The sequence below is a fragment of the Gopherus evgoodei genome, chromosome 11, assembly GCF_007399415.2.
Source record: "Gopherus evgoodei ecotype Sinaloan lineage chromosome 11, rGopEvg1_v1.p, whole genome shotgun sequence".
NCBI lineage: Eukaryota > Metazoa > Chordata > Testudines > Testudinidae > Gopherus > Gopherus evgoodei.
Window position 1 is genome coordinate 80,095,467 of NC_044332.1, and position 236,546 is coordinate 80,332,012.

The 236,546-nt window shown below is 63.5% G+C and overlaps 5 protein-coding genes and 1 long non-coding RNA gene across 19 annotated transcripts in view; 4 read left to right on the top strand and 2 right to left on the bottom strand.

Annotated features, from left to right (window-relative positions):
* Positions 1–9,700, top strand: part of DES (desmin) — a 20,466-nt gene extending 10,766 nt beyond the window's left edge. Inside the window, exons 2-9 of the mRNA XM_030580643.1 lie at positions 2,078–2,138; positions 2,715–2,810; positions 3,884–4,045; positions 5,814–5,939; positions 7,172–7,392; positions 7,774–7,817; positions 8,276–8,358; positions 8,833–9,700. Of these exons, the coding sequence (XP_030436503.1) occupies positions 2,078–2,138; positions 2,715–2,810; positions 3,884–4,045; positions 5,814–5,939; positions 7,172–7,392; positions 7,774–7,817; positions 8,276–8,358; positions 8,833–8,874 (835 nt within the window). The 3' untranslated portion in view covers positions 8,875–9,700. The remainder of the gene's footprint in view (positions 1–2,077; positions 2,139–2,714; positions 2,811–3,883; positions 4,046–5,813; positions 5,940–7,171; positions 7,393–7,773; positions 7,818–8,275; positions 8,359–8,832) is intronic.
* A 13,674-nt stretch (positions 9,701–23,374) lies between these two features.
* Positions 23,375–49,134, bottom strand: LOC115659607. The gene is made up of 3 exons (XR_004002608.1): positions 49,016–49,134; positions 33,782–33,786; positions 23,375–23,387 (listed from the first exon to the last, which is right to left on the bottom strand). It is a non-coding gene; the product is annotated as an uncharacterized LOC115659607 (long non-coding RNA).
* On the top strand, positions 26,479–138,258 carry SPEG (striated muscle enriched protein kinase). 5 transcript variants are annotated; one of them, XM_030579991.1, is made up of 41 exons: positions 26,479–27,394; positions 64,433–64,522; positions 65,834–66,203; positions 68,398–69,890; positions 72,970–73,113; positions 74,605–74,787; positions 80,390–80,601; positions 80,877–80,965; positions 82,219–82,394; positions 85,620–85,880; positions 89,119–89,277; positions 90,550–90,739; positions 96,302–96,531; positions 98,276–98,395; positions 99,040–99,144; positions 100,175–100,381; positions 104,397–104,520; positions 104,873–105,045; positions 105,720–105,832; positions 106,304–106,472; positions 109,125–109,215; positions 110,727–110,927; positions 111,316–111,376; positions 112,074–112,151; positions 112,539–112,705; positions 114,170–114,196; positions 114,793–114,945; positions 116,753–116,795; positions 118,066–118,134; positions 118,758–120,927; positions 121,337–121,489; positions 122,357–122,473; positions 126,224–126,391; positions 126,974–127,096; positions 128,820–128,984; positions 129,352–130,099; positions 132,450–132,689; positions 134,021–134,244; positions 134,349–134,424; positions 135,103–135,252; positions 135,728–138,258. In XM_030579991.1, the coding sequence occupies exons 1-41, from the start codon at positions 26,965–26,967 to the stop codon at positions 135,948–135,950; spliced, it is 10,485 nt and encodes a 3,494-aa protein (XP_030435851.1). In that variant the 5' UTR covers positions 26,479–26,964; the 3' UTR covers positions 135,951–138,258. The 5 variants fall into 5 exon arrangements, with proteins under 5 accessions (XP_030435851.1, XP_030435852.1, XP_030435853.1 ...); XM_030579992.1 differs by having other exon boundaries at positions 68,401–69,890; XM_030579993.1 differs by having other exon boundaries at positions 65,834–66,017.
* A 32,198-nt stretch (positions 138,259–170,456) lies between these two features.
* SPEGNB (SPEG neighbor) lies at positions 170,457–177,026 on the top strand. The gene is made up of 4 exons (XM_030579558.1): positions 170,457–170,578; positions 170,949–171,256; positions 175,722–175,863; positions 176,888–177,026. Exons 1-4 carry the CDS (start codon positions 170,457–170,459, stop codon positions 177,024–177,026), a joined length of 711 nt encoding a protein of 236 aa, XP_030435418.1.
* Positions 177,027–186,227: 9,201 nt separating this feature from the next.
* Positions 186,228–197,805, top strand: GMPPA (GDP-mannose pyrophosphorylase A). 6 transcript variants are annotated; one of them, XM_030580202.1, is made up of 15 exons: positions 186,228–186,304; positions 187,258–187,308; positions 187,554–187,651; positions 187,836–187,939; positions 192,987–193,179; positions 193,253–193,312; positions 193,517–193,647; positions 193,762–193,776; positions 194,515–194,676; positions 194,910–195,007; positions 195,182–195,228; positions 195,309–195,401; positions 196,137–196,305; positions 196,431–196,605; positions 197,533–197,805. In XM_030580202.1, the coding sequence occupies exons 2-14, from the start codon at positions 187,269–187,271 to the stop codon at positions 196,529–196,531; spliced, it is 1,311 nt and encodes a 436-aa protein (XP_030436062.1). In that variant the 5' UTR covers positions 186,228–186,304; positions 187,258–187,268; the 3' UTR covers positions 196,532–196,605; positions 197,533–197,805. The 6 variants fall into 6 exon arrangements, with proteins under 6 accessions (XP_030436062.1, XP_030436065.1, XP_030436066.1 ...); XM_030580205.1 differs by having other exon boundaries at positions 197,546–197,805; XM_030580206.1 differs by having other exon boundaries at positions 194,542–194,676.
* Positions 197,806–201,956: 4,151 nt separating this feature from the next.
* On the bottom strand, positions 201,957–212,934 carry LOC115659691 (rac GTPase-activating protein 1-like). Of its 5 annotated transcripts, none has more exons than XM_030580198.1 (15): positions 212,842–212,934; positions 211,641–211,843; positions 211,296–211,429; positions 209,475–209,553; positions 209,089–209,142; positions 207,432–207,506; positions 206,916–207,054; positions 206,576–206,718; positions 206,036–206,191; positions 205,874–205,969; positions 205,594–205,795; positions 204,839–204,944; positions 203,849–203,981; positions 203,492–203,606; positions 201,957–202,337 (listed from the first exon to the last, which is right to left on the bottom strand). In XM_030580198.1, the coding sequence occupies exons 1-15, from the start codon at positions 212,924–212,926 to the stop codon at positions 201,970–201,972; spliced, it is 2,088 nt and encodes a 695-aa protein (XP_030436058.1). In that variant the 5' UTR covers positions 212,927–212,934; the 3' UTR covers positions 201,957–201,969. The 5 variants fall into 5 exon arrangements, with proteins under 5 accessions (XP_030436058.1, XP_030436061.1, XP_030436056.1 ...); XM_030580200.1 differs by adding an exon at positions 202,873–202,987 and having other exon boundaries at positions 202,201–202,337; positions 205,874–206,191; XM_030580201.1 differs by lacking the exon at positions 206,036–206,191.
* Positions 212,935–236,546: the final 23,612 nt, after the last annotated feature.

Genomic DNA, 236,546 nt, shown 5'->3' on the forward strand with positions numbered 1-236,546 from the left:
GCTGATCCCACAGCCCCCACCAGGGACAGCTGATGCTTAGGTGGTGGCTGGCTCAGGCAGGGGAGCACCGAGGGCAAGATCTGTGGATCAGGGTGGGCACTGGGCCCCCAGCGGCACAGCTCGTGCTCCAGGCACGTTCTGAGCCAGGCCGCTCCAGACCGGTGCCCGCTTCCACAGAGCAACTGGGCTGGCTGGCTGGGGTGCCGGACGGGCACAGGCTGAGTGCACGGGACAGGGGAGGGAGCCAGCCCTGGCACCATGCCACACCCAGCCCTGGCACTAAGGGGGTGAGTCTGGAAAGGGGCAGCAAAGGGAGACCTTGTGGGACTGGCAGACTAGGCGGCTTCCTGTCCGCTGTGTCACTGGGGGGGCTGACCCCACAGACAGGGCCCTCAGGTCAGGACCGCACCCGGAGGGCACCACAGCAATGTCTAGGCCTGGCAGAGCAACACGGGGCTGGTGGGGGAACCCCTCCCACGTGGCTGGAAGATCCGTTTCCAACCCAGTGACGGGTCTGTGCCACCCCTGCCTGCTCAGCCTTGATGTGCCAAGAGCCCCGGTCTTGTCCGCTGCTGGGTGTCCCTGAGGGCTGGCACCATGGGGCTGCAGGGACAGGGGACTGTGATCCCAGCCCTCCAGAGAGCAGGGCCTGGGGGGGCCATGCAGGCAGCCTCCTCCCCGGCCCCTGAGGTCCCGCTGCAGCTCCTCCCAAAGGAAGCGGGGCAGAGACCCAAAGCCCCGGTGACCAGCTCCCCTGCCCTAGAGCTCCCAGCGCTGCCAGGCAAGGGCCGGCCATGAGCCGCACTGGGGGGGCTGGCCCGGGGGGGGAGAGGCGCTTGTCTCTGGGCTCTGCCAGGGCTGAACGTCACCGAACCGAACGAAGCCGGAACAGCTGGCGTCAGCGCCCCCCCAGCGGCTCTGCTGTGGCCACCATGAATCAGCAACCTGCACCCGGAGCCCGAGCCGCAGCCTCTCCGGGCAGGACCCCCGGCTGCACTGATGGGCAAGAAGTCCCTGCGCCACCTGCACCCTCCACCCCCATCACCCCATCCGGGGTCCCTGAGCCCCATGTACCCCCCAATTCACTGCCCAGGGACCCCCACCACCTGCACCCTCCACCCCCATCACCCCATCCGGGGTCCCTGAGCCCCCTGTACCCCCCAATTCACTGCCCAGGGACCCCCACCACCTGCACCCTCCACCCCCATCACCCCATCCGGGTTCCCTGAGCCCCATGTACCCCCCAATTCACTGCCCAGGGACCCCCACCACCTGCACCCTCCACCCCCATCTCCCCATCCGGGGTCCCTGAGCCCCGTGTACCCCCCAATTCACTGCCCAGGGACCCCCACCACCTGCACCCTCCACCCCCATCACCCCATCCGGGGTCCCTGAGCCCCATGTACCCCCCAATTCACTGCCCAGGGACCCCCACCACCTGCACCCTCCACCCCCATCTCCCCATCCGGGGTCCCTGAGCCCTGTGTACCCCCCAATTCACTGCCCAGGGACCCCCACCACCTGCACCCTCCACCCCCTATCTGGGGTCCCTGAGCCCCATGTGCCCCCCTCACTGTTTGGGGTCCCTGAGCCCCATGTCCCCCCTCACTGTCTGGGGTTCCTGTACCTCAGGTTTCCCCCCTTCCCCCATAACGGAGCCCTGTGGCCCCCAAATCTCCTCCTGGTATTGCAGCCCCAACTCTGCATCCTACCCCTGCAGATCCCCCAGCCCCCCATGCCCCCGCCCCGGCCCCTCGGCCGGCTCCCCTATAAGGAAGGGGCAGGCGTGCTGTGCGGGGTGACCTCAGCCTTTGTGCTGGGCTCTGCTTTTGACTATAATAGGAAACGGGTTCCAGGCCGCTGGCCCCCAGCCAGCCCGCCGGGAATGCGGAACAAGGCCCCCCCCCCCCCCTCCAGCGCCTGGGGGCTGTGCCGGCCCAGAAGCCCCCTCCCCTGGCAGCCTGCCTGTCCCTGCTTCGTCCCTCTGGCCTTGGGCTGTCCCTCCACCTGCCCCATGGACGGCCCTGCCTGGCTCACCCTGCCTGCCCCCCGCCTGACGCCCCCTCTCTGCCCCCAGGCTGCAGGAGGAGATCCACCTGAAGGAGGAAGCTGAGAATAACCTGGCTGCCTTCCGAGCAGTAAGTGCCCAGTCTGCAGCCTGTCCTGCCGGGCCTGGCTGGGACCCCCCCCCCCGGGGTGGGGAGCGCAGAGCAGAGAACCAGGCTCCCTGCCCCCTCCCCAGCAGAGAGCCCCAGGCTACAGATCCTCCCTCCCGCAGTGTCTTCAACGCCCCCCCCCCCCGCAGCTGGCTGTCTTCAACGCCCCCTCCCGCAGCTGGCTGTCTTCAACGCCCCCCCCCCCCTGCAGCTGGCTGGGCTGGCCTGGCACCCCAGGGCTGAGCTGCCCCCACCCACAACCCCAGCGCCAGCAGGAGGGGCCCCGTGGGCACAGAGCAGCGGGCTGCAGGGTTAGCATGTGGCAGAGCTGTGCCCACACCCCACACACCCAGAGGGTGACCACTGCCAGCCAGGCGCCCCGATGGCTCCATGCTAAGTCCCCCTGCCCCTGGGCACGGTGCCGCCGGCCCTGTCCAGTGCCACTGGTGTCACTCAGCACCTCTGCGGCCCCCCACCCGGGCAGGGCACTGCTGCCGATGCTCTGGGCGCGGGCCCTGCAGCTCCCGTCTCTGAGCCCGGCTCCCTCTCGGCCGGCAGGACGTGGACGCGGCCACGCTGGCGCGCATCGACCTGGAGAGACGCATCGAGGCCCTGCAGGAGGAGATCGCCTTCCTCAAGAAGGTGCACGAGGAGGTGGGTCCACGGAGAGCCCCGCCCCGCCCCGCCCCGCCCTTCCATACTGGCCTGGGGCCCTGCCCCCCCTGCCCCCCGATTACTGCCCTGGGGCCCTGCCCATCCCCCCAGTTACCACCCTGGGGCCCCGCCCCGCCCTTCCATACTGGCCTGGGGCCCTGCCCCCCCTGCCCCCCGATTACTGCCCTGGGGCCCTGCCCATCCCCCCAGTTACCACCCCGGGGCCCTGCCCCGCCCTTCCATACTGGCCTGGGGCCCTGCCCCCCCTGCCTCCCGATTACTGCCCTGGGGCCCTGCCCATCCCCCCAGTTACCACCCCAGGGCCCTGTCCCGCCCTTCCATACTGGCCTGGGGCCCTGCCCATCCTCCCCATTACTGGCCTGGGGCCCTGCCCCCCCTGTCCCCCGATTACTGCCCTGGAGCCCTGCCCATCCCCTCAGTTACCACCCCGGGGCCCTGCCCATCCTCCCCATTACTGGCCTGGGGCCCTGCCCCCCCTGCCCTCCGATTACAGCCCTGGGGCCCTGCCCATCACCCCCATTACTGGCCTGGGGCCCTGCCCCCCCTGCCCCCGATTACTGCCCTGGAGCCCTGCCCATCCCCCCAGTTACCACCCTGGGGCCCTGCCCATCCTCCCCATTACTGGCTTGGGGCCCTGCCCCCCCTGCCCCCGATTACTGCTCCGGGGCCCTGCCCATCCCCTCAGTTACCACCCCGGGGCCCTGCCCATCCGCCCAGTTACCACCCTGGGGTCCTGCACCCCCTGGGGCCCCAGCCCCCCAATTACTGCCCTGTGGCACTGCCCCGACCCCCTGGTTTCTATCTTGGGGCCCTACCCAGTGGGGATGGTCCTCGAGTCAGGGCTGGCTAAGGCCTGTGTTCACTGCTGACCCAGTGCTGGGGTGTGAGGGGCAGTGGGGCTGGAGCTGGGCTTGGGCTGGGGGTCAGTGCTGGGCTGGGGGTGACTGGGGAGTCAGTGCTGGGCTGGGGGCTCTCTGGGGGTCAGTGCTGGGCTGGGGGTTACTGGGGGGCTGTCTGGGGGTCACTGCTCTGACGCTGCCCCCTGGCTCCAGGAAATCCGAGACCTTCAGGCCCAGCTGCAGGAGCAGCACGTCCAGGTGGAGATGGACGTGTCCAAGCCAGACCTGACGGCCGCCCTGCGCGACATCCGCGCCCAGTACGAGAGCATCGCCGCCCAGAACATCTCGGAGGCCGAGGAGTGGTACAAGTCCAAGGTCAGGCCGGGCGGCGCTGGGGGCTCTGCTGGCGCCATGGGGGTGGGCGGGGTTGGCGCTGGGCTGGGGAGTGGCTGGGGGTCAGTGCTGGGCTGGGGTGTCTGGGGGGCTGTGCAGGGGGGAAGGTATCTGGGAGGCTGCGCTGGGCTGGGGGTGACTGGGGGTCAGGGCTGGGCTGGGGGGTTTCTGAGGTGCTGAGCTGGGGGTGACGGTGGGTCAGGGCTGGGCTGGGGGTATCTGGGAGGCTGCACTGGGCTGGGGGGTGACTGGGGGTCAGTGCTGGGCTGGAGTGTCTGGGGGGCTGTGCTGGGGAGAAGGTGTCTGGGGGTCAGGGCTGTGCTGGAGGTGTCTGGGGGCTTGTGCTGGGGGGAAGGTGTCTGGGGGTCAGGGCTGTGCTGGGAGGTGTCTGGGGGGCTGTGCTTGGGGGAAGGTATCTGGGAGGCTGCACTGGGCTGGGGGTGACGGGGTCAGGGCTGGGCTGGAGTGTCTGGGGGACTGTGCTGGGGGGAAGGTGTCTGGGGGTCAGGGCTGTGCTGGGAGGTGTCTGGGGGGCTGTGCTGGGGGGAAGGTGTCTGGGGGGCTGTGGTGGGGGGAAGGTATCTGGGAGGCTGCACTGGGCTGGGGGTGACTGGGGGTCAGTGCTGGGCTGGAGTGTCTGGGGGGCTGTGCTGGGGAGAAGGTGTCTGGGGGTCAGGGCTGTGCTGGAGGTGTCTGGGGGCTTGTGCTGGGGGGAAGGTGTCTGGGGGTCAGGGCTGTGCTGGGAGGTGTCTGGGGGGCTGTGCTTGGGGGAAGGTATCTGGGAGGCTGCACTGGGCTGGGGGTGACGGGGTCAGGGCTGGGCTGGAGTGTCTGGGGGACTGTGCTGGGGGGAAGGTGTCTGGGGGTCAGGGCTGTGCTGGGAGGTGTCTGGGGGGCTGTGCTGGGGGGAAGGTGTCTGGGGGGCTGTGCTGGGGGGAAGGTATCTGGGAGGCTGCACTGGGCTGGGGGTGACTGGGGGTCAGGGCTGGGCTGGAGTGTCTGGGGGGCTGTGCTGGGGGGAAGGTGTCTGGGGGTCAGGGCTGTGCTGGGAGGTGTCTGGGGGGCTGTGCTGGGGGGAAGGTGTCTGGGGGTCAGGGCTGTGCTGGGGGGAAGGTGTCTGGGGGGCTGTGCTTGGGGGAAGGTATCTGGGAGGCTGCACTGGGCTGGGGGTGACGGGGTCAGGGCTGGGCTGGAGTGTCTGGGGGACTGTGCTGGGGGGAAGGTGTCTGGGGGTCAGGGCTGTGCTGGGAGGTGTCTGGGGGGCTGTGCTGGGGGGAAGGTGTCTGGGGGGCTGTGCTTGGGGGAAGGTATCTGGGAGGCTGCACTGGGCTGGGGGTGACGGGGTCAGGGCTGGGCTGGAGTGTCTGGGGGACTGTGCTGGGGGGAAGGTGTCTGGGGGTCAGGGCTGTGCTGGGAGGTGTCTGGGGGGCTGTGCTGGGGGGAACGTGTCTGGGGGGCTGTGCTAGGTTGGGGGGTCTGGGGGGGGCTGCGCTGGCCATGGAGACGGGGCTGGGCTGGGCTGGGGACCGCTGTGCACACACTGCCCCATGCCCCCGGAGCCGGCCCCTGGCTCCCAGTCCGGGGCATGGCGGCTGGGGTCCGGTCACAGCGTGGGGCTCTGGGCTGAGTTGCTGCCCGCCAGGGCCTGTGGGGAGCTCAGAGCAGCGCCAGCCCAGCACCCACGGCCGCGTGAGCCCCAGCTGTGCCCCGGCTGCCGGCTCAGCAGCCCTCTCCGGGCCCCTCCCCGCAGGTGTCCGACCTGACCCAGGCCGCCAACAAGAACAACGACGCCCTGCGCCAGGCCAAGCAGGAGATGATGGAGTATCGGCACCAGATCCAGTCCTACACCTGCGAGATCGACGCCCTCAAGGGCACGGTGAGCAGCGGGCAGGGCCGGGGCCGGGCGGGCAGCGGCTGGCCAGAGCCGGCCGTGAACCCTCTGTCTGGGCAAATGGCCCCCACAGACAGGAGGGGCAGGGGACAGGCCTCTCGCAGCTCTGCCCTGTCTCTGCTGGGCCCTGGGGCGCTCTCCTGTTTTGGGGTGTGAGCCCCCCCCGAATCCACTCGCCTTCCCTGAAACTCCTCCCCCAGCTTTTGTTCAGCTTCCCGGGCAGAGGTGTCACCTGGCCTCTGCCCCATTCCTGGGTTCTCACGTTACCTGCTCAGGTCTCCTCCCTCCGGCCAGTCCCTCATCCCCCAATGCAGACCGTCCTCCCAGGCCAACACCCCCACTCAGCATTCACAGCCAGTTCATCACAACCCCCCATACACAGCCCCATCCCTATGGGGCTACCCTCCTGTAGCCTGTCTCCTTGGTCCTGGCTCTGCCCTGTCATGGACCCCCAGGATCAGGGCCACGGCCCCAGCTTGGGGACAGGCTCTGGGAGGCCCCATCAGCCGACCAGGTTCCCAAGGGGTCTCGCTCTTCCTCCGGGGGAAGCTTCATTGCCTCCTGGGGCTGGACCCCTGGGCCTGCAGCCCCCCTGCCCCTCCCCCCCTCCGTGAGCCCCGGGCAGCGAGTCCCACGGAGACAGACCCCGATGGAGACTTGTACCATCTTAGGGGGCAGCACACCCCCCCGCCACCAGCGTCTGCAGGGACACGCAGCCAGCGCGGCTGACAGGCGGGTGATTAGTCACCTGGACCAGCCCGGGGAGCCCAGGGGAGTGAAGGTTACAGCCAAGTCCCTCCTGGTCAGCCCAGCCACACTGCAGGGACCCCTCGGTTTGACTCCATCTCCCCGTCCGTGGGATCTCCTCTGTCAGCCCCTGGGTGCGCCTGACTGCTCCCTTCGCAGAGGTGGGGCCAGCCATGGCCATTGGCTGCCTGGTGTCTTGGGCCTGGTGACTGGCTTTGCCGTTGTCCCCATGGAGTCTCCACTGATATGGGGTCGGCCTCAGCCTGTCCCCCTCCAGTGACCCACTTAGCCCCAGACGGCTGGGCACCATGCACAGCTGTGTCTTACCCTGCCCCGAGTGCAAGCGGTCCCTTCCCCCGCCCAGGTGACACTGCTGCGCAGAGGGGACACTGAGGCACACACAGGCTTCATACAACGATGATGTGAAATTCCCATGGGGGTGCCGGCTCTAACACGGGCTGTCCCTGCAGAACGACTCCCTGATGCGGCAGATGCGGGAGCTGGAGGAGCGCTTTGCCGGGGAGGCGAGCGGCTACCAGGACACCATCGCACGGCTGGAGGAGGAGATCCGGCACCTGAAGGATGAGATGGCGCGGCACCTGCGCGAGTACCAGGACCTGCTCAACGTCAAGATGGCGCTGGACGTGGAGATCGCCACCTACCGCAAGCTGCTGGAGGGGGAGGAAAGCCGGTGAGCAGGCGTCTGCCCAGCCCGGCCCCTGCCCCTGCAGTCCCGGGTGTCGGCTACTGGGGGAGCAGCACCTCCCTGGCCCGGGGGGGAGCTCCTGGCAGGTGATCCTGGTCAGCCCACCCCGGGGAGCCCCAGGGCGGGGTCCCTTCAGGCAGCCCACCCCAGCCAGCCCCAGGCCAGGGCCCCCCTGGCCAGCCCACCTTAGCCAGCCCCAGGCCAGGGCCCCCAGCCAGCCTCAGGGCAGGGCCCCCAGCCAGTCTACCCCAGGGAGTCCCAGGACAGGGGGCCCCCAGCTAGCCCACCCCGGTGTCTGTGGGGCTCAGGGCACCTCTCTCAGTGTGGATGTAGCACTAACCCCTTTTCCTTCTCTGTGTGCTGCAGGATCAGTCTCCCCATCCAGACCTTCTCGGCACTCAACTTCCGGGGTGAGTGCAGGGCCAGGCCCAGGCAGGGCAGCATGGGGGGCACCCTGAGCCCCCTGCGGTGGGGCTGCAGGAGGGCCCCATGGCTGCTGTCTGTGCTGCCCGCCAGCCCTGGCCTGGCCCAGCCCGCCGGCCTGCTGCTTTACCCAGGCCAGCCAGTGCCTGAGCCCCCGCCTGCCCCCAGCCCCTCGCCTTGTGCCCCTGTCCCCTCACCCGCCATGGCCAGCCCCTTGCCCCATCCCTCCATGGTCCAGCCGTGCCCCCCACCCCCAGCCCCTTTCCCCAACTCCCCCATGGCCCAGCCCGTGCCCCCCACCCCCAGCCCCTCACCCCTTCCCCCCATGGCCCAGCCCGTGCTCCCCAGCCCCAGCCCCTCACCCTGTCCCCCCAAGGCCCAGCCCCCCTGACTCCTGGCCACTCACCCCCCCCCCGCCCCAGGCTGACTCTCCTCCCACCTGCAGAGACCAGCCCAGAGCAGCGAGGCTCAGAGGTTCACACCAAGAAGACCGTGATGATCAAGACCATAGAGACGCGTGATGGGGAGGTGAGCAGGGGCGGGCGGCTGGGTAGGGAAGAGGCCCATGCACATGGGCGGGAGCTCACCTGGCTCTAGCCATGGCTGGGGGGGGCGAGAAGCCCCAGCTTCCCAGGGGTCCCCTGGGCTGGGGTGGGGGGCTTGGATCTGTCCTGGCCCAAGCCGGCTAGCTCCTGGCTCCAGTGGGGGGTTTCAGGTCCCCGTCCTGCCCCTGTGGCACTGTACTGCAGGCTGTGCCTAACGTAGACTCCTCGGCTGGGATCCAGGCTCCTGCCACCCATGTGCCCGGGCCCAGCGTGGGTGGGCAGTGCGGCTGGCTGGCGCAGGCGGTGCCCCGGTCTCTGTGCAGGGCGGAGACCCAGGGTGACCCAGCCAGAAGGGAGGGTAGTGTTTGCCCCTTGCGCCAGCCCCCAGGCCAGCCCGGTGCCAGTCCCTGGGGCTCCCTGCGGGGCTCCCGTCTCACCAGGGCTCTTTCCCGAGCAGGTGGTGAGCGAGGCTACGGAGCAGAAGCACGAGGTGCTGTAGATGGTGCCGGCCGAGCGGCTGCGGAGAGACGATCGGCACCGTCCGTTCCCGCCGACGCCCCCATCCCGCCCCGCTCCTGCCCCAGCCCCTCCTCCATCGTTCCCAGGGCATAATTTCCCACGCCTGCCTCCCTCCACACCCCCCGTCTCTCTCCTGCTTCTGAAGTGCTGTGTTGGGAGCTTGCCCGGGGGGCCCCGGAGTCAGAAGTGGGGCTGGGTGTGGGGAGCAGGGGGACACAGGGCCGTGGCTCGGGGGGTGTGGGGAAGGGGAGGCCATTGCAGGCTCCCAGCAGCAGATTCTGCATCCCAGCCCCTTGTCCCCTGTACTCACACGCACCTTCCCTGCACCCCCCAGGGCCTGGCAGGGGCCTGCCTCCGCCCAGGCCTGGGGCCCCGGAGCTGGCATTTCTCCTGGGCAGACCCGGCCCTGCCCAGCCTGGGAGGGGAGACGGAGACTGGCCAGCACCCCGTGTCCCCCAGCCTGAACCAAAGCCATGGAGCTCTCCGTAGCGCCCATCGCCTGGGGAACTGGGGCTGCTGCCGGCTCCATGGGATGGCGAGGGTGGGGGAACCAGGCCCCCAGGAGTGTGCCAGGGTCAGGCTGGGGGAGTCTACAGGAGGCTCCCCACGGGCAGGGAGCAGGGCGCGGTGGGACCCTCGGGAGCCTAGAGAGGATCTGGGTAAGTGAAGGAAGCAGGCGAGGGAGAGAGAGGCAGAGAGAGATAGACAAAGGCCAAGGGGCTGGGGGCACCACACCCCCACCTGGCCCCCGCCCCACAGTGTGTACGCGACTCCCCCAGGCTGCTGAAATAAACAACGGAGCACGACCCCGCCTCTGAGTGCTGCTTGCGGGGCCGGGCTTGCCCACCTGCCGGCCTCTCGGGGGCCTCCGGGCGCACCCCGGCCAGCCCTCCCCTGGGGCAATCCTGCCACTCACCCCTCTCCAGCCAGGGCCAGCTGGGGGGCTCCCAAGGGGATTGGGGGCCCCGGAGCAGCCAGCATGTGGCTCCTTGCATCTGGGCTGAGCAGCTCCCCGCACGCCCCGGGGGGCTGGCTTGTCCCGGCTCTGGTTAGGAGGCAGCTCAGCGGGGCCGGCCGGGTCCCCCAACCCCCCGCCCATTTCTAGGGTCCCTTGGGGGTTTGCCTGCTTCGCTGTGGGGAAGGCCCCTGGGTGGAGCCAGCCCTCGGTTTCTTCCCTCTTTGGAAGCTGGGTAGGGAGGGGTCATTGTCCTGCCTTCCCTGGCTCCCTCATGCCCCTCCCCAGCACGTCTCGCTCTGTCCCGGCTGGGCAGACTGGGGTGTTCTCTTTACACGCTCCAGGGAGAGTGGCCGGGGTTATTTTCAAGCATTTTTCTAGTTTTCGAATTACGTTTTCGCAGTTGTGGGGGGTCGGGGCAGTCGGGCAAGGGAGGGGGTTGGACAGTAACTACTTAATGGCTGTCGCTCTCCACATTCACCCATTTCAAGCTTTAAGATACCCTGAGGGCCTGGCCATAAAGTCGGCTTGAGTGCAGCCTCAGCAGCAGCTCTGTGGCCCCGCAGCACGCGGGTGTTTTCACCAGAGTCGCACACTCTGAGGGGAATTGACGAGGAAGATTCAGTCTCTCCAAGCCCACAGATAAGCCGTAGGTCCCCAGAGCTGGGGTCCCTGCCAACAGACTGGGGGGGATTTAAAGACCCCACACTACAGCAGCCAAGAAGGGGGTGTGTCCCGGACCCCCAGGAGCGTGGCTGCGGCCCCAGCTTGGGGACAGGCTCTGGGTGGCCCCATCAGTGGGCCAGGCCCCCGAGGGGTCTCACTGCTCCTCCAGGTGAAGCCATGTGGCTTCACCGCCTCCTGGTGCTGGATGGCCCTGCTCCATCCAGCGAGTCCCAAGGTGACAGACCCCGAGGGAGACTTGGCCGCTCTTCACGGACTAATGCGCCTCGTCCTGCATCTACTGGGGCACTCGCACAACATGGGCAGAGTAGGCGGGTCAGCCGTTACCGGTCCCAGCCCTGGGGGGCCGTGGGGAGCCCCCTGGAGTGATGCTAAAGCAGGGTCCATCCTCGCTGGTCGCCCAGGGCCCAGCCCAGCTGCAATGACCTGTCTCTGTCTGACCTCCCTGGCCAGAGGTCAGCTGAGATTGCCCCCCTCGCCCCTCGCCCAGCCTTTGTCCTTCAGCTGGGGGACGCTGCTCAGTCACACAAGCAATTCCCTTAGACACTCCAGTCTCCCAGTATCACCACCAGTGCCACTTGTCCTGGGGACGAACGGTATGAAAACCAACACCCCAGTAAAAGAAAACGGTTCTCTCAATCCCAAAGGACCAAGCCCCAGAGCCAGGTCAATAGACAAGTCAGATCTTTCCCACAAATTACGCTGTTGCCAATCCTTTAGAATCTAAAATCTAAAGTTTATTCATAAAAGGAAAAGGATAGAGATGAGAGCTAGAATTGGTTAAATGGAATCAATTCCATACAGTGATGGCAAAGTTCTTAGTTCAGGCTTGTAGCAGTGATGGAGTAAACTGCAGGTTCAAATCAAGTCTCTGGAGAACATCCCCCACTGGGATGGGTCATTCAGTCCTTGTGTAGAGCTTCAGCTTGTAGCAAAGTCCCTCCAGAGGCAAGAAGCAGGATTGAAGACAAGATGCAGATGAGGCATCAGCCTTTTATAGTCTCTTGCCATGCAGCCTTTGCTTCCTTTGTTCCAAACACAGGCTGCCCAGCACATGGCATGAAAACCCCCTTACAGTCCTGTCCATAGGCCTGTCCCTGCCTTGCTGAGTTACAAGGTGTATCTGCTTCTCTCAGTGGGTCAGTTGTCGCTGATGGTCCTTAATGGGCCATCAAGCAGGCCAGGCAGAGCTAACACCAACTTGTCTGGGGCGTCACCCAGAAGCCCAGCACAAGTGTGAAATACAGACAGTCTACAGCCAATACTTATAACTTTAAATACAAAAATGCTCCACGCACCCAGAGAGCACAATGAGAACCAGCAAACCAGAACCTCGTCCCAGGCACCTCACTCCACAACCTCTGTACAATGTTTGGTGCCACTACAGGGCCTTGGTTGCACCAATGATCTATATGGTCCCAGTTCAGCTAATGACGCCACTTCCCGGGGGTTGGCTGTGAGGTGAGTGTTGGGGGGTGACGGGGTGGCCCAGGCCCAGGAGCTCCTGCTGGAGGCCTCAGGGTCCTGCCACATCCGTCCCGGGAAAGGAGCAGTGGAGCAAAGTCCTCCAGTGGCCTAGAGAGCCTGTGCAGGAAGCCACCAATCAGGGGCGGGATCCAGGGGCCTGGCCAATCGGAGTGTTGCAGGCCGGTACAAAAGGCGCTGCAGGGAGACCCAGCCCAGAGGCAGCCCCCCACCGAGGCTGGAGGGTGCAGGGGGGCTCTTGGCTGGCCCAAGGGAGCTGCGGCTCTGGGCTGGCAGGGACTGGGGCAGCAAGGCCAAAGGACCCTGCGCTAAGGGTGGGGCAGTGCCAAGACGGGGGCTGCGAGGCTGGGGCAAGGGGAACGGAAAGCAGGTTTTATTTAAGGGACCCAGGGGCACGTATCTGCTATTCTTAGGGTCCCTGGGCTGGGGCCAGAGAAGGGGGTGGGCCTGGATCCTCCCCAGGCCACTCAGTAAAGTGTCCTACGACTGGACAGCAATTGACCCCCTCCCAGAAGGGACCTGAACTACCTATGGCCCAGCTGAAGAGTTGGGGCCAGAATAGACCAGGAGGGTGAAACCGGTGCCTCCAGAGAGAAAGCCCTGGGCGTACGGCCCGATACCGGGGCAGGGACTGTTTAAAGACCACAGACACACCTGACCAGAAGGGGGTGCTTGTGAGAGGTGGGTGCCAGGCCATTACGCTGATTGGATTTGTCATTGTCTCCTCAAATGCTCCATTGCTATGGGGACCTAGCCCCCAAAAGCTCGGTGACACCCACACCTACGTCTCCTGGACTGCCCGGAGAGCAAGCAGCCCTCTTCTGCCCACTGGGTAACAACACAGCACATAGGGGAAACCGAGGCACAAACAGAACTCACAAATATTCCCACTTAATGAGAGGGTAAGCGAGGGCTTAGATCCTTCTACAGCTGCAACTCAGTGGCCAGTTCACCAGAAGACTGCAGAGGGGCAGGGACAGGACGAAGTCCTACAGGAGCAGAGGAGGAGGAGGAGGCTGGGTGGGCCCTCAGGCTCGAGGGCGCAAGGGACAGCGCACGGCTGGGGCAGGGGCCCGCAGACAGGCTGAGGGAAGAGCTGCCCATTGTGGGGCATAACACGAAGTGCTGGGTTCTCCACCGGCTCCGGCAGGACGGCAGCGTGAGCCGTGGGGCTGCGGGGCACAGGCCGGAGGCTGGGGTGGTTTAGATTCCTAGGAAGGTGGGTCTGACTGACCTGGCTGGGGAGCTGAGTCACAAGCGAGGGACAGGCCCATGGGTGCCTGAACCAGCCGTGTCCCCAGCCTGGCGCGTGGTGGGAGTCCCTGGTGCTGGGGTCCCTGCGGGGCAGCGAGCGCCTGCAGGGCCGGGCGGAAGGTAGCACAGGAGTGCAGCTGGCAGGGAGACTCCTGCCCCGCCGCTCCTGGCCCCACAGGGCTGAGCCAGGGGTGCTGCTAACCGGGGAGCCCAGCCTGGTGTTGGCCAGCCGCTGGCAATGGCAGCCCAGGGCCCCACACTGGTGTCCACCCTCTGCATCTGAGCTTCCCCCACACAGGGCCTCACACTGGTGTCCACTCTGGCATGCGGGTGGGGGAAGGACCCCTCCAGGAGCTGGCTGGAGGGACCGGGCCTCCAAATGGGGGGCCAGCCTGTCATAAACAGATAGCTAAGGGTTAATGTTCTTTTACCTGGAAAGGAGTAATCTGAAACACCTGACCAGAGGACCAATCAGGAAACAAGACTTTTTCAAATCTGGATGGAGGGAAATTTGTGTGTGAGTTCTTTGTCTTCTGCCTGTACTCTCTTGGCTATGAGAGGATTTTTTGCTGCCTCCTGCTTTTCTAATCTTCTGTTTCCCAGTTGTAAGAACAAAAGATAAAATAGTGATTTATAGGGTTTTTATTTTGTATTTATATGTGTGTACTTGCTGGAATGTGTTAAATTGTATTCTTTTTGAATAAGGCTGTTTATTCATATTTCTTTTAAGCAATTGACCCTGTATGTGTCACCTTAATACAGAGAGACCATTTTTATGTATTTTTCTTTCTTTTTACATAAAGCTTTCTTTTTAAGACCTGTTGGAGTTTTTCTTTAGTGGGGAACTCCAGGGAATTGAGTCTGTAGCTCACCAGGGAATTGGTGGGAGGAAGAAGTCAGGGGGAAATCTGTGTGTGTTAGATTTACTAGTCTGACTTTGCATACCCTCTGGGTGAAGAGGGAAGTACTTGTGTTTCCAGGACTGGAAGCAGGGAGGGTGGAATCCCTCTGTTTAGATTCATGGAGCTTGCTTCTGTGTATCTCTCCAGGAACCCAGGGAGGGAACACCTGGAAGAGAGAAGGGAAGGGAAATGGTTTATTCCCCTTTGTTGTGAGACTCAAGGAATTTGGGTCTTGGGGTCCCCAGGGAAGGTTTTTGGGGGGACCAGAGTGCCCCAAAACACTCTAATTTTTTGGGTGGTGGCAGCTTTACCAGGTCCAAGCTGGTAACTAAGCTTGGAGGTTTTCATGCTAACCCCCATATTCTGGATGCTAAGGTCCAAATCTGGGAATAGGTTATGACACACCCCAATACCCAGGGGTCGAGGAGCCTGGGCCCAAACACCACCCAGCATGGTACCTGGCCTGGCTGCAAAAGGGAGGAGAAGCTGCAACTGCGGCAGCATCCGTCTCTCCCCAGGTGCAGCCCTGGGCTGGGCTCGCTGGAGACCCTGGGAGACGTTGGCAGGAGGTGTGAACTCCAGTGTCCCAGCCACATCCCAGCTGAGGCTGTTCCCTCTGTCCCCCTCCTCACCAGCAGCATGGAACAATTATTCTGAATTGCCTCGTGGTGTCTGTTAACTCTGAACCCTAGTGATGACGACCCACCCCCAGTGCTGGAATCTGTGCCACACTGAAACTGTGGGCACGGTGAATACATGGGATCAGGAAATGGGAGCCTGGATCCAGGCCAAACCTCCATGCAGCTGCTAAAGACTCGCCCAGAGGCTGAAGGAGCCGGGAATGTAGGTGGCCTTGAGGCTGTGGCATGTCCCAGAGAAGCAGGGGGCCCTGGGGAGTCTGGCATGGGACTGTTTAAGAGCTGGGCTGTAGCTCAGATGCCAGGGAGTTGTGACTCTGGAGTTTATGTTCAAAGCAGTTGATCTGACAGCGACTTGGCCACGGGCTCTGCGCTGCCGGGCTGCCTGGCCTTGCCTGGCCCTGCTAATGCTGCGTGTTAGCTTGTGTGGGGGGGAGGGCACCGGGCGAAGGGCTGGGGGTCCACAGAGATGTTACTGCCAGGGCCCTCAGGGAGGCCCCTGCTCCAGCATAGAGACCCCGGAGGGAAGAGGGTCAGAGCCCACGAGGGCCAGCGCCAGGGGGAGAGGGAGAGCTGTGGGGTGACAGCAGAGAGCAGACACTCGTCTCGGCCCAACGTAGACTCACCCCGCAGTGACGCGGCCAATGTGTTCGCACTGAGCAGATGCAGGCCGCTATTTATAGCAGGGTTACTAATGGGGCGAGTGCTTGGGGGCCGGGAGGGGGACCTGGCAGCAGGCGGCTGTGGCAGTGCTGCCCATTTCCAGCAGGTGGCAGTGCGGCGCGCTGAAACTCCCGACCTGCAGCCCCCTGCTAGCCCAGCCCTGGGCTCCCCTACCCAGCTCTGCCGGTGCCCCTCACTCCCGACCCGCAGCCCCCTGCTACCCCAGCCCTGGGCTCCCCTACCCAGCTCTGCCGGTGCCCCTCACTCCCGACCCGCAGCCCCTCCTAGTCCAGCCCTGGGCTCCCCGTCCCCCAGCTCTGCCGGTGCCCCTCACTCCCGACCCACAGCCCCCTGCTAGCCCAGCCCTGGGCTCCCTGTCCCCCAGCTCTGCCGGTGCCCCTCACTCCCGACTCGCAGCCCCCTGCTAGCCCAGCCCTGGGCTCCCCTACCCAGCTCTGCCGGTGCCCCTCACTCCCGACCCGCAGCCCCCTGCTAGCCCAGCCCTGGGCTCCCCTACCCAGCTCTGCCGGTGCCCCTCACTCCCGACCCGCAGCCCCCTGCTAGCCCAGCCCTGGGCTCCCCTACCCACCTCTGCCGGTGCCCCTCACTCCCGACCCGCAGCCCCCTGCTAGCCCAGCCCTGGGCTCCCCATCCCCCAGCTCTGCCGGTGCCCCTCACTCCTGACCCACAGCCCCCTGCTAGCCCAGCCCTGGGTTCCCCATGTGATGGAGTGGGAATTTTCTGTAATATTTTGTATGAATATTGTGTGTGCCTCAGTTTCCCCTCTATGCTGCAGTGTTCACTAGGTGACCGGAACAGGTGGTTAATGTTCTGCGGAGTCCCAGGGAGACAGGTGTTTTGAATGCTCAGCTGTGTGGGGCCTGGGCCCCATGTCTGGGGAGAGTCTGAGAAGGCAATTTGTCTGAACTGCCCCAGCTGGCCCAGGCTGCGACTTGCTGTTCTCTGGGCTAACTGAGCACTTTCCGCACTGTGCCAGACACCCAATAACCCCCTGCTGTCACCTCGCTGGCTGAGAGTCACTGCAGAGGCTGGGGGGTGGGCATTGCTCCCTTTGCGGGGACAAGTCTCAGATGTCCATCTCAGAGACCTGATGGGGGTTCCTGGCTCCAAGGGTTGGTCCCAGGAGGTGGGGAAGCCCAAGGGCTGACCCCAGGAGTGACCCATGGGACACTGAAGGGCTCTTCCCACGGACTGTTCCAGAGCATGGACCTGTGAATCCGTGACACATCCCTGAGCTCTGCCAGTTCCCCTCAATCTCAATCTGCAACCCCCTGCTGCCCCTCGAGCCAGGTGCCCCTGGGGGTGTGGCTCCTGCTCTGAACAGTGCTGGGTTCTAGTCCCACCATGCTGAGTCCCCAGTTACCCAGGCGACAGAGCCCAGAGATGGGGGGTGGCCCCAGTCGGACAGCGGGGCCTGCTCCTAGGGGGTGCAAAGAGGCTGCTGTGAGGGACGCTAGGGCTGGCCCGTCCCCTAGAAGGGCAGCAAGCAGGGCCTGCAGGGGCTGGGGTTTGCAGATGCCTGGTCTGGCTAGTGCAGGGGGCAGGACGTGTTGTCCTCCTGAGGGCCTGAGCAAAGGGCAGCAGAACTGTGCTTAGCCCCCCTGACTCCGGGGTCGCCCTCACCGGCTAACTAGGGGTAGGGGGCTGAAGGCCGACGAGATGAGGGCTGGGGCAGGCGGGTGTGTGGAGATGAGGCTGGCTGAGGAATCCCAGCTGCTGTTTGACCGGCTCCTCTCTGGCTGCTCAGACTGTTCCCGGTGGGTGATTTGCAGGGCTGGCATCCCGCCGACAGGGCTAGCGTCTGCGGGGCAGTGAAAGGCAGAGAGGAAACCGCTGGCCGTGAGGGTCTTGGGCCCTGCTGAACGCTGGGTTACATGGGGAGGCAGCAGCGGCAGAGACCATGGCAGCTGTGAGCCAGCTGCAGAGGCAGTGCCCCCCCTGCCTCTGGGGTAGGAGGTGAACCCCTGAGAATGCAGCTCTGGGTCTTCGCTGACTGACAGCAGCTGTGAGTGGTGGGAGAGGGGAGGGCTTTAAGGGGACAGTCGTTCATCCCACATGGTGGGAAACTGAGGCAGAGGATGCAGCCCAAGGCGTGGGGGGAGCGGGGTCAGGTTTGCACATGGCTGCCTGCTGTTGAGTGTGGTTGTGGTGTTTTCTCAAACCGATGCTGGGTTCCTTGGTAGTTACACACACACTCGGTGTGGGAGGTGGAGGGCAGTGTTACCTGTGAGGGGGTCAGTTATTCCCAGATTACGGGCTGGGGCTCCAACCCGTTCCAGGTTGTGTTTACTTTGTAAAGTAAAACTATTTCCCCATCAGGACCGGCTTTAGGCCTATTCCACCAATTCCGCTGAATCGCGCCCCGCGCCTAAGAGGGCCCCGTGCCCAGTGAGGATCCCTTCCCTGGCTAGAGGGCGGCGCTTTGGGTCTTCGGCCGCACTTCGGCGGTGAGTCCTTCGCTTGCTCTGAGTCTTCGGCAGCGGGTCCTTCAGTGCCACCGAAGACCTGGAGCGCGTGAAGGACCCATCGCCGAAGAGCTGCCGAAGACTCGGAGCACCGCCCGGTGAGTACAAGCCTCGTGGTTTTTTTTACGTGTTTTTTTTGTTTTAAGTCATCCCTGCTGGGGCCTCATTGAAACTGTTCGAACTGGGCCCCGGACTTCCTAAAGCCTGTCTTGTTCCCCATGTTTATCCCCTCCCACCCCATTCCTCACGCCGTCTTGTCGACTGCTGCAAATGGGCCATTTTTATTACCAGGACAAAATGTTTTTTCCTCTCCGGCTGGTAACACTGCTCTACAGCCAAAATGCTTCTGAAATAAATGTGGTCCAACTTTACTAATTCTGGGTCACTGAGAACGAAAATGATGCTTAAAATTGTTGATTGGCTCTAGTTTTCAAGATATGCTATTGGGTCAGTATATACGACCCTTAACTTGGGAATGGTGGAGGATAAGTGAGTAATAAAGGGAAGGGATCTCAATTTAAACCAGAAATGACTAAAATACATCTTTGACTGGATCTATGAATAAATCTCTGACTGGGTTTGGACAGTACTTGCTTTTTAGGCAAAACAATGAATGCTGCAATCTGAAGCTCGTATTGCGTCATACATGATATGAATTGCATCATGTTATTCCTAGAAGTCATGGATGATGCAATCATAACGAAGCTTACATCACTCTGCTGAACAAATTGCCCTATATCAGCTCTAGAAATCATACAGTGTCGCTCTCTTATTTGTCAGTGTTTGATTTTGCAAAGGGACACATTTCTGTTTAGCCAAAGTGAGCAGAGATGCCTCGTACTTGTGTGAACAGTGCGGATAACTTCTGCTATGTTTGTGGTGAAGTGACTTTTGCATCACAAAAGTGCAGTATAACCACTCTGGTTAAGAAAGCCTATCACCTTTATTTTGGCTGCAAAATTGGAGATCAGAACAAGAGGTGGGCCCCACACATATGCTGCAACACTTGTGCAACAAATCTTGGCCAGTGGTTGAACAGGAAAAGGAAATCTATGCCTTTTGCAGTGCCAATGATTTGGAGAGAGCCAACAGATCATACCAGCAATTGTTACTTCTGCATGGTGCCTCCAGTTGGGAAAGGTGTGTCAAAGAAGAAAAAGTGGACTGTGCATTATCCAAACATTCCATCAGCTATACGCCCAGTACCCCATGGAGATGGACTGCCGGTTCCTGATGCACCAGAATCATTCTCACTGGAGTCAGATGAGGAAGAGGAAGAGGATGAAACTTCTGGTCCTGAACCATCAATGTCACAGGACCCACATTTTCTCCCATCCTCTTCCTCTGAACCACACCTCATAACACAAGGTGAACTGAATGACCTTGTCAGGGATTTGGAACTACCCAAGAGTAAGGCAGAGCTGTTGGGCTCCAGACTACAGCAGTGGAATCTCCTGGCAGGCTATCAGGGCAAATGGAGCCCATCAATGCTTGCAGACTATTGCTGGACAGTGACAAGAGATGCTCCATTTAATGAATACAAGAGACAAGCCAAGAAGTGCCGAGTAGACACTGAATAGGACTAAACTATGTACATAATAGTTTTTTGCCTTTTGTTTCATAATAAATGTTATTTATATAACCCTTTTCCTGATTTTTAAAGTGTTCCATAAACAGGACAGGTGAAATCTTATCATGTAAAGCAACCATAAACACATGAAAAGACCTAGGTTTACAATTTATGATTAAAACTCTACTATCTACACAATAGACATAGACATAAAATGTAAAAACTGAAATATCTTAGAAACAGTAGCCAATCAGTTGTTTTAATTGTCATATTTGAATTCAGCACATCAAAACACATAATAAATATCACATTTTATCTCTGAAGCAGACGACTTCTCAAAAATTGTAGACCAGTGTAATAGCTCCCTTAACTGATCTCTCTCCTTAGCCTGTGTAGGGTAACACCCACTGTTTCCTGTTCTCTGGGTATATATGTATCTTCCTACTTAATAGACGCCAATCCACAGCCGAGCTTTCTGGCTTCGCCTGTAAAGTTCTGAGTCCTGCATGGACGTGTCACTTGCTCAGGTGACTCCAAACTCCATCTTGTAGCTGGCAATCTACATGGGGGGAGAGGGGGGGTTCCACTCAGAAGAGAGAAACCGTATAACGTCCTGGGAGACCCTCCATTTCGTCTTCAGCGGGCTCAGGAGAGCCTCTGCACCCCCAGAGGTTACCTGAGAGACACTGGAACAAAGGACATGCTAAGGCTTGGAGGGGGCATCTCCAGGAGGTGGAGGGGCCTGACCCAGGAGAGAGTGGACCCCTGAGAGGGGCTGTCGCACTGAAAGGGGGCAACCCTCCCCGGAATGCATGGGGCCATGAGTGGGCCCGACCACTGAGTCCATGACAGGTGGCAGGCAGGACACCCTGTGCGGATCTGGGACCCCATGTGTAGGGCCGGTAGCAGAGCCCCGGGCGTGGTGCTGGGACCCTGCATGTGAGCCTGGGAGCAGAGCCCTGGGCTTGGGGCCAGCAGCTCAGACCTTGCTGGGGGGGCAGAAGCATAGCCTCAGGCATGGGGCAGGGACCCCACATGCAGAGCTGGGAGCAGAGCCCTGCATAAAACTCGGGGGTGCTGCAGCAGCCCCGCACCCTTAGTTCCTGTGCCTATGGGGGCTGAAGCTCAAGCGATAATCGTCCGAATGAAGGCGTGTGTCCAGTGTTGCTGTACTACACGAGTGCACCACATGAGGGCTGAACACTAACGCCACCCTGTGACGTTCGGAGTGTGATCTAATATCCCGCTGAAACATGACAGGGCCAGAAAGAGTTAATTACCCCCCAGACTGACCTGCCCCAGGGCCGAGCTTTAGAGCCTGGTTAGGAAGATCTGTCAATGAACAGAGCTGGGAAATGCAGCCGCACTGGTAGAGGTAGAAGGGGAGGTGTTTGCTCAGGGCTTGGGATAGCAGCAAACAAGGCTTGTCTATCGCTATAGCCAGGGCTGGCTCCAGGCACCAGCTAAAGAAGCAGATGCTTGGGGCAGCCAATACCAAGGGGCAGCATTCTGGCCACTATTGGGACGGCAGGTCCTGGTCTTTGGCAGCAATTTGGTGGCAGGTCCCTCAGTCCCTCTCAGAGTGAAGGACCAGCTGCCGAATTGCCGCTGAAGAGTGGAGCAGCGCAATTGCACGGCTGCAGAATCAGTTGGGGCGGCAGAAAACCTGGAGCCGGCCCTGGCTAGAGCTCTGATTCAAAGATCGAAAAGGGAATATTAGTATTTAGGAAGATGCTTGAGTGAAATAGTATTATTGTCTCTGTGTCTCTCTGAAGATTGTGCTGACCTGTATCTGAACTGTTTAAGGGATAAATTACCCTGGGCTAATTGCCAGGATGTTTGGGAGAAGGAGAGTTCAGCCGATTGTTTTCTCAGGCCACAAGGCTGCTGGAAATGTATAAGAACCCTGGGACACGATCCTGCTTCATCTCAGACCTGCTTTGGGTTTCAAGAGGGGGAAACCTTAAGCCACAAGGACTGAGATCCCCAGTCACTGACTGGAGCCACCCTGAATAAGGACATTGGACTGTTACCTCTGGACTATTTCTGAAAGGACTTTTGGCAACTACAAGCTCATCTCTGCTGTGTCTGAACCTCAAGAATTGAATTCAAGTCTGTCTGTAGATTGATCTTTCAACCAACTCTCTCTCTCTTTTCTTTTCTAATAAATTTTAGTTTAGTTAATAAGAACTGGCTGTAACGTGTATTTGGGATAAGATCTAAGTTATCATTGGGCCTGGGTATGTGGCTGATCCTTGGGGGTTGGACGAACCTTTTCTGTTATATGATGAGATAAGATTTTGAGGAATCATCATCATCTTTGCCATGTGTGTCTGGCTGGAGGCCTGAGGCTGAGCACTGGAAGGGAACTGCGGGGTTTGGATTCTGAGTAGCCAGTGAGGTGCTAGAGGAGCTGTTTGGGGCTGTTGGTAAATTGAAATATTGGAAGATCCACCAGCTTCTGGGGTTTGTCTGCCCCGGTCTGTTTGCAGCTCACCCTGACTGAGTGACCTCAGCTGGCTCCCATGGGCAGCACCATAACACACACGCAGCTTCACAACGATATGAAACACCAGGATTAATGCTTGGTGAGGCACTGGGGATCCTCGCTGGTACGCGGCTGCCCAGGCAGGGGCCAGTGTAACGACACTTTGAGCGCTGTCTGGCTCTGAGGGCAAATAAACATGGTGGAATCAACCAAAGGGGGATCCCCATTGACACAGAAAAGGTCCAGGGGATGGGCAGCCCCCAGCTGAGGTCACCTGCCTCTTGAAACAAGGTCATTGAACTTTGGATGATACAAGCAAGGAGAGAAGCCGTCTCTGGCCTCCATCACAAGACAGACACAAGGGAACCGAACTCTTGTGAGCTGAGAAATCTGGGTCCTGCAGCCAAGGGCTGTGTGTGTTGAGGAAGAGACTGAGGGAAAAGTCAGGGTTGGCAGGAGAGAAACCATCAGGAATGAAGCCTGTATCTTGCTACATGACGTTTTAGACTTTTAGAAGCGTTTGCTTCACTTTGTTTTGTTTTACTTGTAAGTCTTTCTAGTGTCCCTCCTTACACTTGAACATACTCCTGTGTCTACTTTGTTAATACATTTATTTTGTTTTCCCGTGAGCCGGCGCAGTGCCGGGCGTGAGGGGCCGGGCGTGAGGGGCCGGGTGTTTTCAGGCCAGGGCAGTCACTGGGCCGGGTTGTGCGTTTGTGTCTCTAAAGGAACAAGGGACCCCGGGGGGTTCTCTGGACCTTGCCGAGCTCCCAGGTGGAGAAAGCTGGGGACCGGGCGTGTGTTGGGGTCACCCAGGCTGGGCCTGGCCCACGGCTGGAGCGACACACATTCACTGGGGCCGGGTGTGCCCTGCGTGCTGCCAGGCTGGCTGTGAGCGGCCTTGGCAGGGAGCTACAACAGCAAAGTGTCGTGAGGCAGCCGGGGGGGGTCACAAGGCAGGCGGTGACACCTCCCCCTCATCTGGATGGCACCGCGATTGGACTGTGACTGGGCCACCAAACTGAGGTCTTGCCCCAACTGTTCAGGTGGCCCGTCACTGGGCACGTCTCAGGATCCCCAAATGCAAACGAGCCCCCGTGGTCCCAGACTGACCAGGAATTGATTGACGGACCCAGTGGTGAGTTGCATGGGGATTTTCGGAGAAAAGCTCCAGTTATCGGCAATCCGCCCCACCATCTCCTGGCATCATGGGACCCGGCTCGCTGCAGCTTTGAGGGACTCGCCTGGATTAGAGGTCGGGAAGAGGAAGTTCAACTGGCTGGATTTAAACCCCTGGTAAGAGAAATTCAGAGAATTTGAAGCCGTTGTGGGTGATGCCAAGCAGTGACGGAGGCTTTCCCGTGTATTCTGGAAATGTTTATACTGGGCTTGTGGTTTGGAGCATCAGCTGCAGCTTGGGAGAATTCCTCTTCTGCTTTGAAAATAACGGTATCACACTGCCAATGAGCATGAGCCAGGAAAGCAAGAGAAACCGGATTCTCCTCTCATCTGTAAGCGGTTTGACTTCAGAACTGAGCCGGACTGGCTTTGTGCAAGAATTCAGAGGCTATTCTCCACGGAGCTGTAACCTTCAGCTCAACCAGCAGTCTCTGTCACACAGCACATTCAGGCTAAGCCTGATACTTCCATATTTCTGAATCTTTGAATGTGACGGAGCAGGGAGGGGCAGACAGATCTGGGACTGTCCCGTGGGAGCTTTACTGGGGCTGTCTGATCTGGGACTGTCCCGTGGGAGCTTTACTGGGGCTGTCTGCATGGCGGAAGGGAGAGCAGGGGGTGACTTTAGGGGAGGGATGAGACCTGAGCCTGTAACCTGAGCCAGGAGGGAGGTGGGGCCAGGTGACACCTTTGCCCGGGAAACTGGACAAAGGCTGGGGAAGGAGCGGGGGGGGGGGGGGAGGGTGGCTGGGTGAGACGGCTGGAGGGGGGGTTCAGTTTGAAACTGGCTGGGGAAACAGAGGGAGCCCCAGGGCTGGGGTCTAAGCTCCCTGCCCCCCAAGATGGACCTGACAAAGGGGGTCCTGTTGTCTGTACCTACAAGCAGGGCCGGCTTTACACCAATTCCCCTGATTTCCCAGAATCGGTCCTTGTGCCAAAGAAGGCCCGGCGCCCATGCCTAAGGGGGCCCTGCTCCGGGGGTCTTCAGTGGCATTTCGGCGGTGGGGGGTCCTTCGGTGCCACGGAAGATCCGGAGCGGACCCTCCACTGCCGAAGTGCCGCCGAAGCCCCGGACCACCGCTGAGTATTCCAGTCGGGCCCCCGGGTCATAAAGCCGGCCCTGCCTGCAATCCCTGCTTGGGACTGTGCTCCTGTCGGCTAATAAACCTTCTGTGTCACTGCCTGGCTGAGAGTCCCGGGGAATCGCAGGAAGTGGGGGGGCAGGGCCCTGACTCCCCCACACGCCGTGACATTGAATAATCTATAATTCTTGAATATTCATTACACTGATCACAGGAACACACCTCTTATCTCATAAAAATAAAAGAAAGAAAAGGCTTCTCACAGAAACTGCACTGGTAGCTGCTGAAGGCAAACACACTGTCCTCGCTGTGGGGTTCTCTCTCGCGCGCGCACAAAAAAATGTGCACTTCGTTCCAGGCGCAATTTGTGTAGCTTCAACTTCCAGCCCTGGGATCATGTTCGACCTTCCGCTGTGGGATTGAAGAGCCCAGTGTCCCGTATTCCCTATATATGGGTCCTTCCAGACAGCGACCTTGTCACCCCTTAACCGTCTCTGTTAAACTAAATCCACTGGGTTCTTGTGTCTAGCTAGAGGCAGGTTTTCTAACCTTTTGTAGTTTTCTAATCCTTTAATCCATCTTCTCTGTCTGAACCCGCTTCAGTTTATCAACCTCCTTCCTGACCTGTGGGCCCCAGGGTCCCAGCAGCCAAGGACAGGGGTAAAAGAACCTCTCGGCTCCTACCTGAGATTACCGTTTCTGCAGCCCAGGATCACACTGGGAGCTCATATTCAGCTGATTCTCCACTATGACCTCAAAATCTTTTTCAGTCCCTGCTTCCCGGGCGAGAGTCCCCAGCCCTGTACGCCCAGCCGGCAGCTCTGCCCCTAGACGCAGAGCTCGGCACGTGCCTGCCTTCCCAAGCCATCCAGGTTGCTCTGTCCCTATTCTTTACCTGCCCCCCGAGTTCTGTGTCTGCTGCAAACTTCCTCAGTGATGACTTTGGGTTTTCTTCCAGGGTGCTGCTAAAAATGTTAAATAGCGCAGGGCCCAGACCCATCCCGGTGGGACCCCCTGAGAAGTAAACATGTCGAGTGATGATATTCCATCTAGAATTACATTTGGAGACCTATGCGTTAGCCAGTGTTCAATCCATTTACCGTGGGCCATGTTCATTTTATACTGTTCTAGCTTTTTAATCAAAATGTCACGTCGTACCAAGCCGAATGCCTTACGGAACTCAAAGTCCATTACGTCTGTGCAGTTACCTTTATCAGGCAGACTCGTAAGCTCATTGAAGAGTGAAATCGGGTTTGTCTGACAAGACCTATTTCCATAAAAGCTGCCCGGGGAGGGTGTTTGCAGCAGGTGCTGGGGCTCTCCCCACAGTCTTACATGGACAGGGCTTTGCAGCTCGCAGGGTGGTTGAAAGCTAATTGGAAGAGTGGAGCTCAAGCAGGGCTGTGGAGCGCGGGTGCTAATTTCCAGCTTTAATTCCCAGCCCTTGGATTGTTCCTGACTGAGCCTGCACCTGTGTGTGTCTTAACCGTTCACTTTCCAACGTGAAATGCTCGCACGCGCTGGCCGAGACATCGAGGGGAATGAAAAAACCAAGCCCAACTAAGAAGATAATTTGATGGTGTTTTTGAAAACTCTGGACTTTGGGGCTAATCTCAGGCTTCCTGGGGGTCTGACTGAGGATTTGTGATCCCTTGTGGTTGGCAAGGCTGTGGGGTTGCCACCCTGGCCAGGGAAACTGGCTGATTTGGGGGGAAATGGGAAAAGCTGCCACGAGCGCTGGGTTTCCCAGTCAGGGCCCCCGCCCCCAGCGCACAGGTAGCCCCGCCTGTGCAGTAGGTGTTGGGGGTGTGAGGGTCGGCATAGCAAGGCGTGTGGAGCCTGGCCTGGCACTCGTGTTCCCCAGCCGGACCCTCGCACTGCAGGGAGCGTGCGGTGTCTGTTCCCCTCACATGTCTCCCGTGGCTGCAGCTGCCTCTCGGAGCCGGCCAGGGGGCTGGGCCGCAGTGGCTCCCCTTCGGCCTTGCGGCTAATATGGAAAGGCCCGGGGCCCCGGCTATCTTTGCAAGTGGAGCTGAGCTGTGCGGGTCCGCACACTCGGCTCTGAGTGGGGGAGGCAGGCCAAGGAATGTGACACATCAGAAGGCAGCTGCTCTTCAGGAGAGGGGGCAGACAGAGCTCGGTTCTGCTGGGCTCCACAGAACTTAGGGGGACCCCAAGGTCTGAGGCCAGAGGGAGCCTGCAGCAGGGGTCGGGGGCTGCAGGGAGCCGCGCCCCAGGCAGGCAGAGGAGCAGGTGCTGGGGCACGGAACGGAGTGGGGCTCGATCTCGGCACGGTGCAGCTCCCGGCTTGGCATGCGGCGTGGGCCCCCTCTGCACGTCTGGCTCCACTGTGCAGGCAGCAACCTGAGACCCAGCCTAAAAATAACCCTGCACTCACCCCCGGAGCTGCGACCTTCGGGGCTTCGTCCGGCTGGGCAGGCACCGAACCGAACGCCACCTGCAGCGGGCAGCGGCCTTTCCTCCTCTCGCCCCCCGGCATGTGCCCAGCGGCCGGGGGCAGCTCCAAGCACTAGGCTGTGCGGCAAGAGGGAGAAACGGATCGTGGGGGCTGCCCGGGGGTCCAGCTGCCGCTGCCTTGAGTCTAGGGCCCTGGGTACAGGCTCGGCAGGGTGCAGGGCTGCAACGGGAACCCCAGTGAGGGCTGAATTCAGCGGCCACGAGCCATGCACCGAGCCCAGGCACAGAGCAAGCTGAGCACAGCTGGGGAGGAGGCCGGGGGGCTGGCGCGCACACTGGAGAGGCCTGGAGTGGCCCCTCCAAGTCCCGGCATCCCCCCGAAGCGCGCCAAGGTCACGACGGTGCCCGAAGCGGGGGCAGCTCGCCCAGCAGCCCCAGTCTTTGTGCGGAAGCTGAAGAACGCGGCCATTGGCACCGGCTGCGACATTCGGCTGCGAGTGGCTGTGGTTGGGAGCCCCCCGCCCCGCCTGCGGTGGTACAAAAACAAGGCACAAATCCCCCCACGGGGAGAGGAGTACGGCACCCTGTGGATCCGCGACAGCAAGCTGGAGGACGCTGGCGTCTACACCTGCGTGGCCCAGAATGAGCAGGGTGAGGCCATGACGAGTGCCGTGCTGGCCATCATCGATATGGAAGGTAAGGTGGGGGGAGCAGGGTCTGAGGCCAGAGGGTGAGCGTGTGTGTACACAGGGGACCCTGCCCGATGCAGCTGCCTCTGGGGTGGAACACAACACCTCTTACCAGCCGCACGGCCACACTAGGTATCCAAGTGGAACTGCCGGAGCCGAGCTTTGCCATGTGAATTTGCATCACAGCCACAGGTCCATACGTTGCAGGCGATGCCCCGGGAGAGCTCTGAGCAGCTAGCATGTGGGGATGGAGCAGGTGCCCTGGGGCAGGGCTGAGGCCTGTTGTCATACCGGTGAATGTGGCCCTGTGGGGCTGGAGATGAGGCGCTGGCGTGGGGAAGCCATGTGGCCCGGCTGTGGTTAGAGACTGGGAGAGCTGGGTTGGGGAAGGGGACCTGGGAGGCCGGTGCAGGGAGCTGGAAAGCCAAGCGCTGGGGCAGGAGAGAGAGAGCGTGGTGCAGTGGTTACTGGGGAAGCCAGTGGCATGGCGGTGCCAGCCAGACACCGCAGCCCCAATGCATCTTCCAGCTGGCACTGCGAGGGGGGTGGGGCCAGCTGAGCCCCACACGGAGCTGCCCCAGTTAGAGCAGCAATGCCCAACGGGGGGCCCTTCTGGAAAACGAGCCCCCCACCCACCGCTGCTGGCTACTGAGTCCCAGCCAGGTTGCTGCACCTCATGGTGTCCCCCCCGACCAGAGCCGGGTGCCATGGGGGGGGTTAACCCCCGCAGTGGGGCTGAGACAAGTACCAGACAGCAGAGCCCATTGGCCAGAATCAGCATGGGCCATGCCCATTGGTCAGTTACGGTGGGGGAGGGGGTGTCACTGCAATGGGCAGTGCCCATTGGTCTGTTACGGTGGAGGAGGGGTACACTGCAGTGGGTGGCACTCATTGGTCAGTTACAGTGGGGGAGGGGCACCCTGCAGTGGATGGTGTCCAGTGGTCAGTTACAGTGGGGGAGGGGCACACTGCAGAGGGTGGTGCCCATTGGTCAGTCACTGTGAGGGAGGGGGTGTCACTGCAGTGGGCAGTGCCCATTGGTCAGTTACAGTGGGGGAGGGGCACCCTGCAGTGGATGGTGTCCAGTGGTCAGTTACAGTGGGGGAGGGGCAGTGCCCATTGGTCAGTTACAGTGGGGGAGGGGCACCCTGCAGTGGATGGTGTCCAGTGGTCAGTTACAGTGGGGGAGGGGCACACTGCAGTGGGTGGTGTCCAGTGGTCAGTTACGGTGGGGGAGGGGCACACTGCAGAAGTTGGTGCCCAGTGGCCAGCTGCTCGCAGTGCCCAATGTTCCCAGGGGGCACATGTCACCGGCCGCCCCCTGGGTGTCAGGGAAGCAGGTGACTGGGGGGCTGCTTGGCACTGTGTGCTGTGATCCCGGGGCAACCAGGCCCTGGCGGCCTGGGGCTTGCAGGGGTGCGGCTGGCTGAGAAGGGCCCTGGCCTGCCTGGCTCGGGGATTCCGGCGGGCCCCTGGTATATCTCCGAGTAAGGGCCAGTCCAGCACAGGTGGGCCTGGCACTGGCCGGCGCAGCCCCCTTCCCAGCGCGGGACCTGGCTGCCACCCGCCTGTCTGGCCCAGCGCCTGGGCTTTGATCTGCAGCCGGGGTGAGGAGCAGGACTGGGGCCGTGCTGCCACGCTGAGCAGCTGGGAGCCTGGTGAGCAAATGGGGCATGGCAGGGTTAGGGGTTGTGCCCCCCCTGGTGACTCCTTCTGCAATGGGGGCTGCTGTGGAGGCAGGTGGGCGTAGCTTCTGCCTTGCTGACCCCACTGCAGGCGCGATGTCAACGTGAAGGGGCAGGATTGGGGAGGATCCAGGCCCCCCAGCCCCAGCGCTGCCTCATGCCCCCATGTCCCTGTCCCAGGCTCCCAGCCCCTCCCCACAGGTCCCTGACTGCATGTGGGGAATACCCCGTGCCCGCTGCCTGGGGCCCCCAGGGGATTCGGCTCCCAGGGTGGCACAGGCCCTGGCAATGCTGCCCCTCCCTGGTGGCTCCCTGTGGGGCTTAGCGAGGCTGCGCTGGGCCTGGCCTGCTGGCAGGAGCTCAGAGCCCCAGCCCGAGGGGGGCCAGCCTAGGGTGTCCCTGCCGGCAGTGCCTGACCTCAGGAGATGAGCAACGGGGCAGGGTCCTAGCTCAGCCACCCTATGGTGAGGGTCAGCCTGCGGGAGGGACGTAGCACCCTGGCAGAGAGCCATCGCAGGCCGGCTGCGCCCAACGACGGGCAAAGGAAAGAGGTGAGGGGTGCCCACCTGGGGCAGGGCTGGGGGGCGGGCGCTGCACTGGAGAGAGGGGACGAGGAAAGCGCTTCCCATTGTTATGCTGTGGGGCTGCTGGGAGCATGCCTGGCGCTGCGAGGATGGGGGGCACTACGTGCTACAGGGTTATTCTTAGGGCCCTACCAAGTTCACAGCCATGAAAAAGGCGTCACAGATCATGAAATCTTGTCTCCGCCTGTGAGATCTGGTCCTTTGTGTGCGTCTACCCTGTACTGCACCGATTTCAGGGGGGAGACCAGCGTGTCTCAGATTGGGGGCCTGACCCAGAAGGGAGGTCACAAGGTTATTGTAGGGGGTTGCAGAATTGCCACCTTTACCTCTGCGCTGACGTCAGGGCTGAGCAGCCGGAGATCAGCGGCTGTTGGCCGGGCACCCAGCACGAAGGCGGCACCCTGCCAGCAGCAGCGCAGAAGTGAGGGTGGCAATACCCCATCCTGTGCCAGCCTCACTGCTGCGCTGCTGACGGGGCTGGGATCCCGGCCTGCAGCCGCCCCTCTCCGGCTGCCCCACTCTGAAAGCAGCACCACCACCAGTAGCAGCACAGACGCAAGGGTAGAAGTTTTGCAAACCCCCCTACAATAACCTTGTTCCCCCCCCCCCAACACCTTTTTGGGTCAGGACCCCAGTTACACGGTGACATTTCAGATTTAAATGGCTGAAATCATGAAATTTACAATTGTTTAAATCTTGTGGCAGAGTAATTGACCAACATGGGCGGTGAATTTAGTAGAGACCCAGTTGTTCTGAATCTAGTGGGGGAGGGGATGGCTGTACTGCCTTGGGGAGGCTGAGGGGGGGGCGTGTTATACTGTGGGGACTGTGGGGTGGACTGCAGGGGACCATGCCTTGCACTGTGTCGTGGGAGGTGGGGGGCTGTGGGGGGCCTGTGTTGTGGGGTAACTATGCCTGCAGTACGGAGGGACTGTGTGTGGCCCTGTGGCGTGGAGGGCCCGTGCCTGCAGTGTGGGGGAAGCGGGGGGGGGGGCTGTGCCTGCAGTGTGGGGGAAGAAGTGGGGGCCTGGGGGGCCTGTGGCATGGGGGGACCATGCCTGCAGTGTGGGGGAAGCTGGAGGAACCATGGGTGGCTTTGTGTCGGGGGGGGACCATGCCTGCAGTGTGGGGGAAATGGGAGGGGGCTGTGGGTGGCCCTGTGTCGTAGGGGAACTGTGCCTGCAGTGTGGGGGAAGTGTATGGGGGGCTGTGGGGGGCCCTGTGTCATGTGGGGACCATGCATACAGTGTGGGGGAAGTTTGTGGGGGGCTGTGGAGGGCCCTGTGGCGTGGGGGGACCGGGCCTGCAGTGTGGGGGTAGTGTGGGGGAGGCTGTGTCGTGTGGGGACCATGCATGCAGTGTGGGGGAAGTTTGTGGGGGGCCGTGGAGGGCCCTGTGGCGTGGGGGGACCGGGCCTGCAGTGTGGGGGTAGTGTGGGGGAGGCTGTGGGGGGCCCTGTGTCATGTGGGGACCATGCGTGCAGTGTGGGGGAAGTTTGTTGGGGGCTGTGGAGGGCCCTGTGTCATGTGGGGACCATGCGTGCAGTGTGGGGGAAGTTTGTGGGGGGCTGTGGAGGGCCCTGTGGCGTGGGGGGACCGGGCCTGCAGTGTGGGGGTAGTGTGGGGGAGGCTGTGTCGTGTGGGGACCATGCATGCAGTGTGGGGGAAGTTTGTGGGGGGCTGTGGAGGGCCCTGTGGCTTGGGGGGACCATGCGTGCAGTGTGGGGGAAGTTTGTTGGGGGCCGTGGAGGGCCCTGTGTCATGTGGGGACCATGCATGCAGTGTGGGGGAAGTTTGTTGGGGGCCGTGGAGGGCCCTGTGTCGTGTGGGGACCATGCGTGCAGTGTGGGGGAAGTTTGTGGGGGGCTGTGGAGGGCCCTGTGGCGTGGGGGGACCATGCGTGCAGTGTGGGGGAAGCTTGTTGGGGGCCGTGGAGGGCCCTGTGTCGTGTGGGGACCATGCGTGCAGTGTGGGGGAAGTTTGTTGGGGGCCGTGGAGGGCCCTGTGTCGTGTGGGGACCATGCGTGCAGTGTGGGGGAAGTTTGTGGGGGGCTGTGGAGGGCCCTGTGGCGTGGGGGGACCATGCGTGCAGTGTGGGGGAAGTTTGTTGGGGGCCGTGGAGGGCCCTGTGTCGTGTGGGGACCATGCGTGCAGTGTGGGGGAAGTTTGTTGGGGGCCGTGGAGGGCCCTGTGTCGTGTGGGGACCATGCGTGCAGTGTGGGGGAAGTTTGTGGGGGGCTGTGGAGGGCCCTGTGGCGTGGGGGGACCGGGCCTGCAGTGTGGGGGTAGTGTGGGGGAGGCTGTGTCGTGTGGGGACCATGTGTGCAGTGTGGGGGAAGTTTGTGGGGGGCCGTGGAGGGCCCTGTGGTGTGGGGGGACCGGGCCTGCAGTGTGGGGGTAGGGTGGGGGAGGCTGTGTCGTGTGGGGACCATGCATGCAGTGTGGGGGAAGTTTGTGGGGGGCTGTGGAGGGCCCTGTGGCATGGGGGGACCGGGCCTGCAGTGTGGGGGTAGTGTGGGGGAGGCTGTGTCGTGTGGGGACCATGTGTGCAGTGTGGGGGAAGTTTGTGGGGGGCCGTGGAGGGCCCTGTGGCGTGGGGGGACCGGGCCTGCAGTGTGGGGGTAGTGTGGGGGAGGCTGTGGGGGGCCCTGTGTTGTGTGGGGACCATGCGTGCAGTGTGGGGGAAGTTTGTTGGGGGCTGTGGAGGGCCCTGTGGCGTGGGGGGACCGGGCCTGCAGTGTGGGGGTAGTGTGGGGGAGGCTGTGGGGGGCCCTGTGTCGTGTGGGGACCATGCGTGCAGTGTGGGGGAAGTTTGTGGGGGGCCGTGGAGGGCCCTGTGTCGTGTGGGGACCATGCGTGCAGTGTGGGGGAAGTTTGTGGGGGGCCGTGGAGGGCCCTGTGGCGTGGGGGGATGGGTCCTGCAGTGTGGGGGAAGTGTGTGTGGGGCCCTGTGTCGTGGGGGGACCGTGCGTGGCCACGAGGGGGCTTGTTACTGTGAGCTCTGTCTGTGCACGGCATGTGGAAGACGCCTGGTCTGTCATGGGTGGGGGCACCTTGCATGGAGGCAGACGGCTCTCCCTGTGGTGCTGTGTGCGCCTGGCTCCCCCCTCGCCCGTGCGGCTCCGGGTGACGCTGGCCTGGTGCCCCTGACACCGGTTCCTGCTGGCCTGGTGCAGTTGCCTTCACTCAGGATTGTGAGCCGGCGACCCGGTGAGCTGGCCCTTCGGAGCTGCGTCTCTGAGGAGCGGAGCAGCCGGGATGCCCTCCCTGACACCAGCTTTGAAAGTCGTCCTGCCTGGCTGCTCTCCCTGAGAACCGGGCCTGCTGGGTGCCCGGCAGCACAGAGTGAAAAGCTGTCACCCCCTGGGGTGCCAATCCTGGCCGGACAGTCCTGGAGCTTTCAGCACGTGCCGTAATTGTTAATTCAAGATTGAGCTTTAACTCCTGAGACTCCCGGGTTGGCAATGTTACAGCAGGTGGCTGCTTCAGAAGGGGGCCCTGGGGCTGCGTGGAGCATGGAGGGGGCTGCGCAGGACCAGGGCCTAGCAAGAGGCAGCAGGCGGGGCGGGGGCTAGTGGAATCCATGGAGCTGGGCACTGACTCCTGAGAGGCGCAGGGGCTGGTGAGACATGGTGCTGCTCAGTGCAATGGGCATGAGAAGGTGGCAGCACCGTGCCCTGCCCGTGCTGGGAGGGCAGGAGGCTGCGGAGAAGGGAGCTGCAGTAGCCAGAGCGAGTGGAGGCGGGGGGTGGAGGGAGGAAGGGCTCAGGGGCCAGGGCGATGCCAGTGCTGTTTACTGGAATTGCTGGTGGGGCTGGTGCTGGGTTGGGAGTTCCTCTTGCCACCCCACCCCCCGCTTTCAGCTGCAGGCCCCCAGCTGACGAAGGTGGAGATTCACCGCGTGAGGGGCAGCCGAAGGGAGATGTAGGGAATGCCCTGCTGGGGCAAACCCCTGGAAACATGCCCCTGCCGGTGTGTGTCTGACTGGGCTGGGTCTGGCCTGGGACAGCAGGGAGCCTGATTCTGCCGGCCCTGCGCCATGGGCATTGCTCACATCTGGGCACCGCGAGCGTCCCGCTCTCCCAGCTGGGAGTTCCGCCCTCGTGGACCCCGGTGCCGTCGACACGCTCCCTGGCTGGGCTGGATGAGACAGAAGTGGCAGGCAGGAAGCTGGGACCCCCGGCTCTCCCCCTGGACTGACTTGGGGGGCTGCCTGAACAGGGTGAAGGGGAGGGTGGGTGTCAATGTGCCCAGCTCCAGGGCAGAGCTCGTGGCTCTCGCTGTGGGATGCGTGGGCCAGGCTGGCAGGTCCTGCTCAGTGAGCGGCAGCCGCCGGGTGCCTAGACCCAGGACAGGGCGAGTTGTAATACGGACAAAACTACACAGGATCTTTTCAGGGGGCAAGACAAAGATGCCACATTTATTATGATTAACAACACACACACACACACACACACACACACACACACACACACACACACACACACACACACACCATCAGATGTTCTGCAGCTGCTGCATAGTTACCAGTCCTGGACATAGCTTGAGTTCGTGGCTTGATTTTGCAGCTTGGGTTCGTAGCTTGTGGCGGTAACTGGCCAGGAAAGCTGGTCACAAGGACCAGCTGGGTCTCTACTGGGCCTGCACCGATGCCCTTCCATGTTCACAGCAGAATGTTACCCTCCAAAGTCTCCCATCTCACCCATCCTTTCTGTAGGCTTTAGTCTGAATCCAGAGTCTATAGGTCTTGCTGTGTCAGGCTGCCTCTGGCTTTGGTGATTGATCGCCCGTCAATTGCAGGCCTGACTGTCAGCCTGGGACCTGGCTTTGATCTTCCTTCTGTTGTACCTGTTCTGTTTAGGGTGGACTCTGCTTACTTTGTTAGGGCTCTTGTCTGCATCTTCAGCCGGGGGGGGGTTGAACTTTATTTCATCAGGACAGGCTGGGGCTGGAGGTCGATTCCATCATCCATACACACCTCAGTCACACATCTAACCTAAACTAATAAGATTACAGCCGGGTTTGCAAAAATGAAGCTTGGAGGAAGCTTTTAAAAAATGGAGTGAGTGTTTTAAAATGGGGTTTGAATTACAACAGGGCAAACAGTGAACAGAAGTTACAATATAGACAAGTGTAGTGAATGGTGAACAGAAGTTACATTAATAAAGTGAACAATTAAAAACAATTTAATTTATCAGTTCTACAGAGTTACAGTGTCTGCCTCTCCCCGTCCCCTTCCTGGGCTGCAGGGTAAATCCTTGGGGGCAGGGGGCACGTGGATACACGTCTCCCCCCAGCCTCCAGAACCTGGCCCCAGACCCTGGGCTCCCCCTGGCCTTGGCCTTTTCCTCGCTGGGCCTGCTCTGGCCCCAGTGACGCCTGCCTCAGGGGGCTGGCAGGCCCTTGGCCAGCACCCACCTCCGGCTCTAGAGTGGGCCAGCTGCAAGACCAGACATTGCCTGAGTGCCAGGGCTCCAGTGCCACCTTCTGCACATAGGCCCCATTGTGTCCCCCCCATTACTGCCCTGGGCCCCCACCCCAGTTACTGCCCAGGACCTTGTCCCCCCATCCCTCCCGGTTACTGCCCAGGGCCCTGTCTTCCTGTCCCCCCCTCGCCAGTTACTGCCCAGGGCCCTGTCTTCCTGTCCCCCCGTCACGGAGTCCCCAGGTGATGCTCTGGAACTGCTCCCCACAAAGCCAGTCAGGACTTTGGGGAGCCTCCTCTCCTTCAGAGCAGACTGTCTGCAGGGCAAGAAGCACACACGGCTTCACCTCCTGGGTCTCTCCTTGGAGCATTCAGCATCCTCTGCCCCTCCGTGCGCTTCCCACAGCGAGTCCACCCCAGCGGGGTCCTGGGGAAGCCACAGGGTCCTGCACCCCCACTGCGCAGGGAGGCCAGAGCCCCATTGGGAGATCAGAGCCCATCTGGGCTCCCCTCCATTTCCCCAGCCAGCTCCAAACTGAAACTCTCCAGCCGTCTCACCCACATCATCACCTGGGCTGCAGCCTGCGTGGGGCAGAGGTTGCTGTTCTCTGGGCACAGACAACCTCAGTGCCAAGGAAAGGGCCTTGCCTTGCAGCCTGTCCCCTCCTCCCTTTGGGGTCACTCCCTCAGCTCCTTGCACGCCCGCTCCATGGTCCCCCCACTTGCTGCTGAGCCAGCGAGACCCAGCTAGCGCCTGTCTCCCCAGCCCCGTTTGTGGTTTCTCTTGCTTCTTTCTGAATCTGAATTTGTCAGCGTCTCCAGTGCGGCAGGGTCCAGAGCTGAGGGCAAGACCCCGGCTGGCTGGGGAGAGCCTCAGGGTACCTCCAATTCCGGCTCAGCCGCAAATCTAACCACACCTCAACGCCAGGCACCCTTTTGTGCCAGCTCCTCTCCCTGACTCCCCCACCCCGCCGGCCCCCGGCCCCGCTGACTTGTCCTGCCCAGGGCCGGCTTTAGGAAGTGTGGGGCCCAATTCGAACATTTTCGGCGGGGCCCTGGCAGGGATGACTTAAAAAGAAAAAAGTATAAAAAAAAAGCCTTTTATTTCTTCCATGTATTATTTACTTTCCATAACTATATAAATAATACAATTATATATTATGTACATTGCATCATATATGCTGTTGATTGCTTATTAATGACCGCCATTTCACATGTGTGGGTCCCTGCCACTCCCTGCGGGTGTGCACGTGTGTGGGTCCCAGCTGCTCCCTGCCCCCCTCATTGAAGCAGGTGTGCAGGTTACTGCCCTGGGAACTGCAGGGCAGCAGTGGACATGGGGCTGGCTGGAGGCAGGGCAGGGGCTGACTGGAGGTAGGGTCTGGCTGCAGGCAGGGCAAGGGGTGCAGGGCTGGCTGGAGACAGGGGTGTGTGGGGTGGGCTGGCTTCAGGCAGGGCCACAGGGGGGTGCAGCAGGGGTTGGCAGGGCTGGAGATAGGAGTATAGGACTGACTGGCTTCACGCAGGGGGGTGCAGCAGGGGTTGGCTGGAGACAGGGCAGGGGCATTGGCAGGGGCTGGCTCTGGGCAGGGGGTGCAGAGCTGGCTGCAGGCAGGGGGAGTGGAGCTGGTGTGGGCAGGGCAGGGGGTGCAGCAGAGGCAGCTGGAGCCCCGGCCCTTTAAAAAGCCCTCAAACCCCCCGCTATCCCAGGGCTCTGGGGGCTATTTAAAGGGCCCGGGGCTCCCCTGCTTCTACCCCGCCCCAGACCTTTTAAATAGCCGTGGGAGCCCTGGGGAATGCATGGGGGTGACGGGGCTCCGGTGGCTATTTAAAGGACCGAGGTGGCAGAGGCAGCTGGAGCCCTGGCCCTTTAAATAGTCCCCAGAGCCCCCTGCTACCCCAGGGATCTGGGGGCTATTTAAAGGGCCCGGAGCTCCAGCCAGGAGAGCGGGGCCGCGGGGCTCATTGTGCTCTGCCCAGAGCTCCAGCCAGGAGAGCGGGGCCGCAGGGCTTGTCGCGCTCTGGTCAGAGCTCCAGCTGGGGCCGCAGGGCTTGTCGCGCTCCGGCCAGAGCTCCAGCAATTTATCCAGTTCTCTTGTAAACGCTGTTTAGTCCCAGCCTTCACAACCTCCTCAGGCAAGGAGTTCCACAAGTTGACTGTGCGCTGCGTGAAGAAGAACTTCCTTTTATCTGTTTTAAACCTGCTTCCTCTTAATTTCATTTGGTGACCCCTAGTTCTTGTGTTATGAAAAGGAGTAAATAACACTTCCATATCTACTTTCTCCACACCAGTTACACTTTTATAGACCTCTAGCATATCCCCCTTAGTCATCTCATTTCCAGGCTGAACAGTCCCAGTCTTATCAATCTCTCCTCATACGGCAGCCGTTCCACACCCCTAATCGTTTTGTTTGCCCTTTTATGACCCTTTTCCAATTCCAATCTCTCTTTTTTTTGAGATGGGGCGACCACATCTGTATGCAGTATTCCAGGTGTGGACGTACCATGGATTTATATAGAGGCAACATGATATTTTCTGTCTTATTATCTCTCCCTTCCTTAATAGTTCCCGACACTCTGTTCGCTTTCTTGACACCACTGCACATTGAGCGGATGTTTTCAGAGAACTATCCACACTGACTCCAAGATCTTTCTGGAGTGGTAACAGCTCATTTAGACCCATCATGTATATGTAGAGTTGGGATTGTTTTCCAATGTGCATCACTTTGCATTTATCAACACTGCATTTCATCTGCCGTTTTATCAAGTCTCAGGGGGAGCCGTGTTAGTCTGTAGCCACAAAAACAATGAGGAGTCCGGTGGCACCTCTGTTAGTCTTTACGGTGCCACCAGACTCCTTGTTGTTTATCTGCCATTTTGTTGCCCAGTCACCCAGTTTTGCGAGATCCTTTTGTAGCTCTTCACAGTCTGCCTGGGACTTAACTACCTTGAGCAGTTTTGTATCATCTGCAAATGTTGCGAGCTCCCTGTTTACCGTTTCCAGATCGTTTATGACTATGTGGAATAGGACTGGGCCCAGTACAGACCCTGGGGGACACCACTATTTCCCTCTCTCCAGTCTGAAAACTGACCAGTTATTCCTGCCCTTGTTTCCTGTCATTTACCAGTTATTGATCCAGGAGGGAACCTTCTCTCTTACCTGCTCAGGCAGGGAATTACCCACTGGAGACGCCCTCCTGGCCCTCCCCCCGATCTCTCAGTGCCGCCAGCCCTGAACCCCTTGGTACATCTGCCTGGTATCCCCAGGCACCCTGCAGAGAGGGGCTGTTCTGCCCCGCCCCGAAATGAGGACGTGGCCTTAACCTGTCTGGCTTCTCTGCCGCTTGGCTGCCCCGGGGGCTCCTCCTAGGGCAGAGTGGGGGGCTTGTTGGGGGCCTGCGTGATGGGCCGGCTGAGCTTGGTGCTACGGCTGGGGGCTACAGAAGAGCTAAAGAGCAGCAGGGTGTGAGGAGGGGGGGGGCGCTTGCCCCTTGCTGCGGGGCTGTGCTCGGCCTGGCCTACAACGCTCTGTCCTAGCGCAGTGGCTCCGTGGCGGGCCCTGGCTCGGAGAATGGGGGCTCCCCGGCGGCCCTGGCTCGGAGGATGGGGGCTCCCCGGCAGCCCTGGCTCGGAGGATGGGGGCTCCCCGGCGGCCCCGGCAGCCCTGGCTTGGAGGATGGGGGCTCCCCGGCGGCCCCGGCAGCCCTGGCTCAGAGGATGGGGGCTCCCCGGCGGCCCCAGCAGCCCTGGCTCGGAGGATGGGGGCTCCCCGGCGGCCCCGGCAGCCCTGGCTCGGAGGATAGGGGCTCCCCGGCAGCCCTGGCTCGGAGGATGGGGGCTCCCCGGCGGCCCTGGCAGCCCTGGCTCGGAGGATGGGGGCTCCCCGGCGGCTCCGGCAGCCCTGGCTTGGAGGATGGGGGCTCCCCGGCGGCCCCGGCAGCCCTGGCTCAGGCAGGGGCAGCGCTGGGCCTGCAGGACTAGTGCTGGCTGCACGGGGTGCTTCGCGTGCTGGGGCCGGCCAGCCCGGCCTGCTTGCGATGTGCGCTCCCTGCAGCTGTCCAGTCAGTCACCGCTGCCCCTGCCCTGCTCCCTGCTGCGCTGCTTGGGATTTATTTTTGCCGTGGAATGTGCCAGCCCCTCGGATTCTAACGGGGCAACAGGCTCTTGTGTTACATGCTGGGAGAGACCGAGACCGCGGCCCGCAGGCGGGTAAATATAGCACTCGGGCTGCAGGCCGGGCACCTTCGCCTCCCCCCACGGGCCCGAGCGCTCAGGGCTGGGGCCGGGCGGAGAAGTGACGGGTTTCCCCGCCCTTCCCACACCGGCCCGTCCGGCTCGCTGGCTCCCCCAAGGCCTAGGCAGAGCCGTGCAGGCTGCTGGGCTCTCTGGCAGCAGCACTCACGTCTGCGGTGCTGCTCCAGCCCAGACGTGGGCCACGGGCTTGGCCTGGCTATGCAGGGGAGGAGACATGACTCTCTTGGGCCCATGCTGCCCCCGAGGATGACCCCAAAGCTCAGTTGGCAACGGCTCGCGATTCCCCGTCTCTGACACGTCCGGTCCAGTCGCCTGCGCCAAGCCCTGGCTGTGCTGAGCACCAGTGGGAAGCAGGAGGGACCACAGGACCCAGGGACCAAGTGATTACGGGGGACAACAAATGAGAAAAACAGGGCCTGAGGTGGAGGTCAGAGGCTAAAAACAAGGGTACCAGGTGGGAACACCAAGCAGAGGACCCCGGACAGCACCCACTGCTCCTCGAACGTGTGGAGGGAGCCAACGGATGCTGCCCAGCGGAACGCGGCCTGGATACGTGAGACAAGGGAGGAACGGAAATGGGCCCCACAGTAGCAGAGCCCCCCTTGTCCTGCACCCTCCTCCTAGGAGTAGATGGAGCGTTTGGCCAGGGCCAGGAGGAGGTTGACCAGGAGGTCTCATGACTTCATGGGGCACGGATGGGGTGTGCATGAAGGAACAGGTGCAGGGAAAAGAGGAGCCGGAATAGGGGCTGCAACCTGGGGCATTCGAGACAGGCGTGCGCCAGGTTCTCCCTCACGCTGCAGAAGGGGCAGGCCTCGGGCACAGGTGTCAACTGCGCCAGGTACACACCCGTGCTCACGGCTCCATGAAGGATGTCCCTGGTGGGCTGTGGGACCAAGGGGGAATAAAGGCTGGCCCACCGGGGCTCCTCACCCTCTTCAGGTGGGCGGGAGGCCCTGGCAGGTCCAAGCACCCCCACAGCATGGACGCTGCAGCACGGTTCACGGGCTTCACTGCAGGGCCGAGCCTCCCGGGCAGGACAGAAACCTCGGTGCCCCAGGCAACCAGTCCCCCGAGCCAGAGCCTGGGAGCTGGCTATATAGGGCAGTGTGTTCCCAGGCTGCTGACTCTGGGTGGGGCTGCTCGCTGCCATGAATGGGACTGGGGGTTACGGGCAGGTCCTGAGCTCAGAGCTCATGGGGCTGGAGCTGGCAGGTTGCTATATGGAACGGGAGCCCTAGATGTCTGGCCCTGGCTCCTACCAACAACACCCAGGACCCCCTGGCTAAGGGCCAGTCACTGCCCCATTGCGCAGAGGCGCCCGGCGAGTCTGGCAGCGCAGGGAACAGAACCCAGGAGTCCTGCTCGCTCTGTCTCACATGGGGCAGCGACGGGCTCCGGGGCCTGATCCCTGCGGGCGCTGCCTAGTGCCCTGCCTGCCGGCTGCTGTCGTGTGGCACGTGACCGGTCCGGGGTTGGATGGCTGTGGGTGTGAGTTGGTGGGAGGACGTTGCCAGTGCGGGGCATTTGTGTACTGCCTCCGGGGTCCTGAGGGGGACGCTCTCGGTGGAGCTGGGCGGGTGGCATGTGGCAGGCAGTCAGGGTGTTGTGAGAGGATGGAATTTGATCGCTATTGTCTGGCTGTCATGGTGCCATCCGCAGTGTGCCAGGCGTGGGCAGACACAGAACGGCACCGGGGGGCGAGGGTGGCAGGATGTTGTGTCCAGGGCAGGCGATTATCAGACTAGGGCATGGAGCTGTGCTGATCCCGGGGCTGAGGGGCAGTGATGGAGGTGTCTCCTTGTGTGTGTGGGGGGGGGTCTCTGTGTGAGTGGGGCACAGGGTGGTGCGCTGTTCGGAGGATTGTCTCGGTGGAGCTGGGGGGCCGTGACTGTTCTGGGGGTCCTGTGGGCTGTGGCTGTGATTCACGGTGTGAGTTACGGTCGCTTCTGGGAGCCCCAGTCGTGGGGCAGGCCCCATGGTGCCAGGGGCTGGACAGATGCAGAGCCAGAGCCAGAGCCAGAGCCAGAGCCAGAGCCAGGCCCTGCCCCATAGAAACCTCCCCGTGGGAGCCGAGACGGGGCCAGGCGGCCAGGGGAGCACTAGGGAGCAGCGAGACTGGACAGATCAGCGGGATGGGCAGGGATCCCCGGCCCAGTCCCCCCTCCGCTCCCAGGACAGGTGCAGTGAGCAGGGGTAAGGGAACGGGGCCCCCACAGCCCTGAGCTCACCGGGCACCCAGCCCAGCCCCCTGCTCTGAGCTGGGAGCTCCTGCCACTGGCTTCGAGGGGTGGGGAGAGCCCTGCCCCCCGCCTCTCCCTGCCTCCCTACTCCTGCCTCCCCGCCCCCATCTGTCCCCTCCCTGCACCTCCCCCCATCTGTCCCATCGTACATCTCCTCCCCCCGCCTGTCCCCTCCCCCCACCTGCCAGCTCCCCTCCCCCCACCTCTCCCCTCCCTGCCTCCCTGCCCCCGCCTGTCCCCTCCCTGCACCTCCCCCCATCTGTCCCATCGTACATCTCCTCCCCCCGCCTGTCCCCTCCCCCCACCTGCCAGCTCCCCTCCCCCCACCTCTCCCCTCCCTGTCTCACCTCCCCCCGCCTGTCCCCTCCCCCACCTGCCAGCTCCCCTCCCCCCACCTCTCCCCTCCCTGTCTCACCTCCCCCCGCCTGTCCCCTCCCCCCAGCTGCCAGCTCCCCTCCCCACACCTGTCCCTTCCCTGCCTCACCTCCCCCCACCTGTCCCCTCCCTGTCTCCCCTCCCCCCGCCTGTCCCCTCCCCCAGCTGCCAGCTCCCCTCCCCACACCTGTCCCCTCCCTGTCTCCCCTCCCCACACCTGTCCCCTCCCTGCACCTCCCCCATCTGTCCAATCGTACATCTCCTCCCCTCGCCTGTCCCCTCCCCCCACCTGCCAGCTCCTCTCCCCCCACCTGTCCCTTCCCTGCCTCACCTCCCCCCACCTGTCCCCTCCCCCCACCTGCCAGCTCCTCTCCCCCCACCTCTCCCCTCCCTGTCTCACCTCCCCCCGCCTGTCCCCTACCCCCACCTGCCAGCTCCCCTGCCCCCACCTCTCCCTTCCCTGCCTCACCTCCCCACACCTGTCCCTTCCCTGCCTCCCCTCCCCTCACCTGTCCCCTCCCCCCACCTGCCAGCTCCCCTCCCCCCACCTCTCCCCTCCCTGTCTCACCTCCCCCCGCCTGTCCCCTCCCCCCACCTGCCAGCTCCCCTCCCCCCACCTCTCCCCTCCCTGTCTCACCTCCCCCCGCCTGTCCCCTCCCCCCACCTGCCAGCTCCCCTCCCCACACCTGTCCCTTCCCTGCCTCACCTCCCCCCACCTGTCCCCTCCCCCAGCTGCCAGCTCCCCTCCCCACACCTGTCCCTTCCCTGCCTCACCTCCCCCCACCTGTCCCCTCCCCCAGCTGCCAGCTCCCCTCCCCCCACCTCTCCCCTCCCTGTCTCCCCTCCCCCCGCCTGTCCCCTCCCCCAGCTGCCAGCTCCCCTCCCCACACCTGTCCCCTCCCTGTCTCCCCTCCCCACACTGTCCCTTCCCTGCCTCACCTCCCCCCACCTGTCCCCTCCCTGTCTCCCCTCCCCCCGCCTGTCCCCTCCCCCCAGCTGCCAGCTCCCCTCCCCACACCTGTCCCCTCCCTGTCTCACCTCCCCCCGCCTGTCCCCTCCCCCCAGCTGCCAGCTGCCCTCCCCACACCTGTCCCTTCCCTGCCTCACCTCCCCCCACCTGTCCCCTCCCCCCAGCTGCCAGCTCCCCTCCCCACACCTGTCCCCTCCCTGTCTCCCCTCCCCCCGCCTGCCCCCTCCCCCCACCTGCCAGCTCCCCTCCCCCCACCGGTCCCTTCCCTGCCTCACCTCCCCCCACCTGTCCCTTCCCTGCCTCACCTCCCCCCACCTGTCCCTTCCCTGCCTCACCTCCCCCCACCTGTCCCTTCCCTGCCTCACCTCCCCCCACCTGTCCCTTCCCTGCCTCACCTCCCCCCACCTGTCCCTTCCCTGCCTCACCTCCCCCCACCTGTCCCTTCCCTGCCTCACCTCCCCCCGCCTGTCCCCTCCCCCCACCTGCCAGCTCCTCTCCCCCCACCTCTCCCCTCCCTGCCTCACCTCCCCCCACCTGTCCCTTCCCTGCCTCACCTCCCCCCACCTGTCCCCTCCCTGTCTCCCCTCCCCCCGCCTGTCCCCTCCCCCAGCTGCCAGCTCCCCTCCCCACACCTGTCCCCTCCCTGTCTCCCCTCCCCACACTGTCCCTTCCCTGCCTCACCTCCCCCCACCTGTCCCCTCCCTGTCTCCCCTCCCCCCGCCTGCCCCCTCCCCCCAGCTGCCAGCTCCCCTCCCCCCACCTGTCCCTTCCCTGCCTCACCTCCCCCCCGCCGCCCTACTCTTGCCTCCTCGTCTCCCCTCCCCCCTTCTGCCTGCTCTCCGCCCCCCCGCCTCTCCGCCCCCTCCCCCTGCCCCCCGTCTGTCGGTTGGGGGGGCGGAGGCAGCCCCCCCTCCCCTCGCGGCTGCCTGCGCAGGCTCGGCGGTGGCTCGGTGCGCGGTGGGAGCCGAGCCGAGCCGAGCCGGGCCGGGCCGGGCCGGGCCATGAAGCGGCGCTGGGGGAAGAAGCGGGTCCAGGTGAGGCCGCGGCCGGGCCGCTGTCCAGGGTGCTGCGCGGGGCCGGGCCGGGCTCAGCGCGGAGATCGGCTCCCGGGGCCTCCCGCGGCGCCTCGGCTCGGTCCGTCCCGCGGGCCGGTGGGGCCAGGTCCCCGGGCGGGCAGCGGGTCCGGGGGTCCCGCCCCATGACCCAGCACTTGCCCCCCCCCGGGGCTGCCCAGACCCCACCAGCCCTTCCCCCACTCGGGGAGGGCCAGTCCCTCTCGCACGGCAGGGGAAACTGAGGCACGCCGCAGGACGGGTCTGGCCCAAGGTTACCTGAGTGGCAGAGCCGGGAGCAGCGTCCCGAATGCCTGGGTCCCTGCCCTGCCCTTCGCCCTTGACACCCCCCCACCCCGCGCACAGGTAGCCGGCACCCCGAGCTGGCGCACTGCCTGCTTTGGCCGTGTGTGGCCTGGCCCCGGGCTGGTGGGCAGAGCTCAGGGCGCTTTGCCACCCTGCCTGGGCAGGGAGTGGAGCCGCGGGAGGGCAGGGCCACGGGCCCTGTTGGCAGAGCTGGCCGGGGTCGGGGGAGGGCCCCGCCAGGCCTGGGTCCGGAGACTCAACCAGTCTTAACTTGCACTTGTGGGGCCTTTGTCCCTGCCGGGAGGGCCCGTCGGGTGCCCTGCTTCTGGGCCTGGCCCCGGCCCTGCCCACCTCCAGAGCCCTTGCCTGGCCCCCCTCCCCTAGAAGGCCAGAGGAGGCTTTCCGCGGGTTTCCCGTTTCCTGTGGGGGCTGCTGGCCGTGCCTGGCCTGAGCACTGGGCCCTGCGTGGGCTACTGGCACGTGCTGCTCCTGCCTGTGGCCACCCTAGCTACTGCCAAAGCGGGGCCCTGGCATCTTCCAGGGCTTTTTGTGATGGGGGGCCTGGGGGCAGATATGCTGTGGGGCTGGGCCAGGGCTGGGCTTGCTCCGTGTTTCCCCGTCCCCAAGTGGGAGGGGGCAGGCCAGCCCCAGGTGCAGCCAGGAAAGCGCCTGTTAATGACACTTGATTGCGTTTTCATTTTCAAATGGAGCCAGAATGATCCGTTGACGGTGCAGTTAATCTGCTCATACATCTTCCCCGGGCCTGGAGCTTGGGCTCCCAGCCAGAGCCAGCGCAGGCAGTGACCAGGGAGGGGAAGCCCAGAGTCACAGATTCCTACATGCCAAGGCCAGCAGGGACAGTCGGGAGCATCTGGTCTGACCCTGCAGAGCACGGGCCAGAGACCTGCCCCCCACCCCCCTTTCCTAGAGCGGAGCTGGTAGAGAAACATCCCGTCTTGAGGTTAAAATGGTCAGTGATGGAGAATCCAGCATGACCTGGGTAAACGGTTCCAGTGATTCTGCCAGAGTGAGGAGCCCAGTAAACGTTTGGTCCCCATGCGGATTGTTCTAGGTGTGATCAAGTCACCCCAACCCTTCTCTGGTTAAGCTAACTCATGATAGACCCAAAGAGTTCACTGTCCTGGCTCTTCTCTGCCTCCTCCCCAGTTTATCAACTGCCTCCTTGAACTGTGGGCACCAGATCTGGGCACCGGATTCCAGCAGCGTCGCACCAGTGCCAAGCTGTCACGGAGTCCCCGGGCGATGCTCTGGACCTGCTCCCCACCAAGCCAGGCAGGACTTTGGGGAGCCTCCTCTCCCTTGGAGCAGACTTGTTCAGGGCAAGAAGCTCACACGGCTTCACCTCCTGGATCTCTCCTTGGAGCATTCAGCATCCTCTGCCCCTCCGTGCGCTTCCCAGAGTGAGTCCACCCCAGCGGGGTCCTGGGGAAGCCACCGGGTCCTGCACCCCCACTTTGCAGTCAGACGTGACTCTCAGCCAGCCAGTAACACAGAGGTTTATTCGATGACAGGAACATAGTCTAAAACAGAGCTTGTAGATACAGCGAACCGGACCCCTCGGCTGGGTCCATTCTGGGGGGCAGTGAGCCAGACCCCCAGGTCTGCCCTCCACCCTTGACCCCAGCCAGCTCCAGACTCACAACCCTCCAGCCCCTCCTCTCTGCTCAGCCCCTTTCCCGGGCCAGGAGGTCACCTGATCCCTTTGTCTCCAACACCTTCAGCTGGCACCTTTGCAGAGGGGGGGCCCAGGCCATCAGTTGCTAGGAGACAGAGTGTTAGGCATTTAGGTGCACTGGCCCTTTGCTCTGCCAGATACTTAAGAACTGCCATGGGGACACTGAGGCACCAACACAGTATTCAGAGAAAACATTAAGAACTTTCCCAGTTCCTCACACAAGCACAGAGGCCAGATAACTTCCCTGCTCCAGCTCGGGATTCCCCTGCTCAGGCAGGCCTGGATCACATTAGCCCTTCTGGCCGCAGCACCACACTGGGCGCCCCCGATCAGCTGATTATCCAGCATGACCTCCACCCACATCCTTGTCAGAGTCGCGGCTTCCCAGGGCAGTCCCGCAGGCCGTGCGTCCGCCCGACGTGCTTTGTTCCTGAGCTGGACCTTGACGTTAGCTGTATTAAAACGCACATTGTTTGCTGCACCCAGTTTAGCAGTGATCCGGGTCATGCTGTATCAGTGACCTGTCCTCTTCGTTATTTACCCCGCCCCTAATTTCTGTGTCTGCTGCAAACTTTGTCCAGTGATGAGCTTTTGTTTTCTTCCACATCACTGATAAAAATGTTAACTGGCGTAGGGCCAAAACCTGATCCTGTGGGACCCTGGCATGGAGTCACCGGGCGATTCTCTGGAACTCGGGCTGTCAGTTCATCACAGTTACCTCACACCACCAACTCAAAACCATTAACTGTGATTAAAACAAGTCATCGCAATGACTCGCACTGTTAAACAGTAGAATTCCAGTTAAAGGTACGCAGTGTTTTGGATGTTTTTCTACATTTTCAAATAAATTGATTTATTTTACAACACCGAATACACAGTGCACAGGGCTCACTTTATGGTATTATTTTTATTACAGATATTTTCCCTGTAAAAATGATAAACGAAAGAAATAGTCAAGTATCAGAGGGGGAGCCGTGTTAGTCTGGCGCTGGAGCTGTAAAAGCCGCAGAGAGTCCTGTGGCACCTTATAGACTAACAGACGTTTTGGAGCATGAGCTTTCGTGGGTGAATAGTATTTTTCAGTTAAGTACTGTCGTACGATCTCTTTATCATGAGAGTTGAACTTACAAATGTATAATTATGTACAAAAAATCACTGCATTAAAAAGAAAACAGTGTAAAACTTCAGAGCCTACAAGTCCACTCAGTCCTACTTCTTGGTCAGCCAATCGCTCAGACAAACAAGTTTGTTTACACTGACGGGAGATAATGCTGCCGGCTTCTCTTTTACATCACCTGAAAGTGAGAACAGGCATTCGCATGGCACTTTCGTAGCCGGTGTTGCAAGGTATTTACATGGCAGATACACTAAACATTCATATGCCCATTCATGCTTTGGCCACTATTCCAGAGGACATGCTTCCATGCTGATGATGTTCGTTAAAAAAATAATGCATTAATTAAATTTGTGACTGAACTCCTTGGGGGAGAATTGTATGTCTCCTGCTCTGTTTTCCCTGCATTCTGCCGTATATTTCATGTAATAGCAGGCTTGGATGATGACCCAGCACATCTTCATTTTAAGAACACTCACAGCAGATTTGACAAAACTCAAAGAAGTCACCAATGTGAGATTTCTAAGGATAGATACAGCACTCGACACAAGGTTTAGGAATCTGAAGTGCCTTCCAAAATCTGAGCAGGACGGGGTGTGGAGCTTTCAGAAGTCTTAAAAGAGCAACACTCCAATGCAGAAGCTACAGAACCCAAACCACCAAAAAAGAAAATCAACCTTCTGCTGGTGGCATCTGACTCTGATAATGAAAATGAATGTGCATCGGTCCGCACTGCTTTGGATTGTTATCGAGCAGAACCTGTCATCAGTATGGAAGCAGGTCCTCTGGTTGAAGCATGAAGGGACATATGACTGTTTAGCCCATCTGGCACGTAAATATCTTGTGTTGCCAGCTACACAGTGCCATGTGAACACCTGTTCGCACTTTCTGGTGACATTGTAAATAAGAGGAGAGCAGCATTATCTCCTGCAAACCAAACTTGTTTCTCTTAGCAATTGACTGAACAAGAAGTAGGACTGAGTGGACTTGCTTGTTTTATTTTCGAACGCAATTATTTTTGTACATAATTCTACATTTGTAAGTTCAACTTTCATGATAGAGATTGCACTACAGTACTTGTATTAGGTGAAGTGAAAAATACGATTTATTTTGTGTTTTACAGTGTAAATATTTGTAATCAAAAATAACTATAAAGTGAGCCCTGTATACTGTGTGTTCTGGGCTGTCATTGAAATCAATAGATTTGAAAATGTAGAAAACATCCAACAATATTTAAATAACTGTGTTCTGTTATTGTTTAACAGTGCAATTCATTGTGAAATTAATCATGATTAATTTTTTTAATCACTTGACCGTCCTATCTTGAACTGCTCCGTATGAAGCCAGGCAGGACTCTGGGGAGCCTCCTCTCTGTGAGCAGACTGTCTGCAGGGCAAGAAGCTTCCGCAGCTTCCATCTTCCTGGGTCTGGCCTTGGAGCATTCAGCATCCTCTGGCCCTCCGTGCGCTTCCCACAGCGAGCCCGCCCTGGGGAAGCCAGAGGGTCCTGGACCCCCACTTTGCAGTCAGACGTGACTCTCAGCCAGCAGAAAATGGAAGGTTTATTAGTCGACAGGATCACAGTGTAGGACAGAAATCCGTGACTTTCAGCCAAGTCCATCTTGGCTGAACTTCTGAACTTCCCCCCTTCCAGTCCCCCACAGCAGACTGCCAGCTTCCTGTGCTCTGACTCAGACACCCCCATTGCTCCCCCTCCTTCTCTTTGTCTCTCTTCCAGGCAAAGAGTCACCTGGTCCTCACCTGGTCGCATCCCCCTCCTGGGTCTCCGGTTACGAAGGGCACCGGTCATAGGATATGTGCAGGCAGCTGGAGCAGCTTCCCCTGCCCCAGAGGTCTCAGCCAAAGTCACACACCCCTATTCCCACCACCGAGATATTGGTGCAGCACACAGGGAAACTGAGGCACACACTGTATTCATGCAGAACCGTAAGACTCACATAGGCTCACATACAGCATAACAAGGGAAAAGCCCCACTTCATGACAGACCCCCTGGAAACACAGCCACTCAATGATGAGTTCCCATTTACAGGTACATTTTGAGACCTATTAGTTAGCCAGTTTTTAATCCATTTCCCGTGTGCTGGATTAATTTTATAGTGTTATCGTTTTGGAATCAAAATGTCATGTGGTACCAAGGCCGATGTCATAGCGAAGTCTATGTTCTCAACACCATTGGCTTTATCATTTCTGATACATTTGGAGTCTCACCAAAAAAAGCTATTAAGTTAGTTTGACAGGATCTATTTTCTATGAACCCAGGTTGCTTTGCATTAATTACCTGCCCCTCCTTTCATTCTTTATTGTCGAACCTTGAATCAGCTGCTCCATTCTCTTGCCTGCGATTGATGGCAGGCTGACAGGCCTAGGATTACCCGGGCCGTCCTGTTTACCCCGTTTAAAAATTGGCACAAGATCAGCTTTCTTCCACACTAAGCAGCCGCTGCCTAACTAGTGCATCATGGCATGCCAGTGGGCGTGGGCGTGTGTGGTGGACATGTGCGTGCATGGACGGGTGTGGGCGTAGGTGGGCATGTGTGTGCGTGCATGGGGGTGTGGGCGTGGGTGTGCGTGCATGTGCGTGCATGGATGGGTGTGTGCGCGTGTGTGCATGGGCGTGTGTGCATGAGTGGGTGTGCGTGCGTGGGCGTGGGTATGTGTGGGCGTGTGCATGGGTGGGTGTGACTCACGCTCTCCTCAGCCACCTTCTCCCAGTTTGAAGCTTTCTGTAAAAACTCCCAGTGTGCTGGAGGGCAGCGGCTGGTGCTGGGAGACCTCGGGGCAGCGGCTGAGTCAGGGGCCTTTAATGGCTGGATGCTGACGCCTGGATGTTGAGACGTGGCCTCTGGATGGGTGAGGGCTCTGGCTGGGGGTGCAGGCTCTGGGGTGGAGCTGTGTGGGTGACGCTGTCTGTGTCTGGCTCTGCTGCCTGGCTGTCTCTGCCTGGTTGGCGCAGGGGCTGGAGTGGCAGACAGCAGGGGAGTGGATACCTGCCTGCCCGGCTCTAGGCTGCGTGGAGCCAGACCTGCCAGGGAGACAGGAAAGAGGTGGCGGAAGCTGGAGCTCTGCTAGATGCGTGCCAGGGGCTCCATATGTCCCCGTTGTCCCGTTCCTCCCCTGGATGCCCAGAACGCTCCTGCCAGGCCTGGAGTGGGGCAGGGGCGGAGGACGAAAGTTACCGTGTTGCTGACTGTGAAATGCCGTGGCCTGGAGCACAGGGCATTATCTCCCCTCCTCTGCCTCCTTAGCTGGAGCCTGGCGCTCCCCCTCGGCCTCGCCTGTGCTGCCAGCACATTGAGGGAACCCGAGGCAGCTCAGGACCTCGCAGGCGTCACAGTGGGGCCTCAGGGTCAGGCCCCAGGGCTCTGTTCCCCGAGTGCCTTTGCTTCCTGCATAACATGCCCTTACGCACACACAGGCACTCCACATGCTCCTGGAACCTGCAACACGCACACCAGTTACCGCGCGTACCTGGGCACCACGTGTATGCACACCCCTTTGCTGCATGCACCAGTAACGCCCCCCCACACAGACCTGGGCACCTGTAACACCCCCACGCACACAGCTGGGCACCTGTAACACACACACTCATTACCATGCGTACCTGGGCACCACGTGTATGCACACCCCTTCGCTGCATGCACCGGTAACACCCCCCCCTCCCCGCACAGACCTGGGCACCTGTAACACCCCCCACGCACACAGCTGGGCACCTGTAACACACACACCCGTTACCGCGCGTACCTGGGCACCGCGTGTATGCACACCCCTTCGCTGCATGCACTGGTAACATGCCCCCCCCGCACACACCTGGGCACCTGTAACACCTCCCACGCACACAGCTGGGCACCTGCACCATGCCCATCACTGCCCGCATGCGGTAGGGTGACCATATGTCCCCTCAGGCCGGGACAGCCCCTTTTTAAGCCCTGGCCCAAATGTCCTGACTTTTTTGGCAAAATTAACCATTTGTCCCATTTACTCTTCCCAGCTCATGAGTTGGGAAGAGCAAATGGAACAAATGCCCCATTTTGCCAAAAAAGTAGGGTGTGCCCCGGTGACATTATCGTGAAATGGGACCGTATAGATCATTGTGGCACCCAAGGTCCTGTAGTGGCACCAACTCTTGTACAGAGGTTGTCGAGTGAGGTGTCTGGGACGAGGTTCTGGTTTGCTGGTTCTGATTGTGCTCTCTGGGTGCGTGGATCATTTTTGTATGTAAAGTTATAAGTATTGGCTGTAGACTGTCTGTATTTCACTCTTGTGCTGGGCTTCTGGGTGACGCCCCAGACAAGTTGGGGTTAGCTCTGCCTGGCCTGCTTGATGGCTCATTAAGGACCATCAGCTACACAACTGACCCATTGAGAGAAGCAGATACACCTTGTAACTCAGCAAGGCAGGGACAGGCCTATGGACAGGACTGTAAGGGGTTTCCATGCCATGTGCTGAGTAGCCTGTGTTTGGAACAAAGGAAGCACAGGCTGCATGGCAAGAGACTATAAAAGGAAGCTGCATCTCCTCCATTTTGTCTTCAGTCCTGCTTCTTGCCTCTTACAGTAACGATGCTGGTTCTGGTGGGACCCAACTGAGAGTATCAATTCAGAACAAGTCACCCAGAGCAAGGCAGTCACAGCCCCAGGCTGGGGTCCTTTGCACCAAACCAGCCAGAGAGGACTTCGGTCTCACCCCACTGGCCAACCACAAGTCACGCAAGCAATTCTCTTAGACACTCCAGTCTCCCAGTATCCCCACCAGTGCCACCCGTCCTGGGGATGAATGGTTATGAAAACCAACACCCCAGTAAAAGAAAAGGTTCTTTCGATCCCAAAGGACCAAGCCCCAGACCCAGGTCAATATACACATCAGATCTTACCCACAAATCACGCTGTTGCCAATCCTTTAGAATCTAAAATCTGAAGGTTTATTCATAAAAGGAAAAAGCTATAGATGAGAGCTAGAATTGGTTAAATGGAATCAATTCCATACAGTAATGGCCAAGTTCTTGGTTCAGGCTTGTAACGGTGATGGAATAAACTGCAGGTTCAAATCAAGTCTCTGGAACATCCCCCACTGGGATGGGTCATTCAGTCCTTTGTTCGGAGCTTCAGTTTGTAGCAAAGTTCCTCCAGAGGCAAGAAGCAGGATTGAAGACAAAATGGAGGAGATGCAGCTTCCTTTTATAGTCTCTTGCCATGCAGCCTTTGCTTCCTTTGTTCCAAACACAGGCTACTCAGCACATGGCATGGAAACCCCTTACAGTCCTGTCCATAGGCCTGTCCCTCCCTTGCTGAATTACAAGGTGTGACAAACTGGGAATGTTCTTAATGTTTTCTCTGAATACTGTGTTGGTGCCTCAGTGTCCCCATGGCAGTTCTTAAGTATCTAGGTGGTGGAATAAGGGTGTGTGATTGCTGCAGAGGAAGGGGCCAGTGCACCTAAATGCCTGACACTCTGTCTCCTAGCAACTGATGGCCTGGGCCCCCCCTGCAAAGGTGCCAGCTGAAGGTGTTGGAGACAAAGGGATCAGGTGACCTCCTGGCCGGGGGAAAGGAGCTGAGCAGAGAGGAGGGGCTGGGGGGGTTGTTAGTCTGGAGCTGGCTGGGGACGAGGACTGAAGTGCAGATGTGGGGGGGTCTGGCTCACTGCCCCCCGGAATGGACCCGGCCAAGGGGTCCGGTTCACTGTATCTACAAGCTCTGTTTAAGACCCTGTTCCTGTCATTGAATAAACCTCTGTGTTACTGGCTGGCTGAGAGTCACGTCTGACTGCAAAGTGGGGGTGCAGGACCCGGTGGCTTCCCCAGGACCCCGCTGGGGTGGACTCGCTGTGGGAAGCGCATGGAGGGGCAGAGGATGCTGAATGCTCCAAGGAGAGACCCAGGAGGTGAAGCCGTGGGAGCTTCTTGCCCTGCAGACAGTCTGCTCCAAGGGGGAGGGGGCTCCCCAAAGTCCTGCCTGGCTTGGTGGGGAGCAGCTCCAGAGCATCGCCCGGGGACTCCGTGACACAAGGTGTATCTGCTTCTCTCAGTGGGTCAGTTATGTAGCTGATGGTCCTTAATGGGCCATCAAGCAGGCCAGGCAGAGCTAACCCCAACTTGTCTGGGATGTCACCCAGAAGCACAGCACAAGTGTGAAATACAGACAGTCTACAGCCAATACTTACAACTTTACATACAAAAATGCTCCATGCACCCAGAGAGCACAGTCAGAACCAGCAAACCAGAACCTCATCCCACACACCTCACTTGACAACCTTTGTACAAGATTTGGTGCCACTACAGGGCCTTGGTTGCCACAATGATGTATACGGTCCCAGTTCGTGTCAGTAACACCACACCTGCTCACAGGAATTCCTTTGCTGGCTACGTGTGTTCACCAACTGCAGCTCCTCTGTGCTATGAACATCTACACAGGCGCTCTCCTGCCTGCTTGCTTGTGAATCTACCACTACCAGCAACTTAGAGACTGGACTCTGTTTTATAGAGATACCAAACAGATTCCAAGTACCTAAGGGTGAGTGTTTGCCTGCTCTCCCCTGCATCCCTGTGAGTTCAGTCACAAGGCTGTTCTGCTCTGTACCTGAGTTACAGATCCTCACTCACACAATCGGCATGGACACAGTCCTGTCCCAACACCACTGTCTTCCCCACAAGCTGGCCAAGCACAGCCACTTGGTCATAGGGCTGCTCAACGTTCTTAACAGCTCTTATTCCACACGAGACCTTCTCAAAGCTACCCCACTGACTGGACCAAGCCATCGGCTCACAAGGCTGCCTAGGCTCCTCCAAAATCTCCTTGTTCTCCTCTCCCTTGTCCCAGCACCCAGGGCTGGTTACAGACAAATACTGGGATAGTGAGGCAGCTTCCTTACCAGGTAAACCATGTTCTCCACACTACACTGAGCTGCCTCCAGCAAACCCCTGCTACCTTGTCCAGGTTCCCTTTTACAAGCTGTCCCAGCCACCAATCCATCACCCATCAGAAATCTACCCTTCCCCCCTCAGTTAGGGCCATGCACCTGACCATCCACTTGAATCTGCTCCTGAGAAACATTGTCCTGACCCATGAGATCTTTCTGCTCTTGGTCTAACTCCAGATTCACTGCTGAGACAGGAGACAGACATTCAGAAACTCTACTCACAGACACTCTGCTTTCTTGCACAGACAAACAGCTACTTCCCACCAGGCTAGAGCCCCCTCCCCTGACCATAGCATAATGGGTCAAATGCCGACAACGGCTCTGAGTTCTCCAACAGCCCAACATTGCTATAAACTGGACTTCGCAGAGGAGACAGTTGCTGTTGTTCTTCTGTTGCTCTTTTGACATGGAGCTGGAGTCTGGCAGTTTCTCGTTGTCTCTAGCGAACCCTCCTCAGCAGCCAGCAGCTCCAGACCCCCCCTCCAAGCCCCCTCCTTTCTCTCAGCAGCGTCTCTTGCCAATTCAGCCGTTCCTTCTGTAGCTTCCCTCTGTCTTCCAGCAGCTTCCTTCCCCAGCAGGGCAGTGATGAGCCTCCAGAATATTAACAACCGGTTCTCTCCTCCCCCTCATCCCACGAGGGGGTCATGCCCCCCCAGGGACCCCTGCCCCATCCACCCCTCTTCCCTGTCCCCTGACTGCCCCCTGCCGCCCCATCCAACCCCTCCTCTCATTCCTGATGGCCCCCTGGGACCCCTGCCCCATCCAACCACCCTTTCTCTCCGTCCCCGACTACCCCTTGAATCCCTACCCCTGACTGCCCCCCACCGCCCCATCCAACCCCTGCTCTTTTCTGACTGCCCCCTCATGACCCTTGCCCCCATTCAATCCCCCTGTTCCCTGCCCTCTGACTGCCCTGACACTAATCCACCCCCCCAACTCCCCTTCCCTCTATCCAACACCCCCTCCCTGCTCCCTGCCCTCTTACCGCGCTGCCTGGAGGTGGGGGCTGGTCTGGGCGCCCAGGGGCAGGAGCCGGGGCTCCCGGCTGGGCCCGGGCACCCGGGGGCTGGTGCCTCATGGGACAACTGGTTCTAAAAGGGCTTCTAAATTTAACAACTGGTTCCCGTGAACTGGTGGGACACACCCGTCCCTGCCCCCACAGGGCACTTGTAACACCCCCCCACCCCACGCACACACGCACTGGTAACACACCCGTCCCTGCCCGCACGGGGCACCTGTAACACCCCCCGCCCCATGCACACACAGGGCATCAGTAACACCCCTGTCCCTGCCCGCACGGGGCACTTGTAACACCCCCCCACCCCACGCACACACGCACTGGTAACACACCCATCCCTGCCCGCACGGGGCACCTGTAACACCCCCCGCCCCATGCACACACAGGGCATCAGTAACACCCCTGTCCCTGCCCGCACGGGGCACTTGTAACACCCCCCACCCCACGCACACATGGGGCACTGGTAACACACCTGTCCCTGCACACACGGGGTACCGGTAACAGACACAGGCCTTTGTCACATACAGGAATAGCACCACTAGTCCAAGCAGCCACCTGCAGCCCCGGGTCTGGTTCCTAGTCCCTGGCCCGTCCTTGCAGCCGGACTAGCTGTTACCCAGCGCTTCCCCCGCCCCGCTCTTTCCAGCTGGTGCTGTGTCGCAGGAAGCCGGGGAGAGCAGCGTTGGTTAGGAAAGCGAATGCTGCCACCTCGGAAACTGCTGGCCATCCTGCCCCTGCTCTGGGGCTATTTGCCCAGCCGGATGGGCCAGCAATGCCCCAGTCTGCACTCAACTGAGGCCGCTTCTCTGTCCGCGGCCCCCAGTCAATGCCAGCGCACCAGGGCCTGTCCTGGCCGCAGCGGGTGAACCCTGGCGGGCAGCCTGGAGGACATGGAGCCCCTGGCACCTCTGTAATTGTCTGCAGGTCAAAGGCCTGGGTGATGGGCCCACTGATGACTTCCAGCATCTCACCCCCAGCTCAGCCTGGAGAGTCGGAGACCTGGGCTGAATCTCAGAACAAGCTGGGGATGCGAGCTGGGCCGGGGAGCTGGATCTGGCTGGGACTCGGCCTCAGAGGAAGGCTGGGGACCCCCTCACCGGGACCGTCACTGCACTAGAGACCAGCCCTGCCCTGGCCCCACCCGCTTTTCCAGCTCGAACTTCCCGGGCCCACGTGCAGGCGCCGTCCCTGCGCGGGGCACAAGTGCCCTGCATGGCTGTGCCCGTGTCCCTCTGTGCTCCAGAGGCACTGGGGCTGCTGTTACGGGTGCCAAGGGGCGATGCTGGGCCAGGCGCTGGAGGCATGAGCTGCTCCCAGGAGCTTTGCAGAGGGAACTGCCCAGGACCCCCCGTCTCAGTGGGGGGCCCCGTTTCCTCTGCTGGGCTGGGCGCTGGCTCTCGCCGGGGCGACTGGCTGGAGGGGTAACGCTGTTCTCTTTTCCTTTGCAGAAACCCGGCCACTCGCGGCGCTTCGGGGGCTTCACGCATGGTGCGTTGTTCCTGGGACCCCTCCCCCGGGACCCCCGGCCCCCTCCCCCGCTCAGCTGCCACCCGGGGCTCTGCACTCCTGTGTGGAGCCAGGGAACAGGCTGGTGCTGATGGCCCTGCCCCCCTCGGACCTCACGTCCCTTCCCTGGCCTGGCCTGCAGGTCCCCAGTGAGGGGGGCCTGGCAAACCCCAGCGCTGCCCCCGAGTTCTCCAGGGCTGCTGCTGAGCCACGTGGCGCTCGCCTGCCCCACCAGCCAGGGCAAGGGGGTGAGCCTGGAATTGCTCCTGCTGGAGCTTCGATCGGGGGGGGGGGTGCAGGGCATGTGGGAGACAGGCGGGGGGAGCGGCTCCCTGGTGGTGGGGAGCGAAGCTAGTGTGGGGCAGGGTGGGGCTGTGATGGGGGCAGGGCGGGATGGGGGTGGGGCAGGGTGAGGCTGTGATGGGGGCATGTGTGCAACGTGTCAGGGAGGTCTGGGAGTGTTCACACCCTCATGGGAGGAGCCGGGGTGGGGATGGGCATGCCGTGTGTCGGGGGGGTCTGTGAGTGTGCACACCCTCATGAGAGGAGCCAGGGGTCTCTGAGTGTGCACACCCACGTGAGAGGAGCCGGGGGTCTGTGAGTGTGCACACCCACGTGAGAGGAGCCGGGGGTCTGTGAGTGTGCACACCCACGTGAGAGAAGCTGGGGTGGGGCTGGGTGTGCTGTGTGTCGGGGGGGTCTGTGAGTGCGCACACCCTTGTGATAGGAGCCGTGGGTCTGTGAGTGTGCACACCCTCATGAAAGGAGCCGGGGGTCTGTGAGTGTGCACACCCACGTGAGAGGAACCGGGGGTCTGTGAGTGTGCACACCCACGTGAGAGGAGCCGGGGGTCTGTGAGTGTGCACACCCACGTGAGAGAAGCTGGGGTGGGGCTGGGCGTGCTGTGTGTCGGGGGGGTCTGTGAGTGCGCACACCCTTGTGATAGGAGCCGTGGGTCTGTGAGTGCGCACACCCTCGTGAGAGGAGCCGAGGGTCTGTGAGTGTGCACACCCTCGTCGGAGGAGCTGGGGTGGGGATGGGCGTGCCGTGTGTCGGGGGGGTCTGTGAGTGTGCACACCCTTGTGAGAGGATCTAGGGGTCTGTGAGTGTGCACACCCTCGTGAGAGGAGCCGAGGGTCTGTGAGTGTGCACACCCTTGTGAGAGGATCCAGGGGTCTGTGAGTGTGCACACCCTCGTGAGAGGAGCCAGGGGTCTGTGAGTGCGCACACCCTCGTGAGAGGAGCCGGGGGTCTGTGAGTGTGCACACCCTCGTCAGAGGAGCTGGGGTGGGGATGGGCGTGCCGTGTGTCGGGGGGGTCTGTGAGTGTGCACACCCTCGTGAGAGGAGCCGGGGGTCTGTGAGTGTGCACACCCTCGTGAGAGGAGCCGGGGGTCTGTGAGTGCGCACACCCTCGTCAGAGGAGCTGGGGTGGGGATGGGCGTGCCGTGTGTTGAGGGAGGTCTGTGAGTGTGCACACCCTCGTGAGAGGAGCCGGGGGTCTGTGAGCGTGCACACCCTCGTCAGAGGAGCTGGGGTGGGGATGGGCGTGCCGTGTGTCGAGGGGGGTCTGTGAGTGTGCACACCCTCGTGAGAGGAGCCGGGGGTCTGTGAGTGTGCACACCCTCGTCAGAGGAGCTGGGGTGGGGATGGGCGTGCCGTGTGTCGGAGGGGTCTGTGAGTGCGCACACCCTCGTGAGAGGAGCCAGGGGTCTGTGAGTGTGCACACCCTCATGAGAGGAGCTGGGGGTCTGTGAGTGTGCACACCCTCGTCAGAGGAGCTGGGGTGGGGATGGGCGTACCACGTGTCGGGGGGGTCTGTGAGTGTGCACACCCTCGTGAGAGGAGCCAGGGGTCTGTGAGTGTGCACACCCTCGTGAGAGGAGCCGGGGGTCTGTGAGTGTGCACACCCTCGTCAGAGGAGCTGGGGTGGGGATGGGCGTGCCGTGTGTCGGAGGGGTCTGTGAGTGCGCACACCCTCGTGAGAGGAGCCAGGGGTCTGTGAGTGTGCACACCCTCGTGAGAGGAGCCGGGGGTCTGTGAGTGTGCACACCCTCGTCAGAGGAGCTGGGGTGGGGATGGGCGTGCCGTGTGTCGGGGGGGTCTGTGAGTGTGCACGCCCGCGTGAGAGGAGCTGGGGTGGGGATGGGCGTGCCGTGTGTCCGGGGGGTCTGTGAGTGTGCACACCCTCGTGAGAGGAGCCGGGGGTCTGTGAGTGCGCACACCCTCGTGAGAGGAGCCGGGGGTCTGTGAGTGTGCACACCCTCGTGAGAGGAGCCGGGGGTCTGTGAGTGTGCACACCCTCGTGAGAGGAGCCAGGGGTCTGTGAGTGTGCACACCCTCGTGAGAGGAGCCGGGGGTCTGTGAGTGTGCACACCCTCGTCAGAGGAGCTGGGGTGGGGATGGACGTGCCGTGTTTCGGGGGGGTCTGTGAGTGTGCACGCCCGCGTGAGAGGTGCTGGGGCGGGGCTGTCTGGCTGTCTGCCTGTGTACACTCCTGTGCGAGGGGTCTGTGATCGCACCTGTGGCTGGGCTGGCTGGGAAGGGGGGCTCCGAATGGCAGGCACCTGGAGGGGTGCTGTGGCTGAGAGCCCCCCCGGCCCAGAAACGACCCCCTGGCTGGGTTTGGCCTCGCTGTGTCGGGTTCTCTGAGGAGTTGGGGCAGACCCCCTGGGGAGCGATGTCCTGGGGGAAGCCGTCCTCCCCCAGGCTCCACCGCCGTGCCCAGGGAGCAGAGCTGGGGCGCTTGGACAGATGGGCAAACCAGGAGTCTGGGTCCCAGAGTGGGTCTGGAGGAGCACGGGGGGGGGGGTTTATGGGGTACCAGGGACTCTACTCTGTGCTGTGTGTCTGTGTGCGGGGGGGGGTGTATGGGGAGCTGGGGGGCTGTATTCTGAGCTGTGTATCTGCATGCGGGGGTGGGCGGTGAATAGGGTGCCAGGGGCTCTACTCTGTGCTGTGTGTCTGTGTGCGGGGGGGGGTGTATGGGGAGCTGGGGGGCTGTACTCTGAGCTGTGTATCTGCATGCGGGGGTGGGGGGTGTATAGGGTGCCAGGGGCTCTACTCTGTGCTGTGTGTGTAGAGGGCTGTATGGGGAGCTGGGGGGCTGTACTCTGTGCTGTGTGTGTATATGGGGGTGCTGTCATGGGGCGGGAAGGAGACCTGTGTAGGGAACCATGCGGGGGAGGGGAGGCCTGTAGGGGAGGGCTGGTGGGCTGGGGGGAGAGCTGTGAGTGTGCACATGCTTGTGAGAGGAGCCGGGGCGGGGCTGGGTGTGCCGTGTGTCATAGAGACCTAGGGCTAGAAGGGACATCGCGAGATCTCTAGTCCAGTCCCCTGCACTCAGGGCAGGACCACGTAGTATCTAGCCCAGCCCTGACAGGTGTGTGTCCAACCTGCTCTTAACAATCCCCAGAGACGGAGATTCCACAGCCTCCCTGGGCCATTTATTCCAGAGCTTAACCACCCTGACAGGACGTGTTTCCTAATGTCCAACCTAAACCGCCCTTGCTGCAGTTTAAGCCCATTGCTTCTTGTCCTGTCCTCAGAGGTTAAGAAGAACAATTCTTCTCCCTCCTCCTTGTAACAACCTTTTATGGACTTGAAAACTGTTCTCTGGTCCCCTCTCAGGCTTCTCTTCTCCGGACTAAACAAACCCAGTTATTTCAATCTCCCCTCATAGCTCAGGTTTTCTAGACCTTTCATCATTTTTGTTGCTCTTCTCTGGACTTTCTCCAATTTGTCCACATCTTTCCTGAAATGTGCTGCCCAGAACTGGACACGATACTCTAGTTGAGGCCTAAACATGGCAGAGTAGAGCAGAAGAATTACTTCTTCTATCTTGCTTACAACACTCCTGCTGATACAGCCCAGAATGATGTTTGCTTTTTTGGCAACAGCCTTACACTGTTGACTCAGATTTAGCTTGTGATCCACTGTGACCCCCGGATCCCTTTCCACAGTCATTGCCTTCCTAGGCCATCATGGCCCATTTTGTGAGTGTGCAGCTGATTGTTCCTTCCTGAGTGGAGTACTTTGCTTTTGTCCTTATTGAATTTCATCCTATTTACATCAGACCATTTCTCCAGTTTGTTCAGATCATTTTGAATTTTAATCCTGACCCCCAAAGCAGTTGCAAACCCGCTCAGCTTGGTAGAGTTCGCAAACTTTATCAGTGTGCTCTCTATGCCATTATCTAAAGCACTGATGAAGATCTTGAACAGAACCAGACCCAGAACTGATCCCTGTGAGACTCCACTGGTTATGCCCTCCCAGCCTGACTGTGAACCACTGATAACGACTCTCTGGGAACGGTTTTCCAACCAGTTTTGCACCCACCTTATCGTAGCTCCATCTAGGTTGCATTTCCCTAGTTTGCAGAGACAGTATTGAAAGCCTTACTAGAGTCGAAGAATACCACATCTACCACTTCCCCCCCCCCCATCCCCAAGGCTTGTTCCCGTCACAGAAAGCTCTCAGGTTGGTCTGACTGTTACTTATCACCTCATTATCCTCTTGGTGTTTGCAAATTGATTGTTTAATGATTTGCTCCACTATCTTTCTGGGTACAGAAGTTAAGCTGACTGTTGAGGTGGGGGATGGGGTGGTCTGTGAGCATGCACATGTTCGTGAGAGGCACCAGGGTGAGGCTGGGTGTGCCATGTCAGGGGGTCTGTGAGTGTGCACACGCTTGTGAGAGGAGCCAGGGTGAGGCTGGGTGTGCTGTGTCGGGGATGTCTGTGAGTGTGCACACGCTCGTGAGAGGAGCCAGGATGAGACTGGGTGTGCCGTGTTGGGGGGGTCTCTGAGTGTGCACACGCTCGTGAGAGGAGCCAGGGTGAGGCTGGGTGTGCCGTGTCGGGGGTGTGTGTCTGTGAGTGTGCACACGCTCGTGAGAGGAGCTGGGATGAGACTGGGTGTGCTGTTTCGGGGCGGGTCTGTGAGTGTGCACACGCTCGTGAGAGGAAACGGGGTGAGGCCGGGTGTGCCGTGGTGTATGTGTCTGTGAGTGTGCACACGCTCATGAGAGGAGCCGGAGTCAGGCTGGGTGTGCTATGTCGGGAGGATCTGTGAGTGTGCACATCGCTCGTGAGAGGAGCCGGGGTGAGGCTGGGTGTGCCGTGTCAGGGAGTGTGTCTGAATGTGCACACGCTCGTGAGAGGAGCCGGAGTGAGGCTGGGTGTGCTGTGTCGGGAGGATCTGTGAGTGTGCACACGCTTGTGAGAGGAGCCGGAGTGAGGCTGGGTGTTCCATGTCAGGGGGATGTCTGTGAGTGTGCACACGCTCGTGAGAGGAGCCGGAGTGAGGCTGGGTGTGCCGTGTCAGGGAGTGTGTCTGAATGTGCACACGCTCGTGAGAGGAGCCGGAGTCAGGCTGGGTGTGCTGTGTCGGGAGGATCTGTGAGTGTGCACACGCTTGTGAGAGGAGCCGGAGTGAGGCTGGGTGTTCCATGTCAGGGGGATGTCTGTGAGTGTGCCATCGCTCGTGAGAGGAGCCGGGGTGAGGCTGGGTGTGCCGTGTCAGGGAGTGTGTCTGAATGTGCACACGCTCGTGAGAGGAGCCGGAGTCAGGCTGGGTGTGCTGTGTCGGGAGGATCTGTGAGTGTGCACACGCTTGTGAGAGGAGCCGGAGTGAGGCTGGGTGTTCCATGTCAGGGGGATGTCTGTGAGTGTGCCATCGCTCGTGAGAGGAGCCGGGGTGAGGCTGGGTGTGCCGTGTCAGGGAGTGTGTCTGAATGTGCACACACTTGTGAGAGGAGCTTGGGTGAGGCTGGGTGCGCCGTGTCAGGGGGTGTGTCTGAGTGTGCACACTCTCGTGAGAAGAGCCGAGGCGAGGCTGGCTGTGCCGTGTTTCAGGGGGTGCAGGGGCTGTGACCGGCCCCCCCAGCCCTCGTGTCCCGTGGGACCCACCCCCTCGGCTGAGTGCCCCACTGCCCCGCCAGGCTGCCCGCAGCTCGGCAGGCCGGGCCGATAACCGGCGCTGATTCTCTCTCTCTTGCTGCCCCGATGGAAGCGAAGTTTTCCGCTCCTGCAGAAAGCAAAGCTACGGTAGGAAACCGCTCAGCCTCCCCCCCGGACCGCCTCCCTCCATGCTGCTCCCCCCCCATTGCACACTGGCTCTGCTCGCCCCCTGTGCTTGGCTCTCCCCCTGCTTCTCCCCCCCCATTGCACGCTGGCTCTGCTCTCCCCCGTGCTTGGCTCTCCCCCTGCTCCCCCCCATTGCACGCTGGCTCTGCTCTCTCCCTGTGCTTGGCTCTCCCCATGCTGCGCCCCCCCCATTGCACGCTGGCTCTGCTCTCCCCCTGTGTTTGGCTCTCCCCCTGCTGCTCCCCCCACATTGCACGCTGGCTCTGCTCTCCCCCTGTGCTTGGCTCTCCCCATGCTGCTCCCCCCCCATTGCACGCTGGCTCTGCTCTCCCCCTGTGTTTGGCTCTCCCCCTGCTGCTCCCCCCCCATTGCACGCTGGCTCTGCTCTCCCCCTGTGCTTGGCTCTCCCCCTGCTGCTCCCCCCCATTGCACGCTGGCTCTGCTCGCCCCCTGTGCTTGGCTCTCCCCCTGCTGCTCCCCCCCATTGCACACTGGCTCTGCTCTCCCCCTGTGCTTGGCTCTCCCCATGCTGCTCCCCCCCCCCATTGCACGCTGGCTCTGCTCTCCCCGTGCTTGGCTCTCCCCATGCTGCTCCCCCCCATTGCACGCTGGCTCTGCTCTCCCCCTGTGTTTGGCTCTCCCCCTGCTGCTTCTCCCCCATTGCACACTGGCCCTGCTCTCTCGCTGTGCTTGGCTCTCCCCCTGCTGCTCCCCCCCCCATTGCACGCTGGCTCTGCTCTCTCGCTGTGCTTGGCTCTCCCCCTGCTGCTCCCCCCCTCATTGCACGCTGGCCCTGCTCTCTCGCTGTGCTTGGCTCTCCCCCTGCTGCTCCCCCCCCATTGCACGCTGGCTCTGCTCTCTCGCTGTGTTTGGCTCTCCCCATGCTGCTTCTCCCCCATTGCACGCTGGCTCTGCTCTCTCCCTGTGCTTGGCTCTCCCCATGCTGCCCCCCCCCATTGCACGCTGGCTCTGCTCTCTCCCTGTGTTTGGCTCTCCCCCTGCTGCTCCCCCCCCATTGCACGCTGGCTCTGCCCCCCCCCCATTGCACACTGGCCCTGCTCTCTCCCTGTGCTTGGCTCTCCCCCTGCTGCTCGCCCCCTCATTGCACGCTGGCTCTGCTCCCCCCCCATTGCACACTGGCCCTGCTCTCTCCCTGTGCTTGGCTCTCCTCATGCTGGTCCCCCCCCCATTGCATGCTGGCTCTGCTCTCTCGCTGTGCTTGGCTCTCCCCATGCTGCTTCTCCCCCATTGCACGCTGGCTCTGCTCTCTCCCTGTGCTTGGCTCTCCCCCTGCTGCTCCCCCCCCATTGCACGCTGGCTCTGCTCTCCCCCTGTGCTTGGCTCTCCCCCTGCTCCCCCCCATTGCACACTGGCTCTGCTCTCCCCCTGTGCTTGGCTCTCCCCTTGCTGCTCCCCCCCTTATTGCACGCTGGCCCTGCTCTCTCGCTGTGCTTGGCTCTCCTCATGCTGCCCCCCCCCCCATTGCACGCTGGCTCTGCTCTCTCGCTGTGCTTGGCTCTCCCCCTTCTGCTCCCCCCCCATTGCACGCTGGCTCTGCTCTCTCCCTGTGCTTGGCTCTCCCCCTGCTGCTGCTCTCTGCTCCCCCCAGCTCAGGCCCCCCACTGGGGCCGACGGGCTCTGTCCGCTTCTGCCCACCTGTCCCAGGTGGGGCCTTGGCACTCGCCTTCTCCTGCCTCCCAGCAGCAACCTGGGTTAGGTGGGTTCCTGGCCTGGGAGGCCCGAGTGGCACTGCCCGCCCAGGCTGTGCCCTCACCGCCCCCTTCTGTCCGACTCCAGACTCGGAGACAGGCGAGGACGACGCCAGCGACCCCCAGGGGACGCAGCCCAGTGAGCTCCAGGACGAGACGCCTTTCAGCTCCCCCACAGGTCAGCAGGAGCCGGCAAGGGCGCTCAAGGCAGCTCTGCAGGGGCTGGGAGTGGGGTGGGGTGGGGGCCATGGCCAATCCTAGCTCCAGCGGGGTGGGGGGGTAACAATGCTGGTTCTGGCGAGACCCAACTGAGAGAGCCAATAAAGGACAAATCGCTCAGAGCCGGGAAGTGACAGCCCCAGGCTGGGGTCCTTTGCACCAAACCAGCCAGAGAGGATTTCGGTTTCACCCCACTGGCTAACCACAAGTCACACAAGCAATTTCCTTAGACACTCCAGTCTCCCAGTATCACCACCAGTGCCACCCGTCCTGGGATGAATGGTTATGAAAACCAACACCCCAGTAAAAGAAAACGGTTCTCTCGATCCCAAAGGACCAAGCCCCAGACCCAGGTCAATATACACATCAGATCTTACCCACAAATCTCGCTGTTGCCAATCCTTTAGAATCTAAAATCTGAAGTTTATTCATAAAAGGAAGAAGGTAGAGAGGAGAGCTAGAATTGGTTAAATGGAATCAATTCCATACAGTGATGGCCAAGTTCTTGGTTCAGGCTTGTAGCAGTGATGGAGTAAACTGCAGGTTCAAATCATGTCTCTGAAACATCCTCCGCTGGGATGGGTCATTCAGTCCTTTGTGCAGAGCTTCAGTTTGTAGCAAAGTCCCTCCAGAGGTAGGAAGCAGGATTGAAGACAAGATGCAGATGAGGCATCAGCCTTTTATAGTCTCTTGCCATGCAGCCCTTGCTTCCTTTGTTCCAAACACAGGCTGCCCAGCACATGGCATGAAAACCCCCTTACAGTCCTGTCCATAGGCCTGTCCCTGCCTTGCTGAGTCACAAGGTGTATCTGCTTCTCTCCATGGGTCAGTTGTGTCGCTGATGTTCCTTAATGGGCCATCAAGCAGGCCAGGCAGAGCTAACCCCAACTTGTCTGGGATGTCACCCAGAAGCCCAGCACAAGTGTGAAATACAGACAGTCTACAGCCAATACTTACAACTTTAAATACAAAAATGATCCACGCATCCAGAGAGCACAGTCAGAACCAGCAAACCAGAATCTCGTCCCAGACACCTCACTCCACAACCTTTGTACAATGTTTGGTGCCACTACAGGGCCTTGGTTGCACCAATGATCTATATGGTCCCAGTTCATATTAATAACGTCACAGGGAGTGTCCTGGCCAGTCCTGGCTCCAGTTGGGTTGGGGGTATAGGGGACCTGGCCAGTGCCAGCTGGGAGCGGGCAGGGGCTCTGGCCGGACCCCTCCAGGCACTGCCTGCCAGTTCACCCCTCTCTGCTCTGCGCAGGGGAGTCAGACACGCTGGTGGACACCTCCATGACCACGTCGGCGCTGGGCCTGTCGCACGCAGAGGAGCGCTCCAGCTGGTCGGGCAGCCAGCAGACCGTGGTGGAGAAGGAGACGGAGCCCGGCCTCCCAGTGAGGGGGCCCTACCTGCGCCCCGGTGGCTGGCAGCCGCAGGGGACCCCAAGGCAAGCACATACGCAGGCCCCCCGCAGCGCCGAGGTCAGGCACCTGGGGGTGGAGCCGCTGCTACGGGCGTCGCGTGCTATTCTGGTGGGCACAAGCTGGGGGTCGGAGGATAGCCTCTCGGTGGCCAGCGACCCCTACGGCAGCGCCTTCAGTCTGTACAGAGGACGGGCGCTCTCGATCCACGTGTAAGTAGCTGGGGGAGGCTGCGGAGGGGGCATCGTGCTGGGGCCATCTCCTCCCGACCCCCGCAGCCATCTTAGCCCTCAGCCTTGGGTCTTTCTTTGCCTCCTTTATCCCGGTGGGAGGAACGGGGCCTCTGAGCACGAGGGGTTGGGGGGAGGGTTGGGGGCCGGGGCTGTGCAGCTGGCAGTGGGAGCTAGTGGGGAGCTGGTCTGGGGTGGAGCCGAGGTTAAAGAGCCGCGGGCAGGCAGAGGGGTTGGGCGGGGCAGGGTCCGGCAGGCAGTGTCACGCTCCCTGCCCCCTTCCCACTCCCTGGGTCCACCCCCCAGCTCTGCTGACTCCAGCACAGCGACAAAGCCCCCGCCCCATTACGAGCTGCTCTCCAGTCCCCCCAGGATCGCTCCTGCCGGCCCCACGGCTGCCCTGCTCCTTGGCTGGCTCTCACCGTCCCAGAGCAGCCTCCTTGGACTCCCGGCTGGGATCCACGGGCAGGGCCCTCCTGGGGGCAGGGCGCCTTTCAGGAAGGGCCCTGGGGACGCTCATTCCACCCCCACTGCGGCCACTGCCAGGCTGCTGGGACTGGCCTGGCCCAGGAGTGGGGGAATGGGGAGGGCACCATCTGCCCAGCTGGCTGCTGTGCTCAGGGGCCCCATCCCGCCCGCTCCTGCCACCTCCATCTCGCTGTCTTGTGTTCGAGGCTCCCCCAGGTTATCAGCTTCATCGCTCCGCTTCCCACCCCCGCGGACCCAGGCCTCCTCGCCCCCTGCCCGCGGGCACAGTCGGGGCATCCCCACATGTCCAAAGGGCTCAGGGAGGGGGGCAGCCCGCTGAGCCTGTGTGTATGTCTGTGTGTGCCCGTGTGTGTGCAGCTGTGTGCGTGCATGTGTGTGAGCGTGCCCATGTGTCCATGTGTGAGTGTCTGTGCATGTGTGTGTCTGGGTGTGCCCATGTGTGTGTCTGTGTGTGTGCGTGTATGTGTGTGTGTGTGGGAGTGCCCATGAGTGTGTGTCTGGGTGTGCTGTGAGTGTGCATGTATGTGTGCATGTGAGCGTGCCCATGAGTGTGTGTCCGTGTGTGTGTGTGTCCGGGTGTGATGATGTCTGTGAGTGTATCTGTGTGTGTGTGTCTGGGTGTGCCCACGTGTGTGTGTGCCTGTGTGTGTCTGGGTATGCCCACAGGTGCATGTGTCTGGGTGTGTGTGCATGCCCGTGTGTGCGTGTGAGCGTGCCCATGGGTGTGTGCATGTGTCTGGGTGTGTGCACATGCCCGTGTGTGCGTGTGAGCGTGCCCATGGGCGTGTGCATGTGTCTGGGTGTGTGCACATGCCCGTGTGCATGTGAGCGTGCCCATGGGCGTGTGCATGCATGTGCCCACGTGTGCGTGTGGCTGAGTGTGACACAGGGCTGGGGAGATATGCCTGAGTCCTGCGGCAGCGGGGGGTGTATTCCCCTCCCACCGTTGCTGGTCCTGCCCAGGGCCCGGCCGTTGAGCCAAGTAACCCGTTTGCCGTAGTTCACCCGAGACTGCTCCCCTCTCGTGGGCTCAGCAGCCTCCCAGCAGGGCTCCAGCTCTAGCAATCCCCAGCTGCCTTGGCCATGCCAGGCCCCGGGGGGCGGCCGCCCAGCTAGCCCCAGGAGGCCCTGGCCTCACTGCCATTCACATCTGTACCAGCCCGGCCGTGATGCTTCCAGCTGGTTGGGCTCCCCCCGAGCCCAGGGCTGTGCCCGCTCCGGAGCCAGGGAGAGGGCAGGCCCAGGTGCCCCCGGACCATGCCGTGCATGGTAAGACCACAGCACCCCTGGCTTGCTAGGCACAGCCTGGTTGGTATCACAGTGGGACAGCTCGTCCCCTGGTGCCAGCCTCCGTCCCAGTGGGGCCAGGACTGTGGCCCAGAGAAGGGAGACTCCCCATTAGCTCCTCCAGCCCCTCTCGCAGGGCAGGGCAGGGCAGGGCTGGCTGTCCCAGGTGGGTTTTGGTTCCCTCGGGGGTGAGGGGGCATTCCCAGCCGGATCTCCCCCACCCCCGTCTTCCTGAAGTTTATCCAGCCTCGCTCCAGCTCTTGTGCCAGGCCAATAGCCCCCTCTCCGGGGTCGCCTGCATTCACACCTCGTCCCAGCCCCGGACAGACCAGCTCTGCTGCCCTCGGGGGGCAGGGCTGCATGCCAGGCGGGCTCTGACCCCCTCCCCTTCTGCCTGCAGCAGCATCCCCCAGGGAGGGTACAGGAGAGACGACCCCAACAGCAGCACCTCGGAGCTCTCGCCGAAGCCTGGGGCAGACCCCCAAAGGCCTCTGGGCCAGGCGCTGGCCTCCAAGCCTCCTGTTCTCTGCCTGCCATCTCCCAGGGTGGGCCAGTACCCGGCCCAGCTGCCCGGAGCCACGTCTCAGCCTGCCAGCCAAGGTCCTGGCGTCCCCTCCCCCACGCCCCTGACGCCCCGCCGGACGGCCCTGATGCCGGTGGAGTACCAGGACACGGTCCCCGAGGAGTACGAGGAGAAGGTCCGGAAGCCCAAGTCTCTGGGGTACTCGCAGGCCAGCACGCTGGAGTCCCGGCCCCAGACCCCGCTGAGCGAGACCTCCAGCCGCGTGTCGGTGCTGCGGCCCTCGCCCAAGCTGGCGCGCTCCGGCTCCAAGATCTTCGAGAAGCTGAAGTACTTCGAGGAGCGCCGGAGGAGCCTGGAGCAGAGCAACAGCCCCCTCCCGGTCCACGCCTGGCTGCCCCTGCGCAAGACGCGCTCCTTCGACCAGCCCGACCTGGGCCAGCGCCCGCTCACGCCGGGCGGCTCCCGGGAGGAGCTGGGGGACGGGGTGCGGTCGGAGATGGGCGGCCCGACGTGCCGGCGCCAGGCCTTCCGCCACAAGGCCGCCTCGTTCGACGAGCGGGGCCGCTTCGCCAGCCGGCTCGGCGACATCGAGCACAGGTTCTGCGAGGAGCTGAGCCGCATCAAGAGGACGGTCTCCAAACAGCAGCTGATGAGGTCGCAGGAGCTGGCAAAGGCCGGCCTCCCGCGGGCCCCCTCACCCCGGGGCCCCAGCCAGCGCTCTGCCCCCCGGGCACTGGAGGCACAAGCCACCCCGGCCCCGAAAGGCCAGCAGCCCAAGGCCCCGCCACCTGTGGAGAACGCGCATGGTGTCCAGCAGCTGGCCCTGGCCAGCGTGGGGCTGGGAGGGCCTGGAGACGGGGCGGAGCGGGCGGCCACGCGGAAGCCACTGCTTCGGAGCTGCGCCCTGGCCAGCCAGCCCCGGGAGGAGGCCAGAGGCAGGAGTGTGGAGCCGGAAGGTGCTGAGGACAAGAGGAAGGTGGAGCAGTGCCCCTTATCGCTGGGGCGGGGGGACCTGCCGGAGGCCGGGACCCCCGAGGGAGCCGCATGCCGGGATGGGGGCCCAACGGTCGGGGCGAGAGCTGGCCGCGACGACAGGGCCCCCGGGGCTGGGAGCGAAGGCCAGCACGGGCCGCACAGGAAGCGGGTCGTGGGCCAGGAGGTGCGGTTCTTACCCTGGGCCAAGCCCGGGCCGGAGCTCGGAGCCGGCCTGGAGGGGGCCAGGGCAGGGCCGCGCGGCACAGGCAGGGATGCCGAGCAAAGGCAGCTGAAGGTCACAGAGAAGAAGGAAGGTGCCCGGCTGGCTCAGGAAGGGAGAAGCGCCCGGAGCAAGGGGAAAAGCTGCCGGCCCCGGCCCGTCTCGCCAGAGCTAGGTAGGGGCAGCCGCTGTCCTCCCTGCTCGCGGGTGGGGGCCCCCAGTACCCGCACACTGGTCCCAGCTAGCCCCCCTCGGTCCCGTATGGCCAGGAGCCCCCCAGAGAGCCGAGCACTTTGGGGTCAGAGCTGGGGGCAGGAGACCTGTCTTCAGTTCCCACCTCCCCCAGCGACCCCTTGGCAAGTCCCTCAGGCAGGGGGCTGACTGCTTGGGCTGCCCCGTGGGCCCTGCCAGGGCCAGGGCGGGCACGGGGTCGGTGCGTTCCCTGTTTTCCAGCCGGAGAGGCTAACAACAGTATCAGATATGCCAGCCTGAGCCCTCTCCCCAGGCCTGTGCCGAGAGTGCCCTGCCGTGCCCCCCCCAGCAGAGCAGGGCGGGCACCAATGCACCCTGCTGCCCGCGGCCGGGGAGTGTTACCATGGGGTGGGGGGCACGTATGCTCAGGCTGGGGCTGGGCAGCACCCGGGACGAGGGGCCCAGGCCCCGAGTGGCTCCGCTCCTGAGCTCGGCCAGGGCAGTGTGCTCGGGGCTGGGCACACGGCGGGCTGCCTGCCCCGCCCCGATGGCAGGGACTCCAGGGGCTTTGGGAACGTTGTGTACTGTTGTGCTCTGAGCGGGTGGGGCAGAGGAGGGCTGGGGGCTCGGCTCACTGGCTGGGTGTGGGCAGGGCCGGCTTTAGGCCTGTTCCACCAAGTCCCCCGAGTCGGGCCCCGGGCCAGTGAGAATCCCTTCCCTGGCTAGAGGCGCCTTTTGAATTTCTACTCACCTGGCGGCGCTGCGGGTCGTTGGCAGCACTTCAGCGGTGGGTCCTTCAGTGCCACCGAAGACCTGGAGCGAGTGAAGGACCCGCCGCCGAAGAGCCGCGGAGACTCGGAGCACCGCCCGGTGACTACAAGCCTCGTGGTTTTTTACGTGTTTTTTTTTTAAGTCATCCCTGCCGGGGCCCCATTGAAACTGTTCAAATGGCACACGGCTCCCCCCCGCCTCCCCCAGGGCTGGCATCACAGCACAGGGCCCTCCCCGGCCAGTGCATGAGCTGAGCCCACTGGGCTTTGCACGAACCTGAAAACCTTCCTGTCTGGGCACAGTGTTGTGCCCCTGGACGCCTGGCTAGAGAGGGCACAGTTTGCTCCAGCACCTCCCTGCTGCAGGCAGTGTGGGGCAGATCCCTTGGGACCCCCCCCCCCTGCCCTGCACGGGTCCAGGAGTGGCCTGGTCACGCTGCCGGGCTGAGAAGTCAACGCAGCTCCCAGCGGGTACGGCAGGGGCCAGTCCCAGAGGCCGACTCGCCCATGAGTGCCCAGACGTCTGCTCCGTCACCTCCCCAGCTCCCTTTTCTCTTCCGAGCTGCCCCCTGCCAGTGCTGGGCGCTGCCAGCAGCTCGGGAACGCTGCCCTTCGCGCCCGCTCATTGGGCCCGTGTGCCAGGCGGGGAATGTAACTGCACCGAGGCCCTGGCGCAAGGCGTGGCTCTGGGTTGTGCCCTGCTCCGGGCCATGGCCTAGCCCCAGGCCCTGCCTGCAGGCTGGGGGGCTGGAGGTGACGGGTGAGCCTGGAGGGGCAGCACAGGGCTGCATTGCTCTGCAGCAAAGGGAGACGGCCAGCGAGCCCTGGGGATTCCCGGGGGTTAGCTTGGGGGAGCTTGTTGGACGCGCATGGGCCCAGACCCGGGGGAACGACCCCTCTACCCACCCCCCAGGCACACCCAGTCACCCCAGCTGGGATTCACTGTGCTGCAGTGAGCTGCCCCGTCACCAGGGGGCGCTCTCCCTGCTGCCTCCCTCTATGGCCCTTTCCTGCTGCAGGGACCCTGCTGCGGCTGCTCTTCGTGCCCTGCTCTGTGGCTCCCTTAGGCCATTCTCCCTTGCATGGGGCGCCCCCTAGTGGCTGGCTCAGGAACTGCCTGCCCATAAAACTGGCTGCTGCCAGCGGGGGCTTAGTGGGGGCACCCAGAGGGGGGCATCTCCCTGGCAGCAGGAAGCCTTGTGGGTCTGGCTGGGGGCACCGGGTGCCATCCCCTCCTTTCCTGCAGGCGGGGCCTGCTAGCTAGCTAGTCCGTGTGCTCAATGCACTCTGTGTCCCCCCCAGAGCAGGGGTCCCCTAGTCCCAGCTTGTGTGCCCAAGGTACCCCCATGTGTCCCCCTGGAGCAGGGGTCCCCCATCCCATGAGCCTGATGTGTCCCCCTGGAATAGGGGGTCCCCTAGCCCCAGCCCGTGTACCCCAATGTGTCTCTCCAGAGCAGGGGTCCCCTAGCCCCAGCTCATGTGCCCAAGGTACCCCCATGTGTCCCCATGGAGCAGGGGTCCCCCATCCCATGAGCCTGATGTGTCCCCCTGGAATAGGGGGTCCCCTAGTCCCAGCCCGTGTACCCCAATGTGTCTCTCCAGAGCAGGGGTCCCCTAGCCCCAGCTCGTGTGCCCAAGGTACCCCCATGTGTCCCCCTGGAGCAGGGGTCCCCCATCCCATGTGCCTGTGTCCCCCTGGAGTAGGGGTCCCCTAGCCCCAGCCCGTGTATCCCAGTGTGTCTCTCCAGAGCAGGGGTTCCCAAGCCCCAGCCCATGTGCCCAATGCACCCCCATGTGTCCCCCAGCCCCAGCCTGTGTGCTCGCTGTGCCCCCCTGGAGCAGGGTTCCCCAAGCCCCAGTCAGGGTGCCTGGCTCCTTGGCTGGAGCGGCTCCTGCCCAGCTCTGCAGGTCCCTGGTTCAGTCCCTGGCCTTGGCCAAGGTGTCACACGGGGACCTTTGCCACTTGCTGCTCAGGGATGCCCCCCATGGCAGGGGACGGGTGGGAGCCCAGAGGTGCAGTGGGAGAGCTGGGCATAGCAGGAGATGCCTCTCCCCTGCATAGCTCAGAGCAAAGGTGGCTGCACCCCAGGGCAGAGCCCAGCTCCAGCATCGCTCCCCCCACTCATGGAAGGGGCCCAACTCCCACCCTGGTGCATGAGTGACTGCTTGGGAGAGGTGGGCTAGGGGCTACCCATGGCTGCTGCTGCCCCCTCTGCTCAGCCGTCAGGGGCTCTACGCAGCCTCTGTCCCTGTCCCCACTCAGTGCCACGGGGCTGATCTCTCCCCGCCCAGAGTCATCCGATGAATCGTACGTCTCCGCTGGCGAGGATCCCCTGGAGGCCCCGCTCTTCGAGATCCCCATCCAGGACGCGGTGGTGACGGTGGGCGCAGAGGTGCTGCTGAAGTGCATTGTCACGGGCAACCCCATGCCCGAAGGTGAGCGCAGGAGGCTGCCGGAGCCCTGGGCAGGGCCAGGAGGGGCTGGTGGCGTGCTGGCCAGTGGGGCCTAGTGAATCGGGAGCTTGCCCAGTCCTGACACTGACTCCGTGGGTAGCCTGGGGTACGTCCCTTCCTCCCAGGGGCGGGGCGGAGGGGGCACTAGCACACGTTCTAGACCACAGGAATCCTGACCTGGACGGGGGGCTGGGCCGGTCTTGACTGTGGGCTGCCTGGGCCACCCCAGCTGGCCAGGTGTTCACCGTAGAGCCCAGGGCCAGGTGCTTCAGGAGTGAAGCTCTGGCTGGGCTGTGCAGCACGTGGGGTTTGCCAGGCGGGCTGGGGCTCAGAGCTGCCCTGCCTGCGCTCCCCTGGGCACCACCTGGCAGCGTGGGGATGTTTGCGTGATGGCCAACTGCGCTGTGGAGCCGCCCCTCATGCCCGGACACCGCGTCCGGGTCTGAGGATGGCACAAGGTGCCAACTGGAGAATGGCAGTGACTCCAGCTGTGCTGGGTGGGCGGGGGGAGCAGGGGACGGAGAGGCTCCGCACGCAGCACTCGATGGGTAGCCCGGACCTGAGATCTGGGGCAGGGGAACGAAGCCCCGGCTGGCAAAGGGCCTTGCCCAGCGTCACACCGGGGCAGTGGCAGGAGGTCGGAGTCTCTGTCCCAGCCACTGTCTGTATCTGGGCTGGGAGCTGCTGGGGGCTGCCCGGGGATCTAGCCGGGCTCGGCCACTGCTGGGGGAGAGGGGAATCTGTGTGGGCAGCAGGGGCACAAGGGGGAAGGGGAGGGAGCAGAGCCCCCGTTCTCAGGGCAGCGCTTCCTGGCCATGTGCAGAGAGACGGGGTGCCCGGCGCAGGCCACCTGCAGCAGCGCATCTCCAGACCAGCCACTAGGGGGCAGGAACCGCTGCGGGTCTGATCCTGGCTACACCTGGGGGGCAACGTGCCCCCAGAAATAACGGGGAGCAGAGCTGTCCCCCCAGGGCCCCAGTGTAGCGATGGGGGCCCCTGACGATGAGGGGCACATGGTGCCCTGCCCCCCGGCAGTGAGAGGGGGCCCTGAGGACAACGTGCGCACCGTGCCCTGCCCCCCGGCAGTGATGGGGGGGCCCTAATGATGAGGGGCGCGTGGTGCCCTCCCCCCCAGAAGTGGGGGGGGGCCCGACGACGAGGGGCACATGGTGCCCTGCCCCCTGGCAGTGATGGGGGGCCCTAACGACAGGCGCGTGGTGCCCTCCCCCCCGGCAGTGTGGGGTGCCCTGCCCCCTGGCAATGATGGGGGGCCTGGCAACGTGTGCACGGTGCCCTCCCCCCTGGCAGTAATGGGGGGGCCCTAACGACGGGCGCGTGGTGCCCTCCCCCCCGGCAGTAGGGGGGCCCTGACGACGAGGGGAGTGGGGTGCCCTGCCCCCCGGCAGTGAGGGGGGGCCCCGACGATGGGCGCACGGTGCCCTGCCCCCAGTGACCTGCTCTCTCCCACCCCAGTGTCCTGGAGGAAGGATGGCATCCTGCTGAGGGGCAGCGCCTGGCGCCCCATCAAAGTGGAGGGCGAGCGCCACACCCTGCTGGTGCAGAGCGCCCGGGGGGCCGATGCCGGCCTGTACTCGGTCACGGCGGCCAACGAGGTGGGGGAGTCGTGCTGCAGCGCCAGGCTGACTGTGCAGCCGGGTGAGTGCTGGGGGCACGGGGCCCGCGGGGGGCGGGCAGGCCTGACCTGGGGGGCGGCTCAGCCCGAGTAGGGTGACCAGACAGCAAGTGTCAACAAGCAGGACTGGGGTGGGGGTAATAGGAGCCTATATAAGAAAAAGCCCCCCAGATCGGGACATCTGGGCTCCCTCAGCCCGAGGAGGAGCAGGCCGGAGCCGGGCTGAGTGGGGGGAGGCTGAGCGCCGGGCAGGCTCCCAGCTCTGCTCCTGCTGTCGCTGGCAGGACCCAGGCTCCCTTACCCTACAAGGCAGTGTCTGAGCCGGGCGTGACGTGCGGCCAGCCGGGAGCCCAGAGGGGCCTGCTGCCTGCCTGGGCCCTCGCCCCCCCGGATCCCCAGCGGGGCCCGTCAGCACCCTGGCACTGCCCCCCTAGTCCCCAGCCCTGCTCCTCGCCACCCCCGATCCCCAGCGGGGCCCGTCAGCACCCTGGCACTGCCCCCGCAGCCCCCAGCCCTGCTCCTCGCCCCCCCGGAACCCCAGCGGGGCCCATCAGCACCCTGGCACTGCCCCGCAGCCCCCAGCCCTGCTCCTCGGCCCCCCCCGATCCCCAGCGGGGCCCGTCAGCACCCTGGCACTGCCCCCACAGCCCCCAGCCCTGCTCCTCGGCCCCCCCCGATCCCCAGCGGGGCCCATCAGCACCCTGGCACTGCCCCGCAGCCCCCAGCCCTGCTCCTCGCCCCCCCGGATCCCCAGCGGGGCCCATCAGCACCCTGGCACTGCCCCGCAGCCCCCAGCCCTGCTCCTCGGCCCCCCCCGATCCCCAGCGGGGCCCGTCAGCACCCTGGCACTGCCCCCGCACCCCCAGCCCTGCTCCTCATCCCCCTGGATCACCAGCGGGGCCCGTCAGCACCCTGGCACTGCCCCCGCAGCCCCCAGCCCTGCTCCTTTCCCCCACAGATCCCCAGCGGGGCCCGTCAGCACCCTGGCACTGCCCCCGCAGCCCCCAGCCCTGCTCCTCGGCCCCCTCCGATCCCCAGCGGGGCCCATCAGCACCTTGGCACTGCCTCCGCAGCCCCCAGCCCTGCTCCTCACCCCCCCCGGATCCCCAGCAGGGTCCGTCAGCACCCTGGCACTGCCCCCGCAGCCCCCAGCCCTGCTCCTTGCCCCCCCAGATCCCCAGCGGGGCCCGTCAGCACCCTGGCACTGCCCCCGCAGCCCCCAGCCCTGCTCCTCGCCCCCCCGGATCCCCAGCGGGGCCCATCAGCACCCTGGCACTGCCCCCGCAGCCCCCAGCCCTGCTCCTTGCCCCCCCAGATCCCCAGCGGGGCCCGTCAGCACCCTGGCACTGCCCCCGCAGCGCCCAGCCCTGCTCCTCGCCCCCCCGGATCTCCAGCGGGGCTCGTCAGCACCCTGGCACTGCCCCCGCAGCCCCCAGCCCTGCTCCTCGCCCCCCCGGATCCCAGCGGGGCCCGTCAGCACCCTGGCACTGCCCCCGCAGCCCCCAGCCCTGCTCCTCGTCCCCCCTGATCCCCAGCGGGGCCCCTCAGCACTCTGGCACTACCCCCGCAGCCCCCAGCCCTGCTCCTCGCCCCCCCCGATCCCCAGCGGGGCTCGTCAGCACCCTGGCACTGCCCCCGCAGCCCCCAGCCCTGCTCCTCGCCCCCCCCGATCCCCAGCGGGGCTCGTCAGCACCCTGGCACTGCCCCCGCAGCCCCCAGCCCTGCTCCTCGCCCCCCCGGATCCCCAGCGGGGCCCGTCAGCACCCAGGCACTGCCCCCATAGCCCCCAGCCCTGCTCCTCGCCCCCCCCGATCCCCAGCAGGGCCCATCAGCACCCTGGCACTGCCCCCATAGCCCCCAGCCCTGCTCCTCGGCCCCCCCGATCCCCAGCGGGGCCCATCAGCACCTTGGCACTGCCCCCGCAGCCCCCAGCCCTGCTCCTCGCCTCCCCCAATCCCCAGCGGGGCCCGTCAGCACCCTGGCACTGCCCCCGCAGCCCCCAGCCCTGCTCCTCGGCCCCCCCCCGATCCCCAGCGGGGCCCATCAGCACCTTGGCACTGCCCCCGCAGCCCCCAGCCTTGCTCCTCGGCCCCCCCCGATCCCCAGCGGGGCCCATCAGCACCTTGGCACTGCCCCCGCAGCGCCCAGCCCCGCTCCTTTCCCCCACAGATCCCCAGCGGAGCCCGTCAGCACCCTGGCACTGCCCCCCAGCCTCCAGCCCTGCTCCAGGCCCCCCCAGATCCCCAGCGGGGCCCGTCAGCACCCTGGCACTGCCCCCGCACCCCCAGCCCTGCTCCTCGTCCCCCTGGATCACCAGCGGGGCCCGTCAGCACCCTGGCACTGCCCCCGCAGCCCCCAGCCCTGCTCCTTTCCCCCAGAGATCCCCAGCGGGGCCCGTCAGCACCCTGGCACTGCCCCCGCAGCCCCCAGCCCTGCTTCTCGCCCCCCCCAGATCCCCAGCGGGGCCCCTCAGCACCCTGGCACTGCCCCCGCAGCCCCCAGCCCTGCTTCTCGCCCCCCCCAGATCCCCAGCGGGGCCCCTCAGCACCCTGGCACTGCCTCTGCAGCCCCCAGCCCCGCTCCTCGCCCCCCCGGATCCCCAGTGGGGCCCGTCAGCACCCTGGCACTGCCCCCGCAGCCCCCAGCCCTGCTCCTCGCCACCCCCGGATCCCCAGTGGGGCCCGTCAGCACCCTGGCACTGCCCCCGCAGCGCCCAGCCCCGCTCCTCGCCCCCCCGGATCCCCAGCGGGGCCCGTCAGCACCCTGGCACTGCCCCCGCACCCCCAGCCCTGCTCCTCGTCCCCCCGGATCCCCAGTGGGGTCCGTCAGCACCCTGGCACTGCCCCCCAGCCCCCAGCCCTGCTCCTCGTCCCCCCGGATCCCCAGCGGGGCCCCTCAGCACCATGGCACTGCCCCCCAGCCCCCAGCCCTGCTCCTCGCCCCCCCAGATCCCCAGCGGGGCCCGTCAGCACCCTGGCACTGCCCCCCAGCCCCCAGCCCTGCTCCTCGCCCCCCCAGATCCCCAGCGGGGCCCCTCAGCACCCTGGCACTGCCCCCCAGCCCCCAGCCCTGCTCCTCGTCCCCCTGGATCCCCAGTGGGGCCCGTCAGCACCCTGGCACTGCCCCCGCAGCCCTGCTCCTCAGCACCCCGCCGCCTTCGCGGGCCCCAGCACAAGGCCCCAGGGAGGCTTTCCTTAGGGGGGCCCTGCCCTGGCCGGCAGCCAGGCCGAGGGCTCCAGCGGGCACCGCCTGGCGAAACCCCAGGGCCTGGGCTCCCCCCTCAGAGCTGCCAAGCGCCCCCTTCCCAGGGGCTATCCCGGCTGTCCAGGGGCTACCTAGCACCCCAGGGTGCTGAGCCTGGCTGCTCCCCGCCCGCGCCCAGCCCACTCCGGGTCCCCAGGGTGCAGGTTCACCCAGCCCGTGCCAGGGCCGCCCCCTTCAGCCGGGCTGGCCGTGCCCGGGAGGGCACCCGGCGGTACCGCCTGCTGGTGCTGGGACGCGGGGCGGGGAGGTAGCTCCTGACGGTACCGAAATGGGCCCCCCACCGGTTGGGGGGCGGGGCCAGCAGGGAGCGGGGCCGGCCTGGCTGCGCCCATCCCCGTGGCGTCGGATCCGGCCCCGCCCCCGCCCCGGCGTGTCGCGGTCTCCGCTCCCCGGCCGGCTCGCTGCGGGGATGGAGCCGGCCGGGTCCTGCCGCCAGCCGCTGCGGGAGCCGCCCGCCGCCCGGGGTGAGTCGCGGCCCGGCCCGGCCCGGCCCGGCCCGCGGGCGCTGGGACCCCGCAGAGACGGGCCGGGCCGGGCCGGGGAGGGGCGTGTCCCCCCCCCGGCCCCTCTCCCCGCACCGGGTGTGCACAGCTCTCTTCCTCCCCCCCCCCCCAGGGACCCCTCTGCCCGCACCGGGGTGTGCTCGGCTCCCTGCCCCCAACCCCCCCCAGGGACCCCTCTGCCCGCACCGGGTGTGCACAGCTCCCTGCCCCCCCTCCCCCAGGGACCCCTCTGCCCGCACCGGGTGTGCCCAGCTCCCTGCCCCCCCCAGGGACCCCTCTGCCCGCACCGGGTGTGCCCAGCTCCCTGCCCCCCCCAGGGACCCCTCTGCCCGCACCGGGTGTGCCCAGCTCCCTGCCCCCCCTCCCCCAGGGACCCCTCTGCCCGCACCGGGGTGTGCTCGGCTCCCTGCCCCCAACCCCCCCCAGGGACCCCTCTGCCCGCACCGGGTGTGCCCAGCTCCCTGCCCCCCCCCCCCCGGGACCCCTCTGCCCACACCGGGTGTGCACAGCTCCCTGCCCCCCCTCCCCCAGGGACCCCTCTGCCCACACTGGGTGTGCCTGGCTCCCTGCCCTCACAGGATCCCTCTGCTCGCACCAGTGTTGGCCCCCGAGGAGCTGTGATTTTGGGGCTCTGGCCAGTCCCCGAGGGGTGTTTCTGTGCTGTGTTTCTAGCCCTGCACCCAGAGGATGGCTTCCAGGCCACAGAGCCCCTGGCCCCCAGGCTGGGCACCGCCTGCCTCTCTCTTGGGGCAGGGGAACGGACCTGGGCCACTGTTCCTGCAGCTGGTGCCCCCTCCAGCCTGGGCTCCCTGCTCCCCCTTGCCCTGTGCAGCAATTAGTCCCTTGTGTACTAGCCTGGGGGGGCGGGGGGTTGAGCACATGGGGGACCCTCTGCTGTGGGGGCAGGGCAGCCTGCTGCCCTTGATCTGTCATCCCCACCCGGCTCCCCAGAGCCACGGGCACATGGCCTGTCCCATAGGGTAGATGCCTGAACCTGTCACCCTGGTATCTGAGCAGGGCTCCCTTGCCTGCGAGTGGCTGGGACGGGGCTAGTAGCCAGGTCTTCAGCCCTGAGCCCTGTGCCGGCGATGCTCAGCCCCTGCCCCTCAGCATCCCACTGCCCCTGCCTCTGTGCAGCTGCTTCCGGCAAGCCGGGGGGCAGGGGTGGGAGTGCCCGGGGGCTCACCAGCCAGGCCCAGCCTCTTCCCGCCCCCAGCAGCTTTCGGAGACGAACCCCAGGGCCCTGCCCCGGGGTCACCGGCCTGCGCGCTCCCAGAGCTCTGTCCTTGCCCGCGGGGCCTGTTCCCCTCTGCGGCAGGACCCCAACGCTGGCGTGAGCGCGGCTGCCAATGTCACCTTCAGCCCTGGAGAGCCGGGCGGGTGGGCGGACGACGGGCAGTGGCTTCTTCGTGAGCCAGCCTGGTCCCCTATCTCAGCCGCTTCTTGTCTGCCTGGTCTGGCCTGGCCGCCTTCCCACGCTGGGCCGGGCAGCCACACCCCTGCACTCACCCCTGGGCTCTGAAAGGGTTTGGCAGGGGGGCTCCCACGGGGCTGCTGCAGGGTCCCATCCATCCCCTCCTCTCAGGCTGGGGTGTCAGGATGAGACCCCCCCGCAGTGCTTGAGAGAAGGCAGGCTGGGGGTGAGGGATGGGGGAGCTGAGCTGTGCTTTGAGGAGCCCGCCCGGCTGCTCTGCCCTGGGCGTGCTGCCCCCCTGGGCGTGCTGCCACCCTGGGTGCCCCGCTGCCCTTCCTGTCCCACGGGACCTTGCCTGCTGCTGCCATCCCAGCCAGGGGCTTGCCGGGGCCAAGTGACCTGGTACCCTTAACCGGCTTTGCTGCCTGCTCTCTCCTGAGCCAGTGGCCCCTGCGGAGAGCCAGGGGTCCCTGCCGCCCCCCCTGGCCCTGGCCAGCCCCAGCACGTCGGACGAGGAGTACCTGAGCCCCCTGGAGGAATTCCCAGCGTCCGGGACCCCCCAGCACCGGCTGGCCGGGAAGCTGCAGCACACAGTCGACCTCGGCACCGCCCGCAGCCCGGTGGAGACCAACTTCAAGGCTGCCCCCACCTTTGAGGTGAGGGGGCGGGTCCCGGGGTGGGAGCCCCCTTGTCTGCCTGCAGGTCCTGGTGCCCCGGGGTCACTGGGTTGGGGTTTGCCTGCCCCTGAGCCCTGCTGTAGCCTGGACGCAGCCTGGGCCGCGCTGCCTCCCGGGCTCTGGGACAGCGGCACCCACCTCGGGCGCCCCCTCCTATTGGCTTGTCTTGCGGTGCTGGGGTGACCCTCGCTCCCTGCTCTGGTGCCCGTGGGCAGCCCTGTCTGATGCCCGCCCCCATGTGCTTCCCATCCTAGCTGGCTCTGTGTGACCTGTCAGTGCTGGAGGGGCAGGACGTCAGCATGAGTATCCGGGTCCGGGGCGAACCCAAACCCATCATCCACTGGTGAGTCCTCGGGTGGGGAGGGGGTCCCGGGCCCTGGTGCCGTTAGTGTTACTGTAGGAACTCTCCTTCAACAGGACGGGAACAGTCTGAATGGGGCACGGGGCAGCGACTGGCTGTTCCGGGAGGCAGGGAATGGGGCACGGGGCAGCGACTGGCTGTTCCAGAGGGGTGAGGAATGGGGTACGGGGCAGGGACTGGCTGTTCCAGGGGGGCAGGGAATGGGGCACGGGGCAGGGACTGGCTGTTCCAGAGGGGTGAGGAATGGGGTACGGGGCAGGGACTGGCTGTTCCGGGAGGCAGGGAATGGGGCACGGGGCAGCGACTGGCTGTTCCAGAGGGGTGAGGAATGGGGTACGGGGCAGGGACTGGCTAGCCCAGGGGGGCAGGGAATGGGGCACGGGGCAGGGACTGGCTAGCCCAGGGGGGCGGGGAATGGGGCATGGGGCAGGGACTGACTAGCCCAGGGGGGTGGGGAATGGGGCACGGGGCAGGGACTGGCTGTTCCAGGGGGGTGAGGAATGGGGTATGGGGCAGGGACTGGCTGTTCCAGGGGGGCAGGGAATGGGGCACGGGGCAGGGACTGGCTAGCCCAGGGGGGCGGGGAATGGGGCACGGGGCAGGGACTGGCTAGCCCAGGGGGGCGGGGAATGGGGCACAGGGCAGGGACTGGCTGTTCCAGGGGGCCAGGAAATGGGGCATGGGGCAGCGACTGGCTGTTCCATGAGGGTGAGGAATGGGGCATGTGGCAGGGACTGGCTGGCCCAGGGGGGGCAGGGATTGGGGTACGGGGCAGGGACTGGCTAGCCCAGGGGGGCGGGGAATGGGGCACGGGGCAGGGACTGGCTGTTCCAGGGGGCCAGGGAATGGGGCACGGGGCAGCGACTGGCTGTTACATGGGGGTGAGGAATGGGGCATGTGGCAGGGACTGGCTGGCCCAGGGGGGGCAGGGATTGGGGCACGGGGCAGCGACTGGCTGGCTCAGGGGGGTGGGGAATGGAGGAGGGGCCTGTCCCCTCTAGGGGGTGCCGGCTCCCTCCGGCCCTAGGGCAGGGACCGGCTGGCTCGGGGGAGGAGGTGGGGAATGGGGCGGGGGCCTGGCTCCTCCAAGGGGTGCTGGCTCCCGTCCGGCCCAGGGCAGGAGCATGGTCTGGGTGGGGCAGGAGGCAGGGGAGAACCATGGGTTTGGTCAGTGCCAGGTGGGCTGTGCCCCCAGGTGAGGGCCAGCTCTGACTGTCCCCCCCCCGCCCCCCCAGGCTGAGGAACCGGCAGCCGGTGAAGGTGGGCCGGCGGCTCTCCGTGGCGGAGGGGGAGGGCGGCTCCTGCACCCTGCGCATCCTGGCGGCAGAGCGCGCAGACGCCGGCTTCTACGCCTGCAAAGCCATCAACGAATACGGCACCAAGCAGTGCGAGGCCAAGCTGCAGGTCCGAGGTAACGCCCAGGCCTGGCCGCGCCCCTCACGCTGGGCTGCGGGGGGCCGGGGGGCCCCGAGAGGAGCTGCTCCCAGGACAGGGTGAGGCGCGTCTGCCTGGCCCTGCGTCTGCAGGGACCGGTGCCTGGGCCAGCGGCCGGGCCACGCACCATCCCCAGCCCGGCACCCGGCACTGGCAAGGGGGGAGGATGGCACGGGAGGCTGGAGAGGTGGATCCCAGTGGAGACGGACAAACTGCTGTGTAGAATTGAGAGAAAAGTCAGATCTGTCCTGCCCCCTATTCCCACCATTCTGTCCCAGCCCTGGGCTCCCCCCAGCTCTGCCAGTGCCCCTCACTCCCGACCTGCAGCCCCTGCTAGCCCAGCCGTGGGGCCCCTCTACACACAGCTCTGCTGGTGCCCCGTCTGGGACTGCTCCCTACGAACCCAGTCAGGACTCTGGTGAAGTCTCCTCTCTGAACAGACTGTCTTCGGGCAGGAAGCTTCCACCTTCCTGGGTCTGACCTTGGAGCATTCAGCATCCTCTGCCCCTCCGTGCACTTCCCACAGCGAGTCCACCCCAGCGGGGTCCTGGGGGGGCCACAGGGTCCTGCATCCCCACTTCGCAGTCAGACGTGACTCTCAGCCAGCCAGTAACACAGAGGTTTATTCGATGACAGGAACAGGGTCTAAAACAGAGCTTGTAGATACAGAGAACCGGACCCCTTGGCCGGGTCCATTCTGGGGGGCAGTGAGCCCAGATCCCAGTTCTGGGTCTCCCTCCATTTCCCCAGCCAGCTCCAAACTGACACTCTCCAGCCCCTCCTCTGCCTTTGTCCCTCTCACAGCCAGGAGGCCCCTGATCTCTTTGTCTCCAGCACCTTCAGCTGGCACCTTGCCGGGGAGGGGCCCAGGCCATCAGTTGCCAGCAGACAGGGTGTCGCCATTCTCTGTGCAGACACCATCACACCTGCCCCCTAGGGCTCTGCAAGAATCACCCTTATCCCACCAACTAGATACCTGAGAAAGGCATAGGGAAAACTGAGGCACCCACAGTATTCGGAGAAAACATTAAAAACATTCCCACTTTGTCACACCTCTCGATCCCAACCCGCAGCCCTTGCAACCCCAGCCCGGGGCTCCCCATCCACGGCCCTTCCAGTGCCTCTCAATCCCGACTTCACAGCCCCCTCCTATCCCAGCTCTGGGCTCCCCCGGCTCTGTCAGTGCCCCTCACTCCGAACCCCACAGCCCCTGCTAGCCCAGCCCTGCCGGGGCCCCTCACTCACGACCCGCAGCCCCTTCTATCTCAGCCCTGGGCTCCCCTGCACAGTTCTGCTGGTGCCCCTCAGTCCCTACCTGCTCTGTAGTGCCAGGCCGCATGGTGTCCTTGGGATTGGTCCCTGCTGCTGGTGTTTTGTGGCGTCCTGCCTGGGAGGAGAGCTCTGCCCATGGGCACATGGGTGGCTCCATCTCAGCCAGGTTCTGCCCCCCGTCCCCGTGTGCCTTGCCGTGCGCAGGACGCCCATGGCTCGCTGGGCCATGCTGGGGGCTCCTGGACCTGCTGCTCTGGTGTTTCCTTTGCTGCCCCTGCAGTGCCCTGCGGGATGCTGTGGCACCGATCCCTGGGAGACCTGACACCTCCCGGCCATGCCAGCTGCTGCCCCCTTAAAGACGGCAAAGGGGCAGCAGGAGCCCAAAAGCAGGGCTTGGGCCCAGGCCTGCCACCTGGCATGGGGGCTGTTGGGGCCTTCTCAGGCTGCCGGCTGAGGGGGGACAGTTCTGCTGCCTGGGCACTGGCCTGGCCCATCCCGTTCCCACCCGGCACGGGGGTCACACGGCAGCTCCAGTGAGACGGAGCCTGTTTGGCGCCTGCTGGGGTGGAGCTGAGTTACTAGCTGAGGGCCAAGCCGGGCTGGGCTGGGCTGCAGACCCCTGGGGAAGCTCCTGGGCCCCAGGGCAGACTAGGACCCTGCTGCCCCAGGCCAGGCCCCAGCAGACGCCCAGCCCCTCTGCAGGCAGGGATGTCGTGTGCCCGTGTCGTGTGCCCGTGTCCCGTGCCCGTCTCGGCTGCACTAACCCTGCTGCTTGCTGACTGCGGTTTTTGTCTGTACACAGGGGGAGTGCGATAAGGGGCCGCGGCCTCGGGGCTCTCTCTTAGGCGCCGGACCTCGCCTTGCGTTCTTGCCGTCTGCTCCGAAGGGACGGAGTGACCAAGGGGCAGGGCCTGGTGCCCGGGCCTGGCCCCCGACCCACCGCCACCTCCTGGACTCTGGGCTGCAAGGCTAACGCTTGGACTGGCTGGGCGGTGGGGGAGGCCTGGGGGGGGGGGGGCAGGCTGGCATAGCACATTGACGGCCCCAGGGGGCGCTGCAGGCCCAGCTGGGCCACGCCCGCGGCTGCGTGATGCTGTCTGTCTCGCTCTGTCTGTGTGTCCGTGTCTCTGTGTCCTGCTGCTCCTCGTCAGCACCGCCAAGGAGCAGGGAGCCTCTCTGCTGAGACCGTGCCAGCCGGGACTGGGCAGCCTGGGAACGAACACGCCTGGGGGAGTGGGGGCAGGAGACGCACTGCCCCCCACCCCTCCCCGGAGAGCAGCCTCTGCCCAGCCAGCATCGGGCGCCGGCTGTGAAGTAGCACAAACGGCTCCCCCCAGAGCACTGTGCTGGCAGGCCCCCTCCGGCACCCCGGGGATCCCCCGGCCTGGGGGCTCCCGGCGGGGGGAGTGGCCCCAGGGAGCTGGGGCTGGGGGCTCCTGGCGGGGGGAGCGGCCCCAGGGGGCTGGGATCTTTTTGTAGCTCTAATAAAGTGTGTTTGGTAAAGCGCCGTGTGGTTTGTTCGTGGCACAGACCCCCAAGCCCTGTCCGATCCTCCTGCTCCTGTCACCCTGTTATCCGCTGCCTCCTCGCTGTCCTAGGGTGCCATGCATCCTGCACCCCTTCCACGGGGCCTGCCCCCCACTCCCAGCGTGTCCCTGGGGGGCCCTGACCCCATTCCTGACAGGTCCCAAGGGCCCTGCCCCCCACCTTGCCCAGGCCCCCTGCCCCTCTCCCATTCATTCCCTGCACGCCCCAGGGAGCCCTGCCCATCCCCCCATTCCCAGCGCACTCTGCCCCTCTCCCATTCCTTTGTGTCCCGGGGGCCCTGGGCACCCTTCCCCCCCCCGCTCCCTGCATGTCTTAGCCCTGCACGCCCCCCCGCCCCCCGTCGTCGCCATTCAGTGGCTCAGGTGCGTTTCTCTCTCCCCAGCACACCCCGCGAGCCAGGCCCTGGCTGTGCTGGCACCGCTGCAGGACGTGACGGTCGGGGCCGGGGAGCTGGCGCTCTTCGAGTGCCTGGTGACGGGCCCGCCGGACCTGGACGTGGACTGGCTCTCGCGGGGGCGGCTGCTGCAGCCAGCCCTGCTGAAGTGCAAGATGCACTTTGACGGGCACAAGTGCAAACTGCTGCTCACCTCCGTGCACGAGGACGACAGCGGCGTCTACACCTGCAAGCTGAGCACAGCCAGGGGTAAGGGGCTCTGCACCCAGCCTGCCGGGGTAACCCCTGCCCGCGGGGCGCCACACCTTGGGATCCCTGAGGGACCAGACCGTCCGTGGGGACCCTCTGGGCTCCCCTCAGCCAGGCCCGGGCTGGGATTGCTGGGAGCCCCTCATTTGACGCTGGAGCCTGGCCTGAGGGGTGGGGCTGGATGGCCCAGTGGGGCTCTGGTTTGGTGCCCTCGCCCCCAAGTTACAGGCTGATGCTGTGGGGAGGGACCCACCTGGGCTGGGTCTGCCCTTCCTCCTAGGGGGGCGGGAGCTGAGCATGGCCCAGGCCTGGGGCTGCTTGGGCCGGCGCTGAGCGAGGCTCCGGTGTTGGCCTGGCTCCCATTGCTCTGCTGCCCCCTTTAGTGATGGGGTCGGGACATGGGTATGCTGGGGGGCTGAGCCACCCTACTGTAACCCAGCGGAATGGGCGGCAGCTCCCCCCAGGGCCGGGCGAGGGGCAGTGGAGTCCTGGGGCCTGTCTTGCTGCTGGCCAGGGCCCTGCATCCTCAGCATCCGTCCCCCCGCCTGTCTTTCCCTGGGCCCCGTCTCTCCCCCTGGACAAGGGGGGCCGGGCCCGGTTCCTTGGGCATCTGCCACGGAAAAGAGGCCACCGGCTGGCCGGTGTCTCTCTGGCGGGTTGGGAACCGCACTCTGCACGTCCCGCGGCTGCGTTGCAGCACTGGGCAGGGAGGAGCCCCCGGGCAGGATCCGAAAGGGGGAGGTGAGAGTCACTTAGACAAGGGAGGGGTCTTCAGGTCGGCCAGGCCTGACAAAGTGCGCCCGGGCTGCTGAAGGAGCGGACGAGATCGCTGAGCCGCTGGCGCTGGGCGGAGCTCCTGGAGGGCGAGGAGACGCCTGCAAACGGGAAAAGGGCAAAGCGAGTGCCCAGTTGTCAACAGGGAACGAAGGACAACCTGGGGCATTGCAGACCAGTCAGCTTAACAACCTGGGGAATTGCAGACCAGTCAGCTTAACAACCTGGGGCATTACAGACCAGTCAGCTTAACAACCTGGGGCATTGCAGACCAGTCAGCTTAACAACCTGGGGAATTGCAGACCAGTCAGCTTAACAACCTGGGGCATTACAGACCAGTCAGCTTAACAACCTGGGGAATTGCAGACCAGTCAGCTTAACAACCTGGGGCATTGCAGACCAGTCAGCTTAACAACCCGGGGCATTACAGACCAGTCAGCTTAACAACCCGGGGCATTGCAGACCAGTCAGCTTAACAACCCGGGGCATTACAGACCAGTCAGCTTAACAACCCGGGGCATTGCAGACCAGTCAGCTTAACAACCCGGGGCATTACAGACCAGTCAGCTTAACAACCCGGGGCATTACAGACCAGTCAGCTTAACAACCCGGGGCATTACAGACCAGTCAGCTTAACAACCTGGGGCATTACAGACCAGTCAGCTTAACAACCCGGGGAATTGCAGACCAGTCAGCTTAACAACCCGGGGCATTGCAGACCAGTCAGCTTAACAACCCGGGGCATTACAGACCAGTCAGCTTAACAACCCGGGGCATTACAGACCAGTCAGCTTAACAACCCGGGGCATTACAGACCAGTCAGCTTAACAACCCGGGGCATTACAGACCAGTCAGCTTAACAACCCGGGGCATTACAGACCAGTCAGCTTAACAACCCGGGGCATTGCAGACCAGTCAGCTTAACAACCCGGGGCATTGCAGACCAGTCAGCTTAACAACCTGGGGAATTACAGACCAGTCAGCTTAACAACCTGGGGCATTACAGACCAGTCAGCTTAACAACCCGGGGCATTACAGACCAGTCAGCTTAACAACCCGGGGCATTACAGACCAGTCAGCTTAACAACCTGGGGCATTACAGACCAGTCAGCTTAACAACCTGGGGAATTGCAGACCAGTCAGCTTAACAACCTGGGGCATTACAGACCAGTCAGCTTAACAACCTGGGGAATTGCAGACCAGTCAGCTTAACAACCCGGGGCATTACAGACCAGTCAGCTTAACAACCTGGGGCATTGCAGACCAGTCAGTTAAAACACTGGGGCATTGCAGACCAGTCACCTTAACAATCCGGGGCATTGCAGACCAGTCACCTTAACAATCCGGGGCATTGCAGACCAGTCACCTTAACAATCCGGGGCATTGCAGACCAGTCAGCTTAACAACCCTGGGAATTGCAGACTAGTCAGCTTAACACACTGGGGAATTACAGACCAGTCAGCTTAACAACCTGGGGAATTACAGACCAGTCAGCTTAACAACCTGGGGCATTGCAGACCAGTCAGTTAAAACACTGGGGCATTGCAGACCAGTCACCTTAACAACCCGGGGCATTACAGACCAGTCAGCTTAACAACCCTGGGAATTGCAGACTAGTCAGCTTAACACACTGGGGAATTACAGACCAGTCAGCTTAACAACCTGGGGAATTGCAGACCAGTCAGCTTAACAACCTGGGGCATTACAGACCAGTCAGCTTAACAACCTGGGGAATTGCAGACCAGTCAGCTTAACAACCTGGGGCATTGCAGACCAGTCAGCTTAACAACCCGGGGCATTACAGACCAGTCAGCTTAACAACCTGGGGCATTGCAGACCAGTCAGCTTAACAACCCGGGGCATTACAGACCAGTCAGCTTAACAACCTGGGGCATTGCAGACCAGTCAGCTTAACAACCTGGGGAATTGCAGACCAGTCAGCTTAACAACCTGGGGCATTGCAGACCAGTCAGCTTAACAACCTGGGGAATTGCAGACCAGTCAGCTTAACACACTGGGGAATTGCAGACCAGTCACCTTAACTTCCAACCCGGAAAGATAACGGAGCAAATCGTTAAGCAAACAATTTGCAACCCACCCCCTCAGCCACTAACCTCCCAGCAACCAACCCCCCCACCTCAGCCACTAACCCCCAGCCACAGCCCCCCCACCTCAGCCACTAACCCCCAGCCACAGCCCCCCCACCTCAGCCACTAACACCCCAGCAACCAACCCCCCCACCTCAGCCACTAACCCCCCAGCCACTGCCCCCATGGAGTGTAGAACACACCCTGAGCCCATCCAGCGGCTCCTAGTGTCAGGCCCTGGGGACCAGGGGAGCCCTGAGCCCCTCCTGACCTGATGCTGCAGGATCCCCCCGGCTGAAACCACCCGCAGCCCCCCCCCCCCGTCTCCATGGGCCTGGCACAAAGCCCCTCACCCCCTGCCCTGTCCTGCCTTGCAGAGGAGCTGACCTGCAGTGCCCGGCTCACCGTGCGCCCGTCGATCCAGCCGCTCTTCACCCGCAAGCTGGAGGACCTGGCCGTGGTGAAGGGACGGATGGCGCGTTTCGACTGCAAGATCAGCGGCACCCCCATGCCCACCGTCACGTGGACCCACTTTGGTAGCGACCCTCCCCTGCCCCCCCCAGCTGTGCCTCGGGCCCTGCCAGGAGATCCCACCCCCGACCCTGCTGCGGCTGTGCCCGGGCCCTGCCAGGAGACCCCCCCTCCCCCCCGTGGCTGTGCCCCAGGCCCTGCCAGGAAACCCTCCCTCCTCCCCCATGACAGTGCCCGGGCCCTGCCAGGAGACCCCCCCTCCTCCCCCATGACAGTGCCCGGGCCCTGCCAGGAGACCCCCCCTCCCCCCCGTGGCTGTGCCCCGGGCCCTGCCAGGAGACCCTCCCCTCCTCCCCGCGGCTGTGCCCGGGTCCTGCCAGGAGACCCCCACAGCTGTGCCCAGGCCCTGCCAGGAGACCCTCCCCTCCCCCCCACGGCTGTGCCCGGGTCCTGCCAGGAAACCCTCCCTCCTCCCCCACGACAGTGCCCGTGCCCTTCCAGGAGACCTCCATGGCTGTGCCCAGGCCCTGCTAGGAGACCCTCCCTCCTCCCCCATGACAGTGCCCGGGCCATGCCAGGAGACCCCCCCCCCGCGGCTGTGCCCCGGGCCCTGCCAGGAGACCCCCCCCCCACGGCTGTGCCTGGGCCCTGCCAGGATACCCCCCCTCCCCACCCACGGCTAGGCCATGGGCCCTGCCAGGAGACCTCCCCCCCGCGGCTGTGCCCGAGCCCTGCCAGGAGACCCTCCCTCCTCCCCCATGACAGTGCCCGGGCCCTGCCAGGAGACCCCCACAGCTGTGCCCAGGCCCTGCCAGGAGACCCTCCCCTCCCCCCCGCGGCTGTGCCCGGGCCCTGCCAGGAGACCCTCTCTCCTCCCCCATGACAGTGCCCGGGCCCTGCCAGGAGACCCCCCCCCCGCGGCTGTGCCCCGGGCCCTGCCAGGATACCCCCCCTCCCCACCCACGGCTAGGCCATGGGCCCTGCCAGGAGACCCCCCCCCGCGGCTGTGCCCCGGGCCCTGCCAGGAGACCCCCCCCCACGGCTGTGCCTGGGCCCTGCCAGGATACCCCCCCTCCCCACCCACGGCTAGGCCATGGGCCCTGCCAGGAGACCCCCCCCCCGCGGCTGTGCTCCAGGCCCTGCCAGGAGACCCCCCTCCCCACGACCCCTCCGCTTGGAACGCGGCCAGGGCTGTGATCTGCCTGTGGCGTCCCTGCCGCGCTGTGCAGCCCTGGGCTGTCCCTAGCTGCAGCTGGCTGCTGGGCCTCTGCTCCAGGCTGCGGGTCCCGTCCCCCCCCGCCCCTTGGTGACATGGATTTCTCTGCCCCCCGCTGCAGGCCAGCCCGTGGAGGAAGGCGAGAACGTGCGGCTGCAGCAGGAGCGGGGGCTGCACTCACTGCTCATCGTGCATGTGGACAGCGAGGACGAGGGGCAGTACGGGGTCTGTGCCACCAACGAGCAAGGCCAGGCGGAGTGCACCGCCGAGCTGTACGTGGAGGAGCCGCGCCCGGCCGCCACCTCCCACAGGTAAGAGCCGGCTGGGGCGTGGCTGGGGACCCCTCTGCAGTGGGGCCTGGCCCCTCCGCCGGGCTGCCCGAGGGGACCCTTCGGGTGACAGATCCAAGGGGAATGGGCAGGGGGATCTGCCTAGGGGCCATGTGTCAGTGCCAGCCGATGATCTGCTCCGCTGCTCGGGTCTGGCCTGGGGGCCCACCCAGCTGTCCATAGAAGTGGTGGGCTCGGGGGTGGGGGGGCGCTTTCCTAGCCCCCCAGGGGACTGGGACGTGCTGTTCAGGCTCGGGATGCTGGCAGCCGTGAGCTCCTATCCCGGCTCTGGCCTGGCTCCGGAGCTCGCTGCTACCCCCAGCCGTGGCCAGCGCTCGGCCGGGCCTGGCCCAGGTATTTAGGCAGCGTAACCCAGTTTAGCGTCCGTTCCATCGCCCCCGTCACATTGCCAGCGTCCACACCACTGCGCTGCTGGGAGCGTCCGGGCTGCGTCCGGAACCGCACCGGTTTCTGATCACACGACCCAGACACACAAGAGTTGGGCCATCGGGCCGTCCCGTAGGTGCAGGGACTGGCTCTGGTCGGTTAGGAAGCCGTGAGCCGTCGTCTTCGTCCTTCGGGAGCTGCTCGGGGGTTGGTCGGTGACTCAGAGGAGCCAGGAGTGACTCTTGCTGTTGTCGGGTTTCGGAGCTGGCTGTGCAGCTCTCTCAGCCTCTCCACTGGCTGTTAGAAAGGGGGTCGGAATGACTTCAGTCCTGCGGCAGTGCATTGTGGGCCCTTGTCCGTCGCTGCTTGTGGTGGAATACCAAAGTGAGCAAAGTGCCCCTCAGTTTCCCGATAACGCTGCAGCATGTTCTGACTTTCCAGGACGTTATCTCTGTGTACCTGGAAAGTGATCCACAATGGCCAGGTAGTGATGTGCTCGCGCCGCCGCTCCGCTTCTCCCCCTAGTCCCAGCACTTGTGCTGCACGTGGCTGGGAGGGGGAACGTGGCAGGGCCAGGGTGGGGATTTGGGGAAGGGTTTGGAATGGGGGTGGGGCAGGGATGGGGAAAGGGTGGAGTTGGGGGTGTGGGTGGGACTGGGGGGCGCTGGGGAAAGTTGGCGCCTATGGCTGGGGGAGGGCCTTCAGGCAACTGCAAGTCCCTTCGGGGGTGACCGACGTCAGCCCTTGGGTCACTTCCAAAGTCACTAGCCCCGTCATGAGTCACCCCAAGTTCCTGTGCGCTGTGGGGAGGGGGCAGCGGCTTCCCTGCCATTTGGGTGCTCAGTAGGCCCCTCCCTGGCCTGCGGGGACCTGCCCCCAGTGCACTGGGGTGGGGGGCAGGGTCCTAGTGGGGGCAGGTGTTGGCTGGTGGCTATGGGGTTGCTGGAGCAGCTTCTGGACCCGGAGTGGGCACCCCAGGAGCAGTGTGGGCTGGGAGTCAGTGCTCCCGGGTGCTTCCCCAGTGTCACGGAGTCCCCGGGCCATATTCTGGAACTGAAGCTCCCACGGCTGTGTGACAGTGTACCCCGTAAGGCTTTATGGGGGTGCTCAGAAATGTAGGTGTGATATAACTGGGATAGGGTGTTGCTACGTGTGCCATGTAACACATCTGTGTAAAGGTTATGGTCTACTGGTTATGTCCATCCTAGTTGTATGCAGGCACCATTTGTGTGTTCAGAGTTATGAACACTGGCTGCATAATGGCTTGATTTCTAAGTAGCCTTAGAACATTTGGTCACTTCCTGGGAAAGGAATGTGCAAGGTCAGTGCTCAGTCAGGAAGCACTTAACAGACAAAAGAGCTTGGAAGGCTCCAATCCACATAGGACGGCTACCTGAGGAGGTTCAAGGTAGCATGTGGGTATTGACTGCTGCCTGCAGGTCCTGAGTCATGCATGGGCAGGTGACTTGCCCATGTGATTCCAAATCTCCATTTTGTGACTGGATTCTACACAGGGGGTGGAGGGGGTCTCCACCCACAAGAGAGTCTATTTAACCCCCTGGGAGGCCCCTCCATTTTGTCTTCAGCTGGCTAAAGAAGGATCCTTTCCACCCCCCCAGGATACTTGAGGAGTAACTACAGGGGTGTGAGTGATTGCTGGACCCAGGCTAAAAGGAGATTAGTCTGTAAAAGGGAGAGTCTGGAACTGGTGAGGATCTTATCTGGATTCAGTTTGATTAAACATAGATTTGCGCCTTTTATTTGATTTTGCTTGGTGACTGACTTTGTTCTGTCTGTTACTACTTGGAACCACTTAAATCCTACTACCTGTATTCAATAAAATCTCTTTTTACTTATGAATTAACCCAGAGTATGTATTAATACCTGGGGGGAGGGGCAAACAGCTGTTCATCTCTCTCTATCAGTGTTACAGAGGGTGAACAATTCATGAGTTTACCCTGTATAAGCTTTATACAGAGTCAAATGGATTTATTTGGGTTTAGACCCCATTGGGAGTTGGGCATCAAGCGTTAAAGACATGAACACTTCTGTGAGCTGCTTTCAGGTAAACCTGCAGCTCTGGGGCAAGTCATTCAGACCCTGAGTCGGTGTTGGAGCAGACGGGCGTGTCTGGCTCAGCAAGACAGGGTGCTGGGGACCCAAGCTGGCAGGGAAGGCAAGGGCAGAAGTGGTCTCGGCACATCGCGTGGCAGCTCCCAAGGGGGGTTCTGTGATCCAACCTGTCACAGTGGCGTAGTCGGCAGGATCTGTGCACAGCTGATTGCTCTGAGACCCTGGTAGTGATTTCAAGTGAGTTTTAGGTGTGGTGGCTGGAGGACAGACAAAGTGGTTACTGGTTTGTTGTTTTCTGTTTGCTTATTTCGGGTGAGGGAAATAGGGACAGAAAAGGAAGCAAAATAAGTGCAAGAAGGAAGATCAGAAGAAACTAAAACTGCACAGGGTGCAAATTGCCCAGCAAGGCTGAACACGGGGCGCTGTGAAAGTCCCTGTTAACTAAGAATCCCCTGAGCTGAGCGCACCCCAGTTTCAGTGACCTGCAGAGGTGTGTGGCCCAGCACAAGAAAGCAGGAAAATGAGTACCAGTGACGCCGCTAATAAACTAGAGCTGGCCAGACTGGAAGCAACAGAGAAAGAAAATGAACATAAAAGACTGATGGAGAGGGAGGAGGCTGCCCACGAGAGGGCTATGGAGGCCCAGAGGGAGGCTCAGAAACCTGAACTGGCTGTTATGGAGCTGAGGAAACAAAACTCTCCTCCTGCTGGCTCTGCTTCCCCAAAAATCCACAAATGGGAGCAACTGTGTCCACAGTACGACGAGTCAAGCAGTATTGCTGAGTATTTCATCACCGTTGAGAGACCGTGCACCCGCCGTGCCATCCCTGAAGGTCAGAAGATGGCCACATTGACTGGCAGAGCTCTGGACACATTCAATAAGATGCCTATTGATGTTGCTTCAAACTATGGTAAATTTAAGGAACTGGTTTTGAAACAGTTTCAGGTTATACCTGAAACCTGCAGGGTTAAATTCAGGAGTCTTAAGAGGGGATCTGGATTGAGTAATGTGGCTTATGCTAATGCAATGAGAGATTTGGTAGATAAATGGGTGCAGGGGAAAGGCGTTACAAGCTTTGAAGGAATGTGTGATCTGGTTACTCAGGAACACTTCCCGAATGTGTGCAGTGATGATGTAAAACAGTATGTGTGGGACAAAACGGTAAATGCAGTGGGTGAATTAGCTGCGTTTGCAGACTCTTATGAACAAGCACAAGTTGCAGTCAAACCCAAACCTCTGGCAGGGGGGTGCAGGGTTGAGGGAAAGCAGAATCCCCATTTTACCCCTGGGTCTGGGAAAAAAGAGGCTGGGTGGTCACCTCCCCACGCCCCTCGTACTCGTAAATTCCCTGGGCAAGCAGAGGAGCCCAGGAGGTGCTGGCATTGTGAGCCCACTGGGCAGCTGAGGAGTGAGTGTCCCTTGCTGAGTGGAAACAGGGAACAAGTCACACATGACGCTGCGGCGTCTCAGAGCCAGGCTGTGGCCTCTCTCCACACGGGTTGTAAAGGTTGCTTCCGCACAACCAAGCAATGAGCATATCCAGGCTGTTAAAATCAATGGTGACGTTCTTCTGGGATTGAGGACATGGGTGCTGAGATTTCTGATCCAGGAGAAGGATTTGTTGCCAGGTAAAATGGCAGGATTAGAGCTGGTCGGGGGTCACAACGTCCTTGCACCTTTAGCTAAAGGACACATTTTGCTGGCCAGTGAGAGGTCTGTCATAGCTGGTAGCTGTGAGCTCACAGCTGGAGCAGGGTCACCTTCCCTTTTGGGCACCCCAGGAGCAGTGTGGACTGGGAGTCAGCACTCCCGGGTGCCTACCCGGTGTCACAGAGTCCCTGGGCGATGCTCTGGAACTGAAGCTCCCATGGCTTCACCTCCTGGGTCTCTCCTTGGAGCATTCAGCATCCTCTGCCCCTCCGTGCGCTTCCCACAGCGAGTCCGCCCCAGCAGGGTCCTGGTGGGGCCACAGGGTCCTGCACCCCCACTTTGCAGTCAGACGTGACTTTCAGCCAGCCAGTAAAACAGAGGTTTATTCGATGACAGGAACAGGGTCTAACACAGAGCTTGTAGGTACAGAGAACGGGACCCCTCAGCCGGGTCCATTCTGGGGAGCAGCGAGCCAGACAACCCCGTCTGCACTCACTCCTCGTCCCCAGCCAGCTCCAACCTGACTCACTCTCCAGCCCCTCCTCTCTGGGCTTTTTTTCCCTTGGCCAGGAGGCCCCTGATCTCTTTGTCTCTAACACTTTCAGCTGGCACCTTGCAGGGGGAGGGGCCCAGGCCATTAATTGCCAGAAGACAGAATGTCTGTCTGTGCAGACACCATCCCACCTGCCCTCTAGAGCTCTGCGAATGGCTTGCCAATTACAGAACCAGTTTCTCCTCTCTTGGTTTTCACACCTCAACTGCTAGAACAGGGCCTCATCCTCCCTGATTGAACTGACCTCGTTATCTCTAGCTTGCTTGCTAGCACACATATATATACCTGCCCCTGGATATTTCCATTACATGCATCTGAGGAAGTGGGTGTTCACCCACGAAGGCTCATGCTCCAAAACGTCTGTTAGTCTATAAGGTGCCACAGGATTCTTTGCTGCTTTTACTCCCTTCTCCAGGCCTGTCCCGGCAGGGCAGCGTGAGAAACCAGGCCTCATGCAGCTGCCCTGGTCCCTTCCAGCGGGTGACCCTTGGGGACGGAGCGGAGCTGCCCCCATCACGACCCGGGGGAGTCTGTGCACAGCCCTCCTGGGAACAGCCACCATGTCCCAGCAGCTCCCAGCTCAGCGACCCTGGGGGCCCTCCTGGGCAGGGTGCTCTGAGCCCTGCTCCATGGGAAGATCTGTGGGTTTCTGTTGGCGTGTGGGTGTCAGCCCCCACACTGGTCCCCGTAGAGCTAGCCACGCTGCCCCCAAGCTCTGAAGGCAGCTCTGGTGAGGTGGGGGTGGGGCACAGGCCAGCTCGGGGGGGGGGGGAAGGTGAGCCCAGCAGAGGGGGCGGGGCTGTACTTGCCCCACTTGCTCCCAGGTGCCCCTGCGGGGCCTGGGCCAGCTGGTGCAGTGGGCGTGTCTTGGCTGTTGCAGCTCCAAGCTGGAGAAGATGCCGTCCATCCCGGAGGAGCCGGAGCTGCCGGAGAATGAGGTGGAGCGCTTCACCATGCCCGACTTCCTCCACCCGCTGCACGACCTGGACGTGGTGGAGTCCAAGGAGGCAGTGCTGGAGTGCCAGGTGGCCGGCCTGCCCTACCCCACCATCACCTGGTTCCACAACGGCACCAAGATCCGCAGCTCTGAGGACCGCAAGATGACCCAGTGTAGGGCTCTGGCCGGGCCGGGCCTGCTCTACCCTGGGGGGAACCGGGGGGGGGGGGGGCGTCACACCGTGCCTGGCCTGAGCCACGGCCGAGGCCCGGCCCCCCTAACCCGCAGCAACCGCTTCTCCAGTCATAGCCCTCGCTGCTGCCTCAGCCTGCCCCTCAGGGTCCCCCTCGGCCAGCTGCTCCAAGGGGCCCCGCCAGCAGAACTGGGGTCAAAGTAAATGGAATCACAGCGCCCCCTGCTGGGAGAGGCCGGGCCGGAGTCACTGGGAGCTCCCCCCAGCCAGTGCTTCCGCCCCGCTCCCCACAGCGCCCCCTGCTGGGAGAGGCCAGGCTGGAGTCAGTGGGAGCTCCCCCCAGCCAGTGACTCCGCCCCGCTCCCCACAGCGCCCCCTGCTGGGAGAGGCCAGGCTGGAGTCACTGGGAGCTCCCCTCAGCCAGTGCTTCTGCCCCGCTCCCCACAGCGCCCCCTGCTGCGAGAGGCCGGGCTGGAGTCAGCGGGAGCTCCCCCCAGCCAGTGCTTCCGCCCCGCTCCCCACAGCGCCCCCTGCTGCGAGAGGCCGGGCTGGAGTCAGCGGGAGCTCCCCCCAGCCAGTGTTTCCGCCCCGCTCTCCACAGCGCCCCCTGCTGGGAGAGGCCGGGCTGGAGTCAGTGGGAGCTCCCCCCAGCCAGTGACTCCGCCCCGCTCCCCACAGCGCCCCCTGCTGGGAGAGGCCAGGCTGGAGTCAGTGGGAGCTCCCCCCAGCCAGTGTTTCCGCCCCGCTCTCCACAGCGCCCCCTGCTGGGAGAGGCCGGGCTGGAGTCAGCGGGAGCTCCCCCCAGCCAGTGACTCCGCCCCGCTCCCCACAGCGCCCCCTGCTGGGAGAGGCCAGGCTGGAGTCACTGGGAGCTCCCCTCAGCCAGTGCTTCTGCCCCGCTCCCCACAGCGCCCCCTGCTGCGAGAGGCCGGGCTGGAGTCAGCGGGAGCTCCCCCCAGCCAGTGCTTCCGCCCCGCTCCCCACAGCGCCCCCTGCTGCGAGAGGCCGGGCTGGAGTCAGCGGGAGCTCCCCCCAGCCAGTGTTTCCGCCCCGCTCTCCACAGCGCCCCCTGCTGGGAGAGGCCGGGCTGGAGTCAGTGGGAGCTCCCCCCAGCCAGTGACTCCGCCCCGCTCCCCACAGCGCCCCCTGCTGGGAGAGGCCAGGCTGGAGTCAGTGGGAGCTCCCCCCAGCCAGTGTTTCCGCCCCGCTCTCCACAGCGCCCCCTGCTGGGAGAGGCCGGGCTGGAGTCAGCGGGAGCTCCCCCCAGCCAGTGACTCCGCCCCGCTCCCCACAGCGCCCCCTGCTGGGAGAGGCCAGGCTGGAGTCAGTGGGAGCTCCCCCCAGCCAGTGTTTCCGCCCCGCTCTCCACAGCGCCCCCTGCTGGGAGAGGCCGGGCTGGAGTCAGCGGGAGCTCCCCCCAGCCAGTGTTTCCGCCCCGCTCTCCACAGCGCCCCCTGCTGGGAGAGGCCGGGCTGGAGTCAGCGGGAGCTCCCCCCAGCCAGTGTTTCTGCCCCGCTCTCCACAGCGCCCCCTGCTGGGAGTAGCGTAGCCGGGAGCTCCCCCACACCCAGCGACCCCTGTGCTCCCATCAGCTCCTGCGCACGGTGCCCTGGTTCCCAGCATGCCCCGCTGGTGCTCTGCTCTGATTGGCTGCTCGGGAGCGTAGCACGTCAGCATCATCTGTCCTGCTGTGGTTTTCACGCCCCCGCCCCGTCTCCCCGCAGACAAGGACACCCACCGCCTGCTGTTCCCGGCCGTCAGCCACGCCCACGCCGGCGTCTATAAAAGCGTCATTGCCAACCGCGTGGGGAAGGCCACGTGCTACGCTCACCTCTACGTGACAGGTGAGGGCCCCGCGCCGGCCTGTGGGGAGCCGCCCCACGCCCCAGGCTGGGCTCACGGGGCCTCCCCGCCGGGGCCTAGGGGAGAAGGTGGGAGCTCGGCCGCACAGCGCTGGGCCCGCCCCGGGGTGCGGGTGGCAGCGCTCGTCTGGCTGCGGAGTGCCGTGCCGAAGGCCGGCTGTCCCCAGGAGGTTGCTGCACAGCCACAGTCCTGACTGACTGCCTGGCCACGGGGCTCTGTCCCGTCGTCGCACGCCCCCATGCTCCTCTGGCTGGCGCGTGCCGTGTCCGTGGTTTATGGGTGACTGCACTGGAGGAAGCCGGGTCTGTGTCTCCGGGGCACTGCCAGGCGCTTGCCCCTACACGGAGCCCCCGAAGCCCTGGGGGAGTCACTGGAGCTGCTGTGGCCGGTGGCTGCCAGGCAGAGCAGCCTCTCCACGGGCAGGACAGGCGTGGGGAGCAGAGCACTGCGAGTGAGTGGGGAGGGGTGGCTGTCCCGTCCTGTATGTCTCCGCACATGGCATGCGGCCCCGTCTCTCAGCTGCTCCCCACACATGCCCGCCATGCGTGTGGGTCCAGGACCTGCCTGCCTAGAGGTTGTGGGGCCTGCTGAGCCCCCCAGTGCCATGCCTGCCTGTTTCTTTCAGACGTGGTGCCGACTCCCCCCGACGGGCCGCCCATTGTGCTGGCCGTGACCGGCAGAGCCGTCACGCTGACCTGGAACAAACCCAAGTGGCTCGACTCAGCCATAGGTGAGCTGGGCTGGGGGATGGTGAACAGGCGGGAGACCCCCGCTGCTGGCACCGAGACCCCACGACAGCCCTGGCTCCCACCAGCACGTCTCATTGGGCTTGGTGCACGGCGGGGGGGCACTGTGAGGGGAAGGGAGCTGGGGTGTCCGGGTGGGGGTGATGGGGGCACTGCCTGCTGAGAGGCTGCTCTGCCTGGCAGCCACCAGGCTGCAGCAGCTGCAGTGACTCCCCCAGGGTTTCTGGGGCTCCCTGTGGGGTCAAGGCGCCGGCAGGGCGGACTCCCAGCGCCCCAAAGACGCAGTGGCTGAGAGTCATTAACGCCAGTGGCCCCTGGGCAGCCCCTGCCAACATGCTCCAGCCACGGTGAGTCCCTGCAGCTGTCACAGGTTGAGCCGAGCCCTGGCAGCGACTCTTCCTGGCCACCGGAAGTTCCCCCCAGCCCAGCCTGCGGGAGGTGATTATCTCCAGGGGCTGGGGGGGAACAGCTGCAGAGTCCGGGCCGTGGGGGCGGGCAGCCGGGCCAGGCTGAGGCTGTAGGGGGCAGCAGAGCTGGGGGCAGGCTGGGCAGGGTCGGGGGGGTTGATCTGGAAGAGATGGAGGAAGGTGGGGCAGGGCCAGGGCTGCGGTGGGTAGGGAGAGGGGGACTAGGCCCGGCCGGGGGTGGAGTGGGAGGGGGAGAAGGGCTGGACAGGACTATGGGGCACCGGCAAGGGGGCAGTGGCGGGGCTGGGCCAAGGCAGTGGGAGAGGGAGAAGGGCTAGGCAAGGCTGTGGGGCACTGGGAAGGGGGGCAGTGGTAGGGGATGGGGGGCACTGGGAGGGGGAGAAGGGCTGGGCCAGCCTGGGGAGGGCTGCCCCTCAGTGCCTGGGAGGACCAGTGGCCAAGTGGAGCTTAGAGCTGAGCTGCATGGGAAGCCCCCCAGGCGTGGTGGCCTGGCTGGGCTGGGGCCCATAGCTGTGGGGCGGGGTGGAGATGGTGCCGGGTGGGAGCCCTGAGAACATAGCATGGTTGTGGCCTCTCCTCTGCGCAGACCCCGCCTCGGTGACCTACACCATCCAGCAGCAGGTGCTGGGCACCAGCCAATGGACCATTGTGGCCACCGGCCTGCGAGACACGCGCTGCACATTGCACAGCCTGGCCAAGGGGCCACGACACCTCTTCCGAGTGCTCACAGTCACCCCCAGGAGCAGCAGCAAGCCCTCGCCTCCCAGCGAGCCAGTGCAGCTCCTGGATCGGGGTAAGAGGGGTGGGGGACTCCAGGCCACCACCTGGGAGCTGCTGGGCCCCCTTAACGCGCCAGCCTGGGCTGTCTCCCACAAGGCCTTGCTAGTGACAGCAGCATACCCCTCCAGGTGCTGTTATCACTCAGCACAGCCGCATGTGGAGCTCCACACCCAGCTAGATTGCGTGAATGCTCCCAGAGTCGGTCACATAGGGAAAGGCACCCGCCCATCCCCCCAGCTCCCCAGCCTTGCACCCCAGAGCTGCACTGTCCTGCCCCGGGCAGACGCCTGGCCAGTGTAAGTTCATTAGCCAGTTGCCTCTCCCTCCCTGTGCAGAGGACACGCACCAGCCTTGGTAACCTGAGCTGAGATTTCCCAAGCACTGGTTTAGGTGAAGTATAAACTAGGTTTATTAACTACAGGAAGGTCGATTGTAAGTGTTTAGCTGTGGGAGGCATAAAAAGTCCGTGCTAGTTACCAAAGAAAATAAAATTCAAGCACCCAGTCTAAATCTTAAGCCGTATTACACTAGGCAGCCTTTCGATCAAGCAGTTTTCTCACCCCAGTGGATGTTACAGGTCTTCATACGCTGGCTTCTCTCTCCAGCCTGGGGCCAGTCTCCTCAGCTGAAGTCTCCGTCTCCTCCATGTTCTTGTGGCTTTTAGCATAGGTGGGGGAGGAGAAAGGCAAAATCACAGAATCTCAGGGTTGGAAAGGACCTCAGGAGGAGTCTAGTCCAACCCCCTGCTCAAAGCAGGACCAATCCCCAACTAAATCATCCCAGCCAGGGCTTTGTCAAGCCTGACCTTAAACATCTCTAAGGAAGGAGATTCCACCACCTCCCTAGGGAACCCATTCCAGTGCTTCACTACCCTCCTAGTGAAAAAGATTTTCCTAATATCCAACCTAAAGCTCCCCCACTGCAACTTGAGACCATTACTCCTTGTTCTGTCATCTGCCACCACTGAGAACAGCCGAGCTCCATCCTCTTTGGAACCCCCTTTCAGGTAGTTGAAAGCAGCTATCAAATCCCCCCTCATTCTTCTCTTCTGCAGACTAAGCAATCCCAGTTCCCTCAGCCTCTCCTCTAAGTCATGTGCTCCAGCCCCCTAATCATTTTTGTTGCCCTCCGCTGGACTCTTTCCAATTTTTCCACATCTTTCTTGTAATGTGGTGCCCAAAACTGGACACAACACTCCAGATGAGGCCTCACCAATGCCAACTAGAGGGGAATGATCATGTCCCTCGATCTGCTGGCAATGCTCCTACTCATACAGCCCAAAATGCCGCTAGCCTTCTTGGCAACAAGGTCACACTGCTGACTCATATCCAGCTTCTCGTCCACTGTAACCCCCAGGTCCTTTTCTGCAGAACTGCTGCTTAGCCAGGCAGTCATATCCGCCAACTCCTTTAGCACCCTTGGATGCATTAGATCCAGCCCCATGGACTTGTGCTCGTCCAGCTTTTCTAAATAGTCCTTAACCTGTTCTTTCACCACAGAGGGCTGCTCACCTCCTCCCCACACTGTGCTGCCCAGTGCAGCAGTCTGGAGCTGACCTTGTCTGTGAAGACCACGGCAAAAAAATCCCTGAGTACTTCAGCTTTCTCCACGTCCTCTGTCACTAGGTTGCTTCCCCCATTCAGTGAGGGGCCCACACTTTCCCGGACCACCTTCTTGTTGCTAACATACCTGAAGAAACCCTTCCTGTTACCCTTCACATCCCTTGTTAGCTGCCACTCCAAGTGTGCCTTGGCCTTCCTGATGACACCCCTGCATGCCGAGCAATGTCTTTATACTCCTCCCTAGTCATCTGGCCAAGTTTCCAGTTCTTGTAAGCTTCCTTTTTGAGTTTAAGCTCAGCGAAGATTTCTCTGTTAAGCCAAGCTGGTCACCTGCCATATTTGCTAGTCTTTCTGCACATTGGGATGGTTTGTTCCAGCAACCTCCATAAGGATTCTTTAAAATACAGCCAGCTCTCCTGGACTCCTTTCCCCCTCAGATTAGCCTCCCAGGGGATCCTGCCCATCCATTCCCTGAGAGAGTCAAAATCTGCTTTTCTGAAGTCCAGGGTCCGTAGTCTGCTGCTCTCCTTTCTTCCTTGTGTCAGGATCCTGAACTCAACCATCTCATGGTCACTGCCTCCCAGGTTCCCATCCACTTCTGCTTCCCCTACTAACTCTTCTCTGTTTGTGAGCAGCAGCTCAAGAGGAGCACGGCCCCTAGTTGGTTCCTCCAGCACTTGCACCAGGAAGTTGTCCCCAACATGCTCCAAAAACTTCCTGGATTGCCACTGTCCCTTATTTTATACCCTCGGTGCCGGGAGCCCAGACATGTCCTGAGGGGCTTTGCTGAGGCGCAGAGTTGAGCAGAACCCCAGTGTGGTGCTTGTGCAGTTGTCATTGAATCGTATATCCCTGATTCCAGCTCCCCTGCTGAGACTCTCAAACTGATCACATATTTCAGTGACAACCATCCAGCAAAATCCCAGAACTTCCTACCCCCGAACGCTAGACACAGGGGATCCAGGTGTCCCGTTTTCGACCGGAACGCCTGGTCCTGGCAGCTCCGGTCAGCAGTGCTGACTGGGCTGTGAAAAGCCCAACTGGTGGCGCAGGCAGACTCCCAACCTGGCTCCATGCCACTCCCAGGAAACTGCCAGCATCTCCCTCTGGCTCTGAGGCGGAGGGATGGCTACTGGGGCTGTGTGCGCTGCCCCCAACGCCAGCACCAGCTCAGCTGCTCCCATTGGCCAGGAACCGCAGCCAGTGGGAGCTGAGGGGGTAGTGCCTGCAGCTGCAGGCAGCACAGAGAGCCACCCCGAACCCCCTCCCAATGCCGTGCCCCAGCCCGGAGCCGCATCCTGCACCCCAAACCTCTCGTCTCCAGCCCCACCCCAAAGCCTGCAGCCAGAGCCCTCACCACCCTACCCCCAGAGTCTGTACCCCCTCCGATGCCCCAACCTTTGCCTGAGCCCGAAGCCCTCTCCTGTCAGTCTTCACCCTCTTCTGCCCCAGCCTGGAGCCCCAGCCTGCGCCCCAAACCCTGGCCCCATCACAGAGCCCACACCCACAGCCAGAGTCCTCACCCCATTGCCAATCCCCTGCCTCAGCCTGGAGCCCCATCCTGCGCCCCAAACCTTGGCCCCATCACAGAGCCCACAGCCAAAGTCCTTACCTCCTTCCCAATCCCCTGCCTCAGGCCGAAGCCCTCTCCTGCACCCCAAACCTCTAATCTGTGGCCTCTCCCCAAAGCCTGTAGCCAGAGACCTCACAAGCCCACCCTCCAACGCCCTGCCCCATCCCGGATCCCCCTCCTGCCCCCTGAACCCCTCCTTTCTGGCCCCACCCTCAGCCCAGAGCTTGTACCCACTCCCACACCTCAACCCCCTGCCCCATCCTGGAGCCCTCTCCTGCACCCCAAATCCCTCATTTCTGGCCCCACCCCAGAGCTCATACCTGCAGCCGGAGCCCTCACCGCCCCCTGGACCCGAATGCCCTGGCCCAGCCTGGTGAAAACGAGCGAGTGAGTCAGGGTGGGGGAGAGCCTGGGGGGGGATAGGGCGGGGGATGGAGTAGGGGGGTGGCCTCGGAAAAGGGACAGGACAAGGGCATTGGGTTTTCTGCAGATAGAAAGTTGGCCGCCCCAGGCGTGTGTATTCGGAGAGAACCGTGGGTTGCAGGAGCTCCTGACCTTTCCTATGATACCTTACCTGGCCAGCCGTGTAAAACCGATCACCATTACACGACAGTGGGGAATGACGGTTCTGGGTGCTGCTTTGAGGTACAGGGGGCCCATGGCCCAATGGCTGGTCCCTTCTCCAGCGGGCAGGGCTGCCGGGGAACCAGGTGGGGGGACACGTCCCCAGTGGTGAGGAACCCCCATAGCTAGGGGTGTGGTGGGGAGTGGGTCCTGCTGGGTCGTTTTCTTTCTGGGCCTTGTCCCTTGGCAGAGGGGCAGGGAAGGGGGCTCAGGCCAGGCCCCCCGGGCCGGGCTGCAGTTGCCGTAGTGACAAGGGGCTGTGTTGGCAGGTCCATACCTGGAGGAGGCTCCTGTCATCCTGGACAAGCCAGACGTGGTGTACGCAGTGGAGGACCAGCCAGCCTCTGTCACTGTGACCCTGAACCACGTGGAGGCCGCGGTCACCTGGAAAAGGTGGGATGCAGCTTCGCTAGCCCCAGGGCTCGTGCGCCTGGACAGCCATGGCATGACTGGGACGTCTGTCAGCCAGCACCCGGAGGGGGCTTCCTGGGGGCTCCCTGTGGCCCTGCCCTCGGGGGGGAGCATCTCTAATTCCCCCTGCCCCCCCGAACAATTGCTGAATTGTATATGCAGCTGTGGGGGGGCTCCCAGCAACTCCAGCTCGGTCTCTCTCTGGGGGGGTGGCGGGGGCTCTGGCTGAGGGGGGCTCCTGGTGACTCCAGCTTGGTCTCCCAGCAGGGGGCACTGTGGGGGTGGGGGGTGGCCATGCGGCACTCCCGGTGACGGGGTGTCCTTCCCCCGGCAGGGGCGGGTTGGTGCTGGAGGAGCGGGCTGGCGAGTGTGAGCTGAGCATGGCTGACGACGAGCAGCACTGCCTGCGGCTCTGCCAGGTGCACCGCGGGGACGCTGGGCAGCTCACCTGCGAGGTGAGCAACAGGCACGGCGCGGACAGCTGCTCCATCAGCCTGCAGCTGGCAGGTACGTGAGGGGTCCTTATCCTGCGTCCCAGCCGGGGGCAAAGCCTGGGCCAAGCCAGTCACACACAGCAGCTGAGGGGCGGAGCCTGGGCACCTGCAGGCCATGCCCCTCCCTGCCTGGGGCGGAGCCTGGGCACCTTCAGGCCACGCCCCTCCCTGCCTGGGGGCGGAGCCTGGGCACCTGCAGGCCACGCCCCTCTTTGCCTGGGGGGCGGAGCCTGGGCACCTGCAGGCCATGCCCCTCCCTGCCTGGGCACCTGCAGGCCATGCCCCTCCCTGCCTGGGGCGGAGCCTGGGCCAAGCCAGTCACACACAGCAGCTGAGGGGCGGAGCCTGGGCACCTGCAGGCCATGCCCCTCCCTGCCTGGGGGGTGGAGCCTGGGCACCTGCAGGCCACGCCCCTCCCTGCCTGGGGCGGAGCCTGGGCACCTGCAGGCCACGCCCCTCCCTGCCTGGGGGTGGAGCCTGGGCACCTGTGGCCACGCCCCTCCCTGCCTGGGGGCAGATCCTGGGCACCTGCAGGCCACGCCCTCCCTGCCTGGGGGTGGAGCCTGGGCACCTGTGGCCATGCCCCTCCCTGCCTGGGGGCGGAGCCTGGGCACCTGCAGGCCAGGGCGCAGAGGCAGCCACCTGCTCCTTCCTGCACTGAGGAGTGGAACGTCTCTCGGTCCCCAGAGGCGCCGCACTTCGAGTCCATCATGGAGGACCTGGAGGTCGGGGAGGGCGAGACACCACGCTTTGCCGTGGTGGTGGAGGGCAAGCCGCTGCCCGACATCATGTGGTACAAGGTGAGCCCCAAGGGGAGCCAGGGATGCCAGTCAATGGATGGGACCTACCAGTGCCCCTGCTCCCAACCTGCAGCCCCCTGCCAGTCCAGCCCTGCCCCCCTGCTCTGCTCCTGCCCCTGCTCCCAAACCACAGCCCCTGCTCTCCCAGCCCTGAGCTCCCCAGCTCCGCTGCTGCCCCTCACTCCCGACCCGCAGCCCCCTGCTACCCCGGCCCCACCCCAGCTCTGCTGGCGCCCCTCACTCCCGACCCGCAGTCCCTTGCTGTGCCAGCCTTGGCCCCCCAAGGGAACAGGGATCCTGGTCACCTAGGGCTCTCCAGGAGGAAGGTGGGTTCTGGGTGCTCTGGGAGGGTGCCAGGACCCCTGGCTGCCACGCTGGGTGATTGTGTCCCTGGCATTGGGCCAATGGTTATTCGGGCCCCAGGAGTGGGTGGCTGAGCTAGGGGGTGCCTGACGCCCACACTCCCCCCAGGACGAGGCGCTGCTGGCCGAGAGCAGCCGCCTGACCTTTGTCTACGACGACAGCGAGTGCTCCCTGGTACTGCTGGGCGCCACGGCCCATGACAGCGGCGTCTACACCTGCACCGCCCGCAACCTGGCCGGGGAGGTGTCCTGCAAGGCCGAGCTGGTGGTGCGCGCAGGTAGGGCCCTGCCAGGCCCCCAGCCCCTCAAGCCTTGGGGCCCGGGGCCAGGCCTGGGGAGAGGCCTTGGGGACGCGCTCATTGCAATGCCAGCTAGCCTGAGCCGGGGGCTGCATCCCTCCGTCCAGATGCCCATCACCTTGGCATCTAGGTGCCACTGTGGAACATTTGGTTGTCTCCAGTGGGGGGGAGGGGAGCAACGAGGGCTTTGCCGTGGCCGTTCCTCTCCCCACCCCCCCGTCCTCTTCTCCTCCGGCACCCACCGCCCCCATGCCGTGGCTGTTCCCACAGTCACAGACTCACAGGACTTGTGCCCTTTCTCAGCGATGTACGATCCCTGGGGGGAGCCCCCTGCAGTGCGACAGCCCTTCTCGGGGTCCACTCCCTCCTGGGGTCCGGCCCCTCCACCTCCTGTAGCTGCACCTCTCTGAGCCTCAGCACGTCTGTCTGTGCCGTGGGCCCCTCAGGGAGTCCCCTCGCTCTGGGCCCCGGGGGCTTCTTACCCGTAGGGAATAATGCCCCCCCATGATAGAGTAGGGGCTATCTGCATGGGGGATGGGAGAGCCGGGGATGTCTTTAGGGGAGGGACAGGATCTTTAAGCCTGTAACCTGGGCCAGGTAGGGGAAGGGGGTTAGCACCTTGGCCCGGGAAGCTGGACAAAGGAATCGGCCGGCTGGAGGAGGGGCAGTTCAGTTTCGGTTTGGGGCTGGGTGGGGGAATTCAGGGAAGCCTATGATGGATCCAAGCACCCTGAACCCCGAGAAGGACTCGATTGAGGGGTCCTGGTTGGGCCTCCAGGCTCTGCTGTAACCTGCAATCCTGTTGTCCAATAAACCTTCTGTTTTACTGGCTGGCTGAGAGTCACTGTGGGTCCCAGGAAGAGGGTGCAGGGCAGGACTCCCCCACACTACGTGACACCCCCCCATTCACACCCTGTTCTCCAGCCCGGAGCGACTCTCAGCCAGCGTAACACAGGAGGGTTTATTGAGCGTTGAACTCAGCACAGGAAACTCTCTGGCCTCAGGCCTGGCCTCCCTCAGCCCAGCACATCCCAGTCCCCCTGCAGCCAGGGGGGCTCTGCCTGCTCCCCCTCTCCAGCCCCAAGCCCCCCTGCTTCCCAGCTGGGCCTCCGATACCCCCGGCCCCAAGCCCCCTCTGCCCATTGTCTTGTCTCCAGGGAAACAGGGTCGTAAACGGGGGGCCTGGGTCTCCTCTCCTCTCACCCCCCTCTGGCTGGAACCAGCTGGTCAGGGCACTGGGGTCCTCTCCCCACAGCCCATTGCCCCACTGGCCAGACCCAGCTGTGACTCCTGTGCTGGGTCTCCGGGTCCCCAGGTCACCAGTCGCTGGGGTCTCCATCCTCCAGGCCATCGGCCGGGGTCCCGAGTCCCTCTCCGGTCCTGTGTCCCAACAGACTCCCTCTCCCCTCCCCTCGTTAAACCAGTCACACCCGGGGACACTGAGTCCCACCCCCCTGCATGCAACCCTGGAAAACACAGAAACACCCCTGCTTTGTCACCCTGACTGGCACCCCGCCCCACCCTTCGGTGCCATGGCCGTTCCCACCCCCACTGACAGCCTCCCATCCCTTGGTGCCATGGACATGGACATGGAGCTGCCCTGGGCTCCCAGTGGTGCCCTGCTACCTTGCCCTGTGCTGTGCCCCCCAGTATCGGCTGGGCCCTCGCCTTGTGCTGTGCCCCCCGGTGTGGGCTAGGCCCTCCCCCTGTGTTGTGCCCCCCGGTATCAGCTGGGCCCTTGCCCTGTGTTGTGCCCCCCAGTATCAGCTGGGCCCTCCCCGTGTTGTGTCCCCCGGTATCAGCTGGGCCCTCGCCTTGTGCTGTGCCCCCCAATATCGGCTGGGCCCTCGCCCTGTGTTGTGCCCCCCGGTACCGGCTGGGCCCTCGCCCTGTGTTGTGCCCCCGGTATCGGCTGGGCCCTCGCCCTGTGTTGTGCCCCCTGGTACCGGCTGGGCCCTCGCCCTGTGTTGTGCCCCCTGGTACCGGCTGGGCCCTCGCCCTGTGTTGTGCCCCCCGGTATCGGCTGGGCCCTCGCCCTGTGTTGTGCCCCCGGTACCGGCTGGGCCCTCGCCCTGTGTTGTGCCCCCTGGTACCGGCTGGGCCCTCGCCCTGTGTTGTGCCCCCCGGTATCGGCTGGGCCCTCGCCCTGTGTTGTGCCCCCGGTACCGGCTGGGCCCTCGCCCTGTGTTGTGCCCCCCGGTACCGGCTGGGCCCTCGCCCTGTGTTGTGCCCCCCGGTACCGGCTGGGCCCTCGCCCTGTGTTGTGCCCCCCGGTACCGGCTGGGCCCTCGCCCTGTGTTGTGCCCCCCGGTACCGGCTGGGCCCTCGCCCTGTGTTGTGCCCCCCGGTACCGGCTGGGCCCTCGCCCCGTGTTGTGCCCCCTGGTACCGGCTGGGCCCTCGCCATGTGTTGTGCCCCCGGTACCGGCTGGGCCCTCGCCCCGTGCTGTGCCCCCCGGTACCGGCTGGGCCCTCGCCCCGTGTTGTGCCCCCCGGTACCGGCTGGGCCCTCGCCCTGTGTTGTGCCCCCGGTATCGGCTGGGCCCTCGCCCCGTGTTGTGCCCCCGGTATCGGCTGGGCCCTCGCCCTGTGTTGGCTGAGCCCTCGTGCCGTAGCTCTCCTTGCCTTCCAGCCCAGCCGGAGGCAGTGGCCGCAGTGGCGGAGGAGAGGCACGCGGCCCGGCGGCTGACGGACGACTACGAGGTGCACGAGGAGATCGGGAGGTGAGGCGGGAGGGAGGTGGGGGCCTCTGGCAAGGGGCTGTCCCCAGGCGGTTCCACAGCAGGGCCCTGCCTGTGTTGGCCTGGTTCCCCGGGCTCGGCCCTGAGTCTCTGCTCCCAGAAGCTAGGGCTGGGTCTCCCACCGGGACAGGATGGGGCAGGGCCAGGGTGTCTCAGCCCCCAGAGCAGGGCCAGCCCAGGCAGGGCAGCTCCATGTCCATGGCCTGGCACCAGCTTCTGTCCTGAGCCTGGCAGTGCTCGGTGCCGGGGTTGGGGGGCCCAAACAGCCCCTAAAGGGATGGCCCTTGGAAAGCCCGGGGGGGTCAGCAGCTCGTCCCACCCACAGCGGGTGGGGCAGATTGAGCAGGGGTGGGGCTCCCCTCCCTGCATCACGGGGAATCAGGCCCCATTTTGGGGGAGGGAGGTGTCAGAGGCTGCCTGTCTCAGCACCTCCCAGGCTGGCGTGGGAGTTTGGAGCCGGCCCCGAGCGTGGACTGGGCAGGGGATGGGGGTGTCCCTGCAGCTGGGGAGCTCCCCCCCCCCCGCAGCCCTGGGTGCCTGGTGACCCACGGAGCGTCGACAGTGCAGGGTAAGACACGGGAAGCGTGGTGCGAGCCAGCCAGTCAGAGCCAGGGGCTGGGCTCGCCGGTGCCATCAGAGATTTCGCGTTCTTGAGAACTACAGCAGCCAGCAAAGCAAACAGCTCGTTAGGGAAGGGAGGGAGAAGACAGAAAATACCATAATGCTGCTATTAAATCCACAGTCCGCCCGCCCCCAAATACTGCAGGCAGAGCTGGTCAACCCGGCTCTACGAGAGGCAGTAGAGCTGGAATCGGTGCAGAGATGGTTCCGAGTCTGGCCAGCTCCCATGGGAGGAGAGATGAAATGGCCTGGGCCTATTCAGCCTGGAAAGGAGCCAGCGAGGGGGATACGACAGGGCTGTATATTCATGGCGGGTGGGAGAGTGAATCGGGATGTGTTTCTTCACACAGCGCCCAGGCAGCCTGGGGAACTGCTCGCCACAGGACGTTGTGAGGGCCAGACTGTAAAAGTCTTTGCTAAGTTCACGAAGGTTGGGTCCAGCAATGGCTTTTAGGCAGGACGTTCGGGGTACAGCCCCAGGCTCTGAGTCCCTAAAGCTCCCGGTGCCAGGACCCAGGAACGGGCAACAGGCTGGATCACACAACAGTCACCCTGTTCTGTGCCTTCCCCCCTGCCCCGGGCCAGCCACTGTCAGAGGCAGGGTGCTGGGCCGGACAGACCGTTGAGCTGACCCAGGGTACCCGTTCTTAGCTTCTTTACCCACTGCTGAGAGCGGAGACCTGAGCCCCCTGCCAGTGCTCAGCCCCCGCCACGTGCTGCCCCTAGATTCCCCCCAGTCCCTCCCTAGACAGGTTCCTCAGGGTGTCCCAGCCTCCTGCCAGCCCCTCCATTGGTGCCCACACCATGTCCTAGGCTCCTGCCAGCCCCCCACCGAGGCTGGCCCACCTCCTGCAGCTCCCTGTGTATTGCAGGGGGGCCTTTTCTTACGTGCGGAGGGTGACGGAGAAGAGCAGCGGGCTGGACTATGCAGCCAAGTTCATCCCCTGCCGGGCCAAGGCCAAGCAGTCGGCGTGCAGGGAGCTGCAGATCCTGTCCCAGCTGGACCACGAGCGCCTCGTCTACTTCCACGACTCCTTCGAGAAGAAGAATGCCGTGATCATCGTCATGGAGCTGTATCCGCCGGGTGTGGGATGGGAACAGCCCCATGGCCTGCCTGGGTCCCTGCCGGCACCTGCAGGGCACTGCTCAATGGAAGCTCACAGCACTGCAGACCCACGTGGTGCAGTCTGAGATGGCAGTGACGGGGTGCAGCCGTGTGGGGGCAGGGAGATCACAGCCCCAGGGTCCCAGCAGGGAGCAGCCATGGGGGGCTTGCGGCACTGGAGTTCAGGCAGGATGCAGCTGGGTGGGGGTGGGGGCGGGGGGAGCTCGCAGTGCTGGGGGGATAGGGCTCGCGGTGCTGGGTCCTGGCAGGGCACAGCCGTGGGGGGGGAGTGCGTGGTGTCAGGTCCTGGCAGGGTGCGGCCGGGCGGCTGTGGACGTTCTCCTTGACGGGCCCAGCTGCACAGAGGACGAGCTGCTGGACAGGATGGCGAGGAAGCCCTCGGTGTGCGAGTGGGAGGTGAGTGCCGGGCCGGGAGCTGTCTGCAGAACCCCTCACCCTCCGCCTGGTTCCACCTGCTGGTCACCTCGGGAACTGCAGGGGTGGGGGCCTCGGACCGACCCCTGGGGCCCAGGCTCGAGCCCGGGTGTCATAGCGTGTGGGGGAGTCAGGGCCCCGCACCCCCACTTCCAGCGATTCCCCGGGACTCTCAGCCAGGCAGTGACACAGAAGGTTCATTAGCCGACAGGAGCACAGTCCCAAGCAGGGCTCCTAGGTACAACCAGGACCTCTCAGCCAGGTTCCTGGGGGGGGGGGGGGGGGGGCAAGGAGCTTAGACCCCAGACTTGGGGTTCCTGCCTCTTCCCAGCCAGGCCAGAACTGAACCCCCTGCTCAGCTGACTCACTCTACTCCCCCCTCCTCCTCTCCCTTTGTCCAGGTCAAGGTGTCACCTGGCCCCACCCCCTCCTGGCTCAGGTTACAGGCTCAGGTCCCGTCCCTCCCCTAAAGTCACCCCCTGCTCTGCTCTCCCCTCCCCCATGCAGACAGCCCCAGTAAAGCTAGAGACATTCCCAGGTCAATCCACCCCGCTCCCTGCTGCGTCACACCGGGGCAATGACCTGGGTCCCATCCTCTGCCCGTGGGGGGCTGCTCATGGGGCCTGCCTGGACACTGCTCCCCCTCGGCGGTGCTGCGCACCGGCCTTCTCTCTTGCAGGTTCGCTCCTACATGCGGCAGCTGCTTGAGGGGCTTAGCTACCTGCATCGCTGCAGCATCCTGCACCTGGACGTGAAGGTGAGTGCGGGACAGAGCTCCGCCCCCCCAAGCGCGGTGCAGAGCTTCCCCCCTCCCAGTGTGCGCGGTGCCCAAGTGGGGCTGGCTCCAGGCTACCTGCTCAGTGCCGTGCTCGGCCAGTACTTCTCTTTGCTTGGGCTCCCCCACGGCACCTGGACTGGGGGCTCCATCCTCTGCCCCCACCCAGTTCTTGCATGTCATGGCTTTGCTGCCATGGAATCCCAGGACCCCGTGCCCCCCATGGTACCACCCCCAGCTGGGCCCTTGCACTGCCCTGTGCCCCCCAGTATCAGCTGGGCCCTTGCCCTGCCCTGTGCTCCCTGGTATTGGCTGGGCCCTCGCCCGGGCTGTTTCCCTCTGACCCTTGTCCCCTACGCTCTCCCGCAGCCGGAGAACCTGCTGATGGCCGGCAGCGACCAGGTGCGGCTCTGCGACTTCGGCAACGCGCAGCGGCTGGCGCCGGAGGGGGCCCAGTACTGCAAGTACGGCACCCCTGAGTTCGTGGGCCCAGAGATCGTCAGCCAGAGCCCCGTATCCATCGTCACCGACGTCTGGTAATGGCCTCCGGCCAGCAGCCTCTTGGGGCAGAGGCTGACACCCCTCCCACGCCCGCCCAGGGACTCTGGCTGGCCTGATGGAACCCTGCTTGGGAGGTGGGTGGGTGCAGGATGCCCACAGGAGGGGCTGGAGTGAGGTTGGTGCCCCCACACCCCCAGGAAACACAGAGGAGCTTCTCTTCGGGAACTCTGGGGGGCTGGGGCATGGTGGGGGGCAGGCCCTGGAGTGAGTCCAGAACCCCTTGTTATACAGACAAAACTACACAGGATCTTTTCAGGGGGCAAGACAAAGATGCCACATCACATGTTCTGCAGCTGCTGCATAGTTACCAGTCCTGAAATAGCTTAAGTTCATGGCTTGATTTTGCGGCTTGGGTTCGTAGCTTGTGGCGGTAACTGGCCAGGAAAGCTGGGCACAGGGACCAGCTGGGTCTCTACTGGGCCTGCACCGATGCCCTTCCATGTTCACAGCAGAATGTTACCCTCCAAAGTCTCCCATCTCACCCATCCTTTCTGTAGGCTTTAGTCTGAATCCAGAGTCTATAGGTCTTGCTATGTCAGGCTGCCTCTGGGTTTGGTGACTGATCGCCTGTCAATTGCAGGCCTGACTGTCAGCCTGGGACCTGGCTTTGATCTTCCTTCTGTTGTACCTGTTCTGTTTAGGGTGGACTCTGCTTACTTTGTTAGGGCTCTTGTCTGCATCTTCAGCCGGGTGGGGTTGAACTTTATCTCATCAGGACAGGCTGGGGCTGGAGGTCGATTCCATCATCCATACACACCTCAGTCACACAGCTAAACTAAACTAATAAGATTACAGCCGGGTTTGCAAAAAGGAAGCTTGGAGGAAGCTTTTACAGAATGGAGTGAGTGTTTTAAAATGGGGTTTGAATTACAACAGGGCAAACAGTGAACAGAAGTTACAATGTGGACAAGTGTAGTGAATGGTGAACAGAAGTTACAATATGGACAAGTGTAGTGAATGGTGAACAGAAGTTACAATGTGGACAAGTGTAGCGAATGGTGAACAGAAGTTACAATATGGACAAGTGCAGTGAATGGTGAACAGAAGTTACAATATGGACAAGTGCAGTGAATGGTGAACAGAAGTTACAATACTGAAGCTGTGCAGCTCCCGGTGATTTAGGCAGGAATTGGACTGAGAGTGAAATTTACAAAGGCAGCTGGCTGAACAGCTCTGGCTCTTAATAAGCATCTTCATTGTCAATTAGCCAGTTCTTGGGGCAACCGGTTTTATGAATGAATGTTCTTTCATTCATAAAACTTTACTTATGAAGTTACATTAATAAAGTGAACAATTAAAAACCATTTCATTTATCAGTTCTACACCCTCCCCAGCTTCACTTGTGCCAGGTGCACCCCCTCCCATGGGCTGGGGGGCTGGGGGCCTCGAGCTCCTGGGCTGGCACCTACTGGCCTGTAACCATCGCTTTCTCTCTGCAGGCCCGTGGGAGTCATTGCCTACCTATGGTAAGGGCCCCTGCCCCCCGGCTGTCCCTGCCAATCGCCCCACGCCGCTCCCATGGAAACAGGCCACAGCGAAGGAGGCAGCCCCTGGCTGGGCCAGGTGTCTCTGGGGGGCCCCCCCATATCAGCTATCCCTGTGGTGCAGGGAACTGCTGCAGGGTCAGCCGGCCCCATTCCCCATCCAGCCCCTAATCCCTCCCTTCCTTTGCAGCCCGTCCCACTTCCCCCAGCCTCTCTCCCTTCCCCTCTCCCACTCCCCAGGGCTCAGCCAGCCCCCAGCCCCTCCCTGGGCACAAGCTGGATCTGGGCAAGAGCCAGGCCTGGTGCAGGCGCCCGGCCTCTTCGTGGTGGTGTCTTGCCTTCCCGTGTGTGCCACTGCCTGCCCTCCCCCCCGCAGGGTGCCCCGGGGCCCAACTCCCCTTCCCCTCCCCTCCCTTCCCCCCTGCGGGGCACCCCGGGGCCCAACCTCTCCTCCCCCATGGATTCCCGACTCCCCCTCCCCGCCCCCCCCCGCGGGGCAGGGCCTAACTCCTCCCCCGCCCCCCCCGCGCGGGGCGCCCCGGGCTGGCTGGTGTCACCCTGGCTCTCCTTGCCGGCAGCCTGACGGGGATCTCCCCGTTTGTGGGCGAGAACGACAAGACCACGCTGCTGAACATCCGCAACTACAACGTGGCCTTCGAGGAGAGCATGTTCCTCGGGCTGACGCGGGAGGCCAAGGGCTTTCTCATCAAAGTGCTGGTGAACGACCGGCTGTGAGTACCCCGGGCCCCCCGGCTCCCTGAGCCATCCCCCCTGCCCTGGGCTGTGGTTCCCCCCCCGGGCTGTCCCCTCACACACACCTAGGCCATGGCCCCACCCCTCCCTGGGCCATCCCCTCCCCCCCACCTGGGCCATGGCCCCCCCCGGGCCATCCACACCCCCCCCCCGCCTGGGCCATGCCCCCCCCCCGGGCTGTCCCCTCACACACACCTAGGCCATGGCCCCACCCCTCCCTGGGCCATCCACTCCCCCCCGCCTGGGCCATGGCCCCCCCCCCGGGCCATCCATCCATCCCCCCCGCCTGGGCCATGGCCCCCCCCTCCCTGGGCCATCCACCCCCCCCCCGCCTGGGCCATGGGCCCCCCCCTCCCTGGGCTGTCCCCTCACACACACCTAGGCCAAGGCCCCACCCCTCCCTGGGCCATCCCCTTCCCCTCCGCCTGGGCCATGGCCCCCCCTCCCTGGGCCATTTCCCTCCCCCCCAGGCTGCAGGCCCCCCCTCCCTGGGCCATTCCCCCCCCCCCGCCTGGGCCATGGCCCCCCCTTCCTGGGCCATTCTGCCCCCCCCCCGGCTGCAGGCCCCCACCTCCCTGGGCTGTCCCGTCACACACACCTAGGCCATGGCCCCACCCCTCCCTGGGCCATCCACCCCCCCTGCCTTGGCCATGGCCCCCCCTCCCTGGGCCATTCCCCTCCCCCCCCCAGGCTGCAGGCCCCCACCTCCCTGGGCCTTCATGGTCAGTTGCTGGGATACAGGGTGTCCAGCTGTTCTCTGTGCCCAGGCAGCCAGTCGCGATCACACCTGCCCTCTGGGGGTCCCTGCAACGATCACACGCTCACCCCATGGCCATATTTCCCCAAGGGAAAACAAGACATCGTGTGAGGCTAGCGCTAGCCCGAATCCTCCCTGTCCCCGCATAGGGCTGGTCCAAGCTGCTTATCTGAGCCCTGCCCCCCACCCCGCGTGGGCTGCCCGTGCCCCCTTGCTTGACAAAAGGGGGCGTTTCTCCCGGCGTTGGCAAGGGCAAATGGGACAGATGCCCACGTTGATCAAAAACATCGGGACGGCCAGGACAGAGCTTGAAACGGGACCATCCTGGCCCAAATGGGCTGTCTGGTCACCCTGCCCCACCTAGATATTTGAGTATCCCATATGGGAAACTGAGGCACACACAGCATTCACACAAAGCATTACGACCATTCCCACTTCATCACACCAGCCCAGCGTGGAAGCTGGGGCCTGAGATCCCTGGGCTGTGGCTTGGAGCAGTGACAGAGCCTGGGGCTCAGCCCACGTCCCTGCCCAGGCCTTGGTGCCCCAGTGGGGGGCCCCATGGGTTCCCTCTGGGCCCTGCCACATCCCCCGAGGGCTGGTCCCACCCGTCCCCCAGGCTGCTTAGGTCTCCCTCCTGCCACTGCTGGGCTGGAAGGGATGGGGAACATCTGGAAGGAATGCCCAGGGACCAGGAGGCCGCCGTGTCTGGGGAGGGAGCACCCCACGCCAGGGTCCCACGTGCCCGGTGCTAGAGCTGGGCAGGGAGCACCATAGGTCAAGTCCCCCGGTGCTCAGGGACCAGAACCACCGCAGGCTTGCCCTCTCAGCCAGAGGGAGATGGCCCCCATTGCCAGGCAGCATGCCAGGCAGTGCCACGGTGCTCTGGACAGATCCCCCAATTGTGCCAGGGGCCTGATGCCAACCCCATTGCCAGGCCTGGCCCTGCTCCCCCTGGCAGCCACCTCAGCGCTGAGCTGTGGGGAGGACTCGCCCCGGGTCTGACCAAGGCCCTGACCTGTTTGCAGGAGACCCAACGCAGAGCAGACGCTGGAGCACCCCTGGTTTAAGGTGAGTGGTTGGCTGGGTCCAACCCAGGCAGGGATCTTGCATCTGGGGGGTGGTGGCGGGCAGGGAGGGGGGCTGACCAGTGGGGGGGCATCAGTGGGCAGGGAGGGGGGCGGACCAGTGGGGTGGCATCAGTGGGCAGGGAGTGAGGCAGATCAGTGGGGGGGCATCAGCGGGCAGGGAGCGGGGCAGACCAGTGGGGGGGCATTGGCAGGCAGGGAGGGGGGTGGACCAGTGGGGGGAGATCAGCAAGCAGGGAAGGGGGCAGACCAGTGAGGAGGCATTGGTGGGCAGGGAGGGGGGTGGCCTGGCAGGGGGTTGTTGGCGGGACAGGCTATCACGAGTCCCCAGGCGATGCTCTGTAACTGCTCCCCACCAAGCCAGGCAGGACTTTGTGGAGCCTCCTCTCCCTTGGAGCAGACTTGTTCAGGGCAAGAAGCTCACACGTCTTCACCTCCTGGGTCTCTCCTTGGAGCATTCAGCATCCTCTGCCCCTCCGTGCGCTTCCCACAGCGAGCCCACCCCAGCGGGGTCCTGGGGAAGCCACAGGGTCCTGCACCCCCACTTTGCAGTCAGACGTGACTCTCAGCCAGCCAGTAACACAGAGGTTTATTCGATGACAGGAACAGGGTCTAAAACAGAGCTTGTAGATACAGCGAACCGGACCCCTCGGCTGGGTCCATTCTGGGGGGCAGTGAGCCAGACCCCCACGTCTGCCCTCAGCCAGCTCCAGACTAACAACCCCTCCCAGCCCCTCCTCTCTGCTCAGCCCCTTTCCCGGGCCAGGAGGTCACCTGATCCCTTTGTCTCCAACACCTTCAGCTGGCACTTTTGCAGAGGAGGGGCCCAGGCCATCAGTTGCTAGGAGACAGAGTGCCAGGCATTTAGGTGCACTGGCCCTTTGCTCTGCCAGATACTTAAGAATTGCCATGGGGACACTGAGGCACCAACACAGTATTCAGAGAAACATTAAGCACATTCCCAGTTCGTCACACAGGCCCATCGGGGGGCACGTTGGTGGGCAGGGAGGGGGGTGGACCAGTGCGGGGCATCGGTGAGCAGGGAGGGGGACGGCCTGGCAGGGGGTTGGTGGCGGGACAGGCCCATCGGGGGCGCGTTGGCAGGCAGGGAGGCAGCAGCCCCGTGGGCTGGGGGTCGGAGGGCAGGAAGGGAGGCAAACGGGCAGGGGGTGTTGGCAGGCAGGGAGAGGGCTGGCCCATTGGGGGGGGTGGGCCTCAGGCAGCCCCCAGATGCTCCTCTCTGTTCTCCGCAGACCTTGGCCAAGGGGAAATCGATCAGCACCGACCACCTGAAGCTCTTCATCTGCCGCAGAAAGTGGCAGGTAAAGGGGGGCAGCCGGGGCCCAGAGAGGGCTGGGAGCAGATGCTGCCATGGGGCGGAGGTGGAACAAGTGGGGGTGACGCCCCCAGTGCAGAGGCCTGTGCTCCTGTGGGGGTGCATGGAGCCTGGTTGGGCCCCTGCGTGGGGAGCAGAGAGGGGGTGGGGGGTTCCCGTGCCAGACCCAGCGAGATCAGTGGGGAGCAGTTTGTCCTGGTGCTTTCCCACGGCCCCCAGAGTCTGTGGCAGGGCCGGGAACTGAACCTCGGGCCAGCCCCACCCCAAACCACTGGCCCACACATCCCTCTGTCCACCCCATGGGGGCCAAGCCCCCTGTGCTCCCATCCCAGGGACTGTGGGGCGGGGCTGCTTGAGGCAAAGCCCCTGCCACCCCCTCTGGCAGCTCAGGGGCTTCCGGTCCCCCTGCACAGCTCCCTGCAACCCCCTGCCCAGTTCTTCCCTTCCCTCCCACGGCTCTCCCCAAGGGGCTCCCCTCTTCCCCTCATGGCTCCCTCCAACCCCCTGCCCGATTCTCCCCTTTCCCCCCACGGCTCCCCCCGACCCAACCGCCCCCCGGCCCTGCAGGCCCCAGTGCAGCTTCTCACCCATCTGCCCCCCTGCCTGCAGCGCTCTCAGATCAGCTACAAAGGCAACCTGGTGCTGAGAGCCATCCCGGAGCTGCTGGAGGACACGTCCAGCCACCTCTCCATCGCCCTGCCCCGGCACCTCAAGGACTCGCCTGCCCTCTCCTCCTCCTCGGACTCGGAGGAGCTGGACGAGCTGCCCCCGCTCCCCATGCCCCACCAGGTGGAGTTCTCCGGCTCCCACATCTCCCTCAACGAGATCCCCACGGACGACGAAGCCCTGGGCCAAGCCGAGGGGGCGCTGGAGGAGGCCCCCATGGAGTGGCAGGCAGGGGTGGCAGGCCCGGGGAAGGGGCCCGCGGTGGCGGAGGGGCCTGGCTCCACAGATGAGAACTCCGCCAAGGCCCAACCGCGTCCCGGGTGCCCCCGGAAGGCCCTGAAGAAGGGCTCCAGCCTGGAGTCCCCGGAGTGGGGGCACCCGCCTGGCCGGAGGGGCAAGCTGCGGCGGGGCAGCTCTGCGGACAGCGCCCTCCTGCTGGGCCTGCCGGCAGCGGACAGAGTGGGGCCAGCGGGCGAGGAGCCCCCCAAGGCGCTGAAGAAGGTGGGGTCCATGGAGCTGCCGGGCCGGAGCCCCAGCCCAGGGGGTGCGCATCGCAGGCAGGCCGAGGAGGAGCAAGGCCAGCGCCTGGAACTCGTGCACCAGCGCCTGCTGCGGGACGGCCCCGTGGAGCCTAGGGTCAGTGGCCTGCGGGGGCCGCTCCTGGAGACCCTGGAGAAGAAGGTGCTGCAGCCCCCCTGGCCTGCAAAGCAGCCGCCCCCAAGGGCCAGGCTGGTGCGGGCAGCCTCCAGCGAGGCGGCCCCGCAGCACCCGCCCCCAGAGCCGCGCCCGCTGCAGAAAAGCAGCTCCTTCAGCCAGGGCGACCTGGAGCCAGTCATGGTGCACCGCCGCTCGGGCGCCCCGCTCGAGATCCCCAGCACTCACCTGGAAGGCCAGCGGCTCCAGGAGTCCCCCTCGCTCTCCGCCCTGACGGAGTCCCGGCCCCACACCCCGCGGGAAAGCTCCTCCAAGCCGCCCGGCCCTGGCCTGCCCGAGGCCTCCCCTGAGCAGAGGCCTGTGCCAGGGGACACTGCCGGGCCCAGAGCCAGCTTGGCAGCTGTGCGCAAGAAGCCTCCAGCCGAGAGGCCTCAAGAAAAGCCTCTGCCACGGCCTGCAGCTGCCAGAGCTGCCCAGGTCCCCCTGCAGGCAGCTCCCAAGTCCAGAGCATCCCTGCCAGAGCCCCCTGCCCCGGCCTCCAGGGCCCCCAAACCCTCCTCCTATGCACAGGTGATACAGTCCATCCAGCTCCCCGCAGCGCCCGGGGAGCCTGCCCGGGCTGAGCCCCCCGCTGCCTGCCCGGAGCCGTGCCCCGCGCCCCCCCCAGCCCACGCTGCCAAGGCGGAGACGGCACCGCCGCGTTCCAGCAGTGCCCTGCCCATCAAGGACATCGACTCGGAGGAAGTCTTTGAGGCCAAGTTTAAGCGGGGCCGGGAGTCGTCGCTCAGCCGCGGCCTGAAGCTCCTCAGCAGGCCCCACTCGCAGGAGCGGCGCCTGGCCAGCCCGCTGGCGCGGGAGGAGGGGATGTACCGGCCCGGCCCGGCTGGGGCGCCACTGGAGCTCGCCAAGGGCCCGGCCCAGAGGACCCAGTCGGTGCAGGACCTGCGTGAGCCGGAGGCGGCCAGCTTCATCCGCAGGATGTCCCAGCGCCTCTGGCACACGCCACCCATGGAGCGGAAGCAGCCCCAGGAGGAGGAGTCGGGCCGCGAGCCCCCGAGCCGGGGCCGCCGTCTCTCCTGGACCCTGGGTCTGGGCAGCTCCAAGGACAAGCGGGACTCGGCGAGCCTGAAATCGGAGCCAGGCCGGAGCCAGGCCGGGTCGGAGCCCCCCAGCAGGGAGCCCGGCGAGTCGCCCGTCGTGGCCATGAGGCGGAAGATCAGCTCCACCATGGAGCGCCTCTCCCAGCGCCTGCGCAGCCCCTCGGCCGACAGGGGGGAGGCGGAGGGGCCCGGGAAGCGGAGCCCGCTGCTGGCCCTGCTGCGGAGGTCCAACTCGGAGGGGGAGAACCTGCGCAAGATGGGGATCCCGCAGAACCAGCTGGCGGCACAGTCAGCCCTGGCGCCCTCCGCCGAGTCCTTCCAGTCGGAGAGCAGCACTCGCTCGGAGGCGGATGCCAGAGGTGAGTGGGGACGGGCTGCAGAAGGGGCCCGGAGCCCACTGGGCCCCTAGGTCTGTGCCTGCTGGCAGCCATTTCTGCCCCATTGCCAGGGCTGGGGCCTGCGCTGGCCCTGGGGCAAACCAAAAACTGCCCTGCGTGGCTCCCAGCCCAGACACCTGCCCACCCCTGCCTGGCAGAGCTGAGCACCCGGGGAGCAAGCTGGGGGGTCCCTGTGTGAGCACCCCCCACTCTCCAGCCTGCAGCCAGAGCCCCTCTCTGGGCCAGCTGGGAGCACGAGCGGGGGTCGTGTACGCTGCTCCCTGCGGGCACCTGGCAGGGCTTGTCCCGACACATGGCCCCCACCCAGTGGCACCACGGGCAGCTCCTGGGTGAGGTGTAGTCAGCATGGCCTCGGCCCTTCTCCCTGCAGCTCCCAGTGAGGGACAGAGACGCTCCCGGTGGGACCGCTGGGGCCTGTCCCGCGCCAAGAGGGACAAGGTGGCCTCGCAGCCCAACATCCCGGCCAGCCTGCTGCAGGAGGACGGCACCATCGTGGGCAGGCAGTACGTGCGCAACGAATCGGGTAGGTCCGGCTGTGCCTGCGTCCTGTGCCAGGCAGGGAGTCTCCGGCAGAGAGGGCTGTGGGGCTGGCTCAGGGATCATGTGGGGAGCAACTTGGGTATCCCAGGGGTTGTGGGGTGGTGGAGGGTCTGGGGAGAGGCCATTTGGGGGGGGCTGGCAGCTGCCTGGGACAGGTGGCTGGGGAGCAGGTGTAGGGAGGAGAAGGGGGCAGAGCCCCACAGCCCCCCCCGGCCGGGAGGAGCACTGCGCAGGAAGCCCTGCAGCCCAGCGGAGCCGGGAAACCAAGGCTGCAAAGACGCCACCCGCACTCCGGAGCCGGGCCCGGCGCTGCTGCGGGGCCCGAAGGACAGTCTGCCCGAGGCAGCACTGGGTTGCGGGCAGTGCCCCACGTGTTCAGTCACTGGGCACGGGGTGCTGGGCTCATGGTGCCCCGCTCTGAGCAGCCTCCCCACCTTGCCCCGGGCAGGGACCAGCCCTGGGGCAGCTCCCCACAGCAGGACAGGCCCTGCGGCACCCGGCCCTGGGCTCTGTCTCCCGCGCTGGGTGGTCTGAGTCCCGCTGCCATCACATGAAAGTGCAGGGGCAGGGAGGGGGGCCAGGCCGGGGACTAGGGAGTACTTAACGAGGAGCAGCCGATCTGTGTTCTGGGGATCCCACACTTATCCCCTCCCCCTGGCCAGTAGTCGGAGCAGGGCTCTGCCCCTCCAGGGCCCCTCAGGGCCACTCCTGGGCCAGCAATGGGGGTGGGAGAGACGTTGAGCCAGGGGCCCAGCTGGCAGCCCCACATGCTCCTTCTGGGGGGCCGTGCTCACTGGGAATCCCCATTCCACCCTCACTCACACCTGCCGTGTCCCCTCTGCTCCCCCAGACTTCCCCCCCGTTTTCCACATCAAGCTGAAGGACCAGGTGCTGCTGGAGGGCGACCCGGCAACCCTGTTGTGCCTACCAGCTGCCAGCCCGTCCCCCAAAATCCTCTGGATGAAGGGTAGGTCTGGGATCTGCTGCCTGGGGGCCAGGGCATGGAGCATGGATCTGTGCCCGCAGAACCGGTGCCCGGAGGCCCAGGCTCTGGGGACTCTGTGCGTATAGGACTGGTACCTGGGGCTCCGTGCCCACAGGACTGGTGCCTGGGGGCCCAGGCCTGGGGACTCTGCATGTAGGAGTGGGTGCGGAGCATGCTGTGGAGCTGAGGTGCTGTGACCCCCAGGGCTGGGTGCCCCTGGTATCACTCACAGTGGGGGCGCGAGAGCATGAGCCCCGAGCTCAGGGCGGCTGCTCCAAGCAGGATGTGCCCCAGGGTGCGTGGGGCAGCGAAAGGGAGAGCAGCTCCTCCCAGACCGGCTGGGTACCGCTGAAGTTGCTCCCCAGCCAGTCACACCCCCGCCGCTAACCGGGAAATCACAGCCACTGTAGGCCAGTTCTCAGGCGCCCGGTCAGCACCGACATCCGGCACAGTGAGATGTTACCTGCAAACTCTGCTCACAGAGCAAATGTCTCTGTGACCCCCAAGGGCCACCACGGCGCCAGGCCGGGTCCTTCAGCCTCGGGACTGAAAGGTTTATTATAAAGAAAAGAGACCGAGGAAGCAGAGCTGTGAACTGGTAAAGCAACCACAGAGCCTCAGGCTACACATCAGCTTCTAGCAGGGGGGCGAGTTTGCTGGCTTATAGGTCCCTCTGGACTCAGCCACAGCTTGGATGGGTCAGTCTGTCCTTGGGGCAGAGCTTTGGAGCAAGAAGCAGGATTGAAAACCAAATGGAGATGCTGCAGCTGTGTTTTATATTCCTTTTGCCATGTGCCTGGTACTCCCTGTGTCCCAAACAAGCTTTCCAGCATGGAGAAGCCTGGGAGTTCTCTGTCCACCGGCCTGGCCTGCCCTGCCTGCTGCCGCCTCAGGTGCGGCCCCGGCTCCTTTCAGCGGGTCCGTGTACAGCCGATGGGCCGTCGAGCAGGCTGGGCTGGGCTGATGCCGATGTGTGTGTGCGTGGAGGGGTCACAGATCCACCCTACGTAGCTATAACTCACCATACAGTGACACACACAAACAAGCTCTCGGCCTTGGCAATCAGGAGGATTGTCGTAGGTCCCTCGTGACCCGCTCTGCTTACGTTCTGTGCAATTGTATAATATTGGTGTCAACACTATTGCAAAGTGTCCCATGGTTCCCCACACGCTGCCCCGATGGCGACGTCTCAGTGTACATTGCACCCGTGAAAACTCCACAGGCGCCGCCCGGCCTCCTGGCGGTCACGGCCCATCCCTCTCTCAAGGGGAGCACCAGAGCCCCAAGAACCCAGCAGTGCTCAGGTTCCTGCAGCCCCACGGGGCCGTCACTAACCCCAGCTCCCGTGCGCTTCAGGCCTCGGGGCCCGGCCGGGTTGAGGACACGAGCCAGCTGAGCCCAGACACACCCCTGAGTTTCAGATGCCAACAGGGGCCGTGATCAGCTAGCTGTGAAACCCCTGCTCCCACCCAGTCCAAACAGCATAGTGTCCTGGACCTTCAGGATTGGGGCCACGGCCCCAGCATGGAGACGGGTTCTGGGGGAGCCCATCAGCCGGCCAGGCCCCCGAGGGGTCTCGTTCTCCCTCCAGGGGAAGCCACGTGGCTTCACTGCCTCCTAGGGCTGGACCTCTGGGCCTGCAGACCCCCTGCTCCCCCCATGAGCCCGGGGCACGCGAGTCCCCTGGAGAAAAACCCCGATGGAGACTTGTACCATCTTGAGGAGCAGCATCCCCTCCACCAGCGTCTGCAGGAACACGCAGCCAGCGTGGGCCGACGGGCGGGTGATTAGTCACCTGGACCAGCCTGGGGACCCCAGAGAACAGAAAGTTACAGCTGAGACCATCCTGGTCAGCCCAGAGCCTCGTCCCTCTGACCTCCCTTTGTCCCAAGGCAGATGCACCCAGAGCCCTCAGCAGCCAGCACTTAACTTCCTCCTCCTCCCTCCCCGCTCCCAGCCCTTTGTTCCCGAGCCCAGTGGGGGATGCGGCTCAGCTCCCTGCCCAGGGGTGGCGGGTGCAGATCTCTCTGGGGCGCTGGTTGCTGGGCATCCGTGTCTGGGCAGTCGGATTTGCCACTGTCTTCTCAGAGCTCCACTGATATGGGAGCTAAGGCCCAGACAGCTGGGAGCCCGTTGCCCCTGTGTTAGCCTGCCCAGAGAGTGTCACGGAGTCCCCGGGCGATGCTCTGGAACTGCTCCCCACCAAGCCAGGCAGGACTTTGGGGAGCCTCCTTTCCCTTGGAGCAGACTGTCTGCAGGGCAAGAAGCTCACACGGCTTCACCTCCTGGGTCTCTCCTTGGAGCATTCAGCATCCTCTGCCCCTCCGGGCGCTTCCCACAGCGAGTCCACCCAGGCTGGGTCCTGGGGAAGCCACAGGGTCCTGCACCCCCACTTCGCAGTCAGACGTGACTCTCAGCCAGCCAGTAACACAGAGGTTTATTCGATGACAGGAACAGGGTCTAAAACAGAGCTTGTAGGTACAGCCAACCGGACCCCTCGGCCGGGTCCATTCTGGGGGGCAGTGAGCCAGACCCCCCACGTCTGCACTTCACTCCTTGTCCCCAGCCAGCTCCAGATTAACAACCCCCTCCAGCCCCTCCTCTCGGCTCAGTTCCTTTCCCGGGCCAGGAGGTCACCTGATCCCTTTGTCTCCAACACCTTCAGCTGGCACCTTTGCAGGGGAGGGGCCCAGGCCATCAGTTGCTAGGAGACAGAGTGCCAGGCATTTAGGGGCACTGGCCCTTTGCTCTGCAGCAATCACACACCCTTATTCCACCACCTCGATATTAAGAGCTGCCTAGGGGACACTGAGGCACCAAGACAGTATTCAGAGAAAACATTAAGAACATTCCTAGTTCATCACAGAGAGTGACAGGCCTGTCTATCCCCGAGGTAACTGCAGCACAAAGGGGAAACTGAGGCACACGTAGGCATCATGAAAATTTTGCAAAAGAATTCCCACGTTTTCACACCTAGTCCCTTTGGTCTGGGGTTCTCCCCCTGCTGCCGGGTGCTCCCAGAGGATGCGGGGAGTCGCTCTTGGGGAGGAGAATGGCAGAAGATGAGTTTTTTTAGGCTTTAGTTGATGATTTCTCCATCCAGATGTGGGGTGTTCCCAGCTCTGAGAGCCAAGCCTAGCCCGGCTCCGGTCACTGGCTCCTCTTTCAGGGAGAGCATAAAAATTGCTGTGGGAGAGCAGCTCTTCCATCAGTGTCCAGCCCCGGCCAGGCACCCGCTCAGCTCGCCCGGCCCGACGGGGAAGTGAGACAGAGGCAGGCGTTCGCCAGAGTCCAGACAGTAACTCCCGGTTCTGGTCCCTGTCCTATTGCTGCAAACCCGCAGGCGAGCTGCGCAGATCCCAGCCCCGTCTGGCTGAGACCTCGGGACCTTGCCATGGGCTGGTGCCTGGCCTGCCCGTGTCACACCCATGTGTGCCCATTTCTCAGCCCCTCTCCCTGGTGAGCCTGTGCTGCTGGCCCCTGGATTCATCTACTGTCAAGACAGTCGCTCTGTTCAGGGACCAAAATCTCCCTTGGACCTAAACCCTCAGGAGGCAGATGGAAGGGGCCTCGGGCCGGTGCCTGCCGGGTGCTCTGATGCCCAGGTGGACATTGTTTGGGTACCAGAGCTGCCATGGGGCGGGGATGCAGCTGCGCAGCTCTGAACGCCGAGCAGTGTGGGGGGCTGCGGTCTTGCTGCCAGCCAGCCCTGCTCATCCTCCCTCCCCACAGACAAGCAGGCGCTGGTGTCCGACGCCGTGGTCAACATTGTCTCGTGTAAGGATGGCCGCCAGCTGCTCTCCATCCCCAAGACGTGCAAGAAGGATGCAGGCCTGTACGAGTGCACCGCTGCCAATGCCCTGGGCACCGCCACCAGCTCATGCACTCTGGCCGTGGCACGTAAGGGCCCTGGGCATGGGAGGGTGCTGGCTGCAGCAGGTCCTGTGAGGTGGCCAGGATCGGAGCTGCCCCGTTCCTGTCCAGGGAGCACTCTGGTGGGGGGCTGCCAGGCCCTGTCTGCCAGGCCCCCCTGTGGCTACTGCCCCAGGGCACTCGGGCAGGAGCCAAGGGATGGAGGGTTTGTCTGAGGCCTCCACCAGGGCTGGCAGGGTGGGGGACTGTGCAAATTACCGGGGCCTGGTGGTCCGGAAGGGGGCCCAGGGCCTGGCTTCATCACCCCTGTTTAGCCAGTCTGCTCTTGCTGGGGGGGCCCGAACCTGCTTTCGGCAGCGCTGGCCCCTGCGCTGCGGGTGAGGCACATGCCAGAAGTGCAGAGCCCGGGGGCTGGTCACTCGACTGGCAAGTAGGCCCCAGCCCTCTGGTGCCACCAGCGCCACTAACCGGATCAGCTCTGCTCGTAACCGTGGTCTGGCTAGGCCGGCCCAGCCCCCTCCCTGACCCCTCTCCATTCCCTGCCTCCCCCCTTGGCCCATTTCTCGCCCTCACCAGCCCCATTACAGTGCGCTCTGTCTCCCCTGCCAGGCCTGCCGGGGAAGCCGGGCACTCCGGAGGTACCTCAGAAGTACAAGAACACGGTGCTGGTGCTGTGGAAGCCTGCGGACAGCCGGGCCCCTTGCACCTACATCCTGGAGTGCAAACTGAACGGTACGAGGTCTTCCGTGCCCAGCCGGCACTGCCTGGGCCCATGGGCAGGGCTGGCCGGGCCTGGATTCCCAGGGGGCAGCTCTGGGACCGCTCTGGTCAGTCCCCTCAGCCCTGTGCTCCCCCCTCCACTGCTCTCCCATGACTGGTGCTGGATCCCCAGGGTACAACCTGGGACTCTGGGACCAGCAGCAAACCCCTCCAGGTGCTGTGATCACTCAGCCCAGCTGCTTGCGGAGCCCCGCACCCAGCTCCATTGAATGTTCCCAGAGCCGGTCAAAGTACAAAGCAGGTTTATTCACTGCAGGAAGGTTGGTTGTAAGTGATTGGAAGTGGGAGGCATAAAAGGTCAGAGGCAGGTTTAGTTGGGAATTGGTTGAGTTAGTTGGGGTTGGTCCTGCTTTGAGCAGGGGGTGGGACTAGATCCCTCCTGAGGTCCCTTCCAACCCTGAGATTCTGTGATTCCACGATTCAGGTACCAGAGACAATAACCAATACGGGCCCAGTCTGAATCTTAAAGCTTATTCCTAGGCCCTGCCAGTGTCGTGGCTGTGAAGAGTATCACGGGCCAGGAAATTAGCCCTTCCCTTTGAAATCTCCTCTCCCCAATGCCGCCGGGAGCGTCCCAGCCACGGGGCTCCTAGCTGCGAGTCCCACCTAGCCTGGGGAGGGACAGGAGTTGTGCTTCCCCTGCTCAGGGGAGGGGGGATCAGACTCACCTCTGGGGACCTTTCGGGTTGGGACCCCCATGAAACCTCAGGTGTAACTGACTGAAAACGTGAAATTAACCAATTTCCCTACTCTCTGGCTGTGAAATTGATCAAAATGGATGGTGAGTTTGGTAGGGCCCAACTTACACTAGGCAGCATTTGGATCAAGCAGTTTTCTCACCCCACTGGATGTCACAGGTCTTCATACGCTGGCTTCTCTCTCCAGCCTGGGGCCAGTCTCCTCAGCTGGAGTCTCTGTCTCCTCCATGTTCTTGTGGCTTCCCGTGTAGGTGGGGGAGGAGAAGGCCAGGGCATGATGCCCCCGTCCCCTATTTGATACTCTCAGCCCATGTGCCCAGACGTGCCTGGGGGGCTTTGCTGAGTCGCAGAGCTGAGCAGTCCCATTGTGTGGCGCTCGCACAATTGTCACTGAATTGTAACCGCTTGATTCCCGCGCCCCTGCTGATCAATGATCCCTGGACACTCCTGGGAGCAGAGACTCACGTTTACGGCAAAGTTCAGGAGCAGCCATTCAGCAAAGTCTTCTCCCTTCATACACACTAATGATACGTGACCAAGGGGTTCAGCAGATCATGACCTTTCGTATCACAGCGTACGTGGCCTGCTTTCTGTGAGGTCTCGCACCCCTGTCTGAATGATAAATATGGGGGTCACAGGGTGTTATGTGGAGTGCGTCACAGGATCTCTGCAGTCCCCAGGCCTCGGGACCTGCACAGCTCAGGGGTCTGTGGGCAGAGGCATGGGCACCAGATGCTGGCCCCACACTGGAGAGCCCCCAATAGCCCTTCTGAGGGCCAAGGAGCCCTGAGCAGCACCTCTGGGTGCCTGCCCTTCAGCGTTCATACCCCTGCTGCAGGGGTGGGATTGAGGACCCTGCTAGGGCCCCGTGCTGCCCACACCCAGGGCACCATCTCCCTGCAGATCCCAGCGCTGTGTCGATCTCCCACCGCAGCCAGTGCCCAGCCGGGCGCTGATGGCTGCACGTCCCTCCCCAGGGGAACGCGAGTGGAGGACCATCAGCTCGGGCATCCCCGACTGCTACTTCAACGTGACGGAGCTGCCCGCCAGGAGCACGGCCAGGTTCCGGGTCGCCTGCATCAATATGGCTGGCCAGGGGCCCTACAGCAACCCCTCGGAGATGGTGGCCATCGAGCCCGATGGTGAGTGAGCTCCTGGGGGGCCCTGGCCCAGCCCCATCCCTGGCCGCTCTGGGGTCGTGGTGGGTGCAGCAGCGCCAGGCCAGGGACATGGGGATCGTGGGGAACTGGGTGGTAGTGGGGCCTGTTTGTGTGTCGTGGACCAAACTAAAGCGGGGGGTCCCCCTAGCAGGCGGGGGGGGGGCATGTGCTGGCCTCAGTGGGGAGGGGTGAGGGGCTCCCAGCTGCCCTGCTCCATGGCTGCAGGGGTTGGGGGGGATCCTGGTTACTGCCTCAGTCGCTCCCTTGGCTCCATCTGCCCCCCATCTCCCCGGGGCGGGGTGGGGCAGGGCACTCACTGGCCGTCTGCTTTCTTTTGTTTGCTGTCTAGATCCCAGCGCTGCCCGGAAGGATGTGGCTGCCCCCGAGAGAGCAGCTTCCAGACGCTCCACCCAACCCCCTCCTGCCCAGCCCGTGCCCCAAACCGTGGGGGCCCCTCCCCCCACCCCGCCCCGCAAGCACAAAGGGGTCGTGCACATGCCCGGTCGGGCAGCCCAGACGCCTGTTCCCAGGGACGTCTCTGCTGCCATTCAGCCGCCTACCCGTGCCGAGACAGAGCCTGCCCCCCAAGAGCAGCTCTGCCCTCCTGCCGCCCCCCCAGCAATTGCTGGGTCTGGCTCCCCAGAGCTGGTGTTAACGCCATCCAGGGCTGCCCCTCCGCGCCCCCTCGCTACCCACACAACCAGCCAGGCGGTGCAGGGATCACCCACCCCAGGCCCCCCCTCACCCCGGGGCTCACCCACCCGTCCAGCCCAACCCCCTTCCCGACTCTCCCCCATTGCTCCAGCATTGGCCACGCCCGTGTCCCCCTCCCCCAAAGCGGCGCCCATGTACGTGGTCACCTCCTTTGTCTCCATGCCAGCGACACCCCCCACGGAAGCCCTGTCCCCTCTCCCCAAAGAGGCGGTGCCATCAGCCACACAGTTCCTGAGCCAGAGTGCCACCCCGAGCAGGGAGCCCAGCGGCCCCGCCAGCAGGCTTAGCCCCACGGGGCCGGGGGCTCCAGAGGCAAAGGAGGGCACAGCGCTGCGCCAGGGGGTCCCCCAGAAGCCTTACACCTTCCTGGAGGAGAAAGCGAGGTTAGTGCTGGGCACCAGGGTTCGGCCAGAGCAGCTCCTGGGATCCCCTGCAGTGTGCCATGCTCCGCACTGCCGGGGGGGGGTATCAGAGAGCGAGATCCAGTGGGGTCCACCTGACCCTATGTCCCGGCATCACGGACCCCCAGGATCGGGGCCACGGCCCCTGCATGGGGACAGGTTCTGGGAGGCCCCTTCAGTGGGCCAGGCCCCAAAGGGTCTCACTCTCCCTCCAGGGGAAGTCACGCGGCTTCATTGCCTCCTGGGGCTGGACCCCTGGGCCTGCAGCCCCCCTGCCTCCTCCCCCGTGAGCCCCGGGCAGCGAGTCCCCCTGAGACAGACCCCGATGGAGACTTGTACCATCTTGGGGGGCAGCACCCCCTCCACCAGCGTCTGCAGGGACACGCAGCCAGCGCGGCCGACAGGCGGGTGATTAGTCACCTGGACCAGCCCGGGGAGCCCACAGAAGTGGAGGTTAAAGCATCGGCCAGAGCCCAGGCACAGGCAGGGAGCCCCATGGCCCCAGCTCTGCCCCAGGCTGCCCCACACAGGGCTGCAAGGCCAGCGGCTGGCCCAGGGCTGAAGAGTTGCGGTGCAGCCCGTGGGTCTTGGTGGGAGGTCGGGCTCTGGGGCCCCGACCCTGACGGGTCACAGTCCTGCAGCCTGAGCCTGAGCGAGCTGACCCAGGCCAGCCGCAGCCAAACCGGGGGGCTTTTATCCCTGTGTCTGACGACCTCGGGTGGGCTCCAGCTGGGAGCCCCCGCTCCTGCCAGCAGCTGGCTCTAATCCCCCGTCCGCTGTTCACTGGCTGGGGGGTTGTGCCCAGCCTCCCTGAGGATAGGGGGGGAAATCCCCGCCCCCCCCTCCCGGGACTGGCTTTTCTGGGATTCCCCACTGATATGGGACTGGGCCGAGCCAGTCCTTGGTAACAACCTTCCCGACTCAGACAGCCCGGCGACATTCACACCAACGTCTCTGAGCCTCCCCCAGAGCAAACCGCCCCCCCCCCCCGGAACCATGCAGCTTGTTGGGAAAACCGAGGCACAGGGGCATACAAATATCTCCAGCGATTCCCCCTGGGCCACTCCCAGGTAACCCTGGAGCACCTGCCCCACAGCCTGGGGCTCTCCCCTTTGTGGGGTGCAGGCTGTGGCTTGGCAGCCTAGAAGTGGCCCCTGGAATCAGGGCTCAGCAGCTGATGACCGACATGGCGCCCAGCGCAGGTTCTCCGGCAGCATCAGTACCGGTGTCTCAGGGCTCCCTGGGCTTGGCTCTGGGCAGGGGTGGGAGGGCGCAGGGTGGGGCAGGGAGACGTCCTCAGCATGGCTGGCTGCCCACCTGCTGCCGGGTGTCACCAAGGCAGCTCTCTGCTGGGTTTGGGGTTCGATCCCCCCAGTCCGAGCCTGGTTCTTCCTGTAGCTTTTGGATCAGGTCTGGTCCCGGCACCAGCCGGCATCTCCCCAGCTCAGTGCTGGCCCCCTTGGCACTCGCCCTGGGGCAGCCCACCCCACTGTCCGTAGGCTCCAGGCCAGCACCGAGCCTTGGCCAGTTTCCTCCCCGGCAGGGAGGCCAGGGCCGAGTTTGCCCTGTGAGACTGGCAGGAGCTGCCCCCCTCCCGCGTGAATCTGGAGTCGCTCTCAGCCTGCGCGGTAGGTGGGGGGGGGGGGGCTGCCAGCTCTCTGGCACTCAGCCCAGGGAGCGGAAAAGTGCTGCCAGGGCTGGCTGGGTCTGACCAAAAAAAAAAAATTGGAGCTATGCCCATCTCCTAGAACTGGAAGGGACCCTGAAAGTTCATTGTGTCCAGCCCCCTGCTCTCACTAGCAGGACCAAGTACTGATTTTGCCCCAGATCCCTAAGTGGCCCCCTCAAGGACTGAACTCACAACCCTGGGTTTAGCAGGCCAATGCTCAAACCACTGAGCTATCCTCCCCCCAGCACTTATGCTGCCCCTGGGCCAGATGTGCCCCTGTGCCCAGCAGACCCAACCTGCCCCCCACGGGCCTGGCCTCCACCTCAGCTCCTTGTTCTCCCGCTGCTCTGCACAGCCGGGTCTCCGGCACAGGGGTGGGTGTTGCTGGACACCAGATATCCAGGCAGGTCTCTGCAGAGATTAAACAACTTCCCCTCCCACAGTCAAACATGCAGCACATGGGTAAACTGAGGCACACACAACATTGAGAAAATCCCCACATGGGGGGAGGGAGCCAGGCTTGGGGGGAGCTGAGGAGCCTGGCGAATCTGCCTTCGTTCTGCGGCCACACAGCAGTGCCTAGAGGCACCCGGGGGGCTGTCTCTGCTCGGACCCCTTGCAGCCCCGCTGCGCAGCCGGTGCCAATGGTGTCCTGTCCCTTAGGGGCCGGTTCGGGGTGATCCGGGAGTGCCAGGAGAACGCCACGGGAAAGCACTTCATGGCCAAGATCATTCCCTACGAGGCGGAGAAGAAGCAGAGCGTCCTGCAGGAGTACGAGATCCTCAGGGGGCTGCACCACGAACGCGTCATGGGCCTGCACGAGGCCTACATCACCCCCCGCTACCTGGTGCTGATCGCTGAGCACTGCGCCGGCAAGGAGATCCTCTACCACTTCGTGGACAGGTGGGGGCAGGGCTGGGCCTTGCGCTGTGGAGGGGGGCAGAAAGGGAAGGGGGCAGGGCTGGGCACTGGTAGCTGGGGGGGGGCATGGGGGTTGGGGGATGGGCCCAGCAGGGGAGGGGGGGCGGTCTCTGGCAGTGGTGGGAGGGGGGATGGGCCCTAGCAGGAAGGGGTTGGGGGGATGGGCCCAATGGGGAAGGGGGGATGGGTCCTGCCAGTGGGAAACGGGCGGGCGCTGACCCCCTGTAATGATGTGGTTCTGGCAGGACCCAACTGAGAGTGCCAATTCAGGACCAATCGCTTAAACAGGGCAGTTACAGCCCCAGGCTGGGGTTTTTCCACCTCTGAGGCAAACCAAACCAGCCAGACCAAGCGGACTTTGGTATCACCCCACTGGCTAACCAGAAGTCACACAAGCAATTTCCTTAGACACTCCAGTCTCCCAGTATCACCACCAGTGCCACTCGTCCTGGGGATGAATGGTTATGAAAACCAACATCCCAATGAAAGAAAAAAGGTTCTTCTGATCCCAAAGGACCAAGCCCCAGACCAGGTCAATAGACAAGTTAGATCTTACCCACAAATCACTGTGTTGCCAATCCTCTAGAATCTAAAGGTTTATTTATAAAGGGGAAAAGATACAGTTGGGAGCTAGAATTGGTTAAATGGAATCAATTCCATACAGTGATGGCAAAGTTCTTAGTTCAGGCTTGTAGCAGTGATGGAGTAAACTGCAGGTTCAAATCAAGTCTCTGGAGAACATCCCCCGCTGGGATGGGTCATTCAGTCCTTTGTTCAGAGCTTCAGCTTGTAGCAAAGTCCCTCCAGAGGTAGGAAGCAGGATTGAAGACAAGATGGAGATGAGGCATCCACCTTATATAGGCACTTCCAGGTGTAAGAACACTTCTTTGTTCTTACTGTGGAAAATTACAGCAAAATGGAGTTTGCAGTCACATGGGCCAGTTTCTGCACACCCTGCTGAGTCACAAGGCGTATTTGCCTCCTCTCAATGGGTCAATTGTGTAGCTGATGGTCCTTAATGGACCATCAAGCAGGCCAGGCGGAGCTAACCCCAACTTGTCTGGGGTGTCTTCCAGAAGCCCAGAACAAATTTGAAATACAGACAGTCTAGAGCCAATACTCATAACTTCAACTACAAAATGATACAGACATACAGACAGCATAACTATAACCAGCAACCCAGAACCTGGTCTTAGACACCTTATATGACCCCCTTTTCCATAAGGATTTGGTACCACTACAGGACCTTGGTTGCAGCCATGGTCTATATGGTCCCAGATTATATCAGTAACGTCACACCACCCTCCCCGCAGGTTCCGCTACTCGGAGGACGACGTGGCCGGCTACGTGCTGCAGCTGCTGCAGGGGCTGGAGTACCTGCACGGGCGCCGCATCGTGCACCTGGACATCAAGCCTGACAACGTGCTTGTCACCCCCAGCAACGCGGTGAAGATCATCGACTTCGGCAGTGCCCAGAGCTACAACCCTCTGGTGCTGCGCAGACTGGGGCGCCGCGTGGGCACGCTGGAGTTCATGTGTGAGTGCTCGTGCCTGGCACGCCCTGCTCTGCGCAGGGAGTGAGTGACTCCCCGATCACCCGGCAGGCCGGAGCCTGACCCACTCCCCTTCTCTCCCCTGCAGCTCCAGAGGTGGTGAAGGGAGACCCAGTGGGTTCTGCAGCCGACATCTGGGGGGTCGGCGTGCTCACCTACATCATGTGAGTCCCCTGCAGGGCGCGGGGGAGCCAGGGCTGGGGCCTTAGTGTGGCTGTACACCATGGAGCTGGGGTGCGGGGCATACAGGGTTAATGCCCTGGAATGAGGTGCAGGGCAGGGCACAGCCTGGTCTCTGTCTGACGCAGGGGCTGCGGGTCAGGAGTGAGGGGCACCGGCTGGGGGGGCAGGGTTGGGCTAGCAGGGGCTGCGGGTCGGGAGTGAGGGGCACTGGCGGGGGAGCAGGGCTGGGCTGGGCTAGCAGGGGCTGCGGGTCGAGAGAGGGGCACTGGTGGGGTGGGGCAGGGCTGGGCTGGGCTAGCAGGGGGCTGGGAGTCGGGAGTGAGGGGCACCTGCAGAGCGGCGGGGTGATATCCCTGGGGGTTCCAGCCCTGAACCAGTGAGCACTGGTTGCCCCTTCACACCCTGCATTTAAAGTCTGAGGCACTGCGGGACTGGGGCTGTTTCTGGCCTGGCCCTGGGTTCAAGAGACACCAGCATTAATCCCCGCGGTGGGGCCGAAGCAGAGCCCTGGGCTGGCAGCAGGGCCGGTGCTGGGCTGTGTCTGTGGCAGCCAGCTGGGCGCGCACCCCCGTGGTGCAGGGACCGGAGGAGGGCTGGGGCTGCGCTGGCCCTTGGCCGAGTCCGGGGGGCTCCTCACCCCCTGTGGTGCCGGTCCCCAGGCTCAGCGGCCGGTCGCCGTTCTTCGAGCTGGATCCCATCGAGACTGAGAACAGGATCCTGGCCGGGCGCTTCGACGCCTTCAAGCTGTACCCCAACGCCTCGCAGAGCGCGGCCCTCTTCATCCGCAAGGTGCTCTGCATCTACCCCTGGTGAGCGCCGGCCGGCTGTGCCAGGTCCAGGCCTGCCTCTCGCACGCACTGTGCGTGGGCTTGCACGGGGGGCAGCGGCTCTGGGTTCTATCCCAGCTTGGGGATGGGAGTGGGGGCTAGAGCAGGGTTCTCAAACTGGGGGTTGGGACCCCTCAGGGGGTCATGAAGTTATTACATGGGGGGGTCACAAGCCTGCACCCCAAACCCCACTTTGCCTCCAGCATTTATAATGGTGTTAAATATATCAAGTGTTTTTAATTGATTGGAGAGGGGGTTGTGCTCAGAGGCTGCTCTGTCCCGGGGTCACCAGGCCAAACCTTTGAGGGCTGCGGGGCTGGTGGGCTGGAACAGGGCAAGTGGGAGTCAGGACTGGCTGGGCTTTGGGCTCACCTGCGCCCCGGGGGACGAGCAGCCTAGGGCTCTCCGGCGGGAGACCCGGCCACTCCCTCACCCCGGCTCTCCCTGGCTCTCGCAGGAGCCGGCCCACCGTCAAGGACTGTTTTGCCAGCCCCTGGCTGCAGGACGCCTACCTGATGAAGCTGCGCCGCCAGACCCTGACCTTCGCCACCAACCGGCTCAAGGAGTTCCTGGTGGAGCACCAGCGGCGGCGCGGCGAGGCCGTCACCAAGCACAAGGTCTTACTCCGCTCCTACCGCGGCTCCGGCAGCCAGCCGCCCCCTGCGCCGGTCACGCAGTAGCCCCCCCCCCCCGCGGCGACGGAGGAGTCGAAGGAACATTCCAGGGGCCGGGCCCGCGGCGGCAGGTTCCCGGAGGCTGGCGCGCTCCGGCAGGGCAGGGCAGGGCTGGGCCGCTCAGGGCGCAGAGGAGACCGCGGGCCACTCCGCCCAGCAGAGTCGCACTGCTCCACGCTTGACTGCTCCCGCTCCTCCTGCGGGGGCCTGCTGCCGGGGCGGGACGTCCTGTTTGCTGTGCCGGAGGCCAGGGAAAGCTACGCAAACAGCTAGACTTGCAGGACTAGGGGCTGCAGGGGGAGGGGAGTGTCTGGGGAGCCCTGTCAAGGGGGGAGATGGAGGGCCGGGGGCAGGAAGCAGGAGCTGTGACGATGGGAAGCCACCAGCATTGTCTGCCCTTTGAGATGTTTCCCCCGGGTTTGGGGGAGCCCAGCCCGGCCCGCGGGGTTCCACCGCCAGCAACCAGCTCGGCGCGTCTTCTCCCTCCAGCGCCACACGTGCTCTGGGGCTGGGCTGGAGGGCTGCCCACGTGCCCTGTAACCGGAGCTGGGGGGAGCAGAGCCGCGTCCTCCGGGGTCCTGGCAGCAGCGCCCAGCGTTAGTGTCAGCGCGGTGCTCACTGCCTCCTGCACCTCTCCAGGGCGCTGTAGCCCTGGTTTGGCTGTCCAGCACCGGCCCCACTCGGTGGCCTCCCTCCCTGCCCCCATGCCCGCAGGCTGCCGAGGCGCTGGCGGGGCAAATGGTGAGTTTGCCTCTGTGCTGAACATGGCTGAGCTGGTTGTGCGACACCCCCCCCCCGCACAGCTCGGGCCCCAGGGAGTGGCTACAACACGCCTGCGCTGGGGGGGGGGCTGTAGTGGCCGGCGGGGAGGCTTCACTGGGGGGGGGGGTTGACTGAGGGCAGCCTGTGGCTTCAGTTCCATTGGAAGTCAGGGAAACTGGTGCCCGTTATGGATGAAGGCAAACTGAGCAGCCTCCTCACCGCCCCCCTGCACCTGGGGAGCTGCTAGGAGTCACCTGCTGTGTCCAGCCACAGTCTAACACGCAGAGCGATGCCCGTGAGCCCCTGTGCACACACAGTGACACGCCTGTACACATGTACAGTGACTTCCCTATGCGTGCATAGCGACATGCCTCTACATACACACGCCTGTACACACACACAGTGACACGCCTGTACACACACACAGCAACATGCCTGTACACATGTACAGTCACTTCCCTATGTGTGCATAGCGACATGCCTCTACATACATACACACATGCCTGTACACACACACACAGTGACATGCCTGTGCACATGTACGATGAGTCCCCTATGCACACCTAGCGACACGCCTGTACACGTACAATGACTCCCCTGTGCACACAGCGATACGCCTCTACATACACACACATGTCTGTACACATGCACAACATGCCTGTACACATGTACAGTGACTCCCCTATCCACGCACAGCTGCATGCCTGTATGCCCCCCTACACACACACAGTGACGCCTGTACAAACGTATACACAGACAGGGACACACCTCTACGTACACACATACGCCTGTATACATGCACAGAGACACACCTGTACATACATACACACACACCCCTGTACATACGTACACACACGCACTTATACACATGCACAGCGCCAAGCCTTACATCCCACGCACACACAGTGATGCCTATACTCACGTACACACACACAGCGACACACGACACTCCCATACACCCCATGCATGCGCACACACCTGGAGCGTGGTGACACAGAACGACACTCCCCCATACGCCCCCCTGTGCTGCCCAGTGCCAGGCAGCTCCCAGATAACTGCCCCCGCAGGGCCCTGCCCCAGGGATGCCTGCCCAGGTCTCTGCACCAGCCACCCCCTCGCTCTGCGCGGGACTCATGGCCCCCTCCTCCACCCTGGGGCTTTGGCTGGACCCCTGGCACTGCGGCCCCCAGAGATACTGCGTGGGGTGGCAGCTTTGGACACAATCCCACCCCGCTTCCCCCAGCCATTGTCCCTCCCCAGCCATTGTCCCCTCGCTTCCCCCAGCCGTTGTCCCCCCGCCCCCCTCGCTGGGCTCTGGGCTTGGGACTGCAGTTGCTCTGGTGTGGACAAGCCATGTGACTGAGAAGCAATAAAGGCCCTGACAGCCCGGCCTGGCTCCGTGTTGTCACTGGGGAGCCCGGCAGCCCCCCGGCTCACAGTCAGCGGGGGCAGGGACCCAGCCGGCCGCTCCAGGCCGGTTTCAGAGGCGACTGGCCCAACGCCGAGGCTACAAACGGTGGCTGAAAAGGAGCCACCCTTCCCGGCGCGTTCGTAGCTGGCCAAAAGCTGGGGTCCCGCAGCAGAGACGGCGCGTGGCCCTGCCAAGCAGCCGGCCAGGCTCCCACGGGACAGGAAGCAGCACTTGGAAATAACAGAGCAGCGCTGGACGAAGGGGGCAGAGACCCAAACGAGTCGTTCTGAGCTGCGGCACATCAGGGAGGGACCCCGCTGAATCCTAGGAAAGCGATAGGCCCCTTAGCCGACAGGCTACAACGTTATACCAAGGTTCAGTGCAAAGTTTCCATATACCAAGGCTCATCAGTAAAAGGTTTCTCTATGAGGCTTTGATACAAAGTCTCATGAAAACCGAGGTTCCTCGTGGATAGACCCACAACAAGGTTATATGAAGAGGCACAATGCAAAGTCACATGAAAATTATCAGAGATTTATCTGCTCTAGGGAGGTGACGGAATCTCCTTCCTTAGAGGTGTTTAAGGCCCGGCTTGACACAGCCCTGGCTGGGATGATTTACTTGGGGATTGGTCCTGCTTCGAGCGGGGGGTGGGACGAGACCCCTCCTGAGGTCCCTTCCCACCCTGTGATTCTAGTAGGCTCAGTGAGGAAGTGCACGTAGGGAGGAAAACTCAGCTGCACAGGTACAAACTGGGGACTAAGTGGCTCGGTGGTAGCACCGCTGGACAGGGTCCGGGGTTACGGTGCAGCACGAACTGAGGATGAATCAGCAATGTGATGTGGCTGTGAAAAGGGCCAATCTCATTCTGGGGAGTAGGAACAGGAGCATCGTATGGGACATGGGAGCTCACTGTCCCGCTCTGCTCAGCACTGGCGATGCCTCAGCTGGACTCCTGTGTCCAGTTCCGGGCCCTGCACTGCAGGAACAATGCGGATAAATTGGAGAGAGGCCAGAGGAGAGCAACAGACCTGACCAAAGGTTTAGAGCAGTGGTTCCCAGCCAGAGGTGCATGTACCCTGGGGCATGCGGGGGTCTTCCCGGGGCACGTCAACCCATCTAGGGGTTTGCCTAGTTTTACAACAGGCTACAGAGAAAGCCCTAGTGACGTCAGTGCAAAGTAACATTTCAGACAGACGACGACTTGTTTCTGCCGCTCTGCAGAGCACTCACTGAAATGTAAGTACCATAGTTCTAGTCCAATCGGTTTCTTTATAATGATATGGTAACAATGGGAAAGTCCACACTCTCAGTAATCGTGTGCTGTGACCCTTCTGTATGTTATGGCTGACTTTGTAAGCGAGTCAATGTTGAGGGTTTTGAGAAGCGTTTTGAGTAGTTAAATGAGGTGAAACTTGGGGGGGAGCAGGACAAATCAGCCTCCTGCAAGAGGTGCAGTCGTCTGGTCTGGAAAGGCTGAGATCCACTGGTTTAGAAAACCTGCCTTGTGGGGGAAGGTGACAAACCTGGGTCTGTTTAGTCTGGAGAAGAGACGACTGAGAACAGGCTTCCACCTGCAAAAGGATGTTACAGGAAGGACCGGAAGCGATTGTTCTCCATCTCCAAAAACTGTAACTGAATTCGAAAAAGAACGAGGTAAGTTCCTGGAGGCTGGTCCAGCAATGGCTATTCGCCAGGCTGGGCAGGGACGTGCTCTGGGAGTCTCTAAACCCCCAACTGCCAGACACTGGGACTGGGCAACAGGGGCTGGATCACTTGATGATTCCCTGCTCTGTTCATTCCCTCTGGGGCATCTGGCACTGGCCACTGTCAGCAGGCAGGACACGGGGCTGGATGGACCTTTGGTCTGACCCAGTGTGACGATGGTGCCCGTGGGAGCCGGCTGAGGTCACTCAGTCAGGGTGAACTGCAAACACAACAGGGAAGACAGACCCCAAACGCTGGTGGATCTTCCAATACTCCGATTTACCAACCAGCACAGAACAGCTTCTCTAGCACCTCACTGGTTCCTCAGAATCCAAACCCCGCAGTTCCCTTCCAGTGCCCAGCCTCAGGCCTCCGGCCAGACACACACAGCAGAGATGCTGATGATCACTGAAAATCCTATTTCATCGTATAACAGAAAAGGTTCTTCCAATCCCCAAGGATCAGCCACATACCCAGGTCCAATGATAACTTAGATCTTACCCCAAATACACGTTACAGCCAGTTCTTATTAACTAACATTTATTAAGAAAGAAAAGAGAGAGAGAGAGTTGGTTGAAAGATCAATCTACAGACAGACTTGAATTCAATTCTTGAGGTTCAGACACAGCAGAGATGAGCTTGTAGTTGCCAAAAGTCCTTTCAGAAATAGTCCAGAGGTAACAGTCCAATGTCCTTATTCAGGGTGGCTCCAGTCAGTGACTGGGGATCTCAGTCCTTGTGGCTTAAGGTTTCCCCCTCTTGAAACCCAAAGCAGATCTGAGAAACTCCCAGGGTCGCTAAGCTCTGGGACAGGTGCCCAAGGGAGGCTGTGGGATCCCGGCACTGGACGGTTTGAAGGTCAGGCTGGACACACCCCTGTCCGGCTGGGTTATGGTGACTTCGCCCTGCCCCAGCACCAGGGGATGGACGTGATGATCTCTCGGGGGCCCCCCCCCCCCAGCCCCTCGTTGCCAGGAAGCTGTGAGATCCTGCGCTCGCCGCGGGGCCTGCTCGCCCTGCACACAAGAGCTCTGGATGTGGCCACCGCTTGGGGCCAGCACACGGACGGGCAGCCCCCTGCTGAGCTGTGGGGCGGGGGGGACAGACTGTGGAACAAGGGACACGGTGCTGCTGGTGAGCAGGGGCCCAGCTGAGCCACCTCGGCCACTGGCTGGAGACCAAAGAACCAGGTGATGGAAACCACTGGCACCTTCCAGCTTAACAGCACCCAGCGCAGCTCTGCCCAGCCGCCCCGGGGGCGTAGCGTGCTGGTGCCCCGAGCAGCTTGTCTCCCAGGCAGAAACTCACACAGATAAGAATGGGGGGGTGGGTGGGGAGGAGGGAATAGAGGGATTGGAGAATGTGGGAACTTTCTGCGATATTTTAATGAAAAAGGTGACTCAGTTTCCCCACTCACTCTGTACTGTGGGGGTTAATTTCTCCTCTGGGACGGGACTGAGTAGGAGTCGCGTAGGCAGCTGGCAGGGCCGGGTTGCTACAAATGAACTATCTAGAATGGGCTCCATGTGGCTGGAGCTGTGTGGGCGAGACCGTGAGGACCTGGGTCCAGGCATTAGTTGGTCACGCCCACAGGACTCAGGGCTAAGAACTTGGCTGCCCACTGCTAGATTCTGTGGACTTTGGGCCAGAGGGGCAGGGGATGCCGCTGGCTGGAGCTCACAGGAGCTCAGCTTTTCCCTGCTATCCTGAGCCCTGAAATCCTGGCTTGCAGGTGACTAATCGGGGTTGGTTTCTGGGACAGGCTGTGCTGCGTCGCTGTGACGCCGGGCATGACGCTGCCAGGTTTGACAGCGATGCAGCGAGAGCAATAAAACATTGGGCCAGTGGTGGGGAGGATTCTCCAGCAGGGTTCAGACAGGAATCAACGCAGGGCAGGTCTCACCTGGGCTACCCAGACTAGGTGACCAAATGATCCCTGCTGGCCCTAGGCTCGAGTGGACTAAGCCAGCAGACGGCACGCTGCCCCGCCCCGAGCACCGGCTTCGGATGCCCACTGGCCGGAAGGCCCTTGGGTCTGACCCATGCTGGCCAATCGGACGTTCTCACGAGCTGCAGGAGGGCGTGGGGAGACTTTCCCCCCTGCTGCAGCTCTACATGTGATGGGACAGTGACAGGGTCCTGCAATGGACGTGGCATGTTCTCTTCCCCGCCTGAAGCCAGAGGGGTTTCCTGAGAGCCCAAGGGGAGGGTGAAGCAAGGGAAGATCCGAGCCCTCGACCAGCACAAGCTCCAGACACTGCAAAGAAAATCTAGGAGCCAAAGGACCCGGAGAGAAGAAATTTGTCACTTGCCTGGACACCAGCGCTGGGAGCCGGCGAGCAAACAGCGAATTGGAATAGCAGAAGTGAATGTTTCTGTTCTGTGTTTGGGGGAAAAGAGATCATGTAGTCTCGTGGTGTGGTGATAACACTCTTCCCATCCCACTCGTGTCTCTGGAGGACGTTAAACACCAGCTACCAACGTCAGACACTTTTAAATCGGGCTCAAGAGCGCTTGCATTGAAGAGTTTTGCAAGCGCTGGCTGAGGAACTCGCAGGCCCGTTAATGTGGATTTTCAATAAGCTTTGGAGCACTGGGGACTTCCCAGAGACTGGAAGGTAGCGAATGTTGGGCCAGTTTTTAAAAAGGGGAAATGGGTGACCTGCAAAATTACAGGCCTGTCTCCCTGAAATTGATCTCGGGCAAGATAATGGAGCAGCTGATACAGGACTCAGTTAATACAGAATTAAAAGTGTGTAGTTGTGGCGAACTGGGAAAGTTCTTAATGTTTTCTCTGAATACTGTGTTGGTGCCTCAGTGTCCCCATGTCAGTTCTTAAGTCTCTGGCAGAGCCAAGGGCCAGTGCCCCTAAATGCCTGGCACTCTGTCTCCTAGCAACTGATGGCCTGGGCCCCTCCTCTGCAAAGGTGCCAGCTGAAGGTGTTGGAGACAAAGGGATCAGGTGACCTCCTGGCCCGGGAAAGGAGCTGAGCAGAGAGGAGGGGCTGGGAGGGGTTGTGAGTCTGAAGCTGGCTGGGGTCGAGGAGTGAGGGCAGACCTGGGGGTCTGGCTCACTGGCCCCAGAATGGACCCAGCCGAGGGGTCCGGTTCACTGTATCTACAAGCTCTGTTTTAGACCCTGTTCCTGTCATCGAATAAACCTCTGTGTTACTGGCTGGCTGAGAGTCACGTCTGACTGCAAAGTGGGGGTGCAGGACCCGGTGGCTTCCCCAGGACCCCGCTGGGGTGGACTCGCTGTGGGAAGCACACGGAGGGGCAGAGGGTGCTGAATGCTCCAAGGAGAGACCCAGGAGGTGAAGCCATGTGAGCTTCTTGCCCTGAACAAGTCTGCTCCAAGGGAGAGGAGGCTCCCCAAAGTCCTGCCTGGCTTTGTGGGGAGCAGTTCCAGAGCATCGCCCGGAGACTCCGTGACAGTAGTATCATTAATGCCAGTCACCAGGGGTTTATGGAAAATAGAGCCTCTCAAATTAACTTGATATCTTTTTTTGAAGTGATTCCGAGTTGGGGTGATAAAGGTGACAGTGTTGTACTTAGACTTCTGTACGGCATCTGACTTGATACTGCACAACATTTTGATTAGAAAACTAGAACGGTATAAAATTAACATGGCTCATTAATGGATTAAAAACTGGCTAACTGATAGGTCTCACAATGTAACTGTAAATGTGGAAGTGTCATTGAGTGGGTATATTTCCAGTGGGATCCCACAGGGACTGGTTCTTGGCCCCATGGTATTTGTCCTTTTTAGCAATGACCTGCAAATATGACACACAAATTCAGAGCATTTGGGATTGGTCTATAAACTGGGTGCAAGCAAACAATATGGGTTTAATATGGCCAAATGTAAATGTCTACAATTAGGAACACAGACTATAGGCCACACTCACAGGATGGGGGACTGTCTCCTGGAAAACATGAGCTGGAACTGGAGAGGCTGAGGAGCAGCGGGCCCCGGGCTGCAGTGAGGGAGGGGGGGCCCAGGACTGCGCAGAGCTTTGATAAGTGCATCCTGGCTCAGCGTAAGGAGGGGGAGGACATGGATGACTCCTAGATGCCTTTGAGACAGCCTGCGAGCTGCACCAGGTAGATCCTGCGGACAGGCTCCGGGTTCTCACCCCCTTACTGGACCCCAAGGCCGTGGCATTGTACCGCCAGCTGGGAGAGGAGGAGAAAGGGAACTACGAACTCTTCAAGCAGGCCCTGCTGTGCGAGTTTGGGCTGACCCCCGAGATGTACCGGGAGAGGTTCTGGAGTCAGTATAAAACCCCTGAGGTCTCATATCTGCAGCTAGCCATCTGCGTGGAGGGATATGCCAGCAAGTGGGCAGATGAGGCCCAGACGAAGGGGGACCTGGTTAAACTGCTGGTACTGGAGCAACTGTATGAGCGGTGCCCATCCGACCTGAGGCTGTGGTTGAGGGACCAAAAGCCAGAGAACCCACGACATGCAGGGCGGCTGGCTGATGAGTTTGTGAAGTGCCAGTCGGGGGTGGCAGGGAGGAGTCCCAAAGGAACAGGCCCACCATGACGCAGAGAGAGAGTCATCCTGGGACCTCCCGTAGGGAAAACGTGGAGAACCCCCTTGTGATGGAGTAGGGGCTGTCTGTGTGGGGAGTGGGAGAGCAGGGGAGGACTTTAGGGGATGGACGATACCGGAGCCTGTAACCTGAGCTAGGTAAGGGAGGGGAAAGGTCAACACCTTTGCCCGAGAAGGGGGGCAAAGGAAGGGGGTGGCAGGAGGGAAGCAGTTTGAGTTTGGGCTTGGGGCTGTGTGGGCAGAATTCAGGGTATCCTAGCTAGGATCCAAGCACCCTGAAAGCCCAGAAGGACTCGGTGGAGGGGTCCTGACTGTGCCTGCAAGCTCTGCTGTAACCTGTGTTCCTGTTGTCCAATAAACCTTCTGTTTTACTGGCTGGCCGAGAGTCACTGTTGGTCCCAGGAAGAGGGGTGCAGGGCCGGACTCCCCAACACTCCGTGACAGCTGGTGGCAGCGGTGGGAGATACTGCACCCCGTGAACGACGCTTCCTGCAGTAAGTGACTGGGGAGCAGTAAAACGAAGGGGTGATTAACCCCTGGGAGTGTGTGCCCAGTGAGAAGCTCTTTGCAGTAACAGGGTCCCCCGGGGGATTGCAGGAGCAGTCCCAGGGGCGGAGGAGTCTGCAGCTCGACCCTGGCAGAGAGGTGGTGACCTCACGAAGGGCTGGTGCACTAGGGGCCCCCCTGGAAACCGTGGGGAGCGGCGAGCACCCCGGCCTGTGAGTGGTCGGCAGGAAGATGTATGCCAAGCGGCGCAAGTGTGACCTGCTGGAGCTGTGCAAGCAGAGGGGGCTGCGCCCGGGGAGATGCACCAAGGACCAGCTGATTGCCCAGCTGGAGCAGGGAGACCACATGAATGAACGGAGCCCTGTCTCTGAGGGAAGCAGCCGGGCAGATGCAGCGCAGGCACCAGTGTCTGTCCCCGCTGGGAGTGGTCAGCCGGCGGACGAGGGCTTCCCGAGACCCCCCCTTCCTAGGCCTAGGGGAAGGGCGGGGAGGAGCCCAGTGTATACCGAGGGCACCGTGACACCCCCGGCCAGCAGGGGATCTGCCCAGCGAAGCTCACCCCCCAGCAGGGGATCCTCCCGGCAACGCTCGGCATCCGTGGAGCGGACGCGGCTGGAATATGAAAGGGAACTGAGACAGGAGGAGCTCGAGTTAAAGAGGCAAAAGCTGGAGGAGAAGGCGAAACAGCGTAAACATGAGCTGGAGCTGGCCCGGCTGGCGAGCAGTGGGGCCCCGGCTGCGGTGAGTGAGGGGGGACCCAAGCCTACAAAGAGCTTTGATAAGCACTTGCTGCCCCGGCGTAAGGAGGGGGAGGACATAGATACCTTCCTGACGGCCTTTGAGAATGCGTGCGAGCTGCACAGGGTTGACCCTGCAGACAGGATCGCAGTTCTCACCCCCTTACTGGACTCCACAGCCGTGGAGGTGTACAGCCGACTGAAAGGGGCGGAGGCAGGGGACTACGAACTGTTCAAACAGGCCCTGCTCCGCGAGTTTGGGCTGACTCCTGAGATGTACCGGAAAAAGTTCCGGAGCCAGCGTAAAACCCGTGAGGTCACATACCTACAACTGGTCAACCGGGCGCAGGGGTATGCCCGCAAGTGGACGGCTGGGGCCCAAAGTAAAGAGGACCTGCTTGACCTATTCATACTGGAGCACCTGTACGAGCAGTGCTCGTCCGACCTGAGGCTGTGGTTGATGGACCAGAAGCCGGAGAACCCACAGCACACAGGCCAGCTGGCCGACCAATTTGTGGACAGTCGGGCAGGGGATGGCCGGGAGGAGTCTCGAAGGAGCAGGCCTGCCTCAACGCAGAGAGTGAGTCATCATGGGACCTCCCAAAGGGGGCCTATGGAGAACCCACCCAAAAGAGGAACATCCAGTGGCAGGTCCCTCCGACCCACTCAAGGGGACCCACGAGATATGGGCTGCTATCGCTGTGGCCAACGAGGTCACATACGGGCCCAGTGCCCCAAGCTCAGGGACAGACCAAGCAGACCCAACCCGCAGAGGGTGGACTGGGTAAAAACCCAATCGGAGGAGGGGCTACATTCCCAGGAAAGGGGGGCTGGCAACATACCACCTGTGGATGCTCCAGGCTCTGGGGTTTTGGTTTACCGGGTGGGCGCGGGGCTGCCCCTCGGAAGGAGTGCATTGTTTCCCTGGAAGTGGATGGGAGGAAGGTCACTGGGTACTGGGACACGGGCACAGAGGTGACGCTGGCCCGGCCCGAGGTGATGGCCTCAGATCGGATGGTGCCCGACACCTACCTGACCATGATGGGCGTGGGCGGGACCCCATTCAAGGTGCCCGTGGCAAGGGTACACCTGAAATGGGGGGCCCAGGAGGGCCCCAAGGATGTGGGGGTACACCGATATTTGCCCACTGACGTGTTAATGGGAGGGGACCTCGAGGACTGGCCCAGTAACACCCAGAGTGCCCTGGTCGTGACTCGTAGTCAGAGTCGGCAAAGGGCACTGCACCCCGACAACGGGGAAGGTACTCGACCCAAGGTGCAGGACCCTAACCCAGGGAGCGGGGAACGCCCAGGGGCACGGTGCAGAGAGGCTGCGGCCTCAGACCCAGGCAGCAAGAGAGAGCCGGTCCCCATTCCTGTCCCAGCTGCTGAGTTCCAGGCCGAGTTGCAGAAAGATCCCTCCTTGCGGAAGCACAGGGACCGGGCTGACCTTAGTGCGGTACAGACCATGAGGAGAGGTTGCAAGGAGAGGTTCCTGTGGGAGAAGGGGTTCCTGTACCGAGAATGGGCTCCCCCAGGGGAAGTAGAGTCATGGGGGATCAGGAGGCAGCTGGTGGTTCCCCAGAAGTTTCGTCACAAGCTGCTGTACCTGGCCCATGACATCCCTCTCGCAGGGCACCAGGGAATCTGGTGCACCAGGCAGAGGCTGCTACAGAACTTTTACTGGCCTGGGGTCTTTACCCATGTCCGACAGTACTGCCAATCCTGTGACCCCTGCCAGAGGGTGGGGAAGGCCCGGGACAAGGGGAAAGCGGCTTTAAGGTCTTTACCCATCATAGAAGAACCTTTCCAGAAGGTGGCCATGGACATAGTGGGACCCCTCAGCAAGATGACCCGGTCAGGGAAGAAATACATCCTGGTGGTGCTGGATTTTGCCACTCGCTACCCCGAGGCAGTGGCCTTGTCCTCTATCGAAGCAGACACAGTGGCAGATGCGCTGCTGACAATTTTCAGCCGGGTGGGGTTCCCCAAGGAGGTCTTAACGGACCAGGGGTCCAACTTCATGTCGGCCCTGCTCCGGTCCTAATGGCAGAAATGTGGGGTCCAGCACAACTGGGCCTCAGCGTATCACCCCCAGTCCAACGGGCTGGTGGAAAGGTTCAACGGGACGCTGAAGATGATGCTAAAAACATTTATGAACCAGCACTCGCAGGATTGGGACAAGTACTTACCTCACCTGCTGTTCGCGTACAGGGAGGTACCCCAGGAATCTACTGGGTTTTCGCCTTTCGAACTGTTGTATGGAAGGCGGGTAAGGGGTCCCCTAGACCTGATGAGGGACGAATGGGAGGGGAAGGCCGCTCCCGAGGGAGAGTCAGTGGTGGAGTATGTCCTGACCTTCCGGGAAAGACTGGCCGAGCTCATGGGCCTGGCCAGGGAGAATCTGGCCCGAGCCCAGAGGAAGCAGAAGGTCTGGTATGACCGCACGGCACGGGCCTGTGCCTTCTCCACCGGGGATCAGGTGATGGTTCTCATCCCCGTGAGGAGAAACAAACTCCAGGCCGCCTGGGAAGGGCCCTTCAAGGTTATCAAGCAACTGAATGAGGTAAACTATGTGGTGAAGCTGTCAAACCGGGCACATCACCGTCGGGTGTACCAGGTGAACATGATGAAAACATACTATGACAAGGGGAATGTGGTGTTGGCCGTGTGTGGACATTGGGAGGGGCAGGGAGATGACCCCTTAGTAGATCTATTCCCTGGGACCAAAGCGGGTTCCCCCCTGGAGGCGATTCCCCTCTCTGATCAGCTGACCCCGGGCCAGCACGCTGAGATCAGGGGGGTGCTGCATCTGTACCGACAGCTGTTTTCCAACCAGCCTGGACGCACTAATTTGACTGTCCACCGGGTGCAGACTGGGTCACATCCCCCTATAAGATGCTCCCCTTTTCGGGTCACTGGTAAAACTGCCCAGGACCTAGAAAGAGAGGTCAGGGACATGCTGGCTTTGGGGGTGATCCAGCCGTCTTCCAGCCCTTGGGCCTCACCAGTGGTGCTAGTCCCCAAGAAGGATGGGTCAATCCGGTTCTGTGTGGACTATCGAAAGCTCAATGCCATCACCGTATCTGATGCCTACCCCATGCCCAGGCCTGACGAGCTCCTAGACAAGCTGGGAGGTGCTCGGTACCTCACCACTATGGATCTTATAAAGGGCTGCTGGCAAGTGCCGCTGGACGCAGATGCCAGGCTGAAATCGGCCTTTATCACCCCTCTGGGGCTCTATGAGTTTCTGACCCTGCCCTTCGGCCTCAAGGGAGCGCCGGCCACCTTCCAGCGCCTGGTGGATCAGCTACTGAGGGGGATGGAGAGTTTTGCCGTGGCGTATATTGACGACATCTGCGTCTTCAGCCAGACCTGGGAGGACCACATGTCCCAGGTTAAACAAGTCCTGGACCGACTCCGGAAGGCTGGGTTAACAGTAAAGGCTGAGAAGTGCAAGGTGGGGATGGCTGAAGTATCTTACCTGGACCATCGGGTGGGGAGCGGCTGCCTGAAGCCGGAACCAGCCAAGGTGGAGGTGATCAGAGACTGGCCTGCTCCCCAAACCAAAAAGCAGGTCCAGGCCTTTATTGGGATGGCGGGGTACTATCGAAGGTTCGTGCCCCACTTTAGTGCCATAGCCGGCCCCATCACTGAACTGTGCAAAAAGGGGAAGCCAGACAAGGTGATCTGGACTGAGCAGTGCCAGGAGGCTTTCCGGGCGCTGAAGGAGGCTCTGGTTAGTGGCCCAGTTCTGGCAAACCCAGATTTTGACAAACCCTTTATGGTGTTCACCGATGCCTCAGACATGGGACTGGGGGCAGTGTTAATGCAGGAGGATGAAAATGGGGAGAGACACCCCATTGTGTACCTGAGTAAGAAGCTGCTTCCCCGGGAACAAAGCTACGCGGCCATCGAGAAGGAATGCCTGGCCATGGTGTGGGCCCTTAAGAAGCTAGAGCCATATCTCTTTGGGCGACACTTCACCGTGTACACCGACCACTCTCCCCTGACCTGGCTGCACCAGATGAAAGGAGCCAACGCCAAGCTCCTGAGGTGGAGCCTGCTCCTGCAGGACTATGACATGGACGTGGTCCATGTGAAGGGAAGTGCCAACCTGACAGCGGACGCGTTGTCCCGGAGAGGGGACCCTGAACTTCCCCAGGTCACAGGGCAGAGTGACCCCGCTTAGTTCAGTCTCGAAGGGGGGAGAGATGTGATGGAGTAGGGACTGTCTGTGTGGGGAGTGGGAGAGCAGGGGAGGACTTTAGGGGATGGACGATGCCAGGGCCTGTAACCTGAGCTAGGTAAGGGAGGGGAAAGGTCAACACCTTTGCCCGGGAAGGGGACAAAGGAAGGGGGTGGCAGGAGGGAAGCAGTTGGAGTTTGGGCTTGGGGCTGGATGGGCGGAATTCAGGGGATCCTAGCTAGGATCCAAGCACCCTGAAAGCCCAGAAGGACTCGGTGGAGGGGTCCTGACTGTGCCTGCAAGCTCTGCTGTAACCGGTGTTCCTGTTGTCCAATAAACCTTCTGTTTTACTGGCTGGCTGAGAGTCACTGTGGGTCCCAGGAAGAGGGGTGCAGGACCGGACTCCCCCACACTCCGTGACACCCCTCCCAAGGGGGACATCCAGCATCAGGGCCAACCGACCAGTTCGAGGGGACCAATGGGACATGAGCTGCTATCAATGTGGCCAGAGGGGCCACATACAGTCCCAGTGCCCCAGGCTCAGGGACAGACCGAGCAGACTGGACCCACAGAGGGTTAACTGGGTAGTGGCCCAGCTGGACGAGGGGCAGGCTTCCCAGGAAAGGGGGGCTGGCAGCTTATCAACTGTTCAGGAGGGAGGAGGGCCCAGGCCACCTCCTCCGCAGAGCTGGATGCTCCGGACATCAGGTTTTCCGTTTACAGGGTGGGCGCGGGGCTGTCCCTGCGGAGCGAGTGCCTTGTTCCCCCGGAGGTGGATGGGAGGAAAGTCTATGGATACTGGGACACGGGCGCTGAGGTGACACTGGCCCGGCCCAAGGTGGTGGCCTCAGATCAGGTGGTTCTTCTTCGAGATGTGTTGCTCATATCCATTCCAGTTAGGTGTACGCGCCGCGCGTGCACATTCGTCGGAAAACTTTTACCCTAGCAACTCAGTGGGCCGGCAGGTCGCCCCCTAGAGTGGCGCCACCATGGCGCTCCATATATACTCCTGCCGGCCCGCCCGCTCCTCAGTTCCTTCTTACCGCCCGTGTCGGTCGTTGGAACAGTGGAGCGCGGCTTAGCTGACCTCCACTTCCCTAGCTACTCGTTTTCTCGTATATAATTATGCAGTTATAACACTTTTATATATATATTTGTATGGTTATACGTGTTTTCTTTGCTAACATGGTTAGTTTAGTTAGCGGGGTTCAGGAAGTAGCCCCTTCCATGAGCCCAGTGCCGGAGCCATGCATGGCTCACCGGGTTTTAAAAGGGGCCCGGCTTGCCAGAAGCCGCGGCCGAAGAGAGATCTACATGACTCCTGTTTGAAGTGCCTCAGGGAATCACACTTGACAGATAAGTGCCCCATTTGCAAGGCTTTTAAGCCGAGAACAAAAGGTGCGGGACTTTCACTTACCCCTCCACCTTGGGCACCGAGCGATGTTCAAGCGGCGGGCAGAAGCGCCTCCTCGGCACCGGACCCCGCCGTTACTACCAAGGCCTTTCGGCACCGACCGTCGCCGGCACCGATGTCGACTCGGCACCGCTCCCTTCTTCCGAGGTCGAGAGAGCCTACGATTCCTGCTGGTGCCTGGCGGCTCCCCGGCACGCGCCGTGGTTGAGCCCCCTGCTCCCGCTGCTTCCGTGCCACCTGCATCGCAGCCAGAGAGCTCGCCTAAGTTGCGTTATCCGGCACCGTCACCTGCAGAGGCACCGATGTCTTCGGCTCCGTCGATTCCAGTCCCCCAGGACCATGGAATCCGGTGCCTGGCAGCTCCCCGGCTCGCGCCGTGGTAGAGCTTACTGCTCCTGCTGCTTCTGTGCCAGCTGCACCACAGCTAGAGAGCTCGTCTAAGATGGCTCGCCCGGCACCGACGACGTCGGCACCGTCGATCCCGGTCCCACGAGGGCCGTAGAATCCGGTGCCTGACGGCTCCCCGGCGCGCGCCGTGGTTGAGCTACTGCTCCTGCTGCTTCCGTGCCAGCGGCACCGCAGCCAGAGAGCTCGTCTAAGTCGGATCGCCCGGCGCCGACACCTGCTACGGCACCGATGACGTCGTCACCGTCGATCCCGGTCCCACAAGGGCCGTAGAATCCGGTGCCTGACGGCTCCCCGGCACGCGCCGTGGTTGAGCGTATTGCTCCTGCTGCTTCCGTGCCAGCGGCACCGCAGCCAGAGGGCTCGTCTAAGTCGGATCGCCCGGCACCGGCACCTGCTGCGGCACCGATGACGTCGGCACCGTCGATCCCGGTCCCGCAAGGGCCGTAGAATCCGGTGCCTGACGGCTCCCCGGCACGCGCCGTGGTTGAGCTACTGCTCCTGCTGCTTCCGTGCCAACGGCACCGCAGCCAGAGAGCTCATCTGCGTCGGATCGCCCGGCACCGACACCAGCTGCGGCACCGATGACGTCGGCACCGTCGATCCCCGGTCCCGCACGGGCCGTAGAATCCGGTGCCTGACGGCTCCCCGGCACGCGCCGTGGTCGAGCTAATGCTCCGGCTGCTTCCGTGCCAACGGCACCGCAGCCAGAGGGCTAGTCTAAGTCGGATCGCCCGGCACCGACACCTGCTGCGGCACCGATGACGCCGGCACCGTCGATCCCGGTCCCGCAAGGGCCGTAGAATCCGGTGCCTGACAGCTCCCCAGTACGCACTGTGGTTGAGCCTGCTGTTCCCTTCACGCCGGAGATGTTACCAACGGCGAGGGCTCTCAGTGCCATGACAGAGTCAGTGCTGCCTGTCCCGGGCACTGCCGGTACGGGTAATACAGTCTCTTCAGGGGACTGTCCCCTGTCAGCACAGCAGAGCGGCACCGTTCATGATCACGGTCCCGCAGACACTCCAAGTCCTGTCGGCACGCCGGACACCACTGGCAGTCCCGGTGCTGTTTTCCTCGGTACTGGTCACACTCGCTGCACCGGTCGGTATCCCGTTCGCCGACCCGCTATCGGCACCGTTCCGACCTCTGGCACCGGGGCGGGTACCTTGACTCCTGTAGCCCTTCTCCGAGCCTCGAGATCTCGGTCGACCTCCCGACACCGTTCTGGTTGCGGGTCTGGATCTCGTTCCAGGTACCGATACGCCTCCCGATGCCGGTCCCCGGTGCCGAGTTGGGCAAGGTCCGAGTGAGTCAGAGACTCTGCCTGTGCCTTCTTTTAGTACCTCCATGGCCGTCCGGACACGCATCCGTGTCATCCCATATGCGCAGATTTTATGCTCAGGACCACGATCCTGATATGATGGCCAGCGGGCGCCAGCCCCGAAGCAGAAAGAGGCTTGGCGAATGAACAGGCTTGGCCGCCAGGTGTACTCTGCAGGGGCCCTGCAGCTCGGGGTAGCAAAGCAACAAGCCTTGCTTAGCTGCGATAATTATAGCACCTGGGTGAAGGAGTTTCTCCCTCAAAACTTCCACCTGGAGTTCGCTGCCGTCTTGGAGGACGGGGGGAAAGAAGGTTCCCAGAGCGTCCCTCCAGGCCTCGTTGGACGCAGCAGACTCTGCGGCCGGCACTCTGGCCTTGAGTGTCGCCGTGAGGTGCATTTCATGGCTTCAGGTTTTAAACCTCCGGCCGGAGCTGCGGTATGCCATTCAGGATTTACCCTTTGTTGGTAAAGGCATCTTCGCGGCAGAGACAGCCCCAGACTGCGAAGTCTGGTGGGCAATAGGGTCCTAATGCGTCTCAGCATGTATACGCCAGCGACAAAACGCAGGCCTTTCTGGCCCCAGCCGCCATACTCTGTGCCTAGCCAGAGGCAGAACTCTGGCAAACGGCAGGGCCAAGGTGGTCGCAGACGAACGTCAGGACCCCTAAAGAGCCAAAGTCAAGGTCCCTCGCAATTACCACTGGGACCAAAGACGGACCTTCCAAGGTTCGCCTGAGGGCGGTGTACCAGTCGCAGGACGGGACCCCGATCCCGCTTTCTCCTGGCATGGCCCCAGTTACTTTCAGATCGCTGGGTCCTGCGCACGATGGAGCATAGGTACCACCTTTAATTTGCTCCAGCCCTGTCCCACTTCAGCAGACGAAAGGGGTAAGGGGTTTTACCCCCGTTATGCCCTAGTCCCCCACTCGAAAACAGGTCTCAGACCTTCTTGGTCCTGCACGGACTCAACCGGGTTAGGATAAGGTTGGAGTTCTGCATGGTATCCCTGGGAACCATTATTCCATCCTTGCCTCCTGGGGGCTACTGTGCCGCCCTGGATATGAAGCACGCGTACTTTCGCAATGCCATCTTCCCTCCGCACGGGAGATGCCTCCGCTCTATAGCCGACTGTCAATACTCCCGGTTTACGGCCATAGTCGCCGCCTACCGTCGCTGATGTCGGATATGCGTTTTTCCGTATCTGGACGATTCGCTTATCCGAGGAGACTCTGAGACACAAACCACTCAGCGCGTGGGCATCGCCACGGTCTATTCACAGATCAAGGCCTGATGATTACTATAGAGCAATCCACTCTGGTCCCCACGCAGAGGTTGGGCTCCCTAGGGGCTATCCTGGTCTCCTACCTAGCCGGAGCCTGCTTATCGCAACTGAGATTTTAGGCGATGGCAACAATCATCTGAGGTCTGAAGGCTTTCCCAACGACCTCAGCTCGTTCTTGTCTCAGTCTCCTGGGTCCATGGTTGCCCGCAAGTTTGTAACCAAACACGCCAAGCTCCGCCTCCGTCCTCTCCAAGTCCGGCTCACTGCCCCTGACGGCGGACGCCTCATCTCTCTGCTCGAGTGTTCATAGTCACCTCTGAGCTTAAGGCCTTTGGTCTTCTAGGGAGCTGGCATTCCTCATCAATGCCCCAAAAATGAGAGTAGTCCGCCTGGCGTGCCAGGGGTTCCAGCGGCAGCTGCGAGGCCGTTGTATCTCGGTGTTTACAGCCAACACAATGGCCAGGTGCTTCATAAGTATTCAGGGGGGACATAGTCCTCCCCCCCCCTTTTTTGTCAGGAGGCCATCCATTTCCGGGTCTTTGGCATGGCCCACTCGATGGAGCTGGCGACGTCCTTTCTCCCAGGCGTTTGGAACGTCCTAACTCTTTGCCTCAGCAGGTCTTTCCTGCCTTACGAGTGATCACTCTGCCCCATGTGAGGCGTCCCGCTTTCCGGAAGTGGAGATGTTTCCTCACACAGACCTGTTCGCTCACCGCGAGAGCAGGAAATGCCAGGTGTTCTGCTCCTTCCAAGATCTCTCCTCGGAATCGATCTTGGACGCATTCCTGATGCCGTGGAAAGGCCAACTGCATTATGCCTTCCCACTGTTCCCACTGGTTCATTAGGTCCTGCTCAAACTCCGCAGGGGCAGAGCATGCATCATCATGATCACTCCAGAATGGTCCAGGCAGCGCTGACATACCACGTTACTCGGCCTGTCAGCCCAGACCTCATCACTCAGGGCAACGACAGGCTTCGTCACTCGGACCTGCAGCCTCTTCGCCTCACGGTGGCTGCTGCGTACCTGAGTCGGGGTGACAGGCAGCCTTCCACCTGGTCAACGTACCGGGCCAGGTGGAAGCGTTTCTTTTACAGCTGCAATACGCTCGATCTTGCTCCTGCTGAGGTCTCGATCCCCTCTGTTTGGCCTGCCTCTGGCCTTCAGCGGCAGGACCTGGCGGTATCAGCGCTGAGGATACACTCAGCAGCCATCTCTACCTTCCAGCAGGCTGAGATGGATGTTCAGTGTTCTCACGCTCTATGGGTTCGAGGTCCCTCAAGGGCTTGGAGCGCTTGCACCCTCGGGTGCGCCGCCCAGCCCCGTCCTGGGACCTCAACCTAGTCTTGGCCAGACGGGTCTCTGAGATCAGAGCTCTTACGGGGGTTCCGCCGTACACTAGGTTTCACAATGACAAGGTGCAGTTATGACCGCACCCGGCTTTCCTCCCTAAGGTGGTTTTGGCTTTTCATGTTACCCACAGCTCAACGCAATGGGCATAACCGTTGCACTCCTTGAACATCTGTAGAGTGCTCGCATTATATTGTGCTGACAGAACCATTTCCTAAGGTGCCCCAGCTCTATCCCGGTAGCGGGCCAAAGGGAGGGCTTGCTTGTTTTCCTCTCAGAGGATCTCATCTTGGGTGATGGCGGACATCCCCACTTGTTATGATTTGGCTCATATTTCCCCAAGCCACATCAACGTGCATTCTACCAGGGCTCAGGCTTCATCTGCCGCCTTGCTGGCTCGTGTTTCTACCCACGAGATCTGTCGTGAAGCTCCATTGGTCCTCGGTCCTTACCTTTGCTTCGCAGTATGCCCTGGTTCAAGCAGTCAAGAGAGGCTGTAGCCTCTGGCTCGGCAGTTTTATTCTGCCACATTTCACTCCGACCCCACCGCCTTTGTAAGGCTTGGGATTCACCTAACTGGAATGGATATGAGCAATCACTCGAAGAAGAAAAGACGGTTACTCACCCTTGTAACTGTTGTTCTTCGAGATGTGTTGCTCACATCCATTCCACACCCGCCCTCCTTCCCCACTGTCGGAGTAGCCGGCAAGAAGGAACTGAGGAGCGGGTGGGCCGGCAGGGATATATATATGGTCGCCATGGTGGCGCCACTCTAGGGGGCGACCTGCCGGCCCACTGGAGTTGCTAGGGTAAAAAAGTTTCCGACGAACGTGCACGCGCAGCGCGCACACCTAACTGGAATGGATGTGAGCAACACATCTTGAAGAACAACAGTTACAAAGGTGAGTAACCGTCTTTGCCTAACACCTTCCTGACCCTGACGGGGGTGGGCAGGATCCCATTCAAGGTGCACATGGTGAGGGTACACTTGAAATGGGGGGACAAGGAGGGCCCCAAGAAAGTGAGGGTGCACCACCATTTACTCAGTGAGCTTGGGGGGGGGGGACCTGGAGGACTGGCCAAGCAACCCCAGGATGCCCTGCTCATGACCCGTAGCAGAAACCTGCACAGGACACTGCGTCCTGACCTCGGGAAGGTATCTTGCCCGAGGAGCAGAACCCTACCCTAGTTGGGGGGACGCCCAGAGACACAGCTCAAGGAGGCGGGAGAGAGCCGGTCCCCATCCCTGCCCCAGCCGGCGGGAGAGAGCCGGTCCCCATCCCTGCCGCAGCTGCTGAGTTCCAGGCCGAGTTGCAGAAAGATCCCTCCGTGCGGAAGATAAGGGACCTGGCCGACCTCGGTGTGGTACAGACCATGGGGGGAGGTTTCTGGAAAAAGTTCCCATGGGAGAAGGGGTTCCTGTACCGAGAATGGGCTCCCCCTGGAAAATGGAGTCGGGGGGATCAGGAGGCAGCTGGTGATACCCTGGAAGTATCGCCACCAGCTGCTGTGCCGGGCCCATGACATCCCTCTCACAGGGCACCAGGGAATCCGGCGCACCAGGCAGAGGCTGCTACAGAACTTTTACTGGCCTGGGGTCTTTACCCATGTCCGAAAGTACTGCCAATCCTGTGACCCCTGCCAGGGGGTGGGGAAGGCCCGGGACAAGGGGAAAGCGGCTGGAGAACCCTTGCCCAGCACAAAGGAGCCTTTCCAGAGGGGGGACAGGGTAAAAAGGGGGGCTCTGAACTAAGAGAGCCCGATTCACAGCCCCTGTCACGGAGTGTGGGGGAGTCCCGCCCTGCACCCCTCTTCCTGGGACCCACAGTGACTCTCAGCCAGCCAGTAAAACAGAAGGTTTATTGGACAACAGGAACACAGGTTACAGCAGAGCTTGCAGGCACAGTCAGGACCCCTCCACCGAGTCCTTCTGGGCTTTCAGGCTGCTTGGATCCTAGCTAGGATACCCTGAATTCCGCCCACCCAGCCCCAAGCCCAAACTCAAACTGCTTCCCTCCTGCCACTGCCTTCCTTTGTCCCCTTCCCGGGCAAAGGTGTTGACCTTTCCCCTCCCTTACCTAGCTCAGGTTACAGGCCCTGGCATCGTCCATCCCCTAAAGTCCTCCCCTGCTCTCCCATCCCCCACACAGACAGCCCCTACTGCATCACATCTCTCCCCCCTTCGAGACTGAACTAAGCGGGGTCACTCTGCCCAGTGACCTGGGGAAGTTCAGGGCCCCCTCTCCGGGACAACGCATCCGCTGTCAGGTTGGCACTTCCCTTCACATGGACCACGTCCATGTCATAGTCCTGCAGGAGCAGGCTCCACCTCAGGAGCTTGGCGTTGGCTCCTTTCATCTGGTGCAGCCAGGTCAGGGGAGAGTGGTCGGTGTACACGGTGAAGAGTCGCCCAAAGAGATATGGCTCTAGCTTCTTAAGGGCCCACACCATGGCCAGGCATTCCTTCTCGATGGCCGCGTAGCTTTGTTCCCGGGGTAGCAGCTTCTTACTCAGGTACATGATGGGGTGTCTCTCCCCCTTTTCATCCTCCTGCATTAACACTGCCCCCAGTCCCATGTCTGAGGCATCGGTGAACACCATAAAGGGTTTGTCAAAATCTGGGTTTGCCAGAACTGGGCCACTAACCAGAGCCTCCTTCAGCGCCCGGAAAGCCTCCTGGCACTGCTCAGTCCAGATCACCTTGTCTGGCTTCCCCTTCTTGCACAGTTCAGTGATGGGGCCGGCTATGGCGCTAAAGTGGGGCACGAACCTTCGATAGTACCCCGCCATCCCAATAAAGGCCTGGGCCTGCTTTTTGGTTTGGGGAGCAGGCCAGTCTCTGATCACCTCCACCTTGGCTGGTTCCGGCTTCAGGCAGCCGCTCCCCACACGATGGCCCAGGTAAGATACTTCAGCCATCCCCACCTTGCACTTCTCCGCCTTTACTGTTAACCCAGCCTTTTGGAGTCGGTCCAGGACTTGTTTAACCTGGGACATGTGGTCCTCCCAGGTCTGGCTGAAGACGCAGATGTCGTCAATATACGCCACGGCAAAACTCTCCATCCCCCTCAGTAGCTGATCCACCAGGCGCTGGAAGGTGGCCGGCGCTCCCTTGAGGCCGAAGGGCAGGGTCAGAAACTCATAGAGCCCCAGAGGGGTGATAAAGGCCGATTTCAGCCTGGCATCTGCGTCCAGCGGCACTTGCCAGTAGCCTTTGGTAAGATCCATGGTGGTAAGGTACCGAGCACCTCCCAGCTTGTCTAGGAGCTCGTCAGGCCTGGGCATAGGGTAGGCATCAGATACGGTGATGGCATTGAGCTTTCGATAGTCCACATAGAACTGGATTGACCCATCCTTCTTGGGGACTAGCACCACTGGTGAGGCCCAAGGGCTGGAAGACGGCTGGATCACCCCCAAAGCCAGCATGTCCCTGACCTCTCTTTCAAGATCCTGGGCAGTTTTCCCAGTGACCTGAAAAGGGGAGCATCTTATAGGGGCATGTGACCCGGTCTCCATCCAGTGTACAGTCAAATTAGTGCGTCCAGGCTGGTTGGAAAACAGCTGTCGGTACAGATGCAGCACCCCTCTGATTTCTGCGTGCTGGCCCGGGGTCAGTTGATCAGAGAGGGGAATCGCCTCCAGGGGGGAACCAGCTTTTGTCCCAGGGAATAGATCTACTAAGGGGTCATCTCCCTGCCCCTCCCAATGTCCACACACGGCCAACACCACATTCCCCCTGTCATAGTATGGTTTCATCATGTTCACATGGTACACCCGACGGTGATGTGCCCGGTTTGACAGCTCCACCACATAGTTTACCTCATTCAATTACTTGATCACCTTGAAGGGCCCTTCCCAGGCGGCCTGGAGTTTGTTTCTCCTCACGGGGATGAGAACCATCACCTGATCCCCGGTGGCGAAGGCACGGGCTCGTGCTGTGCGGTCATACCAGACCTTCTGCCTCCTCTGGGCTCGGGCCAGATTCTCCCTGGCCAGGCCCATGAGCTCGGCCAGTCTTTCCCGGAAGGTCAGGACATACTCCATCACTGACTCTCCCTCGGGAGCGGCCTTCCCCTCCCACTCGTCCCTCATCAGGTCTAGGGGCCCCCTCACCCGCCTTCCATACAACAGTTCGAAAGGTGAAAACCCGGTAGACTCCTGGGGTACCTCCCTGTACGCGAACAGCAGGTGAGGTAAGTACTTGTCCCAATCTTGCGGGTGCTGGTTCATAAATGTTTTTAGCATCATCTTCAGCGTCCCGTTGAACCTTTCTACCAGCCTGTTGGACTGGGGGTGATACGCTGAGGCCCAGTTGTGCTGGACCCCACATTTCTGCCATAAGGACCGGAGCAGGGCCGACATGAAGTTGGACCCCTGGTCCGTTAAGACCTCCTTGGGGAACCCCACCCGGCTGAAAATTATCAGCAGCGCATCTGCCACTGTGTCGGCTTCGATAGAGGACAAGGCCACTGCCTCGGGGTAGCGAGTGGCAAAATCCACCACCACCAGGATGTATTTCTTCCCTGACCGGGTCGTCTTGCTGAGGGGTCCCACTATGTCCATGGCCACCTTCTGGAAAGGTTCTTCTATGATGGGTAAAGGCCTCAAAGCCGCTTTTCCCTTGTCCCGGGCCTTCCCCACCCTCTGGCAGGGGTCACAGGATTGGCAGTACTGTCGGACATGGGTAAAGACCCCAGGCCAGTAAAAGTTCTGTAGCAGCCTCTGCCTGGTGCACCAGATTCCCTGGTGCCCTGCGAGAGGGATGTCATGAGCCAGGTACAGCAGCTTGTGACGAAACTTCTGGGGAACCACCAGCTGCCTCCTGATCCCCCATGACTCTACTTCCCCTGGGGGAGCCCATTCTCGGTACAGGAACCCCTTCTCCCACAGGAACCTCTCCTTGCAACCTCTCCCCATGGTCTGTACCGCACTAAGGTCAGCCCGGTCCCTGTGCTTCCGCAAGGAGGGATCTTTCTGCAACTCGGCCTGGAACTCAGCAGCTGGGACAGGGATGGGGACCGGCTCTCTCTTGCTGGCTGGGTCTGAGGCTGCAGCCTCTTTGAACCGTGCCCCTGGGCGTTCCCCGCTCCCTGGGTTAGGGTCCTGCACCTCGGGTCGAGTACCTTCCCCGTTGTCGGGGAGCAGTGCCCTTTGCCGACTCTGACTACGAGTCACGACCAGGGCACTCTGGGTGTTACTAGGCCAGTCCTCAAGGTCCCCTCCCATTAACACGTCAGTGGGCAAATATTGGTGTACCCCCACATCCTTGGGGCCCTCCTTGGCCCCCCATTTCAGGTGTACCCTTGCCACGGGTACCTTGAATGGGGTCCCACCCACGCCCATCAGGGTCAGGTAGGTGTCGGGCACCATCCGATCTGAGGCCACCACCTCGGGCCGGGCCAGCGTCACCTCTGCGCCCGTGTCCCAGTACCCAGTGACCTTCCTCCCATCCACTTCCAGGGAAACAATGCACTCTTTCCGGAGGGGCAGCCCCGCGCCCACCCGGTAAACCAAAAACCCGGAACCTGGAGCATCCACAGGTGGTATGTTGCCAACCCCCCTTTCCTGGGAATGTAGCCCCTCCTCCGATTGGGTTTTTACCCAGTCCACCCTCTGCGGGTTGGGTCTGCTTGGTCTGTCCCTGAGCTTGGGGCACTGGGCCCGTATGTGACCTCGTTGGCCACAGTGATAGCAGCCCATATCTCGTGGGTCCCCTTGAGTGGGTCGGAGGGACCTGCCACTGGATGTTCCCCTTTTGGGGGGGTTCTCTATAGGCCCCCTTTGGGAGGTCCCATGATGACTCTCTCTCTGCGTTGAGGCAGGCCTGCTCCTTCGAGACTCCTCCCGGCCATCCCCTGCCCGACTGTCCACAAATTGGTCGGCCAGCTGGCCTGCATGCTGCGGGTTCTCCGGCTTCTGGTCCATCAACCACAGCCTCAGGTCGGACGGGCACTGCTCGTGCAGGTGCTCCAGTATGAATAGGTCAAGCAGGTCCTCTTTAGTTTGGGCCCCAGCTGTCCACTTGCGGGCATACCCCTGCGCCCGGTTGACCAGTTGTAGGTATGTGACCTCACGGGTTTTACGCTGGCTCCGGAACTTTTTCCGGTACATCTCAGGAGTCAGCCCAAACTCGCGGAGCAGGGCCTGTTTGAACAGTTCGTAGTCCCCTGCCTCCGCCCCTTTCAGTCGGCTGTACACCTCCACGGCTGTGGAGTCCAGTAAGGGGGTGAGAACTGCGATCCTGTCTGCAGGGTCAACCCTGTGCAGCTCGCACGCATTCTCAAAGGCCGTCAGGAAGGTATCTATGTCCTCCCCTTCCTTACGCCGGGGCAGCAAGTGCTTATCAAAGCTCTTTGTAGGCTTGGGTCCCCCCTCACTCACCACAGCCGGGGCCTCACTGTTTGCCAGCCGGGCCAGCTCCAGCTCATGTTTACGCTGTTTCTCCTTCTCCTCCCGCTCATGGTTACGCTGTTTCTCCTTCTCCTCCAGCTCATGTTCACGCTGTTTCGCCTTCTCCTTCAGCTTTTGCCTCTTTAACTTGAGCTTCTCCCTTTCATATTCCAGCCGCGTCCGCTCCACGGATGCCGAGCGTTGCCAGGAGGATCCCCTGCTGGGGGGTGAGCTTCGCTGGGCAGATCCCCTGCTGGCCGGGGGTGTCACGGTGCCCTCGGTATACACTGGGCTCCTCCCCGCCCTTCCCCTACGCCTGGGGGGGGGGGTCTCGGGAAGCCCTCGTCCGCTGGCTGACCACTCCCAGCGGGGACAGACACTGGTGCCTGCGCTGCATCTGCTCGGCTGCTTCCCTCAGAGACAGGGCTCCGTTCATTCATGCGGTCTCCCTGCTCCAGCTGGGCAATCAGCTGGTCCTTGGTGCATCTCCCCGGGCGCAGCCCCCTCTGCTTGCATAGCTCCACCAGGTCACACTTGCGCCGCTTGGCATACATCTTCCTGCTGGCCACTCACAGGCCGGGGTGCTCGCCGCTCCCCACGGTTTCCAGGGGGACCCCTAGTGCACCAGCCCTTCGTGAGGTCACCACCTCTCTGCCAGGGTCGAGCTGCAGACTCCTCCGCCCCTGGGACCACTCGCTGCAATCCCCCGGGGGATCCTGTTACTGCAAAGAGCTTCTCACTGGGCCCACACTCCCAGGGGTTAATCACCCCTTCGTTTTACTGCTCCCCAGTCACTTACTGCAGGAAGCGTCGTCCACGGGGTGCAGTACGTCCCGCCGCTGCCACCAGTTGTCACGGAGTGTGGGGGAGTCCCGCCCTGCACCCCTCTTCCTGGGACCCACAGTGACTCTCAGCCAGCCAGTAAAACAGAAGGTTTATTGGACAACAGGAACACCGGTTACAGCAGAGCTTGCAGGCACAGTCAGGACCCCTCCACCGAGTCCTTCTGGGCTTTCCGGGTGCTTGGATCCTAGCTAGGATCCCCTGAATTCCACCCACACAGCCCCAAGCCCAAACTCAAACTGCTTCCCTCCTGCCACTCCCTTCCTTTGTCCCCTTCCCGGGCAAAGGTGTTGACCTTTCCCCTCCCTTACCTAGCTCAGGTTACAGGCCCTGGCATCACCCATCCCCTAAAGTCCTCCCCTGCTCTCCCACTCCCCACACAGACAGTCCCTACTGCATCACAGCCCCCTAGACTGGAACGTGGGGAGAAGACCCCAGCCCAGCTTCAACCCCAGGGGTATTGGGGTGGGGAAAGGGCACAGGCTGCATAAGCCTTCCCACCTGCGAACTACGGGTGCCATCGAGCACCCCCGACCTAAAGGGGGGCAGGAAACTGGAAGGGCCTGGTGTAACTCTTCCCCCACGAGGCGGGGGGATGTTGGGGTGTCCCTGGGAACGTGGGTGGGTTCGAACTTCCCCAGCTCACTGGCTGAAGTGACCCCGCTCAGTTTGGTCTCCAAGGGGGGACAGGTGATGTTCTTACCGTGGGCTGTGAATGCTGAGTGGGGGGTGTTGGCCTGGGAGGACGGTCTGCCTTGGGGGATGGGAGACTGGCTGGAGGCAGGGTACCTGAGCAGGTAACGTGAGAACCCAGGAAGGGGTTAGAGGCCAGGTGACACCTCTGCCCGGGGAAGCTGGACAAAGGCTGGGGGAGGGGCCTGGGGGAGGCTGAGGGAGATGCTGGAGGGAGTTTGAGTTTGAGTTTGGAGCTGGCTGGGGGAATGGAGGGGAGCCCAGATGGGCTCTGACCTCCCAACAGGGCTCTGGCCTCCCTGGGGCCCCCCAAGACGGACCTGACTGAGGGGGCCCTGTTGTCTGTACCTGCAAGACTTGTCTTGGGCTGTGTCCAGGTTCCCTCCCCACGCTGAACTTTAGGGAACAGATTTGGGGACCCGCATGAAAGACCCCTAAGCTTATTTTTTACCAGCTTAGTTAACAGGATGCTGCCACCACCACGCATTAACCAAATATTTAGGGAGAGCTGCTTGGAACTGTGCCTTCCCCCAAATATCTCCCAAGTCCCTAACCCCCTTTTTCTGGCTGCTTGGGAATAATCCTCCGCAAGCCCCCACACCCCATTCCCTGGGAAGGCTTGAGAATATCCCCTCATCACTTTGTCCTGGCGAACACAGATCCAAACCCTTGGGTCTTAAAACAATGAAGAATTAATCAGGTTCTTAACAGAAGAATCTGAATGAAAGAAGAAAGGTGAAAGGAGAACCGCTGCGAGATTAGAATGAAGGATAATCTCCCAGACAATCAGATTCAAAACACAGAGAGTTTCCCTCTGGGCAAAACTTTAAAATTACGCAAAGAACCCAAATTTATCCTCCCTCTTATTTGCAGAAGAACTCACAAACAAGGGAATAAAAGTAACCTAACAGATTCCTTCTCTAAATACGCACTCCCCTATGGGAGTGGGATGGTTTCTTCTTTCTCTGTCTCAGGCTAAAGCACAGGTCCAGCGCAGACAAGAGACTTTTCCTCCTTCCAGATTTCAAAGTGTCTTGTCCCTGTGAAAGCTGGCTGACCCCCCTTAATAGATTACAAGCGGCCAGTAGGTGGGAGGGGTGAGTACTGCTCATGGACACAGCAGCCTGAACTTTTTCACTATCTCTTTTCCTCTGCCTCAAAGCAGGAAGATCCTGCTCCAGACCAATCAGTACTACCCAGATAAGGGGAACATGAGATTTTACACTTACCAATCAAGTATTAACACGCAAGGGTCTTTGTCTGAATGTCTATAAAAGGTTTGTGAAATTTGTGTAAGACAGAGTCTTTTGTACCAAGGCGCAGGCTCTCCTTTTTCTGCAGAATAAAGCATTTTTCCTTATCCCTGTCAGGTTGTTAATTGGCTCGCAGCTAGGCAAACCCGATATTTCGGTAACATCCCCTTGTTGGTCCTTCTGGCCAGGTGTCAGCCAAGTTATGGGAGCGTCTTAACCCTTTACGGGTAAAAAGGAATGAACCCTTAACTGTCTGTTTATTACACCCCCGCCCCCCAATCATAGAAAGGGCTGGATCACACTGGCTGTGATTTCTTCCTAGAACTTTAGGAGAAAACAGAGTTAATAAGACACATGCACCTTTATATACACTATGGATTATGTAAAAACTAACAAGATTTTTCACATTTCAAGGACGATTTTAACCAGTTGCTTCTGGGAAACTTTCACGAGGGAGAGCATCAAGCACGTGGTTAGAAGCTCCTGAAATGTGTTGTATTTCAAAATCAAATTCTTGGAGAGCTAAACTCCACCGAAGAAGTGTTTTGTTATTGGCCTTGGCGGTGTGAAGCCACTTCAGCGCAGCATGGTGGGTTTGTAGCTGGAAACGCCGTCCCCAGACGTACGAGCGTAGCTTTTCCAGCATGTACACATTCCCTTTCGCTGATTGCCCAATGGCTTTCCCTCTCAGCCAGTTTCTTGCTGAGAAACATGACATGATGGAATTCTTGATTCGGTCCTTCCTGCAGTCAAACTGCCCCCACAGCCCCCTCGGACGCCTCTGTGGTTCCTAGGAACAGTTTGTTGAAGTCTGGGGCCCTTAGCACAGGGTCAGACATGAGTGTCTCCTTAAGCTCATTAAAGGCCTTCTGACACTCATCAGTCCACTGCACTGCATCTGGCCGGGTCTCTTTGGTCAGGTCTGTCAGCCGGGCGGCGATTTGGCTATAGTGTGGTACAAATCACCTGTAATATCCGGCCAAGCCTTGGAAGGATTGGACCCATTTCTTTGACTTTGGGGCAGGCCACTTTTGAACACCAGCCACCTTGGCCTCTGAGGGTTGATAGTTCCTTGACCCACCTGGTGTCCAAGGTAAGTCACTCTGCAAAGAGGAATTAACTCAACTGTGTGTTTATGACAGACTGTGTTCCTGTCGTCTACACAAACCTTCTGTGTTACCAGCTGGCTGAGAGTCCCGGTGAATCGCAGGAAGAGGGGTGAAGGGCCCTGACTCCCCCACACGCTGTGACAGGGGTGTGGGGGGGGGAGGTTAGGGAACAGCACCAGGGTGGGGGTGCAGCAGGGCACAGGGAGCCATGCTGACTAGGGGGTGCAGGGGGTGTTGGGGAGCAGCACCAGGGTAGAGGGTTGTAGAACTGATAAATGAAATTGTTTTTAATTGTTCACTTTATTAATATAACTTCTGTTCACCATTCACTACACTTGTCCATATTGTAACTTCTGTTCACTGTTTGCCCTGTTGTAATTCAAACCCCATTTTAAAACACTCACTCCATTCTGTAAAAGCTTCCTCCAAGCTTCATTTTTGCAAACCCGGCTGTAATCTTATTAGTTTAGGTTGATGTGTGACTGAGGTGTGTATGGATGATGGAATCGACCTCCAGCCCCAGCCTGTCCTGATGAAATAAAGTTCAACCCCCCCCGGCTGAAGATGCAGACAAGAGCCCTAACAAAGTAAGCAGAGTCCACCCTAAACAGAACAGGTACAACAGAAGGAAGATCAAAGCCAGGTCCCAGGCTGACAGTCAGGCCTGCAACTGACGGGCGATCAATCACCAAAGCCAGAGGCAGCCTGACACAGCAAGACCTATAGACTCTGGAATCAGACTAAAGCCTACAGAAAGGATGGGTGAGATGGGAGACTTTGGAGGGTAACATTCTGCTGTGAACATGGAAGGGCATCGGTGCAGGCCCAGCAGAGACCCAGCAGGTCCTTGTGACCAGCTTTCTTGGCCAGTTACCGCCACAAGCTACGAACCCAAGCTGCAAAATCAAGCCACGAACTCAAGCTATGCCGCAGGTGCAGAACATCTGATGTGTGTGTGTGTGTGTATAGGTATTAGGTATAATGTGTGTGTATAAGGATTAAGATATTAGTTATTGGTCATAAATCAGATTGTTATAATAAATGTGGCATCTTTGTCTTGCCCCCGAAAAGATCCTGTGTAGTTTTGAGTGTACAGCAGTTGGGGAGCAGACAGACAGACACACGCGGCCGGCCCAGGGCTGCCCAGCTGCTGCAGGGGGTCCCGGTGGAGGGCCGGTATGTGATGAGCCAGCGCAGGCTGCAATCCGGCCAGCCCCAATTCCCGCTGGTAGCCATGGCCAGGCTATATAAGGAATGCCAGGGCTGGGGCATGGGGGGGGGGCCCGGGCCAGGCCGCAGTGGGAGGGGGCCCCTGACTGGCCAAAGAAGGCGACGTTGGGCCGGGAATGCAGCCGGTGGCTCAGGCAAAGCTGCCCCGGGGGCCCGGTGCCCCGCCCTGGCTGGGGTATAAAGCCAGGCCCGATGGGGATGCTCCAGTCACCCCAGGCCTGGCTAGTCCCCTCCTGCCCCGACAGCAGCTCTTGGCGCGCCCTGGTAAGTGCCCCCCGCCCATCGCAGGAGAGACCTGGGCAGCCCCTGCTTTTCCCCCGAGCCCCCGCCCCAGAGCTGCCTGCCCCACGGCGGGGGGGCTTGGGGGCCCGACACAGCTCAACTTGTCCCAGGGAGTCCCAGTGGGGCACAATCCCCCCATGGGGCAGAGCCGGCCCCCCAGGAAGCAGGGACGCATGGCATTCAGCCCCCAGCACCAGCCCCAGCCCTGCCCAGGGAGCTCGGTGCTGGCCTCCTCCTGCCCAGGACTCCGGGGTGGGGGCACTGAACCTCAGGGGGGTGGGGCCATTCCTGGTTCTGCCCCGTTTTCCCCAGGACGCAGGGCTGGGGCAGCCTGGGGTCTGGTGGGGGGAAAGGGTCAGTGTGGGGGCAGGGGCAGCAGGAAGATGGGGTACAGGGGCAGTGGGGGGATGAGGGAAAGGGGCAGCAGGTAGTCAGGGGGTGGGGGGCTCTGGGGGGATGGGTACTGGGCAGTGAGGGGGCAGGAGAAATAGGGGGATGGTAGTAAGTGGATAGGGAGAGGGTGGGAAGCAGTGGGGTGATGGGGCAGTGAGGAGATGGGGGTCAGTGTAGGGGTTGGGAGGGAGTGGGGGGAATGGGGCAGAGGGCAGGGGGGTTGAGTGGGAGTTGGGGGGATGGGGCAGCAGACGGGGGGGCTAGGCGGGAGTGGGGGGGACAGGGCAGTGGGTGAGGGGGATGGGGCAGCGGCTGGTGGGGTTGGGTGGGAGTGGGGGGGACTGGACAGCCACTGGGGTGGATGGGGGGGTGGGGCAGTGGGCAGGGGGGTTGGGCGGAAGCAGGGGGGATGGGGCAGCGGGTAATGGGGGGTGGGGGGAACGGGGCAGCGGCTGGTGGGGGGGACCGGGCAGCAGGTGGGGGAGATGGGGCAGCAGCTGGTGGGGGGACGGGGCAGCAGGCGGGGGGATAGGGCAGCAGGCGGTGGAGGTGGGGGGAATGGGGCAGGAGCTGGTGGGGGGACGGGGCAGCAGGCGGGGGGATAGGGCAGCAGGCGGTGGAGGTGGGGGGACGGGGCAGCAGGCGGGGGGGATAGGGCAGCAGGAGGTGGAGGTGGGGGGACGGGGCAGCAGGCGGGGGGATAGGGCAGCAGGCGGTGGAGGTGGGGGGACGGGGCAGCAGCTGGTGGGGGGGACGGGGCAGCAGGCGGGGGGGATGGGGCAGTGGGTGATGGGGGGTGGAGGGAACGGGGCAGCAGCAGGCGGAGGGGATAGGGCAGCAGGCGGTGGAGGTGGGGGGACGGGGCAGCAGGCGGGGGGGATGGGGCAGCGGCTGATGGGGGGTGGGGGGAACGGGGCAGCAGCTGGTGGGGGGATAGGGCAGCAGGCGGTGGAGGTGGGGGGACGGGGCAGCAGCTGGTGGGGGGACGGGGCAGCAGGCGGGGGGATAGGGCAGCAGGCGGTGGAGGTGGGGGGACGGGGCAGCAGGGGGGGGGACGGGGCAGCAGGCGGTGGAGGTGGGGGGGACAGGGCAGCAGCTGGTGGGGGGGACTGGGCAGCAGGCGGGCGGGACGGGGCAGCAGGCGGGGGGGACGGGGCAGCAGGCGCTGGAGGTGGGGGGACGGGGCAGCAGGCGTGGGGATGGGGCAGCAGGCGGTGGAGGTGGGGGGACGGGGCAGCAGCTGGTGGGGGGGACTGGGCAGCAGGCGGGCGGGACGGGGCAGCAGGCGGGGGGGACAGGGCAGCAGGCGGTGGAGGTGGGGGGACGGGGCAGCAGGCGGGGGGATAGGGCAGCAGGCGGTGGAGGTGGGGGGACGGGGCAGCAGCTGGTGGGGGGGACTGGGCAGCAGGCGGGCGGGACGGGGCAGCAGGCGGGGGGGACGGGGCAGCAGGCGCTGGAGGTGGGGGGACGGGGCAGCAGGCGTGGGGATAGGGCAGCAGGCGGTGGAGGTGGGGGGACGGGGCAGCAGCTGGTGGGGGGACTGGGCAGCAGGCGGTGGAGGGGGGGGACGGGGCAGCAGGCGGGGGAGACGGGGTAGCAGGCGGGGGTGTTGGGTGGGAGTGCGGGGGACAGGGCAGCCGGAGGGCGGGAGCGGGGGGGGGACGGGGCAGCAGGCGGTGGAGGTGGGGGGACGGGGCAGCAGCTGGTGGGGGGACGGGGCAGCAGGCGGGGGGATAGGGCAGCAGGTGGTGGAGGTGGGGGGAACAGGGCAGCAGCTGGTGGGGGGGACGGGGCAGCAGGTGGGGGGGATAGGGCAGCAGGCGGTGGAGGTGGGGGGAACAGGACAGCAGCTGGTGGGGGGACGGGGCAGCAGGCGGGGGAGACGGGGTAGCAGGTGGGGGTGTTGGGTGGGAGTCCGGGGCACAGGGCAGCGGGAGGGCGGGAGCGGGGGGGGGACGGGGCAGCGGGACGTCCAGGGCCATGGCTGGAGGAAGAGCTCGGGGTCAGGGTCGGGGGGAGGTTCAGTGGGGCTGGGTGGAGCTGGGCGCAGAAATCCCACTGGGGAGCCCAAGCCAAACACACCAGCTACATGGGAGCTGAGGGCTGGATTCCAGACACCCCCCCCGCCCCATGTCTGGCTGGATCTGCGGGGTGATGGGGGGCAGCTTGGCAGCTCCACCCTGCTCCCGGCTGGCTTTGTCGGAAGGGGCAGGGGGTCCCTGAGGGTCTCGGCTCCCTGTGCTGGGGGGAGTAGGTCCCTGGGCAGAGTTCCCTGGGGAGGTTCCAGGGGGTTTTAGGGGGAAAGGGTTTCTAGGATTTGGACCCTGGGGGATTTCTGGGAAAGGAGGTCTTGGGGCGTTCTGGGGTCCCTTGGGGGTTTGTAGGGGTCCCCAGGGGAAGGGGGTGCCTGGGAAGTTCTGGGAGTGCCTGAGGGAAGGGGCTCCCGGGGGGGGGGTTCTGGGATCTCTGTGGGAAGGGGGTCCCCGGGGGGGGGGTTCTGGGGTCCCTGGGGGTGCCTGTGGGAAGGGGGTCCCTGGTGGGTTCTGGGGGTGCCTGAGGTGTTCTGGGGGTCCCCAGAGGAAGGGGGTCCCTGGGGGGTTCTGTGGGTCCCCAGAGGAAGGGGGTCCCAGGGGCGTTCTGGGGTCCCACCTGGGCACTCAGCCGACTCTCCTTCAGCAGATGTCGAAAGCGGCCCCCAAGAAGGTGGTGGCCCCGCCGCCCCCCGGCTGCACCCTGGACATTAACGACCCGCAGGTGCAGAACGCGGCCATCCGCATCCAGGCCTCCTACCGGGGACACAGGTGAGGGGCGGGGGGGGGGCAGCTGTAACATGGGGCCTGGGCCCAGCTCTGCAGCCGCACCCAGGGGCCATGGGGCCGGGGCTCTGGGTGCTCCCGGCTGCTGGGCTGCGGGGGGCACAAGGGGAGGCTGGAGCGGGTGCTGGGGAGCCCCAGGGCTGAGGGCAGGGGGTGGAGGGCAAGGGAACCATGGGGGACCTGGAGGGCTGGAGGACAAGGGGACCCGGGGGGTGCGAGGGGCCCTTGAGGGTTGGCAGGGAGCTGGAGGGCAAGGTGGCTGCGGGGGCTCTGAGAGAGTGGCGTGCAGGGAGGCACAGGGGGTTTGGCGGGGACCTGGGGGGCCAGCGGGACCCACGCGCGCGCCTCCCGCCAGGTCCCGCCAGGAGCTGAAGGAGAAGGGGCCCCCGCGGGTGCTGCAGGCGCTGAAGGACGTGATGCTGATCGAGGGCAGCGCCGCGCGTCTGGAGTGCAGGGTCAGCGCCTTCCCCGACCCCTTCATCCGCTGGCTCAAAGATGGGCGGGAGCTCAAGGACGGGCCCAAGTATCGCTACGTCTTCGAGGACCCCGACATCGTGGCGCTGGTGGTGCGGGACGGCGAACTGGCCGACCTGGGGCTCTACACCATCACCGTGAGGAACACCTTCGGGGACTGCTCCGACTCCGCCCGCATCCTGGTGGAAGGTAGCGCCCCGAGACCCTCCTTGTGTGCCCTGAGACCCCCGTTCTGTGCCCCGGGACCCCCATTCTGTTCCCCTGGGACTGGGCCTCGAGACCCCCGTTCTGTGCCCTGGGTCCTCCGTTCTGTGCCCCTGGGACTGTGCCCTGGGACCCCCGTTCTGTGCCCCGAGACCCTCGTTGTGTGCCCCGGGGCCCCCGTTCTGTGCCCCGGGACCCCCATTCTGTTCCCCTGGGACTGGGCCCCGAGACCCCCGTTCTGTGCCCTGGGTCCTCCGTTCTGTGCCCCTGGTACTGTGCCCTGGGACCCCCGTTCTGTGCCCCAGGACCCTCGTTCTGTGCCCCTGGGACTGTGCCCTGGGACCTTCGTTCTGTGCCCCGGGTCCCCTGTTCTGTTCCCCTGGGACTGTGCCCCAGGACCCCCATTCTGTGCCCCTGGGACTGTGCCCTGGGACCCTTGTTCTGTGCCCCGAGACCCTCGTTGTGTGCCCCGGGGCCCCCGTTCTGTGTCCTGGGACCCCCGTTCTGTGCCCCTGGGACTGTGCCTTGGGACCCTTGTTCTGTGCCCCGAGACCCTCGTTGTGTGCCCCGAGACCCCCGTTCTGTGCCCCGGGACCCCCATTCTGTGCCCCTGGGACTGGGCCTCGAGACCCCCATTCTGTGCCCTGGATCCTCCGTTCTGTGCCCCTGGGACTGTGCCCTGGGACCCCCGTTCTGTGCCCCGAGACCCCCATTCTGTGCCCCTGGGACTGTGCCCTGGGACCCTTGTTCTGTGCCCCGAGACCCTCGTTGTGTGCCCCGGGGCCCCCGTTCTGTGTCCTGGGACCCCCGTTCTGTGCCCCTGGGACTGTGCCTTGGGACCCTTGTTCTGTGCCCCGAGACCCTCGTTGTGTGCCCCAGGGCCCCTGTTCTGTGCCCTGGCACTATGCCCCGAGACCCCCATTCTGTGCCCTGGGTCCCCCATTCTGTGCCCCTGGGACTGTGCCCCGGGACCTCCGTTCTGTTCCCCTGGGACTGTGCCCCGGGTCCCCCGTTCTGTGCCCCTGGTACTGTGCCCTGGGACCCCGTTCTGTGCCCTGGGACCCCCGTTCTGTGCCCCTGGGACTGTACCCTGGGACCCTCATTCTGTGCCTGGGTCCCCCGTTCTGTGCCCCTGGGACTGTGCCCTGGGACCCTTGTTCTGTGCCCCGGGTCCCTTGTTCTGTTCCCCTGAGACTGTTCCTGGGACCCTCGCTCTGTGCCCCTGGGACTGTACCCTGGGACCCTCGTTCTGTGCCCCTGGGACTGTGCCCCGGGTCCTCCATTCTGTGCCCCTGGTACTGTGCCCTGGGACCCCCGTTCTGTGCCCTGGGACTGTGCCCTGAGACCCTTGTTCTGTGCCCCGGGTCCCCTGTTCTGTTCCCCTGAGACTGTTCCCTGGGACCCTCGTTCTGTGCCCCGGGACCCCGTTCTGTGCCCCGGGTCCCCCGTTCTGTTCCCCTCGGACTGTGCCCTGGGACCCTCATTCTGTGCCCCGGGTCCCCCGTTCTGTGCCTCTGGGACTGTGCCCTGGGACCCTCGTTCTGTGCCCCGGGACCCCCGTTCTGTGCCCCGGGTCCCCCGTTCTGTTCCCCTGGGACTGTGCCCCGGGACCCTCGTTCTGTGCCCCGGGTCCACCGTTCTGTTCCCCTGGGACTGTGCCCTGGGACCCCCGTTCTGTGCCCCTGGTACTGTGCCCTGGGACCCCCGTTCTGTGCCCTGGGAGCCCCGTTCTGTGCCCTGGGACTGTACCCTGGGACCCTCGTTCTGTGCCTGGGTCCCCCGTTCTGTGCCCCTGGGACTGTGCCCTGAGACCCTTGTTCTGTGCCCTGGGTCCCCTGTTCTGTTCCCCTGGGACTGTGCCCCGGGTCCCCCATTCTGTGCCCCTGGTACTGTGCCCTGGGACCCCCGTTCTGTGCCTTGGTACCCCCGTTCTGTGCCCTGGGACTGTACCCTGAGACCCTTGTTCTGTGCCCTGGGTCCCCTGTTCTGTTCCCCTGGGACTGTGCCCCGGGTCCCCCATTCTGTGCCCCTGGTACTGTGCCCTGGGACCCCGTTCTGTGCCCTGGGAGCCCCGTTCTGTGCCCTGGGACTGTACCCTGGGACCCTCGTTCTGTGCCTGGATCCCCCGTTCTGTGCCCTGGGACTGTACCCTGGGACCCTCGTTCTGTGCCCCGGGACCCCCGTTCTGTGCCCCGGGTCCCCCGTTCTGTTCCCCTGGGACTGTGCCCTGGGACCCCCGTTCTGTGCCCCAGGTCCCCTGTTCTATTCCCCTCGGACTGTGCCCCGGGTGCCCCGTTCTGTGCCCCTGGTACTGTGCCCTGGGACCCCCGTTCTGTGCCCTGGGACCCCCATTCTGTTCCCCCGGTCCCGTGTTCTATTCCCCTCGGACTGTGCCCCGGAACCCTCATTCTGTGTCCCGGGTCCCCTGTTCTGTTCCCCTGGGACTGTGCCCCGGGTCCCCTGTTCTGTTCCCCTGGCACCGTGCCCCGGGACCCTCGTTCTGTGCCTCAGATCCCCCGTTCCGTTCCCCTGGGACTGTGCCCCGGGACCCTCATTCTGTGCCTCGGATCCCCCATTCCGTTCCCCTGGGACTGTGCCCCGGGACCCTCGTTCTGTGCCTCGGATCCCCCGTTCTGTTCCCCTGGGACTATGCCCTGGGACCCTCCTTCTGTGCCCTGGGACCACCGTTCTGTTCCCCTGGGACTGTGCCCTGGGACCCCCATTCTGTGTCTCAGGACCCCCATTCTGTGCCTTGGGACTGTGCCCTGGGAGCCCCATTCTGTGCCCTAGGACCCTCGTTCTGTGCCCCAGGACTCCCGTTCTGTTCCCCTGGGACTATGCCCTGGGACCCCTATTCTGTGCTCCGGGACCCCCGTTCTGCTCCCCTGGGACTGTGCCCCGGGACCCCCGTTCTGTGCCCCGAGACCCTAGTTCTGTGCCCCTGGGACTGTGCCCTGGGACCCTTGTTCTGTGCCCCGGGACCCCCGTTCTGTTCCCCTGGGACTGTGCCCCGGGTCCCTTGTTCTGTGCCCCTGGGACTGTGCCCTGGGACCCTTGTTCTGTGCCCTGGGTCCCCCATTCTGTGCCGCTGAGACTGTTCCCTGGGACCCTCGTTCTGTGCCCCGGGTCCCCCGTTCTGTTCCCCTGGGACTGTGCCCTGGGACCCTTGTTCTGTGCCCCAGGACACCCATTCTGTGCCTTGGGACTGTGTGCCCTGGGACCCCTGTTCTGTGCTCTGGGAGCCCCGTTCTGTTCCTTAGGACCCCTGTTCTGTGCCCCGGGTCCCCCATTCTGTTCCCCTGGGACTGTGCCCTAGGACCCTCGTTCTGTGCCCCAGGAATCCCGTTCTGTTCCCCTGGGACTATGCCCTGGGACCCCTATTCTGTGCCCCGGGACCCCCGTTCTGTGCCCCGGGACCCCCGTTCTGTACCCCTGGGACTGTGTCCCGGGACCCTCGTTCTGTGCCCTGGGACCCCCGATCTGTTCCCCTAAGATTGTACCCCAGAACCTCCATTCTATGCCCCAGGACCCCTATTCTGTGCCTCCGGGACCCTCGTTCTGTGCCCCTGGGACCCCCGTTCTGTGACCCAGGACCCCCATTCTGTGCCCCAGGACCCCCATTCTGTTCCCCTGAGACTGTGCCCTGGGACCTTCATTCTGTGCCCCAGGACCCCCATTCTGTGCCTTGGGACCCCTATTCTGTGCCCCTGGGACCCCCGTTCTGTGCCCCAGGACCCCCGTTCTGTTCCCCTGGGACTGTGCCCTGGGACCCCCGTTCTGTGCCCTGGGACCCCCATTCTGTGCCCCCGGGACTGTGCCCTGGGACCCTGTTCTGTGCCCCTGGGACCTCCTGTACCTCTCCCGCACCTGCCCCTTTCTGTGTCCCTGGGACCCCCTGTTCTTTTCCCCCCATGCATCCCCTGTTCTGCACCCCTAGAACTCCCTTCTATGCCCCACATTCTGCACCCTCTGTTCTGCACCCCCTAAGAAGGCCTTGCACCCCAGATCCTTGAGGTGCCTCCCCAAGCTCTGCACAAACCCCAGCCACACCCTAGCCCCTGCCCTCACCCCAGGGAGGGGCCACAGCTCTACGGAGGGTCACAATGGAAACGCTCTCGCTGCCCAGAGCCCACTGCAAACCCTCAGACATGAGCCCCTCAGCTGGGAGGAGACAGCCCCCTTCTGTGCCTGGCACCCGGGGCACGTCCCCCCCCGCCTGGCCTCCAGGCATGTCCCCCTCCCTGCCCGGACCCCTGGCAGTTCCCCGCCCCCGGCCGGCCCCAGGCACAGGGGGCCCCTGGGGTTTGCGTTAGCACGGCCCAGGCTAGTTGTGGCCGGGGGGTCCTGGTGCTGGGCTTCTGCCCCTTGCCCCTGCCCATTCCTTGGCTGCTGGGCGGGGGGCTCAGCTCAGGCGCCCCGTCCCCGTCTAACGGTGTCACCCCCCCCCCAGTACCTGCCAAGATCGAGAAGGGGCCGGAGAGCACCAAGGCAAAGAGAGGTGCCACGGTCACCCTGACAGCGCACATCAGTGGCGAGCCGGCGCCCGACGTGGGCTGGGCCAAGGATGGGGAGGACATCGAGGAGGATGACAGGTGAGGGGGGCCTGACCCCCGCCATTGCCCTGGAGCGGCCAGGTCCCGGGGGTCAGGCCAGGCCTCAGACATGGGGGACTCGGCTCTGGCATGGGCATCCAGCACGGGTGCAGCTCCGGGGGCCTCGGGGCAGGTCCCTGGCCCAGGGTGGGTCTCCAGCGGGTGCCCAGCACGGGTGCAGCTCCGGGGGCCTTGGGGTGGGTCCCTGGCCCAGGGGTGGGTCTCCAGCGGGTGCCCCGCAAGGGTGCAGCTCTGGGGGCCTTGGGGCGGGTCCCTGGCCCAGGGGTGGGTCTCCAGCGGGTGCCCAGCACGGGTGCAGCTCCGGGGGCCTTGGGGTGGGTCCCTGGCCCAGGGGTGGGTCTCCAGCGGGTGCCCAGCACGGGTGCAGCTCCGGGGGCCTCGGGGTGGGTCCCTGGCCCAGGGGTGGGTCTCCAGCGGGTGCCCCGCAAGGGTGCAGCTCTGGGGGCCTTGGGGTGGGTCCCTGGCCCAGTGTGGGTCTCCAGCGGGTGCCCCGCATGGGTGCAGTTCCGGGGGCTCGGGGCGGGTCCCTGGCCCAGGGGTGGGTCTCCAGCGGGTGCCCAGCACGGGTGCAGCTCCGGGGGCCTCGGGGTGGGTCCCTGGCCCAGGGGTGGGTCTCCAGCGGGTGCCCCGCAAGGGTGCAGCTCTGGGGGCCTTGGGGTGGGTCCCTGGCCCAGTGTGGGTCTCCAGCAGGTGCCCAGCACGGGTGCAGTTCCGGGGGCCTCGGGGTGGGTCCCTGGCCCAGGGGTGGGTCTCCAGCGGGTGCCCCGCAAGGGTGCAGCTCTGGGGGCCTTGGGGTGGGTCCCTGGCCCAGTGTGGGTCTCCAGCGGGTGCCCCGCACGGGTGCAGCTCCGGGGGCCTTGGGGTGGGTCCCTGGCCCAGGGGTGGGTCTCCAGCGGGTGCCCAGCACGGGTGCAGTTCCGGGGGCTCGGGGCGGGTCGCAGGGCACTCCGGGTCTCTGGCCTGGGCACTCACCTGTCTCCGTGCGGCTGGCCCTTCTCCCCAGGGTGTTCTACGACATCGGCAGCAACTCGACCACGCTCACCATCAAGCGGGTGGCTGCGAGCGACGCCGGGAAGTACGAGGTCTTCGTGGAGAACAGCCTGGGCACAGATGAGTCCTTCGCCCGCCTGGACGTGCTCTGACCCTGCTGCTCACATGTCACTGTCACCAGACCCTGCCAGCGCCTCCCGCACCCAGGGCTCGGCCCCCTGGCACAGCCCCTGCTCCCGCCAGCGCCTCCCGCACCCGGGGCTCGGCCCCCTGGCACAGCCCCTGCTCCCACCAGCGCCTCCCGCACCCGGGGCTCGGCCCCTTGGCACAGCCCCTGCTCCCGCCAGCACCTCCTGCACCCGGGGCTCGGCCCCCTGGCACAGCCCCTGCTCCCGCCAGCGCCTCCCGCACCCAGGGCTCGGCCCCCTGGCACAGCCCCTGCTCCCGCCAGCGCCTCCCGCACCCAGGGCTCGGCCCCCTGGCACAGCCCCTGCTCCTGCCAGCGCCTCCCGCACCCGGGGCTCGGCCCCCTGGCACGGACCCTGCTCCCGCCAGCGCCTCCCGCACCCAGGGCTCGGCCCCTTGGCACAGCCCCTGCTCCCGCCAGCACCTCCTGCACCCGGGGCTCGGCCCCCTGGCACAGCCCCTGCTCCCGCCAGCACCTCCCGCACCCGGGGCTTGGCACCCTGGCACAGACCCTGCTCCCGCCAGCGCCTCCCGCACCCGGGGCTCGGCCCCCTGGCACAGACCCTGCTCCTGCCAGCGCCTCCCGCACCCGGGGCTCGGCCCCCTGGCACAGACCCTGCTCCTGCCAGCACCTCCCGCACCCGGGGCTCGGCCCCTTGGCACAGCCCCTGCTCCCGCCAGCACCTCCTGCACCCGGGGCTCGGCCCCCTGGCACAGACCCTGCTCCCGCCAGCGCCTCCCGCACCCGGGGCTTGGCGCCCTGGCACAGACGCTGCTCCTGCCAGCTCCTCCCGCACCCAGGGCTTGGCGCCCACACCAGCCAGCAGAGACCCCAGAGGGAGGCTGCCCCCGCCCTGGGACATAGGCCAGCTGTTAAATGGTGCCAGATCTGGCTCAGCCACCAGCTCCCCGGGGCGAGGCGGGTGGGGCCCTGGGCTCTGGTTCGTCCCCCCTGAGGGCTCCAGGCTGCACCAAACTCAGCTCCGCGCGCTGCTGGGCTCAATAAAGGGGCTGCTGCTGTTTGGTGATGCGTCTCTGCTCCCTCCTTTGTAGCTCTGAGGTGGGCGGGGGGCAGCATGCCCTGCCCCACGGCCCCCTGGCTCATCCTGCCCCACCTGCCAATAGTCGTCTGGCAGGTTCCACCTCTCGAATCCTGTCCCGGTCACACCAGGCCAGCCTCTGCCCAGCACGCGGCTGCTGCACCTCCTCCAGCACCAAGATCAGGGGCCATTTTCACAAGGAGCCTTTATCTGGCGCTGAGATGCAGCCACTTCTGGGGTGGGGCATGGGGGGGTCTGTTTGTATAAGGGTCCTGTCACGGCGTGTGGGGGAGTCAGGGCCCCGCACCCTCACTTCCAGCGATTCCCCGGGACTCTCAGCCAGGCAGTGACACAGAAGGTTCATTAGCCGACAGGAGCACAGTCCCAAGCAGGGCTCCTAGGTACAACCAGGACCCCTCAGCCAGGTCCCTGGGGGGGGGCAAGGAGCTTAGACCCCAGACTTGGGGTTCCTGCCTCTTCCCAGCCAGGCCAGAACTGAACCCCCTGCTCAGCTGACTCACTCTACTCCCCCCTCCTCCTCTCCCTTTGTCCAGGTCAAGGTGTCACCTGGCCCCACCCCCCTCCTGGCTCAGGTTACAGGCTCAGGTCCCATCCCTCCCCTAAAGTCACCCCCTGCTCTCCCCCATGCAGACAGCCCCAGTAAAGCTAGAGACATTCCCAGGTCAATCCACCCCGCTCCCTCCTGCGTCACAGGTCCCTCACCTGGCGCTGAGGTGCAGCCACCTCTGGGGTGGGGTCTGTTTATACAAGGGTCCCTCACCTGGCGCTGAGGTGCAGCCCCCTCGGGTGGGGCATAGGAACTGTTTAACAAGAACATGACATGATTTAAGACAGGAAGTGAGGTGGAAGCCTGTAGCCCAGTGAACCTGGAGCAGGATTTCAGTGAGCTGCAGGGTAATGCTCAGGGCTGGCTTTGGGCCGGGGCACTGGGGCTGCCACCTGATGGGGGTCTGATGACTTCAGGTTCACTATAATCAGCCCAATGACACCGCGGCCACTCTGGGGTCAGTGGTCACTCCGTGGGGAGCACCCCCCCTACTTTGGCTCCCCCAGCAGCTCCTGGGTCGGCCATGGGGGCCCAGCGGAATGTGGGGTCGGGGGTGTCACTTCATTCCCAGGCGGAGCAGGAGCCTCCAGACAGATGGAGCCCCCGTGCCCTCCCCTGGGTTCCCCCTCGGGTGTGACCAGCAGCCGGGCTCGGCCCCTGCCCCCGCAGTGTGCCCGTGGGCCTGGCCACTGGCTCCATGCCTGCTCCAGCCTATGGGGCACATGCAGGCTGCTGCGCTCATGGCTGTTCGGGTGTCGCTGGAATCCCTGCCCCAGTGATGGGCACGAAGGCGGAAAAGGCCCCTTCCCGATCTCTAATCCAAGCGAGTCCCTCAAAGCTGCAGCGAGCCGGGTCCCACGATGCCAGGAGATGGTGGGGCGGATTGCCGATAACTGGAGCTTTTCTCCGAAAATCCCCATGCAACTCACCACTGGGTCCGTCAATCAATTCCTGGTCAGTTTGGGACCACTGGGGCTCGTTTGCATTTGGGGATCCTGAGAGGTGCCCAGTGACGGGGCACCTGAACAGTTGGGGCAAGACCTCAGTTTGGTGGCCTGGTCACAGTCCAATCGCGGTGCCATCCAGATGGGGGGGCTGTCACCACCTGCCCTGTGACCCCCCCGGCTGCCTCACGACGCTTTGCTGTTGTAGCTCCCTGCCAAGCCCGCTCACAGCCAGCCTGGCAGCATGCAGGGCACACCCGGCCCCAGTGAATGTGTGTCGCTCCAGCCGGGGGCCAGGCCCAGCCTGGGTGACCCCAACACACACCTGGTCCCCAGCTTTCTCCACCTGGGAGCTCGGCAAGGTCCAGAGAACCCCCCGGGGTCCCTTGTTCCTTTAGAGACACAAACGCACAACCCGGCCCAGTGACTGCCCTGGCCTGAAAACACCCGGCCCCCCACGCCCGGCCCCTCACGCCCGGCCCTGCGCCGGCTCACGGGAAAACTAGGAGCCAGACAGAGCGCTGTGCCGGCCCCTGCCTGGGCAGCCATGTATCAGCGAGGATCCCCAGTGCCTCTCAGCGCATTAACACAGCCAGTTCACAATAGTATTAATTACCAGGGCATCGTTAGTGTTCAGCTGAGACCCCACTCTATATGCTGCTTCTGCACTAAACATTAGAAATTCTGTGCACAATATTTTAAAATTCTGCATATTTTATTTGTCAAAATAACACAATATAATCACACCAGTTTCAATTATTTCGGTAATTTATTTCAAAATACCCGTCAGCAAGTCTGGCTGTAACAATACAGAGAACAGAAAAAGATTCAGGAAATGTTTTTGTAGCCAAATAGATTCCCTACTTGGCGTATTAATGCAGAACTCTGAGTAATTCATTGAATGTTACCTGTCAGCTGTGTGTTCTCGGGGAGCCAGGGCGCAGTGCCTAGCCTGTCTGATAGCCCCCCTCCCGCCCCCGCAGCCTCTGCTTGACCCGAAGCTGCATCAGAAGAAAGACTTACAAAAAGCAATGACAAGGCCTGGAGAGACCCACCTAAACCCCTGGGACAAGGGTGACAGGATTAAGGGAACTCCCCCAGGGCTGCCCGGGGGGGGGGGAGGCAAGTGGGGCAATAGGCCCCAGGCCCCGCAGGGGCTCCCACAAGAGTTTTTTGAGGCCCCTGGAGCAGGGTCCTTCACTCACTCCGGGGGCCCCTGAAAACTCTCTTGGGGCCTGGGCCCCCAGAGCTTCTTCTGCTCTGGGTCTTTGGTGGCAATTCGGCAGCAGGGGGTCCTTCCACTCTGGGACCCACCATCAAAGTGCCCCGAAGACCCACGGCGGGGGGTCCTTCCGCCCTGTGACCCGCTGCCAAAGTGCCGGGTCTTCGGCAGCAATTCGGCGCTGGGGGCCCCTCACCACTAAAGACCCCAGGACTCTTGAATCCTCTGGGTGGCCCTGAGCTCCCCTAGCCTCATTTGTATTGGAGATGGGACAGGGAGGCATCTCCATTAGCTACAGACTGGAGACCAGAGATTCCAAGGCAAGAACCGCACGCAGCTCTGGGACCAGAGAAGCAGGGAGCATGGCATGATGGGGGATCTCTGCTCCAGCTGTCAATGAACCTGCCTGCACCCCCCTAGCTCAGCAGTTCTCAGCCCAACTCTAGTCATAAATCCTTCATTGGGATCCAAAATAGTGACACTCCCGAACTGCCTTGTGAGCTCCCTCCACCGAGCACCACCCACAGCCAGGAGCGATCAGCTCCCCTGTGGAGCCTGAACAAAACAACTCTGGTATCTCCCTTGTTTACACACAAACAAACCGAGTGTCTCCCCTGAACCGTTGTTGTTTCCCTACAAAAACCCCGACCCAGGCTCCAGTCAGTGCTCTGACGCCTGGATCCAAAATCTGCATCGGTTCCACTGGGACTTCATCTTCTCCTGCCTGATCGTAATAGGGGCTCTGCCTGGCTCCAGCACTCCGGCCCCTCCAGCTACCGCCACCAGATCCCACCTGGGACTCCCGATCAATTCAAGCTTCATGGGGTGGTGAGAACCCAGCTCTCCCCCTCTCTCTAGGTGTAGCCCCCTGACCCTGACTTGTGTGATCACTTAGAAGTTAGATTGGATATTATCCCTGTTTTGTTTGTTTGGCTCCCCTGCGGTTAACACCGGCAATAAATAACTTCCATGGTTAAGCTGGTTGCTTCTCTCTCCCCCCCAACCCCTCCATGGGTGTGTTTTGGTTTCCTCATTCGCTCTGCAGCGATGCTCCTCGTACCTCAGCTAAAGATCCCTGCGGCGCCCAGAAACCCTGTGGGGTTTGCTCATCCAGTGGCTTACGACCAGAACAATTGTAACGTGAAAGTGGGGATAGGGACGTGCTGAATGGTGATATATGAGGGTGGCAACGTGGACGTGCTGCTGAGCCCAGGGACGTATGAGGGGGTCAGCTTGGGAGCGCTGATTGACCCAGTCCTCTCTGCCGTGCTCTGGGGGGTGTGTCTGTTTGTCTGATTCTGGGGCTGGAAGAACCCAGCCCGGGGGAGCCGAGGTCCTGCAAGCAGCTCCATTGGGAGGGGACTTGCAGCAGGAGAAGCAGAGCTCCGTGTGAGAACACACGAGACACAAGCAGCACATCGATAGGCGTACAGACCCCCCCCAAGAGTAACCCTACGAAATGAGCACACCCCAGAGTAACAGGCAAAGCTGGTACCGTACTCCCCTCCCCCCTCCCAAGCAGTGACATTATAATGCCCCTGTATAAAGCCCTGAACCCTGCGGACAGTTCCGGTCGCCCCATCTCAAAAGAAGAGAGACCAGAAGTGGAAAAGGTTCAGCGAAGGACAACAGAAACGATGGGGGACGGAACGGCTGCCGTGCGAGGGGAGAATACGGAGCCTGAGAGCATTCAGCTCAGAAAAGAGCCAGGGAGGGGAGATGTGCCAGGGCTACAGATCGGGACTAGTGAGGAGAGCGCGACTCGGGAGAGCTCTCTCTCCCCTCCCGTCACCCCAGAGCCGGCGCACCCAGTGACACTAAGGCCAGGTCCACACTACAGCGTTAAATCGATTTAAACAGCGTTAAATTGATTTAACGCTGTACCCGTCCACACTACAAGGCACTTAAAATCGATTTGAAGGGGTCTTAAAATCGATTTCTGTACTCCAGCTAAACGAAAGGAGTAACCCTAAAATCGATATTACTAAATCGATTTAGGGTTAGTGTGGACGGAAATCGAAGTTATTGGTCCCATTCTTTTACTGAGCTACCCAGAGTGCACCGCTCCAGAAATCGATGGTAGCCTGGGACCATGGACGCACACCACCGAAGTAATGTGCCCTAGTGTGGACACGTAAAATCGATTTTATAAAATCTGTTTTATAAAATCGATTTTATTAATTTCGATTTTACTCTGTAGTGTGGACGTGGCCTAAGAGGCAGACAGGAGGGAGCGTTTCTTCACACCATGCAGTCGGACTGTGCAACTCCTTGCCGGGGGGATTCCACGGCTGGGTCCCCTGGGCAGCAGGGGTGACGTGGGGAACGTGTGCAGGGGACGTAGGGGCTGCAGAAGGGCGCGTGATGAGCTGTGGCTGGGGGAATTTGGGGCACAGGAGACTGGAGGCAAGTGCAACGTCCACGGCGGTTGCTTTGCCCGTGTGCCCCGGGGTGGGTAAAGCAGCCGCATGAGACTAGGGAATCTGACCACAAGCTCCCGCGCTGAGGGGCTGCTGATTCCCTCCCCAGCGCTGCTCCCTGGGCCCCCACGGGGCGGCTGGCAGCCGGCTGCTGTCATGGGTATTAATAGCCCTGCCTGACCATATCCGGGCTTGTCCGGCTCCCTGGGGCCGCGCGGCTGACAGGTGCGCTGGCCACGGGCCTGTCCCTGCCGCTGGCTGGGAGCCTGCCAGCCCCTCGCAATGTCACACGCTCAGGATGCGTCCGGCCCCCCGGCTGCTGGGCCTGGTCTGCTGGGAGTCCTGGGGCCTGGGTGGGACTGCAGGGAACGGCCGGGGGTCAGGCCTGCCCCACCCGGCTCCCACGGGGCAACGGGCCTCCAGGGCCTAGGGGTCACAGCTGCTTCCAGCTGTCCTGGGCTGGGGCCGAATCTCTGCTCCGCCCCCCAGATCTGACCCAACCCCCCCGGCTGTGCACCCTGCTCCGCCCCCCAGATCTGACCCAACCCCCCAGCTGTGCACCCTGCTCCGCCCCCCAGGTCTGAACCAACCCCCTTGTCTGTGCACCTCGCTCCGCCCCCCAGATCTGACCCAACCCCCCCGGCTGTGCACCCTGCTCCGCCCCCCAGATCTGACCCAACCTCCCCTCGGCTGTGCACCCTGCTCCGCCCCCCAGATCTGACCCAACCCCCCAGCTGTGCACCCCACTCCGCCCCCCAGATCTGACCCAACCCCCCCAGCTGTGCACCCTGCTCCGCCCCCCAGATCTGACCCAACCCCCCAGCTGTGCACCCTGCTCCGCCCCCCAGATCTGACCCAACCCCCCAGCTGTGCACCCTGCTCCGCCCCCCAGATCTGACCCAACCTCCCCTCGGCTGTGCACACTGCTCCGCCCCCCAGATCTGACCCAACCCCCCAGCTGTGCACCCTGCTCCGCCCCCCAGATCTGACCCAAGCCCCTCGGCTGTGCACCCTGCTCCGCCCCCCAGATCTGACCCAACCCCCCCGGCTGTGCACCCTGCTCCGCCCCCCAGATCTGACCCAACCCCCAAGCTGTGCACCCTGCTCCGCCCCCCAGATCTGACCCAACCCCCAAGCTGTGCACCCTGCTCCGCCCCCCAGATCTGACCCAACCCCCCCGGCTCTGCGCCCTGCTCCGCCCCCCAGATCTGAACCAACCCCCTTGTCTGTGCACCCTGCCCCGCCCCCCAGATCTGACCCAACCACCCAGCTGTGCACCCTGCTCCGCCCCCCAGATCTGACCCAACCCCCCAGCTGTGCACCCTGCCCCGCCCCCCAGATCTGACCCAACCCCCCAGCTGTGCACCCTGCCCCGCCCCCCAGATCTGACCCAACCACCCAGCTGTGCACCCTGCTCCGCCCCCCAGATCTGACCCAACCCCCCAGCTGTGCACCCTGCTCCGCCCCCCCAGATCTGACCCAACCCCCCCGGCTCTGCGCCCTGCTCCGCCCCCCAGATCTGACCCAACCCCCCGGGCTCTGCGCCCTGCTCCGCCCCCCAGATCTGAACCAACCCCCTTGTCTGTGCACCCCGCTCCGCCCCCCAGATCTGACCCAACCCCCCCGTTTGTGCACCCTGCTCCGCCCCCCAGATCTGACCCAACCCCCCAGCTGTGCACCCTGCTCCGCCCCCCAGATCTGACCCAACCCCCCAGCTGTGCACCCTGCTCTGCCCCCCAGATCTGACCCAACCCCCCCGGCTCTGCGCCCTGCTCCGCCCCCCAGATCTGAACCAACCCCCTTGTCTGTGCACCCCGCTCCGCCCCCCAGATCTGACCCAACCCCCCCGTTTGTGCACCCTGCTCCGCCCCCCAGATCTGACCCAACCCCCCAGCTGTGCACCCTGCTCCGCCCCCCAGATCTGACCCAACCCCCCAGCTGTGCACCCTGCTCTGCCCCCCAGATCTGACCCAACCCCCCGGGCTCTGCGCCCTGCTCCGCCCCCCAGATCTGACCCAAACTCCCCTTGGCTCTGCGCCCTGCTCCGCCCCCCAGATCTGACCCAACCCCCTTGTCTGTGCACCCCGCTCCGCCCCCCAGATCTGACCCAACCCCCCCGTTTGTGCACCCTGCTCCGCCCCCCAGATCTGACCCAACCCCCCAGCTGTGCACCCTGCTCCGCCCCCCAGATCTGACCCAACCCCCCAGCTGTGCACCCTGCTCCGCCCCCCAGATCGGACCCAACCTCCCCTTGGCTCTGCGCCCTGCTCCGCCCCCCAGATCTGACCCAACCCCCTTGTCTGTGCACCCCGCTCCGCCCCCCAGATCTGACCCAACCCCCCCGTTTGTGCACCCTGCTCCGCCCCCCAGATCTGACCCAACCCCCCGGCTCTGCGCCCTGCTCCGCCCCCCAGATCTGACCCAACCCCCCAGCTGTGCACCCTGCTCCGCCCCCCAGATCTGACCCAGCCCCCAGCTGTGCACCCTGCTCCGCCCCCCAGATCTGACCCAACCTCCCCTTGGCTCTGCGCCCTGCTCCGCCCCCCAGATCTGACCCAACCCCCTTGTCTGTGCACCCCGCTCCGCCCCCCAGATCTGACCCAACCCCCCCGTTTGTGCACCCTGCTCCGCCCCCCAGATCTGACCCAACCCCCCCGGCTCTGCGCCCTGCTCCGCCCCCCAGATCTGACCCAACCACCCAGCTGTGCACCCTGCTCCGCCCCCCAGATCTGACCCAACCCCCCAGCTGTGCGCCCTGCTCCGCCCCCCAGATCTGACCCAACCCCCCAGCTGTGCGCCCTGCTCCGCCCCCCAGATCTGACCCAACCCCCAAGCTGTGCACCCTGCTCCGCCCCCCAGATCTGACCCAACCCCCCAGCTGTGCACCCTGCTCCGCCCCCCAGATCTGACCCAACCACGCCCCCCGGCTGCGCCCCCCGCTCCCCGGGAACTACAGCTCCCGGCAGGCCCCGCGTGGGATGAGGCGGTGACGTGGCCGGAAGTGGAGGCGCTGAGCAGCGCGGAGCCTGTTGAGAGGCGCAGTCACCCCGGTAACGGGGGGGGGGCTGCGCGGGACACCCCCCCCGCGGCCTCTGCTCCCGGCTGGCGGGGGCAGGCCGCGTGGCGCGGGGGGTCTGATCGGGGGGGGCTGGGGGCCGGGGCTGCCCGGGGGGGTCTGAGCGGGGGCCGGGGGGGGTCTGATCGGGGGGGGCTGGGGGCCGGGGGGGGGGTCTGAGCGGGGGGGGCTGGGGGCCGGGGCGGGGGGGGGGTCTGAGCGGGGGGGGGCTGGGGGCCGGGGCTGCCCGGGGGGGTCTGAGCGGGGGGGGCCGGGGGCCGGGGCCGGGGGGGGGTCTGAGCGGGGGGGGGCTGGGGGCCGGGGCTGCCCGGGGGGGTCTGAGCGGGGGCCGGGGCCGGGGGGGGGTCTGAGCTGGGGGGGCTGGGGGCTGGGGGCCGGGGCCGGGGGGGGGTCTGAGCGGGGGGGGCTGGGGGCCGGGGCCGGGGGGGGTCTGAGTGGGGGGGGCTGATCGGGGGGGGCTGGGGGCCGGGGCCGGGGGGGGGTCTGAGCGGGGGGGGCTGGGGGCCGGGGCTGCCCGGGGGGGTCTGAGCGGGGGGGGCTGGGGGCCGGGGCCGGGGGGGGGTCTGAGCGGGGGGGGCTGGGGGCCGGGGGCCGGGGGGGGTCTGAGCGGGGGGGCTGGGGGCCGGGGCTGCCCGGGGGGGTCTGAGCGGGGGGGGGCTGGGGGCCGGGGCCGGGGGGGGGTCTGAGCTGGGGGGGCTGGGGGCTGGGGGCCGGGGCCGGGGGGGGGTCTGAGCGGGGGGGGGCTGGGGCCGGGGGGGGGTCTGAGCGGGGGGGGGCTGGGGGCCGGGGCCGGGGGGGTTCTGAGTGGGGGGGGCTGATCGGGGGGGGCTGGGGGCCGGGGCCGGGGGGGGGTCTGAGCGGGGGGGGCTGGGGGCTGGGGGCCGGGGCTGCCCGGGGGGGGTCTGAGTCGGCCTGTCTCACCCGCAGGGCCCGTGACGATGCTGAAGGCCGTGATCCTCATCGGGGGGCCGCAGAAAGGTGAGCGCCCCCCGCGCTCTGCCCCCCAGCGCAGCGCCGCGCCGCTCCTGCCCAGCGCCCCCGCCTGGCCTCCGGCCTGGCCCTGGTGCCCGCTGCGGGCGGCCGGCCGGCGAGAGCGCCTGGCTACCGGCCTGCTGGCGGGAAGGCGGCGACCCGATCCCCGGGGTCCGGTCAGTGCCACGGAGCCAGCCTGGCCGGGAAGCCCTGCGGCTCTGCCCCCCCTCAGCCCTCCTTCCTCCCCGCAGGGACTCGCTTCCGGCCCTTGTCCTTCGAAGTCCCGAAGCCGCTGTTCCCGGTGGCCGGGGTGCCCATGATCCAGCACCACATCGAGGCCTGCACCAAGGTAACACGCCAGCCGCGTGCAGGGCTGGGGACACCACGGCTCTCAGCTAGAATCGGGGTAAACTCTAGCCTGGGCACATGGTGAGGCCAGGGCAAGTCCTGGCCCCTGGGAGAGGGAGAGGGGTCACCTGGGGGTGGGGGATGGGACCTCTTCTCACCTAACCTCGCTCTGTCCTACCCCCCAGGTTCCAAGCATGAAGGAGATTGTCCTTGTGGGCTTCTACCAGCCCAACGAAGCCCTGAGCCGCTTCCTAGTGTCTGCACAGCAGGAGTTTAAAATCCCCATCAGGTGGGTGGGTAGGAGCCCCCTGCCTGGGGCCCATGGCTGGGGACTTTCCATGTTGGGTGGGAGAATGGCCACACTGGGTCAGCCCAAAGGCCCATCCAGCGCAGTGTCCTGTCTGCCGACAGTGGCCAATGCCAGGTGCCCCAGAGGGAGTGAACACAACAGGGAATCACCGAGTGATCTATCCCCTGTTGCCCATTCCCAGCTCCTGGCAAACAGAGGCCAGGGACACCATCCCTGCCCAGCCTGGCTAATAGCCATTGATGGACCTGTCCTCCGTGAACTCAACTAGTTCTTTTTTGAACCGCACTGTAGTTCTGGCCTTCTCATCTTCTGGCAAAGGGTTCCACAGGTTGAGTGTGTGTTGTGTGAAGAAATACTTCCTTGCGTTTGATTCAAACCTGCTACCTAATAATTTCATAGTTCTTATGTTACGAGGAGGAGTAAATAACACATCCTTATTTACTCTTTCCACACCAGTCATGGTTTTATAGACCTCAATCATATCCACATTTGTCATCTTTTTCCAGGCTGAACAGTCCCAGTCTTATCAATCTCTCCTCATACGGCAGCTGTTCCACACCCCTAACTGTTTTGGTTGCCCTTTTCTGAACCTTTTCCAATTCCAATATCTCTTGTTTGAGATGGGGCGACCACATCTGCATGCAGTATTCCAGGTGTGGACATGCCATGGATTTATATAGAGGCAACATGATATTTTCAGTCTTATTATCTCTCCCTTTTCTAACGGTTCCTAACATGCTATTAGCTCTTTTGGCTACTGCTGCACATCGAGCAGATGTTTTCAGAGAACTATCCACAATGACTCCAAGATCTTTCTTGAGTGGTAACAGCTAATTTAGACCCCATCATGTTGTACGTATGGGTGGGATGATGTTTTCCAATGTGCATCACTTTGCATTTATCAACATGGAATGTTGTCACGGAGTCCCCGGGCGATGCTCTGGAACTGCTCCCCACCAAGCCAGGCAGGACTTTGGGGAGCCTCCTCTACCTTGGAGCAGACTTGTTCAGGGCAAGAAGCTCCCACGGCTTCACCTCCTGGGTCTCTCCTTGGAGCATTCAGCACCCTCTGCCCCTCCGTGCGCTTCCCAGAGTGAGTCCACCCCAGCGGGGTCCTGGGGGAGCCACCGGGTCCTGCACCCCCACTTTGCAGTCAGACGTGACTCTCAGCCAGCCAGTAACACAGAGGTTTATTCGATGACAGGAACAGGGTCTAAAACAGAGCTTGTAGGTACAGCGAACCGGACCCCTCGGCCGGGTCCATTCTGGGGGTCAGTGAGCCAGACCCCCACATCTGCCCTCAGCCAGCTCCAGACTAACAACCCCTCCAGCCCCTCCTCTCTGCTCAGCCCCTTTCCCGGGCCAGGAGGTCACCTGATCCCTTTGTCTCCAACACCTTCAGCTGGCACCTTTGCAGAGGAGGGGTCCAGGCCATCAGTTGCTAGGAGACAGAGTGTCAGGCATTTAGGTGCACTGGCCCTTGCTCTGCCAGATACTTAAGAACTGCCATGGGGACACTGAGGCACCAACACAGTACTCAGAGAAAACATTAAGAACTTTCCCAGTTCGTCACATCTCTCCCCCCTTCGAGACCGAACTGAGCGAGGTCACTCCAGCCAGTGACCTGGGGAAGTTCGAACCCACCAATGTTCCCATGGATGCCCCAGCATCTCTCCCATCCCTTGGTGTGAGTTACACCAGGACAGTCCAGTCTCACGCCCTCCCTTAGGTCGGGTGTGCTTGATGGCACTCGCAGGCCGCATGTGGGAAGGTTTATGTGGCTTGAACCCTTTTGCCACCCCAATACCCCTGGGGTTCAAACTGGGACGGGGTCTTCTCCCAGCACTCTGGTCTGTGATTCGGGCTCCCTTGGTTAAGAGCCCCCTGTCACGGAGTCACCGGGCGATGCTCTGGAACTGCTCCCCACCAAGCCAGTCAGGACTTTGGGGAGCCTCCTCTCCCTCGAAGCAGACTTGTTCAGGGCAAGAAGCTCACACGTCTTCACCTCCTGGATTTCTCCTTGGAGCATTCAGCATCCTCTACCCCTCCGTGCGCTTCCCACAGCGAGTCCACCCCAGCGGGGTCCTGGGGAAGCTACAGGGTTCTGCACCCCCACTTTGCAGTCAGATGTGACTCTCAGCCAGCCAGTAACACAGAGGTTTATTCAATGACAGGAACAGGGTCTAAAACAGAGCTTGTAGGTACCACGAACCGGACCCCTCGGCCGGGTCCATTCTGGGGGTCAGTGAGCCAGACCCCCACGTTTGCCCTCAGCCAGCTCCAGACTAACTACCCCCCTTCAGCCCCTCCTCTCTGCTCAGCTCCTTTCCCGGGCCAGGAGGTCACCTGATCCCTTTGTCTCCAACACCTTCAGCTGGCACCTTTGCAGGGGAGGGGCCCAGGCCATCAGTTGCTAGGAGACAGAGGGTCAGGCATTTAGGGGCACTGGCCCTTTGCTCTGCCAGATACTTAAGAACTGCCATGGGGACACTGAGGCACCAACACAGTATTCAGAGAAAACATTAAGAACATTCCCAGTTCGTCACAAATGTCACCTGCTGTTTTGTTGCCCAGTCACCCATTTTGTGAGATCCTTTTGTAGCTCTTCACAGTCTGTCTGGGACTTAACTATCTTGACTAGTTTTGTGTCATCTGCAAATGTTGCCAACCCACTGTTTACTTGTTTCCAGATTGTTTATGACTATGTGGAATAGGACTGGGCCCAGTACAGACCCCTGGGGGACACCACTATTTCCCTCTCTCCAGTCTGAAAACTGACCAGTTATTCCTGCCCTTGTTTCCTGTCATTTACCAGTAACTGATCCACGAGAGAACCTTCCCTCTTAGCCCATGACAGCTGACTTTGCTGGGGAGCCTTTGGTGTGGGACCTTGTCACAGGCTTTCGGAAACTCTATCCACTGGATTCCCCTTGTCCGCACACTTGTTGACCCCTCAGAGAATTCGAACAGCTGGGTGAGGCCTGATCTCCCTTCCAAACGCTGTGTTGACTGCCCCACAATCCGTGTCTATCTCTGGGTCTGGTAATTCTGTTCTTTGCTGTCGTCTCCTCCTCTTCGCCTGGTGCTGAAGTCAGGCTTCATGGCCTGTAGTTGGCGGGATCACCTCTGGAGCCTGAGGCATCTGGGTGGGCCTCCTGCTCTAGTGCCCCCGGGCTACCCCCACCTCCTCCCGAGCCCAGCCCCGTGTGGCCAGGCAGCTCTCCTAGTGGGATCCCTGCAGGCCCCTGGGCAGCAGGGTCCCAGTCTGCTGCTGTCATTCCCCTGGTCTGTTCCGCACTCGCTGAGCCCCCCCCCCACGAGCAGGGGGACAGGGAGTCCTGTCCCTCCCCTGCCATTCGGGTCTTGCTCCCAGGAGAGGGGCCTGGGACAGCTGTCCCGAGGCTGCACTGGTGCTGCGTCTCATGGACTCACGGGTCGCGCCCACTCTTGGCTGTGCGGTCCATGGGGGGAGCCTCCTTCAGTACGACAGCCCCTCTCGGGGCTTCACTCTCTCTTGGGGTTAACCCCTCCGCATCCTGGAGCCGCATCTCTCTGAGCCTTAGCACGTCTGTCTGTGCTGTGGGACTCCTCAGGGAGTTCCCTCGCTCTGCACCCCCCAGGGCCTCCACCCCCAGAGGGAATAATGTCATTTCTCCCCTGCCCTTTTCTCTAGCCTGGAGTGACTCTCAGCCAGCGTAAAACAGGAGGGTTTATTGAGCATCTGAACACAACTTGGGAAACTCTCAGGGCCTCTGGCCTGGCCTCCCTCAGCCCAGCACATTCCCCCATCTTCCTGCCTCCAGGTCAGCCCTGGCTGCGTCCTCTCTCCAGCCCAGAGCCCCCATGCTTCCCAGCTGGGCATCTGAGATCACCGGCCCCAGGGCCCCTCTGTCCATTGTCTTCTCTCCAGGGAAACAGGGTGGCCTGGGCCTCCTCTCCCCTCCTCTGGCCCCTCTGGCTGGAACCGGCTGGTCCTCTCCCCACAACCCATTGTCCCCCACTGGCCAGACCCGGCTGCGACTCCTGAGCCGGGTCTCTGGGTGGTCAGGTCCCCAGTCGCTGGGTTATCCATTCTCCAGGCCATCGGCTGGGGTCCCAAGTTCCCTCACCAACAAACTCCCTCTCCTCTCCCCTCGTTAAACCAGTAACACCCTGGGAAGCTGAGTCCAAATCCCGCATGCAAACCCTGGAAAACAAAATAAAAACAAGAGAAGCCCCTAATTCGTCACGCTGCCATAGCAGGGAAGACTCTGACCGGGCTCTGAGTTGGCTTGCAGATCGTCCCAGACTTGCAGGCTGGGGGCCTGGGCACCGTGCTGAGTGACACCAGCCAGGACTCTGGGGCTGCGTCTCCCCTCGGGGCCACTCACCAGGGCAAGGAGCCTGCCCGGCTTCAGTGCCTCCTTGCTCTGACCTCGGAGCGTTCAGCCCCCTGCTCACCCCGGGAGCTCCCCACAGCCAGTCCCCCGACCCCTGGGGAGCCTCCCACTCCCCCAAAGGGCCCTGCCCCCCACTCAGCAGCCAGCCGTGACTCCAGCCAGCGTGGGACACAGACGGGTTCTTAGCCGGGAACCCAGTGTCGGATAGAGCTTGTGAGCACAGAAATCAGGGACCTGCAGCAAAGTCCAGCTTGGGGGGATCCAGGGCCCCGAGTGCCCTCCCCGCCTCAGTCCCAAGCCAGGCGACTGACTCGCTTCCAGCAGCCCAGCCTCAGTCACCCCCCACTGCCCCCCTGCGGCCTTTGTCTCCTTCCCGGGCAAACAGGGCCCCTGGGCTCTGGTCTCCAGCCCCTCCGGCTGGCTCTGGCGGGGAGGGGCCTGGCGGTCTGTTGCTGGGATACAGGGCGTCGACCCAGATTTCTGTGAGCCTAGGCAGCCAGTTGGCATCATACCTGCCCTCTCGGGGTCTCTGCAGTGATCACTCCCCCTCATCCCACCACTTAGATACTTGTGTAACACACAGGGGAAACTGAGGCACGCATAGTATTCAGACAAAAGATTAAGAAAGTTCCTGCTTCATCACACAGGTACCTGCAGGAGTACGCGGCGCTGGGCACGGGCGGTGGCATCTACCACTTCCGGGACCAGATCCTGTCGGGCAGCCCTGAGGCCTTCTTCGTCCTCAACGCGGATGTGTGCTCGGAGTTCCCCCTGCCGGAGATGCTGGCCTTCCAGCAGCAGCGTGGAGACCCGCACAGCTTCGTCATGCTGGGCACCACGGTGAGAGGGGGCCAGCTGGGAGCCTCGGGACCCCTCTGCCCAGGTTCCTGCTGACGCTGTCCCCTTTCCACAGGCCAACAGGAAGCAGTCCCTGAACTACGGCTGCATCGTGGCCAACATGGAGACGTGTGAGGTAAGGGGCTGGGGCCCCCCAGGCAGCGCTGCCCCTGCTGGGTGGTGGCTGTGCTGGGGGGGCAGGGGCGTTGGTGTGCTGTGGCCCCACTGCAGAGTTCCACTCCCAGCGACTTGCCTCCGGTTCCCAGCATGGCCCCAGCTGGTGCCCGGGGAGTGGTGCTGGCGAGCCAGCTTGGAGCGCTCATGGCCCCTCGCCCCCCAGGTCCTGCACTACGTGGAGAAACCCAGCACCTTCGTCAGCGAGATCATCAACTGCGGCATCTACCTGTTCACGCCAGCCATCTTCCAGCACATCGGCGAGGTCTTCCAGAGGACCCAGCAGGAGCTTCTCCTGTGAGTGCCCCCAGCCTGGCCCCGTGCCCAGGCCTGCAGCCACCATACTCATCTTCCATCTCTCTCTCTTTTCCCACCTTCTCTCCTCCTCACTCGCTGCCTGACCTGCACCAGGGGCGCTTGCCTTGGGTAAGTGTCTGTCGCCCCCTCCCAGCCTGCGTGGGGCATTGAGCGCCGGCTCCCTCCCGGAGCCCTGCTCCCACCTGCTGCTCCGCTGAAGCCAGCATTGGGCTCCTGGGCATTCGGGGTACCCCTGGGTCCCCCAGCTCCCTGCACTGCTGCGTCACACAGCCCAGCCCCAAAGGGCTGCCCATGTGGAGAGCCAGCTGGGTCGGGGGACGGATGGGAGTTCAGGGTGGAGGAGAAACCCTCTTGCCCCGGGAAGCACCCCTTGCTGGGGCGGGAGGGGGCTCTGAAGCTGGGTGTGTTGCTCTTCGGGGTGCTCCCTGGGTTTTCTGGGGTGCTGGCTCCTACGAGGCACTCCTGAGCTACCAGCTCTGTCCCGGCCGGGGCCTCTAAGTGGGCAGCCCTCGGGTTGGCCACGCCAGCTGCCAGCAGAGCAGGTGTCGGCCCACTGGGCCAAAGTAAAATCTGACTCATGACAATTGCCAGGCTGTTCCCTAGAGCAGCCATGACCCTGTGTGACCTTCAGTGACCCCCTCCCACCGCTCCCTCTGCCCTTCTGCAAAAGGGGCAAGGTGGCAAGTGCTGTGGCCTGCTGGGAAGGGCCCTGGCAGCGGGAGCTGGCATTGCTGCAGCCCGAGCCCTGGCGGATTGTCGCTCGGGCACTGCTGGCCCAGGTGCTGGCTGGGCATCCTGCCCTGGCCTGGGCAGTAATCCTGGCTCAGCCCTCACCCTCGCCCTCAGCCCCACCCCGTGCGTCTCGCCTGGCAGGGAGGAGAGCCCCAACGGCTGGCAGCGTGCCGAGGTCATCCGGCTGGAGCAGGACATCTTCACGGCGCTGGCCGGGCGCGGCAAACTCTACGTCTACAAAACCGACGGCTTCTGGAGCCAGATCAAATCGGCCGGGTGGGTGTGGGCAGGGCAGGCCCCGGGCAGCGGTGGGCGGCAGCGTCCCTTGTACTGTGGGGAGCTGCTGGAGCTGAGCTCAGCTCAGACCTGTTCCAGTGGGGGGGTGCGGGTGGGGGCCCCGCAGGAGCAGCCTCTCTGCTAGGCAGGGCCGGACAGCGCTGCCGGCCCCAGCAGGAGACGCTCCCTGCGATGTGGGGCCCGGCCACGCTGATTGGCGCCTTTCCCCCCAGCTCTGCCATCTACGCCAGCCGCCTCTACCTCAGCCAGTACAGCCAGTGCCACCCGGAGAGACTGGCCCCGAACAGTCCCGAGGGGCCCACCATCCGAGGTACCCTCCCCCGCAGCCCCTCGGCCTGGGCCCGCGGCTGGCAGAGCCTTGCGCTCACCCTGCCGGCCCAGCCAGGGGAGACACCTGGGCACGGGGAGCTCCAGGGCGGGGGCTGCGGCTGGGCTCTGGCCAGTTCCTCTCCCCGCCGTCCCCTCACCCTTCTTTGTGTTGCAGGGAACGTGTATCTCCACCCGACAGCGTCCATCGACCGCAGCGCTGTGGTGAGTGCCGGGCCAGGGGAGGGGTTCTTGGGGCCGGCCTGGGGGCTTTGCTCACTGCCTGTCCTGCCCTCTCCCTCCAGCTGGGTCCCAACGTCTCCATCGGGAAGGGGGTGATGGTGGGAGCCGGCGTGCGTGTGCGCGAGTCCATCATCCTGCACGGGGCGTCGCTGCAGGTAGGGCAGGCCCCACTGGGGGAGGGGGGGCTTTCAACCCCCAGCTTCGGGCGGAGACGGTCAGCTCAGCCAGCAGCGTGTGCAGCCTGGAGCTGTGTCCTGTGTTCCCCGACTCTGCCGAGGCCCCACAAACCCCCCACTGGCCAGCCCTGGGGCCCCTCACTCCCGACCCACAGCCCCCTGCCAGCCCAGCCCTGCTCCCTCCCCCACCCCTGCCAGGGCCCCTCACTCCCGACCCACAGCCCCCTGGCAGCCCTGCCCTGGGCTCTCCCCCCAGTGGCTCTGCCAGAGCCCCTCACTCCAGACCCGCAGCCCCCTGCCAACCCAGCCCTGGGCTCCCTGTCCCCCATGGCTCTGCCAGGGCCCCTCACTCCCGACCCGCAGCCCCTTGCCAGCCTGGCCCTGGGCTCTCCCCCTCACGGCTCTGGCAGGGCCCCTCACTCCCGACCTGCAGCCCCTGCTAGCCCAGCCCTGGGCTCTCCCCCTCATGGCTCTGCCAGGGCCTCTCACTCCAGACCCTCAGCCCCTGCCAGCCCAGTCCTGCCCCATCCTAGCCCTGCCAGGGCCCCTCACTCCCGACCTGCAGCCCCTGCTAGCCCAGCCTGGGCTCTCCCCCCACCCCTCCGCTACAGGGCACCACTACTGCAGCCACCCTCGTTTCTCTGGTTCCCTACCTGAGGGCCAGCCTGTGACGGGGGCTAGTGCCCCCCTCACCCTGTGCTGCCCTCTCCCCAGGATCACACCTGTGTGCTGAACAGCATTGTGGGCTGGGACAGCACCATCGGACGCTGGGCCCGGGTTGAAGGGACGCCCAGCGACCCAAACCCCAACGACCCCTACGCCAAAATCGACAGCGAGACCCTCTTCAGGGACGGCAGGCTCACGCCCTCCATCACCATCCTGGGTAGGTGTGAGACCCTCCCCGCTCCCTTGGCCCAGGCTGTGGCATGGGGGGCAGCCTCAGGTCCCCCAGCTGGGAGTTCCCTGCAGGGTCCCCCAGCTGACAGTGGCTCTGGTCTCCCCACGCAGGCTGTAACGTCACCATCCCTGCGGAGGTTGTGATCCTCAACTCCATCGTCCTGCCCCACAAGGAGCTGAGCCGCAGCTTCAAGAACCAGATCATCCTGTGAGGGGCCAGCGGAGCGGTGGGACGGGCCCGGCCGGGAGCTGGGGACCTTCTGGGCCTGGCCCGGTTGCAGTGCAGGTGACTGACCCCAGCCCGTGCACGGCTCAGTTCCCCCTGCAGGCCAGGCCATGGGCCCCTCCAGCCACTCCCTAGACAGACACTAAAGCTGAATGAGGCCCTGCATCAGCCCTTGCCTGGCTCGGCCCAGCCTGGAAACCACCTCCCTGGGGTGTCACAGCCCAGCCGAGCTGAAGCCTCCATCCCTGGGCCCAGGCTGGGCGTCTGGCTGGGTTTGCCCTGCCCCATGACCCCCCTGGCCAGGTGGGGGATCGCTGGGAGGGGGTTGTCGCGTCTGCACCATCCTTGGCCTGCCCCTGCAGTGACAGTGTGGGCTGGGATGGCTGCAGGGGCCAGCTAACAGCATCTGGCAGTGAGACCTTCCCTGAGCAGGAAGTGAAGGAATCTGGCCCATGGCGAGCCCTGGTCAGCGTCCACACACGGAATCGCAGCACAAATGGAACAGGCCCCTGTGGGGTTAAAACCCCAGGCTGGCAGGCAGCCCCTGGGATGGGAAAAGGGGTGTGTGTGCAACCTGGGTGAGAGCAGGCCAGGCCCTTGGGGGTGGGGAGAGGGGTGCTGCCCCACAGCCCATAGACCCACTTGGGAAGGCAGCTACTTAACCCCCCCGGGCCGTGCAGCGAGACACAGAGCGAAGCCTGGCTTGTGGGGCCCATAGGACAGCCAGAGACTGTGGCAGTAGGGAGCGCGGGTGGGGGGGAGGGAGTGGGAGAGCAGGGGGTGACTTCACTTGAGGGACGATACCTGATCCTGTAACTCAGGGGTCGGCAACCTGTGGCACGGCTGCTGAAGGCGGCACGCGAGGTGATTTTCACTGCCGGGGTCCTGGCCACCGGTCTGGGGGGCTCTGCATTTTAATTTAATTTTAAATGAAGCTTCTTAAACATTTTAAAAACCTGATTTACTTTCCATACAACAATCGTTTAGTTCTATATTATAGACTCAGAGAAAGAGACCTTCTAAAACCGTTACAACGTAGGACTGGCCCGCGGAACCTTACCTGAGAGTGACTGAATGGAAACTCGGGGGGAAACTGGACAAAGGGAGAGAGTCGGCTGGGGAATCGGAGGGAACCCTGCGGCTGGGCTCTAAGCTCCCTGCCCCCCAGAAGACCCTGACTGAGGGGACCTAGTTGTACCTACAAGGCCTGGTTTGGAGTGCGTACCTCTCATCTAATAAACTTTCTGTTCTACTGCCCCAGCTCAGCTACCTCTTTGCCCCCACCCCCCGGCGGCCCTGCGGAGGGGGGCAAAGGGGGCAGTGCCATTAATGCCCAGTGCTGTGATGTCGGTGTTTAGGGGCCGCTACTGGCACTTGCTATTTACCAGTCTGCCGTCCTGCCCCACTTTCACCTCTGACTGGATTGCAGCAGCCCCACGCTGCCTCTGCCCTGCCATGGGGCAGTCCGGGGCCAGGCACCACAATGGGGTAGGATGTGAGGGGCTGGCAAGGAGGGTGGGGGAAGGCACTAGCAGCCTGTGACGGACTCATGGGGTTGATTGAAGAACTAGCCGGAGATGAAATGAACCTGGGGCTCATTAAATGGATAATGGCTGGGGCTCGCCATGGCTTGTAATGGTGACAGCAGCGGGCAGGTGTGTTTCCCAGGGGCCCTGCGGCGATGGGTTCTTAGCCCTTCTCTGTTCATTGATTTTATCAGCCACCTGCAGAGTGACACGAACTGGGAAAGTTCTGAATGTTTTCTCTGAGTACTGTGTTGGTGCCTCAGTGTCCCCATGGCAGTTCTTAAGTATCTGGCAGAGCAAAGGGCCAGTGCACCTAAATGCCTGACACTCTGTCTCCTAGCAACTGATGGCCTGGACCCCTCCCCTGCAAAGGTGCCAGCTGAAGGTGTTGGAGACAAAGGGATCAGGTGACCTCCTGGCCTGGGAAAGGGGCTAAGCAGAGAGGAGGGGCTGGGAGGGGTTGTTAGTCTGGAGCTGGCTGGGGTCGAGGAGTGAAGTGCAGACGTGGGGGGTCTGGCTCACTGCCCCCCAGAATGGACCTGGCTGAGGGGTCCGGTTCGTGGTACTCACAAGCTGTTTTAGACCCTGCTCCTGTCATCAAATAAACCTCTGTGTTACTGGCTGGCTAAGAGTCACGTCTGACTGCAAAGTGGGGGTGCAGGACCCTCTGGCTTCCCCAGGACCCCGCTGGGGCGGACTCGCTGTGGGAAGCGCACGGAGGGGCAGAGGATGCTGAATGCTCCAAGGAGAGACCCAGGAGGTGAAGTCGTGTGAGCTTCTTGCCCTGCAGACAGTCTGCTCTGAGGGACAGGAGGCTCCCCAGAGTCCTGCCTGGCTTGGTGGGGAGCAGCTCTAGAGTGTTGCCTGGGGACTCGTGACAAGAGGTTTATTTAGATGACAGGAACACAGCCCAAAACAGGTCTTGCTGATACAGACAACAGGACCCTCTCCAGTTAGGTCCAGCTGGGGCCCCGAGGGAGGCCTCAGACTCATTGGGAAGCCCAAGCCCCATCAGGGTGCCCCTCCATTTCCCAGCCCGCTTCCAAGCTAAAACTCCCCCCAGCCTCTTACTCAGCCTCCCCCCGGCTCCTCCACCAGCCTTTGTCCAGTGTCCTGGGCAGAGGTGTCACCTGGCCTCCAACCCCCCTCCTGGGGTCTCAGGTTACCTGCTCAGGTATCTCCCTTCCCCAATGCAGCCAGTCCCAGCACAACTGCCCTGCAAAAGGTGCCAGCTGAAGGTGTTGGAGACAAAGGGATCAGGTGACCTCCTGGCCCGGGAAAGGGGCTGAGCAGAGAGGAGGGGCTGGAAGGGGTGGTTAGTCTGGAGCTGGCTGGGGATGAGGAGTAAAGTGCAGACGTGGGGGTCTGGCTCACTGCCCCCCAGAATGGACCCGGCCGAGGGGTCCGGTTCGCTGTACCTACAAGCTCTGTTTTAGACCCTGTTCCTGTCATTGAATAAACCTCTGTGTTACTGGCAAAAACAAAACAAAAAAAAAAACAACCCTTCCCAGGTTGCTCCCCCCTCAGCATTCACAGAACAAGGCAAGAACATTCCCACTTCGTCACCCAGGGCAGGCGTCTAGGAAGCTATCGAGTTGTGCTGAACAAATTGGCCAGGGCTGGTGTGTCCCCAGGGCGCTCTGGAAATTGTGGCGGTAAATTTCCCTGTTAAACAGGAGTCTTACTGCAGCAACGCCCAGCCTGGGAGTGTTCGTCTGGCGGCCTGGAGAGCCTGCTACGGAGGAGCGGCGGCGTAGCAGGCTTTTGTGTTTTATTTTGTATAATTTCAAATGAAGGGTAAAGAGCAGTGGAGCAGGCACTGATGTTCTGCAGTTGGATACTGAGATGCCAGCTCACGATACTCAAAGATGGGGCAGGCACCTATCAATGGGGACAAGAGAGCCGTGATCACACCCAGCCTGGGGTAACTCCCTGAGGGACGGATGGAAGAACAAGATAAAGGACGAGAAGAACAATTTAAGAAAACAAGCACTCGTCAAACGGCGACTGATTGCAGCATAACGGTGCAAAGCTCCCTGGTCCCAAGGAAGGAAGATCACTATATAACCAGGGGCCTTGCCATGAAACGTTGGGTTCGTCCTGCCAAGACCTCCCTGGAGCATCGTGTCGCGATCGACAGAACCCGGCTCCTCCCTACGGGTGATCAGCCGAACTGGCAGGGGGGTAGGGAGAGCTCAGGGGTTTGAGCATTGCTCTGCTAAACCCAGGGCTGGGAGTTCAGCCCTTGAGGGGGCCACTTAGGGATCTGGGGCAAAAATCAGGGTCCTGCTAGCAAAGGCAGGGGCAGGGGGCTGGACTCGACCTTTCAGGGTCCCTTCCAGCTCCATGAGATAGGTACAGCTCCACTGAGCCAGGCGCTGGCCTGGTGTGAGGAACTGGGACTGTGCTTACTGTGGTCTCAGAATACTGTCTTGGTGCCTCAGTGTCCCCATGGCAGTTCTTAAGTATCTGGCAGAGCAAAGGGCCAGTGCCCCTAAATGCCTGGCACTCTGTCTCCTAGCAACTGATGGCCTGGGCCCCCCCTGCAAAGGTGCCAGCTGAAGGTGTTGGAGACAAAGGGATCAGGTGACCTCCTGGCCGGGGGCTGGGGAAGCTGGAGGGGGAAGGGTCCTGACCCCCCACTTTGCAGTCAGACGTGACTCTCAGCCAGCCAGTAACACAGAGGTTTATTCGATGACAGGAACAGGGTCTAAAACAGAGCTTGTAGATACAGCGAACCGGACCCCTCGGCCGGGTCCATTCTGGGGGGCAGTGAGCCAGACCCCCACGTCTGCACTTCACTCCTCGTCCCCAGCCAGCTCCAGACTAACCACCCCTCCCAGCCCCTCCTCTCTGCTCAGCCCCTTTCGCCGGGCCAGGAGGTCACTTGACCTCTTTGTTCTCCCCCATCTTTAGTATCCCCTCATGGGGGGGGAAGGCGCCTGGCCATTAGTTGCCAGGAGACAGAGGGTCTCCTAGGAACTGACCCCCCCCCCCCGCCCCGCATTCAGAGGGAGCATTAAGAACTGTCCCAGGTTATCACACCCTGGCTGGTTCTGATTGTTTCAGGCTTGTGGCTTGGTTAATTTGACAGGACTGAAGTCACTGAGGGGGGACGGGGGGGACGGGGACGTGACTGGGCGAGGATTGTTCTGCCAGAATCAGTGACGTGCCTGGTTCCGGGCCGGCGAGGCAGGGTCCCCGCTTCAGGGTACAAGCCGCTCTGCGGGGTGGGGGGGGGAGCCCTGGAAGCAAACTCACCTCCAAGCCCCAGCCCAGAGCTGCTAGACTCCTCTGCTCGCCCTGACCCTCAGCCTGGCCCCCACCACCTGGGTGCTGAGCCGGGAGCCCCATAGGCCCGGGGGCATTAGTGAAATTACCCTGCAAGCCACTTTCACTGGGGAAAGACCCCACAGAATGTTATGCCCAGAGCCCCCGGCAGGGTAAATGTGGGGTGCCCTAGACCATGTGTGTGTGTGGGGGGGCATTGCTAGAGCTGGCAGGGGGGCAGGGGTTTGCCAAGAATGCTGGAGGCCAGCCAGCCCCAGCCCCAGCCCCAGCCCCCCTCTCCAGCCAGCCCCCCGGCCAAGGCTCCCTGGCTACAGCTGGAGCAGCCCTGAGATGCAGGCAGAGCCCCCTGCAGGGAGCAGGCGGTACTGCAGCTGCTGGAGTAACACCAGAGCCTCCCACGACCTCCAGTCTGCCCCCGCCCCTGCTGTAGCGACCCCACCCCACACCTGAGGGGGCTTCACCTTCCTCTGCCCTGGGGGAAAAATTCCTGCCCCCCCCCCAGCAACCTGTGAGACGCACTAGGTGAGCCGTGGGGATGACCTGGCTCCTAGGCCCCCCCTCCCCATGCCACACACACACCCCAACAGGCCTGGCTCTGCACAAGCATTTAATAGGAATCAGCCCCCAGCTCCATGTGCTCTGTGCTCCTCACCCACCCCTGGGACAGCTGGGAGACCCTGGCTCCCCCCTCATCATGCTGCTCCCCAGGACAGCAGGCATGGGGGAGCCAGACCCCCAGCTCAGCCCAGCCCAGCCCCTGCCCTGGGGCAGGGACCCACATCTTTGCTGCATATTCCCTCCAGCACCCGTGCAGCGAGTGCTGGCGCCTGCCCCCCAGGTCCCACCCCAAGCTCAGACGCTGTCCCTGCCCCCTGGCTGCCCATTCCCTCCCCCTCGGAGCCATGGGGGGAGCCGTCCAGGGCCTACAGCAGGGAGGGGAAGAACCGGCCCGTCTTCCTGGAGCCCAGCACCTGCCTGGGGGGGGAAGGAAAACAGGTTAGAGCAAGGGCAGCTTCCCCAGACAGACTGACACCCCCCCCAGCTCCCACACAGCACAGAGCCACCCCCCCCCGCTGCACAGCAGTGCCCCCCGTACCAGCGCAGCCCGAGGGGCCAACCTCCCTGCTGAGTACAGCAATAATCCCCCCTGCCCGGCACTCACAGGGGCAGGACAGTCCCCCCCCACCCCAGCCCCCCTGCACTCACAGGGGCAGGACAGTCCCCCACCTCCACCCCAGCCCCCCATCACTCACAGGGGCAGGACAGCCCCTCCCGCCGCCCCCTGCACTCACAGGAGCATGACAGTCCCCCACCCCCATCCCAGCCCCCCCCCGCACTCACAGGGGCAGGACAGTCCCCCCCCCACCCCAGCCCCCCCCCGCACTCACAGGGGCAGGACAGATCTTCTCCCCGCCACACACACCCCTGGCACTCACAGGGGCGTGACGGCCGCCCCCCCCCCGGCCCTCACAGGGGCATGACAGCCCCCCCTGCCCTCTCCAGCACTCACAGGCCCGTGCCCGCGGTGCCCACGCAGCTCCGCCGTGGGTCAGGGAGGCAGCAGCCGGTCGGGTTCAGCTGAGTCGAGTTCATCTCGGGGGATGAGAGGGGGCGGAAGAGCCGCTCTGGGGTTGGGGGGGGGGGGACACTGAGTGTGGGAGGGGGATGCCTGCAGCCTCCTGCCCACCCTGAACCCTCCCCACCCCCCAAGAGTCGGTTCAACCCTCTGCCCCTGACAGCACCACCCTGGGGCTGCCCCACTGAGGCAGTCACGGCTTAGCCTGTGTCCTGGGATGGGGGGGTAACTCCCTGCAGCAGGCCAGCCCCCCCCCCCCCAATCTCCAGGAGCGATTGGTGCCAAGTGACCATGGCTGAGTGCAGTTGGGGGGTGGGGGGGGGGGTGGTGGTGTCTGGTGATAGGGGTCACAGTAGCAGAGCACCATGGGCCCGGTGGGGCACCAGGCCTGGCCCCTCTAGCAGCCACAGCTCAGGGGGATGGGGCCCAGGGTGACCCCCAGGGCAGAGAGCTCCCCACACCTGCTCTGTGGGGGGCCCCAGGCTGCACGGCCCCTACCCCCCACAGTCCCACTGTCCCCAGCAGGGAGCCCCCCCCGAACCCCCATGCTCACCCTGTTTGTTCAGGGCTAGGGGGTCGCTCGCGGCCGTGGGCACCAGGTTCTCCAGCTCCATGCCCACAAAGCGCCTCCAGAACTCGGGGGGCAGCGACAGGAGACGAGCCATCACCTGGGGGGGTTGGGGGAAGCCGCTGAGATGTACCCACCTGGGCCCAGCCACTTGGATTCTACGCAGCCCCCCCAACAATGGAGCTGGTCCACCCCCCCTTGGGCTGGCAGTGCACCAGCTCCTAGGAGCCCTGTGGGTCTGACCCCCTGGGTGGCAGCAGGGGGAGAATGGGGAGGGGATGCCGTGCGGCAGGGCTGGAACCGACAGCGGCCCCCTCCCACCCTCTGGCACCTGCCCCTCACCTTGCACTGCTGCGGCGTGTCCTCCAGAATGGCCAGGGGTGTGGGGCTGCTCGTGCCGTGCCCCACCAGTGTGGGCCCGAAGACGCGGGCCAGATTCAGCTCGTCCATCCTGCAGTCGGGGCTCTGAGCGACCCTGCGGGGAAGCCAGGGGGGTGAGTGGGTGGGTGCGTCTGTCCTGCTAGGTCCGTGCCATCCCCACCCCTGCTGCGCCCCCGGGCTCCCAAGCGACAACCCCCAACAAAACTCTGCCAAGCAACCGGCCAACAGCCCCCCCGGGCCTCCCCAGCCCCCGAACCCCCACAGAGCTCCCTGCCCAGGTCTGCAAATGGCCCCCCCCCGACGGGACCCACCGCTGCCAAGCGGCACCAGGCTGCTATGATTCTCCCGGCCCACTGACACCCAGAACAGAGCCGACTCCACGGCAGGGCAGGGCAGGGCTCGGCTCCCTGGGCAAAGCCGCTAGACCCTGCCAGACCCCAATCCCGGAGCGACCCCAGCCAGGGACAGGCGGGTCTGGGCAGAACGACCCCAATGCCCCACACGGGGAAGCCAGGAGACACCAGGCCCAGAGAGGACACCGGGGCAGCCAGCAGAGACGGGGGCAGAGCCACGTCCGCTCCCGGGCCACAGGGTCCATGGGGGACGGAGCCGCGAGCGGGGGGAGCCGGGACGGCCCCATGCACGGGCGCTGCCAGGAGCCAGGCCCTGGGAACAGAGGGACCCCCCCCCTGGGGACCAGCTCTGACGCCCGCTCAGCCTGGACAGTCACCGAGCGGAAGTGCCACCCCACGGCAGCCGGAGCCCCACGGCATGCAGGTCCCTCCTGCCCTCGGGGCGCCAGTCCCTGGGGGGGGGGCACTCACGTGTCTCGGAGCCTAATGGGCAACCGTGCCAAACCCACAGGTTGGGGGGACCTTTCCCAACCCCCGCCAGGCCATGCGCTCCACCCCCCAGGCCCCCCAGGAGCCCCCAGTCCCGGCCTGCCCTCACCTCAGCAGGTGCAGCACGAGGAAGGCCAGCGTGTCCCGGTTGGCAGGGGGCAGTTTGCTCACCACGTGGCACAGGGCTGCCTGGCAGGCGGCCTCGTCCGGGATGTCTGGGGGCAGAACCAGGAGCCATGGTCATGGGGAGAGGGGACATGGGTCCTCAGCCACCCCCCCTCAGCTCAACACTGCCCCACGGCACCAGCCCAGCACTGGTGGGGCAGAGCCAGGGCAGCGCGGCCAGTCGGGCCCTGGGGTGTTCGGAAAGGTACCAGGGAGACACCGTGCCCGGGCTGTGGGTCGGGGCACTTGCCTCCAGGCCAGGAGTCCCTGCCCCCCAAGAGACTCCCAGCACCTCCCCACTCTCGGGGGGGGGGCGGGGGAGTCCACCCAAAACCCACAGGCCCCGCCCCCTACCCCACTCTGCACACATCTCCCTGGTCCCACCAGGGGCGGGGTGGGGTGGGGTGGGGAGCCACCCAAAACCCACAGGCCCAGCCCCAACCCACAGGCCCCGCTCCCTACCCCATCCTGCACACACCTCCCCGGTCCCACCAGGGGTGGGGGGAGTCCACCCCAAATCCACAGGCCCTGTCCCTGCCCCTCCCTGACCCCACCCCAACCCACAGGTCCCACCCCCTACCCCACCCTGCACACACCTCTCTGGTCCCACCAGGGGGATGGGGATGGGGATCCACCCCAAACCCACAGGCCCCGCCCCAACCCGCAGGCCCCGCCCCCAGCCCCACCCCACCCGCTCACCAGCGGCCCGCAGGAAGAGGGGGTGCAGACGGAAGGTGACCAGCGGCTCCTTGAGGCCCCTCAGGAAGTCCTTGAGCACCCCACAGACCACGTGCACGTCGCCCACGCGGCCCAGCGAGGGCAGCACCCCCTTGGCCCGCAGCAGCTTCTGCTTCCACTCCCGCACCAGCGGCTCCGCGCCGGGCACCCGGTACAGCCCTGTCTGGGGGGGGGGGGTGTGAGTCTCCACCACAGGGACCAGCCCCCCCAATTGCCCCCCCAGAGCTCCCCTCCGGCCTACCTCCGTCAGGCCCCTGCGCTCCACCTCGCTCACGCACTGCACCACCAGGGCGGGCACCAGGGGGGCCACGGGGGGCGCGAAGTCGGCCAGGACGCCCTGCAGCAGGGGACAGGGTGAGGGAGGGGCCGGGCCAGGGACCCCGCCAGTCCCCCCAGTACTCACCTCCCGGGGCTGGGGCCGGGGGCCCGGGGTGCACAGGCTGGGGCAGCGCCCGCGGCACTCAGGGTGCAGCAGCAGGCGGCACCACCGGCACCGCAGCACCGCCCGCCCAAAGCGGGCGCGGGAGCCGCAGACGGAGCAGGACTCGGGGCAGATCACCTACCGAGAGGGGGGGTCACGGTGCGCCCAGACAGGCCGCCCCCCTGCTGCCCCCCTCCACCTCCAGAACCCACCCTGGGACCCCCCTCCCCCCAGACCGGCTGTCCCCACCCCAGAACCCACAGCCTCCCCCCACCCACCCCCCCAGCTCCAGAACCCACTGTCCCCCTGCCTGCCTCAGGGACCAGCCCCACCCTGGGACCCCCCTCCCCATGGACTGGCTGCCCCCCACCCCAAACCTGCTCACCCAGAGCCCCCCAGGACCCACCCCACCCAGCCCTAGAAGCAGACGTGGCGGGGGAAGGGGAGCCGGGCAGGGACTCCGGCTTTGGGGCGCCCCTGTGGGGGGGAGGGGCTGTCAGTGGGGCCCACGCTGCTCCCCACCGTTTTGGAAGTGAAGAGGTGCTGGGGCGGTGGCACCCCCTGCGGGGGGGAGGGGAAGGGGTCCAGTCCCCTGGGCTCCAGCCCTGCCCCACTCTCCAGGCGGGTGTCTGAGTCCTCACTGCTCCCCCACACTGTGGTCAGCTCTGGGGGGGGAGGGGAGAGAGTCAGCAGGGTGGGGAGCACAGGCCCCCCATGACTCCCACTGCCCGAGCCAGCCCAGGCCCCCCAGCCCAGGCCCTCCCGCTCGAAGGGGGGTGGGGGCCTGGACACATGCGGCTGCTGTCGGGCCGCGTGGAGGAGAAGGGCAGGGCCCGGGGGCAGCTCTGGCACATGGGGGGACCTGTGAGTGTGGAGAGGCGTCGGCCCTGGCGCGAGCGTCGACCCAGCACTGGCACCACGGCCGCGGGCAGCAGGCTCCGGTCCTGGCCCCGGTCTTCAGCAACGGCCCCCGCTGGGAGGGTCCCTGGGGGCTCACTCGCCTGGGGGGGGGGAGAAGAGTTGGAGACTGGAGCTGAGTTGCCCCCAGTTGCCCCCTGCCCCCTCCCAGCCCACACCGGGGCCTGGCAGAGCAGGCAGCAGAGCGGGGCACCAAGCTGGGGCAGCCTGGGGGGCCCGGGGAAAGGCGTGTGCTGCCTTTGGGGAGTAGGGCCCATGCCCCCCCCACCCCGAATCCCCCCACTCAGCCAGGGGCTGGGACACAGGAACACCGGGAACGGCCCCTTCCCCAGCCACTGGGGCTGCCCCCCACGGTTACCCCGGCCCTGGCGAGCTGCCCCCAGGACGTGCCTGGGCCCCAGGGAAGGGGACACAGCCTGATCAGGATCCGAGGGGCTCCCACCCCACCCCCCATACTCACGCTGGTGGCTGGGTGGGGGGTTCGCGAACGCTTTGCTGGGACCACGGGGCCGATCAGGGGGGCCAGAGACAAGCGCTGGGGACGGAGCAGATGGGCCAGTGAGAGCAGCCCGGGCCAGGCACCCGCAGCGCGGCTCGATCACCCCCTCCCGCCCCCCCCCGACCTGTGGCTTCACCCCGGCTCCGAACCACTGCACGAGGAACAGGCAGCAAAGCCCAGCGCCGGGCTGGGAGGGGGCTGCGGGTCGGGAGCGAGGGGCACCGGGGTTATTACGTGGCTCACCTGAGGTCACTTCTCAGCTGTGGTGTCACCCTCCCAAGCGGTTCCCAGGCCACTTCTCCCCCCAATCCCCTGGGACCCTCTGGGTGCTGGGGCCACCCTGCATGGGGGGCAGGGTCCCCACCATTCACAGAACTGGGGGCAGAGCTGGGGGTGGAACCCAGGAGTCCAGCTGCCCACAAGCCCCTTGCACGAGGCTGCATGGAGCTCCCAGGCCATCTGCCTCCCTCTGCCAGGACCGCTGGGACCGGCCGCCCCGTGCTGCTAGCTCGGCAGCCCTGCAATGCGGAGCCTGCGCCGGGCCCACGGGGGATGGACTGCGCTCAGGGTAACGAGTTCCTGTCGATTGAAGCCAGCCCCCCACCCGGCCTCCCTCGCGCCTCCCCTGGGGGCTGGGAGACACGGGGCTGAGATCTCCCTGCCCCAGCCCTGGAGCCAGCAGCCCCCTGCACAGGCTGCCAGACAACTCCAGACCCAACTCCGCCCTGGGGACCCGACTCACGCCTGGAGCAGGAGCCGGTTATCCCCCATGCAGCTCTGCCGGTGCCCCTCACTCCCGACTCGCAGCCCCCACTAGTCCAGCCCTGGGCTGCCCCCCCCACCAGCTCTGCCAGTGCCCCTCACTCCCGACCCGCAGCCCCTGCCAGCCCAGCCCCAGGCTCCCCCCACAGCTCTGCCGGTGCCCCTCACTCCCGACCTGCAGCCCCTGCTAGCCCAGCCCTGGGGCCCCTCACTCCAGACTCGCATCCCCTCTAGCCCAGCCCTGCTCCCCAGCTCTGCTGGGGACCATCAACTCTCCCAGGCCTCGTCCTCCACCTGTTCCTGTGGGGCTGGGGCAAAAAGGGGATTTTCTGTAACATTTTCATGACCCTTGGGTGACCAGCATGGCCGATGCTTTAACCTTCAGTCTCCAGGCTCCCTGGGTTGGTCCAGGTGACTAATCACCCGCCTGTCGACCCGCAGAGGCTGCGTGTCCCTGCAGACGCTGGCGGAGGGGGCGCTGCCCCCCCCTGAGATGGTACAAGTCTCCCTGGAATCTGTCTCAGGGGGACTCGCTGCCCGGGGCTCACGGGGGGGGGGGGCAGGGCGCTGCAGGCCCAGGGGTCCAGCCCCAGGAGGCGATGAAGCCGCTTGGTTTCCCCTGGAGGGAGAGCGAGACCCCTCGAGGGCCTAGCCAGCTGATGGGGCCTCCCAGAACCTGTCCCCAAGGTGGGGCCATGGTCCCAATCCTGGGGGTCCAGGGACAGGCTCATTCTGGGAGAATTTTGGTCCCATCTGTTGAGAATGTGACTGAAGTCAGGAGCCATCTGCCCACTCCCTGGCCCCAGGGCCCTGAGCACCCCCTAGCCTGGGGCAGCTCCAGGCATTTTGCACCTACCGGGCGCTCCTGGGACTTGCGCTTCAGAGGTTTCACCACCGTCACGTCCAAGTCCTGAAAGGAGGCGAGAATGAGGGGGTGCCCAGGAGGAGGTGGACACCCCAAGAGGGTGCAGGGTCAGGGGGCTCAGAGCCCTGGGTCCGTGGGCAATGACCCAGCATGGAGCCACGCTGGCAGCTCCATGCCCAGGCCGTCACCCACACCAGCTCCCCAAGGACCGGCTGGGGGATCCAGTACTGGAGAGGGGGCAGAGAAGAGACAGGCACCCCACTAGGCTGGTTACACTAGAAGGCCCCCCTCCCTCAAGCTATTAACGAGCCAGGACAGCCGGAGTCAGGCCCCTGCAGCGCCGCCCAGGGCTCATCTGCCCGGAGCGGGACCCTCACCACGTCGTCCTCGGTGCGGTCGTAGCTGATGTCGGAATGGGACGTGAGCGAGGTGTGCGACTCGTCCACTGCAGACAGCCTGCAAGAGAGACGGTCAGCACGGGCCGGCAGTGGGGGCACTGGCTTCTGCCAGGGCATCTCCCCTCCCCCCAACACCCCCCAGCAGCGCAGCATGCCTGGCTCAGCCGCCCCAACCTGCTCGGGGGAGTCATGGACCACAGCTAAGTCAACGAGAAGCCCAAGCACCTATGGGAGCAGAAATCAAACCAACCACTCAGCAGGGAGCTGCGGGTTGGGAGTGAGGGGCACCGGCAGGGCTTGGGGGAGGGCAGAGCCAGGCTAGCAGGGATTGTGGGTCGGGAGTGAGGGGCACTGACAGAGCTGGGGGAGCTCAGGGCTGGGCTGGCAGGGGCTGCGGGTCGGGAGTGAGGGGCACCGGCAGAGCTGGGGGGGCAGGGCTGGGCTGGCAGGGGCTGCGGGTCGGGAGTGAGGGCCACTGGCAGAGCTGGGGGAGCCCAGGGCTGGGCTAGCAGGGGGCTGCGGGTTGGGAGTGAGGGGCACTGTTAGAGCTGGGGTGGGAGTGAGGGGCACTGGCAGAGCTGGGGGAGCCCAGGGCTGGGGTAGCAGGGGGCTGTGGGTTGGGAGTGAGGGGCATTGTCAGAGCTGGGGGAGCTCATGGCTGGGCTGGCAGGGGGCTGCGGGTTGGGAGTGAGTGGCACTGTCAGAGCTGGGGGAGCTCATGGCTGGGCTGGCAGGGGGCTGTGGGTTGGGAGTGAGGGGCACTGTCAGAGCTGGGGGACAGGGAGCCCTGGGCTGGGCTAGCAGGGGGCTGCGGGTTGGGAGTGAGGGGCACTGGCAGAGCTGGGGGAGCTCAGGGCTGGACTGGCAGGGGCTGCGGGTCGGGAGTGAGGGGCACCAGCAGAGCTGGGGTGGGGATGGGGCAGGGATAGGAGGGGGCTGCAGGTCGGGAGTGAGGGGCACTGTCAGAGCTGGGGGAGCTCAGGGCTGGGCTGGCAGGGGGCTGCGGGTTGGGAGTGAGGGGCACTGGCAGAGCTGGGGGAGCTCATGGCTGGGCTGGCACGGGCTGCGGGTCGGGAGTGAGGGGCACTGAAAGAGCTGGGGTGGGAGTGAGGCAGGGATAGGAAGGGGCTGCAGGTCGGGAGTGAGGGGCACTGTCAGAGCTGGGGGAGCTCAGGGCTGGGCTGGCAGGGGGCTGCGGGTCGGGAGTGAGGGGCACTGTCAGAGCTGGGGGAGCTCAGGGCTGGACTGGCAGGGGCTGCAGGTCAGGAATGAAGGGCACCAGCAGAGCTGGGGTGGGGGTGGGGCAGCGATAGGAAGGGGCTGCATGTCGGGAGTGAAGGGCACTGGCAGAGCTGGGGGAGCTCAGGGCTGGGCTGGCAGGGGGCTGCGGGTCGGGAGTGAGGGGCACTGTCAGAGCTGGGGGAGCTCAGGGCTGGGCTGGCAGGGGGCTGCGGGTTGGGAGTGAGGGGCACTGGCAGAGCTGGGGTGGGGGTGGGGCAGCGATAGAGGGGGCTGCAGGTCGGGAGTGAGGGGCACCGGCAGGGCTCAGATTTGGTTTCAGGTGATTCCCGGATTCCAAGGGCTGCTGCGATCACCAGCTGGGCTCGTGCCTGGCCCAGGCCAGAGCGCGTCGCCCGGAGCCCCCACAGCAGATGGGAAACGGCCCGTCGAGGGTCTCACGTGGCCAGTGATGGAGAACTTGACGGGGCTCCCGGGCGCCGCTCGCCGATTAGCCTCTCTCACCCCGTTTCCTGTCGGGGCCTCTCTAGCCTCAGTGCCTGGCCAGGGGGCACCACTCACCTGCTCCCTGGCGCCAGGACCGTGCCCAGCCGGGGCCCATCCAGCAGGGCCAGGGCCGAGCGCTGCCCCTCACTCAAGGCCACGCTGGGGGATTCCTGCATCAGGAAGTCGAAGATCAGCTGCAGCTTCCGTTCCTGGGGGGCAGAAGCAGCCTGTTGGGGGGGAGCAGCTCCACCGGGACCCCTGGCCAAAGACCCCCCTGGGACCACCCCCCCCGCATGGCCAGGGCCCTCCCGCAGCCCCCAGCCCCAGGGGAGCAAAGCTCAGAACCCCCTGCCCCTCCAGAGCCTCCCCAGCTCCAGCCCCCCCCCCAGCCTGAGCCTCAGCTCCCCCCTCCTCCCGCACCTGCTTCTCCAGCTCGGCCTCGGCCCGGTGCCGCTTCCCCATCTCCACCTCCACCTGGTTGCGGGCGTGTTGGAGCTTCACGCGCAGCGCCGAGCACTCGCTCTCCGCCGCCAGCAGCTGCTCGCGGGCCCGGCGCAGGTCCAGTCCCAGGCGGCAGCACCTCTGGCGGCAGGACTCGAACCCGCGGGCGACGCGGCTGCAGTCTGGGGGGGGGGAGAAACAGGAGCTCTCAGCGAGCTCGGGGGGGGGGTCAGTGTCCAGGGGCTTCAGGGGCTCTCAGCGAGCTCGGGGGGCGGCGGTGTCCGGGGGGGTTCAGGGGCTCTGAGCGAGCTCGGGGGGGGGTCAGTGTCCAGGGGCTCTCAGCGAGCTCGGGAGGGGGGGGTCAGTGTCCGGGGGGGGTTCAGGGGCTCTCAGCGAGCTCGGGGGGGGGGGGGGGTCAGTGTCCAGGGGCTTCAGGGGCTCTCAGCGAGCCAGGGAGGCGGCGGTGTCCGGGGGGGTTCAGGGGCTCTCAGCGAGCTCGGGGGGGGGGGGTCAGTGTCCGGGGGGGGTTCAGGGGCTCTCAGCGAGCTCGGGGGGGGGGGGTCAGTGTCCAGGGGCTTCAGGGGCTCTCAGCGAGCTCGGGGGGCGGCGGTGTCCGGGGGGGTTCAGGGGCTCTCAGCGAGCTCGGGGGGGGGTCAGTGTCCGGGGGGGGGTTCAGGGGCTCTCAGCGAGCTCGGGGGGGGTCAGTGTCCAGGGGCTTCAGGGGCTCTCAGCGAGCTCGGGGGGTGGCGGTGTCCGGGGGGGTTCAGGGGCTCTCAGCGAGCTCGGGGGGGGTCAGTGTCCGGGGGGGGGTTCAGGGGCTCTCAGCGAGCTCGGGGGGGGGGGTCAGTGTCCGGGGAGGTTCAGGGGCTCTCAGCGAGCTCGGGGGGCGGCGGTGTCCGGGGGGGGTTCAGGGGCTCTCAGCGAGCTCGGGGGGGGGTCAGTGTCCGGGGGGGGTTCAGGGCCTCTCAGCGAGCTCGGGGGGGGGTCAGTGTCCGGGGGGGGTTCAGGGCCTCTCAGCGAGCTCGGGGGGCGGCGGTGTCCGGGGGGGGTTCAGGGCCTCTCAGCGAGCTCCGGGGAGGGGTCGGGCCCCTCCAGCCCCTCCCCCAGGCGCCGGGCCCCCCTCAGGTCGGCTCCGCCCGACGCGGGGTCCAGGGGGCAGAGCCGGGACCCCCGAACCCACCTTCCTCCAGGTCGCAGCTCAGCTCCAGGAGCCGGGCGAGCCGGGCCAGCTGGGCCAGGAGGGGCCCGCCGCGCTCCCGCGCCATGGGGCGGACCGGGGCGGGCAGCGGAGCGGGCTGGGGGGTCCCCGGGGTGCTCCGCACGATGCAGCTGCCAGGCCCGGGCCAGCGGCGGGCGGCCTGGAGAGGGGCCCCGCCCCCGCCCCCCGGTCTGTATTTAGGGAGGGGCCGGGGCGGAGCTTCAGAGGCAGCCGCGCCCCCCACCCAATGACTGGCTCCTCCGTGGGGTCCCGCCGGTAGCGCGGGCCAGGCTCCCTGGGAGCGGGTTTGGGGCCCCGGGATCCGCCGCCCCCCGGTACCCGAAACACCCGGTCCCACCCGCAGCACCTGCCCCCCCCCGCCCCGCCAGCGCCCGGTCCTCCCCCAGCACCCAGCCCCCTACAGTGCCCGGTCCCCCCCCAGCACCTGCCCCCCCGCCCCCCAGCGCCCGGTCCTCCCCCAGCACCCAGCCCCCTACAGTGCCCGGTCCCCCCCAGCACCTGCCCCCCCGCCCCCCAGCGCCCGGTCCTCCCCCAGCACCCAATCCCCAGCCTCTCCAGTGCCCAGTCCCCCCTCGCAGCACCCAGTGCCCCCCCTCCAGCGCCCTGTCCCCCCGCAGCGCCCGGTCCTCCCCCAGCACCCAGCCCCCTACAGTGCCCGGTCCCACCTGCAGCACCTGCCCCCCCGCCCCCCAGCGCCCGGTCCTCCCCCAGCACCCAGCCCCCTACAGTGCCCGGTCCCCCCACAGCACCTGCCCTCCCCGCCCCCCCAGCACCCAATCCCCAGCCTCTCCAGTGCCCAGTCCCCCCTCGCAGCACCCAGTGCCCCCCCTCCAGCGCCCTGTCCCCCCGCAGCGCCCAGTCCTGCTTTGCATCCAGAGGCCCCGGGAACATGTCCCCGTAACCGTGGCCTGGGGGCCACAGGCTTGTAATGCAGCGCTAAGGCGGGATTGGGGTGCGTGGCGTGCCCCCCCCCACTATGCCTGGGAGGAGTGGCCAGAGATCTGGGGGCGAAAGCCCAGGGAGCAGAGCCAGGCCCCACCTGCGCTGAAGCAAGCGGGCGGGGGGGCACAGGAGCAGCTGGGGGCCTGTGGGAATCCATTAGCTGGGTTGTGAGGCACCGCCTGGCCCCCACTTCCACCCCCAAAGCAAAGTGCCCGCGCTTCCCCAGTGCCCCAAGCCGCCCCCGCAGGCCGAGGGGCGCCCAGCCCCCCGCGGAGCCAGGCTACTGGGGCACGGCCCTGCAACTCCCTCCACACTTGGGAGCCCCCACCTCCCCCTGGACGTGCACTGGGCCTGGCCAGCTCCTTTCCCAGCACCGCAGGAGCTGCTGGGCTGGGGGGTGGGGGCAGCTCTGAGGCGCTCAGTTGCTGTCCCAGCATGGTGGGGAGGGACGGTGGCACCCCCACCATGTCTATGCCCTGCACAGAGTGAGCGAATTAACCTCTGCAGCCCTGGGCGCGGCCAGGATCCTCATGCATGCTGAACACAAGGGGAAACCGAGGCAGAGAAGCAGGAAGGGAGTCACAGGGGGCCCCTGGCTGTTAGGCTGAGGGGTGGGAGTGGGGGGAGTTGTTAGCCAAATAGGCTCGTTTCCCCCTGGAGCTACTCAATTACCCCAAGGAGGCACGGAAGACAGGAAGACGGGAACCAAACTTTTATTCTCGGTCAGCTGATCGGGTGTTTCTCCCCGGCTAGGGCCAGAGAAGACACACCTTGCTGGCTTGGAACAGCCTTTGTATACTAGGTTACAAACATCTTTACCTGCAGAACTTCTGTTAGTCCGTACAGTTCTTGAATTCCTTTTGCAGATAAGTTGGATGTTTAACGTCTTCCTCCTAGGTATTTTGCCTACGTGCATTTAAGAAGGGTTACGTACGTGCAAAGATTCACTGGGATGGTACTGGGATGATAAGCAGAGGATTGCCATAAGCAAAGAGTTAACAAATTCTTTTTGCTCTAACAGAGTCACAGGGAGTCCTGGCTCTCAGGCTGCGGGGTGGGAGTGGGGGGGGGGGAGTCACAAGGGGGCCCCCGGCTGTCAGGCTGGGGGATGGGAGTGTGGGGGGATTACAGGGGGCCTCTGGCTGTCAGGATGGGGGATGGGATTGGGGGGGTCACAGAGGGCCCCTGCCTGTCAGGCTGGGGTCACTGCCTGGCTGGGAGGATGTTGAGGGAGAAAAAGTGATGTGGCCCCACTTGTGTTGTTTCCCAGTGTGATAAAATGGGAATGTTCTTAACGTTTTCTCCGAATACTGTGGGTGCCTCAGTTTCCCCTATGCCTTTCTCAGGTATCTAGTTGGTGGGATAAGGGTCATTGTTGCAGAGCCCTAGGGGGCAGGTGTGATGGTGTCTGCACAGAGAATGGCGACACCCTGTCGGCTGGCAACTGATGGCCTGGGCCCCTCCCCGGCAAGGTGCCAGCTGAAGGTGCTGGAGACAAAGAGATCAGGGGCCTCCTGGCCCGGGAGAGGGACAAAGGCAGAGGAGGGGCTGGAGAGAGTCAGTTTGGGGCTGGCTGGGGAAATGGAGGGAGGCCCAGAACCGGGGTCTGGGCTCCCCACCCCCCAAGATGGCTCTGTGTGCTGGAGCAGGGAGCGGAGTGGATCTGACCTGGGAAGGTTGCAGGGGAGTTACATTGGGGATGGGAAGGAAACTCCCTGAGCTGTGACCTGAGCCCGGAGTAGGGGTGGGAGAAATGACACCTTCTGCCTGGGAGACTGAACAAAGGACAGGACCAGAGGGGAGGGGAAGAAAGCTGCTGGGGGGATTTTTTGTTTCAGTTTGGGCTGGGTGGTGCAACGCAGGGAACCCCAAGACTGGGGTCTAAGATCCCTGGCCCCCTAAAAGGACTTGACTGAGAGGTCCTGGTTCTGTCTACAAGCTCTGCTGTAGCCTGCGTTCCTACTGTCCAATAAACCTTCTGTGTTACTGGCTGGCTGAGAGTCCCGGTGAATCCCAGGAAGAGGGTGCAGGGCCCTGACTCCCCCACACGCCATGACACCCAGTCCGGGGCTGATGCACTGGCCTGGGCTTGCGGTGCCCCAGCAGGAGCCCCCTCCCCACGGAGTGGCCAGGCTGCAGGGCACCGGGGGAGGGTTCTAGCCTGGATCTCGCCGGGTTCCCTGCCCAGACCCCGCACACTCGGCTCAGGCCTGGCCTTGCCATGGAGCCGAGGCAGCCTGGCGTGCAGTGTGCCCCTCAGGCTCTGCGGCTGCCAGCTCGGGGCTGGCATGAGGGCCGGGCCGAGCTTCCTGGCTCCCTTCCAGCTGTGCCCGGCTCCAGCAGCACCTGGGGGCGCCTCGGGCTGACACTCGCAGACTGGCCCAGGGCTGCTCCACACGCCGGGCCTGTAGGGTTTCACGGACAGCACGCTGAGGCTTGCGGCTCTGGCTGGGTCATGCCAGGCAGTGCCAGGCCAGCTGCGCTGCTTCGTACCCATCTCCACCCAGACCCGGCGGCCCCAGCGCCCTGCACAGCAGCTGTCCCCGGCAGGGGCTCACTCCGGGGCACCCCCCACCACTGACTGGGCAGCACCAGTCAGGAATGGGGGGGGAAGAAGCCCCTGCCAGGGGCTCAGCCTCCAGCCCATGAAGAGTTGAACTGAGCAAACAGATCCCTGCGCCCTGCAACGTGCAGGGAGAGGTGGCCACTTGGTGCGCTCTGCTGTCCCGGCCTCATCCAGCAGGGGGCGCTGTGGGGAGCGGGGCGGAAGCGCTGGATGGGGAGATTGCCCGCTGACTCTGGCCCAGCCTCATCCAGCAGGGGGCGCTGTGGGGGGCGGGGCAGGGGCTCTGGCTGGGGAGGGGGCTCCCGGAGATTCCGGCCTGGCCTCTCCCAGCAGGGGGTGCTGTGGGGGCGGGGCAGAAGCGCTGGGTGGGGGGAGCGCCAGGAGACTCCGGCCCGGCCTCATCCAGCAGGAGGCGCTGTGGGGGGCGGGGCGGAAGCGCTGGATGGGGGGAGTGCCCGGAGACTCCAGCCCGGCCTCATCCAGCAGGGGGTGCTGTGGGGGGCGGGGCGGAAGCACTGGATGGTGGGAGCGCCCAGAGACTCCGGCCCGGCCTCATCCAGCAGAGGGCGCTGTGGGAGGCGAGTGCCTGGCACTGGCGCCCTTGGGTGCTGGCTGGAGGGGACGGCGTCCTTGGGGTTGAGTGCACGGCTGGCTGCGGCACAGAGACGGCGCGTGCCGGCCCATGTGGAGCGGCGTCTCCAGAGCCCGCCGGCCCCCGGCGCATGCTAAGCGGCTGGGCTGCGTGAGCAGACGGGGACTCGCCGCCCACCTGGGGCTGGCCCTGGCCCTGGCCCCTGCGGCTCCCTGGGCCTGCCCTGCAGTGCCGGGACTGGGGAGACCCCCCCCTGGAAATAATGAACCCCTCCCTGTGCCAGGGCCTGGACCCTCCCCCCATAGATCCCCTCTGTCGTGCTCCTGCCCATCCCCTCCCCGTCCCCCCACAGAGACCCTCTGCTGGGCCCCTGGAACTCCCCCTTCCCCCACAGAGCCCCCACTGCTGGGCCTGCAGAGGCCGGTCAATGCTCTGGGTGGGGTGGGGTGGGATGGCCAGGGGGGTGGGCAGATCCCACAGCTCCGGCTGCTGCTGAGGCTCCCTGGCCATCCTGCAGGTGGCGCCCTCTCCCTGCCTCAATAAGAGTGGAGATGAGGCTGCCCCCCCGATCCCCGCAGACACCCCCAGAACCCACAGACTCTGGGAAAGGGGAGAACCCCTGGCCCCAGAGACGCCAGTCCTGCAACTCCCCAGCACTCTGTGTGTGTCCCTCCCCCGGCTTCATCTGCTCAGGGCGCACCCAGCAGGAGGGGCTGGGAGCAGGGGTGTGGGGAGGGGGCGCACCCAGCAGGAGGGGATGGGAGCAGGGGTGTGGGGAGGGGGCGCACCCAGCAGGAGGGTATGGGAGGTAGGTGTGTGGGGAGGGGGCGCACCCAGCAGGAGGGGCTGGGAGCAGGAGTGTGGGGAGGGGGCGCACCCAGCAGGAGGGGCTGGGAGCAGGGGTGTGGGGAGGGTGCGCACCCAGCAGGAGGGGATGGGAGCAGGGGTGTGGGGAGGGGGCGCACCCAGCAGGAGGGGCTGGGAGCAGGGGTGTGGGGAGGGGGCGCACCCAGCAGGAGGGGATGGGAGCAGGGGTGTGGGGAGGGGGCGCACCCAGCAGAAGGGTATGGGAGGTAGGTGTGTGGGGAGGGGGCGCACCCAGCAGGAGGGGCTGGGAGCAGGGGTGTGGGGAGGGGGCGCACCCAGCAGGAGGGGCTGGGAGCAGGGGTGTGGGGAGGGGCGCACCCAGCAGGAGGGTATGGGAGGTAGGTGTGTGGGGAGGGGGCGCACCCAGCAGGAGGGTATGGGAGGTAGGTGTGTGGGGAGGGGGTGCACCCAGCAGGAGGGTATGGGAGGTAGGTGTGTGGGGAGGGGGCGCACCCAGCAGGAGGGGCTGGGAGCAGGGGTGTGGGGAGGGGGCGCACCCAGCAGGAGGGGCTGGGAGCAGGGGTGTGGGGAGGGGGCGCACCCAGCAGGAGGGTATGGGAGGTAGGTGTGTGGGGAGGGGGCGCACCCAGCAGGAGGGTATGGGAGGTAGGTGTGTGGGGAGGGGGTGCACCCAGCAGGAGGGTATGGGAGGTAGGTGTGTGGGGAGGGGGCGCACCCAGCAGGAGGGGCTGGGAGCAGGGGTGTGGGGAGGGGGCGCACCCAGCAGGAGGGGCTGGGAGCAGGGGTGTGGGGAGGGGGCGCACCCAGCAGGAGGGGATGGGAGCAGGGGTGTGGGGAAGGGGCGCACCCAGCAGGAGGGGCTGGGAGCAGGGGTGTGGGGAGGGGGCGCACTCAGCAGAAGGGTATGGGAGGTAGGTGTGTGGGGAGGGGGCGCACCCAGCAGGAGGGGCTGGGAGCAGGGGTGTGGGGAGGGGGCGCACCCAGCAGGAGGGGATGGGAGGTAGGTGTGTGTGTGTGTGTGTGAGAGAGAGAGAGGGGGGGGGCGGGGGGAGAGACCGGGCCTGGAGACCCCACCCAGCCCCCTTCCCATGGGTACAGAGCCCCTCCGGCTCCGGCACAGCTGCCCCACACCCCCAGGGCAGCGCGCTGCAGGCCCCAGGCCCCCTGGCACAGCTGCCCCTGCAATGGGCAGGCGGTGACAGGAAGCAGAGGGTGTTTCACAGAGAATCTCCCACGGTTCCTTCCCCACAAGGTTGAATCTGAGTCAGAGTTTGGAGCGACTTTAATTATGGCTGGATCGATCGGCTCGGCATGGCCAAGAAAATCCAATCGCGGCCCCAGGGTCTCCGGGCTGCATCCTCGCTAAGTGGAGCCGCATGGCGCTGGGGAGAAGTCCCGCCCCCCGTCCCCGTGCAAACAGCGCAAACACCCCCCAAATGCAAACACTGCTCCAGCTTCGGGCCAGCTCCAGCCCCCCTGCCCTGCACCTCCAGAGGCCCTCCCCCATCTGCTGGGGATGGCCCCCCCCATCCCAGTCGTGTCTCGGGGAGAGAGTGGGGATGGGGGGCACCAGGGATAGTCAATTCGTTTTTCTCAAGGTCCAAATTTCGTGGTCAAGGTATTGCGAAGGTCCAGACTCCCGAGAAAACACGACACAAACACTATGATCTGGAGGAAATGAAAAGACGTTGTGTCTGCTCACATGCGCCCGGTGGTCGGGATCTGGCCCACGGCTGCCCGCTGGTTAGTGACTACCCCAGGCCTCAGTCAGGCCCCACACGGGAGCTAGTGGCCCCAGGCTCCGCAGGCCCAGTGACTCCCAGAGAAGCGGCCCCACAGGAGCTGGAGCTGGGGGCTGCCGTACCCCCTGGCGGGAAGCGGTTTCCACCATATGCAGCAGGGTTACAGTTGGGGTCAGTGGCTCTCAGCAGCCCCACTGTACACCTTGTTCCAGCCCCTCTGAGCTGCTCCCTGGAGCCCAGCCCCCTTTACCCTGACGGAGCACAGCTGGGGTGGGGGGGGTCATACACCTCGCCCACCACAGACAAGCAGCCACCTCTGGGCTGCAGCTGTTCAGCAGCGTAGTGACACGGCACCTTAGTGCAGGAGCCGCCTGTGTCCAAACGACTGGCTAGGGGAGCCTGGGGGGCTGATGCTTTATCTAGGCCCCCTCCCCAAGCTTTTACAGCCCTTAGTCATCACAGTCCGGCTTTGAGTGCTCAGCCCATGAACTGCACCTCCGGGAGCCTAGCGCCCCCTAGTGCCATGCAGGGACCAGCACTGCCTGCCAGGGGAGAGCCCCCCTACTGACCCACCCCACTCCCTGCAGCACATGCCCCTAGTGCCATGCTGGGACCAGCACTGCCTGCCAGGGGAGAGCGCCCCCTACTGACCCACCCCACTCCCTGCAGAAAACGCCCCTAGTGCCATGCTGGGACCAGCACTGCCTGCCAGGGGAGAGCGCCCCCTACTGACCCCCCCCACTCCCTGCAGCACATGCCCCTAGTGCCATGCTGGGACCAGCACTGCCTGCCAGGGGAGAGCGCCCCCTACTGACCCACCCCACTCCCTGCAGAAAACGCCCCTAGTGCCATGCTGGGACCAGCACTGCCTGCCAGGGGAGAGCCCCCCTACTGACCCACCCCACTCCCTGCAGCACATGCCCCTAGTGCCATGCTGGGGCCAGCACTGCCTGCCAGGGGAGAGCGCCCCCTACTGACCCACCCCACTCCCTGCAGCACATGCCCCTAGTGCCATGCTGGGGCCAGCACTGCCTGCCAGGGGAGAGCCCCCCTACTGACCCACCCCACCCCCTGCAGAAAACGCCCCCTAGTGCCATGCTGGGACCAGCACTGCCTGCCAGGGGAGAGCGCCCCCTACTGACCCCCCCCACTCCCTGCAGCACATGCCCCTAGTGCCATGCTGGGACCAGCACTGCCTGCCAGGGGAGAGCGCCCCCTATTGACCCCCACCCCACTCCCTGCAGCACACGCCCCCTAGTGCCATGCTGGGACCAGCACTGCCTGCCAGGGGAGAGCGCCCCCTACTGACCCACCCCACTCCCTGCAGCACACGCCCCCAAGTGCCATGCTGGGACCAGCACTGCCTGCCAGGGGAGAGCGCCCCCTACTGACCCACCCCACTCCCTGCAGCACATGCCCCTAATGCCATGCTGGGACCAGCACTGCCTGCCAGGAGAGCGCCCCCTACTGACCTACCCCACCCCTGCAGCACACGCCCCTAGTGCCATGCTGGGACCAGCACTGCCTGCCAGGGGAGAGCGCCCCCTACTGACCCACCCCGCCCCTGCAGCACATGCCCCTAATGCCATGCTGGGACCAGCACTGACTGCCAGGGGAGAGCCCCCCCTACTGACCCACCCCACCCCCTGCAGCACACGCCCCCTAGTGCCATGCTGGGACCAGCACTACCTGCCAGGAGAGCGCCCCCTACTGACCCCCACCCAACACCCTGCAGCACAGCACCTCTTAGTGACCCCACCCCACTCCCTGCAGCACACGCCCCTAGTGCCATGCTAGGACCAGCACTGCCTGCCAGGGGAGAGCGCCCCCTACTGACCCACCCCACCCCTCCAGCACACGCCCCTAGTGCCATGCTGGGACCAGCACTGACTGCCAGGGGAGAGCCCCCTGTACAGAGTTGCCGCCCCACCTTTGTGGGGCTGGCAAGGTCCTGGGCTGTCACAAGGAGCATGGCTTAGCTGGGGGGGTCTGCCAGACCCCAGCCCTCCCCCGGTGCTGAGATGCTGGGGGTGGGGGCTCCCTGTGCCGTGGGGGAGGCCTGGCTCAGCGGGCACTGGGGAAGCGGCTGTGTCTGGGGTGGATAATGCTGGCGGCTGGAGCTGAAGGCCCTGCTCCCCCTGTTCGAGGCAGGCAGGCTTCCTGGGGGTGTTACTGGGCCGTTATCTGCCCGGAGGAGTGCGGGTGCTCCGCAGTGGCGTTCTGAGGCCCAATTCAGGCAGCCGGGGCCCTGCGGGCCGATCAGCGGGTCGTCCCCGTGTGGCGTGGAATGCAGGACGACTTAACCCTTCAGACCCCAGTTGCAGACAGCGGTACCCGGAGCCGCCTTGAATCCCTGCCTGGCCAGCTGCCACTGCCAGGTGCCCACTCCCCTGCCCGGGGGAGCGGAAGGGCACCCAGCTCTCTGGGGAGGCACAGCAAGGGGGCTGGGAGCTGGCTTGTGCCCAGCCTTGTGGGCAGGGAGGTGGTGGTGAGGGCTACTGGGTGCCCGTCTTTGCAGCCCCGTGGCTCTGCCAGGTGCGGGGAGGGGGTGCCAGGCCTGGGAGCTGGTGGGTGGCCTGAGACGCTTCTCCCAAAGCACCTGCAGATGGATGCCCCAGTGGCTGCCCCGGTGCCCGGAGAGGCTGTTTCCATGGCAGCAGGCAGGCGGGGGGCATCCATCAGCTGGGACCAGTCCACTCCCTGCACCGCACACCTGGCGATTTACGGTGCCACCACACGCCGGCCGCAGGCGCCAATCCCCCCCCCCCGGGTCAGGGAGCCCAATTAGCGCCCTGAGAGGAGCAACAGGCCCTGCGGCTGGGAACTAGCCAGACAGCGCTGGGATGCAGAGAAATGAACGGGGGCGCTCGGCAGACGGGAGCACGGCGTGAGAGCATCAATCTGCAGGGAGAGACAGGCCTGCCACGTGCTTCGGCCTGCAGAGACGTGGTGCTGCCAGGTCCCCGGGGCTGGGCGTGAGGGGTGTCCCCGCAGGCCCGGGCAGGGGCCAGTGCAGCCCTGCAGGGCCAGAGAAGGCCTGGGGCGACCCTCCGCTCTGGCAGCCGGGCCCTTCGCTGCAAACAGAAGCGGTGAGTGGACCTTGAACAGGGCCCTGGGGCACCGCCTGGCTTGGCTGGACCTGGTCAGAGCTCGACCAAGCAGGGCTGGAGGGGAGACCTCCAAGGAAACCACCTGCTGCAGGAAACGGGTTGGCGCTTCAGTAGGGGGCGCTGCACTGCAGGGAGCATGGGGCCAGTAGGGGGCACTCTCCCTGGCCATCCGTGCTGGCCCCACTGCCCCGGTGTGGCGCTAGGGGGCACTGCGTTGCAGGGAGCAGGGGCCAGTAGGGGGTGCTCTCCCCGGCCATCAGTGCTAGCCCCATTGCCCCGGTGTGGCGCTAGGGGGCGCTGTGCCACAGGGAGTAGGGGCCAGTAGGGGGCACTCTCCCTGGCCATCAGTGCTGGCCCCACTGCCCCGGTGTGGCGCTAGGGGGCACTGCATTGCAGGGAGCAGGGGCCAGTAGGGGGTGCTCTCCCCAGCCATCCGTGCTGGCCCCACTGCCCCGGTGTGGCGCTAGGGGGCACTGCATTGCAGGGAGCAGGGGCCAGTAGGGGGTGCTCTCCCCAGCCATCCGTGCTGGCCCCATTGCCCCGGTGTGGCGCTAGGGGGCGCTGTGCCACAGGGAGTAGGGGCCAGTAGGGGGCACTCTCCCCGGCCATCTGTGCTGGCCCCATTGCCCCGGTGTGGCACTAGGGGGCACTGTGTTGCAGGGAGCAGGGGCCAGTAGGGGGTGCTCTCCCCAGCCATCCGTGCTGGCCCCATTGCCCCGGTGTGGCACTAGGGGGCACTGTGTTGCAGGGAGCAGGGGCCAGTAGGGGGTGCTCTCCCTGGCCATCAGTGCTGACCCACTGCCCTGGTGGGGCACTAAGGGGCACTGCACTGCAGGGAGCAGGGGGGCAGTAGGGGGCACTCTCCCCGGCCATCAGTGCTGACCCCACTGCCCTGGTGTGGCGCTGGGGGGCGCTGTGCCACAGGGAGCAGGGGGCCAGTGGGGAGCGCTCTCCCCTGGCACTTGGGGCTCACCCCAGAGCCCCAGCAGATGGAGCGGAAGGTGCCGTCGTTGGAGTGTGACAGAAATGGTGGAGGAAACCTGCCAGCTTGGCTGGAGAGTCCCTGGCCCAGCACAGGGTGATAACGCCGCTGTCCTGGCCAAGGTCCCAGTTGGATGAATCCATTCTGCAGTTCAAGCTGGATACAAGATTCTTCCTCACTTCCTGTCTCAAACTGCCACAGCACTGAGACAGCTTCCTCCTCTCCCCTGACAGAGCTACTGTCCTGGTGCCCCGGGGGTGTGCGACTGTAAGTGGAGACGGACAGTAGCCACTGAGGGAACTTGGGGATAGGGGGTTGGGGGTTCCCTGGGGAGGGGAGACCCAGAGGGAGGGGGCACTGCGGTGGGCAGAACCCCTGAGCAAAGGGCACAGGGGTCTGGGAAGGACCTGGGGCTAGCAGCAGGTGAGGCCATCAGCCAGCAGGGGGCGCTCCGGAGCTGGAAAAGAGCTAATTCCCTGGACAGCCAGCAGGAGGTGCCGCGCTGCTGAGTCGTCGCCTCACCACGAGTGGTGGAGAATGCGGGCACACGTGGGCCAGCCCGATACAGGGGGCAAGGGCAAGGACTGTGGGACTACTGGCCAGATCCGGAGACGTGCGGACCCGAACGTGGAGACAGAAGATGGACTGTCACTGGAGAGCCTGTGTGGCCCGGCTCACCGAGCAGCAAGCGGGGCTGCTTCAGCTGCTGCAGGGGAGGGCACACGGACCTCAGCGGGGCCAGGCACCTGGGGCAGGAGGCCGGTGCCAAGGCCGAGGAACTGTTGGGCCTGTGGGGAACTGGGGCAGCGGAAGAGGGAACGGAACTCGGGACTCACAGGGCCCAGCCGAGCCCCAGCGGAGACTGACCGTGGACAGACCAGAGTGCCCCCCGGGAAGCCAACGGGGGGCTCCAGACTTGGGCACCGGAAGAGGGAATTCCCTTGGGGGACTCACAGGGCCCAGCCGAGCCCTGAGGTGGCCAAAGGAAGGCCCTGGTTGTGCTTCCTGTGCCACAAGGGGGGCATGGCCGACGGCCTTGCCCCCAGAGAAGGAGGGGGATGCCGGAGGATCGGGCTGGGTCTGAAACTGCCCCGAAGGGGGGGGTGAGGACCAGGGCCCTAGAAGGAGACTGTCTGGGGCAGAGAGGCCCCAGACAAAACGGGGGACCCATGCGGGAGCTGCGAGGGCTATGGTGGGACCCAGACTGTCAGAGAGGGAAGCAGGTGGCTCCATACCGCGGAGAGCCTGCAGCAAGAGAGGGATTCCCTGCGGGCCCAGCTGCGAGGGACACTGGGGCGATAGGGATTCCCCTCCGTGAGTATTCTTAAGAGGGAGGGTGTGTAGCGGGGTGGTGACCCCGCTCCTGCCCTGGGAGAGGGCTGCAGCGAGGAAAAACCAGGCTGATTGGGGGAAGCCGCCACAGCTGGGCCACACCCCAGCCAGGCCACAGCTGGCCCTGTACGGGGGCTGAGGGCCAGAGGCTGAGACAGACCCACTCTCTAGCTTCTTGAGAGAGAAGGGCCTGGAGAGCTGGGGAGGGGACGTAGGGAGGAGCAGGGCAGGGGAAGAGCAGGGGTAGGTGGGGGAGGGGACCTAGGGAGGAGCAGGGCAGGTGGTGGGGGAGGGGACCGAGGGTGGAGCAGGACTGGGGAAGGGCAGAGGGGGCTGGAGAGGGGACAGAGGGAGAAGCAGGGCTGGGGAAGGGCAGGGAGCAGAGGAGGGGACCTAGGGAGGAGCAGGGCTGGGGAAGGGCAGGGGGAGGTGGGGGAGGGGATCTAGGGAGGAGCAGGGCTGGGGAAGGGCAGGGAGCAGAGGAGAGGACAGAGGGTGAAGCAGGGCTGGGGAAGGGCAGGGGGAGGTGGGGGAGGGGACCTAGGGAGGAGCAGGACTGGGGAAGGGCAGGGGGGGCTGGAGAGGGGACAGAGGGTGGAGCAGGGATGGGGAAGGGCAGGGGGAGGTGGGGGAGGGGACAGAGGGTGGAGCAGGGCTGGGGAAGGGCAGGGGGAGGTGGGGGAGGGGACAGAGGGTGGAGCAGGGCTGGGGAAGGGCAGGGAGCAGAGGAGGGGACCTAGGGAGGAGCAGGGCTGGGGAAGGGCAGGGGGGCTGGAGAGGGGACAGAGGGTGGAGCAGGGCTGGGGAAGGGCAGGGGGAGGTGGGGGAGGGGACCTAGGGAGGAGTAGGGCTGGGGAAGGGCAGGGGGAGGTGGGGGAGGGGACCTAGGGAGGAGCAGGACTGGGGAAGGGCAGGGGGGCTGGAGAGGGGACAGAGGGTGGAGCAGGGCTGGGGAAGGGCAGGGGGAGGTGGGGGAGGGGATCTAGGGAGGAGCAGGGCTGGGGAAGGGCAGGGAGCAGAGGAGGGGACAGAGGGAGGAGCAGGGCTGGGGAATGGCAGGGGGAGGTGGGGGAGGGGACCTAGAGAGGAGCAGGGCTGGGGAAGGGCAGGGGGGCTGGAGAGGGGACAGAGGGTGGAGCAGGGCTGGGGAAGGGCAGGGAGCAGAGGAGGGGACCTAGGGAGGAGCAGGGCTGGGGAAGGGCAGGGGGGCTGGAGAGGGGACAGAGGGTGGAGCAGGGCTGGGGAAGGGCAGGGGGGCTGGAGAGGGGACCTAGGGAGGAGCAGGGCTGGGGAAGGGCAGCTGGAGGTGGGGGAGGGGACCTAGGGAGGAGCAGGGCTGGGGAAGGGCAGGGGGGCTGGAGAGGGGACAGAGGGTGGAGCAGGGCTGGGGAAGGGCAGGGGGGGGTGGGGGAGGGGACCTAGGGAGGAGCAGGGCTGGGGAAGGGCAGGGGGGGTGGGGGAGGGGACCTAGGGAGGAGCAGGGCTGGGGAAGGGCAGCTGGAGGTGGGGGAGGGGACCTAGGGAGGAGCAGGGCTGGGGAAGGGCAGGGGGGCTGGGGAAGCCCCAGGCCGTGGCGAAGGCCCAGGAGGGTCCTGGGGCTGCAGAGGGGCAGCCCGGGGTCAGGCAGAGGCAGCCGGTGATGAGTGGTTCACGGACTGCGTCTGCCCCAGGGAGCGGGGCTAATGGAGACGGGCAGTAGCCACTGAGGCAGGGTGGGGGTAGGCGTGGGGGTTCGCTGGGGAGGGGAGACCCACAGTGAGGAGTGTCACACTCAGCCCCAAAGGGAAACCCCCCCTCCAGCCCGTCTCTCCCCCCAGCTTCTCCCCCAGCCTTTGTCCAGTTTCCTGGGCAAAGGTGTCAGCTCACCCCCCCTCGCCCTCCCCGCTCAGGTTACAGGCTCAGGTCCCGCCCCTCAAGTGAAGTCACCCCCTGCTCTCCCCTCCCCCATGCAGCCAGCCCCAGTCAATCCTCCGTCCCAAGGGGCACTGCGGGGGGCAGAACCCCTGAGCACCGGGCACCAGGAGGGACACGGGGCCAGGGCGGGCGAGACACTGGCCTGCAGAGGGAGCCCGGACTGGAAAGAGCGAATTCCCAGGATGTCCAGCAGGAGGCGCTGCACCAGTGAGGTGTCGCCCCGCCACAGCAACCAAGTGGGAGTGTGCCTCAGTTTCCCCTATATTTTGTAGGGCTGCCTGGGGCGCGAGGGGGGAGAGGACAGTTTGTCTCAGGCAGGCGAAGGGACATAGGTGTGAATGTCGCCTGGCTGTCTCAGCTGGGAGAGGCCATTAAAAGAGACCAGCCAAGCCCCTATCGATGGAGAATCCAGTCGCCAGACACTGACACCTACAACCAGCGCTCCCGGAGGGGGGGGAGCTGAGCAAAGCCCCCAGCTGGAGAACAAAAAACTGGGGGGGGGGACGCTGAGCAAAGCCCCCAGCTGGAGAACAAAGCACTGGGGCGGGGGGAGGTGAGCAAAGCCCCCAGCTGGAGAACAAAGCACGGGGGGGGGGGCTGAGCAAAGCCCCCAGCTGGAGAACAAAGCACTGGGGCGGGGGGAGCTGAGCAAAGCCCCCAGCTGGAGAACAAAGCACTGAGAGGGGGGAGCTGAGCAAAGCCCCCAGCTGGAGAACAAAGCACTGGGGCGGGGGGAGGTTTGCAAAGCACCCAGCTGGAGAACAAAGCACTGGGGGGGGGGACGCTGAGCAAAGTCCCCAGCTGGAGAACAAAGCACTGGGGGGGGGGACGCTGAGCAAAGCCCCCAGCTGGAGAACAAAGCACTGGGGCGGGGGGAGCTGAGCAAAGCCCCCAGCTGGAGAACAAAGCACTGGGGCGGGGGGAGGTTTGCAAAGCACCCAGCTGGAGAACAAAGCACTGGGGGGGGGGACGCTGAGCAAAGTCCCCAGCTGGAGAACAAAGCACTGGGGGGGGAGGTGAGCAAAGCCCCCAGCTGGAGAACAAAGCACTGGGCGGGGGGGCGCTGAGCAAAGTCCCCAGCTGGAGAACAAAGCACTGGGGGTGGAGCTGAGCAAAGCCCCCAGCTGGAGAACAAGCACTGGGGGGGGGGGGGCTGAGCAAAGCCTCCAGCTGGAGAACAAAGCAGTGGGGGGGGGCTGAGCAAAGCCCCCAGCTGGAGAACAAAGCACTGGGGGAGGGAGCTGAGCAAAGCCCCCAGCTGGAGAACAAAGCACTGGGGGGGACGCTGAGCAAAGCCCCCAGCTGCAGAACGAAGCACTGGGGGGGGGAGCTGAGCAAAGCCCCCAGCTGCAGAACAAAGCACTGGGGGGGGAGCTGAGCAAAGCCCCCAGCGGCAGAACAAAACACTGGGGGGGGGACGCTGAGCAAAGCCCCCAGCTGGAGAACAAAGCACTGGGGGGGGAGCTGAGCAAAGCCCCCAGCGGCAGAACAAAACACTGGGGGGGGACGCTGAGCAAAGCCCCCAGCTGGAGAACAAAGCACTGGGGGGGGAACGCTGAGCAAAGCCCCCAGCTGCAGAACAAAGCACTGGGGGGGGGAGCTGAGCAAAGCCCCCAGCGGCAGAACAAAACACTGGGGGGGGGAGCTGAGCAAAGCCCCCAGCTAGAGAACAAAGCACTGGGGGGGGGAGCTGGCTGCTGGAGGGAACAGACCTGCCAGAGCCTGAAGGGGGTGTGTGGGGGGGTCAGTCCAGCTGGGCTGGGCTCCTGACCTTCCTTTCTCGGACCTCCCTACTCCGATTGCAGAAAACCGAACACCCCTGCCCCGCCCCTTCTCTGAGCCCCCCACTCACTCCGTCCCCCTCCCCCTCGCTCACTCTCCCCAGGCTGCGCTGGGGGTGGGGTGCAGGGGCTCAGGGCTGAGGGGGGCTGGGGTGCAGGAGAGGGTGTGGGTTCTGGGAGGGAGTTGGGGGCACTGCTCCCTGCACAGTGGCCAGTCTTTCTGTGGGTCTGTCCCAGTGGGACTCGCTGCCCCGAGCCCTCAGGCCCCGGCTGAGGAGCTGGAGAGGCCGAGGCTCCCCTGGAGGAAGAGTGGGTGCCCAGGGGGCCTGGCCCATGGAAGGGGTTCCGCCAGCAAACGCTGCTCTTCAGGAGGGGATCTCGCGGGCTGGGGTAGCTCGTGGGTCCCTCCCTGTCCAATGTCTTCGGGAAAGGCTGGGCTGAGGGTGGGGAGGAGGCTTCACGGTGTGCGGATGACACCAAGCAGGATTCGAACTCACAGCGACCTCGACAAATTGGAGAATTGGTCTGAATTCAACCGGCTGAAATGCGAGAAAGCCGAGTGCAAAGCACCAGCGTGGGAAGGAGAAATCCAGTGCCCAGTTCCAGACTGGCTGGACGGGGCCTGGGAGCACGGCCCAGGCCTAGGGCTCATGGGGAGAAGATCAATCAGCACCTGCATCCTGCGGGTGAATAGTGGCTGCCCCGGGCATATTGCAGCGCCAGGCCGCCCCCACCGGTGCTGCCTGCCCAGTGCCGCCTGCCTGGTGCTGCCCACCCACCAGTGCCGCCTTCCCGGTGCCGCTCACCCTCCTGGTGCCGCCCGCCTGGTGCTGCCCACCCACCAGTGCCGCCTTCCCGGTGCCGCTCACCCTCCTGGTGCCGCCCGCCTGGTGCCGCTTGCCGGTACCTCCCACCCGGTGCCTCTTGCCAGCTGATTCTGCGTCCAGCCCTTCACTCGCGCTCCGCTCCCTGGCTCTGAGCTCTGACAGCCGCGATGCCGGTGCACCTGGGGGACACGGGGGCTGCCCCGAACCCCTGCTCCGGGCAGCCGCACCACAAACAGTGGGGAGAGGGACCCCGGCCCCTGCCCGCCCTCGGGGGGTGCCTGTGGATGGGACGCCCTGCACCTTGGCTTAGCTGTGGGGGTGGGGGCGGGGGCGGGCTACCTGGGCTCGCTCTTACCCCCAGGTGGGGTGGGAGCCGGCAATTCTTTGGCGTCCCAGAGTTCCCCCCCCCCGCCTCCTGGCCTGGTGCTGCCGCTCCGCTGGCCCATGGGCTGGCCAGAGAGTGGCACGCGTGCCCAGCCGGCCTGGGCAGGTTCCCGGCGCTGTACATCAGGGCGGAGAGCGCCGGGCCTAAGCACTGGAAGGCTCTCCAGCCCAGCGGCGAGCCAGCCCTGCGCGCTCCGCCTCCCGTGCCGAGTTCCCAGCCGGAGTCAGTAAGCGGGGAGCTCGGAGACAGCTGATGCCTTCGCACTGAGAGCGGAACCACTGGCGCGGGTATTTTCTGCTCGGCGCTACACATCTGGCTCTGCCGGAGAGAGTCCGTCTGCTCCCGCGCAGGATGAGAAGGAAATCCAGCCCGCTGCAGAGAGCCCGCCCGGCACCTCTGCAGAGCGCCGCTCGGGGCGGGGGGCAGCCCAGCCGCCATCGCTCCGAGCCCCCCGGCTCACGGGAGCAGCACGGGCGGCACCTCGTGCCCCGGGGACTCGGTGCGGGGCGCTCCCCGCAGCAGTGCCCTGCCCAGGCCGAGGAGGGCAGCGGAGCCTGAGCAGGACGCGCGAGCCTGGGGGCTGCTTGGCTCGGCTGCAAGGTGGAGCCGGGCGGGTTTGCAGGGCACAGCGGGCAGAAGGGGCGAGGGCAGGCGGAGCTCAGCGGCCACTGGCCCTGGCGCTGCCCAGCCGCGACCTCTGCTTTTCCGTTCAGCTCCGCGCCTCGTGTCCCCGCCGGCTTTCCCGGCTGAGACCGCAGACGCCCTGGGGAGCCCAGGGAGAAAGTGAGCGACCGTCCTCAGCCCCGTGCCCGGCGTGCGCATCCCAGAATGGCCACGGAGCCAGGTCCCAGCGCCCCCTTCAGCCTCTGGGCACCTGGGCTCCCCCATCCCGCTCTTGCCCCACAGCATCCTCCCCCTACCCCATGGCGTCCGGGCTCCTCCTGCCATCCACTCCTGCCCCTCGGCACCTGGGCTACCGCAATCCCTCTTCTGCCCACAGCATCCTCCCCGTGCCCCATGGCATCTGGGATCCCCCTACCCCTCTTCTGCCCCACAGCATCCTCCCCCTGCCCCATGGCATCTGGGATCCCCCTACCCTTCTTCTGCCCCACAGCATCCTCCCCATGCCCCATGGCATCTGGGATCCCCCTACCTCTCTTCTGCCCCACAGCATCCTCCCCCTACCCCATGGCGTCCGGGCTCCCCTGCCATCCACTCCTGCCCCTCGGCACCTGGGCTACCGCAATCCCTCTTCTGCCCCACAGCATCCTCCCCGTGCCCCATGGCATCTGGGATCGCCCTACCCCTCTTCTGCCCCACAGCATCCTCCCCCTGCCCCATGGCATCTGGGATCCCCCTACCCTTCTTCTGCCCCACAGCATCCTCCCCATGGCATCCGGGCTCCCCCTGCCATCCCCTTCTGCCCCTCGGCACCTGGGCTTCCCCAACCCCTCTTCTGCCCCACAGCATCCTCCCCCAGCCCCATGGCGTCCGGGCTCCCCCTGCCATCCCCTCCTGCCCCTCGGCACCTGGGCTTCCCCAACCCCTCTTCTGCCCCACAGCATCCTCCCCCTGCCCCATGGCATCCGGGCTCCCCCTGCCATCCCCTCCTGCCCCTCGGCACCTGGGCTACCGCAATCCCTCTTCTGCCCCACAGCATCCTCCCCCTGCTCCATGGCATCTGGGATCCCCCTACCCCTCTTCTGCCCCACAGCATCCTCCCCTGCCCCATGGCATCTGGGCTCCACCTGCCACACCCTTCTGCCCCATGGCATCCGGGCTCCCCCATCCCTCTCCTGCCCCACAGCATCTTTCCCCTGCCCCATAGCATCCAGGCTCCCCCATCCCTCTCCTGCCCCACAGCATCCTCCCCTGCCCCATGGCATCTGGGCTCCTCCTGCCACACCCTCCTGCCCCATGGCATCTGGGCTCCCCCGCTGCCTCCCTGTGTCATGGTGGCTGGGACGGTTCAGGAGTGCGGCTGGGACCAGGAATGGTTCGGAGCCGACATCTTTGAGGGGCAGATCCTGGGTGTTGGGGTCGCAAAGCTGTAGGCAGCGTCTGCCCCCACTCTTCAGGGCCCCCCACACCTGGCCTTAGCCTGAGGCTCCGTGAGCAGCACTGCACACTCCTGCCCGTGGCAGCCTCTGGGCCAAGGGCAGTGCCTTCCCCTGGGCTCATGGCTCTGAAACGCCCCCTGTGACTCCTGGGGCAAATGGGGGAAGTTCTGTGCTGTGTTTATGAACAAATGTGACTCAGTTTCCCTGCTCACTCTGTACTGTCACCCACTGGGTGTGAAGGGTTTAATTTCTCCTCTGGGACAGGGGACTGTGTTGGAACCTGGTAGGCAGCAGGCAGGGCCGGCAGCGACAAATTCCCACATATGAGTGGGACGGAGCCAAACTCCAGCAGCTTAATGAGACCAAATCAGAGGCGGATAATCTCCAGCCCAGGCTGCTAAAGGAGCCAGCACAGGAAATTGCAAGCCAATAGCACAGATTTTAATGAATCCATAAACTCGGGTCGCACCCTCTGACTGGAGTATTACAAATCTAGATCCCAGAGTCAGAGAGAAAAAGAAAAGTGATCCTGAAAACTCCCGGCCTGTTAGTTTGACTTCGATTGTACCAAGGTCTTGGAACAAAGTGTGAAAGAGAGAGCAGTTAAGGAGATGGAGGTAAACGGTAATAGGGATAAAATACATCTTGGCTTTACAAAAGGTAGATCGTGCCAGACCACCTCATCTCTCTCTTTGCGAAGATAACCGATTGCCGAGACAAAGGAAATGCAGCCGAGCTAATCTGCCTGGATGTCAGGACAGTACGTGATGCAGTTCCACAAGGGAAATGCTTGGCAGAAGTGGAGAGGATGGGGTTTAACACAAAAATCAAACGGTGGATAAGGAACTAGTTAAAGGGAAAGAGGATCCTTGTGGCATCTTAGAGACTGTGTGACGAAGTGGGGCTGTTCTGAATGTTTCCTCTGAATACTCTGTGGGTGCCTCAGTTTCCCCTGTGCATTTCTTAAGTCTCCAGGGTGCATAAATGGCCGACGCTCTGTCTCCTGGCAACAAATGGCCGGGCCCTTCCCCCCTGCAGGGGGATGCTAAAGGTGGGGGAGAACAGAGAGATCAGGTGACCTGGCCCAGGAAAGGAACAAAGCCCAGAGGAGGAGGGGCTGGAGGGGCTTGTTAGTCTGGAGCTGGCTGGGGACGAGGTGTGAGTGCAAACGTCGGTGTCTGGCTTGCTGCCCCCCCCCCCCAATTGACCTGGCCAAGGGGTCCCGTTCGCTGTACCTACAAGCTCTGTGTTAGATCCTGTTCCTGTCATCGAATAAACCTCTGTGTTACTGGCTGGCTGAGAGTCACGTCTGACTGCAAAGTGGGGGTGCAGGACCCTGTGGCTTACTCAGGACCCCGCCTGGGCGGGCTCGCTGTGGGAAGCGCACGGAGGGGCAGAGGATGCTGAATGCTCCAAGGAGAGACCCAGGAGTGAAGCCGTGGGAGCTTCTTGCCCTGCAGACAGTCTGCTCCAAGGGAGAGGAGGCTCCCCAAAGTCCTGCCTGGGTCTGTGGGGAGTGTGATGCAGTGGGTACTGTCTGTGTGGGGGATGGGAGAGCCGGGGGTGTCTTTAGGTGAGGGACAGGACCTAGGCCTGTAACCTGGGCCAGGCAGGGGGGGAGGGGGTCAGCACCTTTGCCTGGGAAGCTGGACAAAGGAAGGGGCCGGCTGGAGGGAGTTAGTTCAGTTTCGGTTTTGGGCTGGGTGGTTGGAATTCAGGGAATCCCAAACTGGGAACTAAGCTTCCCGAACCCCCAGAAGGACTCGACTGAGGGGTCCTGGTTGAGCCTCCAGGCTCTGCTGTGACCTGCATTCCTGTTGTCCAATAAACCTTCTGTGTTACTGGCTGGCTGAGAGTCACTGTGGGTCCCAGGAAGAGGGGTGCAGGGCTGGACTCCCCCACACTCCGTGACAGGGAGCAGTTCCAGAGCAGCGCCTGGGGACTCCGTGACAGACTAACAGAGTTATTTGGGCATAAGCTTTTGTGGGGCATAACCCATTTCCTGAGATGCATGGAGTGAAATACAGCAGCAGGTATAAATATACAGCCCATGAAAAGATGGGCGTTGCCTTACCAAGTACACCGGGCACACTGAAAGGGGAGCTCTCTGGCTGGGGGAGGTTACTAGGGTTGTTCCTCAGGGGTCAGTCTTGGGACCGAGCTGAATTAACATTTTTATCACTGACCTTGGCACAGGACGTGGCCGTGTGCTCATAACTCTTGCTGATGACCACAGTTGGGAGGCGTTGCTGGTGCCGAGCAGCTGGAATGTGGTACAAGCTCTGGGGACCTTGTAACCTGGAGCCATAGAAATGGGATGATGTTTAATCGTGCAAAGTGCCAGCTCGTGCATTAGGGGCTAATAAGAAGAAGTTTTGCTATAAACGGGGGATTTCTCGGTTGGAAGTGACAGCAGAGGAGAAAAGCTGGGGGTACTGGCCGATCACAGGATCACTATGAGCCGTCAGTGTGATGCGGCCGTGAAAAGGCCACGGCAGCCCTAGGGTGCACCAGGCGAGGGCTTTCCAGCAGAGACAGGGATGGGTGAGTGCCGTTCTACAAGGCCCTGGTGAGGCCTCGTCTGGAGTAGGGTGGGCAGTTCTGGTCTCCCAGGGTTAAGAAAGATGAATCCAAACTGGAACAGGTGCTGCAGGAGGGTGTGGCCATCCTTCACCACCAATCTCTGAGGGAAGCCACCATTCACTTCTGGGGTCCGCAGGTGCCCACAGCAGCATCTCTGGGGCAAGGGGGGGCTCAGAGCTGTGGCAGCAGCTGGGGGGCAGGACACAGCAGAGCTACCCAGCTAGGGCTGAAGCCCCAGAGAGCCGCTGGCTGTGCAAGGATTTGGGCATGGTCAGGGACCAGCCCCTCAGCACAGACCTGCCAAAGCCCTTGGACCCAGTTACCCCCGAGGACAGTGTGCGGGGGTGTGACGAACTGGGAAAGTTCTTAATGTTTTCTCTGAGTACTGTGTTCGTGCCTCAGTGTCCCCATGGCAGTTCTTAAGTATCTGGCAGAGCAAAGGGCCAGTGCACCTAAATGCCTGACACTCTGTCTCCTAGCAACTGATGGCCTGGGCCCCTCCCCTGCAAAGGTGCCAGCTGAAGGTGTTGGAGACAAAGGGATCAGGTGACCTCCTGGCCCGGGAAAGGAGCTGAGCAGAGAGGAGGGGCTGGGAGGGGTTGGGAGTCTGAAGCTGGCTGGGGTCGAGGGTGGAGGGCAGACCTGGGGGTCTGGCTCACTGACCCCCAGAATGGACCCAGCCGAGGGGTCCGGTTCGCTGTATCTACAAGCTCTGTTTTAGACCCTGTTCCTGTCATCGAATAAACCTCTGTGTTACTGGCTGGCTGAGAGTCACGTCTGACTGCAAAGTGGGGGTGCAGGACCCTGTGGCTTCCCCAGGACCCCGCTGGGGTGGACTCGCTGTGGGAAGCGCCCGGAGGGGCAGAGGATGCTGAATGCTCCAAGGAGAGACCCAGGAGGTGAAGCTGTGTGAGCTTCTTGCCTGAACAAGTCTGCTCCGAGGGAGAGGAGGCTCCCCAAAGTCCTGCCTGGCTTGGTGGGGAGCAGTTCGAGAGCATCGCCCGGTGACTCCGTGACAGGGGGGGAGACTGCACAGAGCCACCAGAGGAGGGCAGAGACCAGCCGCCGAGAGCCCCGGGTGGGGAGGAGCCTCCTCATACTGGGTCTGTTCTGCCCCTCCCCACTGACCTCAGTGCTTGAGGGTGGGGCCCATCGGGCGCCCAGGTGGGTGGATTTAATTGCCCCGGTTTCAGGCTCCTGTGAAGTCTTTCGGGAAACCGTGGAAAATTGAACCCAGCTCTTTGCTGGTGTCAACCTGGGCAGCTCGGCTCCCCACGGCACTGAGAACCCAGGGAAATGCCCCTTAGCCCGGCGCCCCAAATGGGGCCGTGGAACATCACTAGGCATCGTGTGTGGCATCACCACAGGGCAATTCGATCCGGGGCCATAGACGGGGGATCCCCCTGCCGCCCCGGGACAGGCCGCAGGAACGTGTGCAGCCCCCGAATGAACCAGACATTTTGCAGCCACATCCTGCAGGGGCCGGATTGCTCCGCATCCAGCGCAAACAACGTTGCTCTCGGCTGGTCGCTTGCTGGGCATCCCCGCCGCTGCAGGCAGGTCTCAGCTCGCTAACGCAGCCCTGAGGAGCCGCGACGTTCGCCAGCCCTGCCAGTGCCAAGCCCCTGGCCTTGACCTACTCGCCAGTTAGACTGAAAGAATCTGGGGGCTCGTTAGAGCAGCTAATGGCTCCGGCAGCTTCAGCACGGGGCTCTGCATCCCGCTGGCCGGCGGGCACGGCTGGCACCTGGGCTGTGGTAGGCAGTGGCCCTTTCCCAAGGGACACCACTCCATATTCCAGCCGCTCAGACAAAAACCACAAAATCACCCAACTTTCCACCGGACCAGAAGGGTCATTCGGGGGGGGGGGGGGGGGGAGATTACCCGCACTCTCTGGGGCACCCGCTTTTACCCTTCCGTGGGCTCAAGGCACAACCCAATTCATGTCGGCACCCCCATGCGTTCCCAGTCCCACAACCCGGTTAATTCATGTACCCACCCGTACGCAGTTCCTAAGACTTT

What these genes read in the sequence shown, in the direction of transcription:
- SPEG (XM_030579991.1), top strand. Translation starts at nt 26,965, where the DNA reads ATGCACCGAGCCCAGGCACAGAGCAAGCTGAGCACAGCTGGGGAGGAG. An exon ending in GGGCAACCCCATGCCCGAAG is followed by an intron (nt 73,114 to 74,604) that starts GTGAGCGCAGGA and finishes CTCCCACCCCAG; the next exon opens with TGTCCTGGAGGAAGGATGGC. An exon ending in AGGCTGCCCCCACCTTTGAG is followed by an intron (nt 80,602 to 80,876) that starts GTGAGGGGGCGG and finishes TTCCCATCCTAG; the next exon opens with CTGGCTCTGTGTGACCTGTC.
- LOC115659691 (XM_030580196.1), bottom strand. Translation starts at nt 212,926, where the DNA reads ATGGCGCGGGAGCGCGGCGGGCCCCTCCTGGCCCAGCTGGCCCGGCTC. An exon ending in AGGCCGAGCTGGAGAAGCAG is followed by an intron (nt 211,430 to 211,640) that starts GTGCGGGAGGAG and finishes TCTGCCCCCCAG; the next exon opens with GAACGGAAGCTGCAGCTGAT. An exon ending in CCTCTTCCTGCGGGCCGCTG is followed by an intron (nt 204,945 to 205,593) that starts GTGAGCGGGTGG and finishes TTCTGCCCCCAG; the next exon opens with ACATCCCGGACGAGGCCGCC.
- GMPPA (XM_030580202.1), top strand. Translation starts at nt 187,269, where the DNA reads ATGCTGAAGGCCGTGATCCTCATCGGGGGGCCGCAGAAAG. An exon ending in CATCGGGGGGCCGCAGAAAG is followed by an intron (nt 187,309 to 187,553) that starts GTGAGCGCCCCC and finishes TCCTCCCCGCAG; the next exon opens with GGACTCGCTTCCGGCCCTTG. An exon ending in CCATCGACCGCAGCGCTGTG is followed by an intron (nt 195,229 to 195,308) that starts GTGAGTGCCGGG and finishes CTCTCCCTCCAG; the next exon opens with CTGGGTCCCAACGTCTCCAT.
- SPEGNB (XM_030579558.1), top strand. Translation starts at nt 170,457, where the DNA reads ATGTCGAAAGCGGCCCCCAAGAAGGTGGTGGCCCCGCCGCCCCCCGGC. An exon ending in GCCTCCTACCGGGGACACAG is followed by an intron (nt 170,579 to 170,948) that starts GTGAGGGGCGGG and finishes GCCTCCCGCCAG; the next exon opens with GTCCCGCCAGGAGCTGAAGG. An exon ending in CGCCCGCATCCTGGTGGAAG is followed by an intron (nt 171,257 to 175,721) that starts GTAGCGCCCCGA and finishes CCCCCCCCCCAG; the next exon opens with TACCTGCCAAGATCGAGAAG.